The 283,637-nt window shown below is 39.3% G+C and overlaps 15 protein-coding genes across 27 annotated transcripts; 8 read left to right on the top strand and 7 right to left on the bottom strand.

The window, feature by feature from the left end:
• Positions 1-31,971: 31,971 nt before the first annotated feature.
• On the bottom strand, positions 31,972-35,462 carry brcc3 (BRCA1/BRCA2-containing complex, subunit 3). Its single transcript, XM_079486066.1, has 8 exons — positions 35,244-35,462; positions 35,034-35,154; positions 34,515-34,601; positions 34,287-34,375; positions 34,038-34,093; positions 33,200-33,331; positions 32,991-33,034; positions 31,972-32,569 (listed from the first exon to the last, which is right to left on the bottom strand). Exons 1-8 carry the CDS (start codon positions 35,346-35,348, stop codon positions 32,421-32,423), a joined length of 783 nt encoding a protein of 260 aa, XP_079342192.1. The 5' UTR covers positions 35,349-35,462; the 3' UTR covers positions 31,972-32,420.
• Positions 35,463-36,026: 564 nt separating this feature from the next.
• On the bottom strand, positions 36,027-39,403 carry fundc2 (fun14 domain containing 2). Of its 3 annotated transcripts, none has more exons than XM_079486020.1 (5): positions 39,283-39,403; positions 38,078-38,225; positions 37,865-37,940; positions 37,653-37,781; positions 36,027-37,448 (listed from the first exon to the last, which is right to left on the bottom strand). In XM_079486020.1, the coding sequence occupies exons 1-5, from the start codon at positions 39,296-39,298 to the stop codon at positions 37,371-37,373; spliced, it is 447 nt and encodes a 148-aa protein (XP_079342146.1). In that variant the 5' UTR covers positions 39,299-39,403; the 3' UTR covers positions 36,027-37,370. The 3 variants fall into 3 exon arrangements, with proteins under 3 accessions (XP_079342146.1, XP_079342147.1, XP_079342148.1); XM_079486021.1 differs by having other exon boundaries at positions 36,673-37,448; positions 38,561-39,306; XM_079486022.1 differs by having other exon boundaries at positions 36,673-37,448; positions 38,980-39,285.
• On the top strand, positions 36,183-36,537 carry cmc4 (C-x(9)-C motif containing 4 homolog; the record flags this gene model as incomplete). The annotated part of the gene is made up of 2 exons (XM_079486023.1): positions 36,183-36,312; positions 36,401-36,537. The coding sequence occupies exons 1-2, from the start codon at positions 36,255-36,257 to the stop codon at positions 36,535-36,537; spliced, it is 195 nt and encodes a 64-aa protein (XP_079342149.1). The 5' UTR covers positions 36,183-36,254.
• A 7,195-nt stretch (positions 39,404-46,598) lies between the features above and the next one.
• Positions 46,599-70,008, top strand: tmem164 (transmembrane protein 164). 2 transcript variants are annotated; one of them, XM_079485716.1, is made up of 7 exons: positions 46,628-47,533; positions 57,943-57,992; positions 60,631-60,697; positions 66,470-66,548; positions 67,171-67,271; positions 68,760-69,004; positions 69,084-70,008. In XM_079485716.1, the coding sequence occupies exons 1-6, from the start codon at positions 47,114-47,116 to the stop codon at positions 68,964-68,966; spliced, it is 924 nt and encodes a 307-aa protein (XP_079341842.1). In that variant the 5' UTR covers positions 46,628-47,113; the 3' UTR covers positions 68,967-69,004; positions 69,084-70,008. The 2 variants fall into 2 exon arrangements, with proteins under 2 accessions (XP_079341841.1, XP_079341842.1); XM_079485715.1 differs by having other exon boundaries at positions 46,599-47,533; positions 68,760-70,008.
• Positions 70,009-70,095: 87 nt separating this feature from the next.
• ammecr1 (AMMECR nuclear protein 1) lies at positions 70,096-110,356 on the bottom strand. 2 transcript variants are annotated; one of them, XM_079485713.1, is made up of 6 exons: positions 108,565-110,356; positions 96,021-96,131; positions 83,975-84,089; positions 77,092-77,182; positions 76,898-76,994; positions 70,096-74,753 (listed from the first exon to the last, which is right to left on the bottom strand). In XM_079485713.1, exons 1-6 carry the CDS (start codon positions 109,020-109,022, stop codon positions 74,639-74,641), a joined length of 987 nt encoding a protein of 328 aa, XP_079341839.1. In that variant the 5' UTR covers positions 109,023-110,356; the 3' UTR covers positions 70,096-74,638. The 2 variants fall into 2 exon arrangements, with proteins under 2 accessions (XP_079341839.1, XP_079341840.1); XM_079485714.1 differs by lacking the exons at positions 70,096-74,753; positions 76,898-76,994; positions 77,092-77,182 and adding an exon at positions 82,262-83,525 and having other exon boundaries at positions 108,565-110,351.
• Positions 110,357-114,551: 4,195 nt separating this feature from the next.
• On the bottom strand, positions 114,552-127,640 carry kif4 (kinesin family member 4). Of its 2 annotated transcripts, none has more exons than XM_079487212.1 (31): positions 127,325-127,640; positions 126,995-127,118; positions 126,785-126,899; positions 126,487-126,677; positions 126,297-126,386; positions 125,751-125,917; positions 124,636-124,730; positions 124,033-124,152; positions 123,761-123,936; positions 123,609-123,670; positions 123,289-123,421; positions 122,821-122,879; positions 122,630-122,735; positions 121,116-121,220; positions 120,816-121,001; positions 120,524-120,627; positions 120,285-120,429; positions 120,030-120,140; positions 119,866-119,949; positions 119,649-119,762; positions 119,277-119,432; positions 118,481-118,578; positions 118,179-118,308; positions 117,919-118,089; positions 116,786-116,890; positions 116,257-116,334; positions 116,059-116,151; positions 115,797-115,958; positions 115,377-115,499; positions 115,168-115,287; positions 114,552-115,043 (listed from the first exon to the last, which is right to left on the bottom strand). In XM_079487212.1, the coding sequence occupies exons 2-31, from the start codon at positions 127,115-127,117 to the stop codon at positions 114,846-114,848; spliced, it is 3,720 nt and encodes a 1,239-aa protein (XP_079343338.1). In that variant the 5' UTR covers position 127,118; positions 127,325-127,640; the 3' UTR covers positions 114,552-114,845. The 2 variants fall into 2 exon arrangements, with proteins under 2 accessions (XP_079343338.1, XP_079343339.1); XM_079487213.1 differs by having other exon boundaries at positions 127,320-127,577.
• A 2,177-nt stretch (positions 127,641-129,817) lies between these two features.
• Positions 129,818-131,394, bottom strand: LOC306911777 (uncharacterized protein). 2 transcript variants are annotated; one of them, XM_079487426.1, is made up of 6 exons: positions 131,211-131,370; positions 130,913-130,975; positions 130,759-130,800; positions 130,403-130,529; positions 130,185-130,314; positions 129,818-130,105 (listed from the first exon to the last, which is right to left on the bottom strand). In XM_079487426.1, exons 1-6 carry the CDS (start codon positions 131,242-131,244, stop codon positions 130,031-130,033), a joined length of 471 nt encoding a protein of 156 aa, XP_079343552.1. In that variant the 5' UTR covers positions 131,245-131,370; the 3' UTR covers positions 129,818-130,030. The 2 variants fall into 2 exon arrangements, with proteins under 2 accessions (XP_079343552.1, XP_079343553.1); XM_079487427.1 differs by lacking the exon at positions 130,913-130,975 and having other exon boundaries at positions 129,836-130,105; positions 131,211-131,394.
• Positions 131,395-132,071: 677 nt separating this feature from the next.
• rnf121 (ring finger protein 121) lies at positions 132,072-142,954 on the bottom strand. Of its 2 annotated transcripts, none has more exons than XM_079487424.1 (9): positions 142,795-142,954; positions 142,333-142,370; positions 140,897-141,038; positions 139,921-140,075; positions 138,800-138,907; positions 137,576-137,696; positions 137,252-137,385; positions 136,794-136,895; positions 132,072-132,702 (listed from the first exon to the last, which is right to left on the bottom strand). In XM_079487424.1, exons 1-9 carry the CDS (start codon positions 142,876-142,878, stop codon positions 132,582-132,584), a joined length of 1,005 nt encoding a protein of 334 aa, XP_079343550.1. In that variant the 5' UTR covers positions 142,879-142,954; the 3' UTR covers positions 132,072-132,581. The 2 variants fall into 2 exon arrangements, with proteins under 2 accessions (XP_079343550.1, XP_079343551.1); XM_079487425.1 differs by having other exon boundaries at positions 142,450-142,884.
• A 23,811-nt stretch (positions 142,955-166,765) lies between these two features.
• Positions 166,766-171,115, top strand: cngk (cyclic nucleotide-gated potassium channel). Its single transcript, XM_079486955.1, has 9 exons — positions 166,766-166,962; positions 167,823-168,037; positions 168,127-168,198; positions 168,278-168,552; positions 168,669-168,790; positions 168,885-169,111; positions 169,912-170,069; positions 170,219-170,322; positions 170,404-171,115. The coding sequence occupies exons 1-9, from the start codon at positions 166,866-166,868 to the stop codon at positions 170,700-170,702; spliced, it is 1,569 nt and encodes a 522-aa protein (XP_079343081.1). The 5' UTR covers positions 166,766-166,865; the 3' UTR covers positions 170,703-171,115.
• Positions 171,116-174,237: 3,122 nt separating this feature from the next.
• LOC306911009 (G2/mitotic-specific cyclin-B3-like) lies at positions 174,238-180,316 on the top strand. Its single transcript, XM_079486013.1, has 11 exons — positions 174,238-175,060; positions 175,196-175,279; positions 175,920-176,020; positions 176,095-176,215; positions 176,488-176,601; positions 177,269-177,361; positions 177,576-177,713; positions 177,973-178,128; positions 178,242-178,391; positions 178,890-179,020; positions 179,117-180,316. Exons 1-11 carry the CDS (start codon positions 175,013-175,015, stop codon positions 179,187-179,189), a joined length of 1,209 nt encoding a protein of 402 aa, XP_079342139.1. The 5' UTR covers positions 174,238-175,012; the 3' UTR covers positions 179,190-180,316.
• Positions 180,317-180,719: 403 nt separating this feature from the next.
• Positions 180,720-190,328, top strand: LOC306910961 (5-hydroxytryptamine receptor 2A). Its single transcript, XM_079485908.1, has 4 exons — positions 180,720-180,850; positions 185,963-186,395; positions 186,827-187,027; positions 188,770-190,328. The coding sequence occupies exons 2-4, from the start codon at positions 186,098-186,100 to the stop codon at positions 189,360-189,362; spliced, it is 1,092 nt and encodes a 363-aa protein (XP_079342034.1). The 5' UTR covers positions 180,720-180,850; positions 185,963-186,097; the 3' UTR covers positions 189,363-190,328.
• A 1,358-nt stretch (positions 190,329-191,686) lies between these two features.
• Positions 191,687-202,954, top strand: LOC306911079 (actin-binding protein WASF3). Its single transcript, XM_079486129.1, has 9 exons — positions 191,687-191,913; positions 195,090-195,250; positions 195,632-195,766; positions 196,919-197,072; positions 197,961-198,078; positions 199,720-199,895; positions 200,780-201,016; positions 201,182-201,561; positions 201,641-202,954. Exons 2-9 carry the CDS (start codon positions 195,118-195,120, stop codon positions 201,796-201,798), a joined length of 1,491 nt encoding a protein of 496 aa, XP_079342255.1. The 5' UTR covers positions 191,687-191,913; positions 195,090-195,117; the 3' UTR covers positions 201,799-202,954.
• A 5,796-nt stretch (positions 202,955-208,750) lies between these two features.
• Positions 208,751-220,438, top strand: pecam1b (platelet and endothelial cell adhesion molecule 1b). Its single transcript, XM_079486674.1, has 17 exons — positions 208,751-208,857; positions 209,011-209,281; positions 209,408-209,425; positions 211,410-211,703; positions 211,783-212,061; positions 212,134-212,400; positions 213,222-213,491; positions 213,752-214,027; positions 214,165-214,443; positions 215,145-215,246; positions 215,330-215,360; positions 215,618-215,694; positions 217,762-217,806; positions 217,917-218,009; positions 218,326-218,379; positions 218,475-218,497; positions 220,186-220,438. Exons 2-17 carry the CDS (start codon positions 209,218-209,220, stop codon positions 220,243-220,245), a joined length of 2,232 nt encoding a protein of 743 aa, XP_079342800.1. The 5' UTR covers positions 208,751-208,857; positions 209,011-209,217; the 3' UTR covers positions 220,246-220,438.
• A 21,947-nt stretch (positions 220,439-242,385) lies between these two features.
• On the top strand, positions 242,386-254,716 carry alg13 (ALG13 UDP-N-acetylglucosaminyltransferase subunit). Of its 6 annotated transcripts, none has more exons than XM_079485876.1 (24): positions 242,386-242,933; positions 243,163-243,246; positions 243,346-243,396; positions 243,487-243,533; positions 245,161-245,233; positions 246,814-246,895; positions 246,984-247,146; positions 247,230-247,299; positions 247,376-247,484; positions 248,348-248,412; positions 248,566-248,666; positions 248,740-248,843; positions 248,950-249,193; positions 249,320-249,430; positions 249,570-249,714; positions 249,795-249,939; positions 251,667-251,702; positions 251,812-251,870; positions 252,004-252,075; positions 252,185-252,368; positions 252,554-252,646; positions 252,725-252,765; positions 253,043-253,220; positions 253,345-254,716. In XM_079485876.1, exons 1-24 carry the CDS (start codon positions 242,814-242,816, stop codon positions 253,626-253,628), a joined length of 2,661 nt encoding a protein of 886 aa, XP_079342002.1. In that variant the 5' UTR covers positions 242,386-242,813; the 3' UTR covers positions 253,629-254,716. The 6 variants fall into 6 exon arrangements, with proteins under 6 accessions (XP_079342002.1, XP_079341998.1, XP_079342000.1 ...); XM_079485872.1 differs by having other exon boundaries at positions 242,662-242,933; positions 247,361-247,484; positions 249,317-249,430; XM_079485874.1 differs by having other exon boundaries at positions 242,665-242,933; positions 247,361-247,484; positions 249,320-249,424.
• Positions 254,717-255,839: 1,123 nt separating this feature from the next.
• Positions 255,840-273,802, bottom strand: trpc5b (transient receptor potential cation channel, subfamily C, member 5b; the record flags this gene model as incomplete). Its single annotated transcript, XM_079487071.1, has 10 exons — positions 255,840-256,640; positions 257,345-257,434; positions 260,045-260,086; positions 262,104-262,313; positions 264,123-264,318; positions 266,570-266,892; positions 267,518-267,657; positions 268,995-269,331; positions 271,446-271,967; positions 273,416-273,802. 10 exons carry the CDS (start codon positions 273,800-273,802, stop codon positions 255,840-255,842), a joined length of 3,048 nt encoding a protein of 1,015 aa, XP_079343197.1.
• Between the last annotated feature and the right edge of the window lie 9,835 nt (positions 273,803-283,637).

The following is a 283,637-nucleotide window of genomic DNA, read 5'->3' on the forward strand; positions in this document are numbered from 1 at the left end:
AGCGTCATATAAGAAGCTAATTAACTTCAAAGGAAAATGAAAGCAACGGGTATTTATGGCAAAGACTCCAGCCTGTGAGACAGCTTACAGTATCTGTACTGTATATATCTGACTTCCCGTCAAGCTGGAACTGAAAGTCTAAGGTAAGCAGGAGTAATTCGACGGCAGCCTTCGTCAATAAGTTCAGACATGGGCGCATTAGAAAGTTATTGATTATTTAAATAGCGGCCTCATCCACAAACACTTTCCTCACGCCTCTGTCAGGAAAAAAGCTCTGCATTGCATGTCTTTTTGCTGCATTGCGTCTGAACTGCTCGTCTGCTTTCATGTTTGCGTGAAAATATTCATGGGGAAAAAGTGCTTACTACGGACAGTTTATGATGAAATGACCACATTATGATGCCAGTCGATGAGCATGATGAATGGAAAATGTTTGCGCAGTATTTTACCTATTAAGATTAATAATGCATATGCGCATGCTCTCCGTGTTAGCGCGCCCAGCGTGATATGTTTAAGATATAAGAGGGTAGCGCAGCCTTCGGTCAATAGCTGTGCTATATCAACCTCCAACAAATTGATTTATTGACCCATCAAGCTCTATTTAGGTGTTATTTATGGTATTAGAGAACTAATGAGAGTAAAAGTGCTGTTGAAAGGTAAAGTGCTATGGGAATGTATTGCCTAGAGAACAACATTATCCAGTGTAATTAGAGCGGCTTGTGAGTAAGGCTTATATTCTATACTTTATTCCAAAGTAAAGCCAAAGTTTAAAACTGCTCAGTCACATAGGCCAAGCACACGAGACTGAAACTTTTTTATCCAAGGGGCTGTATGTGCGAATTTTCATGTATTAATGCGTTTATCGCTAATGTGCGAACAGCCGTTATAGCGCAACTTAAAAATAAGACCTTCCCTGACTTCCTAGGTCGTCAATGAAAGCCTGTCGGCTGATATGTATATGATACAAAGGATCTAATGAAAGAGCTTTGCCTTAATGTAAATTAACCTTATCTGTCGGATTACGTTCAGTCACTGCATACTCGCACGTGTCATATTGGTGGGGACCAATAATAGAGTTGTATTCTTCAAGTAACTCCTTTAAAGATAAACATCCATGTGTATGAAAACAGTGTACTGAAAGATTGATTAAAACGATTAAAAAATTGCATTGTGCTGTATTTTGCACGCCAGGCAAGTGTTGGGAAATGTTACTTTGTAAAGAAATCTAACATGCATCATAGATGTAAATATATGTCTTTCTATAGGCTGGTCTATCAACCAGTGTTGCAAACTCGCCAGTTTTCTGTGGAATTGGATGACTTTTAGATGGTTGCTGTGGGTTATTTTTGCACAGGTTAAAGATGGACCTTTTTTTATTCATGTGTCAATATTCATCGGATGCACACATCTGGCCAAAGTTAATTTCTGGTTATTGTTTGTCATTTTAAATATCGCAAAATACCATAATGTGGACCGAGGTATTATCGCACGGTGAGATTTTGATATCATTACATCCATAAAAATAATTGTATTAAATAAACAATTTGTTGAATTTCATGGCTTGTTGATTGTGTGAAAAATAATGTGTTGAATGGGTCGTGTAAATTTTGTTCAGGAGAGTTCTACTGACAACCCAAAACAATATTGGATAGACATACTTTCCACTTGCTAGTTTGCTAGTTAATGAAATGAACTAGTTTTCTTTGCCATGGGGCTGTGTTTTTTAAGTCCTCCTTGAAAACAGCCAAGAGTGGTCTTCAATGAACTGAAGAGAGCACACATCCCTCCTCTCTTCATTACATTTAGTCATTTAGCAGACGCTTTTATCCAAAGCGCCTTACAAAGAGATCAGGGAGCAATAAGCGATATGTAATACAAGAGCAATAGTACATTAGGTGCTAATACAAAGTTACTAGTTTCAACAAAAGCCAGACCACTACCTGTTGAGTGAAAGAGAGAGGGCTAGTGTACTTTATTTTTCCCTATAGTCGCTCACATCAAATTCAAAGCTCTCGTCTTGGCCTACAAGACCACCACTGGTTCGGCAGCCCCTTATCTTCACTCGCTAATACAGACTTATCTACACGCTGTAGAATGATCTGCCCGCTGCTACAAGATCAGCAGATTTTGTAGCCATTTTTAAGAATCGGCTGAAAACAGATTTGTTCTGACTTCTAGCTCTTTTCTACCCTTTCCATCCTTAGAAAAAAAACACTTAGCTTTCTATACTGTGGAAGGCTATATGAGACCGGTTTTACTGCGCTTATGTTTTTTGTTATCCTTATTGTAACACGGTTCAATAAAAGGAAGGGAGGAGTCTGGAACCGGCAAACGTAACACAAGTTAAATGCCAATATTGCATTGTTTTCCAAAAATGGCACTTTGAAACCAGTTTTAAAAAGTTGGCATTTTCAGGCCCATATTATGTGTAAATGAACAGCTAAAATTCATTAAAGGTTCTAATCTGGTCGTAGTGGCCACATAATGGAGCATTCATACATCTTTCGAAATCATCTCACGGACTTCATCAAACAAAGGCCGTCAGACCTTCACCCTACCGGTAATCCATTATACAGTCCGTATTATTTTTTCTTTTTCCACATGATCCTCCACTCAGCGATTGTACCGAGATCTTCTGCCCTTGCTGAGGGTCCATGTTCATGCATCTGCTGGAAGGATGATACATTAAACAGTAGTTCTGGTAAGTTATTCACAGCATGAGATACTGTCCTGCATGCTAAAGATCCCTTTCCCCGAGAGCCCCCTTGAGAATGGAGTCCCATTGGCACCGTCCAGGTAGCTTTAAAAATGCATTAGGGTAACGGATGAGTAAGAAGCATAGGGATCGGTTTGAATCCATTAAAGATTGATAGAGGTGAGTCGTGTTCCTGATCTCGGAAACAGGGAATTAAAGAGCCTGAGGTGAACGTGCAGGTGAGGGACGAAAAGCAATTTGGGAGGTTCGGCTAACCGTGGTAATTTTACAGGGCAGATACTTTGACGGAGGACTTTTTATATGATGGTATAAGTTCTGTGAAAACCTGATGGTAATATTGGTACTTAAAGGAAAAGTTTAGCCACAGTTCATATATAGAATGAATGAAAGTTGGGGCGAACAATTCCTTAAAAATATTGATGAACATTTCTTTGTTACCTTGTGAATTTCATTTCCCAATCCTCTGCTTTTGTGAAATAAAATGTGACGGTTCATCACAATATTCTCCAGAACCAGAATTGGCCATTCTCTGGACTTAGACCCAGGCTTTCATACCCATTTTAGTCAAGAGCATGTGCGACCCAGTATCCTCCTCTGCCTGAAACACTGTTTTTAGGGAGCACATTATTTGAGAGCCAAAGAAAGGCTTTATTAAAAGTTGCTTGCCCTTTGAGATAGTAAGAGATGGAGCGACTGTGTCAATATATTTCACCAGCACCTAATATCCATTATAGGCGCTTTTTGTCTTTTTCCAGCACACAGAACTGAACCAAAGAGACATTATTCTGAGAAAATGTTGTCAGGAATCACTGAAATATCAGTATATTCAACCTTAATTTAGGATCTGTCTCAATTAGACACCCATTACTGTCTATGTGAATATTGTCTGATATCTTAAAAGGAATAGTTCACCCTAATATGAAAATGATATCATGTTTACTTAACACTCCAAACCTGCAAAGCATGAGAGGTAAGAAACAGTGAAGGTTCTGTGTAAATGTGGACATCAGCAAACATTCAAATTATAAACATCAATCGTGCATAAAATGGGTTTTCATTTGCTCAAAATGATGTGACAAGGAAGACAAAACACTGCTTTACAAACCTGACTTAACACAGGTAAAAAAAACAATTTGTGAATGCAAAACATCATCTTGCACACATAGAATAAGAATGCAAGACCTGGACAGATATGAGGGTGAAACAGCTCAAATAAAAAAAAATCCCTCAAGACAACATTTTCTTATTTGAGGTCAAATATTTCTTTAAATGTAAAGAGTGTCAGCATGTTTTGGATTAAATATGACCTCCGTCCCCTGTGATTCTCCTCAGAAGCAGCTTAAATGTGGATTTTTAATTAAAGGCCAAAATTCTGATTACTTTCCCAGGGTCGCCACTCCACCGCAATTTCTCCTCCCAAATCTTGGAAATCACATCAATGCATTAACTTTTCCTCTATTAGCATATTAACAAGGACTCTGAGTGAATCCAATACATAATATTACGCAGCAATTTGCAATAAAGGAAATGAAAACGTTGAAGGCTCTCGAAGGGAACGTCACATCTGCAATGAGTCTGACACCAAGTAGGCTAATTATGCGGTCATAAGGTAACCACTCTGAATTCATTTTCACTAGCCTTGTGCGTCACATGAGCATATTATTTCATTCATTTACAATCAAAAGAGTACAATGTGTAAAATTGATCTTAATAAAAGAATTGTGATAGTTCACCCTAAAATGAAAATTCTGTCATCATTGACTCAACTTCATGTCAATTCAAACCTGTATGACTTTCTTCCTTCCGCACAGCACAAAAGAAGATCTTGAAGAACGCCGGCGCTTGCATTGAATTTGAGTGAATTGGCGCCGGCACTGTTCGGTTACCAACGTTCTTCAAAATATCTTCTTTTGTGTTCTTTTTATTTGGGGCTGAACTATTACTTTAAATGGCCTGCCAGTGAGTTTTATAGATCACAACCCAAATGACCTCAAATTAGCATTAAATTACTTTTACTTTCTTACAATGAACACGGTCTAGGCCGTCTCTTTTAGTGTATATTTGTGTATAAAATGACTACTCGTAGGCTACCGGGCCAGATTTACTGACAGCTTTTGGAAGCACAAACGCCTTTTTGGCGAATGAAAGCTGCATTTACTTTGCGCAGAAACAGATGATTTTTGCGACTTAGCTTTAGCATACGTATGCTTTTGTAGTAGTTTACTATTCTCATCACCTTATGGGAGGAGAGTATTTAAATGAATCACATAAAGTTTGCGCTTGTCGTTGTACTGGCATTTACAGCTTTATTTAAAGCCCAAAAGCATGTCTTAAACCCTGCGCTAATGATCGACTCAAACGTCACCCGGATGCGCTTTTTTTTGTAAATCATCCATGGAGAGATGGGGATCTGTGGTACGTTTCAGTTTGCATTCCGTTATTAGATTCATGCATACCACTTCAACAAGCTTATTTTGCACATTATTTTTGGACCGTTTATAGTGTGCGTTACAGACACACCTCATATTTTCATCATTAACAATTAATCTTACTAGCCCACGACCCATCCATAATTGATCACAGTGTTCATTTTCCATCTGCGCTTTTTTGAGATTGCGGTATTTTGCTCTGTCTAGTAAATCTGGCCCATATGTTCAGGTGGAGCACAGATTTTAAGGTTACATGATGAGATTAAACACAAATCGTGTGGAAAACATAAAAAAATGGTTTGTTTCACTCAAAAATAACAGCATGGATTTTTGGAACGACATTAGGATGAGAAATAATGACCATGTTTTCAGTTTTAAAGTGAACAATTGCTCCAAACCTCAGTGCCTTTTTTAGAAATGATGCATGCAAAAGACAAAAACCCACTTTCGTGCACTTTTAAGGAAGAGCAAACAAGCAGTAAGAAAGTTATTGCCACACTGCCATTAATAAACTATATTAAATGTCACCCTTTCATTATTCAATACCTCCGCTTCATTTCACGCCTGATACTCAACCTGCATACATAAAGTCTATCACGCTTTAAGAGCACACATATTCTAGAGATTGAAAAAGCAGACAAACTATAGCATCGCCAGACAGAAAAAGTTTGTGGAATGACTGGGCAAAAAAGTGATTTATCTTGAGGGATGTTAAAACACTGTTAATTTCTTCACAGTTGGCGCCTCGCTCGACTCCAGCTATCTTTCATCATCTAATGATCTGTGGAAGGGTGACAAACTCACAACGCAGCAGAAGCAAAGGTGTTTGAATTTCTCATTAAGTCTGGGTGACATCACGGTCATGTTTTTTTATTTTGCTGTTTTGCAATCGTTTTGAAATTGAAAAAACGTATCACGACACAAGTGTAGCGTTATGCATATCACTTTATGTGCTGAGAATGAATTCTGTCAGTGCGAGATCTTTAGATGCATTTGCTTTTCATTACTGATTTCTAAGAGCGTGTGCTGTCTTCTCCTGCCCCAACCCTTAGTGCCCTTTTTTGTTTCGACCACTGCCCCTCAAAATGTCTGTGCACGGCCCTGTGAACAAATATAAACTGCTGGTCTTACGCGTTAAGGTCTGTGTTCCTCCTGTGGATTTGTAGTGCCACAAGTTCGGATCCTGGTCTGGGGGGGTGATTGACTCCCTAGATTTTTCTTGGGCCCCTCCAAAAATATCCGGCTGAGGATTAAAATAATTAAAAATTCAATACTTACTAAATACGTATTCATATCATCTATTAACTAATGATCTGTCAATGTAATCACAGACAAATGTGCAAATTACCCAACAAGACTATGTGATTGACCCCCCCAATTGAGCCAGCCAAGTGCTGGGCCTGCCACCCTAAATCTCAGAGATGAAGGAGCCATAATATTTTTAATGCCATAAACTTGTACAGAATGTTATCCATATCACGCATTCTCTTTACTGAGATAGGAATAAACAGTGACTTAGGTTGGTGACACCTGTGTTAATGCATGTTATTCATTTGTACAGTACATATGTTGACATTTCAACAAACTTTGCAAGATTTTCTTCACTGTTGCTCCATTTAGACAAAGACACGCTGGAACAGAAAACAGGGCATAGAAGAACACAGTAAAAGTCACCATAAAAATATATGGAATTACATTTCTTGATGACATATGTCTACGGCAACTTTCAACGATCCAATCAAATCCCTAAGAGCTCAATCATGTCCCACCTTATTCCATAATCCTTTCCATTCCAAACGTGTTTTACTTGTGTGTCACAATAGAAAATCACAACTTATGTTCATGCCGCTAATGTCTGCCTATAGTGCCCCTGCAGCATCAGGGTTTTCCTGAACCGTACCATACTGAACTGCTCCAAACGTACCACTGGTCAAACCTGCTGAAGATTGAATTATCACTACTTTAATTGTGTTGAGTTGCCATTTTTACTTTCCTGCAGCCTTCTATTGAGAAGTTCTGATGACGCTCAGCTCCCATTTATTACTGGCACCATACAGAACCGGCAGCATAGAAACTGAGTTGAGGCCAATGTTGATTTCATCACCCCACTTCACAGAGCTGACCAACTGTGCTTTCATCCCCAGAGAGGTGTCCTGACAACCGTGTCCCATTCTCTCCCTCTGTGTCATTATTTCTTCTTTAGTGATAGCATCAGCGAAGCACAGAGCAATCACCAGGGAGCTCGGACACTTTGTCAAACCCTCATCTATCTGGAGAAGATAAGCGAGTCTTTGTTTACTAAGCACAAAGAGCTCTAGGCTTCCTGCATTCCAACTGTTAGATTTGATTTGAGTTTCCTTTACTGCTTTAAAAGCAAAGATGATTGTACACAAGGTTTTCTAACGAAAGAAAATTGCTATGTTTTGAGAACCAGAGGATGGTGACACAGACTTTGGAGAACAGCTTTTAAGTGTGCGGTAGGTTTTTAGTAAATGTTGTTCAGGAAGTACCAAAGTGATAACTTTTCCAAGCCTCTTGTTGAAAACTTCATGGGGTCACTTCCCTTAACATTTATATTCTTTCATTTGCTCACCCTTGTTTGAAACCTCCATAATTGTTGGATACTGAATACATTTTTTTGTAGAACGCTTCACCCAATATTTTTTTCAAACAATTCTAGTGGACTGTGTTTTTCACAAAGTATGACATAAGGACCAAAAAAGTAGTCCATAAGACGTCCTCTACAGGCGTCCCAAGCCTGTTTGAGGAATAGTCTGAAATGTTACAATCTGCAAACTGTCTCCTTTGCAGAATCTGCAAATCATGTAAATATGTGAAATCGTTTCATATTTACTACAGCCCTTTACACATCAGACATTTACATTACATTTACACGCAAGCCTTTACATCACCCAGGTTGTTAAGACTGTGTGTTGTTACCTGGATGATCGATGACTGTTTTTATATTTTGTGAAAGTGTCCTGTACAGAGATGTTCTTTAAAAAAATCCTCCAGGCACTGCACATTCTTATGATTCGTCAGCATCTTTAAGTTTTGTCCATCAGCGGCACTAAAATGTTTAGATCCAACTTTTTAAACTTGGGACAACTGAAGGAGTCATACACAACTATGACAAAAGACAACAAAACATTCATTAAAGCTTGAGAAGGCAGCACACTATATAAAGAACCAAGGACATCTGCACTTTTAAATGGTAAATTCATCTCTTGGGAATATACAGTATGTCAACAGCTTTTGTAAAGGCAAAAAAAACATGAGTCTTTATGTTGGTATTTTGCAAGGGCTTGATGTAAACACACAACTGTCTTTCCCTTCAACCAATAGAGAAATGTCATTTGTAGTTTTGAACATTCACATATACACATTATACCAGCTGTGATGCAAAGTGGCTTATCACCCATCCTCATCTTTGCATGTGGAAAATATTCGAGAACTAATAAAGGCGCCTTCAGTCCCACCAAATATTTTAATATTAACAAGAGGAGCCACTGCCTTTAAAATGAATGGGGGGAATGCAACGCTCAATATGGCCGCATTAGCGAAGGTAGTCCCGCCTTCCAGTGAAATTAGCTAATCGTCAAGCAACATGGACTGACGATTCTCTGGCTCGGGACTCTCGTGAGGCGCTTGCCAGTTTGTGCACGGGTGCAGTAGATGAGGCGATCCCGGAAAACGTGTTTTTTAAGCTTAGCAAACCAAAGTTACGATACAATTCAAGTTATGTTTAATTATAGTTAGGAAACATGCTGTTTAATTGTCATTTTTGCCAGCGATTTAAAAAATATATGCCTTCCCCCTTTCAAGTAAATACGACTGTGGACTTGCTATGATGTTAATAACTGCCCAGAGGCATTGCAAACATGGCTGCTGAGTGGCACTACTTTCGTTAATGGACGTAAAAAGACAATGTTTTGCCTCCGATGATTTTGGAATCTAGGGCATTAGTCGTTTACGGTTTTCTTACGGCCCTTTTGGAGCTTGGCAGTAAAAATCATCGTAAACTTTCAGCTTGCACTTCAGTCTGTATATCTCCTTTGGAAAAACACATCATAATGGTTCGAAACATGGAAGATTTATTCCTTTAATACTGCATTCCAGTGGCCCAAATGACTTGTAAAGCAAACACGGGTTACTTTTATGTGAACAACTGGTCCCAGTTACGACCAGAGAGACAATGCATTTGGTCTCATCGGTGTCCTATGTGCTGATGAAATCAGCAAATTTTATTAGGTGATGGAGACAGTGTTGCCATCTGGACCCGTCCTCTCCACTTCAAGCCAAGTGACGCTAAAATTAGACCTGCCAGTCACTATTTCATATGACAGAATTGGGAACACAACCAGCAATGAGAGAAAGCATTTGCTAACAAGCCTCAAAATTAGTCTGGCACCTGTTTTAAACAGCCACGGCAGACTTGTATCAGCTGCTGTGACGTGTTTCGCCTAGAGACGACCGTTTGTGCTGCAGGTCAACATGCCCTTTCCTGACCGCTAACATATTTCACATATTACGTGTTTGTCAAAGACTAGATTCTCAAAAATGTTCATATTTGTAAAAGCATTATGGTCATTTTCATGCAGTGGTACTCACTATCTATAAAATATTGGAAACTGCTAAGAATGTAAAAGTGTGATCTTACTTCTAGGCTTTACTTGGATATATTAATGTCGGTGTACTGCTAATGTTATATTGCCAGCATTTTTACTATGTACACTCTTCTAAAAATAACAGTGTTTCTTCAAATGCCCAGCAATTGATGCCCCAGGGTTGATTTTTATTAAAACTAAAACATATTTCTCTTTGAAATATGTAGGTCACATTAAAACTATTGGATTTTTACCATGGCCTTCATCGTTTATTTTTCTACCTCAATGTGATTATTTTACCCTTGTCCCAGAAGTAGACTATCTTCAAATAGTTCAATATATTTAAATGTCAGCAATTGTCTTTAAAATGTTATTTCAACTCATTCACAATTTGGTGGAATAAACAGTAATAAAGCATATTGCAGAAAACATAAATTGTTAAAATATTAACTTGTGTGGAAATGGAATGATCATATGCATCGTGGAAAAATAAAGAGGGCCTAATTGGTCAAACTCAACATACTTATGCAATTTCAGAATTATGATGTCATTAATATATCATAACAAAATATTAAATATTTGTAAACTCTCATTTCTGCAACTCAGCGCTAACAAATTAAAGAGTTGTTAGTAAAGTTAAATTAAACTTGATTCATGTTTAGTACTCAGACTCAGAGTTTCGTCCATTTCGTCCATCTATAGACTCTGTAGAAATGCAGTTCATGATCACCCAATTTGGTAGGTGGTCTTGTCAATAGGGTCCTAAAACTGCGGTCTCCAGCATTGCAGTCGGCTCACCGCACGGCATGTTGAATCGATTTAACATCATATCATCTGTTTAAGGACGATTGTGCGACACAATTCACTTTATTTAAATTCATATACATAAAATGCATAGCATTTATAACTCATACACAAATTATGACTGAATTTAGACACCAAGGGTATAACAGTGAATGTAAACAACATGCATGAACTAAGACTTATGTGATAATAAAAAATACAAAACAATTTGTAAATGTCATCTGTCAATTTCCCTCGTTTTCAAGCTGTAATCTTGACAAATTAACTTTACGAATGTTATTGAATTGTGTGCATTTAGGGTTGTGATGGCTAAGGCCACACTTATTTAGGTCAATTGACCAAAGGTTCCTTTATATATTATTTATTTAGGAGAAATTGGGTTTTTGTCTTTAATATTTGGTTTCTGTGTGTTTATACAATTTTAATATACACCCAAAAGTATTGTGTAAGTTGCATGTTGTCTGTATGCGCGCATTGAACACCTGCTAGTGGGACAACATTTCAGTACTAGAGTGCACGCTAGTGTTTGAATAAATGACTACACAGATACGGGGTTAATATTCTTTATTTAGATATTTATTTAATAGTTTAAACAATTATGTATCTTACCCGTGGTCCCGCCTGGTTCTGTGGCTGCAGCATGGAACAAAGGTTGCCTATTAAAGGACGCGGCATTTCCTGATCACCATTAAATCCTGGGTCAGGCATTATGGGAAATGTAGTTGGTACCACCCTATGGGTGGGGATTGTTTATTTAAACTTCTCTGTTAGAGGTCATTCTTGTGTTTATTGTAACTATTTGCTTTGTTGCATGTGATTCCATGTATGTGGGGTTTGGTTTGTGTATATTATATATTTGTATCGAGTTTATTTACTGAACTGAGACCTCTGAAATTAGTAAATGGTTTAGCCCATGTGTTCAAATAGGGTTGAATTTTCGGTGGGGAGTTAGTTCTGGTGAGGGCTCCTGTGAGAAACAGCTGAGACCCAGAGCCCAATGTGGAGGGTTCCACTGCTATATCTTGTCCTTCCGATTTTGTTCTGTTTTTGTGTGCACCGGTGGATAGTGCATGAGTTGGCGGTTAATAAAGAACCCCTATTGTACATTATATGAATGCCTCCTGAAAATTTGTGGAAGACCCCTCACAAGGGTACATAAAATGTCTGCTGTCAAAAGTTTCAAATGTCATTTTCATCTCAGAATGCCATTAACAAAATATATCATGAGGTGTAAATGCAGTTTGTATCGTAATGAAACAACGAAGAGAGCATGAAAAGTGCTTTTGGGCCAATCACACTTATGGACCGCGTTATTGCTCCCAGATGCGCTTCTTTTGATTTATGTTCAGTTGGCGTTTTTGGCGGAGCACTCTGAGCGCCTTAAACTCAAATCTGAGCAGAAAAGTGCTTGACGTCATGCGCCTTTTTACCCATTGTCCAATCAAATGAATGGAGAGGTGGGCCTTCCAATGTGGTGATGGAATTTACAGTTGCTTTAAACAACTGGAGACTGCAAACGGAAGTGTCATTCAAAATAACTAATACATTTTAGCCCGTCAAGCACTTCTTGGTGAAAATGTTCGTTTTGTAAAGTCGGCAAAGAAACAGTGTATCATTTATTTTGGTCATGCCGTTATACTGCAAAATTCTGGAATGTGATTTCTCAATAACTTTTAAGGATATTATTTTGGGATATTTTGACTCTGACTCTGACTGGAGTTTGTTAAACAGGAGGCTATTTAAAGGACTGCATTCCTAATACCCCATGTTAGTAAATTTCAAAGTTACTCAAATAATACTTTAAAAACTGTTTTGCTATTTAACTTGCCTTAATATATGCGTTTGAGATATCCATTGTGTTTAAAATATTTTTCTTATTATTAGATAAATGAAAGACAAATAAAAAATAGAAAAAAATGTAATCATATACTTTGGCCTTTGCAGTCAAATGTGAGAAGCATGAAAGGCGGGTTAAAAAACATGTGTATTTTTTTAAGAACAACAACAGAAAAGACTAGAAGAGAACAAATAGACAAAGCAAAACAAACAGCCCCTCTTCTGCCCAAAACTGCTTCATGGATTTCTCGGAGAGAAAAATATATCATTGTATTTTTCATTTTAAACAACTGTACAATTCTTTGACATTCGACTTTTCCTAAATGCATTTAAATCCCAGATTTTGATTTATACATACCCACTGAATTTTCTCCCTTCAGTTGTTTTTCAATGTGCCTATCGAAATCCTCCACTTCACTGAAACAAAAAACAGAATCACTGCCACATTCATAGAGATCTTGGGCATACTTTAAAAGGTGCGTTGTTTGAAAAAGATTACTCTTACCTGTAATGGTAATGCGGACCTGCCAGAAACACCTGCTCTGCCTCTTGCACACACAAACTACGAAGCACACCTAGAGCGTGTATGATGGCCTTCATTGTGTGTGTGTGTTCATTTCAGATTGGTCTTCAAATAAGCGTAAAGTTTGTCTCGTCACTGTCAAGGTAGACAGGCACCTGGTAAGAGGACTTTTCTAAGGAAATCACATCCCATTGAGTACACCCTTTGTTCAGATCAAAGTGAAGCAATAATTACTTTTGCAGGAAATTTGCAACAAAAAATGTGACACAGATTCTTTAATTCCGTCTAAATGGGTTCTGACCTTGCTCCGTTTAGTTGGAGGAAAAGAAAGGTGTATCGTGTACCATGTAGCTTTTTAATTCAGGCAAGGATCTCCCCGTTGAATGATCATATGGATCTTGGAAAATAAAGAGGGTCTAATTGGTCAAACTCAACATCCTTATGCAATTTCAGATATGAATTAGGTGTAAGCATTGAATGTTCAACACGGTTTATCCAATCCTGAGCTTATTCACAGTTTAACGCATAACATTTCTGTTTTAAGATTATTCAAACTAAAATGGTAAAACCATTTTTGCAAATAATTATTGATTTGATTAATAAACAACCCTTTACACAGAGCCGAGGGTAATTTATTGTAGTAGATCTTTACTTGTCATCATTGTGATGGATTGCATTATCATAGTGTTACGTTTCTCCTTAGTCTAGGGTTAAGGAACATACAAAAGGCATGTGGAGAGCTAGAATGACTGAGGTCTCCAGGTATCACATGTTTGAAATTTAAATGTAAAAAGTCTATTTTTCAGGTCCAGAGGCGGAGACTTGTGAAGGGAGATAAACCAAAAAAAAAGTTCTTCCTTGGGGTTTAAGAGTCTTTCTAGCCCTCCAACAAAAGAGAAAAGAAAAGACAAAATACTGCCCCAACTCCATCCCCTACTTGCATTTCATAGCAAGTTAACAAGTATAAGTTGGGCAACAAATGAGAACATAACTTAGCCCTAAGGCACATTAACAAGTAGCAATTTTATAAAGAAAACAGCCAAATCACAGAAATACACCCGGCCGCATGCTCTTGGTTAAGCTCTCACTAGTATTATTTACATTTTAGGCCTCTATCAATGGGCACACAGAGCACAAACAACAAAGCCCCACTTCACATACCTCAAACGGGCAGTTTGGAGAAAAATCACCTCTTTCCCACCATTCCAACACCCTCTCCGTTTCACTACAGGAAAAGTTACTTTCTTAGGAACAACTTAAAATAGCCCCTACACACTAGTGGAGTCCGTTTGTTTCAAACCCATTTTTGGTGGCCGTTGATACCTGGAGACCAACAGCGGACCACCACCAGTCTTTGTCACTGCCTCTCTCCCCCAGCAGGGTGATCACAGGTTAAGTAACCTCCTTAACACTGCTGAACCTGTTAGGCAGAAATTACGAGAAGTAACAGCACCATTGCAAATGGATATCATGCTATTGTTTTATGTAACAAATACGCTAACACTACATTAGCGACAGATGCTAACATACTAATTATGATATCATTCATATATCATAACAAAAAAAATATTTGTAAACTCTCATTTCTGCAAATGAAAGAGTTGATGATAACGTTAAATTAAACTTGATTTATGTTTAGTACTCAGACTCCGAGTTTCGTCCATTTCGTCCATCTATAAGGGCTGTAGAAATGCAGTTCATGATCACCCAATTTGGTAGGTGGTGCTGTCACAAGTAACTAGGGTCCTAAAACTGCGTCGCAGGAATACTCAACAAAGTACAAAACTGGCAACATGAGTTGTCCTCAAGTTCAATGTAAAAGTGCTCACCACTTCACTGCTAATGTTTTACCATTTAATTAAAGTCGTCATACCGCACGGCATGTTGCATCGATTTAACATCATATCATCTGTTTAAGGACGATGTGCGACACAATCATCCGTTTAGCCGCTGAAGTCACACTAAATGGATTAGCCTGTCAATCTCTGGCAGCTATACACTGAAAGCTTAAAACCAAATCAATTATCCTAATGTCACGCAGACTAATCCATACAAACTAATAAGAAAACAGAAGCACAATTGTACAGATAACTTTAAATCCATCTTGACAGCCATCTTAAAACATATGGACATCTACTGATCTATATAAACCTACGCTATAGGAAATCTGTCCAAGGCTTCTGAGATTTTCTGAATTGATAGCTCCAATGTGCCAAGAAACGCAGAGTATAGCAGGGATTGTTTATCAGAGGATATTTGTCATCTTTTGGGGTTTGACTCTGGAGCGAAAATGAATTTTGATGACTTCTTTACCTCATCAAGTCCTGATCGATGTTGGATAAGTTATTGCAAAAAAGTTGTTCATTATTAATAACACTGTCGACTTAATTACTTTATTTATTTAACTTTTTTAAGTAATAGTCAGTAAATACAGTCTAAAATGAACTTTTGTTAAATCCTCACATTTTAAGTCTGATAAGAAGAAAATAAATCGGAACATTATGTAGCAGTGTTGCACGTCTCAATCCATACTGTCATTTATTTTTATTAACTAATTTTGAACGCAAATCTAACTCTTTTTAATACCCACTCAATTTAGGTCAGACAAAATTTTAAGTTCAACATTGCTTTATTCAGAATTATTAAATGTTCATACAGTCTGCTTTTGGAAATTCACTTTAAAAATTGCAATAAAATTACAAAAATGTAGAAAATTTATTTTCATATATAATTTATTTATTTAACTATATAATTAACTATTAAATTATGCATTTCACCCAACACTTGCACTGAAGAAAAACAATTGTTCCAAACGCACACTTAAAAAAGTATATTTTTAATAATTTAGTGTAAAGAAAACGAGGAACACAAACCTCTTAGACACATCGGTTGACTGTCTGCAGAGTTCACTAGTCACCTCATTGTATGAGGCATTACGTATGTAAATAATGAATACAGCCAAGACCAATCGCATCCAATTTCATGACCAAACATTGAACTTCCATGACAAAAATGAAATATCATCCCTTCTTTCTTAAATCGGGTGTTAATTATTAAAGCAGGGCTTGTTAACATTCACACTTCCTCTATTGTTCCATGTGAACACAAGCTAAATATGAAAGATGGAAAATTAAAACCGGTGCTGTGACGCTTCCGCCACAATGGAAACGTTTATTGAAATATAATCCAAAGTACATCGCGCTGTCACTCAAGCGACCGTTTCAGCGAAGTATCGTTGCACTTGAAAAAGTGATTATGAAGTGCTACCCAAGGCATGTGCCGATCTGAGGACATTTATATTTGCATTTGTCATCTTTGAAACTCATTTAACAAATGACTTTGAATGCTTGGAAGCTTTCTGTTAATTTGATATCCAATGTTTCCATATTGTTTTTATCTGAAGCGCAAGTTGCCGCATACACGACAAGCATCGGGTCTTTGATAAATTGAATCAAAAGCTTGGCTGTACCCCAGAATGCATTGGCCTTATACGACTTGTGTCCTATTGATCATATCACCGGCCAAACTCTCTCGGTATATAGATCCTGTTATAAGCATAAAAGGTGGTTGCTAGAGGAAACTCGGCTCGCTGGTGACCTCTCATCGACAGATTGTCCTCTGTGACATCAGCTGTGTGCCAATAAAACGTGTTCCCCACTGTTGGAGGGGTGTAGTTTCAGTATCCCTTTTCCAACAAAACATACCGTCTCCTTGAAGTTGGGTTGCCGTCTGTTTCAGAGGCCAAGAAAAGATTTACGCAACATTTTACTGATCCATATATATATATATATATATATTCCAGTCCAGTCTCTGTTGAATTTCAACAAAATCAAACCTCGGGAGAGACATGAAGTCATCAAACAGCAATGTGAAAGACTGACAGCAAGATAAAATCCAGGTTATCACAAAACAATTATTTTTGAACTTCTCCTAAATAGATGTAGAAAACTGTATTGCTTAAAAGTGACTATGAACTTCTCTTCTTTGCAGTATTGAGGTAAGATCGGTATTTGATATTTTCTTTTCAAATACAAAGACACCGCACCACAAACAAAAGCTTGTTAGATATAACGGAAGTGATAAACAGGTAGTTTGGTGCAATCTGGTTTTCTTTTGCTTAGAAACAGACTTTGCATACTGTGTTGCTTTCCCAAAACTGAGTATGACCTTTTCTGTATTTGGAAATGCATGAAAGAGCGTCATATTGAGTTTTTTTTTGTGTAATTTGTTATTGTCCTGCCCTCTGCTGAAAACAGCCCTATTTTTAGCTGTATTTTTAGCTCTGCTTCTTCCTTAAAAAGCAATCAATTCCATCATTTAAAAGTGAATTTTGGTGACTATATTTATTGTATTCAAAAACAGTGCTCCTTTATATCGTGAAACGGCGTATATTCGTGTGTTCACCTTGACTAATGATCATAGCAACATTTCATCAACATTTCTTTACAAAGATGACACATGCAAACGAATACATATGAATGCAAAAATGAACAGCCATATACTGAATAACAGGTGTTTGGAAAGTTTCTCAAAGGACTGCATCAACTGTTCTTCTGGCTTCCCTGCAGCTCTGCCTTACTTCCTATTTCTAAACATAGGAAACCCAGAGCCGGTGCCTGCAGCATGAGCTCCACAAGCCACCCCGTACATTCAGAAGGTTGCGTTTTAGTGCCCTACATTTGTCAAGTCGAATTCATCAAGTCTCTTGCATTATAGCCACCGTGTCGAGAAGTGTTACACAGACTCCCAACATGACAACCCGTTTAAGAGGAAGTTTGTCAGATTCATACCATGTCTCAGATTGGAGGAGGCACGGATATGTCTTATTTAGGGCTGGAAAGTGTGCTCTGAACAATGCACAACGATGGATATGTTTTCTGTGGCCTGCAGGGTACCCAATTATGTCTAAACCAATTCATATTTGAATCCAGTAGCCAACAGGAAAGTCTTCCATTGGATCGGCTGGTGTTTGGCTACTTTCTGAAGTACAATTCGCTTTCCATTGCTCTCCCCCTGTACATCTCTTCTTGTGCCTTGACATGGCATCTTATTGGTCCCCCGGCGCTCAGGGCATATATTCACGCCAACACAGGCCAAAACAGCGACTGATAAATTGCTCCAAGGCGGTGTTTATTCGCTCGCCTGCTTTTACAGCAATTCCGGCCAATTATTTTGAAGTCTGACACTTAAAGCGCAATCAGTGGTGGATCATTATCTGGCAGGAATGATAGCCAGCAGCCTCCTTCACTGGTTTGCCCAATTTGGCAGGGAGATTGCAATTAAGGGCGCCCGTCTCCAACTTTCTCCACGTAGATATCGCTCTCAAAATGTTCGAATGTTCTTGAGAACTTCAAGCCATGAGATATTGCCCTCGAGAGCGGATAAGGCAGCCTGAGCCTTCCGAGCAATCCATCCCGATGACACGCACAGTTTAGACATCTGATTCTAGCCGAGTTTGATCGTCTCCCCGTGTGATTTACAAGGTGGGCGGCGGCGTTCGTGAACAGTCACAAGTGAAAGGGAAATAACGCAGTGGTTCGGCCTTTCCGCAATGTCATAATTACAGCTGGCGTTGGTAGAGAGAGATGCTAAACGTTTGGATTATTTGCGGAGCGATAACCTCAGGTGTCCCGCTGTCAAGACAGGCGTCCCTCATGGAGCAAATTAGAACAGCTGTGTGATGTCCTTGGTTCGAAGTCAGGTGAGGACAACAAGGAGGGGGTGGTGCGTATGAAGAACAAATGAATATTTACCGTTCTTCCGACCACGCCGCGCTCTCCCACAGTTCAGTAAACACACACATTCGCAATCAGAATACCCACAGGCATTACGTAACGTCTTTATTTAGCACCTGTAACTTTGGCGAAGCACAAAGCGAAGATGGCGAGTTGTGATTATTAAATATTTAAATAATGTAGACACGTTTGCACCCACTGACAGCAATTCTCAACTCGCAAGGTTCCCATAAACCAGTCTCCAGCATTCAAAACAGAAGGAAGTCACAACTGCCAGGCTCATTACTAGTTTCTTATCGGATCATTAGCCTGTTGTCAGAGCTGACTAAAGCTTTTGGAAATACAGATTACACATCGAAAAAGAGGCTCAGAAGAGAAAAAGACGTTCTAATGACGGAGGTCTCCTGGGTACTGGTAGTATTGTCTGGATTGTTGGAGTCGCCCCAATAGTTAGCTCTGTTTGCCGGTGACCCTCCTTCGTACATCTTCCCTCAGGAATGCTACACATGAGCACCTGAATTCTGCTCCGTGACTGCTTTGCATGCATGCATGACTGATGACCAGCGGACATTCCTTGACTGATTCCTGCATACAAAACCTCCCACAAACATATTTTTTTTAGCTTAACGTTTTGAGGTTGCCCTCAGGTGTCCAGTTTTACCTTTGGAGGGCAAACGAGGACTGTGTTTGTAAGATACTTCAGGGATAAACGGATATGGTCTACTTGGAGTAAATTGTCTATTAAATTGCATTCATCTGAGCCTTTCAGACAAAGCACCACTTGGATCTAGTGGAAAAAACATTCATTTGTGAAAGTAAAGACCAGACTTTAACTTCGCTCCGATAGCTAGATTGAATCTACTTCAGATACACTGGCATACAGCATTCTTTCCTGGCTGCAATCTTACATGAAATGCCCTCTAAACTGCCATCCAAGCAAATAAAACAAACAGTCAGCAAGGTTTTGGATGCAAAACAGAGAAGTTCTCGATGCACCAAAGTCCTTTTTCAAGGCAATAGGACAAATTGGATTCGGACAGAAGGTTGCCACAACACAGAGCAACAGCAGCATCTTCTGGTGAGATGTGAAGCGTCCACTAGCCACAAAACCACACTGTGATCAATGACATATACAAACATGTACGCCTTTAGGGATCAGATACAAACGCTCAGTCATTAATCAAAAAGCCCCATCAGCAGAGCTTTAGCTACATCTTCATAATTACCGCGCCATGTTTGTGGTACAGAACAGGGATATGAACATTGCCAATAACAGCAATGATACACTTCAAAGCGTAAATCCCAGACTGCTGGACGTTGCATTTAGATTTTTCTAAATCCTCTTTGCCAGTGCCTGTTTGTCAGTTAAATGGCGATAAAGGACTGTGAGTACTTTAACTACAAATACCCTCCCCAGGTGTAACATTTGAACAGTCGTGGCAAAAGTAAATCTTATTAATGAAATGGCCTCATCTGAGAGGGGTTTGTTGATAGAGTGTGGAACACTACAGATAAATGATCTGGAAACAATTTTGCACATAATAGCGATGCTTTCTAATCGATATGTAATTACTGTACCATAATCCTGCACAATTTACTTGCTCTTATTTCTGACATGGATTTACCCGTTTCGTATTTTTCCTTTTTGAGATGGCAGGTTCTTTTCATATGACTGATTCAAGATCGGTCTTTTCGTGAGATATTACCCAGTGCGTTATGAACCCTATGAAATCCCCATCCTTCTATAACACGCTGACATATTAAGTACATGTTGTAGATCTCCACTCTGGATTTTTTATGAGCCGTGTGTTTGAGGCGTTGCAGCAAATCTTTGGACTATAAAACCTGCAGTCCCATCTCAATGGTCATTAAATGCCATGGCCATCAAGGTCATAATTGCGGGGCTATGGGTCAACAGTGGTCTAAACACATGTCATGCAGTGCTCAACTCCAGCACAAGTGATGGTGTGAAGCGAAGCCTAAAACGGAACAGCAGATTATCACTGAATGCTGTCTTAAATTTTGGATTGACAGCCCCGGTAACCATTCACATCCATGACATGAAAAGATCACAAACTTTCTGCTGACCTGCTGTTATACGCATACAAGAAAAACATGCAGCATTTAAATTAAATTTGATTAAGTGAATAATGACGCCATTTCCATTTTCTGAGAACCTTACCTTCGGTGTATTGGGGTTTCACCATGCTAGTGCACTTGCCTTCAGGGTTGGACTCACGACTAAGGAAGAACTCTTAGAGCGCTAGCGGCAAGCTGTTAAGCTAAAAGTGCACTAGCCGCCAAAACCCCTGAGCAAGATAGCACAACAGCACGACCTGCTAAAATATTTAGCGTTGGATGCCACAGTTTAAATAATAATACAAATGATGTAAACTAGCATACTTTTCAACAAAAAACTTTGCTTTTTGAGTCTGATTTCTGTAAACTGCTTTCGTGGACTAAATTAGATATTATTGGGATATTAATAATATCTTTATCATGCACCTGTGTTATATCTGTAGAATAAAATTCCCAGAAGCAAAGAAGTTTATTCAGTGGCCACCTTGATAATGCCCCCAGACAAACTTCAGAAACATACTAATACAGCTTCTATGCACTCAATAGACGAAGCCTGACATCTGCTTGTCAAGATCATGTTTCATAACATTTTGTACATATCAAATATTTCCTTTATCCTGAAATGTGGACATTCCAATACACATGCTTTGTTTTGCTCCCATGCAGGTCCTGTTTGATTGATCTGACAAAATGTGTGCTGTTTCTAGATACATTTTCAAAGTATTTTCACAGATTCTTCTTCTTTTTGTTATGTGATAGTACTAACCTTCTCATTTCTCATTTTAATGATTTTATCATTTAAGTCAACCTTAACAGTACAGTATGTATCATATGTTATTATACTGTAATGTTACCGTGTTGAGCGCTTTTTAGTATGCAAAATACAAAAGTAAAATTACCTGTAATTCACTGCTTTGTTTATACTGACACCATGTTGTAATCACATATATAGCAACTATATCTTTTAACCAATCAGATTACACGATGCGTGGTGCTATCCATATATGTAAAAAACTAAATTTGAATATGCACTCCGAATATACCTACTTCAGTAAAAAGTATGTAAAAGTAACTACTGTCTGAAACCTGATATTTCCAAATAAAGTTTGTGAAAAATTCCCAGATGGTCTACTGCTTCCTTACAGCGGCCATTATACACATTGCCAACAAAACACAGACAGTTTCATTTTTTGACAAGTTGATCATGTCAAGCATGAGAAGACAACACGTTTAACATTGTAAATAAGTAAGAATTCATGAAACACTGTTGTTTTATGGCCAGCATTCTATCGTGAGGTGGCTGCCAGTCTTTTAAATCCGTGTTTGTTGTTTTTTTGATTTGATTAAAGTTTTGTTAAATGTTCGCCGGTTCCCGCCTCCTTCCTTATCTTTTATGGAACTTTGTTGCAGTGATGTATGGATTATTGTTAGCAGGTAAATGAACATGGATGTAGTATGTTTACTCTGTATGCAAACTGCAGCTACATGGGCCAATATTACATACTGGTAAAAAGATCAAGAAGTGCATACTTCATGTAATGCAGTACATACTTTCACAGTTCAGGGATATGTGGTCTTGTCAGCCTGTCAGGCACAAAGAACCTTTGCTCAGAAAATGGGACTCTACCTAACATACAACAGATAGCTGTAAGCTAAATAACTTTAGCACATGGTGTGCTATCAGTAGCATGGTGAGATAACAGCTGGAGACAGTGAGATTAAAGCATGGTAATTTCATCTTGACACTAGATGGTGAAGCTGCTCATATGTAACACCAAAAGCATTAAGGAAAGACAAGCATTTAGCAACCCCTGGGCCTTGAAGAGACACACTGGGAGCTGCATGCAATATCCATTGACTTTAAAAATGAACTTCTTTACGTGCCATTACTGCACAAAAGGTCGTTATTTTTGTCTAAAGCCTTAAAATTTTAATTAAGGAATTTATTGCATTTATTATTTATTATGATATCTTATTGTTCTAATGTCTATCTGCTTGTTAAAGGGATATTTCAGAGGGCAAACAAAATTGGCGGAAAACAAGCCTCTGGTTCACGTACATACGAGAGATGACGAAAGCTGGACATTAATGTTAAAAGCGCTGTCAACATGGATATTTCTCCTATACAAGGAGTTTTTTTCATCTGAGTTTTGGTTCCTTGCCACTGTCTGCTTCTGTTGGGCTTGTGTTAAGACCACAAAGCAGTGCCGAGCCATTCTTTGATGGATGCACTTTTTGGAGCTTCAAAAAATGTCACTCCCATTCTACCACTTGGAAGAAAAGAGGATACGTGGTATTATAACTCCTACTGCATTATTCTTCAAGAAGGTGGTAACATTCAGTCAGGAAGCCTTGAGGGTAAGTAAAACTTTGGGAACTTTTGTTTTGTCACGATGTGGGCAGACAACAAGCTTAGATATAGATTATAATAATCTTCTTTTTCTATTTGCCTATTCTGAAAATGTATTGTTTTATCTATAGCTTAATAAGCTTATACAAGCTAAGCCTGTTAAGATTCAGTTAGAGAACTGGCTCTCCTGGTTAAGTCAGGTTTCTCCCGAGGTTTTTTTTTTATTTAAATCATCTGAGTTTTGGTTCCTTGCCACTGTCTGCTTCTGGGAGCCAGGTGGAATTCTTCATACCTGAATATTGCCTATATAACGTATTATTAAGACTGAAGTCGTAAAGTCGTCCAATTATTTTCCCAGAAATGCTAATTGATGCTAAATACACGATATTATTGCTTGTTGATGATAAAGGCGTTGCTAGCTCATTGTATCTGAGACTTGCAATAATACCATAGGAGTTGTACTCCAATTATTACATAGTATATAATGCCTATACTGTATATGTAGATATGTATGTGTCTGTATTTGTTTTATTAATTTTATGGTTAAATCTTTATTCCATGTGTGTTCAACCTGTTTTCTTTTTTTTTTCTACTTGTATAGCTGCTTTGATGCAATAAAAATAAAAAACACTACAAAATACATTTAACTGGACTTGAATTAAAGAATACATTTTATCTCTTCTTGTGAGACTACTATTTAAACATCCTTTAATGGGAACTATTGAGTCATATAACACATATAATCCAAACTCATGATGTATGCTACAGACTCAAGGCAACCCCCACATCAATATTTTTATCATATGAATAAAAGAGATGTGGGATCTGGGATGTTGGTAAGGGATGAAGGTTAGGTTCTGTATTTATACAGGACACCTTAAGTGTACTGCATATTAGTATTGTTTCTTGTTTCCATTGCGCTGCAAAAAGAAACTTGTCTAATCGTTATTCGTGTCTTGTTTTACAGAAAAATACGTAGTCATCTTCCTACACAAAAACATACTAGACCTTGGAGGAACCTAAATAGAATTACCAGAGAATGTTGATGTAATGAGAATGTCATTCTCTCGCTCCATACATCAGCACTGTCTCAGATATTGGTGATAGGAACATTTCACGTGACAGGGTGATATAGATTACATAATGCTTTCCTGTGGTGGTAACATCATTCATTCCGCGCACACGCTGACGAATAATCCCAGAAATTGGTATTGAATCCATAATGATGGCCGTGATATATTCATATGTGAAGTCCGCATCAGCAGCAGACCTTAATCACTCAGATCTGATGGCGGTTCTATAATTCAATTCGATTGGGATGTGTTCTTTGCGTTTGTGTGGGCGCATGCTGGAAAAATATATGTACCCTTTCAGACAACCTCCGCATTCACACCCTCCCTTCTTCAGGCGTTTTAAATCAAAGCAGTGAAGAAGTCTACACCCAGGCCATTCAGGGCAGCGTACGGGCGGATCGCTCGCAGATGAAATTTACGATGAGGGCTGCGCCACTTTAAATTTCCCCCTTACCCTGTTCCTCATGGATAGACATGTAGATAATGGATGACTATAGGAGCCGATCCAATGAGAAACGGAGCTCCGCTTCACACATACGCACTTGCCGTCATTCCCACATGTCCAACAAAACAGAACCGGTAGAGTACTCATGCAATAGTCTGCAAACAATCTGATGTACTGACCATGCAGGGCCAACGACATGGACGGATTTCACCAATTACGTGGTCTTCGGCCCAGAATCCTTTGCATTTCAGAGACCAAGGAACTCTGTGTTTCACACGCATTTATCAAGTGGCAGCATTTCCCTGGAGGTAGCCCCGCTTACAAAACTTTAGCACTATGTCCGAGATCAAAAAAGTTTTCGAAGTATTCTTATGAGAAAATAGATGTCACTGGAAAGTTTAAAAGATCACACTGGCTTCATCCATCATACATTTGGCCCACTGGTAAACAAATTACTTTTCCTGAAGTAATTCGATCTTTCGGCCAAGTAATATAGTTCATTAGTCTAACTATAGACTGTTTGAGTTTGTAAACAACTCAAGAAACTGTCAAAGGTGACTGCAAGGAAGAAAATGTCGATTACAAATCCAACCAGGCCTCCAATCACTTTGTGCGTTGTAAAGTTTTAAGTTTTAAGTGCTTTTCACATCAAAACCCAATGTTTGCTGTGAACCAAATTAATTTCATTCATTTTGATGGACTAATTTATTCCATTTTGCCTGGAGAACAGGTACTGGAGTAACTTTGTTTGTTGTAGCGCCACCTATTGTACCAAAGCCAAACAAATGCAGCACCACGTCAATAATGTATATATAGAAACCTCTTATTGCACCTCTAGATCCACAGGACCTTCATCATTACCTTACCTTCTTCAAGGTGATTATTTGTAGGGAAGAGTTGAATTAGTTTTAGTGGGAGCAAGCTGGATCGCCCAGAAACTAGGGCATTTTGAGAACAGCTGGCAAACATGGGAAGCTGCGCCTCAGAGCGCAAGGAAAAGAGTGCCGAGGAGCGGAGAGAAAGTATGGAAAAACAAAAAAGGATTCAACCGACAGCGGCGAGACCCCGGGGAGCTGAGAGGGAAGAGAGGTAGTGTCTGATCCTAGTCCCAATGGCTTCCTCCAACTTCTCCTGACGGTCTGCAGATCGGAGAGGGAACACTTGTCAGAAATGATTCAGCAAAACGGAGATGAATTGTTTGTACTTTTCGAAAAGAAAGCTGTCATGTAGATACTTTGGTATAGTTTCGAGGAAAAAATATGGAAAGGAAATATTGTGAAGCTATTTAGTCAAGGAATGCGAACCCTCCAGAAAACAACTGTGCTCTTGGGAGTGCCTCAAGTCTTTACTTTGGACCCTTTTTGTAGTTTAAAATAAGCTTTGTTTTGTACTTCAATGTGAAGTTTAAGGAGAAACTGAACTCTCCTCTCATAAAATAAGTTATGAATAAAAAAGTGTACAACAATAAATCCTTGGTGTAATCGTATTATCTGGGACACTTGATAATAAACAAATTAAATCAAAATATCAAATTAAAGTCAAAATATTATTGAATAGGGAGTTTGGACAATACACTAGGCACATTATTAAATTCAATTTAAATTCAAGTGAGTTAAAATGACTTTTAAAGCCAATTTGATTATACTTAAAACTTACAGTATGCTAAGTTGCTGCCTTAAATATATAATATCATTTCACAGTCGTCCCCCTTTTCATATAAATGCAAGTTACAAAAAATTTTTTTTAACGTCTTGTGAATAAAAATTGGTCTGCGTTATTACATTTAACACCCTATATGGGGGGTATGATAACTTTAATAGATGGCTTAAAGCTTGGAAGAAGCAAAACATAAATAAAGCTATACACAAATAAATAAAATAAACAAAAATAGAGGGAGATGTGTTACATGGGAGCCGAATTTGATAGTCAGTTTGTTCGCAGATTATAAATCAAATTATAAAGAAGCTTTGAGCTAAATGAATAAAACAAATGAGATGAAATTAGTTAAATAAGATTTAATAAGAGATAAAAATAGAGACATTAGGAAAAAATGATTTAAAACAAATATTTCACACTTTCAAAAATCAAATGAGACATGATGTAATGTAAGCATATTACTAAACACGGTTTTACTGTTTATGACCTATACTACCAGATATCACATGCAATGCCCTGTTAGTACTTCCAGTAAGTTTGGCTTTCAACTTTGCTTTAAGCAGACTGCACAAGCTGAGCCAAGCCTCATATTTTTGTATTCAAAGTGATGTAGTAGCATATCAGTGCAGCGATAGTCAATGACATCACTCAGAATCCACCCGCTCCACGCCGTCGCCACGGGAGCAGACGGTTACTGGAGATGGGCCGTTCCGCTATATTGGGTTTAATTTGTCGAAAAAGTGCCTGATACAGCAAAACATCTTTTATTTATTTGCTGGGTAAAGCCTCTATCAAATGAACCAGTGAACCTGAGAGTAGCCTACCACACAATCCTTCCTTTCACGCGCTCTAATATTCATTTTTATGGGGAGGACTCTGCCCTCGTGGGACTCGTCGAAAAATGCTGCCGGATACAAAAAGCTCAGAAAGCTACAATACTAATAGGTGTTTTCTGCATTGATTGTCATCGGTTTTCACGCCTACGTTAGCAGACCATTGTGCAGTCTAGCGCTACTTCATTTCAGGATGCACGACCTATTTATCTGTTTTGTTGGAGCACACTCCCTCAGTGAGAATTTGGTCATTTTGATAGTAAAATTGAATGACATTTAAAGAGATACTCCACCTGAAAATTTTAATTCTGTGAAGAATTACTCAACCTCAAGTTGTTGCACACCTGTATACATTCATTTGATCTGTGTTAGCGATTTTCAGTTCTGGGACATTACTGGGCTACCATATAAAATAAATTGCAAACAATATTTCAATAAAAAAATTAACAAAGGTCCTCTTTGATACCATCAAATCTTTCAAGTGAATGCAAAACCATATGCAAAAAAAATGCATCTCTTTCATTTGTTAAAAAAACTGCGTTTGCATGTTTATTGCGCCTGTAAAGGCCTCCATGTGTGAATTTGATTCCTTGCATTTATTGCAGGAATATTTCCAGTCTGAAAATACAAAATACAATTTGCATAATTATAGGAAGTAGACGCTAAAAGGCAAACAGCATGTCGGTGCGCAAGATTTGTGCTCTGTAAAATCATCCTATACATCAATGCATGTAATGTAAACCTGGTAGACAGACTTGAATTGAGCGAATTTCATCCATGCACTGTGGTCATTTCAAGCTTTATTGAGATTCTTTCAGTGGGATAAACCAAACACATCTTCAAAATCTCACCATTATCGCCACATTTGTTGCGCTCGACTACTGGAGAAGGCACATGAAATTGCACAGTGTGTCCTGCAGGACACAGACAGTATCAAACTGACGCTTTGTTAGCACAAATAAATCCACACAGGAATAGCGATATCACTTACAGTGTGGTTTTGTAGAGGTACACATAAATGTAGCGTGGATGTCGCCAAGGGACCTTTTTATTTCCAAAATTACCTTTTCACTGTGGGGCAATGCACAACAAACCCTTTTTTTCCATTCGGTGCTGAGGGAATAGTTGTCAGTAAACACTGCAGAGACATACATACAGCTTTTGCTGCAGAAATAACCTCTGCTATTTATAACATGTTCATACAAATCCAGTATGTTTACATTTACATTTAGTCATTTGGCAGACGCTTTTATCCAAAGCGACTTGCAATAAGCGATATGATATGCAAAGAGCAATAGTACAATAGGTGCTAATACAAAGGTTACTATTATGTTCATTCATGTCAGTTCATTGATCATTGACTAATGTTTAGAGATACAACTTTTGATTTGAAAAATATTACGGTACATTTAACATGAACTAAGATGACATAATCCTGTAGAAGTATTATTCATTGTTAGTCCCTGTTAACTAATGGTTACTAACACTAACTACGAACGTTATGCTCTCTCATTTCTAAGTCGCTTTGGATGAAAGCATCTTTTAAATTCATAACTGTAATGTTATGCAATTCATAACTGAATAACCTTAAAGTCTCTTAAGTTTCATTTTATACATTAATAGTACTAAAACAATGAAGATCAGTAACTGAAGGACACGTTATAGAGCTGTTTTATTTACCGTACAAACATAAATTGTGATGTTATGAATAATTGAGCCGTGCAATATAACAACCTTGAATACTGAATATTTTACTGTAAGTGATGCAAATAAAAGTTGATCCCCACCCAACAGCAATTAGCGAATCAGGACTCAGTATTCACTGCAATGCCCCTCCTCCCGCCGCTATATGACTTCAGCAAGTAACAACTTTATTCATCTACTCAGTGTTCATGCATTTTATGATTTATACTATCACATGTTACTAAATTGATCGAAAAAAAAGGTGCGTTTTGTGATCGCCTGGAAATGAGAACTCTCTTAATGGACAAATAAATCTCCACGCAAAATCAAAAGTAAATACTTGGAGCGCGGAGGTTAGGAGCGAAACGGGACGGACGAGAGCTATGAGACTCCGTCTTGCAGAGCGATGTTAATTGAAACGCTCCGGGAATGTTTGTTGAAATATGCAAAAAGACTGACAGCCATCGAACAGATCGCTGATGCAGAAATCTGAATGTACTTGTTCGCTTTCATTTGATGTTTTTTCCAATAACTCTCTCTTTGACATCTAAATTCATTTTCCTCTTTCCTCTTGCTTTCTAATGAAAAAGTAAGAAAATGAAGTTAAGGCTATTTCATATGCCTCAAGTCTGTGGTATTCCGGTTCGGCCTACGGCTCCCTCAATGTAAGTCTGAGGGAAGTTTGTAAAAGTTTTCTTTTAGACAAAAATACGATCACTTAGAAAGTAATACACAGACCGGCTAACATCCCCGCCCCTAAGCTCAGGTAATAAACAAAGGTGAGACAAAGTAGCGTCATTTGTGACAGGAACACACCAGCTTCCATCATCCCTTCAGTGGAGGGCCGAGCGATATGTGTGTGTGCTTGTGTCACCGTATGAACTTCATCCCGTCTATTTTGGAGGTGGTAATTAAACACTGTCCGCCTCTGGGACGTCATTGTCCACTGCCTCATCGGCCCCTCTGCTATAAATATATCCAGATGCCAACGGCCCCACAGGCATCTCATCAAACAAAATGCCCTCCAAACACACACACACACAATATCTGCGCTTCCTCCACACAGATGGACAGAGATACACACAACTGCATACGCACGCACAATTTAGAGGCTTGGGCTTTTCAGTCTCAATAAATGACAGCGTTCTTCCAGGAGTAATAACCTGTGAGTTGATGTGCAAGACGAGAGAAACTGCTCTCTCTCCATCAGTCTCCGAGTGGGACTTTCACAACATTTCGGTCTCAGGACGAGCCCTAAGCCGTTCTGTTTCAGCCGGGTTTCGCACCAGATCTTGATACAAAGTGGTGTAGGTTTACTGTCTGCTGTGTACGGTGATAAATATGGGATGTTTAGTATCAGCACTTCCAGATGTTGGAGAACAAAAATGCAGTAACGCATGATGGTGTCTTAGCTTGCCGCTGTGCGGGGAGCCATAAACCTCTACTGTCACTGTGAGAACATCACATTACAGCTCGCGTCACTGTACACGACAGTATTTCTGTAGCACTTTTCACAGTTTTTATTTTTTGATTTTCCATGCATGCATTTGACGCTTTTATCTAAGGTGACTTGCATTAACATTTTTACTTGGAAAAAAAAAGGAAAAAGGAAGTGTTTCAAACATCACACACATATAGGCCATTTTGTAACTTGGGAAAAAAACCTTGCACACTTCTGAGAAGTGGACATTCTAGAAAGCCATTAAGGCAAAAAACTTTCAACTTCACAGTGTTGTATTTACTGCTGGGGAAATACCCACAAGGCCTTGCAATTTAATAACTTTTGTGTTTTTGATCAAAGCTTGGTGACAGTATTGGGACGTGCTTATAATTGCTATTTACAATAAACAGATTTTTCCGCTGTGTTTTCGTATTTTCATCAGGTTTGGTTGTAAATACATTTTGGTTTTGCGAACGGTCACCATTAGAGTTATTTGGGTTTCCTTTCCTATGAACTTTGACTTTTAAAATATTTTCTCGATTCATGAACGCAGTGTGTCAAATGTATGGTTGTAATGCATATGGGAAAGAAAAGCACTTGAGTAAACATCATCATCCGTCACCCAGTTTGAAACTTGTTTCTTTGATATGGCAATACACGAGTTCACACGCATTTAAAGAGAAAGAGAAAATTCTGTCATAATTGAGTCAGATCGTTCCAAATCTGCACAAAGGTCTTTCTTCTGCTAAACACAAAGGAAGATATTTGGAAGCATGTCAGTAACCAAACAGATCTCATCCCCCATTTACTCCCATGGTATTTATTTGTCCTGCTATGGCAGTAAATGGGGGATGAGATCTGTTTGGTTGCCGATATTTTTTCAAATATCTTCCTTTGTGTTGAGCAGAACAAAGAAATTAAGACAGGTTTGGACAATGAGCAAATTATGACGCTTTTTTAATATGTGATTGTTTGTTGTTTATTAGTTCTGCACTATTCCTTATTGTAAATATCAAGCATGTCATATAAAGCGAATAGCTTGCTAGATAAAGTATTCATTTAGTCAGCATTGCATGGCCAGTTTCACAATCTGACAGAGATAAACGACATGAAACTCTTGTTAAAACCACTTCACTGCTTTTTAACCAAGGGTGTATGTGGCCACCTAGTGGCAGGAAATAAAACAACATGTTTCAGATTAGATTATGAAAACAGATTTTCAAATGAAATTTCATTTAAATTAAGAATATTTGACGTCCGGTTCAGATGGTATTTTTAAGAAAGGCGTAATTATTACAGCATTGCTATTCTTTAACACCAGTAACAGAACAATCCGTTGTTTTCCTGACACTTTCACAAAAAAACGAAGATTTTGGTTCTGTTCGATTAAAATAACATCACGGCTACATTTAGGAAAGAAAAATCACCAGTTTGTCTTAAAAACGTTTAACAAGCTACAACAGACATAAAACCCTGTTAACAATTATTCTGAAGTTCATCCGACAGCAATCCTTCTCACACCTTTGCTACTTTTAGTTTAAGTGCCAGACTGTTGAAGCAAAGAGCTACTTGATATTCACAGAAACATTCAGCACAGGTCTAGACAGCAGCTCACAAATTTCATCTTTTATATTGGGATTTATAAATATAACTGTCCATGCATAGTAATATAGTTAAAAGATTTTATGCTGGCATTTAATGACATATTTCAAACGTTCGTTCAGTAAGAGAAACCCCAAAAAGAGAAAAGGCAGGATATTCATCTATTTAGTAAACATTGTCTTTTATTTGGAAAAGTTTGTACATTCAGAGATTTACAGCTTATGTCTAAAATAAACATATCACAAACAATATACCTGCATTTCACGTGACAACTGTCATCATTTTAAGATTTCCCAGGACGTGTACATCCTACAACACAGAACTGGGTTTTAACAAAGATATATTAGACTAAACACCGACAGAATTGAGTTAAACGAGTGGTTGTGAGGGCAGACAGAGAGAAAGGGGTTCATAACTCAAATCTCCAAGTGGAAGCGCTGAGACGCGGTGATGAGAAATGTGCCGAGGTCACACAACCGCTGAATTACAGACATCCTGCCTTTACTCGCTCTGTGATTTCTGGAGGTCAGAAACATCGGCGCTTTCAGTGCAACACAGCAAATCAAATAAAAGAAAGAAGCTCATTCACACATTCATAGTCATTCTACTCATGATGAAGCTAGTTCTTGTGTCAGTCGCTCTTTCTCTTTCTGGAGTTCGATGATACTTTGTTTATTCTGTTCCAGACGGTCCTCTAGCCACTGTAGCAGCGGCCCGCTTATAGCTGACATCTGACTGCATAGGTTTTTAGTGAACACTGAACAACACACAGATACAAACTGCATAAGCGCACATGTTTACAAAAAACAGTTTCACTAATAAACAATATTTCCAAACTATACAATTCAATTGAATTTTATTTATATAGCGCTTTTCACAATGTGAATTGTTCCAAAGCAGCTTCACAGGGGAAAATAGAAACCGAAAAACACAAAAAAGGTCAAACACAAATAAATGGTGTTAATATAACAAATGAAACATTTCTAGAAAAGAATATCTAATGTCAGCATCTCCCGGTGGTTTATTTAGCATATTTGCATTAAGTGAATGCTTTGCTGAAAAGATGTGTCTTTAATCTAGATAACAAATATCTTATTAAGAAATGATACATACTACAAAATCCTTTTGTCTATTCTTTTCTTTCACTTTTGCAACTTTAGATATTATCCATGCATTACCTGATCCATTATGTATCTTTGTGATCGGATCCAGATGAGTTAAACTACAAAAAAGGAAATCGATGGAACACAGTCAGTACAAAACATCTTTAGACAATTTCCATGACTTCCAGATTAGCCAGTGGAAAAAAACGTAATTTGAGATCCCAAGAAGCAATTTCGGTATAATATAATGTGAAAGGTGGATTATTCTGGTAATGCCTCTTTACCTGTGAATTCTTCGATATGTGTCCTGTTCTTCCTGACAGAGAATTCTGGGCAGTTCCACGGCAGACTCCAGGCAAACTTTTCCAATAGCTTCATGTGGGATGACATGAATCGGGATCTCAATCCGCTCATACCTTATCGTGTGGGAGAAAAATTAGTTTTAGGCACTCTGTAACAATCCCATTTATTAGCAACAAAAAATGTCTTCATAGCTCTGACTGGGTTGTATTAAGTTTGCTATTTTGGTCACTGCATACAATAAACCCCATATTTCAAAGTATATTATTTCATACTTTTCATATTCTCAAATGAGAGAAACAGTAATAATAAAGAATGAACGTTCGTGTCCAAACTTCTGACATAATGTCGATTAGTGTAAAATAATAAAGTTACATTATTGAAGTCGAACTGATTTTAAAAGGTTTGTTAAGTTAAAGAAATACTTATCACTAAAGGGATAGTTTATCCAAAAATGAAATATCTTTGTTCCAATGAACACAGTGAAAGACATTTGGAAGAATTTTAGCGATTTTCAGTTCTGGGAAATCATCCACTACCATAGTAGGAAAAAAATCTTGTATTTTTTGTTCTGTTGAACACATAAAGAGATATTTTGAAGAATTTCAGAAAACAACGAATTCTCAGGCACCTTTGACTACTATTTTATTCTTCCTACTATGGTAGTCAATGTTGTCCCAGAACTAAAAATGACTAACATTCTTCCAAATATCTTTCATCGTGTTCATCGGAAACAAAGTAATGTATACAGGTATGAAATTACATGAGAGTGAGTAATAGATGACAGCATTTTCATTTATGGATGAACTAGTCTTTACTTACTCTGAACCTTTCTGGGCCTGGACTGATTGAAAACATGTGTAGAGAACTCTACCAGTCTAGAAACAAATAAATCACAGACAAAATCACTCCAAAGCTAGAAGACTGAGAAAAATGTGTTATTATAGGTATTACAGGCTATTTGTTGAGTCACGTCCCTGTTAACTACTGCATGACACATTATCATTAAAGAAAGCAAATGCACCTGTAAATAAATAAACATGACACTAAATGGCGATGCACTTAACGTACCTTTGTGTTCTTGTCTTCTATAAAGCATGAGAAGATGAGACCAACAAATCCCTGATCCATCATCTGGTACATTGCTTGAGTCCTAACATCTGTACAGGGCAAAAATAAATGGTTTCACATTTAAAATAAAATATGAAAAGAAAGAAAGAAATAATACGAAAAATATCCATACAAAAATAAAAATAAATGTAGGCCTAAATGAGAGAGCGTCTGCAGGAAAACACGAACCGACATGTGAGGGCCACACAGTGATGTGCGGATGAGAGTGGTACCAGCCCACAACTCTCATAGGACGTCCCGTCATCTCAGCTAACCTGTGCCTTATGTTAAGAACAAATGTTCTTCAATGTTCAGGTAAACAAGCTAATACACGCGTCGTGCCTGCTCAGATCTGCAGCTTATGACACGTGTGAATCAACTTTAAATATATATTTATATATTTATATTTAGGCATTTGGCAGACGCTTTTATCCAAAGTGCCTTACATTGCATTATCCTATACATTTAACATAGGTCTCTGCAAGCCCCTGGGGTCGAACCCACAACCTTGCGTTGTTAACGCAACGATATCCTTTATTAGTATCCATATACTAATACTAATATGTTAAGAAGAGTATCATCATATTTATCAAACAAACACATAATCCCATATATCGCATCTTATAATATCAACACTATATATGACCAGAATATGATCTTACAAAGATATCATACATATATGATATGCAGCAAATGACTGAAAGGATATCTCGGCTTCAGTAGATGCTGCTGACAGCTGCTCGGGTGAAATCTCCACTCTGTCTTTCCGCTTGTCTGACCGACGCAAAATGATGACGGAATGAATGTGAACGATGCGGTTTGTGTCCACCTACACACACAGAGCAGAGATAAAGAGTTTCATGAACACATCTGAGTTTATTCCGTGTTTTGGTTTACGCCATCAAGGTATTCATTCACCTCGCCAATGCACAATCCCATGACCTCCTCTTTCTCCGTGCTGAGAGCATGATTCATACAGACAAGAAACGCGTCGGACTCTAAATGTACCGCATTCACCGCCATGTTATTGGATGTAAGAGAATGAATAATGTTGTGCTGGGTTTGTTTGTTTGTTTGCTTATTACCGGGCAGCACTTCCGCGTCTCCTTCTTCAAAGTTTTACGGCGGTTGGCAAACAAGCTAACGGTGCACGCGTTGCCACCTACTGGTGCATTTGCGCATGTGTTCCGATTCAAAGCGCTGACATACAGTCCAGGCAAAACTCCAAAATGAAAATGCAGATATCTAAACAAAACACCAGCCTCAGAGAAATCATGGAACACCGTTTGTGACTGATATGTACACAATATTACACCAATGCATAGAGAGTGCACTCAAAACCCGCGCTATCTAGCTGATATATAAAGAGTTTAGTTCCTAAATGAGATCACTTTCGTTTTTAAAACGAGTCAAAAATCATGTTTTTTATTGTGCATTACAATTAATATCAAGTTTTGTTTAGATGTTGTTGTTTAAGGCATAAAATAACTCAAAAAATACAGCTATAAACAGACACAATAAAAGCACGATAACACAATAAAAGCATGAGTTGCGAAAGAGGAGTTATTTCATTTTGAAATCGAGCTCTTCATATGTTTGCTATATTATTGTTATTGTAGTAATATTAGTAATATAAGTTCTTCAGAATTTTTTCAGACAACGTTGCACTGGCCATGGAAAAAAGAAACCAACGAATCTCGAGATATTCCTAAAGAACTAAAAGAATGAGTTTTATTCATTCATATTTTTCCTCGATTTTGTTTTTCTCATAAGGATGCATATCAATACTTTTTGTAATGTCTTTGAGGCCAATGCGCGGCCTTTAATGTGTCGCGCACTTTGTTTCCGACCGGAAGAAATTGAGATGCACACATAAACAACACAAGCTTTTTTTCTTCATCCTAGTTGCAACCAAGATCTTGAAATAAGATGTCACACAAAGATCCTTGTCAGAAGCAGGCCTGTGAGATACAGAAATGTTTACAAGGTAGACTTAAAATAATCACGTCGTGCATGAAAAGTGACTACAGGCTGGTGTTTCCGTGAAATTCACCTGTGTGTGTGTGTTTTAACAGCCAACAAATACATCGAAAGTCGTTGTGAGGATGTGATCCGGGCCATGAAGAAGTGTTGTGAAGCGCATGCAGGGGAAAACTCTGTGTGCTGTTCTGGATTTAACAAAGACGTCAAATCTACACAGACAACAACATAGCATGCATTGATATATTGGAGGGATCTGTGGAGGCGTTCAAGGACATGTTGAATAAATATTTATCACAAATAGTGTGGATTCACTGGATTCCTCTACTCGTAAAATTGAACTTTCAAATAAATAAGAAGCTGCTTTAGATGTAATCATTTTATTAAACCCAGTAATGTTTTTTGTGAATGTTGTTCATTAGTACATACTGTACACCATAATTCATTATATATACTTGTTCCTTAATCTTGTGACCAAACTAAATTTCATGAAGTGACATTAATCACCAATGAGAAGTAAGTTAAAAGGTTCTCTTTAAGATGATATCTACACCACGGGGTTGTGTGGAAAGCCAAAATAAAAATATTGAACACAAGAAAATGACAATTTTTTCACCCTCTGTTTTTTAAGTCATGTCTCAATTAGTACAACAATGTACTTAAAGAGTGCACAAAAATATTCACTTGAGTTTGAAAATTTTAATGCATGTTGCTCTATAATACACTTTTAGTAAGTTTATATATGGAATTAAGGGTGTCAACATTTTTTTTTTTACCAAAATATATAGCAAAATGTTCAAATGCAGTTTAACAAAAGTGCAACAGGGGAACACGTACAAATGATAAAAACAATGCATGTCCAAAAAGTCATGAAAAGTACATACTAGCATGCTTAAATACATCTGATGAATAAGCTGTAATATGCCTAAACCTATTCATTAGAGCCCAGACAAAAAAGGAGTGCAAAGTGTAATACAAGCTTCAATAACACACTTCCGAAGCTGTAATCTGCTATATATGCAATTGATTGATATCCTTCATTTATAAGACATAACGGTAGTGCATCTATGAGGCCAGACCCAGCAGAAATCCACCAGCAAAGCCTCCTGTGAGAACAAAGTTCTTCTTGACAAACACCTGCACCTATAGAAAGACAAACAATGTGTCAACAAATACTAAAAGGCAACAAATCTCAATGGTCCTAAAAACAGGCTTCATTTTGCCTGTTTGTTTGGGGAGTGAAATATGACCTGTTGTTAGTTTACTCGGTTCATGTGTGTTTTCCAGCATATAATACAAAATAATGAAATCGGTGCATAAAATATATGGTGCTAAAATGTTACTTACCTCATTGAATTTTGACCTCACTTCTTTGGTTGGCTTTTCTGAATTTAGCTTCAGTTGTTTCTTGGCTTGGTTCACATCGTGCTCCACTCTTTTCCAGTCTATTGTAATGTAGCCCGTGTGATGAGCGATCTGAAAGTACAGAACAGATTCTTTTTGTAGCTTTCACCGTGTCAAATGAGAAGTGACAGTTCAAATACAGTTTTAACAGTCACCTGGAGCAGAAAGAATCCACCACCCACAGCTGATGCAGCAACCTTCCCGACTTTCTGAAACAAGTACCCTGCACACCTTAAATACAAGAAACAACCTTTTACTCATACTATGTTACATGCTTGTATGACTTTTGCAACTAAGCTCAGTACAGTGTTCTTGTTACATTTCTATGCTATCAAAACAGATGTGTCCATGTATATATAATGTACTACCAGCCAGTCACTCCTCCAATGGCCAGCTGTGTTGCAACAGAGTACTTCTCAGCCGCAGGTCCAGAGTTATTTTTGCCAAACATTTTGTTCCACCACCTTTGTTTCTTGACGTGCTCTGCCAACTCCAAAACGTCAAAGGTTTCGCCGTCTGCCGACGTATAAAGATGTGCATTCATTTATATCCCACTTTTAACTCAAGACTCAAAATATGACGTCGGTAAGTAGAACTATCGCGCAGGTCAGCAACACAAAAACAAATAGTACACAATTAGTTCCTGTAACTAGAGCACGTGTCGGCAGTTCAGAGGTCATGGGTGCTAATCCCAGGACACAGTTTAGGATTAAAGCATCTGCTAAATGCATTATTAGATATTAATCGACAAGAAATGATAACATCCGGATGACATTGATCTGGCTACCTCATGACACACTTTCTTTTTCTGTTGTGTGTTGGAACAATTCCAAACTAATAAGGTTGCTCACTTGAGATCAAGATCCGACTGGACAGTGACGGCCGTCCCTACAGGGCCTCGTGCCTCGACAATAACCTTGTCCAAAGAAGTGACCTTGTTGGACTCCAGACATAAGCCTGACACAGAAATAGCCCACACTGCATCCAACAGATGGACAACAGTATCGCTTTCAGACCCATCTGAAGTCAAGACTCCTGCAGAGTGACGATTGAGTCGGAGCTGTCACGTGATGAGCCGACCGCTTAGTGACCAGGACTTCATCTAATTGACATCCAACATGAGCTGCCTGCCACGTTATCAACACTGACAACTTATCTTTTGAACTATGCTGTAAAATGTTCGTGTATTCGCGCTTGTTTAGATCCTTCTGAAGGGTCTGGCTGAAGTTTAGATGAATGCAGTTATTGTAGTGCTGCTTCTGCACATTACCTCATAAAGGAGTGTGTGGGTAAGGTGACTCATTCACTTTATGTACTCGGATGATCTGTGAATTCGCTGGCAGCGTGAAAATGAAATGTTATTATTAGAATATGAATGGGGACATTTGACGCGTCATCTTTGTTTATAACGTTGCGCAGTTGAATAATAAAGCTTCATGACAGCGTATGAAACGCAGACGGTTATAAACGCGGAATTTAGCAGCTCGTGTTACGACAGTGTCGAGAAGATAAAATGATACGCGTCATATTGACATGTTTAAAAAGCGATGAGGGAAGAAAGCACGACGCTTACCTCTCTTGTCGGTCATTTTTCCTCGCGTTTTCTTCTACCCGGACGAGAATCCTGCGTGGACGTTTCTGTCACGTGACCGCCACGGTATGCGCCCTGCGCAGACGGACCGCTGTGTGCCATCAAAATACCGCTCTCGCGATACTTTTATATCCCGTTTTTTATTTTTGTTTAATTGCTCTTTTGTTTAATTGGCCTTTCAGTCTTCTTTCTTTTATTCTGTAGACAATTTTTATGCCGAATTTTTTGCTCGGCCATGTTAATATAATCGTTTGTATAGTTAATATTACAAGAAGCTAGATCTGCATAGGTATGTACTGTATTTATTATATGTCTGGGCCTGTTTTATATTTATACATTTTGTACAATAGAGCAAAATAATATATATGGGATGACAAAACAACTATATGCTGTATAAATAGGCTAAATCTTTTATTGTGCTTTTCTTTTGCTTTTGTTCAGCGTTTCCTCTATTGTCTATATGGACTGCATTGAGCTAATATGATTTTCATATTATTGAGATGATATGACTGAGATTCACAAGACTGTGAAATATTATATAACATAAAAGATTTTCACCACAAAGCACCTCTGATGTTTAACCTGTCCATAAATAATATTAATTATTGTATATAACTTGTTTCAGAGTAAACATTTATATTTAATAATTTTATTTAATAATGAATAAAAGGCGTTTTAAAATCGCTGTATCAATTGTGTCAATCGTTTTAAAATTTGCATTGCTGTCACATACAGCACCTGTGATATTATGAACCCATAGGGGAACAAGGGGAAACCCTTATAATACACTCCTGTCCCTAACTCATATATGACAGATCTTGACATTCATAATTACATTTCAGATTGTGCACTTCTGTCTGCAATGGAATAACTAGAGAAGTCCATAACTGAAATGATTTAAATAAATGTATTATTAAAAGGAATATTTATGTTTAATTTAAAGTGTAAGTATTATATCAAAAAATCTTTAAAACTACTGTTGAGGACGGTCACATTTATATATACTCAAATATCATTTTCGAAATGATTTAAATTAAATTTCATAACAGTAATATTATTTTTCTGCTTCTAGTACTTTTATTTTGTTTTATTTCTCTGGTTTCATATTTTTCAGTGTATGTCATTTGTAGTTTTCTTTTTCGATATTGTATGATTTCCTATTCTTGAACTGCATAAAATAGCAATCTCTTACATTTAGATGCTTAAAAGTGACAAATTAAAATTCTAGTTGATGTTTAGCTGTTTAATTGTTACAATATTTTAATGCAAAACATCACAAAACAAGACTCGCTTATACAACTTTATTGGAACGTCTTTATTTTGATATGTGTAACAAATCATGCATTATAAAACATAAAATAATAACAAAACAACAGTCCTGGCCCATGTATAAGTCAATGAAGGAATCCTTCAGGTTGAAGTGTGTGAAATCCATACTGACCCAGTAATCAGATGTAGCTGCATTTTGATATCAAACAGATTCTACACTGAGTACTGAGTGAGCAAGTGATTTCCGTTCTGTCTCTTACAGAAAAAGGGATTTAGTACAGAATCTTCCAGAATGATTGGATTTTTATTACCCACAGCATGCCCTATACGATTAAGTAACACATAAACCAAATACATAAAGTATGAATAGTTAGAAAGTCCTCCTGTAATAAAAGAATTGTCGTATATTCTTCGTTGGCTGTTCTCCTTGGCTTTCTCTTCGGCAAAAGTGAAACCGATGGTGTTTGTAAGGGGGAAAACCATGCCCTTATTATGCATGCATATCACTAGGTTATTTCCCAAAGGGTCCATGCTTGCTGGATACAAACTCTACACACAAAGTATTCTTCTTTGGTTAGTCTTAATATTTTTCCAATGCACACAGTTTCTAGCATCATCCAGAAAATGTCTTTGGTTTAGTTCATAAACGTAAATTAGTCTACCAGCAGACATTTCTGCACATGTTAACAAAGACACAATTTTACTTTTAGAAGTAACATAAAGATTCAATGACACCAAAATATACAAACAGTTTTGCGTCTTGAACATTACATGTTTTTGTTTAAAAAAGGTCCCTTAGACCATCTAGAAAGTACTTACTTCATGTTTGTGCAGCATCCATTGTTCTGTGCATGGCCAAATCTTCCTGTGCAACATCTAGGAGCTTCTCAACAGACTCGATCATGTGCCAACAAAGAGGCTGGTCTACCTGCAGCACATATACCAATTTCCACTGAACTCCTCACTTCACGCCTCACGCAAACAGTTTGTTGCTCCACATCCTTCCTCCTGCTGTAGTCTACTCTGAGTTCTTAGAATACGGAAAAAAGAGACTTCCTCGGTCGCAGAAAAGCTCCACACCTCGTTGTGTCTGCACATGGCAAGCCTTTGTGCTCCTCTGTGCCACTTTTCGAGAGATTGTTGGACTGTGCGGGTGGCCAGGGTTTATCAGCGGCCCTCAATGTATTTCCCCAGGGTCTCTCCCTTCACCTGGCTAGGAATTGTGTGTTAGTCAGCTCAGTAGGGGCAGCCCCTTTTCTTCAACAATCATCTCACCTGATGTAATGTGTGGACAACACATTTTAAATAAGTACATAAACAAACAATTGACAATGTTGTTTGTTAATATTTAGTTTTTGTTCTGTTCAAATCTCATCTGTGGTATAAAGCTATTCAAACTAGCTATTATGAAAACATTTTAAGATTTGACTTGTTAGAATATAAATCATTGTAGCAAACAATGTTTTTGCGCGTTCTTGTATTGAAAAATGCTAAGAAATATTTAAGTGGAAATCATGAATGGTGTGACTGGAATTCAAATCATATTTAATCTTTATATATAATTTTGACAACAAAAATAAAACAGAATAGATTGTATCATTGTGAATAAATAAATAAAAACACAATCTACATGTATTTATTAAAACAACAAAATAAACGAAAAGACAAATAGGAACAGAGTGTTGCATAAATTCTTTAGGAGCTTTGTGATTTCATATGGGCAAAAAAGGAATATCTGTATTTAATAAAACAGGCTAAATTAAAGAAAGAATATTTGACTGTAATGATATTTGACTCTCGTCTGTGGAACACATTTTTATTTCACTATAGAGATCGTTATTTCATTATCCCAATGAGCTTCTTAATACTATACTTTTATTTAATCAAAATGTTGTAAAAATGTCTTAGGGAAACATTGAATTCATACATGATATGGGCATACATAAGGAGACAAACATAAATTTGCTGTCAAATTTGTGTAAATTCATAGCATAGATGAAATACACGGTAAACATGACAACTGAAAAGCACTTTCTTAATTTTCTTTCCATGAAGCAAAATGTTTTGTAGAAACATTGAATTCATACATGATGAGGACAAATATTATAAGACAAACCTAAGTTTGTTCATTTATTCATATTCATAAACCCAAATACACAATAAACATGCCAACAGAAATGTATATCCCTGCTGAACAGAAAGAAAATATAGCTAGAGACAGATGTCTTTAGACGATTACATAATCCTGTCCTGTACTTATTTGACCTAATGTGGCTTTTGTACTGATGTCATAATTTTTTCTCAAATGCGATTCTAACTGTCCCCTTTAAGGCTTATATTTGCATAAACATTTTGGTGAATCATAAAGAACTCTGCCCTTTAAAATGAGGGAGGAAGTTTGCGAGTGTGGCGTACAGGAAGTGAGCGCGTTGATCATCACTACCTGTGGGCGGGGCTTTTTTTGTTTACTTGCTTATTGTTTAGGAGGTTGCCTTGGAGAAAAAGCTTAAAGACATTACACAAAAACACGGATACAAAGTCTGCCGTTCACATTATAAAGTCTGCATGTGTTGAGCGTGACGGTATAAATGCATAACTTCAAAAGATCTCAATATCTTGCTTTATCTGAACACTTGTCAGTTATCTTGGGCCATGTTAATATCTCCTATTCATGAAGTGACAACGAGAAAATGCCCGGGGAAAAATATCTTTCCCATGACACAACAGCAAAACAGTGAAATCAGTTGAATCCAAATGTTAAGACTCCGGATCAACAACTTTAATGTATGCATTTATTTATTTTCAGTCTTTCGCAGTTCGGTAGGTGCACATTTGTGGTTTCAATAAATCTATATTGAAAAGCAAAGAAAACAGTGTATTCTCCCCACCCCAGTGGAGCCGATGCCAGGAACTCAATGAAGGTCATCTTTACAGAGAAATTGACCTCCCACAACCTATGAAGACACTGTGTGTATTTGCGTTTCTTTACAAGCAAATTCACAATAAAGATGAGATAGAAAATTGTATTAAAAAAATTACTATTGCAACTACAGCATAAGTGTACAGTGAATTTGAGTTTATTTATAATATACACAAAATGCATTCAAAACAAAAATAAAGCATACGATGACTATAATTTCACCCCATTTCATGAATTTTCTAAAGTCACTTTTATAAAATGACAAAGAAATTCCAATTAAGTTAATTCCTGAGGGTTGTGTTCATAGGAGTGTTCCTTGTCTGTTGTACATAAATAAACAAATATTGAATATGTGTATTCACCATATGTACTGTATTGTCAAATATTGCATCAGTGGAAAATGTCCAGGGAGAAAGTTAATTCCATTCTATTATAACATCATTGACATTTAGTCATTTAGCAGACGCTTTCATCCAAAGCGCATTACAGAGAGTTCAGGGAGCAATAAAGCGATATGTCTACAGGACAATACTACAATAGGTGCAAAGTTACTAGTTTCACATGGCTTTACCTTTAATATGCATTGTCAGTCTTTTTCTGTCCTTACTGATGCCAGTTGATGAAATCACTGCACGTCCCTTAAATAAACAATGTGTCTCTTAAGAGGATAATGTCTAGACAATATCATCAAACAGATTGAGTAAAACTTCACAGATTTATGCAGATTCAGAGAGCATGAATGCTGACAGTGCAGGTAAAATATTGAATGATATTTTCTATATAAAGACCTGTAAATAAAAATATTCTATTAACAAACACTAAATAGGGTCAGTAAAAATATTTAAGTGCACAAGATTTACCAGTGACCATGTTGTTTGCTTTTTGGATCATGCACATGTTAGTATATGTTTTCATAATGTAAATCTTACTGTATGTGTCAGGAACAGAGTGGGTGAACGTGGTGGAAGAACCCAAGTGCAGGCAGCAAGGATGGATGAACAAGACTTAATAAATGACAACAAACAAAAGACCCACAATGGGGTGGCGGTAAATAAACAATAACAAAACACTTCCCACGTGGGGGATCAAAAAAGAACTAGACTTATACAAAACCGACGGGACACACTTGACAGGGTAATGCAAAGACAGAGCACAAGCCAACAGACATGAGGGCATTAAATAGGTAGACTAACAAAGGAGATAACAATGGGCAGGTGTGGGTAAAGACAAAAGTGGAAAGCAATACTAGGAACGAGAGGGGCGGGGCCAAATGACGAGACTGGAGAGAACACATATTATGTCCTGATTGACAATAATATGTTTCTCTCCACATAAAACACGTGGGTCTGTCATGGTTCTGCCCCAGACCAGAAAATCAAGACAAGACATGAGAAGGCAGAATCGTGACAGTATGAGTAGGTGAAAGGGTTAAGACGGGTACAGGGCAAAGATTAGAGAGAACAGAACAAAACATAACATGAAACATGGCTCAAAAATTCTGGATTCATAAAGCAATAATATTTTCCCTTATACATAGAATATAGGGTTTTAATTTGATTTCTCTAAAGTAGATAAAACTGTCAAAACAAAATAGACAATTTTTTTTCCGTACCACAAAATGCCCACAACATATTTGCACTTTGTAAATTTACATTTTTGTCAACAAATGTTGACATTAAAATTGTGATAAGTGTACAAATAATAAACATGAATCAGTACATTATAAGGTTTTATATTTACTTCGTAAAATGACATTGCTACCAATAAGAAATTGATCTTAATACAGTCACATTTGTATTACAATTCTGCATCATGTTTGCTCCCATTTGGGGTTTTTGTAGCTCAAATGTACCTTGAATGCAACGAAATTCTTTGGATTAACCAAACGCATACCTGTATCCATCTTAATTCACATTCTGGATTTGAATTGAAATTTCAAAGTCCTTGTTCATTATTTTTCATCAAGTTATTATAAGTTGTTATAATAAATCTGTGTATTCTAATCTATTTACACAGACTCTCTGCTATATAATGAAAGTAATGTGTCAGTCATTTCTGAACACAGTAACGTACATTATATTTGGCTTCGTTGCCGAACTTTGTAAATGTATTTAAGTCTAAGTCAATGAATTTCAACCAGTAGAGAAATACAATCGCCTACATATATAGAAATACAATACAAAAGAGAAAAGTGAAATTGAACTACTACATTGACCACAAGGGGTCGCCTCTTAACAAGCGATAACTTTACGTGTTTATAGTATTTCTCTGGACAAAATGTCGTCGATAAGTACAGTAGTGGCGTTTGAGTTCATATGATTTCTCATCGATACTTACCTACATGCAACAATGAACTAATTGGAAAAATGCAGTAAAACCATTGACTGCCATAGGAGAAAATGTTTTGGTTCTGTTGAAGATATTTTGAAGAATGTAGGGCAGCTAACAGTTCTGGGGCACCTTTGACTACCATTTAAATGTTTCCTGCTATGTCAGTCAATGGTGCTTCAGAACTGTTGTTCGCTAACATTAATCCAAAATATCTCTCTTTGTGTTCAACCGAACAAAGAAATGTATACATGTTTGGAACTACAAGGTGAGTAATTCATGACAGAATTTTAAAGGGGTGGTTTCCCTGCACGGGGCTTAAAACTAATCCAGACTAAAGTCAATGTTAGATTTGTCTAAATTGAAAACTGCAAACACATCAGTGCCATTGTTTTAACTTCAGTAATGTTGTTTAAACGTCCAAGTGTAGCTAACGTCTAGTCCTGTTTTAAACTAACCCCTGTGTTTACCGTCACCTCTCTCATTGGCTTTTATAGATGCAACACTTATAATAGCGACTTTAAGACGTATGTTGAAAACACATGAGAAACCCAAAGATTGAAGAATAATCCAGGAGTAACTATTAAATTCCAATATATTTCTATAGCGCGTTTCACGTGCATTTCAGACGGTTTAGGACCGAAGAGGGTAGCAAACGTTAATAATAGAAAACTCGCGCAAATAAAGTTCGTTCTCGAGTGGAAAAAGTAAGCGCGTCTTTGCGAAATGCGGGCGTGGTCACCGCGTTCGGCCAATGGCGTTTCAGGAAACGAGCTCACGCAGATCTAAGAGGAACTGACAACGGCGCATGCGCGTCGCGCTCCGTGGACTTGGGGGTGCCCGCGTGAACAGGGCGGCGTTTCTATGGTGAGAAGATCTCTAATGGGCCACATGGACCCGGATATATCTCGCCTCTGTGTCTGCTCTCAGCGCGATTAACAACGCGACGCTTCACATCCGCGAGTTACACCTGCCTGGATCGGTGCCTCACGTCTGTCGCGATAGCGTTTTAACATTTAATGTCGTGTTTGAGACGGTTTGACGCCAAACGAGGGGCTTTTGTGTAACGATCCGCTTCGGCGAAGAATACAAATTCGCGCGTTTCTTGTAATGCACCGACCGACGCCCAGTCGTGGTCATGATCGGCGTGCTTTGCATCTCTTAACCGTCGTTTGAAATCTAGACGCATCGCTGTTTTTTCTCATCGAGGTGGATCTGATGCAGCATCTCTCCGGCTGAGGTGGGCGCCTCCTGGATCATTTCATCCTGCTTGCTCTGAATACAGATTTGAAGTTAATGTTTCGCCAAGAGGTCGGCGTCCTGTCCTTCATTCCGTCTTGTTCGTACCTTTTCCAATACGAGAAGAGGAACATGTCTCGATATAACATCTACAGTCTGCTGGACTGGATGTATGGAGGGGTGGACCCCAAGTTCGAGGGCAATGGAGGGCCCGAGTGCGCAGCCTTCATCTACCCTCAGCAGAGGATTGTTGAGAGTCTGATCATTGTGTTCATCTCTGTGCTGGAGGTGCTGGTGGCCATGAAAAAGATTCGAGTCCCTAAAGATGTGGGACGCAAGGGCAGAGAAGACAGCTGGGGCAAGAACCTGTTGCTGGTGGCACTTTGCATGACTTTTGGAGTGGAGGTCGGGTTCAAGTTCGCAACAAAGACTGTGATCTACCTCCTCAACCCCTGCCATGTGGTCACGATGGTGCAAGTAAGTACGGTCTTTGTCTGATCAAAGATTTTGCTGTGTTACAGACAGTGGTGATGAAGGTGGCGTAAGACACTGTTGGGCTCTTGGGAAAAACAGTTGACTTTAGTCTGTTGCAAGTCCATTGTAAGTTGTTTATTTCGGATGTGGCATATTGGTAAATGGACTTTTCGTGGTGTCAATGGTGCAGTGGCGCGAATGTGTGTAGATGTTAAAAAGTTGTTGTTCATACTTGCCACATACCTAAGAGTGAATCTATACGTGTTACATCATTTCAGTAGCTCTTAAGTGTGTGATGTCAGCGGTTGTCAAAACACTGAGCTGTCATCCACACTCGTGCATAATATTTGTGTATTGAAAGGGTTTTGTTCTACCAACCAACATTGAGATCAATTTTTTTCAGCACGAAAAAAAGATTTTAACTCCGATTGGGGAAACAAATGCATTTTGATCTTAAGAAAAGATGCTACATGCCTAGTTCAACAGTCTTCCGTGTCTATGATTCGCCTATTTCCAGGCTTCCAGAAAAAAATCTAAGTATAAAAAAGTCGAGCCTCAAAACTTTGCAGTTACCGGTTTCATCCATGTTTAAAATGGCACAATTGCAAATGATCACTTGTGGCTTCTGTTCCTTAAATGCACAAAACTTTGAGACACTAGGGGAGTAACGGTGCGTGTATTCGTACCGAACCGTCAAAGGCAATATTCCCAATATACTCATTGTTCCTATGCCTTACTCCCTTTGAAGGGCACAGCTTTGGAGAGAATGGGGCCTAAACGTGACATTTTGAAGGCGTTGTGGCAAGAACCTGTTGCTGACTTTTGGAGTGGAGTTTTGTGCAAAATGTATATTTTTTATTTGCAAACAGTTTTTACGCTTAAGTTATGCCATTAAAACAGGAACACCGGCTGACGGACACAATGCTTCGTTGTCACATGAACACACCAGCTGAAGATAATGAGGAAATTACATGGCTTTCTTTTCCAAGTGCATTCCAAACGTCTACATAATGGGATGTTTATGCCCTGTTCACTCCGATGTCTAAACTCTGGCTCTGCCCTTCAAAGGGAGTAGTGCATAGGAATGATCATGACTTCATTTGGATTTTTTCCCAGTGACAGTTCATGATGGTTCGGTACGAATACGCCTACCTTTACACACCCCTACAGACACTTGCTAAATAATTAGAATAGGTGTAACTAGTCACTAGAATTTGTGTTGAATAGAGAGGACGGATATCCATTAGTCAGCAACGTGTTTAGTCAAATTCCTTTTAAATGTAACTTATTCAAAGGGGAAAAGCTTTCCAATATTACATCATGAATATGTTATGTTTATTTCCTTGTGAGGCACTTTGGTCGGGAATTCTTTTGATGGCAGCTGATGGATTTAAGTCGTACTGCCACCCTTCTAAGAGCTTCCTGTTAGTTTAATGTGTTTTAATGATGGAAGCGACGAAACATCTGGGGATGCATTTACAAAACATTCTTAAGCCGGGTTCAGATTTTGGGCGGTAACCGTGATAACCGTTTCTTAATTTTCTTTCCATGAATCAAAATGTTTTGTAGGAACATTGAATTCATACATAATGAGGACAAATATTATAAGACAAACCTAAGTTTGTTCATTTATTCATATTCATAAACCCAAATAACTGTAATTTCTGTGGTCGTGGCTGCTAAACGCTGGTCCGACGTCCTACAGTGAGAGAGACTGAAAGATGGCCGTTGTCAGGGTCTTGCGATCAAACACAGTCTGCGATAATTTTTGGCAGCGATTGTACGACCCACGCCTATGGAGTTGCCAATGAAAATGCAACATGAAATGACGTATTGATCAACACTACATGGCAATAAAAGTTCATTAATAATATTGCTCTCTTCCGCTGCCACCTCTTTGTTTCTTCCAGCACACATGAAATCCGCAACTACCAAAGTGTGATTCATGTTGCTGTGTTTATCAATTTGAGATATTCAAGATTCAGGAGGTATCGTCATCGTACGGCGTACATGCATGCAGTGGCTCCCCCAGGATTTTTTTTATGAGGTGGCCAAATGGGGGCAGCATAAATGTTAGGGTGGCAAAAAATACAAAAAGATTACTATGCTTAAATCTAATGTTAGACAACAGTTTGGGCACTGCCATTTATACTGAGACTATACAGTTATTACTATTTATTATTTAGAGACAAAGAAAAAAATCCACATCTCAACTGCAATTACCCTCAACAGGATGTGCTTGCTGTGTTATTGCATCTGCGCATGTGCACGTAGTCGTGGCATCGCAGGGAAAGGAGAGTGGTTGAGTTCGTATTCTACAGTACATATAACACATTTAACAAGTTTATTTCATTTTGAACGGCACTTTGTCATGTTAATGTAATGGCAAACTAATAATAATATTGTTATTATAATAAAAAATGTCTTTCTGGTTTGGGGACCAATGGGGTGGCTAGTGTTTTCTGGGGTGGCCATGGTGCACCCTTGGGGCGCCACTGAATGCATGTCGCTCCCAAGTTTATTAGATCTAGTGTGACCTGTCATGATGTTATTAGATCGTTGATATCGTACAGTCTGTAACAGGCTTTAAGGAAATTCTTTTTAACTGACTTTTTAGTCTAAATAAATTGTCCTAAATAATTAAAATTCTTAAAGGATTGTGCTTAAAATTATGAATATATTTTTTTAAATGGTTATAAAATATATTTTATAAGAACTTCTTTAAAGGTAAGTGCCCGGTTTCACAGATGTACATAGATACATCACATTTCATAACTGATTTTGTCATTTTAGGTTTAAAAAAAATAGAAAACATGTAAGAAATTCAAGGGAAATATCAAATATACCAAAAAAGGGGCGAGGCCTTCCTTGAAGAGGAAGAGATGCCGGAGTAGTGTTTGGTTATCAGAGATCGTAAACACTTGACTGAGCTGAGCGCTTAGTGACTTTCACTTTCATCACAGTACTACAGCTGGTAATAAGAATTCAGCTACACACATTCTAAGATTACCAACGGTCAAATAACAGCTTCCATGACTTTACCATCGGCTGTAAAAGCTGTCTGTGTAATACACTGATATTGTGTGTGTGTGCGCGCATACCTTTAAACACTTCTATAAAACCTCCTTTGAAGTGCTGCTTGTCAATCTGTTTACATTTATGCATTTTGCAGATGCTTTTATCCAAATCGACTTGCATTGCATTATACTATGCATTTGTTTCTAAGTTTGTGCAATCCTCTGGGATGGAACCCACGGCCTTGGCATTGCTAGTGCTGTGCTCTAACCACTTAGGTACAGGAAAGCTTTATTATTCAAAAACGAACTTAATCTAACCGGTCTGACGACTATTGTTCCGGTGTAATTTCCCTCGCCTTAGTAGGAAAAACATTTGCGATCTCTAACAAAGATTGACCTTTGCACCTTTACTTGTTCACCTCGATCGATCGGCATGTTTTTGATCAAGTGAAGCTGACGCCATTTTATTGCGAAATGTCAAAGCTTACGAATAGACGTGCACTGAGAGGGGGACAGCCCACCACAACGCATCACAGGGGAAGCTCGCTGATATGGTATGGGTGGGAAAGCTCCAAGCGGGAACCAATCATGACAGAATGGGTCAGCTTTACCAATCAGAGCGTTTCGGAAGGAGGGACTTTATAGAAACCGGAAAAAGAGGGACAGCGGTGAACAATAGACTTGAAATATAGGAATAGAAAGCGTTTTTTGAAACTAGAAACATGAACATCCGTTGTTTAACACCAAATCAAATCAAAGCTTCGAAAACGATGATTTCGCAAAGAAAGCTTTTTCTTATTGATTTCTTTTCTTTTTAATGGCAACTAATGACCCTTTTTAGTCACCCCACAGTCCATGGGATGAGGGGAACATTCATGTGAAAAAGTTGCAGTGAATGTTTTAAATCTATAAACGAATTAGGCCCCATTACATCGTACCACAAAAGGATATTGTACTTCACGTAACAGCCCCATTATGAGAAACGCAAAAAGGACATTAGAAAATAATAGTACATAGTCTGATCAAATGCTTTGAGAGACTTTGGAAAAGCTCAGCTCAGTTGATCGGATATCATTTAAAGAGCCTCTGTATGCCGTGTGTGTTTAGAATGTAGGCAGGAAGCCAAAAGATATAGGCTTATATTTTGAACAATATTTAAGCATAACTATAATATGAAAGGTGAATGGTATAAATTGGTTATGAGGTAATGATGACTCTAAACAGTTTCAACAACATTCCTAAATCACAACTATCAAGCTCGCCCTGGTTTTCATAAACATTTACATTTATTGGCTACATAATGAAAAATGTTTCCCTAATATTTGTATTAAAAGGTTTTAAGCACATTACTTTGGCAATTGCTTATTGTATTTAGAAACTATTAAAGATTATTAAATTAAAAGGTTGAAAAAGAGGAACAGTTTTCCGATACATTTCATTATATTTAAAGGGATGGTTCACCCAGAAATGAAAATGTAATTATTTACTCGCCCTCAAGTTGTTCCAAACCTGTATAAACACAAATGAAGATATTTGGAAAGAATGTCAGTAACCAGACAGATCTCATCCCCCCATTGATTCCCATATAATTCATTTTCCCTATTATGGCAGTAAATGGTGGATGAGATCTGTTTGGTCACTTACATGCTTCCAAATATCTTCCTTTGTGTTTAGCAGAACAAGGAAATGAAGACAGGTTTGGAACAATCTGAGGGAGAGTAAATTATTTAATTTGATAAATCTAAACCAGGATCTAGGATCTGAGCAAGAAAGGTTTCTGTGGCTAGCCACATTTTTATGTAGAACACTTTTTTTTCTTTTAATTAAACCATAAAATAAAATGCATAATAATAGTATATTTTTATTTACTTTAAAGCCCCAGTGAAATAAAAAATGACTATGGATTCTTATTATTTTTTTTGCAGCGTTTATAATAAATAGCTTATCAATGTGGGTCATTTTCTTTTTAATATGCATGTACCATTTGAAAACGCTCTTCCACTCTGATAAAAACAAGTTGGACAGCTTGGGCGGAGCATCTGTTAACTCCTCCCCTTCAACTAAAAGTCTGCTGCCAGTTTCAAAATGCAACGGGTGTTTTTGTACATCCAATCATTGTAGAATACCCCATCGCACTTTGACATATCACACAAATATAAAAAGCAATACCTGGATGAGCCGATCTTATTAGGTTTAGGCCTTTGTTATCTGGAAATAATAAACCTTGGAATGTCACCAATCACAATACAATATTCCAGAGAGTTGTGGAAAAAATGGTATACAAATATACAGATCTATTTCAAGACCTAGAACCTGTTCCTAGCTCTTTGTTGTTCCCTGCACACGTCAATACACATCCAGAGTTTACAACACAAACTTTCCAATATAACACGTTAAGGTACAGGGTGTTGTCTCACGCTAGCTTGGATTCTCTTTGATGTGAATGCAGTTTGCCTGAGGTGCAATGTGGCAGTTCAGGGAAGTCAGTCTTTCAGTATTTTCCTCATAACCCTGCTGTGTTGTGCTACGTAACATCAGGAAGCTTATCTCAACATGTATAATGCGTTTCAAGTCAAGGGTTTACAATTCTCACCGGATGAGTTTAGCTAATATCTGCCAGCAAAGCGATGAGACTGGTGTCTTGGAGTTTTTTAACGCTTGAAGACGTCGGGTCCTCTACTGTTTGATATATGACCCGCACAGCATCACTGAATGCGCAGGGGTTGAACACCAGGGGGCTATTCCAGAAAACAGGTTATGTGACATATCCGAGTAAGTTTAAGGGTTAGTTGGCTGATGACCTCAACTACTTATATCTTGATAACTTTCAGGGTATGTAAGTAACCACAGCAACTTACTCTCTGAAGATAACCTGCTCCGGAGCAAGTTATGTTCCAGGCCAGTTCATTTTAAGGAAATGTTAGCAAGCTTTAGGGGTTGTCTGCGCATGTGTGCGCTTTTAATGAGCGGGGCGTAGAAGCACAGATTAATATAGTATAGTTTTACAGCAATAATACAATTATATTTACAATCTCACCCATCGCAATTCAGCATTCACAACTAATTTTATTATTAATTTTATTTTTTAACCTTTTAAAATGAAATAATCTTTAAATAAAAGAATGTAAGGTGTTATTGTTGTTTGTTTTTATATTGAATACTGTATTCCCTTTAAATTAGGCTTATTTAAACATCTCCAAATATCACTGGATGAATATGCACACCATACAATTTCCAACAGTTAAAAGATGTTAATGGTGATGGATATTAACTGTAGAGCAATTGCAAACATTACTCTTGTCCACTTTTTAGGCAATATTTGATGCATTGGGTCAAAGATCGTTGGGGCATTAAGTTAGAGAGCCAGACTTGGAATCGAAGTTGCAACCTTTGAGTTTTCAGGCTGGCAGATTTATTAAAGTTGATCCCATAGCAAACTGTTCACATATTTAAATTCTTATTATTACTTTAAATCCATTTACAAAAGAATTAATAAAATTAGACTTTAAATTTTAAGGAATAGTCAGTATGAAAAACCTTATTTCTGATCCTCTCACAGTTTAGTATTGAAAGGCCTTTCTCCAAACTACAATGCACCTTTCAGGACAGGCTGTTGTCACCTCTTTTAACATTTGGAAAGCCACAGCCTTTAGCTAACCAAGTCAAACCGAAACATGAAAATTGATCTTTTTGAAATGCATTTAAATGCATATATTACATGACATGGTGGACGTGTTACTGTGGGCCTAACGTGTCATTCTCTACCTCGGTCACAGCAGACCTTCATCCTCTTATGCAAATGAACTATGGTTCGTGTGTACTGAACTGTTAAACAAGATTTTTGTAAAGATTATGACAACTGTAGCACTTTCTACAATTAAAGGAGTCTCCATTAATGTGACGACATCAGCAACCGGTTACATTGCAAAGTCCGTTTTCACAAAACCAAATAAAAGTCGTTTTTTTAAAGGTACAAATTAGAGGTTCACTATACAGCACACATAAAAAACACACATGTTAAATGAATTGTTACAAACATCCCAACAAATGTAATAAAGATAGCCATGTAGAATATATATTTTAAATTCTTTTTATAATGTTTCCATTTTATAACCGTTTCCATGGTGACTTGTGAAATCTATGATCCATCGACAATGTCTTCATGTTGTTCCTCTGAGCGGGTGTAAACTGTGGGATACTTGCCCTTCAAACGTGTTCTCGCGTTCGACCTCGCCGATAAACAGCTCCTTGTTGGGATAGATGGTAAAGCATGGGCGTGTTGTAAAGGGAGTGGGCTCCGAGCTCGCCGGATCTATCCGAACCCGGAGCACTCTACCCTGCTGAGAGCAAGTGCTCTGGGCTCGGAACCAGCTCGAGCCCAGAACACACTCAGAATTTTTTATTATTAGTTTTCTATAAATACAAATGAAGCTCACCCGTATTCTGCCCATGGACAATAAGAGCTGGTGTGATGATCCAGAAGATCCTTTTGTGCAGTATGTGGTTTCTACATCTAATGTTTTTCCTTAACCCTTCAGTTATATGCTCGGATTCAGGATGGCAGTCGTTTATCTGCTATTAAATGGCTAGAGAAAGAATTTTCCTTTGCTCAAAGCAAGGTGTTCATAATGCACCGGAGCAACCAGATGAAGATTTCCTCTCTCACAGCTCATGTTGCTCGCGGCCCAGCCCCAGGAACGGTGTGATGTCACCACAACAAGTTCTACTAAATTCTACTTGTGCTTAGACCTGTCGCAGTAACTCTGTGGTTCCAGTTGTGTCTATTAAACCGAGTCTTTCGAACAAGTTTTATTGTCAACTGGCAAATTTAATGACAGCGTTGTGGGTTTATGTAAATAATGGCCAAAAAGAAAAATGAAACAAAGCAACATCAACTGTATTATAGCTGATATGTTATGAATAGAAGTATCTTAATGTTTTATCATCCCCGTTTGTTTGATATTTTTACATATTGTGGTCTTTATTATATTATAGTGGTACTGTCACCCTTATGCGATCCCAAATGAATAATTTTGTATTAAAATACTGCAGTTGTGTATTCTAACCCCCTTTTAGATTACGTTTATAATGAGTGAATGCGTTGAAGAATATAAAATGACTGCGATTTTATATATAATTGTTCATTTTTGCTCGGCTAAAGAAATGAACATCTCGGCTGGCCCGAGGGCGAGTAAATTATGAGCGGATTGCCTGTTTTAAGTGAACTGCTCATTTCAGTTTTAGATGAAAAGAGAAAATAATGATCACATGAGGTGAATTGCAGTGTGTGCGTGTTAAGTTTTATACAAAGTTACATTGTTTAAAAAAACGTATTTTGCATTGTCAGAAAAAATAAGTGTGAACCATTTCAGTATATATTTTACAATAGTTCATGTGTTGGAACACATCATTATTTTAGAACAAGTTGAACATGACGTTTTCAAGCATCATCGGACATGTCTCATACCAGCCACATCAATGACAGTAGCCGGGTTTCCATCCAAAGTTGCGAATTTAGCTTAAGCGCAAAATTAGAATATCGCATAAAACATTTGCGAATTAGTACCGTTTCCATCCAACTAGTCAACTGTCACTTCCTATTAAACTGCCAATAAATATCAGTAAGAGATGCCACTGAATATAATACTTTTCATATATAATACTTTTACGAAACGCAATAAATACTGGGCTTTCGTGGATGCTTGCTGTTTGGGAGAAACAGTCCTGACAGTTCTAAGAGGCAATTACAGAAATACTTTGTCTTTGCTCGGACATTTAAGAATGACCATAACAACATTTCTCGTGCCGTGTAACATGATCAGCACTCCAGTAAGTCAGGTTACGCCGTCTCGTAGTGCAGTTACGCGACTTTCGGGAGGAATTTATTCGGCAGATGCGTGTCCATCTCCGGTAATTCACTTTAAGCCTTTTCCGCAAGAATGAAAAGCCACCTCTGCAACGTTAAAACTTTTTAGCGAATTAAGGGTTTTTAATTTGAAATGTAGCGTTTCCATGACTCGTTTAAACCGATTCGTATAAACTGTCCAATCACTAGCGAATATTAAAAAAACACTGAATCATTCAAAGCTCAGTAAACCAACAAGAGAACACAGGATGTAAATGAGACTGGTTCATTTAGTTGGCTATTGTGGGTTGAAAAGAATAAAAAGCTTTATTTGATTTAAAAACGTTTCTGTTTGGGTAAATAAAAGTACGGTTTTATATAACAAAAACTTAATGTAAATGACAATTATTAAGTTTGAATACGAGTTTGGTTAAGCCACTTAAAAGGCTTTTGTGTCTCTGTGTTTGTGTGTACAAGATAAGGATGGCACCACCTCCAAGTACTTGAATTAAAGAAACATTGTTTTATCTCTCTTTTATTCAGAGCGAGCGAGTGAAAGCCACAGTCATCCTGTTACGCAACATGTCAGATCCTGCTGTAGTTCACCTGACATCTGCTGACAGGATTCTGCTTCCTTCCTATCGTCGTCCAAAGCAGTGACCCCTTCCAGCACATTACTTTAACATTCATACATTATATCAGGGCTCCAGACTAACTCTTTTGACTAGGAGCACTGACTGTAGCCCCTGACTGAATTCTTTTGAAGCGCAAGCCGACAATTTAGTGTCACACCTTAAATCAGCCTGCAATGCAATTATTGACATGTTCCCCCGAAATAACGGTTTTACTGACAAATACTTTGATAATAAATAGACTTAACTCACAGAAATTACGATGTACAGTTTTATTTTCATTTCAGAGGGATATGACATTACTCAAAACCAGGGTCATACGGAATCTGCAGACTTTTTTGTTAATTCTGTGCTAAAATATTGGAAAAAAACGGTTCTGTGGAATATAAATGTAACGTATTACGTGTATTATTATGTTTTATCTTTGCTTATCTCTTTTAAAGAGTAGATAACTAGGGATTTTCAAGGTCCTGCTTTGGTTTATGGAGTGTCCAACAACTATTTTATGTACATAACGGTGTAAAAACACTATTATTTCGTAATATAAGTAGTCTCTCAAAAGATACGTTCTGCGATTTCATCCGTCTAATCCCCCCTTTCCGCTAGCCTAGTCTGATGTGATTGGTCAGATGGTCTAATCTGCTGTGATTGGTCATCCGCGAATGAGGCTCACAAGCCAGTTTGACGAGGGCACTACTTTGTTTGCGTGATTCAGAGTCGACTTCTTTTTTTCGGATTTAGAACCTTGCTCAGAAGTTGACAGCTATGTGATCGTGTCCATGTCAAAGACAACGTTAAACTTTACTTAAGCTTGCAAGAAATCAAATGTATTGCAAATTCCATAACAAAACCAATGCATACATTTTATGTATAGAAAACTGCCAGTTTGTGTATTAAGCTTGCTTTCTTCTTTCGCAGATCATCCTGCTCGCATGTCCACCTAGCAAAATGGCTATGATCATCTTTAGGTGAGTATCTGTGACAGTTTCTCAATCGCTTGCGTGATAACTCTCACTCTTTGTCACCTTTACCCTTGGCTCTTGTGGAATATAAATCCAGAGGGACAGGAGCTCTCGTGTTTGGCCTCTCGAAGCATACGAGGAATTCTGATGTGTGCTGATCACCAGATGTTTTTAAAAATAGCCCTTCGACCTGTCAGCACCTATGTCTGTGGATACTTAAGATGGTCATTACTCGACGGTGTGAGAGATCGCTCGCTTAAAGCGTTCACTTGAAACTTTAGCAAAGTAAGATGTAAGATGAACGGTGTTAAAACCGGAAAGTTGAAAATGGCTGACAATTCCTAAAACAACATCATACTTCAAAAATCAAACTACGCATTCTATCATTTAATTCTTAAAGAGACAATTGAAGATTTTCCGAAATGTGAACTTGCATACTGGGTATCGCCAATGTGTTGATAACTGATGGCGGAAGTATATGTACCAAATGTACCAGAATAGGACGTGTGCGATATAGATTTGCAGCGATATAGGTTTGTTTTAGACAGCCGTTTTGTTTGTGTGGTATGAGCTCGGCAACAAAACAATCCCGGGCGCCCATGTGAGAGAAAAGTGGTGGATGATGACATGATCCTCTCCATGATAAAGAAAACATCTTCACAACGTCCAGCACTTTCGACTACTATTGTAATTTTTCTACTATGGTAGTCAATGGGGTCCAAGAACTGTTTGGTTACGTTACAAGCATTTGTCCAAATATATTTCTCTGTGTTCAACCAAACAAAGAAATGTATACAGATCTGGAACATCTAGAGAGTGAGACCATCTTTTTTTTGGTGAACTGTCCCTTTAAAGCCCAGGGTTTAAGAGACTGGAAAGGCGACATAAGGGTTGAGGTTCATTCCTTCAAGTGTAGTTGTGTTATCCCTTTGAACAAAAGCACTTGGCTTGATGTTGCTCCATGCTATGGGCTCTGACATTAAAATTCAATCCATGAATCGTTGGGGTTGTTATGGTCCTGAAGCACGCTGAAGCAAGGTTGCATGTTCTGATATAGTTGTTCCCTGAGAGGTAATGAGCTTTCATTAATATAATGCCCTTGAGCAAAGCACTTAACCCCGGTTTGCTCTGTGTGGTCCACAAACAATGTGGTGTGTGTTATGTAAATGACATAAAAAGACTCAAGTTGACTAACGCCTCTGCACAGGGGTCATTCTTATGTTTGAGGTCGTGGACGTTTGACATCGGTCACAGGAATGTATAGTGCTAGTATCTGGTTTTGCAGAAAGTTTATTTAATGAATGGTGACTTGTAAAGCACCAGTCAGATGGACTGGAGTGTAATTCTTTCTGTGGCCTTACTGGTTAGTGACGCTAACGTGGTGATATCATGATACTAGAAAGGTAGAACCACGGTACTTGTCGCTAATATGTGCTTTCATTATAGAGATGGTTCTCCTAAAATATAAAAGATTTTGTCATTTTCATTTACCCCCATGTTATTTGAAAACCGTTGACTTTCTTTTCTGTGAAACCCAGAAGAATATGTTTTGAGAGATGTCTTGGCGTTTTGTGTCTATACAGTGGAAGTCAATGGGGACCAATGTGTTCTGCAGAAAAAAAAAGTAATATAGATTTGTTACTTGGTCTTATGGAGGCGACTGCTTTAACAGAACCATGTTAATTTTCCATTTTGACTTTTCATAATAAGAAACATTGTTGTGCTAAATTCCTCGCAGGACTATGAGTTCTGTGAGACATATTTTACCGGTGATTCTCGCAAATGAGAATCAATAATAAATGACCTCAGATGACAGTCCATCAAAATGGATTGTGTGAGCTTGAATCCAGCCCATGTGTTTCCTACTTTGCCATTGGATGAATTCGCTTCCTTCGTGATCGATCTTTGTTTTCTGTATATATTTTAAAGTAAACTAGCTGAAAGACCAGCGTTGACATTAGCATGCGAGCGGTGGTGACTTCAGATGTCTGCAAGTTAGCATTTCTAGTGAGTGCTAATGAGGGGCTGTGAACACAGTAATGGTCTTGTTGCGTCGGGATACAGGGGTATTTGTCCTTCAATCTGTTTTTCAGCCTGGTTTGTGAAAGTGTTCATGACCAGCATGTTGGAACAGGCCTGAAGTGAACTCCAGAGATGATGTTGCCCCTACGCAGATTCCCGGCATCATTTTCAAGTGATTCGTTTATATAAATATATGTTGAATATACTGTTTACATCCAATATATTTATGTTATGTTTAATAAATACAGGATTGTAAACGATACAATAAAGAAGACAGTAGATTACTGTTTTCAGAAGCATGGGAGAGGGGTCACACAAATTCAGATTCATTGGAAAGTTTATGGAGTCATATGGACGACTATGACAACATTTTAAAGTTTGCTGCTTTTGTGTCATGAGCTGTCCCTTCATTATGAAAGATCACACCCTAAATATTTACGTATATATGGTAGAATTAATATATTTTCTATATTATGTTTTTTAATAAAATATTCCTATTCCTTTGTGGAATTGATTTATTCCAGTGATCCTGTGTTGTTATTTGTACAGGAACGTCTATTTTAAAACGTAATATTGCGTTGAGTTTTCTGCCATGATTTTGACCTTTTCTTCTGTTTTGAAGGCTTCAGGTTCACATGCTGAATGGGGCTCTTCTAGCGCTTCTCTTTCCAGTTGTCAACACCAGACTGGTGAGTGCATGCTTAAAATAAATTGTCATAATATGTTGAAATAACTACTTTAAAGTATGCGAGGACAGTGTGATTGACATCCTTTCGTGGACCTTCTTAAAGGGATAGTTCACCCAAAATTGAAATTCCGTCATCATTGACCACCCCTCCCTCTTTGCGTTGGACTGCATTTTCAACCATGGACCCGCACGTAGCATATTGAGAAAATGTCCCGCATTTTCATCATCCCTTTTGGTTTTTAATTAACCCGAGACGCTTGTTTGCGCCATTTGTTTATTTAAATATTTAACAGTGAAAAAGCAGCAGCCCGGGGCACCAGTGTCCAACAAGCTCATATTAACACAACAATTTTTTAAAGCCTGACTTTTATCCAGTGTATGAGAAGAGGCAGAGATTCAGTCATCAAGAGGCAGCGACGTTCATCTCTTGTCAACTTGCTGAAAAAGACACAAAAACATTATAAACTGTGGGATTTTGAAACTGTGTTTAGCCTATAGTTTGTGGTTAGCGTATTAAAATAAAAATGATTTGCTAATAATGAAATGCATTATTTAACAATAACTTGAAAAATGATTTGTTTGTTTTGTAATCCTTAGTTTTCTATGATAACTCCGCGTCTGATCTGTGCACAAAATTTAAGGAGACAGTTAACCTGAAAGGGCTTGTTCATCCAAAAATGCTGTCATCATTTACCCACTTGTGTAATTTCATACCTGTATACATTACTTCGTTCTGATGAACACGAAGAAAGATATTTTCAGGTCCAGGACATCATTGACTACCATAGCAGGAAGAATTAAATGGTAGTTAAAGGAGCCCGAGAATTCTTTGTTCCCTTCAGTCGGTCTCTCGACCTTGTGTTGAGAGACAGACCGGGGTTTGACAGGGCTCTAGACTAACTTTTTGCACTGGTTGCACTGGTGCGCCAAACATTTTTTCTTAGGTGCACCAGCACAAAATTTAGGTGCACTCAAATTTTCGACCGGATCCCATTTAACACCGCAGTTTTACAAGTTCACGTTTTTTAAATCGCTGTCCACAAGGCGATATTGATTTGTTAATGATTAACTAACAATCTGGTAAAAATTAAGTTGTTTATTTGAAGTAAAATTCAACAAGAAAGGTAACTTACTGAAAAAGTATGCTTCACTGAACTGAAATATAAATTTACAACATCTGCGTCTTACGTTACCATGATTACGATGTGTTTATGTGGTTGCCAATCCAAAATAATAGTTTTTACATGACCATAAATTATTTTGGTTACATGTGGAATAAAGTATTTTTATCGACTGCATATCTTCAGTTTCCTCCAAACTCCATTTTGCGATTCATTGCTGTATCATGTCTATTTACCTTACCGTGATTCGATCTGAGATCAGAAGTATTGTCAAAGACGGTTTGTGTCGTTTTTTTTATTAAAATCTGATAATACTAGTTAACTTTAAATGTAGTAATTGATTAGTATGGGTCTATATAGGCTAATATATCTATCCATTTAATCTAAATTAGTAAAATAATCCCTTCGATGGCGTTTACAGAAGCCAATTAGTAACATAACACGTATCTCTAACTAGACTATATTAATTTACACGAAGAAAGAACTACAAAGTCAGCGGAAACATTACAGTATTTCAAACTGACTTGACAGAACGCATAGTGAAATGAGACCAGGTGGACAGCAGCGAAGTAAATTGAGTATTGTATTTAATTTAACAGTAAAAAATATAAACAAAGTAAAACAAAGCTGCGCAAGCGTGGAACAGATCGTGCAGTGTCGTAAATCATCGCACAACAAAATCATCATTTGCGCATCATTTGAGCGGTCTCTACAATGTCGTTGTGCGCATGCCCGGACGGATCGTGTACTGACATACGGACTGTTCGCAACATGCACAGACGTATTTATTTTCAACGTATCTGCAATGACTCCTATAAATTGGGCGCGCGACATCATTGCTGTACGTCGGGTTTATGTTCAAGCCGTTTTTCTTCATAAGAATTATTTCGGACTTGAACTTGGAATTCAGAACTCATTGAGAATTTAGGTCGCATGTGCGACCATATCAGTCGCACTCTAGAGCCCTGTTTGATCTTGAGAACCTATCTACTGATTCCACTGGAAGATTACGTCACGCAGTAGCGCTCCCTTGTGACTCGCTAGTCTAGTCAGTGTCCCTCCGCTTGAGGTCGTGATACGGCTCAGTGCCGTGGTGTGTAGAGAGAGGTCCCCAGTCTGTCTCTCAACACAACATCGATGGAGGGAACGAGACGTTGTGTCTTCATGCCAAAGCGTTTCGACCGGTAGACACCTCTCAGGTTGCTCGGCCCAAAGGGGTAATGAATGACCGCTGCCATCTTACTTTTATACCCGTATGTACGGGGCGGAGACTGACATGCGTGTGCCATTCGCCAAAGCCCAGATATTTTTTGTGAACTATCCCTTTAAGAGTGTTTTACGTTTTCACATCAATAGCAAACACCCTATTGTAATCAAAAACATAAAAAAAGTAATACTTGCATTACCAACTACTGTTGCATATGTATTAGGGGTTTTATCAATATGGATCGATACATAGATATGTCATATATTTACACTTTGTAAGTGATATTACTATTGTAAACTATAATTTATGTTTTTAGTCTTTCTGTGAGGATGTACATGTACAATAATGCCATGCATTTTATTCTTTATGTATGCTATATACTTATACTGTATGTAATATCTGTGCATTTCTACTTTTTGACAGTGAGGTATCGCCAAATGTTGTATTATAAGAGAATGGATTTTGATATAGTGACTAAACTATTTACACTCCTCATTAGTTATCTCTTTAAAAAAAGATTGCTCTAAAACACACAAATGTAAAATGTTTTACTTAACAGTTACTAAACATCAAGCTATTGAGAGGCTTATCCTCCCTTATCAGCCGTGTAGCTGTTAACTCCGTGGTGTTCCCTTCACTTATCAGTTCAGTTAGTACTGTTGAAGCAGATATAAATGTGCTAAATATAAAACAAACAGCAAGTATATAAAGCGGTTGTTTTGGCGTCTCCATTATTTATTTAACACAAAATCATAAAATGAAACTCATTTGTTTAATAGAATAACACAAGTGAGAGCGTTCATTAAAAACTTCAGTATTATGTCCTAACACCATCAGAATTTAGCTTTTGTAAGTGTGTAAATGACCAATGAAGGCGTCACAGAGCAGAAATAACTGATGGGGATGGTTCCTCTTTTAGGTTTCACACTGTTAGTCAGTGTGAAATTGAGGGATGTTTCCACACACAACAGAAAGCCACTTATAAGGAAACAGTGCTGTTATGGGTCATTCACAGAACTAACTTTATAATGCGACGGATCACTGAGAACACAATGTTTGCTTTCCTTACAACATCACAAAAATGTATTTGGTTTGGTTTAAAGTCACCAGGAAATCAAACAGGAAAATTTGATGCGTTTCACACAGTGTTGCAGTGATTTTTATTAATGATTTATCCGTGGACACCATTATAGGTTTTTTATTCATTTGCACTGGTAATCTTTAATCAAAAACATTAAGCTCCTCTCGACAACAACAATGACGTAAGCAACAAAAAAGGCATTTTTAGCCCTCCCCTCCAGGCCCAACTCACAACAAACCAATCAAAAAGGGAAGGGCAACATAAAGCCCCGCCCTACATTCTTTTCTAATTTCAGAAGCCGTTACACTCGGCTATACGTCACAATACGTAAAAGTAAATCGCAACTTCTGTTTCATGGTGACTTTAAACAGGCTGAAATTCCAAGTACCTTTACAAACCAAAATAAGTTTTATCATCCATACAGATTTAAAGGGGTCATACGGCACACATACGTGTTTGGTATGTCCCATGCATGTATTAGACACGTTCAATTGCAAAAATGAATTGTCGGAACAAAACTTGACTAAGACCGCCCAAATGTATACGAGAGTAAGGTGGGCGTACCTGTCAGTACACTTGCTTTGGAACCTGATGTTCCGAATATGGTAAGATGCATTACATTTCCGTCACATGATCACTACGCACTGGTTAACTGGCCAATCACAGCACTACTCACCGTTTCAGAAAAGCGGGGCAATATACAAACATGCACGGTATGTGGAAAAAAACTGCGTTTTCGAACCTTTCGCATTCCATCTAAAACAAATGATAATATTCATTTTGGCCGCGTCCTATGACCCCTTTAATACAATTCATTTATTAGACGAAACCGACATCAGGAACAAGGTACTTTTGAGTTAGATTTGATACCATGACTTTGACACTCATCATCATTTATAAAAATAGGGCTTTTAATAGATAATAATCATTTTGTCAATATTGTATTACATAAATACATACATATGAAATGTATCTGGTGACACGCATCCAATCACTCTACAAGCATACAGAAAACATCATCGACCCATACAAGAGACCAGGAAACTATTTCAAAACAATAGACATTCAAAACAAAGAAAATGATCTCTAAGTCATTCTAAAACATGACGTTAAAACCACCTGACACTAGATATTCAAGAGCAGGGCAGGCAAAGAGCATTGTTGTATTGTCACATTGACCTTGTAAAGCTGGTATGTGCAACTTCGCCCTTTAGCTCTAACCCTTAAGCATTTACATAGTTGGGTGTGCGGTGTCCGAGCTGTTGAATTCCATTGTACTATTTTGTATGTTAATACATAGCTTAAGCAATGCATTAGATAAACTTGTGGCTCTTTGTAGGATAATAGTTTAAAATTCAGGCTCAATTTTGATCTAAAACTATCCAGATTATTTTCATTCCTTGGCTTTCTCCAAGCTGTCACGTGTAAATCATTTCATTTCACGGCTTGTTTTTGTGATTCGATCGTGTCTAACCGTTTTGCTATTTAGTAATTTTATAGACTTGTGGTTCTGTATAAATAAGTGTATTAGCGAGCAAAACATAATGTATTTAAAGGCACACCCATGGGACACCCTATTGGAAAGATGTGTGTTTCTGTGTACTGTATCTTTAGATATGTTTTCGGTACTTACCGCATTTCCTTCTTATCTAGTCAGCACCAAAAGGTGGTTAAACAAGCTGTTTAATGCTTATGTAAACACACACACACACACACATTTACAATACAGCTTCTCTTTTCCTAAATCATTGATAAAAACTGCAACATCTCTTTTAAATGCTACTCTAATGCTATCTTTAGTCTGTTAACGGGCATAGAAACCATGAAAAAGTTTAATACTTAGCCGAGATGCATAAATGCACACTTCCTTCCTGTAATGACTATACACCTCAAATGACACAAGTAAGATGGCTTGGGCGGAGCATCCGTTAACTCCTCCCCTTCAACTGTCAGTCTGCTGCCAGTTCCATTTAAAAATACAACGTCTGTTTTATACATCCAATTAAACCGCAGGGAAGGACGGAAGCCACACCCACTATTTTTCTCATTAAAACTTCCATTTCACTCGACAAAATACGGACATAAAAACGATCGCAACTTGCGGTTCACGGGGACTTTAACGTCTCAGGTCATCTGTCTTATTTGTTTAGATGTACACTGATGTCGTTTGCATATCTTTCAAACTGGTTCATATTTCAGATGAACAGTGATAAACTTGAATGCCTTCACACATTTGCAGGTTGTGCAAAAAAATATCCGAGCGCTGCTTGCCCGTGCAAAAGCTGCTTACAAAGTCTAATACTTGTTTAGTATGTGCAATCGCTACTGGTTCTTGTTGTCTAAGCATACTTTTTTCCTTTGCAGCTGCCTTTTGAGAAGGAGATATATTATATTCAACACTCCATGCTGTATCTTGTGCCAGTCTACCTCTTAAGAAAAGGAGGTGAGTATCAGACACAAGTCCTGGAGCTGTTACGCTCTCTTACAGAACCACATGCACCTCAATGCCTTATCGAAGAAATATTTATAATAGTATTTGTCATTTAAGAAATTCCCAAATAATTGCAATACTTGGGTGAACGTCCCTGCTGAAATGATTTTTTACATTTTTTGTACGTCATATAAAACTAAAAAGTGCCTAGTTTAACAGCAGCTGTGTGGCACACATTTAGCCAAAGTAAAACAATTGAGTTAATGCGTGTTTTTAGAGGGAAACGGCAAGCATGTAGCGACATCCAGTGTTCACAGAGGAGTACTACAGCGCCACCTCAGCATAACAATCTCTAGACACTTTTGTTTTCTGGAGTTTGTGTAGTGAAGACCGTTATTCTGTTGATAGGAAACTATATTAGATCAGTCTTGTGATTATGGGTGGATCTTCCAGTCAGCTTCAACCTATCACAAATCCCCGTCTCGGTACAAGACTGTAATTCAGCATCTCACCGTAATGGACACAGAATCCATTGAATAAAGCTTATCATATATAGCATTGAAGCATGGAACCTTCTAAATCAAGATCCTACTCGCTGCACATGTAAAAACCGACCATGTTTCTCTCTTGACAGGTGTGTATAAAGCAGAGCCGCTGGGTGACATGTGGTGGGCGCTGTTGTCCACAGGCATCCTCTTCCTTTATCACTTTGTGTTCCTACAGGGTCTTGGAATGGTAGGATGATATATTTAACACTACACCTGTGTTCAGAATCAAATCCCTGCTTGCTTGAGCATCACACATATTCCACATTCAACGTGTCGCTACGTCGTCTCGCATGACCTCACATTGCTATATAGCTGGTACACTGTGCACACCGTTTGATCATATTTTTGGGGTTTTTCCATTAAGCAATTTTTGAACCAATTTATTAGATAAAAGTATCTGCCAAATTTGATCAACATACATGAACTTGAAGCAAAGAGATACTTCGCACAAATACGAAAAGTCTGTGGTCATTTACTCGCCTTCGAGCTGTTCCATATCGGTATAATTTCTTTGTTGTGAATTGCGATGAACACAGAGAAAGATATTTGGAGGATGCTTATAACCAAACAGATTTTGACTTATAGTAGGAACTTTATCTTTTTTTTGAAGAATGTAGGACAGCAAACCGTTCTGGGACACTTGTATTTTTTTCTTCGATGGTAGTCAACAGACACTAAATCTGTCATTCATCCAGAAATCATTCTCTGCGTTCGTCAGATTTGGAGCAACTCGAAGGCGAGTAAATGATGACAGAGTTCTACGTTTTTGAGTCTTTAATGTGCATTCAAGGTTTATATTTTATTTGTGTGGGGATTCAACGTGTTACACACTACACGAATACAGAATACTGGTTGACCTAAACTGGTGGTGTATCTAGACCTGCGTTTATCAATGAAAATGCGGAACAACCGAATATATAAATATATATATATAAATATATATACGTTCAATGTGCAAATTGAATGGCAGTCACAGAACCAAGCACATGTGAGGAGGTCATGCGAAGGTCAAATACTGAAATTCCATTCTATACTACAAACATACTACGTAGTGCACAAGTAACACATTAGTATGCCGTTAGTTTACAACCCTTCCCCTTTGTGTCCTTAAAGTTCTTTATTATTGTGCCTGGTGACAGTCGGCCACAGTAAATAAATGTTGTTATGGGCTAGATTCATTTTCTATTCTTATATGTTGAGTTATTTTGACTTCAGTCCACAGAATGTGGGGTAATGGCTCATTCTCAGGATTCACAGCCTACATTTCGACGTTTGTCTCTTGCCTGAAAATGGAGCGTAATTGCTTTAAAATTCCTAAGCGTTGTTTTGACGTTCACGTGGTGACGGCAAACGTTTGCTTGACTATTGAGCCAGCGTTACTGAGGTAGATGGTGCGACTCCAGCTCTTCACACGAGCCCCCCAACCAGCTTGGTTTGAATTGGCAGCTAACACCCGTGTTCTCATAGTTCACACGTTTCGCAGAAACAGATGGTGAAGCCTGCACAAAGATGCCTCCGTTTATACAGCTACTCGGAGAGACTGAATTGTCATATCTAGTATGTCAGGTCACGATGGTTGAAAATGCATTTACGTTGATGTACTTGTGATGTTTGGGGTCTTACTCATTATGACCTTACACTGACTAACTCAATCTCCCATTTAAACTCCCACCAGCTGACGGAAGTCAATCTTAACAACATGCTGTGTCCTGCTGTCTCAGACCCCTTCTACGGGCCTTGGTACCGGGTGTGGGCGACCGGCCACCAGACCGCCCTGACGTTACTCCACGGCAAGGCTTTGACCCTCCTCACGCAGCACACCGCCCCCACGTGCCGGTATCTACTGGACATAGTGCGTCTACGCAACAAGAAGGTGGACTAAAGTCTTTTTAAATCTGCGGTGTTGGACGAAACCTCTTGGTAGCTACGTAACGTTCATGTAGAATCCCATGAATACGGAGCGGTCGCATAACATTATATTTGTCTTTCGGAATACCAGGATTTGTACAAAACCGCAGGTCACACTTGCAAGGAGGTCACAGTAGGACTCGAGGGACACAAACTTGTTCTGTTGCGGTGAACACAAAATCCGAAGTAACCTTTAGTAACTCGTCTAACAGTGAAGTGGGGCCAACCCAGTTCCTTTTACATCCGCTGTATCTCCATCACCAGCACTGTATTTCCTGTAAGTTTCGCTTGCCGATGAATCTTGCTGCCATTTTAAAAGTTGTGCATATTGTTGACGTTTTGTGGAAAAACATCTGTGTGGTGGTACTGTATGTTTGGGAGATTTCACAGGGTATATTCAAGTCCATGGTAAGTTTTTTTTTGTGTGATACAGGTGTGTAAATAGACATGTCAAAGCCATTACCTTTGGCCACGCCCACCTAGCCCTTTCTATTGGCTGAAGGTGCAACTTGATCGAGTGGCCCTCTAAGGAAACCGGCCTTTACGTGTCATGTGAATGGACTGTAAATCGGCAGTACAATATTTTTAATGCTAGTTATTATTTCTTGTAATGTTTTCAACTGATCCTGTGGTTTATAAATGATGTTCTTGATTTTACAAACAGCCAGAGTGATCATTTTATGGCTTGAGAGGAGAGAGTTTTATTTTTTAGACTAAATTTGTTTTCTTTCGTGTAGAGTTTCAGTTTTCGTAAATGTCTTTTGGCCAGTTGCCCTCAAACACGCCCCGTACTTGGTGTCATCCATCGACTGTTGCACATCAAGGAATCAGGCCCAGAAAGAAAGGCATTCTCAAGAGTCGTAAGAGCTGAATGCAGTGGTCTATTGAATTATGGAATTGCTCTCATTTCAAAGCAACTCAACTGAAAAGGAATCCTGAGACAGATAAGTCTTGATGTCATTTTGTACATGTTTTTGTGAAACGTGTACTGTATTAAAAAATCTTCAAAAACTCTCCATCCTGTGTTTTATTTAGTATCCATCAGAAATGCAACCATTAAAGCACATGACATTCAATGCTTGTTCTTTCAGATTTTTTTTATTGGATAAATGATTTCAAAGGTAATAACAATAATGTTTTAAAACTACATTATCATTGCCACAGCCATTGCTCACATACCCACAAATATCCCATCAATATGCCACCCCTCCGCCAACACATGTTTAGCTTTTTTTTTGTTTATTTAGTCATTTTTGTCTTTTTTTTGGAGCCATACTACCATAATTCATAATAAATGCCCATTTCAAGTCTTGTCACACTAACAGCAATTCAATGGAGTAAAGGGTCTACTTCTACAGGGGTTTGTGTGTGTTTTTTTTTCTTTGTTTCTTTTTTTTATGGTGATTTTCACCCATTTGTTAATTCAAAAATGTCAAGTTTCTAAAGCTAAGAGAATTCAAACTCAAAATAGAAACAATAAAACAGTGGTGGGTGTAGGGGGCTACGCCAGGCAACCCCAGCGCCCGCACCGACAGCCGTCCGTCATCGTGGGGCACATTCATAACTCTCTGCACAAAGTTCCAGTACATAGAAAACCACTAAAATAATATTAGAAACTAGGTCCAAAAGTTTTTTTTTTAAAGAATCAACTCGATGTACAAAAACAGTCAATGTGTTTACCTTTTTTTTTTACAGGTTTTGTTGTATGTTTTACAAAAAGGTCTCTTCATACAAGTTTATTGTAGATTTTACATTTATTATTTTTATCATCATCATCATTATACTTTTTTTCTATAACTATCAGTGCGATTGTATGCCAGTGCAGCTACTGGGTCCAGAGTAAAGAAAGAGGCTTTTTTTTCTCCTTAAATGGCATTTAAAAATAAGGATTAACGCATCTTTTGTACAAAGTATAACTGCTGGTCTTAGGAAAAAACACATTAAGAAACCCATAAATCTAAGAGGCACGCTATGGGGTTTTCTTCCTTTACAAAAATATATAATAACGATGAAAAACAAAATAAAAATATTTGCAACCTAGCATTACGGTCATTGATACCGCCTGAGGTCTCAAAGACAGCTACAATAAAAATTCATTGAACGTAGGTTGCTAAAAAACCTTAAACAATATTAGAAATTGTACAAAACCAAGGAAAACATACACAGAAATAAAAACATGTCTCTTGCAGGAAAGGTTTTTGGAAGGACAGGAAGGCAGGTCTGTAGAGCAGCATTTGGACATGGCTGGAGGCATCTTTGGTTCGGTTGAACACACAAAGGTGACATGGGCCTAACACATTCCAAATGACTATGGGTTTGATGGGGCGTGCGAAGCTTTTGACTTAAACGTCAGAGGTTTGAGTTTTACAGAAACGTAGTACACTTAAACAAACAAAAGACTCCAACGTGCTTTCAATATAGCCAACTTGACATTTCGCTTTCCTCGGCCCTGTGACTTCCGGTGTTACGATCGATACGTTTCTACAGCGTTCAAATGTGCGTTTACCCGACTACCGACACGTCATTCTCAATTATGGAGTATCTCAAAAGTCAGTCGATATCCCCCAAATACATTTTTAAAGTGGACTATGAGAAGGAGTAAATATTCATATTCAAGTATCAATCTGTAGTCGTACACAATCTGACAAGATAGGCCTACTGATTTGACCAGAAGCGCACCGACGAGCCTGACGACACTACTAGAAAAGCGACACGCGTTCGTTCGTCCGACAAACCAAACAACTGGTATTTGAACAGAACATCGGTAAAGTTTAGGCCGTGTTGAGGCAACAACTTCCCGTTGGTTTTACCGGTTGGTTAAACAAGATGCGGTCAAAATGGCAATGTACTCAGACACGGATGTCACTCGACGAGTTATTGTGTATAGTGCAGATCTACAAGAGATGAGATGATGCGCGTATGCCCGTGTCCCCCAGGCCATGAGGGAAGGTTGGGGGGTCAGACTCCTGACTACATGTCCTTTCAAACCTGCAGGAGATTGTTACACTGGTAGGAAAAAAGAAACACCTGTAAAACAGATCTGCATATATCGAGGATAATAATAAAGTCTGATATGAACAATGAGTCTGCATGACCAGTCGCCTTTACTGCGACCACCCCCGAATCGAGGTCCGATAGCACCATTTTATATTGTCTTTTCTCATACATCTATATAGCAGTGAAACAAGCATGCCGTGTTTTAACAGGAGACCCCCTATTCATGCAACACACGTATTGCAAAAATGTGTATACATTAGTTTTCTCACGAATGCAAGGATTTGAGTTGGTTTTGCAGCAGAACAAAATGACTCGGTTTGTGCTGTTCAGTTTTTTTAAGTGGACCACCAAATGAGCCCTGATTGGTCAACCGTAGGACGATGAAAAAACATGGGGCCGTAAAGTGGCTTTAAGTTAAAGGGTGGTTACCAAAACTAGACGCGACAAACTGCGCTTTTCATAACTGACCTACTTAGTGGTTGATGGGATGTAGTCAAACACGTCCAAAATTGTCAGAACAGGGCAGTGGAGGGCTTCGCTTAAAGAAAACGGAAAAAAATGACTGTGGTTTGGCAAACAGGTGTCCCACAGCAGCTGAAGTCGTTGTTTAAAGCCTCAGAGCAGTGTGACGCTCCCAAAACGGATCGGTTTCGCAAAAACCGAAGCCAACGGTTTAACCCTCGGGGCGACATTTCCTGGTCCGTGTAGTAAGGCAACACAACTGAAATCAGGTTTTTTATAGATTATAGTGAGCTAGACAATGACTGTGGATGGAACCCCGAAAGCCCTTAACAGTTTGCATATGAAAACAAAGACGTAAATAGTTCTCAGATGTCAAGAGACTTTCCGTTTCTCGCTTTCGAAGCTAGTCCACTGTATCCACAGACAGATGTGATGTTCGGTCTACAGCGTGAGAAAACGTTCTGATAACAGCTGTGCTGAAGGTAGGCGAACCCTTGCTCCCTCGATATCACATCTCGGTCCAGTTTGATGGACATATTTTGAGCAATGAGAGGGTTTCTTCAAATGAAATGCCTGGTGGGCATGGCAGAATGAACTAGATGTGTTTAAAGAAGCTACACCTTCCAAAAAAGAGATGAGTCACCTGTATTTGCATCAGCCATCCTCTAGATCCTAACCACCACTTAGAGGGATAGATCACCTAAAGAATGATGTCATTATCGTGTCATTTTAAACCTGCATGACTTTGCTGTCGAACACAAATAAAGATATTTTGAAATCTGTTGTCAACAATTTGGTCCTCATTGAATGGACACAAAACCACTGGGCCAATTTTTCTCAAAAGATCTAGTTTTGTGTTGTACAGAAGAATCATACACAGGTTTGAATGACAGAATTTATCATTTGGGGAGAACTATCCCTTTAAGCTTGTGGTGATCGTATGGAGATGTAAACATTGTACTTTTCATGCATGACGGGGTGACCTGCTGAGCTAATGTCGAACACACTACATGGGTCTGATTCCTCCATTATATCAGATCATTAAAAAGAAAATCAACTAATGAAGCTTGCCAAACACAGCCACGTTCCGCATGCATTAAAAGAGAGTATGGCTTTTTTGCTTGTCCCTGTCATTTGACAAAGTCTCTTACGAAGATTTTCCTCTCTGTGTGATAAAAGAAGATGCAAAAGAGTTCACATAGGACAACTGAGACAGCTTTGTGGTCACAAACCTCGCCGGCCCAACACACTGGGGAGTTTGTTAGCTACTGCCGGTTTAACTCTGATACATAGATCTGTACATGTAACACTAGAACCATCTAAAACAGCACACATTAACATGAAAAAAGAAACACTACTGGATTGTTACGTGTTGTTTTCTTTTTAGGATAGCAACACGACACAAAAAGTCAGAGTTGAATTCAATTCTGCTTTGCATTATGGGAAAATATTCTGGCGAACCCGGTTGCTAATTTCATCTAGTGGTTTTGAACTTCTGTGCACACGATACAAAAGAAGCAAACACGTGACTGACTTATCTAGCTCCTTATTGGCCAACTCAGTCGCACTGCACCCACCTTACAAGCCACAACGCAACACTTCACGGTAAAAACTAAAGAGAAAACGGAAATCACCCCCACGGAGGAAAATTGTCAAAGGAATCGCACAGAGAGGAAAGAGAATCCCTGGAACCCTGTGGTTGCCTACGTAAGACAACATCAAACTAAAGCGAAATGAGAAAAGCAAAAGTCACTTAAGCGCCGCGTATATAAAATCAGAGCAAATTCCTATCATCAAGACTACCCCGTCATCATCATGACTTATTTCCATCCACAGACTCAAAAACCTGATTAGGAAATTTGTTGGAAAAAAACAACAACTTAGTACTTGTTTATTTGCTTATTTTTTTAAAAACAAGGGGTTATATATGTTGATATATATGCTGCAAAAAACTAAATTAATACAAAGAATAAAAATGAGAAAATAAATGAATTGTTTTTTTCGCTTCAAAATCACTTAATGCTCATTTGCCACCCCGCTGCCATGCCGCCATCTGACTGTCGACATGGCAACGGAAACTATCATCATAAAATGGTACAGTAGTACAGATAGCTAGACCACGAGGGGGCGGGCTCTCCTGGGAAGAGGTCCGCGGAGAGGTCCAGTGACTGGTCATGCGGCTCGCTGTCAGGAATAATGGTTGTACGGTGGGAGAGGGTGCCCGATGCCGTTCTGGTAGTGATGATGCTGGCGGTGGGCGATGTATTCAGCGTAGCTCATTGTCAACTTTTCACTACGGTACCTAAAGCGATGGGGAAGAGGAGCAAGTGTCAGAACTGCAGTTCAATGGAAAACACACTAAGGCCCGGTTTCACAGACGAGGCTTAAGGCTAGTCCCAGACTCAAATGAATGTTTGAGCCGTCTCAACTGAAAATAACTTCCATTTCGTAAAATATGTCAGTGCCATGGTTTCGTCTAAAGATGCGCATAGGTAATGTTTCTTTCTAAAGCATTTTCTATAAAAGCCACTCCAATATGCTAGTCCAACTAAGGCATAGTCCTGGCTTCGGCTAAGCCTTGTTTGTGAAACCGGGCCTAAAACAGCAAGTGGAACATTTTGACCGCTGAGCTCCAATGGTGACTTAAAAGGGACAGTTCACCCAAAAATGTATGTTCTGCTAAACACAAAGGAAGATATTTGGAAGCATGTCAGCGACCAAACAGATCCCATCCACCATTGACTGCCATAATATTATAAAACTATGGGAGTCAACGGTGGCCAAGATCTGTTTGGTTACAAGCATTCTTTCGCATATCTTTCTCTGTGTTCATCACAGATTTGGAAAATCTTGAGGGTGAGTAATTGAAGACAGAATTTTGGGGTAACTGTCTCTCAAAGTCATTTTCTAAATTCTGATCCAATTCTAGCATTAGAACCAATAGCTTCATGAAGAGAGATATACTAAATGAAATGAAAATTGTAGAAAGCGCTATATAAATAAAGCTGACTTGACTAAACCTCAGTATAAAACATTCTAGGTCACCCTCAGTGTTTCTGATGAAGAAAGTCCTGAAGACGTGATTATTGTAATGCACCGTTGGCTGGACGCCCTGCTGTCAACATAAACTACACTTAGTGCAAAATTCAGCTGCCAGACTTCCAACTACATCCCGAGACATTGGATCATGTCAGATTATATCATCCCAACTGGTTAAGCCGAAACCTGTTTATAGACTCCGAGATCTTGACGTCACCCTGAAAACTCGACACAAACACGTCACTCCTCCCATTAAATGAATTAAGAGTTAAACATGTATAAATCTCTACTCCGCCCCCAAATGACAATTGACTTGAAAGAACGCTTGCAGACATTCATTATCCTAAAGCTTTTTTAAAAGACCCTTAAAACGATGCTTTCTGTCCTCTGGATGGTGTAGTAACAGCGTGTGGACCACAAAGCCAAACCTTGATCCCTTATCCACTAAATCAAGGGTTCCCAAACCTTTCAACCCGCCACCCCAAAAATAACAGTGCCAGGGACTCAAACCCCCACTATCCTCCGAGGTGGGTAAAGTGTACAAACATTGTGCGCAACCTCGCACATATTAGGTCTATCGCAACACGCGCATGATGACAACACAAAAGAACACAGTCTAACATAAAATTACTTTACCCATCATTTTACTAGTTGAATATAAACCGTGAACTATTACTTCGGGTCAAATTTCATCAAACTGGTGATGGATGTCCTACTAGAGGACGATGGCCTTTCAGCCTCCGGCGCTTCTCCACCTTCTCCCGCTGGCCTCCCTGCGTTGTCTTTGGTCGATGTTAACCAACGTTTCATTTTGACAAATAAAAACATCCTAAACTTAAAGCCTGAAAAGTAATCTGTGTGCACATGGGACTGTTTAGCGTGGTGCTGTAAATGGACCGAACTTAGTGCGGTTGCTAATGTGACGTAATCACCTCAGGGGTCTCTGTCGAAAGGGAGCAAATTCCAAAAGCTGATGTCGTCTTATTTGCAGGCTTGTTTTCCCCTAGACTAATATTTATTTGTTTTGTTACACTTATTGATTAGTTGGCTATTACTAAACATAAAAAAAATTATTCTGGAAATCATTTTGCGACCCCTACTTTGGGAACCCCTACACTAAATCATTGCCAGCTAGGCACTGAGAATAAGTGCCCAGTAAATCTACAGTGTTACAACCAGCCAAAGAGCTCACAGACAAATCCACAACAGACATAAGCACGCAAGAGCCCACTGAGGCTACTGCCGAGGGTTCTCTGAAATCCTTCTTAAAGTGCCTCTAGAGATTAAAACAGACCATTGCTGTGACTTGAAGATGCAAAGGATAATGAGAAATGACATTCAAAATGATCCACCGAAAAAACATCAACTATTAACATGTAATGGGTTAAAAGAGTTTGACAGGCTCACCTGGTCAACTTAATAGTCTTCCTGAAGTCATTTGTGATAGGAGCTTTGTAACCTCCCTTTCGAAGTAAGGAATCTATGGTTTGAATGTGGTCCCATCCTATGGAGAAAAGTCCCAAAAAGAGAGAATTCGATTCGTTGTTGACAGTGGAGATGACATCACAGACGTCGTTTTTCGAAAATGTCATATTTCTCACCTTGCTCCTTCGCAACCTCTGGCAGGTAGGTGGCGGTGCGCTTTGATCCTTTTTCATTAAAAAATTCTATCCTAATGCCGTGAACACCCACCTACGGATAAAAGGCAGAGATGTTTTGAGAGAACAGTCCTCTTTCTTATTTGACAGATCCTAGCACTGACACTGACATTATAATCATATGCAACAGCCTGGTGAGGGAAAAAGACAACCATCAGTCACAATTCATACGGAAGGCAGATTTATTATTCGTGCTCACAGCAGAAAAATGATAGGAAGTTAAAGAGATTGTTTACCCAAAGATGATCATTTATTCACTCTCGTGTGGTTCGAAACATTTATGTGACTTTAAACACAAAAGAAGATATTTTGAGAAATATCTCAGTGGTTTTGTGTCCATCTAATGGAATCAATGTTGTTAAGTTATCAATGCTCTTCAAAATATCTACAAAAGAAAGCCATACAGGTTTTAAAAGACACAAGGCTGACAATTTTAACAGAATTCTTGGTTGAACTATCCCTTAAAGGGCTAGTTCACCCAAAAATTTAAATTCTATACAGGTTGCTCCAAAAATGACCACAACGGATTTAATATATTTAGAAAGATGTCAGTGACCAAAAATAACTCGCTCCTCATTTACTGCAATAGTAGGGGAAATAAATATTTTAGATCTGTTTGGGATCTTGTGACATTTTTCCAAATATCTTCCTTCGTGTTTAGCAGAAATTCATCCAGGTTTGGAACAATCTGAGTAAATGAAGACAGACTTTTCATTTTTGGCGTTCACGTACGATCGCAAGGCATGTCTGGTTCCATTTAACCAATAGATTAATGGGATGTTCTCACCAGTTTTACTCACAAAAGTCACAGCACACTTCTTAAAAGGGATAGTCCATTCAAAAATTTTAAATCATTCACTCACACTCATGTCATTCGAAATCTGTATAGACCGTTTTATCGGACGCACCTGCCTTGCCCGAACTCAACTTCTGGTGTGTGGTTGGTTATAATGTAACAACTTTATATTTAATTTACATTACTATTACTATATATTTGATTGTATATAAATTATATTAAATTAAAACACTTAACAGCTGGTTTTTCGCAGAGGTCTATCGGAAGTTTGGGCCGCATAACGTTTTGTCGTTGCTGCTGAAACCATCTATATGAGGGTGAATACATTTTTGGGTTAACTGTCCCTTTAAGAGATTCATATTTGTTCATATTCAAAGCACAAACTGGTTTCGCAGTTAACTTATGAGAGGAAGAAGATTAATGTTTGGCCAATAGCATGAGGAACTCAGCACTAATAAGGAACTCCTATGGAAGCGCTTCAGACCGTTTCTGGTGGACACTTGGCCTCCAGGTTTGTGATGTGTAAACAGAGTCTCTCTCACTCAGAACCGCGTCCCTCTTGACAAAGGGGTGAAAGAATGCAGAATCTTTCAACATGACGAAGACTTTTCATTTCCAGGATCTGAACAAAAGGCATCTTTGTGAACAGATGAGGAAAGAATGCAGGAAAAGAATGCGACGGGAGACGTATCCTGTCGAACTGTCGTGGTGTTTAAGCGAGATTAAGGTTTACACTGAATTGGGTGCCAACAGTGTGTCTGTAACAACAGAACAAACAAGATCACACACACGTCATTGCTCCTCACCCAGGGCGCATTTCTGTCCATGCAGCGCTGGGTCACAGAGGACACAAAGTGTTAGCATGCGTGTTGTGTGTGTGTGCATGCGTGCGTGAACGCGCTGCAACAGAGACTCCGTGGCATGATGCCAGGCTCTGTCAGCGGGCCTTTGGTTCATTTGAATGCGAGGACGCAGCGAGTGGCTGCTCTGCTCCCTCTCTATTTTTCTCAGACAAGAGCCATTTGTAATCTGCCTGACGTCGGGCTGCGGCTGTCTGAATGTTCAGTTGAATTGCAATGTGAGGGCAGTTATTCTCACGGGAATGCCAGGAGATGTTGAAAGCGCCTAGTTTCCAAAGTTGTCTTGAGGTTTTCAGACTGAGGTGCAGTGCGAATCGCAGCACTGAGGCAGAATACGAGCTCAAAGAGATGTCCTGAAGGGGGAGTGAATGTCTTTTCTAAAGCTGTTAAAAGCAGCAAATCGATACTAAAATATATAGTGCCTGGAATCAAGTGTATTCGGTCCGAGTGTTCCGAGCTCACATATTTATATTTTGATTACGCTGAAAATGTATATTATTAGATGTGTTTTTATCATCATGTGCCCGGTGTTTTCTTCCTGAGGCAAGCATATTTGATTCCATTTTTTGCTATGAAAGTGCTGCGCTTTTGAAACCCCCAGCAGCTGGTGTTTTTATTTAATGCTCAGCGCAGAGCGCAACTCGCCATCATTTGAAAAACTGAAAACTGTAACTGAAAACCTGAAACGACTGCAAGTCACCTTTTCCGCCGACCAATCACAGTGTTGGATAAATGCTACGTCAACCAACCAGCTAAAAGTTCCAGATGTGATGATTAGCTTTTGTACAGTATTGGGACAGATTTCCTAGACCTATAGAAACAGCATATTGTTTTTTCCAACGTACAATGACCGATCCAGAAAAGTAGTCGTTTCTTTCTGGGCGTCATCAGAGAGGGACAGCCACTCCAGAGCAGAACTACATTTGCAGATTTGGATGAAAGATTATAAGGGCACATGATTTCATTATAAAGTACTGACCCCCATGAATAAATAATTTCTAAAAACAGTGCAATATGAATTGTCAGTTTTGATTTCATGGTGACACAGTGAAATAACCGAAACTTGGGAAGCAAAACTAGTGCTGTCAAATTGATTCATTGCGATTGATCGATTCCAAAATAAATGTTTTTGTATTTGTGTGTGGCATGTATATGTATATAAATGCACACACATGTGTATGTATGACAAATATTTACATATACATATATATATATATATTTACATTATGCATAAATATATGAAGAGTCTATAACAAAATGAGATCATTCAAAACAATTCTATAGTCCTGTTTTTCATTCCAATTAATATCAAACTGCAGTTGGTTTGTTTTGATTTAAGCCATAATAACTAGGAAATTACAGCCAACTAACACAATAAAACACAATAAAAGCATGAAAATAAATAAAACCAAACTCTTCATATATTACTAAGATTTCGTGTTTCTTCATTGTGTAGGATGGCATACACAAGAGGCGTTGAGAGTTTGGTCACACGTCACCTGTGTGTGTGTGTGTGTGTGTGTGTGTGTGTGTGTGTGTGTGTGTGTGTGTGTGTGTGTGTGTGTGTGTGTGTGTGTGTGTGCGTGTGCGTGCGTGCGTGCGTGCGTGTGTCAGATGACCACTCCTTCCGTCTAAATCGGAGCACCAGCTAAAGAATCTCACCTTAACAGTAAGAATGATCTATATAGATCAAACAATAAGAAAAATTATGTAAGTTGGAGGAAGTAAATCATCTGGTTTAAGGATTTCGTGAGATTCAGCTAACCTTAAGGCCGTGGTATGTTTCCCTTTTTTTACCTGTACGTGAGCATACCGGTACAGCAGAGCGCACAGCCTTGCAAAGTATATTTCCTTCGACTCGTAAGCATACACAAGGGTTATGATACATGCGCATTGCGACATATTGCAATACCTCTCCTGGCCTACAGGGGTTCATAAGTCGTCACTTTACAACATGAGCACGCCCCTTCGAGGGGCTAAACATTCAGCAAAAACACCTGATTCCTTTGTAAGTCATAGGGAAGTCGTAAGGATCACCGTCGAGTCCAGCTTGTTGTAATTTCAGCAAATAATTGCCTGTTTTTCTCCCAGTTTCTTTGTTTCTCCTATTTTACTGCCATTTTGCTGCGTGTTTTACCACTCAGGGGGGCGTGTTCACGTAGGAAAGTGACGTCAATGCATACCCTCTACAGGGCATGTTACTTGCATGTAGCCTTGTGTAGTACTTCTGACTTGAAATCGTACGGGTCACTAAGGTCCCGGTTTTATGCATTTACAATGGGGCGTTGCTCCCTGTGAAACCTCAACCTTTTAAAATAAGATATTTAAGCAAAAACATCATCAGCGACGTAAGAAATATTCTAAACATCACCAGGTACATAATCTTCAAAAGATCTGAGAAAGCAATGGCTTGTGTACAATAGCGTTTCACATTTTCTCTTCGCACATAGCTCCGTTGCAAACTTTTAACCACCGAACGAAAAACACAGAAGACTAAAGGAGACTAACCGAATCATAATGGCACTGTTTGAATTAAAGATGTTAAATACTACAGTGTTTTAATACGTGAGAGAGCACGGACCTGACGAACACATGCAAAACGTTTTTATTAAATGTTTGGATAACTATGTTGTCAAATGTAATGCCATCAGTGTCAATGCAATATCTGTCAATAAATATAGGCCAGTGTAAAAAGTGTAGTTAAAACAGAGTAAACATTTTTTTTGGCATTTATGTATTTATTTGGCATTAAATCTGCTCATTGCTATTTTAAAACTCATATTTGCACATACTTTGCGATGTGAATGAACATCGAATTAATTTAAAATCTGACGATTTTTAACGATCATTGTATGGTGTCATTTTATTGTCGTTACAATGTATGAAATGAATAATGCCCAACACAGTTTAGGAAAGCGATGGACAGCTGTAGACAACAATAAAGCGATATACATTGGGTTTATTATTCAGGAAATTAGTATACGTTAATAAAATATATTAGGTGGTGCACTTCTGCTAATTTAAGATCTGGGATAAAACCCACATTAAACCATGCTAACATCACAAACAGTATTTATTGACCGCCCTAAAAATTGAAATAATCTACCATGATCTCAGCATGTAGATTTGCTGAACACCGTTACCGGAGGAGAACGCCCAAGTAGGCCATTAAAAAAAGAGAAAGAGAAGATGGTCTGTGCGACCGCTTAACCAGCAAAGAATGAAGGATGTCGAATTCAGTCTACTGGTAAGAGCAATGAAGTGTATTAGGACGCCTTGAATATACACCCCAGGAAACCGTTGCCACCTGGTGGTTAAACTAATTACTTCAAGATATGGAATGCGCCGGTGGCGCGTGTACTATTCTGATGATGAACTTCACGGTGTGCGTACTTGTAAAAATAGGGAAGCATACCACAGCCTTTACTGTATTATGACCACAAGGAAGACACAGATGTAATAAAATAGAATTTATTCAAAAAAGACATACAAGAACTAACAACTACTAAATGGTACACAAATGCTAAAAGATGCAAGTATGCAGTATCAACGGCAACAAAGATACACATAAACTGATAGAATACACTAATGCCAAGGTCTCTGGAAAGAGGTTTGGTAAGTAATATTTATGTTGCCCTATGGGTCGTGAGAAGCCCAGTGGTCTTCCACTGGTCTGTCTGGGCTGTGATGCAGTGGGGAAGATGATGGATTCTGTTAAACAGCCTTAAACATGAAGCGCTGTGGGATGCTAATCCCCTAAAGCACCATAGGGTCCAATCTGGAGCACACAGATCAGGCCCAGCAGCTGGTGCGGAAAGGTCCTTAACAATCTGGAATGCACAGACGAAGGTACCTTGAAGTGAAGGTAAGCTCATCCTTGCTGCAGATGTATTTAGCTGTCTCACCGGACGATAGATCCAGGCTCAAAACGGCGGATAATCAGGACTTGGGCGTTACTGTTACCATCTCTATGGGAGACTCAGAAATGACTGTTACAGTCTCAGGGCAAGCCTCAGAACTTTGGTGATCTGATTCAGTTTCTAGGGGAGACTCATAAGAAAGAGTTTCTGCTGAAAAGGTACTTTTATCCTTTTTCAGATGAGGAGATTGCGAGGTTTGGAGCTCCTCCATTCCAGTGCTGTGACTGGCTGTTGATGTCAGAGAGGGCTCACTCACCATTCCTCCTCTGTATGAATCTCATATAGGATAAGGTACGACAATCAAAAGTCACTTTTTGTTACCTATGCCTATTCCGCTTCCCAAACCACTTTTGAAATACCTTTGGCATTGACCTGAATGTATAGAGTACAAACGTGACCAAACAAAAGTGATCAAAATTGCCATGCATGCATTCATGCATATGTTAATAACTCACCTGAGGTGTGAACAGTTAAATAGCACACAGCTATAATTGAGAGTGCATATGACTCTAACAAATGCAGAGTCAATATGTGATATATTGTCCATGTTGTGTATAAAAGGATGCAAAGACTTGTTCTTTGTTTAAGCCAATGCTGCGGCATCGCCAGTTTGCTACAAGCCCCATCTGGAGGTTTATGGCTTCAGGCTCTGGCCCGAATCTTAGGGTGAGAGGACATCAGGTTTGGTGATAAGGCAAAATCCTGTGGAAAAATGGTAATGTCCTCCTCTTCCCAGTGCTGTACTGAGGTCTTCCATCCTGCCCTGTAAGGGATGTCTGGCAGTTGTCCTAGCAGCCTTATCTGATGACGCGTTGAGCATTTGTTTATGTCAGCCCACCAAAATCCAGTCCCAATGTACATTTACATTGTCATTTAGCCGACACTTTTATCCAAAGCGACTTACAAAGAGTTCAGGGAGCAATAAGCGATATCGATTGTAGCAATGTAGCCAATCTTTCTCTATCTTTGACCTTGGAGAGGGCCCTGCCATAAAACTGGGGCCCTGGCATGCATTGTTGGGTGATGTTCATTTATACAACTATACACGCCACACACGCATTTATGATATCACAACAAACATTTATTTTGGAATCGATTCATCATAGATAACCGATTTGACAGCCCTAAGCAAAATCTAAACTGAAAAATACTGAGACTATTTATTTGTTCCATCAATTATGCGAATAATTGATGGAAACACAGAGCACCCGTGTTTTAATAATTGACAGCAGGAACGTTTGCACTCTTACCTCCCAGTCTAGATAATCACCAACATCCTCGAAGTTGGTGAGCAGAGACACTGAGCAGAAGAGGCGCGGCAGCTCGTCCCTCGTCATGGGGGGAAAGCGGCTGTCTTTAAGGGCACTGCGAAGGAAACGTGAACAAACTTTAGGACAAAATCACATAACGGTACCAGATGCAAACCTAGTATTACAATTTATAGTTACCCACTGTTAAAACCACAAACGTCAGATATAAAACATTAGCATCGGATCGTATTTCATTTACAAAAAACTATACTTTTAGCACTCCGTGTCTCGATCAGCTCCCTTGGTCTCGAGATCGTGTATCAGTATATCGTGTTCATGGGTCTGGGCACTGGTAAGGACCCTGGCTCCCCTTTTCTGCCTGTCTAGCAATGTTTGTTTATAGCCTAGATAACATAAAATAAGCGTTTGTCTTTTCGAAAGTTAAATGGGGTTTCATGAAGTTCATCGAGTTGCCTCCTGCTATTTCGGTTAAACATCTTCAAAACTTGCCGTCATGTGATTTCTGGTAAGGGCGCATAGGGAGCGTCGATACTCCCTGGTTATTGCTGTGCGTTGTGGGCACTTTTAGGGAACGTTTCAGTGCACTGGAAGGATTTTATGAGTGCCCTGACTACTGAACAAGGGAGCTGAGACACAGGCATAGTTTTGCACTTAATCAGAGTTTTATGCACGCGTCGGGTTTTAATTCTGAACAGACACATCTCAAACTGCACCAAAGCAGCCACAGATGGTATACAAAACAGGTGACGTCTTTTCCCTTCAGATATGATTTATGACAATCCTGGAAACTGTTATAAAGTAATAAAGGCGAAGTCATTAAGAAGTCAATTTATATAGATAATCCAAAACCTTCGGCAGTCACACGTATTTAAAATTTTCATGCGGGATGCCGAAATGAAAAGTAATTTGTAATCTTAATATATACTGTAAGAAATATGTTAACACCAATGTAACTGGGGTGTATAATTAAGCGTTGGTATAGTACGAATTTTTGAGTTTTAACTAACAATTCCCAGTTCCGATTCCATTTAAATTAAATATTGGTAAAAAAAGATTTTACCTTAATTGAATGTAGTGTTGCTGAATGTAATGTAGTAAGTCTTGTTGACTAATGCTAATCCATCGATCACACGTGCTTTAAAATTGATGTTTTTACACTATCAATATCATCCAAATAGTCTGATGAGAGCTGAGACACTTGCCCACTTCCCTAAATGAATGAAATATTAATCAAATGAAATAATGTGTTTAAATGTTATCTGTCATACATAACCATGTATATACACACTCCACAAAGTCTCTATTTTACAAATAATAATGCAGCCAGGAGAGGGTGAGATGCAGTGAGGGCTCTCCCCTGTTTTAACATTTAAAATGCATGAGAAATTGTGTTTATTTCTCTTGAAATTAACCGTACGCTAAATACAACAGCAGTCTGTTTATTTTGTGGTCCGTAGAATAAATGACACTATGAAACAAGTAGGCCTATAATGTAATTTATGTGCAAGTATTTGTGCAGTCAAACAAAGCAACGTGCACAGTTATCAAGGACACAAGGAAAACGTTGTGTTCAGCAAGACGAAGCGCTGTCTGTTGAGTGCACGTACTGTCAACGATGTGCTCGGTAATTAAAGAAGCGTTTGTGAAACAGTGGCGCAAGGCTGCTTACAATGCTTGGCCAAGCATCGCACCAGAAAATCTTTCGGAAGCAAAACGTATGTTCAAGATTCAGAATTTGGCATTTGTTACGATTAAATCGAATTAATAAAATTGAAAAACCGAAAAGTTGCTTTGTGTTGCATTTGGTAAGAAGCTTGAATGCACAGCTCATGACATCAACAACAAAAGGTGCATGAAGCATTTTCTCCTGCCTTTAAACGCTGTCAAGCCTTTGTGTCCATATGAGCATTCATTTATTTTTTGCATTTACATTATTCGCATTTCATTTTGGGGACACTGTGTTCCATTTTGGGGAACCTGTTGAGATGAGATATCCGTTGCATAAGTGACTATCAACAACACTAACTGTCCAAATTCCTTCAGAACCTTTACACGGCACAAGAGTAGCTAGACATCTGATCTACTGAGGTTTCTCCCCATAACCAAGAAGTGTCTGACAATCAAAAAAGATGACTGGCCTTGTCGGTTCCGTCCTCTCCGGCAGTGCCTTACATCACCCAGCCAAGGATCAGCTAAGATGGGTAGATAACTAAAGAAGATTTGACGGGGGGTGCAGATCCTCTGGCAGACAGACAACATGCGTTACAGGACGGGTGCTCAATTGTGGTGGTGCTTTCTCCTGAAGCAATTTCTGTCGTCCGAGCAAAGGTTCCCATGGAGGAACGAATGAAAAAATGCCTATGACAGCGCAGTGCTCCAGCTGAACGGTGAATCAGCGACTACTACACATTAATATCGCAGCCCAGCTCATTTCTGGAAGAAGGTTGATGGAGCAGAGGGTCTACTCCACGCATAGCTGCTTCAGAGATCTTTAACAGTATGTGAAAGAGAAAGGGGATGACAGAATAGAATTTAAAAACCAGGAAAGGATCGGTCCAATTGAGGAAAAAATAATGAACCGGTCAATGTCACATTGAATAAACATGTGTTAAAGACGCTCAAAAGCAGTCATTGGTAGAAGTGTTGGGCGATCGCTCTATCGCCAGACTGTGGATCGCCAATACACGATAGTATCGAGGGGCGGTGCAATTTACGCATTTATCTTCGACAAGCTGGATTTGTGGTCAAAAACAGAAGCTTACGTGGCTAGAAAATGCTCATGTGTGTCTGCAGTTAGCATTCTATCATAGTATAAGTTCAGTGCAGTTGGCAACATTGTTACTTCCCACCGCAGCATTTTAAAACGAGAGAAAGTAAACTATTGCTGTCAATATCATTAATCCAAATACGTCATTGACGCCAGCGTGCACTGTTATTACTTGTTTGCCAAACGGGAACAACTTGTGCTCTGATTTCCATTATAAAAGATGTTTCAGATTTGTATTTTCAGAGCTTTCCGACATGCCTTCACATGAAAGGCACATATTTAAATCGAGGGCTCAGTCAGCATTTAAGTGGCATTTGAGTTCTGATTCGGTCTGGTACATACCGGACATGTAGGTTTCCCAACCCTAAACAAACCCTGTAAAATTCTATGGTATTATGCCTTATGCAATATTAAAAGACAAACACAAAAGGTCAATAAAAGAAATAGCCAATTATGTGTTAATGCATCAGATCACGCTGTGCCACAATATTCTTGCTATGCCTTCAAGGCTTCAAGCGACTTACATTGCATTATACTATACATTTTTGTTTCTGAATATGTGTGTTATGCCGCGACAGTCGGTTAACACGATACACACAGTGTTTTTTAAGACGACATAGTCTTGGCGAGAGACAAAAAAAGGCATTTTATGGCAAAAAAAGTGGTATGCAGTATATGCGGTGCATGGGGGGGGGGGGGCAAAATCTTTTTATAAAACGTTATAAATAATAAAAAATGTAACGAAAAAAGAAATTAGCTAAAACATTTCAGTTTTTACTTTTGTCAAGCATTTTAAACGAGTAACAAATATAATTTATTTAATGAAGTTATTATGTTAACTCTGTGACAGTCACATGACCAAATGCATGGAGCAAAGGAACGTCCGGAGGCGCAGAACAGAACAACAAAATGAAAAACAAGTAAATTGAGAGGTAATTCATCACAAAATATATTATATATTAACGTTAATATCTCTGTTGCTTATAAAATAAATCTATGCTTGTGAATGAGCTTTATAATGAGCTAGCGTCGGGAGAGTCTGAGGAGGTAGTTAAAGCTGTTAAGTCTCCCACTATTACACGTATAACCTAGTTGTCGGGCTCTTGATTAAACGTCAGAAGCGTTACCCATACAACGCAAGCTATGCCGTTTTAAACTCAGATGCGTCTTCCCCAAAATGCGCAGTTGTGCCCCTGGCGACCACCTCCAATTTGTCTACGAAGGAAATACTCAGTTGAGAACATCTGGTGTAATCGATTTGAAAGATATAATCTTTTGCACATCCAAACATTCCACAGATGTAAATTGCAAGTTTGAGGTAACGCCAAATGATTCAGCAGACTCAATACGGTAGAGCATAAACACACCCACATGCGTAAACCAGCTGGCAGACATAAGAGAAGGTGTGATATAACATCTCAGAAAGAGAAAATCCAAGGGGAACGTCCATCTCTCTTAAGAAGAGGAGGCGGGTTTCCATTGGCAACCATTTTGTCAGTACTTAGGCGACCTGAGGTCTTCAAATGAGACTCAAGTGTGTATGATGTGTCATCAGTGCTGAATGCTTTTTTTAACGGTACCGGGTAAACTCTCAAATAAAACCGTCTCATTTTTCAAGCGTCGACCTGGTGAGTAAACTGAGAATTCTCATTTTTGGGCGAAATGCTCCTAGTAGAACTATTTTGCGCCGTTTAGTTTTTAAGACGAGAATGCGTCCTGTGTGAACAGACCCTGAGAGTGTAGTGCACTTGTGTGTTGTTAATTATGATCTCCTCTCCCCTGAGAAGCAATTAAGCTGATTAAAGCTTGACAATTCCTCCAGCGGGGTGTACACGGCAGGACAATAAAACACTGGGAATAATGTGGAAAGCACCACAGCGCTAAGTCAAGCAGGTGCTTTCTATACAGCCAACTTCCAGTAGACTTTATTTGCATAAAAAGTCCCACCTCAATGTTTGCAGAAGAAGTTATCTGGATTCCCACTAAGTCAAAAGTAACACAAAGCCTTATAATAAACTGTAGTATTCTATACTACACAATAAGAGTAGAATACCAACCTCTTAAATCAAACAAGGCGCTGTGCCATTTCATTACGCTATGAGCCAAAGGCTGAGCAGACTGTTTGAAGAGTCAAATATTTGAACAAGCACCCCCTCTTAACCATCCAGAGGAGAATATGAAGACAATGTCTCTGTTGTTAAAACAGTTCGCTTCTAGATAGCTGGCTGATAAATTCCTGGCAGCAAATTTCAGGCATCCATCCAACACACGTGTCCAAAGGGTTGAAGAGTAACGGCGGTCTTACCAAAATGGAAACATTTGCCCAAAGAAACAATGTTGCTTGACCTATAGGTGAAATATAAAGAAATTGAACCAATCACTTTACAGTCTTTACAGGTATAGTTCACCCAAAAAAATGAAAATTCTGTCATTTATTCACCCTCATGTCAGTTCATACCTGTATAAATGACTTTGTTCTGATGAACACAGTGAAAGATATTTTGAAGAATGTTAGTCATTTTCAGTTCTGCTACCATGGCAGGAAAAATGTAATGGTTGTCAAAAGGTGTCCCTGAACTGTTGTTTCCCTAAATTCTTCAAAATATCTTATTTTGTGTTTGACAAAAAAGTCCTACTTTGGTTGTCAATATTGTTCCAGAAGTGAAAATTTCTAACGTTCTTTCAAAATTCACAAAAATGTGAATAAAACCTGTGTTAAAATTCAAACCACATTTTCCACTGGTCATACGAAAGGCTATTAAAATGTTTCAATAATTATCGATATCGAATGTTATGAAATATATCGTTGATACGTTTTTCAGCTGTATCGCCCAGCCCTAGTCTGCCGGTTGCTATCCAATTTATTAAAAGACCACAAGAGTAAAACAAGAGACATTTTCATACATATTGCAAAGCGAGATGAACAGGTGCATTTCTCCATGCCGTTTGGTCATGAATCATGAATATTCTCTTCATGTGATGAATAACCAAAGCTTCAGCTTTTAACCTCTTCTGATGCACAGCCGATCCTTTAGGCCACCAAGCGAAATCAGCCTAGCAACAGCATCCTCCAATGATAAGCCGACAATTGATGAAACTCCCGATCAATGGGAACAGCTGTTCCAGATGTCTGAGTAAGAGGATTCTCGGTTTCAAGAGCCTTCCCCTTAAGTTCTTTTTTTTCATTTTTCCTGTCCACCTGGCTTCACAGAGTTTAGTCCATTTCCTTACGCCTGTGTGATAGACGACAGCGAAGGCGCCGATTCAGCCGCCACAATGAATGAAACAAAAAGCAAACACTAGAGTCTAGACCAATTTGACAATGACGCAACATAACACCACAAATGCACAATCAATTCTGCATTGTTTGCTCTCTGCCATTCATCCACACACACAAAAAAGCCCTTTCGTGTTTGTGTTTTTACGAAGTGGAAAACATGACAGGACCACTCAGTGGAGGCCTCAACAGAAGACTGCCAGAAAACATGCCCAATCGTCCCTCACGTTCTCCTCTGCTGGTATCCACACGTGATGATGTCGGGTTCACTTTATTGCTGACAGCCTCAGGAGCCTAAAATCTCAAGTGTGGACCATTGATTTCATGCTAAACTGGGGCTGTGACTATATAGCTCTATGCTATCAACCATCTAGTGTATGAATTTTAGAAGAGTGGTCCCGAATGGAATACTTTGATACTTGATTTCCCAGATGAGCGCAAACACTGAAAAAAATTACTTGTACAATTTATTCCTTAAAATCCTCGTAACAATTGTCACGAAAATGTTTTATGTAAAATTTGCTGCTATTATTCAAGTACAGTTTACTAACCGGAATAAAGTAAACTCTATTTATCAAATACATTAAGTTTAGTACACAAAAACCATGTGTCAAACTCAAACTTCTCGGTTCACGTACTTTCATATTGAAATAATCAAATGTTCTACATTACAGAGAGTCAGAAGAGACTGGTGGTCTCTGTACTAGCATTAGCACAGTTACTGTTAAATAAGTGAAATAACTCACTTCATGACTAATATTGTGCCACCCTCGGCCTAGGCACAAGCAACGCTCTTCCGAACAACGATAACAACTTAAACCCAAACTTAAAAAATAATGCCAAAGCTCTCCTAAATCTCAAAGATAAATCAAGAAAAACACAAACAATTTTTTCTTTTTACTGAAAAACACTTAAAATGATATTTAATCTTGAAAATTAATCTCCTAATACAGTCAGATGCAAAGCATGCTGGGAACTACAGATCCACTGCCAAAGTAGTTGTATCTAAAAAAATGGTTCATGTAAATAAAATAAATAAGTAAACAAAATTTGACCGATTTAAATGGGTTTAACATAATAAAATTGAGTTGAATTTACATAATTTGTTCAATTAAAATCCCTCAAACTAAATAATTAAAATCTAAACAACCAAAATAAATTGATTTTATTCCCAAGATTTCTACGTTATTTTAACAAAAATGTTTTGTTAAAAACAGGAACAATTATATTAGGTGTATTTTAATCATTTCTTTTCATTTAATCTACTAAGGCACCAAATAATTTGTTCAGTGTATGACGTCAAACGCACAGCACAATGCGTGTGAAGACAAATCTATTAGTCCATTGTACAAGTGTCCTGATTCCTCGCTTCATTTTTTCGGTTGAAAACGTGCATTATCCGGGTACTCTTATTTTTTAAGAATATTCAATGTAAACTCACTTCTCGTGCACTATTCTACGCTATTTTGTAGTATAAATAGTCTTAAGTGCGTGATTTGAGACTCGCCTTATATATGGCGAGTCACAGTAATTATACCCGTCTAGGGGAATTCTGAAATCGCGAAGGCTTTGATTCTGTGTTTTATGGACGACTCTTCCCTGAACTACTCTTTGATCAGTAGGAAAAATTGCTCGATCTAAAAATAACTAAGGCCAGACGTACCAAAGAGAATAATAGGAAATATAAAAGGCTTCAACAATTGTTCTAAATTTAAGAGAACTATAACGATATTGGCAGTGTTCCTTTTCTCTAGCTGGTGAAAGATAAAACATTGACAGCCAATCAAAATCCATTAAAATCTTAAGATCGGGTAACACGCAGTTTCTGCCAAACTCATATTAATCTTGTGTGCCTATACAGTAGTATCGCATACGTCGTATCTTCGAAGAGTATTTAGTTTGATCAAATTTATAAAGCGGAGATACAGTTGTTTGATTATTTCCGGACACAGAGGGCTGCTGGAGGCAGGCAGGGGACGGAACTACAGCACGAGAACACAATCGCATTATCCCTTCGTGTTTTTTACATTATGCACGTAACCGGCGATTGCCAACAAAACACAGACATATGACTTAGTTTGACTTGCTGGGTGCAGTTCATGTCCGGCATCTTTAAGCACTGGGACCATCAATCAGTGTCAAATAGGGGTGTGACACATCGGATCTCGCCCCCTATTTGAAACTAAGAACACAATTTCCTTACGCAATTGGCATGATGGAGTGCTAGGTTCCAAATTGCGACCATTTCAGTCTCATATGCTTCCTTAATTTAAACCTCAAACTGTATTTGGGAGCATTTTGTTGTGGTGTGACCTGTTTTCAATACTGTACCGAACACGCTAATAACTGCACAATGTTAATGTGTGCTGTGAGCTACAGTGACCGTGCCGGCCATTCAAAGACAACCTGATTTACTACTTTTTTTCTATGTAAGCACGTGCTAGAGAGACCGGTTTCAACGTTTGCGCGTGTCTCTCGCGCATGAGCACTGGTGTTTACAGTGGTTCGCGATGCCAGAAGCATTTTGGGAATCAACAACTGCGCTGACTGTACCAAAAGTACAGTATAGCAACTGCAAGTTCACATTACGTTATTTTAAATCCAACACAGGCAAACCTCTTCAATAACGGATCATCTGTCTCTTACATATTTGCAATGATATCATAAAACATGTTTATGTAGTTTTAACTGTTTCTCCGAAGGCTATGAGGGTTCAGTCAGTGGAGGAAGGAGGATTGATGTACATATTGTATATTACTGTATAATTAAATTGAAAGTTTAATTGTGTTTCATAAAGTACAAGTTGATTTTATTTTGTGTTTTTAAGGTGAATAAGAGATTCACTATTCACTTTTTGTCTCGTTCTCGTGAGATAAGCGTCTCATCACACCAATAGTTTCAAACTATCTCCAATATCCAGCGTTACATCCACCGATTATATAACATCCATCACTGAAATGCCGTGAACAAACAAACATTCAACTTTCTTTTGCCTTGGGCGTGCTTTTCCGGGAATAGGATCCCGGTTACGAAACCGGGATAAAGACTTATAAAAAACTTTCAGTAACAGGATGGAGTGCTGGGGGAGTATATCAAGCACAGAAATACAATGTCATACGATTACCATGTTAAGCATGAGGAGCCAACACGTTTAAAAGTGTAAAGAAAACAGAATGCATGAAATAGCATGTTTCCCGATCTTTAAAGAGCTCACACATTTTATATACATATACAACACTGTGAGGATAAATAAAAGAGAGATCTAACTGCAATCCGTTTAACCTGGCACATTAAACTCAACAGCCCTCACAAACTCTTTAGCTCTTTATTCTGTGGTGTTTTCATCAGTGTTCCTGCTGGACCCCGGTAATATTTAAGAGACTGATTCACAAACTCAAGCCTGAAGGTTCATAATATTGTTATGGATTATATATGCACTGCTTCAAAGGAAATAGGAGGATAGAGAATGGGAACTTGGCAGCAGACAGTGGGTTGAGTTGAGACAAGGCCCAAGCGTGTGCTCTAGTGTCTCCATCCCTGCTGAGGGAAAGATGTGGCTGCACTTCTACAGACGGATGCCTAGCATGAGAGCAAGGTCACAACTTCTCAAAGTTCACTGAGAGATGATAGAGATGTCATAGATGGTCTTTAAAGATTAGTGATCTTAAAAATAGGGCTGGGACGATATATAACGCGATGCACCCTATTTATACCTGTCTAAGGCTTTGATTCTGTGTTTTGCACACGGCTCTTCCGTGAACTACGGCTCTTTGATCAGTGCGAAGTATCGCTCAATCTAAAAATAACTACGAGATTGAGTCGTTTAGAACGTGCATTTGAAAAAGCAACACTCGTCAAACATCATCATTATAAATATACTTTATTATCATGAAAATACCTGAAAAGGTTTGAAGAACAGCGATAGAATATGACCACTGGCATTTCCTGGAACTCTCCGTGCGTCCGAAATCGCCCACTTCCATACTATATAGTAGGCGAAAATGAGTATGAGTCATGAATAGAATGTCCGAAACCTCAGTATGCAAAAACAGTAGGCGAGAAATACCCGGATGGTACACTCCTTCTGCTGAGATTTGTGAGTGTGGATCAGATGGACTCTTCTCTATTCCACTATGCAACGGGATCTAAGCAACGGTCTTTTACATTTTAAATACAAATTAAAAAAATGTTGTTTGTACCGACGCCTAAGTACAGGTTGATGTTAATACGTCAAAGAGTATACGGGTCACATGACAATAAAAAATGGCGGATACAGTACATCCGAAATCTTTTCATACTAAACATACTATATAGGACATACTGTTTTAACGGCGATAGGACAGTACTTAATTAAAATTCGTACGTACTGTCAATAGTATGCGATTTCGGACGCAGCACATGTGTGTAAATCGTACTTCTTTTGTGTCCCATATTCGGAGTTTCTGGGCGAAAGCACAATAGTAAGCAAATCTATTACTTACTCTTACATAGTAAAAGACGGACAAAATAAATTTGGGAAATTCTTTAACAGATTTCATAGGGCCCTACACAATATATCGTCCCAGCCCTACTTAAAAATACTTTCTCATATTCCAGCTTGATATGCTTGGACAAATATAAGGAACCCATATGCAGGCTCAATGGGATCTGTGCCCCGGGCCGGCCTTTCCAACAGGCAATACATGCGATTGCCTGGGGCCCCACGACCACGCGGGGGGGACCTCAAAGAGTACAAATAATTGTGCGTTTACAACAACTGCTCAGACGCGTTCAGGCAGAAATAAGTGCAACGTGCACAGGGACCTTATTGATTAACAAAGGAATCACAGAAACGGTAAGTGAAAAAACCCATAGGGATTTAATAACAGAATAAACTCTCCACACGATAATCAACAGTAAAAAGACAACAAATACAAAACATCAGTATAAATAAATACATAAAACATTACAAAATAGGCGCAGAGTAGCAACCTGCATAATGTTTATGACGCGATTGCGGAGGTGCATTAGGTGATGTCAAATATGTCTTATTGCGCATGCTTGGAGTGTTCAGGATTATGGGTAATGTAGTATCTCATAACAACATCATGTTCACGTTACATCAAGAAATTATCCTTATTTTAATTGACTAAGAGATAAATAACGAAGGACTTATTTTAGTGAGGTTGCGGTGGTAGGCTTAGGCAAACTATGGCATCAATATGGTACTTTTCAGGAGCTAAAAAGAGAAAAGCAGAGAAAGAAAAGCAAGCTCAAAATAAAGGTATGTTCTGCTTTACATTGTTTAATGCGTAAACTAATTTAAAATAAATCAGAACAATGTCCATCACCCTCTTAAATGTAACCCACATGAAAAAGTACTATCATTATTTCCTATATTAAATGGTGGTAAAATAATGTACTTATCTTTATTTAAATCTGTTTATATACAGTTGTTGCACTATAACAGTTTTGTTTGGTTTGTTTTACTAAAAAAACACTTAAAATAATGTATAAATTGTCATTTTTGTGTGTTTTATTTCACTTGTCAAATTGTGGCGCTATGAGAATTAGTGGGCCCATATTTATGGCATTGCCTGGGGCCCAACAACCCCATTAGCCGGCCCTGTCTGTGCCCACAAGAAAAAAAAATTCCCACAAAATCAGCACAGACAAAACCAAAGTTTTCATATGGGAGAAACATTGTATATGGCATTGCCTAGAGTCAAATGTTTGGCCATGTGCATTGTGAAGGTGTGAACCAAATGGCCTGTAAAATGAAATGATTGTTACACATGGAGGCCATACGAATTTCCGTAGGCCCTAATACTATCTATAAATTGTTTAAGACCATGTCTTACCAGATTGTCAGTTCAAACAGACCATACTGTATAACCTTTATATTAGGAGAGCGTGTCTCCATGCATCATATTTTCAGAACAAACTAATATTCACATTGTAATGGAGACATAGTGGTGAAAAAAGGAAAGGACTTGTCGTACCTGGTAAGGGTGTACTCCCTGAGTCCTGAGTGCAGGTTCATGGCAGAAAATGTACCTATACAACCCCTCAACCGCTTGTCCCGTCCGATTTTCCAAGTGACAAACAGTGGGCTGTTGGAAAAGAAAACAAATGATGAGCATTGTAACCATAACAGCTTAAGCGAATGACAGCGAAGTGTAATAAGAAGTGTGTACATTTTTATGCAAATATAGCGCGTACCTTTTTGTACCAATTTGAGCTAATCGCTCCGAGACGGCAACCCAATTAATCTAAAAGCCAGAGTCTATCCAGATCTCGCTACCATCATATAACAGCGAGGCTTAACATACAACACAAGGCCTACGAGCTAAATCTCTTCTAAAACAGGTGAGATTCGATTAATTTCTTGTTTAATAGGTGGAGAAAGCAAGGAAATGAAGGGAGAACACTTACACAAAATCATTAACAACATGCAGTTGAATATATGTAGTTCAGGTCTATATAAAGAACGTGTTTCGAGAATGGCACACTTGAGAAAATAAGGATATGCTTGCATAAGGTTATAGGACAAATGAGGAACATGGTTTGCATTTACAGTGTCAGAAAAGTGTCAGATTTTGGGTAACAAATGTTCAAGAACTTGCATGCAAGCTTTTATCCAGACCGACTGTGAAGACGTAAAAAAACGAATACATTGAAATTAAAGCCTGATATCTTCGTCACATATCAAGATTCATTGAACAGATAATGTCTATTATCAGCTGTGATGTCTGCGTTTCTCGTCTTGTAGGTCATGCATATTTAACACGGCATTGTGCTATAAAAGGACAGATGGATATACTTAAGGAGAGTAGCCATTATGTTTTGCACTTGCTATAATTGAGTTCTACACTTTTCTCTCTATCCAAGCTTCGTGCACTTAGAAGTTCACTTCTGAAAGTCAATACCTCTACACGCTGTATTTACACTAGAGGTTTATATTCTGAAAGCATTTGGTACTTACTCAGTGTCAAAGGATAGAATAAGAGAGAGATGTTGTCTAATGTTGTTGTAGACTAGACTACACTGACACATCCTCCAAAGTAAATGTGAGTGCAGTTTGAAAATAGCCATGATGCAAAGATGTTGCAGGTGAGTTACAGGGTGTTGCTATGCTGTTGCTAGGGAGCTTAATATAGTTGCTTACTGGCCCAAGTCAACAGGAAGCACTCAATCCTGTTTAACATTGACCATCTTGTGTTGTGACTAGATAGACCCGTTGTTTTATTTGACTTACCTTTATTCTCTTTAAGCAAAAATCTACCTGCACAAATTCCAGGTGTACTGAATAAATGTAAAGATTTAAACCAGCAATTTTTAGTTTACCATTCAACATGTCAGTAAAATAAGCTTCTTAAAGAGGTTTTGCACATCAGAGTATTTAAAATAACGTAATGCAAACTTGGGTAACAGACAAATGTGCGTTGCGTGTTTAACACAAGGCCACATATAATAGATATTAACAAGGTGCACCACTGCCTTTACAATAAATTGGAAGAAATGCAACGCAGGAGGCACTCTTGCTATGACGTAAATAGCTGTCCAAAGACCGCCAAGGGGCATGACTTTCGTTTAACAGACTTTGGCATGGTGCTGTAGACGCCATCTTTGCATGTAATGGGTGAGAGCAACGCGAACGTGCTGCTTTCGTATGGAAGTGAATAACAGATGAAATACATTCTTGATCTGCCAAATTCGTCAACATTAATAGGCTACTAAACAGCACGTTGCTCTTGTGTCGATTTGATATCTTAAGCACATTTTAATTACTTGCTTTCATTTTAACTATGGTGAGCATTTTAATGAACTGTTATAAATAAATCAATTAAAACAATCTAAGAAAAATTAGGTATAGGATAAAGAAATATAATGATGCTCGAGTCCCTAGCAAATGTCGCAAAGAAATGAGAAAGTGAATAGGGATGAATAAAATGAACTGCTCAACCAATAACAACAAGAATTCAATAGATTAATGCTTTTGGTTAAACAGTTGTAAAACGTAATTGGGAAAACTGTTAGAATAACCATGTGCTCCTTCTGTGGCCAAACTAGTGTTATTAAAATAAGCATTTGCTCACTGGTATAGGGTTCAGCACAGTGCACAATTCAATGTTGAGCTTTCCTTTAGTGAAATATATTTTGTGTAAGCCTATTCATTTTATTCTGACAGTTTTCCTCCTCTAACAGTCCCACTGCAGGCCCGTGAAGATGTGTGAATCCTCATGTTCTGTGGTTGTTTTTGCTGCTATTTGCACATGTAAAAATAAACCTTTCATTATATAGACACACTTTTCCAACCTATAAAATAAATCTAGTTTGTAACCAAAGGTTTTCAACAAACTAACAAAAAGAGAATTGCCAGTTTGTCTCTTTGTACTTTGACATTCTCATTTGGTCAGTTAACAGTTAGATGCCCAGTGTATGAAATTAAGCGGCAGCTGGTGGTGAGGTTGCAAATCGCTACCAAAGGCTCCCTCCATACCTGTCCCCTCCCTTTCGAGCACTGCGGTGGCTGACACAGGACTAAGATGTCGTCACGTTTTACAACATATCTACGAAACACGTTCTGTAGATGCAACATGGTAATAGCTCATTCTGGCGTAATAAAAACATAACGCTTCATTATGGAAGGTTTTAAACACCTCTGAAGACACAGTCATGTATATTATTTTGCATTTCTGTCAATAGATCGTCAAAAAAATTACACATTTGACCTTTAATTCTGATAGGTCAAGATTTTTTAAAAAGTGTATTTAAAAAAATAAAAAGGACAGAGGTTAACACCAGTGACAGATGCTGTTCCAAATGTGGCACAAGGGTTAGAGGTCATTCTTCTGGATTGTGTCTCATCAGCATTCACAGCACCCTTGCAGACCGTCAGGACATAACTAACATGCCACAGAGATCCCTATCCTAACCTTTTCACAGGGGGCCGGGGGTCCCGTGTTGGCCTCAGTAAGATTTATAGCTTTTAATCTAGTGCAAGGCGCATCCACAACTGGGACAAATAACAGCGTCACTGGCCATTTTAAGCCCTGCAATAAATATTTCAGAAAACAAATGGGTGTGGACTGTAAACTTATACGCAGATATACAAACCCTGATCTCCACGGCGAAGAACCCAGTGACCCTTCCAACAAACCTGCTGAAATTTCAACTGGAGTGCGATTGGTAGCATGATAGCCTGCAGAGCCGAGCTTCATGAAAAATGAGTTGCTTGCGAAAGAGGTTGATGGGTTCATTGTTTCAGCTGAAGCAGACATACGCGAGCCAAACTTGTATTATTTTATTTTGGAAACTGAAGAATGGGCTGTGTAAACAATCTAACAACAAAATAAATTCAGCTGCATTCATGCGAGAAATTGAAAAACCTATTTCTCAATTATCAACACAGAATAGCCTTTGCTAGAAGAGATAAAAGAAGCATTTCTACTATTATAGCTCATAGGTATTATCAAATACTAAAATCTCACTGATATCAACTGAAGGACTTGAAATATTGACTTATAGGTTCTAGAATGAGGCGATTAAAGGGATAGTTTACCCACATATTTATCACCCTCTCATCATTTCAAACCTGTATGACTTTCTTCGGCAGAACACAAAAGAAGATATTTTGAAGAATGTTGGTAACCCAACAACACTGAACCCTATTGGCTTCCATTTATATGGACACATAACCACTGAGACATTTCCCAAAATAGCTTCTTTTGCATACTACAAGTATATTAATGGCCACCAAGTACATTTGGCGTCACATCTTGTAATTTGTATGTGATAATGACTGTATCTGTGAACGATTAACTAGTGAATAAACAGCGCTTCCGCGTCTTCTCACCGTGTTTGCATACAATCTCTTCCGATGAGCTATAAGTGTGTGCGAGCCCTCGGCCTCTCAGATATCACTGTCACTTGCATTTAAAATAAAAGACGACGAGAAAAGGGCCGATTGTCGAGAAAACGCAAACAGCATATATCCGCTCTTTAATGTGGATGTATTGTATTGTGATTTTGTCCGATGATGTTCCGTTTATAAATGAGGATTTTAACAGCAGTTAAAGTGACTGCTGGTGCCATCCAGCTGTAAAATACAGTATAATGTGACAGATCAGAGAGTAGAAGAAAAACAGATATCATCAAGTGCTAACACGAAGATGAAAACACCATGTGAATATGCCAATTCATTTGTGACGTCATCAGCGCCACAAGTCTGTCAAAATCCAATGGTGAAACAATGGACAATGCTGTGTAACCCAAGACACAGAACGACTCCCCTTCCTCATTGCCCTGACAAAAGCTCTGCTCTAACCTATGTCCTTGTTTTTAACTATAATCCCCAGGAAACAACTTCTCACTTTTTAGACCATTCCTACTCAAACCCTTTGTCCTTGACATTTGCATTATTGCATTTTATAATCCAGCCCCGTTCCACCAACAAAACCCAGCAACATTCCCTTTCAGAGTGATTTATATTCCTGAGAGAATCAGAAATGCCTTCGCTGGACGCAGTAAGGCGAAGTCATTAATAACAGTCGAGCGTTACGTCTTGAGGATTAATAAAAGGGTACAGACTAGGGGTGTGATGATACGCTAATCTCACAAGACACAATGTTTTTTAAAATAGTCCTCAATGATGAAATATATATGAAAAAAGGGTCTCTTATTCACCTAAAAACACAAAATAAAATCAACTAGGGCTGCAACTAACGATTATTTTTATTGTCGATTAATCGGTAGATAGTTTTTTCGATTAGCCGACTAATCTACCGGTTACTTTTCGCTTGAAGCATCAGGTGTCACGAGATCTCGCTACAGCCTAGTATGGACAATTTAATAATATCTCTTAAAACTGAGGTATTTGGTTACCATGCCAACCAGGTAATAAAAGGGGGTGGTTTCTCTATATGTTTGCGATTGCATTGTGCATTAAGCCTGTCAAAAAGCAAATTTAACAAAATACAGTCTCACTGTCTTTCACACCACACCCTGATATTCTGGGATCAGTTTTTGTCCTGCTCTGTTAAGTGTGACTCAACACTGTTGACCGCTGTTATAATATGAAACTTTATTAACTATAAATGCAGCTTTGTGATGTAACAGTCAGATGTTGGAAAGGGATTTTTTGTAAATCTTAAAAAAAAACTGCAGTCAAGCAACTGGCTATAATGGCAGATGGGGGGAGGTCACAAGAGGAATAGCATGGACTCTAGCTGACAGAGTTTTAAACCTGAAAACAAGGCTATCGGCTTTCCCATGTTACTGCCATCTTTGATGCACAGAGGAACATGTGAAGTGATGCTTGTTGTCAGCCCCAATGGCTGATGGGTAGGAATATTTGGTGATCTCAGTGGATCTATGAGGTTGAGATAATCACAGTATAACAGAGTTTGGCTCATAAGTTTTTTGGCCATTTTTCCTTGGCAGGAATGAGGCGTGCCATAATGTGCATGAAAAAGACAATGATCACTGCAGAACACTGAAAATCAATCAAAACATACAAACAAAATCATGTATGTTTGGGAAAAGCTGTTTATCAATAAAACAAATGTGAATGCTATTGTTATAACATTACACTTAATGTTTGGAATTATGGTAATATGAATATATATATTAGATTAAAACATCAGAAAATATTCTTGATAATCTTGAGTGGCTTGTCTTTCACTTTTAGGGGACAATCAAACATTCTTTAAGAAAAACAACCTTTTTATAAATGAAACCAAAGGGGATGTTTAAAAAAGGCTAAGAATTATCACGGAAGCTCAACAATCATGAGATCAACCAAGAAAAATGATGTCTCCAACAATACCGACCGTAGATTATTCAGAGCGATATCTGATGATACTGAGGCCAATTTTGAAGGTTAAATTAATATTTCCTAACTTTCCGAATGTTATTTATTCACGTAATGACTATCAATATGGAAAATCAAATTGTGTTGTTTCGTTACATTTTCTATATGGAAAGCACAAAATCATTGCATTTCCCGTCCTGTGATTGACAGGATATATCGGCACTGATCATCGGCTATCTTTAAACTATTAGCCGATCACAATTTGAAAAATTTGTTTTACCGATATATCGGTGCAAGTCTAATTTTTAGAAAGCCAATAATTCAAAAATCTAAACCACGCAAACTGCTCAAGTTTCACTATTGGTGTAGAATGTTTAAGCCAGGCTGCACTGACCAACACGGACACATTTAACACAGCTGTCAAACATATCAACAATCGTTATTGTTATAGAACATCCAATTAGATGTATTGTGGAAACAAACCAGAAAGCCCAACCTTTCCTCAAATTAGTTTGAGCGTACAACTTCTTATTGATTTTGTGTCAAAGTGATAGGAGTTTCTCTGTACTGATTTATGATGATTTGAGACAATCCTTGGTAAGACTTGTTAGCTTTCAATCTCACAGCTAGCTTTCCAGCCGAGTTAATAAGAGCAAGGATTACCAACACATGGCCTGCGGTCTCCGTCAATATTTAACAGCTTTCATGACAGGAAATTAAGGACACTGCTTAAAGCACAGGTTCAAGATCACTTCATCATGATGGGACTGAGCCCCCAGGCCAGAAACTAGTTGCCAATGGAAGCCATTTATATACATACATAAAACAGGCAAGGACAGGTGCAATGACAATAATTTTTTTATATAAATAGGGACAATTTGGGGAATTAAAAACAATCAGCAAGTCACGCTTGACTATGCCCATATAGAAACCACTTGAAATTGTCAGTGAATGAACTGCTTCGGTTGCATTATTGTCAGCATAAATGGGAAGCACTGCACACCCCCTACATCCGCACTTGGATTTTCAGTCACATTTCCGGGCATCAGGCGTTTTCTCCTGACCCTTAGATCCAGGGACAGTGGACACACCAAATGGATAAAAAGATTATGTCGCATCAAAGCGGCTCTGAGCAGTACTTCCTCCTGGCTGTCCCAAGCACTAACTCAGATTCAGTGTACATAACTGAGCAGATCAAGTGTTGATAGTATTGGAAACAACCAAGAGAGCCGTACGACAGTAGACTACTGATTATACTATCAGCGATGCAGTCAAAATATACTTGATACAAGAACACAACATAAATGCTTGGTAGGGCTCTGCTATATGTTGTGCGATTCTTATGCTCAGATTCCTCAATGAATTAACATCTGGAATCGAGAGGGCGCTCTCCCACAGAAACTAATATGGGACACAAAAGAAGAACGACACAGAAAATGCCAATGGTCATATCCTATAGCTGTTCTTCAAACCTTTTCATGTATTTTCACGATAATAGAGTATATTCATAAGGATGATTTTTGATAAGCGTTGCTTTTTCAAATGCACGTTGTAAACGACTCAATCTCATAGTGATTTTTGAGCGGTACTCCCTGCTGATCAAAGAGCCGTAGTTCACAGAAGAGCTGTGCATAAAACACAGAATTGATTTCAGAATCGATTTAGACACGTGTAATTAGTGTGAATGAATATATATCGCCCAGCCCTAATGCTTGGCCAACACACTGCAAGCTTGTTGTGCACATCTAAGCGTGTTCTTGTGTTATTAGCTGCTAGAAAGGTAGCTGGGAATAAACATCAAGTCAACGAATTAACTTAAGTTAGCAGGTTAAGGACTCTCATCACTGACAATGCAACGTACTTTTGCAGTGTTACGAGTCATGTGGCACATTTTTGGATTTGGGTTTACACACCTAGTTTTCATTCCAGAACTTATTGTCTTCAAAGGTAGAAGAGCTTCAGGTTTGCCTCACCAAACGTGTTTATAAGGTGTAAGACTGCATTTTCCAATCACCTGCAAAAGGATGCGGACAAATTTGAGCCCACAGAGGGTATGGTATGTCTTCCAAAATGTTTTCTGCTAACATTCTCTCCCACTTGGATCTCTTAAATTAACACAAGCTGGAGAGGTTGGGGGTTCGCATTCTCCTTCCAGATCTACTGCAAGTCTGGAAAGCCTGCATAAACAAATACCTCATTTCAGTCTATCTCCTCCTCTAGGAAAATCACAGAAAACAACCCACAGGGCCTCATATATCTCACCACTGCATTCATAACACAACACAGCCATTCAGTTTCTCGAACGTCTGGAACACACGACCAAGAGCTTGATTTAGTATAAACAAAAAAATAAAACCACCTTAATTTGTGCACTGCTTACAACTTCTCTTCGGTAATATATAAATAGACAGCGAATTCAAGCAATCCCTGCGAGTAAACTGAGACACTGCTCACATGACCTCCTCTTAGGTCAGTTGTGGCCTGTGGGTTAGAGCGTTGGGCTTGTGGTCAGAAGGTTGCAGGTTTAAATCTCAGTGCCAGCAGGTCATGACTGAAGTGCCCTTGAGCAAGGCACCTTACCCCTGATTGCTCTGCAGTAATGTGCCACTGTAAAAAATGGCTTGTGAGTTGCTTTGGATAAAAGCGTCTGCTAAATGAATAAATGTAAATGTCTTAGCCAATGGCTTCCTGCTTCTCTATTTGACTGCCAGTAAGGAGTTATGTGTGATATGTAGGAGAGAATACAGACAGAAAAAAACATTCATTTGACATTCACTTGACGAAGCTTAGATAAAAACTAGATTATGATATAGTGTAACTGTTTCTTATTCTTTGGACTGATACTAGTGTCAATTTTGATTGGATTACAGATGTTGAAGATGGGACTAGAGAAACTCAAAAAGTCTAAATGTTGGAAAAAAATGACTCTCATAACATTCAGTTTCACTAGTGAAAGCCTTGATATTACCGACCTGTTATGTGAAATCTTAAAAGGTCACTAAGTGTACTAAGTGAATCATTACAATTTTTAATTAAACTGACACCAGAAACATAACATTTTGTTAAAAAGGAAACGATTTGTTTATGTTTACCTAACTGAATGGCTATCAAGCATTAAGACTTGGGTGTTTTAGTTGACAAAATGTACTTATTAAGCAAATGGTTATGCAAACTGCTGAGAGAACAAAGACACAAGGTTTGATGCCGTAACTTCATAAGGATCCGCGTGAAATAAGTGTTTTCACACTAAGGCCACTGGTTAGCAGATGGATCAGCTAGTTACTGCGGTGCCGCAGAACAATACATCTGTCAGGACCTCACATTGACTGTTAACACCAATTGGGGTGGCGATATAGCTACCAAATTATCACAGTATTTCCTTCATATTGCGGTAATAATATTGATGACGATAAGGAAAAAAATATGGAAATTTTCATTTTGATATGCAAACTATGAATCAGTCATCTTGAGGGCACATTCTCAGGTTCTGTGGATTCATTTCAAGTATGTGGCAATACATCTCTCTTTAACTTTAGCATTAGTATATTCAGAATTGGTGTTTCAATACTAAACCATGACAGACTCGCAAGAGGGTTGTAGCGTATTGAAGCTGTGCTTTAGCGTGAAAAAACTTAGGTCACTTTCTATGGCACTACAGCTTTTACAGTTTATCTGGTGTTGTAAAAGCTCAGATACTGCAAGTAAACATACTCCAATGACAAGCCAAGGAGAGGAGCTTTCAAGAATGTCTCATCGAGTACAACGTGGGCCTTCTGACTGCAACCCACAGCTATCCCTCAAGAGCAGTCTGTGCTGATTCGTAAAGCGTCATCTAAAACCAAAGCAATTTAGTCCAGCGCTGTCACTTTAAGGTCCTTGAAAGATCCTCTGTGTGCAGTCCGAAGCATAAAAAGCTGCTAGATTGAGTTAAACACTTGAGTGTCTCACAGGAAAACATTACACATGGCAACAAAGGTCAGCACTTTCTGGGTGGTTTTTCGTTAATGCTAGTCTGTCCCCAAAAAGACATCAAAACACTGCAGATTGAGGCCGAGAACCGTATAACACATGGATAGTCAGTCTCTGTATTTCACCTCACAAACAGAAAATGTGATGTCTCCGACTTTGGCCTTTAAAATTACACAATTTATGTTCAAATAGACTTAGCGATATCTATTGGCACTTTTCCATTGCATAGTACTGCACGGTGCGGTACAGCTCACATTTGGGGGGGTTTCCATTGGGTACAGTACCAAGTACCTTTTTACTACCAAGCATACCGTACCGATAGCAAAATGACGTGGTTACACACAGATCACTGATTGGGCAGAGTGAATCATTACCAGCGTCATTGGATATGCCACACAAGAATACACATTTTAATACGTAATATTGGTATTTCGTTAAATGCTTTGTGACACCAATATAGAGCTTGAGACGCAATGCTAAATGCAAGATTAGCTTAACCTTGTGCGCTGTCGAGCAAACCAAATGATCGTTGTCTGCACTTTGCTGTAAGATTTCCCAAACTCACTGGTATTTTTAACATAATTTAATCCGCCATGCTCCATTACTCATGTGTTGAGCATTTGTTTGTGTCGCGTTTACCATGATGCTTTGGCAGTAGAGGCGGCACAACTATGATGATACGTTTATTATCCCACCCACTTTGAAGCGGTATTAAACTGCAGTGGAAAAGAAAACTGAGTCGAAGGGAAGTGAGCTTTACCGAGCAGAGTTGTACAAAACCTGACAGTACCCTAGAGTGAAAAGGCAACCTATGTATAACCGGTTCTTTATCAGAGATAACAGACTGCACGTTTTGGGGGGATGATTTGGGGAAAACTGACTGCACCCTTCTAAGCACCCTACATCATCCCTTTATCGCTACAAAGGTGAAAATGTAGAATTGAATTTTAAGATGTCTTTGTGGAGAAGCTTAGAAATAAATTGAGAAAAATAAACCGCATAGTATAATGTAGTTTTAATCCAATGTGGTCTAGTTAGGGTGGTAATACAATGTGTACATGGATTACCAAGCAAATATAAAAAGCATCAAACAAATAACTGGTGACACTTCCACCAATCGCCCATTATGTGTTTCTATAGCAGGAATTAAAATCAAATTGTATATCAAGTATACATCTTTCAATGGAGGCAAGAAAATAAAGATTAACCATTAAATAAAAGTATAACCGAATGGAACAAGAACCCTTGTGAAAGTTAACAAAGGACTAAACTAATCATAGTTGTATTATTGGTATTGGTAGTAAAACCTTAATTATCACACATTTTCTATGGTCTCACCACAATAAAACAGCTTAACCTACCCAAATATTGGTTGTAATACTACGGTAATACAAATGTAATTAATTTGACAAAAACATGTTTTTTTATATTATTATTAAACATAGGCTAACTCTGGAAATGAACTGCTTTTAGAAAGTAAAGAAATCAAATACAAAGATCATCATTGTGTAATAGATCATGTCTGTAAGAGATGAGACAAGGCAAGCAAATAGTCTTTATAGTTTATATACTCTGTGTTTTTAGGGGCAAACAGGGGCAGAGTTTACTATCAGCAAGCTAAACAGGGAGGAAATACAATGAAGGCATTCACTTATTGACTAGTTCAACGACCCCTGGGCTAAAGATGAACATTACTTTACAGGACAAAGTCCTGTGGTTTTATAAAACATTCAATCGTGTTATTAAGCTTACACGTGCAATCTGGTCGTCATTGAGAACAGTGACCCGACATGATCGAGATTCATTGTCCCCTGGTGATAAAAGCATACCCCAGTTAACGTTAACTGATGGCGTGTGAAATGTATTCATATATACATAGATATGTATCTCCAAGACTCACATTTTTTTTTATTTTACTGTCAAATTATCGTTTCGCCATAAAGACTGTATGGGGCTTTTAATGACCATCTGCGCGAGAAACGTAAACAACGCTTAGGCTTTGTTAGCTTTTCATCCCGCTTCAGCTAATCAGCGACAGCGGCTTTGAGTCGACGATATATCATTACTTTTGCGTGATGCAAAAATACGGATTAACAATAGAAATGAGAAGTCAAATAAATAGTCATTTTGGGCGTGAAAGGGAAGAAAAGCAACCGTCCAAATAGGAAACGCTTGACCTGGCTAGCGTCGGTTAGCACGTTAGCTTGCAGTAAAGCTTAGATGAAGCACAGTAGACTAGACACTTGTTTAGAAAAAAACAACACGAACACAACCGAACTAAATGAAGACTAACGATCGAGTGATTTTATATCCACTCGAACTTAAGAAATCATATTTAGAAAGTTTAAAAAAACAATGTTTCCTTAAGCAACTATAAAACGATCGAACTAACGTTATTTATAAAAAGACCGTAAACCATCTTGCGAGCGGTTTAATTGACATATTCATTGCGCGAATACAACTCAAACATCTCAAGTTGTGAAACACGACGAATGTGAGATAATGTGGATTGTTTTTATTAAGGAAATCTTAGATTAAACACACCGAGGTTAAACATGAATTACAGCACTTGGCCAAGCGATTAACCCGAGTAACGTTAACTTAATTCATATTAAGAGGAAGACATTGAACCGGGTGGAGTAGTCCGGTTTGTCGGCGTAAAACTTCGTCGAAGAGCGTAAAAACTCGAAAGTTTTGGATGGATTTAGTTGACAAACACACACCATCTGTGTATTGTGGAAAATAGCCATCTTGTTACTTACTAGGGGTCGTTTGTAAACCTGGGTGTTCGAGGAGGCTGGTATCCGTATAGATGGCAATAAAGCACGTCGAAGCAGAAGCAACACATCTCCGCCGAAACGACCATTTTCCTGGCTCCGATTCCCAAGCCGGGTCCGGGACTGAGGTTCGGGGAGAGGCCAGTTGAGTTATAGCCTCCTGGAGTTGGGGACAGAGCATTGATGTTGCCGCTGCCGCCGCTGCTACTACTACTACACCCCGGACCCCCCAGGCCGTTCATCCGATTCATGTTCCCGGCCACAATGGTCGACGACGACCCGATCCCTAAATCCGATCCACAATGTCCGGTCCCGGCTAACCCGCTCCCCGCCCCGCCGGGACCCCCCGCCCCAGGGGATCCCGACAACTTCTGCTTCTTCACCCCGCAGCACCCGGCCGCCATCTTCGAACAATCTGCACCGACACACCGCTTCCGACCCATCACCGTCACAGCGGGAAGGGCGGGGCGAAACGCCGACCACACGTAGAAATCCCACTGCGTCAGCACGTAAGACGGACAATACTCCACCTTCCCTTTCTTTTTGACAGACGTAATAACTGAGAGGAGTTTACTTTATACCTCTCTCGAAAAGAGAGAGAGAGAGAGAGAGAGAGAGAGAGAGAGGGGGGGGGGGAGACTGCAATGTCACCCGAATGCCTTCAAAAAGACGTAGCGTACGCTGCAGCCTTACGCAATGTTCTTAGCGAGACAACCGGAGCCTCTGCGAATTAAACGCTTCGATAGATCCAGTGTATAGTTCCTAGAGTAACAGCCCCTCCTTGGGATGCGCTGTGCCAACTCCAACGATGCTCGCAGCTCTCTGTCAAAGCATGCACACGTCCATCCATACATGCACAAAAAGAGCGTGACAGTCAAACTAGGCAAATATATGGACCGGCGCACTGCACCCTAGGCCAGCACAGATTCAGGTGCCCCTCTGAGGAAGTGTGGAATTCGAGTACGCAGGACCCACACACGCCTCACGAACGAGTAACTGCGCCTCGGACCATATTCATCGGTTGACGGCCAGAGCTCGCAATCGACGCAGTCTAAATGGCTTTTAATCGATGCAGTTCGGCTGCGTGTGCGACAGCGGGATGCGAGTCATGCCAGCCGCAGCTCATCGGTTCACACCGGCCTTCGGGACCCCGTTAGCCGCACGCACGACCCCCTTATTGCAAGCCCGCCGTGTACGCCGAACTCGAAAGTTTTCCTTCGATAGGTCGTAGCGCTGTCATCAGATTATTCGGGTACATTTTCGAGCTGCATAATAGCATAGCCTCCGTCGGAAGTCCGCTGGATTCCCCCGTTCACTTCGGGTGTTCCGCTCGGGCCAGCTAACATTAGCTCGGTTGCGGTGTTGAAAATATCCAATGCGATCGGCCGAAGCACTCACGCTGGTATTCTCTACTTTCACGCCGGAGCACAGAAGCCCAGGACGTTTTACGACAGACTCCTGCGTATCGTACGCCGGTATTCACGATCGCAGCTGCGCTAAAAGTTTGAGTACGTGGTCACGGCGCCTCTACCTCGACGAGGAAGGCGGTAGCCCTCTTCCTTAAAACGTATAAATCCAGCATTCGTGCGTTTCTCGTCGTTTCATTTCTTAACGCTCGTGGTGGTTGAATGTAGCATTTAGCGCAGTTGTGCGGCTGTTTAAACCCACGGTACCTCCGCGAGCGTAGCTCGGCTTCAGTGACCGAACGACGTATGTGAACTGATTACTGCGCGCGCTGACTTCGTCATTTTCAAACTCACCGGACAGTCGCTTGCATGCCCCGACTGACACACTTGATGTATTTATTGTGTCATTTAAATAGGCACAGTATATAAACATGACTAAAAATATGTGCCATGTATTTTACATTAATACATGTATAGACCGTGCTAATATGATTGTCCACGGAAGAGCTTAAATGCACGAAAACTACAAAACCTTTGCCAACCAAAATATTGTCTGTATATGGACACATACGCAACATATGTGATCATATATCAAGCTGTACTTGTAGTTCATTCTTATTATACTATAATGATCATAATATAGGCCTACCGTTCTGTAGCGTTAACTATAGTAAAGTGACTAATACAGTGTTCACACCAAACGCGGTAAATCGCGCTATCGCTTCATTACAGACGCGAATTCGCGTCATGGGAGGGGCTTCTGCCGCTCGCTCACGGCCCTACTAGAGCAAGCTCCTGATTGGTTAACGCGGCCTCATTCGCGCGAATCGCACCGCAAGTAGGTCATCGCATCTTTGCATTTGACTTAACACGTAAATCACTCGCGCTTAACGCTTCATTCGCATTTGGTGTGAACACAATAACTATTTAATTTTACTGTAGTAAGGCTACTACTTGGCCCTATATATTAAAGTTACACATTTTTGTACTAATTAGTTTAACTAATACTATGGAATACTACAGTATAATAAGTTTCAAGCAACCTAAATTGTTTACGTTTATTTGTTTCAAAACCTAAAATAACCTTTTGTTTTTAAAAATTCCTAGAATGTACACAACAAACATCAAAGTGTTCGTGAGTTGTCACAATGTGATTCACTCAAGTTTGAGTCAACATTTCTGATAGAACCTTAGTATACCAACGTTGCAAATATAAATGTAATACAGTAATATTTTCGGTTAGCGATCCAGCCTAATTTCTAGCTCAATCTAAACTTTATCAATACGTGTATTTTGGAGCAAGGATTAATCTAGAGAAAATGATGGAAACGTTTGAAGTATTTCAGTGTCTTGGGGTGTCCATAGTCCACAGCATTGGTATTAGTATTGCTTATACTATAGTGAGCAACCTCCTGACACCAAGTATTGAATTGCAGCTCATAACTCACACGCTGGCCCCTACTTGTGTTTACCAGAACTAGTTTATATTTGTGTGCCCTTTGAAAGAAATTCATTGCATGATGATTACAATTACATTATGATATACCGTCAAATCAAAATGTATTCAGACACCTTCAACATTACAGGGCTGGGAAGGTTACTTTTAAAATTTATTTTAATAAGGATTACAAAATACATGCTATAAAAATAATTTGTAACGTATTTCGTAAGATTACACAAATTCTGTAACTTAATCTAAATACTAATAAGGTAGACACAAAGGTACCACAGAACAGAGGACTTAGTCCTCAGGATTTTTGCTAACACCTAGAATAACTAAATCCACCAAAGGGGGTCGAGCCTTCTCATACGTAGCACCTAAACTCTGGAATAGCTTTCCCGACACTATTCCAGGGTCAGACACACTCGCCCAATTTAGATCGAGATTTAAGACACATCTTTTCAGCAAAGCATCACTTAATGCAAACATGCTAAATAAACCACCGGGAGACTGCTGACATTAGATATTATTTACTAGAATAATTTCACTTGTTATATAAACACCATGAACTGTGTTTGACCATTTTTGTGTTTTAAGGTTTCTATTTTCCCCTGTAAAGCTGCTTTGAAACAATGCACATTGTGAAAAGTGCTATATAAACAAAATTCAATTGAATTGAATGAAACTGTAATTTGATTACCACTTTTTTGTAATGAAATACGGTTACTCAAATTCTGTAGTTTAAATACGTAATTTAGTTACATGTATTCCGTTATCTTGGGGTCTTGTTCAGCCCTGCAAAACATTATCACATTTTATTCGCTATAGTTCAGAATATGTCAATACATCATGACAAGAACTCACAGTGTCAGAACAAATTCATATTGATAATTTCAGATTACTTTGATAGAAAGGCATGTAATGGATTAGGTTGAATAGCTGTCAGCTGTTAAATTCAAGTAAACAATACCAATTTAGGGCAACCAATTACCGAGAAATGCTTATCTTTGTTCAGTCTGTGGTGTAAAAAAAATCACTCGAGCAATTAAAGGAAAAAACATTTCAGTAAAACACCGTCAGTTCAAAGTGTCCCAAATTTGTATCATTTTACTGCTAGTCCACTTTATGATCATTTATGGCATATTTCTAAAATCACAATTAAAGATGAAATGAACCGTATCATAATGTTGGAAAAACACCTTTTGGAGGTCACCTCATCTACTGCTCCTTCACCTTCTCGCCATTTATTCACTGGTGCATCTATTTAATATGAATATCTAGAAGAGAAATGTCAATGACTCCTCACTTACTAACATGCAGAATGATATGCAAATAAAATAAAGTTCTTAATCTCTCATTCGGATTAATTTAAGATTTGTTTACACAACAGCACAACATCTTAAGGCAGTTTTATTGAATGGTCAACAGTTCTATGCCAGAAGCCTCATAGACGTGTCACATGCTTGAAAATCTATGTAAGCAGACTAACTGGCTATTTCTTGCCTCTTGAATATAGTTGGGAAGTAGACAATTTGGAATGCATGGCATGTATTTTTACAAAGCAAATATTTAAATATAAAATTAATATATAAAGCAGAAACCCTGCACCACTTTTGATATTTTAGACCACTTGGCAAGTAATTACTGAAGCACTTCTGGTTTCATTAAAATAACAATCGTACATCTATAAGTAAATCGTAAATATATTTGGTTAACATTTTGATTCGCTCAAATCAAGTTGTCAGTTGTATTCTGTTTGAATAAGGGATGTTAATGATTAATCGACAAAACCACAATGGCTATCCACTTATTACATTACTTGGGTACCGACACACCTTCCTTTTACATTACAGTACAAATAAAGGAAAGTTTATTTGGACAATGGATGCAAGAGTTCCCGAGGCTCGCATCTGTCAGCACGATGATTTGATTTTCACTGCAACTACAAGTTTGGCCTTAGCATATGACTGGTACCATATCTTAAGCCTGCATGTTCCTCCCAAGAACTTAAAATGTAAATAAATTCGCACGAATGGTTTGTTTTAAAACGTGCTGTAATACCTTACTAAGGCTACCGTAGTTGATTTAATGTATTGATGCAAATGCAATACAAAGCTAAACAAGACAGAAACTGACCATAAATTTATATGCGGTGACCAGCAGGATTAGTAATTCTTCCTCAGATGACGGTCACAACAGGCACAGTAAAGAAGAAGTAATCGATTAATTGATCGTCCTTGTTTTTAGGATCAATTAACAGTCGGCATGGAGGTATCAAGCCTGTCTGCTTTATTTATGATCAACATTATAAACAATAAAGCTTGTCAGATCCAGGTTTTGTTTCCGGGAGTTAGAGAAGCGCGTTTTCTCCGCTGTTGACTTTCACCAGAGTTAAATAAACCTATATGCTTGTTTTTCTTATCGAGAACATGTAAAACAAAATAAACAAGATCAACAGGATATAATATTAGTGTGTTATGAATATTTAATTATAAGCTTGATGTGAAATTGTGATTAAATAAAAACGTCAAAAATTATGTCTTTACAAACTTATTTTAAATATGAAATTAAAAAATGCCCATCCCGATTTTTTCAGGCCCAGGCAAACATTTGCTCGAATGCAATTGCCATAGTGCACATCTGAGGCGTTGACACGTTGTATAGTGGTCCATATGTTAATTATTAAATAGATCATTTTATATATGATTATATATATATATATATAAAAAACTGATTAATTTTAACAATGCTACTAGGCTCTTATTTAAACTCAGAAAGCTTTTTATTCAGGTGAGGATGCTGGTGTTTTGCATAGCATTTGCGGGCCCTCATGCCTATGTGCCACTGCTGAGGCATTTCGCAGTATTAATGTTAACGAGTAATCGATTAATCGATCGTTAATTTAAATGAAGACTGATTATGGGATGTTTGTGTGCAGTGTTAAAAATCTCAAACAGGAAGTTCTTCTGGACCAGCGTTGCTTACGTTTTCTGAATTGGTCTATACAAAGCAGGTACATTTAAGAATGGTATCATATTCATCTTGATCACTTTTGCTCCTAAAACACATAATATCACAACAACATCTACTTCTGTCATCAGCATGCATCAACTAAACACAAAAAATAAAACCAACTCAATTTATTGAAGCCACTGATATTTTAATAGAAATAACATCTAAAAATATGTTTTCCAATGTTACGCCGTCCAACAGTTTTAAAAGTCCATTAAATTACCCATGACAGGTGAAAGTTCACCTTGCTAGTGCATTAGCCATTGTTGAAAATGAGCGGTGTGTTCCTAAACTATATTACAACTACAAATTTAATTAAATTCATACAATAAAACCACATGAAAAGGAGACGAAACGAAGACAAGACAAGCTAGCAGTTATATTTACCATATACAGCAACTTTAATGCTAATGTTCTTCACGGATCGGTGTGCAGCCAGAGAAGAAACTGTTCTTAAAGTTATTAAGGCCTCGCTTGTTCCTCCGGAGGAAGCTGGCGGTGCTGTTTAGTGATTCAGCTTCATCACAGTCACTGTCGCTGTCAGCAGGGACGGGTTTCTTCTCCAGCTTCAGGTCTGCGGGCAGGTGGCCCATGTCTCCAATCTCCTGCTCATGACATGGAAAGTAGTACAGATGTGTAGCTTGCCGGAAGGTCAGGATTTTGGGAGAAGAACCATTTTCTTAAATTGAAACACGGCGACAGTCAGTAATAAATAAAACTTGTTCTTACCTTCTTAGTAGGTGGGACACTAGGGGGTCTGAAAAATGTGGCGTCTCGGGGGCTTATAGCTGTGGGGTCCTCAGGAACAGTGACAGAATCTTTAGACGCATCACTCACTTCAGCCTGGTCCTGAGACGGCAAAAAGATCAAATAAATAAAAGAAAACACACTGCATAGGGTAAACAAACAGCCTGGAAGTTTATAAATATTTTACTAACCACACTAGCGCGGTTCTCCATGTTGCGACATTTCTCATGATCACAGAGACAGTTTTCTCCACAGGTCATTTTTCCCTTGCGGCAGCGACAAAGCTTGTTAACACAGCGACCCCGACATGCACACTATAGGTGACAGAAACAAATATATTTCATAGAACCGCTGGAAGAAAAAACAAATCTTCAAAAGCACTAAAATAAGACTCAAAGCATTAAAACATAACGGTAACAATTGTAAAATGTCATCTAGAGCCAGAGCTTGGACCATGTCATAAACGGGGGTTGAATATCTCCTGTTTATGACATGGATGCATGTTTTAAACTATTTTTGAGGCACCTTTGTACAAAAAAAGCTGTCCTAAAAGTATGTGGAAAAAATATGCTATTCATATTTATATGTCTGTTTTTCTGTTGAAATCTCACCCCTGTCATCTTGGACTTCTTGGAGCCTCTTCTTGCTTTTTCGTTTTTCTCTGGACGCCACTCGTCTTCCTCATTCTCAGACTCTGATGGAGATATCAGTTCATCTAGATCTATAGGCTCCTGCTGACGTGCTCGTGCCGTGGAGTAGCTTTTGGGCTTAGGCTTCACATAAAAAAAACGTGACAGGAAAGCAAATTAGAAAACAATTTCAGAATCTAAGAAAAAAATCAAGGAAACATGCATACACAGCATTGAGCATCACCTTAGGGGGAACGTATTCAAAAGATGTATCGGTTGACTCGTTCAAAGCAGACAGGACTTTCTTTGTACTGGTCAGCTGGGCCAGTTGTAACTTCTGTTGAGGTCAAACCCAGAAAAACAGGGTGAATGGGTTTTTTCATTTTTCTGTCGCTTCAGATGGATTTCAGTGTTAACTGTGTGTCTGTAGGAAGGGTTTTACCTGCTTGTGCCGTTCATTTTCCTCCTTGAGTTTCTGGTTCTGCTCACTGAGTTCTCGCATCTTTACAATCTCCTCTTCCTGTGACGGATAACATTTAACATTAGATTTACAAATATTTATAGATGATGTTCTATTTAACTCCTATTATCATATTCTTAGTTGTGTGAGAATGAACATTTGTAGTTGGTGTGGATGAAGAGGACGATTGAGCTGTACTGATGTAAAAAGAATAGGGGAGAGACACTGATCTACAAAAAGGTGATAAATAACTTTCACACTTCGTTTAATTGCTTACTGGGAAACACCCTTTCCCTTCTCTGAACTCTTGCATCAAAGGGTAGTATGATGTTGCTAGGTAACAACGATGATGCTAAAACTCGAGCCCCAAACACTGTCACTGTGACACTCGGTGCAAACGGGTGCCTGTGGTATTAGTTTCATTGTGGTCAACCCTTTGAATAATCTCCTGCTAAACAACGTCCCATGATCTGAACCAACCAAACTCTGACGTGAAACCAAAGGTTCCCACCTGAAATTTCAGACGCTGCAGCAGTTCCTTCTCCCGTTTAGACACCTCCTCATGCTCCTCCTCCTTCACAGGTTTATTCTGGAGCTGACCAAGAAGATACAGCACCTGCAGCAGAAGTGACATTAGGAGCGCAAGCAGTAAACACCTTAAATCAGCCTTAAAACTTATGGTTAATTCTGTGCTAGAAATTTGGAATGTAAATATGTGTATGAATGTGTTAAAGTTTTAAAATACCACCAGTCTATGCATTTAACTGCAGGTGACAGTGGTTTGGTTCTGCTCATCATTTAAAGAGAGGCGGAGCCGTTAGAGAAGCTTTAAGTGCTAAATAAAGAAACCGTTTGAACTCTGAATACAAAGGACCAAATCAGTACTGAATTAAGTTGAACCTACAGAAAATGTGCATGTAGTATATAGTTTATTGTTTATAGTGTTAAAGCAAAACGAAAGATTTGATTGTGTATTGACGACACTTTTCATCAAGCTCACAACACAAGTTGCCGTCTCAAGTTATCAACAGATAAATGACGTGTTCAGATTTCAAATATGAAATCGTTCATCCTCAGGCTCAAAAAATCTGTTACAGAACACATCGAATCGTAGTAATGCGCTCACGTTGTGTCTGTAAACTTGTCAATGATGAGCTGAGCTGTGACCGAAGCGACGACGTCATGGCTGTAGATTAACTTTTTTGAGTATAGCTACGGTGCTACGGTTTAAGGTTTTATAGCACAGGCCAAACAGTTGTAGCACAAGTATAAGTCTGTTATCATCTTTAAAAAAAACACGTCACATATTTCGACAGGTAACTGAAAAAGGACATTAACGTTGTACAAGTGGATAAATTAGGGCCATCAAATTTTTATAAACTTGGAACAACTCTGTGAATGAAGTTCATGTCCTCGTACAATAAGATCGGAAGAACAAGCAAGGTTTTCCCACATGGCACAGATCATGGAGCTCTAGATCAATGGACTCGATGCAGCCAGGAAACACGTTTTAATTGCAAAAACTAAATGAAAATAAATAGTGGTGCGCCATTAGTGTCATGAAAGCATGATAATGTATGATATTGAATCATGAGCTAAGTGTATTCTTATAGAGTGTATGAGAGTACATGGACGAAAACAGACCTTCTCCTGATGTCTCTGCTCCATTTCCACCAGATGACTCTGGTGCTCCATGTCCATAGTCGACATGAGTTTCCTCTCATCGCACAAGATCTTTTGCATGTCCAAAAGATTGGCTTTCTCCTGCTTCAACTCACTCTCCAGCTTGGCATTAGCGATCTTGGAAGCTATTACCTGAACCAGGTGCATGGGAAGAGTCCGTCAACACAACATTACAGTAAAAAAATCCTTAAGACACGCCAGCTTTCTGCTTTACTGCTCACCTCAGCCATGAGGATTTTGAGTGCACTCTTGGCCTCGATGATGGTGGTGATGGAATCCCAGCGCTGCTTCTTTCGCCCTTCATTATCGGCATCTAGAACTTTCTGCTGCAGGTCAGCGATCTGAGCGCTCCTGTCAGGTTAAGCGGAAGAAATGAAGAAACCATACAAAGTCTGCACTGATCTTATCCATAAACAAAAGGAAAGTGGTTAAAACAACATCTTTTGGAGTGTCTCCTGAGGGTGTCCGTTTTTTCCGGCGTATCCCGAAGCCGTACAAGTTACGATAAAGTACTATATCTGACCTGAGCCCCATCTCTGTCTCCAGACTCTCCACCTGTTTGCTGATAGAAGCCTCCAGGTCACCCTGGCCCTCCAACTCTGAGATGGTCAAGGTGCGACGCTGAGAAGACAAACACCAAAATAATTAAAAAACAGATGAACAAAACCTTCAATGTTAACATGAAGTCCCCCATCGCAACTCATTTTAGAGTTTCAGGGTAAGTTTCAAAATGCTTTAACATTTCTGTTAGCAAAATGATGCCTAAGCTTGCCACTTTTTCCAAATGGACACAGGTGGCTGATATCATCTCCTTGGCTTCTCTCCTGATGTAATAAGGGCTTCGATTTCGTTTGGCATTTCGAACCGGTTGGTTTTGGACCTGTATTGCGTTTCAACCCATACACAAATGATAACGCATACACATTGCGCCTACAATGGTAAACGGAGACCCTGTCCACCGTAACGTACACCTAACATCTTTTTCTCTCAGTTTTGGCCTTTCGTCCAAACTGAGACAGCGTTATTAACTTTTTGTCAAGAAAACAGAGCAGAAAGTGGATACATTTGATTTTGAGGCAATTGTTGTTGACTTGGTCTATTGATTTACAACGGAGGCGCATTCAAATACGATAATACATAAAACCTCAATTTAAACAACAAACATGTTTCACTTTTGTTTTCTGCTGGTCATTGAGTGGAAAAAGGTTCACCTTGTTCAAACGTTTTGCCGGCTAAAATGCTTTGCGTCACATGGCCTGACTGACAACACAAAATCCTTGCTCGTGCTAATCCATCTCAATACCACTTGTGATTCTCACCCTGACTTTGGCTACAGGTCTCTCTCCCGCCTCCATCTGCTGACGGAGCTGTGAAATCTCCTCAGCCAGCATCTTCCTGTCCTCCAGCAGGTCCTGTAGATGTCGGCGGGCCTCTTCCGTGCTCACCAGCACTTCCACCTCGTTCAGCAGCCAAGCCTAAATCAATTTAATTGCAAATATTCACATATTCAATGCACAGTTTTTTCTAATCAATACACGGACACTTCTAAAGGTTCGAATTTTTTTATGCAGTGAAGGTCTAAATCCAATAAAAGCTGTTTTCAGATGAGATGAGAATCACAATAAAACTATTGTCAAGTTTGCATGCCTATATCTTTCCTAATAAAAAAACGTTTGTTAATTTTTCGTTACCTTTACTCTGCTAGCGACACCTTCTGTTCCGCGACTCGGAAACTCTTTACGTTTTTCTGCCACTTCACTTCTCTTCTGCAGAGCGTCTTTCAGTCGCTTGTTAGCAGCAGCCGCCTGCAGATGCACGCAGACTTTGTATTAGTGTACGTACTCCCACCACCACAGCTCTTAATCATGTTTTTAAATGAAGAGAAATTAAGCGAGAAAAATGCATCACCTCCTCTGTTTTGCGGCGGAGCACGTTGGCCTGTTTCTGGAAGGCCCCCTCCAGCTTCAGCATCTCATATTGGCGCTTGCGATCCTGCGAGTTGAAGGCAAAAAAAAAACGTGAAAATAGGCACACGAAATGTTGCAAAAACAGTTACAACGACCATCTCCAACCTTCTCCTTGAGCTGCAGAACTTCTTTATCTTTCTTGAGTTTCCACACGCGGAACTTCTCAGAGTCTTCCTTCATCTGCCGCATGAGCTGCACTCGCTGAGATTTCATTGCCTGCACACATCCACCACGACATCACATTACTACACCCTTCAGTGTCCGTTCACGCAACAAATTGATCGTCATGCCCTTCCTGAAGTCCATTTGCTGAAGACTTTCAGAGGATATTCTTCGTAGGGCTCCGTGAAGCACACAAACCTGGATCTCGTGATTAAGTTTGTCTACGTTGCGCACAGACGACTCTTTGAGCTTGAGCAGTTTGGACTGGTCCTGCAGTTTCTTCTTGAGGTCTGTGATCTGTCCTTCCAGCTCCTGAAGTCTCTTCCTGCGCTGTTCACTGAGTCTAGAATGAAACAAGATAAGTGAGCGTGGAACAGAAGTGCAAGACTTATCAACGTGCAGGTGTTTTGTTGCAGTTTAACAGTAAATGGAGTTACTTGGCCTGATTGGTGTCCTTTTTAGCAGACTGCAGGGCGTGGAGGAGATCTTCCTTTTCTTTCTGTAAGGAGCCAACCGCAGCATGTAGACCAGTAATGTTCTCCTGAGGAAATGAAAAGAGTTCTGCATTATTTAGCCGCCCATTCAGAAACCATCGCGCTTGTTCGAATTGCAAGCTCTGGCAAAATCCATGTCATGTTCTGAAGAACAAAGAAAGCGATACGAGGTATTAATGACATCGAGTGACTTAATAATGACTACAATTTCAGTTTTAGGTGAACGATTCCTTACCTGATGTTCTGTTTGCATGGGTTCCAGATGACTGTCGTTTTGACACATCTTCCTGACAAAAGCCTCTTTCAGCGCCAGAACTTTATTCAGCTCAATCAGTTCTTTAGACATCTGAGCCTGCCGTAGTGCATGCTGGGCCGTGTATGCTTCAGGAGAACCTTTGACTTGAGCTTCGGCGCTGCAGCCCTAAATGTGTGGATTTAAAAACGCTCGCACTTAACATCAACAATCCCCTGAAAACATATCAGCTGGATTAAAAAGTCAATAGTTATGATATCAATGCAAGTGTCGTACACATACCACTGGCGAGCCTCCAGAGGTGGCCATCTCAATCTGTTGCTCGAGGGTGGAGGCATTGCCTGAGGTGATAGCATGGATGGTGGCCGCAATCCCAGCGCTTTCGCTCTGTTCAAGCAAGACATTTGACTATTGCACTTTTGAAAAAAACATTTCATTAAGCTATCATGCACACAAAGGCATGGTTCACACAAAAATGAAATTCTGTCAGCATTTACTCGCCCTCAGATTGTTCCAAACCTGTATACATGTCTTTGTTCTGCTAAACACAAAGGAAGATATTTTGAATAATGTCGGTAACCAAACAGATCTCATCCACCATTGACTCACGTAGTATTTATTTTCTCTACAACGGCAGTAAATGGGAGGTGAGATCTAACATTCTTTCTAATATCTTCCTTTGTGTTGAGCAAAACAAACATATCTTTATTGGTTTGGAACGATCTGAGGCGAGTAGATAAACAATATATATACAGGAATCATGAAGCTACATTTTTCAAGACTCTTTCCATACATTTTAAGACGGCATCACCACTTTTTGGTTTTAATCGGTTACATTGGCGACACTTTAACTTACATGTACTATATAATGATTGTAAGAAAGATCTTAGTTTTAAGAACATAATTCAGAAGGGTGGGAACGAAGCACAAGAGAAAAAATTGACTAACTAACCCGGTGCGAGGTTTATTAGAAAGAGAAACAAGGCTACGCTAAACGCCTTCTGACACACAGAGCAGTACTGGTCATTCATCACATCACGGTCATTCCCAGAGATGGCCCCTTAGCCATGGCTCCAACTCTTTATCCTCCAACCATGTTGTTTAACAACCTCCCACTATTCGCCTACCTACTCAATGATTAGATTCAGGCAAACTTTAGCATATGACCTCTTTAGACTAGGGATGCACGGAAGTGAAAATTCTTTGACTAAGCCGAATAAAAATTAAACACTTGGTCGAATACCTAACACGACTTTTCTTATTCTATTTATTTAGCAATTTCACTATTGCATAAACTGAATGGTCCAAATGTGCTTTTTATATTTAATCTTGCTTTTCCATATAATAATATATAACTTAAAATAAAATTAGCAAGTCCCTGTTGAAAACAGCAGCCTATGCTGGTTTGGTGTTTTGATGCTGGTTTAAGCTGACAACCATTTCAGTTCACGTCTCCTCCAAACCCCGCTCACAAAAGCTGATTTTTCTCTCAGGCAGACTCATGGCCGGGATGCACAGAACATACGTTGACAAGTTGTTTGGTACAGGGAATTGCGTGTGCGCAACCACTGTATGATGTCAAATGATCTCGCAAGCGGCCGGGCTACTGTCAGACCGCCCGCTCCAGTCTGAGGTACACAACTTACTGATCGGTAAAGACGCTTTCATTCAGAATTTTGATCAAATGTATTTATCTTTTAAGACACCCTGATGACAAAATTGTCATTTTTGTGTGAACCGTGCCTTTAAATATAAAAAATGAGTGGTGTGGTCTTCTGAATGTGCGTGTTCTTCACCTGCAGTTCTAGGATGAGATGTTGAAGGTTCCTGATCACCTCCACGTTTTCCTTCAGTTCCTGGTCTTCCAGAGTCTCCACAAGCTTCTGTAGGTCCACCTTACACCTATGTCAAAGAATGATTCATGTAGATTTGTGAAACAACGGCTGAACGATATTGGTCCAGTGATCTGTAAACAACAAACACTTACGCAGCATGATGGCTCAACTCCTCCAGTTTACACTGCAATTTCTCATTTGCCTGCTCCGTCTAGAGAAACAAGACAATAAACATTAACAGAATGCTTGTACAATAATAGTGTATAACATTAACCGGTCATTTTGAACCTTTTTCGTAGTGAAGAACAAACTTTTGCATTGGACAATCAAAAATAACCATTTTATTTCTCATATGTTCAAGGAATTTATACATTTTGCCATACCAGTCAAATCAACAATAAGCTTCTTACAATACTTTATTTCAGTAATTGTGAAGAAAACGTTTATAAATCAAAAAAGCCTACTTTGATTTGCGTTTGGCACTTGGCTAGTGTCACTTTTGGAACCGGATCACACCTTTAATTGTTATATTGGTAGAGTTCGCAGAACAACGTTCTGTTCAATTTTCAAGAGCCAAAAGAAAAAACCCTGGTGATAAGCTTCCAAAAGCCACGTTTTACCATGATAATCCTCTCGAACATGAGAGCCGTCTGGCCCACGGCCTCGCTCAGCTCTCGGCTCAGCTTGTGGTTTTCATTTAGCAGACTATGGTTCTGCTCCAGGACCTTTGAGACGTTCTCCGCTGGCTCAGACCTATAGAAACAAACACGTCATATCATCCGCCAGCAAAGAACATGCAGCTATTCAACAGAAGGATGTGCAAAAAGTCATGTGCAACAAAAGCAGATGTATTCATCTAATTTGCCATTAAAATCAATCTATGCATTTGAATGCAACTCTTACAACCATATCTGAGAGCCTAAACAGTTTTGGGTCATACCCGGTCAGTGCAGGAGCAACTCCTCCGCGAGCATGCAGGAGCATCACCTGAAGCTCTTGAACCTGAAACATAAAAATATTTCACCAGAGAAAGGTCATCAAAAACTGCTCGTATATCCGCTGACATTTCCCCACAACCGCAAGACAAAGTACCTGCTGTTTGAGTCGCTTCATTTCCGCTGAGCGAGGGTCGACATTGAGAATGGGCTTGTTTTTTATTTTACGTGCACGATCGGCATAACGCATTGTGTTGATGGTTTCTTCGATGTTGGAGTCTGCCGGGCTGACGCAAGCGATCATTAACGTGTGGCTGTTTCCTCCAAGAGAGTCTGGGAAATGTTTTGAAAGGCATGGCTGAACACTTTTTGTTGGCAAACAATCTTTCCATGAATCTCATCTGACATTATGAACTGCATCAGTCTTACCCTGCAGGAGACGTGTCAACTTGGAGTCTCTGTACGGTACAAAGGTTCCTTTCTTGCTTTCATCCCCGAGTGCACTGATCACGTTCCCGAGAGACAGCAGCCCACGATTAATGCTGATTCCTTGCGTCGCAAACATAGCAAACACAGAATACTTCTATTAACACATCTGATCAAAATAACCTCTTCTGGGTCAATTGTTCGAAATTGAGATTTGTCACCTAAACAATAAACAAGCTTTCTATTGATGTATGTATGTATGTATGTATTCGTTAGGATAGGACAATATCTGGTGGAGATACAGCTGTTTAAAACTCTGGAATCTGAGGGTGCAAAAGAATCCATATATTGAGAAAATGGCCTTTGAAGTTGTAAATGAGAGGCACTGTAGCAGGCCATCCACTCACAAAAATTTGGTTTCGATATATATTTAGGGTAGTAAATTTACAAAATATCTTCAAGGAACATGATATTTACTTAATATCCTGATGATTTTCTGGCATAAAAGAAAACTCGATCATTTTGACCCATTCTACGTATTTTTGGCTTTTACTAAAAACTTTCCTGTGCTACTTAAGACTGTTTTGTGATCCAACACCAACTTACCCTCCTTGAGTCGATCACCCTCTGCCTTTGTTTTCTTCTGTCTCTCAGATCCAGCAAGATCCACTAGGTGGAGTTTGGAGACCATCACATCGCTCCTTTACAAACACAAAGGTGATAAGATGGTTAACAACCGTACTCACAAGATTAAAGGGCTAGTGTAGAGATTTTTGGAAGATCTATTGACATAAATGCAATATAATATACATAACCATGTATTCAGAGTTGCGTACAGACTTTTTATTATCATTTAGATTTCACTTTTTCTATCGATATAAACCCCGGATCCCCTTAAATGGAATTTCCCATGTTGTTTCTACAGTAGCCCTAAACAAACAAACTGCAATGTTTCACACAGGATTTTAAGAGACTGCGGTGCTGATGATGTCAGCTAAGTAACTAATAATAAGCAAATTTGTAACGTCATCACATCACGTGCATGTGTAGATTAAGGGGCGGTAAAATTACAGTGAGATCCTCTTTTTTGGTCACAAAAGGAGCGAAGTCTGAACAGCTCGATTTCTCACATGCTTGCAGGGAAAGACATAGCAAAACAGATTTACTGGGCTCTTGTTTTTCACGTTTTCTGGTTTGGAAGATGCACCGGGGACTTAAACACAGAAACATTGGGGGTTTCATCCAATTAATTCTTTTAAATACAATATAATGTGATAGATCAGGGAGAAGAAGCAGGAGAACTGCAGGCGTTCAGGAAATATAATTAAGCTAAACCATTGCCATGGCAGTACTACGCGTTGGTTGCGTTGACAAGCTGGAAGGAAGAGGGGATGGGGTGCGCTGTAACTCATTATCATTTAAAGCGACATGCACCAAAACGGTTGCTGTGAGCATAGCGGTTTTTAACGAGGCAAACTTTTTTTGTTTACACAGCCATTGAGTGCTACATATTCCAGAAAATGTGTTCCAGACATTTCATGAAGAGTCAATGTGGATACCTCTCTTAAACAAACACATCGATTCCCCTCAGAAGACCTTTGTTAAGACCACAGGGCTATGTCAAACAGTTCTTTGATGGGTGGATGCATTTTTTGGAGTGACAACTGTATTTGGCTGCAGTGTGAATGTGGTTTCATTAAATGCGCTGTTAGTTTACGTACTTGTCTCCATTACGGCGTTGCTCCAGTGATACGGTAAAGATGGCATGCGAGCGGGAAGAGGCCGCGTTCATGGCTGTCGAACCCACAGTTCGTGCAGAGTTCCCTAACTCCAGACAGCCCACCATCTCATGTGCAGTGGACACCTCCTTTTCGATCAGGCCCACAATCTACACCATAGAGAGAACCGGAACCAAACGACACTCAGAACATCTGGACAAACTCAACTTTTCGAAGTATTAAATTCATTCAAAACTATTGCAATGCGAATGTCACTATATGCAAATTTCAATATTTTTCATCACTTCAATACATTTTGCAGGCCTACTAAAGAACAATTACTATACAGACAACGGTAAAGTCTAAGTTTTAACAATCCACCAAATCAAAATCCATTTAAAATATAAAAACTGCAGAACTTGAGATTAGAATAAACAACATCCGTATTGATGTTGTTAATTTATATGGATGTGGACATAAAAAGCTGTTTTGTAGCACTTCACGTTGATTTGAATACATATTTGTGATCTTCAGGGTTATAGAGCTCACTTTGATGCCTTCTTTAGGATCCTCTCTGATACTGATGACAGGTTTATCCTTTGATGTGCACAGCAGGTCCAGAATCTCTTCATTGTAAATCTAAGATCAAACACAGTAACAACATCCTTGAGCCAAACACAGAAAATGGACTTCAATTCATGAGGAAAAACAACATGGCACGATATACGATAGTCTGTACCTCGAGATAGGACACGGCCAGCACAAATTCACAGTCGGCACATTTAGCTTTTTCCTGAAAGATTCTTCTGATGACTCGTGGGATGACCCCAACCGTTGGCTCGTTCTCTTGTTCTGACGTGTAGGTGCCGCCCATGGAGAAGGTCTTGCCGGAGCCCGTCTGTCCATAGGCCAGAACGGTAGCGTGATATCCTGCCATTTCAAATAGTGAACAATGTGACATCACAATATTCGCAATCTAGAAGATATAAAGTGAACCTTACGCTGACAGTCACAACTCAAACCGCCTTTCTACAAACCTTTAAAAAGCCCAGACAACAATGGGGACACAGCAGTGTCGAACACTTCCTCCTGTTCGCTCGATGGGTCAAACACGTAATCGTAAGTGAACGCCTTGTCATTGCCAACAATCACCTGGAGAGAACACAAACATTTGTGTGACTATTTGACAAAACCTGATAACGTATTTACATACATTCATGAAATGGAATAGGTCCAACAACACACACCTGAGGTTCACCAGGCACGAAAGTAAGACAGCACTGGCATCCTTCATTGATCTCCTTGGGAACCAAAGGCCGGCATCTCAGACCAACCCTCACGGGAATGGCCTTTACGTCGTCCTTAGTCATTCTAGATGAGCAAATGAGATTAATTCGCAAAGTTATTTCACGTAACCAGACAAGCTTAGGCCTGAAGTGCGCCGAAAGCCAATCGCAATGTCATCTAGTTAAGCCGTTGAAAACACATGTACAAACGCACGCTTGGGTTAAACGCTCATATAAACATGCTATTGAACTGATAAAGCGAAACAAACGCCAGTTATGCCGTTACCTTACCCGCTGCGGTCCGCTATTATCCCGATCGAGCAGTAAATAACAGCAAACTTTCCTTTTTCACACAAGATCGAAAACAATTTCAAACAGGACGAAACATCATCTAAACCGCGCACGCACAGTATCGTTACTTCACTTTAAGACGTTATTATGTGTCGCTGATAGACGCATCCGGGAATAGTTGTTTCCCTAAAGAAAGTCGCGGCCCGCCACTTTCAAACGATCAGTCCCTCCTCCTGCGTCAATGCGTCATTGCGTCATTACTCCGCCCATTGCCATTTTCTCACCGCCGGGATTTCGCCTCCAGGTGGCGCGCGGAGCCGAATTCACATTTGATTTACAATTGACAAATGTGACCAAATCGTTGTTTGGATCGACACTGTTAGGACAAGGGGGTTGAAAAACAATTGCATTTAATATTATTTTGCCCTGGCTTTTTAAAATGGGTTATTTTAAGAGAACCCTCGGTCCGTCTTGACCAGAAAAGAAACACGCACCACGTGACGAGGTCACTCGATATATTGGTGGATTATTCTGTATTCCGCTAAATGATGACGTCAAGAAAGCCACCGGACTGTAAATACACAGTTTAGACCTCTCAAGGTTTATTTATGCTGCTCAATCTGAGCATTTGGAGTCAAAGCCCTGTAAATTATTGACCAGATAGGCTACTCTTTAAGTTTTTTTGGAAAACCTCAATCCATTATATAAAGAAATCTGTTGTAATGAATATTAGTGAAAGGGGTGGTCTTAATATTTTGGATTTTAGTACTTTGAATTATACATTTAAAATGAATTGGTTGAAACGATTTAGAAAGAACCCAGTGTCTTTATGGAACTTTATTCCTATTATGTTTTTTCTCAGCTTGGTGGTCTGGATTTTCTTCTGTTATGTAACTACAAAATTGAAACATTGCCAGCAATATTATCTGCTTTTCACAGGCAATCTCTCTTGGCATGGTCTTTGATATTCAAGCACAACTTGTCACCCCATATAACTGTAATATTTTATACAAGAATAAGTCTATATTTTTTCAGAATTGGTTTGATAAAAATATCTTATTGGTTAGTCAATTAATCAATTCTCAAGGGTGCTGTTGGTAATATTTGTTGGAAAAAAGTTTGGATGCTTCTACGTCTCTTTTTTTTAACCAACGAAGTAAAAGAGATTTCTTTTAAAATAATTCATAAATTCCACCCTGCAAATCAGTACCTCAAAAAGTTCAAAAAGGATATTTCCTCCAGTTGTTCTTTCTGTGACAACTCTGATGAAACTGTAGTTCATCTTTCTTGGTACTGTCCATTTACCAAGATGTTTTACGTTTTATTAGGTCTGAAATGTATAATGAATGTGTGTTGTATTGGAAGGATGTGGTCCTAGGCTTTATAGATTATAATCAATCTAAAAAAGGTCATTTTTATGTAATTAATATGATCTTGTTACAAGCAAAGTATAATATTCATAAATCTAAATATTTAATTTTTTTGAAAGAACTTGAAAAATACCTCTTTTCTATTAAGTTGTCTGAGAACAAAAAGGCCTTAAAAACATTATCTGTTTGTAATTCTTTTCCTTTTTTCAGTGTCATGTAATTGTCATAATTTATCAACATGTTTAAGTTACATGATTCCCCCTTTGTGATTTTTGTTTTGTTTAGTCTTGTCTGTTCTTGTTCTGTTTTTGACTGTTATTATTTGTATATTGTTTTTAGCAATAAAACACACAGCTTAGACTTGAAATGCAAGATTTGTTGTTTAGTTCTTGTCAGTAATACATTGCTGACAAAAGGGGTCGTGGTCTGGCGGCGACCCCCGTCATTCTACGGCAAGTTTGGGGGTATTTTATGAGCTCAACCGTCCACACGTGCTTCTGTTGGTTGTTCGCCGAATATATGCTGCAGAGTTGTTGCCTGGCAACCAAACATCAGGTGATCTGATCGCAGGAAGTAAAACTGTTTCCGGGTCCAAAGCCTCCACTCATTTTCGAGGACTTTTTATTCATATCAAACCTTTTAACTGCCGGTGTAGCCCACACGACAGTCTCGCGGGATCTCCGACATCAACATTTGAATAAATTGTACAAATGAACCGCTGTGTGGAATTTTGTATGGAGACGTGTTTTTATAGGTTTACGGCAGACGACCAGTGACAGCTTTTTGTTGTTGTTGTTTGCCTATGACGTCAGAGAGCGTTCATTTGGACGATGTACGCTCTTCCATATACGGTGGTGCGTGACGTCATGCTTAACAAGCAGATAGTGCTTGACGTAAGAATCATTATAATAAACTGTTGGACTGTATTTATTATGCTGTTGCCACCATTTTATGAAAAAAGGTCCAGAAACTGACACACACAATAAATACAATGATTGGGCTTTCTTCCACTTTTCAAACACCCAGGCTATTCGTTTATATGAAAACGTCATACTTTTATAATATTAAAATGTATGAACAGTTGAAGTTGAATATTGTTCTAATGTATTAAACAACCACACTTACATTGCCATATTTATTTAACATTTTTTGTTTATTAACCGCAGTACACATTCAGAGTTACAAAAATAACAACAACATATAAAAGTCAAAACATCTGGTCTAAATGACAACTTTTGTAATAAATATGGTTTAATACTAACAAGAAAGCTACACACAAACAAACAGCCTTCATTTCTGCAAACGGTGTTTTAAATTCTGTTCAATTCCCCAAGTGTCAATGCTGCTTAGTTGATTCTACAGTGAATTTTCTCCATCTTATGCACCTTATTTTAAACCTCCTTTGCATTGGCTTGATAAGAAAAGTGGAAAGATTATGTTAAAAAAAATTTTTTTAGATTATACTTAAACATCATGAGAGAGAATCTCACCTGGTTTCCTCTAATAATTTGTGTATCCATCCCAGCAGGATTCGTGGCTACACAAGTAAAGCTGTTTTCCCTCATGTCTTTAGCCGACTGAAAGATCAGATCACTCTTGATCAATTTCTCGCTTTCAATTCTGCACGACAAAGAAAGTACATATTAGCAAACTAGCAAAATAATTATATCTTTCAGCATTTGTCATATGGGTGGGTGAGCGTTCTTACGTGGACATTTGCACTTTTCCGTTTGGAAATGCCGCTTCGACAAAGGAGTTGTTGACCAACCAGTACACGAGAGTTTCATCTCGCAGAAATCCAGGATCCACTTGGCAGGAGAGTTTTAAGCATCCTCCTGGAAATGAGATTACTTTTGTGTTCAAATATGGCTTTTAAGTCATCTGAGGTCAAACATCACATGGATTGCATGTTTAAAACATGATGTTTTCCTGAAATATTCAACTCATAAAATCATATTCGAAATCATATTAAATGGTTAAAATGATTTAAATAAAATCTGCATTTAAAACATGTATATATCAAATACAATTTACACATATGAAAAGTATATACCCGTATCTCACTTGATATACGTTCAATCTTCGGACCCGCCACCGGTACCAGACCTTAAAAGAAAAGCAATAACATTTGTGTTAACAGACTTCATCAGAACAGGCTCTGTGGACTCTAAACTGTGATGTGTTCCAACTCAGCAAAAAGTGGAAGTATTAAACACACCTGCATCGGCAAAGCCAGGTAAACAACACAGAAACATCACTGCATGTACAGTGAAGAGAGATCCTACAGAAAGAACACATCACATTTAGAGACTCACATTGCATCTGACAAAAACAACCACAAACATGCAGTATTTACGATAAGGTTGTATTTGTTTTCATTTGTTAATGCATACACAAACAACAGTATTTTTAGTTAATACAAATAAAAGCTGTCAAAATATATTATTCACTGTTCGTGTTAACCAATATAAACAAAAACAACATTACTGTAGTGTTCCACAATATTTAAGCTTTACCTGTGTGTGGTTTTGTCCATTTCATGACTGCCATTAATGCTTCTCTGTCCGTTTCAAAGTAACTTTGAGAATGTGTGTGAAATTCTTTGTTGTTGGCTTTAAATACGTGTTTTAAGAGGAAGTTCTATCTATGTGCGGTGCTTTCCTACCGTTAACTACGTGTTTTGTAGTAGACAGTGTTGTCAGAAACAATGAGTCAGCAGGTCACAATGCTAACGGTCATATTTCTTGACGTAACAGTTGATGCTCCTTCAGGTTCACGGTTCTGGATTCATTCAAAATGTTTGTATTTGTTGGACTACAGCCCAAGAAATTCTTTCACCATTTACTCCCCCTAATGTTATTGCAAACTTATTTGACTTTCTTTCTTTTGCAGAACGCAAAAGATGTTCTGAAAAAAAGTTGATAATCAAACAAGAATTGACCCCATTTAGTTCTACTGTATGGAAACATATCCACCGAGACCAAACCAAAACATCTTATTTTGCTTTCCACGCAAGAAAAGTCATACACAGGTTTTAAACGACATGATAAAGGGTGAACGAATTGTTCTTTTTGGGTGAATTTATTTGTTTTTGGTCTTGCTATGTACTGCCCAAGGTTTTCTAAAGGATTTGCAGGTATTGTGAATGGTGGCCATGGTGGTGCTTTGCTGTTCCGATTGACCTAGCAGCCGTTTCTAATAAAGAGCCAACTTGAGTGAAGTAATTCAACATCATGTTATTTATCCAACATGCAGTCTTTTCCAGTACCTTTGTCTCTTTTCGGGATTCAACGCACAGACTGCAAGTGAACATTGTGGAGAACAGGTGAACAAATACAAGGAGAACAATTTGAAATGAATGAAACACTAACATCATCTGAGGCTGAAGCTGTCTCTCATACTGCTCATTTACTTGTTAGAAGACATCTCATCTCGCATACACATACACACACACACGCACAAACGGTTTCCCCGTCCTTAGAATAACCAGAGCATCGGACGTGCAAAATGAAAATAAAACACTGAAAAACAGTGTGGGGAAACAATTATATGGATGTTGGTTAACAAACAAAAAACGTATGGACAAATATTTGATTTAAAAATACACTAAATCGATTTTTCTTTACAAAAAAGAAGACCAGGTGATTCCACAACAAGGTCCAAACTTCATGTAGTCCATACACGGAGATAATCAAACAAAAACATCTGAGGTCAGACTGCTAGTAAAATTTCACGTGAAGACATATTAGCATGCCGTGTGTCTATACACAGTACGTAACGCATCAGACACACGGTCCATAAAAAGTCCCAGCGTCCTTGGAATCAAACCGTAGATTTCGCCGTAGTTTGAATCAGGTATGCTAGTCCCTTTGCACAGGCCGCTGTAGTTACTCCAAACCCAGGATGTAATTGATGCCCTGTACCAGTCCGATGATGACAGGCTGCCACGCCACGAGGTAGCGGAGCCAGTCCAGCAGCTGCCCGTACATGACGTGTGGTCTCTCCCATCTGACATACCCAGGTTAAGGTTACAAACCATCATGAAAACAAAATGTGTGAAAACTTGCTAGCAGGTTTGTTACAATATCAGAATTTCAGCACACATTTTTTGTGACCAAAAAATTATTCACATTGCAATGTCTATGGTAATACTAACATAGCGAAAAAATTTACATTTATTGTAATTTTTTTTAATTTTGTGTTTTGTTTGTTAAGTTTATTTATTATTGTTTTTATTTTATTTATATATTTTATGTTTTTTTATGTTGTGATCATGTTTTTTATTGTGCATTCCAAATAACAATCCAACTGCAGTTGTTTTGATCAAGTAATAATAACTCAAAACTAAAATAATACGGCTACCTAATTGTTATAAAAATGTTTTTGAAAATTTGTCAGTTTTTGCACATAAACTGATACTGGAGTTATTAAACTCAATATATGATGTTCTCAATATGAAGCTGAAGTCAACCAGATACCGTCGCTGTATTAATATACGATACTATTACCAGAATCAAAATCAAACTCGTATTAAAACGATATAAATAATACTGGTTTATAAAATACCACTATTGTTGTCTATACGGATATACTGCAACACTCCTCCATATTTAAATGTCTTTTCATCTTCCGAAAACATAGTTTGTGTCTGAAAATACGGCATACGTACATACCAAAAACGTATTTCCATGAAGTTCTAGCCAAAATAAACCTTATCGGTCATCGGCATGATGACGCATAACAGTCTACATTATACTGCTAATTCCACAGCCACCCAAAACAGAAATAAATGGACAAGGAGTTAATGATCAACGATCATAAACAGGAATATCTAACAGCCAGATGAAGGCAAGCGGAAGTATGATTGCATAATTACAGCAGCACGTAATGCAGTTACAGCACGTAACAACAGCATGCAATGGCTTATGCAGTAGTTCCTCCCTAAACTAGGATCTCCCATGTGGAGACATTTCGAAACATTGTCACGCTTATGGTCAAGTTTACACATGTTCTAAAAATAGATTTAATAACCCAGTGACATTCTTAATGGTGTTGACGAATGTTCTAAATGGAATGCTATGACGTGTTTAAGATATTTTAAACCGATATGAGAAGGCTCTGTCTTTAACAGGAAATAGGAAACACTATCAGTTCAAGTGAGTAAATGCTTTGATAAAGAATTCTTAGTTATTTCTTGGAAGAAGCGTGGCCCATAATCCTGCAGTGTGGGGAAATACACTGAATAGTTCCTGGCAAAGGGCAGCTTGTGAAAACAGTGGGAAATCCAATACATCACTGTGAGTTTTGGCACATATGGTAATTTTCAAATATCTAAAGCGGTAAATGGACACGAGGCTTAACCCACTGGACATCAACCTGGAACTAAAACCAAAAGCAAGCATTGGTTTTCCTGCTCTACCCTAATGAACGCTTCCTGATAATGGCTGTAATTTCTTTTTTCCCCATGTGATGGGAATACCATGAGATGTTTTGGTACAATCTTACCTTTCATGTAAAAGCTGTTCTAACCAGAAGACATAGTGAGTGGTGTGCGCCGTACAAAACTCATCATCCCAGCTTGTTCCAAGGCCACATACACACCGTACAGATCCAGTAGAGACAATTCACCACAATAAATATTCACTCTCATGACAAAAAAGGTTATATTTAATAAAAGTCTTGGTGGTTTTGTTTCTATAAAATGAAAGTCTACGGAGTTCAATGTTGTTTGGTTTGGTCAGCAAATCAAACAACATAGTAATGATGATTACTAACTCTTCTCCCCCTCATCTCTTTCAACTCGGAGCTCTTCAAAGCTCACCCATGAACTGGATTTGTCAAATACCATATCTTTCATGAACAAAGATTTCTACAATGGTCTCATTTCCACAGCAGTAGAGCAGATCATAACATAGGTTTGAGGGTTTAAAGATATTCTACTCACTGTTGAGGGTATGTCTTCATGTAAATGCCCAATGTTGCCTTATCAAATCTAGGACAGAGTACTTTACAATGTAAATGGTTGCTGTGTGTAGGAAGAGTTTTTTGGTCCGGCAAAATGTTCTGGGGAATTCTTACAAAGATGAACCCCATGATTCCGTGTGTGCCTTCAGAACTATGTTTTTTCCAATCGCATCTTTTTCTTTTGTCAGGTATGCATCTTAGACTCGTAGACTAATCTCTGTGGATTTGATGTTTTGTTTTCGTATTCTCCGAATTGAATTGACATGTTTCGGGCATGTTTATAACGAAAAATTATGATACAGTAGTGCCGAGGCATAGAAGGATGCATTCGCCATGCCACTTGGACTCCGCCATTGGGCCAGTGGGTGGTTCTGACATGATATTTTTTTAACCCGTCTGGGATCACCGTACAAAGAGTTGATCCCATCGACGTGACCTCCAGCAAGTCAGTAACGTCTTTCGAAATGCAACACTGTAAGTTGCACGCAGCAAGGTTTAACTTCCTCTATTTCTTTAGCTGCTTTGGTAAATACATTTGTCAAAACTTAGCAGCAGACAAGTAACAAATACAGTTGTTCTGTAAATGAAAGATCATTTTGTGGTCCACACAGCAAACGTGATTTAAAATTGGTGTAACATCGTTCAAATTTTATTCTGGTTCTCAGCTAAGGGTTAAAATGCTACTTGCTGTTGCCTGTGTAGTCACAATAAATGTGCAACGGATAAAGAGACTATTTCCATTGCGGACAAGCACCAACAGTTGGACAATTTTAAAATGGCAACAAGTGAATGTATTCGCATAACCAAACTGGTGTGACAAACGTACAAATAATAAGCTCAATTTGAGGCTATTGTTAACATCATGACATTATACAATGCAGTCAACACTGTTTTAAGAGTTATAGGCCTGATTTCTATGAGCCTGTGGTAATTATATGGTAATTAAACTATTTTGTCCAGTTGCCTAGAGATGGTGGAAGTGAAGTCTTGACCATTCTTTATGAGTCTGTGAGAACTGTTAACAAAACAACATTTTTTTGTCTGATTGTCTAGTGATTATGAACGCCATAAAAATGGAGCTCAGCGCCTCATCCTGAAATTACCATAAGAATGTAGTTTCCCTAGAAGTGCAAATCAGTGGAAATATTTGTGCTTCATACCAGTCTGACCAGTTCCTGTCATATTCACAAGCTGTGTAAAATAAATAAGTGTGAATATTTTTCAATTTAAATGTACTTTTCAATTACATCTTCTCCAAGCCCACGGAGTGAAAAAAGGGAAGTGTAGTGAGGAAAACCTCACTGTACCAATTTTGGATTCTGGCGAGCTTGCATGTAGCAAGAAAGAGAAAAATCGCTTAAAAAAAACTTTTAACCTGTTGCTTTCTCTTTTCATTTTTCTAAGATTTTCTGGGGACCCCCTAGGACCTCTGGGGGTCCATGACGCCGGTTTGAAACCCCCTGGTCTAAATCTTTGTTCTGTACGTCTAAGGAACACAACTTGTTTCTAAAAGTGTGATGACTGACAGTGGTACCCAAAGCAACATTCCTGCGTGTTTAGCATCAGCCATAACAATATAACCACATCAAGACTTTATGTGCTTATTTAACAAAACCACAGTCTGCAGAGGCGTACTGCGTTTTATATTTGTAAGACTGTTCTGGTGTTGCCAGAACAAAATATTTTTAAGACCATTTTTGCGCTTTGTTCATAAACGATCGAGTTTATAAAGTTATTTAAATGGACAGGTGTGGGTTGCAATATTTCAACCTTATTTTTAAGGAACTGGTTTGCTTATCTTGGTTTGCTTGTGTGTAGATGCCATGGCCAATAAGGAACAGGCAGTTGCCAGGTAGTTTCTATGATGTGGTTTCTATGAGCATTCTGGATGGTTATTAGGGCATTTCCAAGCAGTAACCTCTCTTTTAGATCAAACAAACTTTTTTCTATATAAATGTAACAGTCTGCCAGTTACAGCAACAAAACCCCTCAAGCTACAAATATGAATAACAGTGACGGTTACCAAAGCAAACAGAGATTCACGGAGATCTGACTCCATGTTTATCAAGCTAAATGATTTAATGTTCATCAATGACACCTACTGTTTTTGAGTGATCGAGGGCAATAAAGGATACGGGTTACTGAACATCCTTTTGAGGTCAACCTTTTCTTTGCAGTATGGACACGTCTGCTTCTTACCCACAATGCACCAGCCTCGTATGCAAAACTCATGAAATCTGAAGAAAAACAGGTTAAGGAAGCAAACACGACTTCAGTGCAAAGCAAACGGGCAGATATAGAGGTGCAGTTCATGCTTTTTTGTTTTTCATTTTGCTGACGCATAGCAGAACTTAGCAGAAGACATTACGCTGCTCCGAACCTGTGCGTATAAACCAATAACAAGGGAAAATACTACCTTTCCCATTACAGAAAAGGAAGCCTTGACTAGCAATAATTGGTACACTCAAACCACTTCTCTACATAAAGGTCAAAGCTCTCACATGTTAACAACACACTCATGCTTAGTAAATGAGACATGACAAATCATCACATCCAGCCATTGGAAATCGAGTGTAAAAACTGTAAAGGATACACATGGTTGCAGGAGAGTCTGTAGGTGTTCTCGATGATTCCTTCTTCACTCACATCCACGAGGATCTGCTGACCGCACACGGCACAGATGCTGTCTGACAGATGCTTGGTGGGCATTCCTGATGCACTGTAATACTGAAACACAAAACAGCCGTGTTGGCATCTCCTGGGTGAGGACCTAGCTGTGGTAATAAACCTCACATCATGTTTTGGAGCCAAATAATACTATGTGTGGAAATAAGACCAAATTCAGAATATGTCTATGTTGTTAATGTGGTTATGGCTGGAAATCTTGCAATGTGATGTGTGTAATTTAGACACTCACTCCGACTGTGGATGCCATAAAATCTGCACACATCTCTGCGAAATCCCTACCCAACACACCATAGTAAAGGCCGTAAAAGAGGAGAGATACACCAAAATCCATGGCATCTTCTGGCTTTATCCTAAAAGAGCACATTGGAAATAGAAGACATAAGTGCATTTGTCTTAAAGTGACAGTTCACCCAAAAATGTCTCACCCTCGTCATTTCGAACCTGTATGACTTTCTTCCGCAGAACACAAAAGAAGATGTTTTGAAAAATGGTGTTCACTGAACAGTGATGGCAGCCGATCACTTGCATTGGTTTTGTGTCCATGCAATAGAAGTCGAAAGAAGAAGATGGCTGCCACCGCTGTTCGGTTATCAACATTCTTCAAAACATCATCTTTTGTGTTCTGCGGAAGAAAGTCATACAGGTTCGAAATGACAATAGGGCAAGATATTTTTTTCTCTATAGAGAAGAATACATTTTCATCTATGTCATTACGGTTCTCTCAAATGATGTGTTCAATATTTTTAAGTAAATACACTGTTTAGTAATTTGGGGAGAATTATAATCTGTTTTCTTCCAAATATGAACCCAAAGGCACTTCTAAATCCATCTAAAAATGACTAAAAACGAGCAATATTAAACCAGCAACTATTTATAACTTCCTTGTCATTGTTTTTGCATGTTAATGTACTTGCAGAGAGGACAAAGAAATATTTCAAAAAGGGAAGCATGCCTTTGACCTTAAAGGATTACGTTGTTAATTCACATGACCGATCATTTACATGATAATGTATCTGTTGTGTTTGAAGTTGCTATAGATATGCATGTTTTGCTGTGTTCTAGTTTACTTTAGTTCTTTAGTAAACCCACATGAAAATAAGGAAATATACAGTACCAACAGTACTGTAAAATAGAAACAACACAAACTTTTTTTAGATTCATGAATATCAGCATGAATGTACTGCTGGTGTTTTAGAAACAAGGCAGTAAAATAATATTTGACCGTGAAACATACTGAAATTGCTGTTCAATTGACAGACATTATGAAAGTGTCATTGTCATGCAGTGTGATCTACTCTTTGTTTCAACATTACTGTAAACTCAATATATTTCAAAGGCTTTTAAATCTTTAAGAAATTAATTGAGACAAAGAAACACTTTACTATACAGGTTTCTTTACATAAAATATTCGTTTTGATTTTAAAAAGTCAACCGTTTATAAATCAGTGCTTACCTGAATATGAGATTAATGCCAAAAAGAGTGAACATAACAACAGCATAGCCCACAATGCCAGTGGTGTAGCTGATCTTATATAAAAGGAGAAACCACTTATACACCAGCCTGTAAGGAGACAAATGACAACAAGTTATATGATCGAACCGAGCCCCACAACATCCCACTATCTAGATCATGTCTGGTTTGTTATTTCACAGCAAAATGAAGACTTAAAGACCGTGTATTGTTTTTGTCACGATTACTTACAATATTTTCAATGAATTAAACACATTTTCCATGCAATGCCTTTGGTCACCACAGTGCAAAAGAAATTCATTCTTATTACTGTACCATAATAAGCACTTATTCCAATTGTAAAATACTGTGTTTGTTCAAATTAAGTCAATAAATAAAGGGTTAGAAATCATTTTATTTTGTCGTTTACTCTCCTTCTGTCAAAAGTCTTTGTTCTGATGAACACAGAGAAAGAGAATCCTTATAACCGGATTTTGCTTTAAAATGATTTTTGTTCTGTTGTACATCAGAACAAAGACTTTTATACAGATTTGGAACTCGAGGTGGGTAAATGACAACAGAATTTTCATTTTTGGGTGAAGTATCCCTTTAATGTACAACAAACATGCTATTAAAAATGTTTTGAAAATAAATTATTTGTATTTAATAAAATATTCAAAATATTGTGATACAGTTGTAATTGTGAAACCTGCATTGTGTATTGTATCAAAAAACCTTTATGTAAAACAATTTCTTATTTTTCAAGAAAATGGTCAGAACGGAAGAAATAAAAAGGCCTCATGTATACACATTGATTAAATGCATTGTTGTTTTGTTTTGATCCGGATGCTAAATGTTTTGCGAGATTCACCCCAACAGAAATCATATCACGCACACATACTTAAGAAAAAAAGCAGAAGGATACATATTTGAAAAGTTCTCGGAGATCTGTTAAGGTTACAGTGTAAAAGCAATGACTGTTGGGTGGGTGATGTGTGGGTGTTTATTCCACGGTTAAAAATGCCCAAAACTGATGCTTATAACGAACTCGGAAACCTCTATGACACAGAAAGCACAGCCTTAAAACAGGGTCAATGTCTCACGTCCTCATATTTTAATGTTACCTTGGTGTGGTGCAGTCCAGTGGTTTACGGGTAGCACGAAAACTAATGAAGGCCGTGACCACAGAGAAGATGAACCATGTCACAAGAAACCTCCACCAGTGTAGCTTGGTGGTGAAATACAGAGGAACCACCCACATCTGGAAGAGGGTTACCAACTAAAAACAAAAAAAAACAAAAATATATATATATATGAAGAGTTAGTTTCAAAAAATATTTCCAATCAATTTCAATCAAACCGCAGATGGTTTGTTTGATTGGAGCCATAATAACTCAAGAAATACAGATAACAAACACAATAAAAACATGTTAACATAATAATAAACTAAAACATTATTTTATGAGTTATCTCATTTTGCCACCAAACTCTTCATGTACATTCCCAATATTAGCTAACCAATACACAAATATGTCGTATATTCAAGTCCTACATATATACTTGAGTAGAAAGGGAAAAATGAATCGAGGCAGGTTAGGCGGGTCTTTCTCTGCGAGCACAACTAGAAAATGTATCCTTTTCAACAATGTTAAATCCCTTTTTTCGACTTGTCCATTAGACTTAATCAATGAATCAGAAATCTCTCTATTTTGATGCATACCTAAATAACTAATTATATTAAAAGGCCTCCATTTTCTTTGATCTAAATATAATTTTGACGGAGAACATTTTCTACTGTCAGTCTACTCTTCAGGCTAAGAATAGGAACCTTTGTCTCTGTCACAATTGAATGTGCAATCTCTCCACCTAGTGGTGCAGAATAGAAACTCAACTTGGATTTAGAAAATAAATCAAAGGGAATACTTCGCTGTCCCCAATACTAAATCACGTGACCGGATCTCTTAACCAAGACTGTAATTAAAACCTAATAAATAAACCAAATCTTTAAAAGTAGGCTTGAACATCTTAGCAGTCATTACTACAAGCCTACTAAAGTTCTGAGAAAAAGGAATTTTTCTGTGTGTGTACAATGGGGCTCACATTGTACGATTTGGGGTGTCTCTGTTTCCATTGAACCAGGACAAGTTGAGCAACAACGAGTGTGACGATGAGTATGAGAACCATCTCTGCATGCATGGCCTCGTGCCCCTTGTGTTTGGCATGCATCTTAGCATGTTCCAATCTGCAAGCAGAAAAACAAAACGTTTATTATCAAGCCACGTAAATCCAAAAGTCGCTCTACCAGGGGTTTGTGTAGCACATAACAATTATGCAAATTAGAAGCAATTCTCTAATAATGTGGGATGAATGAACCAATGAATGAATCGATTTGATTTAAAAATAAATCCAATGTTTGATCTGTGATGGTGGCAGTAAAAGACAAACAAGCTCAGATGTCTTCTTAAACAGAGAGGATAATATCTTTCAGTGTCAAATCGAGTTCTTAATAACGGTGTTAATAAAACGCAAAATTATATCTTGTTTATTGTTGATGAATAAATAATAAATCTGTACAGATTTAGGAGAGTTTAAAGGGCCGATTTCAAGTGAAAGCGCAAAACAATTTATGCGATTTGGCTGTCCGTTTACACGAAAACAGCATTTTAGGGGACTGATAACGCAAACGTTTGAAAACGGGTTTCAAAGTGCAAGTTTTTGAAAACCATGGCGTTCTCATTTCAGTGTAAACACTGAAGAACGCAAGAATGAGAAAACGACATTGTGCGCATTAGGTGTGGGGGTGTGGTTTGCGCGTGTACACCCAAACACAACAGAGAAGAAACAAATACAACAATGGCAGATTACATGGGTTTTTTTTGTGCCGCGCAATAGTTTGTCAACGCTTCTCAAGCAAGGTGTAGATTTACTACACCAGTGCTAGAACCACCAGCGGAGACTCATTGTTTATCTACAGCAAAATCTTAACACTCATTCACGGCGACGAAGGGTTTTTAAATGGCGCTTTTGGATCAGACCCGGGAGGACGAGTAGATGGAAGGCCATCTTGTTTGCTTGTTTGTATATGTGGCACGCTTCTCTTCACTATGAATGAGGAGAAATGCAGCGCTCTGTATTGTATGGTCTCTATAGCGACGGAAGTCCGCCTTCCAATAGACCGTCAATCAATCGTCAGGGTATTTTTTCTTTACAAAGTGATGTCGCCAACTACTGGCGCGGCATGCGTAATACAGCGTTTTGGTCGTATTTGCGGATCGGTGTAAACGCGGATTGTTTTGATAACGTTGTCGTGTGTACGTGAAACGCAAAAGAAAGACTTTTCCGCTTTTCATCGTGCAAACATGGCCTAACATCGCACTAAAATGAACAGCCCACAAGCTTACAGCAGCTCACGTCCTAAAAGAACACGACCCTGTTGTTCACAATATCAACTAATGCACACACAAAACAACATGAATGATTCAAATGTTACATTATCACATGAGACATAATAATGTGAATAGCAATAAGAAACAAACCTCCACTTCTCCTCCGGTGACAGCTTGGACAAATCAATCTGTGGAAATATGAGTCACATTTAGGGGTGGGTTCAAGCAATATTTGCTAAACAGAAGCAAACTACAATGCAAACACACCACAGTCAAGGCTTCATTTTGATCCTATTATCTATAGCATAGGCGAGCTGTCGTGTTTACATCAAGGTATTTTCCTGGAATCCATTATCAGACGACAGAAACCCAACAACCTCAAAATACACCTGACAGTTTACACGGACATGAAAAACAGTTCGTGCCGTCGCACAACCACAAGGGCAAAACGCAGAACGACAACGATCTTTAGATCAAAGTGCCTCAGATCATCTTGAGCATTGAGCGCTTATAGCGGCTTGAATTCAATCGACAGCCGAACATCTGCGGGCTTTGTTCAGATATCGTGCGTTTCACAGCTTCATCTACAAATGTGTCGTGCTCTTGCCCGACCTGAGCGGCGTCGTCGCGATGCCCATGTCCATGTCCGTGGTCGTGCTCTACACCGTCAACCTCCACCTCAAACACCCCTGCCATCTTCCTGAGCACTGGCAACGACACTTCCGGGTTACGTGCCGTTCACACCAATCACAAGCGAGCGTCTGTTACGTGCTTCCGTTTCCTTAACTGATTTTTTTTTATTTTTTTATCATGCTTCAGAAATACAAATACAATAAGGCAAAATGAACAATTCAGAAAAAAGAAGTTGTAAGGAAAACAGTACAAGGAGTACAAAAACTTACGTCAAGTCAGCTTTATTGATATAGCGCTTTTGACCATTTTCATTGTTACAAAGCAGCTGTACAAGAAAACATTGACTATAAGCAAAACATGTAAGGTTATGAAAGTCAAAACAGACTGACTATAAATTCCTATATGCAGTGAGAATTAAATAAAACTACAAAATTATTTATAAATGAAGAACAAATCAAAAAAATAAATAGAACAACGATAAGAAAACAACCATTAACATGAGAGTCTTCTAATAGCTCCAATTCTTCAAATAATTTAAAAACATTTCGTCAAAGGATTTCACTTAAACATTCTCCTAGAAAAATAAAAAACAAAGGTTTTGTTTTAAGGCACTTACACTTGTGAAAATACAATTTCCCCAAAATAAAGATATTATTACTAAAATCCAACGTGTAACTCTTTCATATTTTTAGAAAAAGCCAACAGATCAATTTATATTTTTAGCCGCTCATACAAATCAGACCAAAAAGCATAATTGGCAGGTCAAAAAATAAATGTTTCAATTTCTGAATCACAAAACGTACAACAATTATGATCATATTAAACCTATATCTAAGAAATTATGAGACAGGATAAATATCATTAAAAACATTATAGTACACTTCCTTGGCTTTGGGAGGTATAATGGAAAGATACATGGTTCTTAATTTAATAATAAAGCTCTTTGAAAAAAATTGAATCAGATTATTTTGATTTACACTGAGCTGGACATTTGTGGGTTAGTAAAGTTCGTATAAGTTTGTTTGGAAAACTTCCTAATACAATCCTTCTCGTGTATTTGTAAAGATGGGAAATGAAGGATACAATGGGCAACGTATTTTTAGCCATCATAAAAGCCTCAGGAATACTATTTAACGCATAGCATCACAAAGCATAATTTTCAAAAAACATATTTTTTGTGACCATTCTAGAAGACGAAGAACAGACCAGATACCTCTTTCCCACCATTTTTTTTAAGAAGAGTGATTTGTTTCTGAATAAAATATACAGATTATTCCAATTTGGAGAATTATGAGGGGTAACATTTTGTTAATCTGACAATTTAAGGGGTATTTTTTTAAAACGACAATATAACAAGCATTTAATTCCACCAACATTTGACCAAAAATCATTATTATTTAATAGAAAATACAACATTTAAGCCATTTATGCAGTCCAAATCTATGGTCTTTAAGCCTCCATATCATCTTTCACCAAAGTTAGTTTTTTAATATAATGAGCTTTTCTTTTCCAAATGTGGTTGAAATGAATCATCCTATAATCTTTCCATCAGAAACAAACATGGAACCTGCAGGGTAAACACATTTAGATATATTTTAGACTCATAGATATAGACCAATATAAAAATACAGTATGTCACAGAAGTGAATACACCCCTCGCATTTAAGTAAATATTTTATGATATCTTTTCATGTGACAACACTGAAGAAATGACACTTTGCTACAATGTAAAGCTTGTATAACAGTGTAAATTTGCCGTCCGCTCAAAATAGCTCAACACAAAACCAGTAATGTCTAAACCGCTGGCAACAAAAGTGAGTACACACTTAAGTCAAATGTCCAGTTGTCCAATGTTCAGCAGTGCGGTGTGCACCTGTGTTGATCATATTCACACATGTACTATCCTATTCCCTTTTTTATTGAACTTCAACATAGAAATACAAGATGAAATGTTCACATTCAATGTATAACTTAAGTAAACATTTTCATATGCATACAATGCACAGGGTAAATAGTCTGTTCAATATCATCAGCATGGAGCATGTAGAAATAGATTGAATAGGACTAAAGTAAAAAAGAAAGAGAAAAGAAATAAAAATCAGGAAAAAACAACAACCAAACATGAGGGTAAGAAATTTAATTATACATCAGGTACAGTACATACATGAAAGTGCGTACAATCTGAAATCATCTTCATTGCTTTCTTATTTAATGAAAGTGAAATAGAATCCAGGTACATCTTAAAATATTTTCGGAAGACCTGAAATATTGGTTCGTTATCAGAAAATGTACACTAATGTATGTAAAATTAAACTTTTTTTTAAATTAACAATAAAACAAAGTCATTTTCATGAACCCTATTTGTGTGTGCGTGAATTTGCTGTCCCTAGGTCACAACCACAATGCAAGATCAGCTGAGGTAGAGCGTGTTGCAGACTCTTTCATGGGACGAGGCATCTGATTTGGTCTTAAAAGATGTTTTTTTTATTCAACCCGTATAGATGAAATATTAATTTTGTAAATTAAAAGTTCTTACTGTAACTGAAGCTCCTATGAACCGATTTAGGAATGCTGAGAGATGCTTTGGAAAATGTAGTCTCTAACATCAGTTCAGAAGAAACCGTTGCCAGACAAGATAATGCTGTTGTTGTGGAACCCACTTCAGACCACATGCAGGGCAACTACAGCAAAGGTGAACCCGCTTCAGACCACATGCAGGGCAACTACAGCAAAGGTGAACCCGCTTCAGACCACATGCAGGCAACTACAGCAAAGGTGAACCCGCTTCAGACCACATGCAGGCAACTACAGCAAAGGTGAACCCGCTTCAGACCACATGCAGGGCAACTACAGCAAAGGTGAACCCGCTTCAGACCACATGCAGGGCAACTACAGCAAAGGTGAACCCGCTTCAGACCACATGCAGGGCAACTACAGCAAAGGTGAACCCGCTTCAGACCACATGCAGGGCAACTACAGCAAAGGTGAACCCGCTTCAGACCACATGCAGGGCAACTACAGCAAAGGTGAACCCGCTTCAGACCACATGCAGGGCAACTACAGCAAAGGTGAACCCGCTTCAGACCACATGCAGGCAACTACAGCAAAGGTGAACCCGCTTCAGACCACATGCAGGCAACTACAGCAAAGGTGAACCCGCTTCAGACCACATGCAGGCAACTACAGCAAAGGTGAACCCGCTTCAGACCACATGCAGGCAACTACAGCAAAGGTGAACCCGCTTCAGACCACATGCAGGGCAACTACAGCAAAGGTGAACCCGCTTCAGACCACATGCAGGGCAACTACAGCAAAGGTGAACCCGCTTCAGACCACATGCAGGGCAACTACAGCAAAGGTGAACCCGCTTCAGACCACATGCAGGCAACTACAGCAAAGGTGAACCCGCTTCAGACCACATGCAGGCAACTACAGCAAAGGTGAACCCGCTTCAGACCACATGCAGGCAACTACAGCAAAGGTGAACCCGCTTCAGACCACATGCAGGCAACTACAGCAAAGGTGAACCCGCTTCAGACCACATGCAGGCAACTACAGCAAAGGTGAACCCGCTTCAGACCACATGCAGGCAACTACAGCAAAGGTGAACCCGCTTCAGACCACATGCAGGCAACTACAGCAAAGGTGAACCCGCTTCAGACCACATGCAGGTCAACGACAGCAAAGGTGAACCCGCTTCAGACCACATGCAGGTCAACGACAGCAAAGGTGAACCCGCTTCAGACCACATGCAGGCAACTACAGCAAAGGTGAACCTGCACTGGAACCCGCTTCAGACTACATGCAGGCCAACTACAGCAAAGGTGAACCCGCTTCAGACCACATGCAGGTCAACGACAGCAAAGGTGAACCCGCTTCAGACCACATGCAGGTCAACGACAGCAAAGGTGAACCTGCACTGGAACCCGCTTCAGACTACATGCATGGCAACTACAGCCAACATGCTAATTCTAGCCATGGCATTATATGGTAACCGAAATCTGGATGACATTGCAACTGCTGTGTTTCTTTCCAATGCCTCTGAATTGAGTTCATTTACCATAACAAATCTAAAGAGTAGTTCACCCAAAAGTGACAATTGTTTACTTGCCCTCAGGTTGTTTCGAACTGGAATGTATTTGGCCAAATTCTTCCAAATATCTTATTGTATATTTTGTTGAACAAAAAATTTGCTGTTTTGGAGACTTTAGTATAACAAACAGTTGTGGGGTGCCTACCATTTCCTATGGCGTCAATGTCCAAAGTGAAACTTCCTAACAATCGTCGTAATATCTTTGTTTTCGTCAGAACAAAGAACTTTCTGCAGGTTTGAAATGACATGGAGTGTAAATGATGACATTTTCAATTTTGGGTGCACTATCCCTTCAAATTCTTTTGAATGCTTATCCATCTTGTTTCTTTGTACTTCTCCAAATGGCACACAAATGCAATTAACTTTGATGCATTGAAATATTTTGCTTGTGTTAGGGTTCTAGCTGGTTTAGCCATGTTTTGGGTCTGTGTTCATCCTAACAAAGAAACTGTAGGAATTTCTGCTCTGTTGCACTTAACAAAAACTAGTGACCGTGTAGGCTGCCATATGGCATTGATGCAGCCTATATAAAATTTAATCTGGTCAAATTGCCTTTTCATTACGCAATGTTAAAAATGTTTTTCTAACCATTGATTAAGTTAAAATGGGTTTGCTTGGTATGGAACTGTATGTGGTGTTGATTTGCATTTTGAATAGTCGTGTTGTGGTAGACTTGACATGTTCAAAGAACAAGAAAAACAAGCATTTTAATAGGGGAAACCTCAACTATGAAACGTTTGCTTCACTTCTCTGTACTGAAACGCCTTCAGAAGTTTTTGGGCTTATAGGCATGGGTTTTCATGTTCCTGCTCTCTCTGCGCCACGCATTACTTTCATGAAATGAAGTCAACACTGGCTGATTTGTTTATTAGGACTATAAAGTTGTTACTTTACATGGCAATTGGTCAAACAGTTTTGCCTGATAAATTAACCCCCAAAAGATCACTAGAAGTCTTAGACTTATTACTTTAGAATGGAATATGATGCTATTTGACTAACCAGACATAATTTTTTTATGATTATTTGTCCACAAACTTCACTTGGCCTATAAAAGGCCATAACATTTATGCAGTTGCACCTGAAGTGACAAATCCATAAATTATCCTAATAATGCATATAATTATTTCTGACTGTTAAAATACAAAATGTGTTTTGATGTAAATTATATTCGCCAAAATGTAAAAAATAGCCCATAAAGTATTTTTGTTAGCTGTATGGTTGCCAGTCCCCCTCTGTTAAATTGTTTTCTCATTCTAACACTACTAATACTATGACCTTTATGAAAACATGAAAATAAAACATTAAAGTTAAGACGGGGTTAACTACATTAAAATACAGACCGAAGCTAGTTAACCTTTTTTCTATTTAGAACAGTGAAAAAGTTATTAAGCAAGATACAAACTCAACGTTTGTGTTAATTAAATCTTAAACAATTAAATCTTCATTTACATTCAGTACTTATGCTTTGTCGTTTTCTCTTCTTAAAAGAAAGTTGAGGGGGTGAAATAATTAAGCCCTATACTTACTAACTTTTTCACTGTTCTAAATAGAAAAAAGCTTCGGTCTGTATTTTAATGTAGTTAACCCCGTCTTTACTTTAATGTTTTATTTTCATGTTTTCATAAAGGTCATTATAAGTTTGTTAAATTTCTTAATTACCTCTTCGAGTTTAAATATCCCACTTCCGACCTCACAGCGTTCCAGTGAAATACTTTCCATTTTCGCATAAATTAGATCCGCGCTAATGTCAATTCATTTTGGATGCATTATCATTTGGAAATGCAAGCATTTTGGATGCATTATCATTTGGAAATGCAAGCATTTTGGATGCATTATATTTTGGAAATGCAAGCATTTTGGATGCATTATTATTTGGAAAGGCAAGCATTTTGGAAGCATTATATTTTGGAAATGCAAGCATTTTGGATGCATTATAATTTGGAAATGCAAGCATTTTGGATGCATTATTATTTGGAAAGGCAAGCATTTTGGATGCATTATAATTTGGAAATGCAAGCATTTTGAATGCATTATAATTTGGAAATGCAAGCATTTTGGATGCATTTTAATTTGGAAATGCAAGCATTTTGGATGCATTATAATTTGGAAAGGCAAGCATTTTGGATGCATTATAATTTGGAAAGGCAAGCATTTTGAATGCATTATAATTTGGAAATGCAAGCATTTTGGATGCATTTTAATTTGGAAATGCAAGCATTTTGGATGCATTATAATTTGGAAATGCAAGCATTTTGGATGCATTATAATTTGGAAATGCAAGCATTTTGGATGCATTATAATTTGGAAATGCAAGCATTTTGGATGCATTATAATTTGGAAATGCAAGCATTTTGGATGCATTATTATTTGAAAAGGCAAGCATTTTGAATACATTATAATTTGGCAATGCACACATTTTGGATGTGACGCGTCTCCCAGTGCTCTGCCCTGAATTGTCGTATGTCCGACTATGAGTGCAGTCTCTGATGTTATTTCCAAGTAGTACTCTGAATAAAATCAATAGGATTAACATGACTAAATATGTACATCAGTTGCACATTATAAGGTTATGTTTACTCAGCATAATTTCATTATGTTCAAGTTGATTTTTAAAACATGATTTTATATGTAAGTGTTTAAAATTTTCATTTCAACGTTCCCAACATAAGTGTAATCAATTAACGTGACATTTACAAGAATGACGTTTCTTACAAGATATTAAGTTTACAAAGATGAACAAAATATTTTATTTCTAAAAAAATTACTCACTATAAGCAAAGGCAACGCTTTTCTAAATAATGGTAGCCACAAAACTTAATAATATAACAAACTCCTCTAAATCTCTGTAAACCCTAACAAGTCTTTCTCTTTACTGACAACACTTAATTTACATTTACATTTAGTCATTTAGCAGACGCTTTTATCCAAAGCGACTTACACAGAGTTTGAGGAGCAATAAGTGATATGTCATACAAAGAGCAATAGGTGCTTATACAAGGTTTCTAGTTTCAACGAAAGCTAGACCACTAGCTGTTGAGAGAAGAGGGTTAGTGTACGTTATTTTAATTTTTTATTTATTGTATTTTTTTCCTTTGTCTCTCAGGTATTCACTGAAGAGGTGTCTTTTAAGTAGTTTTTTGAAGGTTGAGAGAGATGTGGTTGACCGGACCACGTCAGGAAGAATGTTCCACCAGGAAGGAGTTGTGAAGGAGAATGAGCAGGAAAGGGATTTAGTGCCCTTATGAGAAGGCAATACAAGGCACCGCTTGTTTGCTGAACGCAGGGTTCTTGATGAGTGTAGGAGTGTAGTAGGGTGTGAAAGTATGCGCAGATCCAGTTATAGTCCTGTATGCAAACATCAGTGACTTGAATCTGATCCGGGCTTCAACCGGTAGCTAGTGGAGAGAGTTGAAAAGGGGTGTCACATGAGCCTTTTTGGGCTGTTGGAAGACGAGGCGTGCTGCTGCGTTTTGAACCAGCTGAAGTGGTTTGATAGCCTTTGCAGGAAGACCAGCAAAGAGAGCATTGCAGTAGTCCAACCTTGAGATTATCAGGGGCTGGACAAGGAGTTGTGCCGCATGCTCAGTGAGGTAGGGTCTAACCTTGCGAATGTTAAATAAGGCATGTCGGCATGATCGCTTATTCTTTGCTATGTGATCATTGAAGGACAGCTGTTCATCAAATATGACTCCGAGGTTCCTGGCTGATTCGGAGGGAATGATAGTGGAATTGCCAAGCTGGATGGTGAGATCGTGTTGGACCGTGGGGTGTGCCGGAAACACGAGAAGTTTTGTGTTGGCCGGGTTCAGCTGGAGGTGAAGCTCTTTCATCCAAGCTGAGATGTCATCTAGGCAGGATGTTATGCGAGCTGCTACATTGGTATCGTCTGGGTGAATGAGATTTAGATCTGGGTGTCATCAGCATAACAATCATACGAGAAGCCGTGTGCCTGTATGATGGGTCCTAAGGATGTCATGTAGATGGCAAAAAGCAGCGGTCCAAGCGCCGATCCCTGAGGGACCCCAGTGATCATATGGTGAGCAGTGGACAGTGAGCTCCTCCATATTTATTTTCTACTATAGATCACGATGAACTATCGAAAATCATTAGATCATCTAAATCGACTACATGCATGCTAGACCCTATACCTACAAATCTTCTGAAAGAGATGCTCCCAGAAATTATAGATCCTCTACTTAGCATTATTAACTCATCTCTGACATTAGGACATATGCCTAAAGCATATAAAATGGCTGTTATAAGGCCCCTTGTCAAAAAACCCCATCTGGACCCTGGAGAACTAGTTAACTATAGACCTATTTCGAATCTACCTTTCTTATCTAAAGTTCTGGAAAAAGTAGTCTCAACTCAAATATGTTCCTTCCTCCAAAGGAATGAGATTAATGAAGATTTCCAGTCTGGATTTAGAGCACATCACAGTACAGAGACTGCTCTGATTAGAGTTAAAAATGATCTGCTTATGGCGTCTGACCGAGGTTGTATCTCCTTATTGGTGCTGCTAGATCTTAGTGCTGCATTCGACACCATTGACCACAGCATGCTCCTACATAGACTTGAAAATGATGTCGGTATGAAGGAAATAGCTTTGAAATGGCTTAGATCTTATTTATGCGACCGTTTCCAATATGTAAAAATAAACAATGAGGTATCACGCAAATCGCAAGTCCAGTACGGTGTACCACAGGGCTCAGTACTAGGGCCTATACTCTTCGCATTATACATGTTACCCCTAGGAGATATAATAAAGCGACACAGAGTAAGCTTTCACTGCTATGCTGATGATATGCAACTTTATATTTCTTCGAAGCCTCACGAAACACAGCAATTCCATCGAATAGTGGAATGCATAGTCGATATAAAAAAGTGGATGAGTAGCAATTTTTTATTACTGAACTCGGACAAAACTGAAGTGCTACTTATCGGACCGAAAACCGCCCTACATAACAACCAAGAATACTGCTTAACTATTGATGGATGTTCCATAAAACCCTCATCTTCAGCTAAGAATCTTGGCTTTATATTCGATAGTACTCTGTCATTTGAGAACCAGGTCGCCAACACCTGTAAGATTGCGTTTTTCCATCTTAAAAATATATCTAAATTACGTCATATGCTGTCATCATCAGATGCGGAGAAGCTTATACATGCCTTTATGACATCAAGACTAGATTACTGTAATGCACTATTAGGTGGTTGCCCTGCAGGCCTATTACAAAAACTCCAACTGGTCCAAAATGCGGCAGCTCGAGTTCTTACGCGTACAAAAAAGTATGAGCATATTAGCCCGGTTCTGTCAACATTGCACTGGTTACCTGTAAAGCATCGCATAAATTTTAAAATCTTGCTTATTACCTATAAAGCCTTGCATGGTTTAGCTCCTCACTACTTGAGAGAACTTCTAACGTATTATAGTCCATTACGTGCACTTCGCTCTCAGGCGTCAGGTCAGTAGGTAATACCTAGAATTTCAAAATCAAGTGCAGGCGGCAGATCCTTTTCTTATCTAGCGCCTAAACTTTGGAACAGTCTTCCCAGCACTGTCCGGGAGGCAGACACACTCTGTCAGTTTAAATCTAGACTAAAGACGCATCTTTTTAATCTTGCATACACTACACTATCATAATATATATATTTCAAAGATCTAGACTGCACTAGTTAGATCAACCGGAACCAGGGACACTTCCAATAACAACTGATGCATTTGTTGCATCAAAGAGTGCAGAACAGTACTCTACTCTCAGCCAGTCTTGTCTCATTGTTCCAAGGTTACCAGAGCGGAGCGGGCAGGGCGCAATCCATTCCTAGACCTGACAAATGCTGGACGAAGGAAGTGACGTCCCTACAAAACTTCAGCAACTATTAGATTATTAATGATAATTTTAAATCTAACTTTTTTTATTTTGCCTTGTTGTTCAAGCACTGTCGAGCTTGTGCAGAGGCTGCAGTTTTTGCCAGAGGGGAACTGGAATCCCCTGGTTAGGCCTGGTTTCCCTCCGAGGTTTTTTTTTCTCCTCCAATGGAGTTTTGGGTTCCTCGCCACCGTTTGCATACTGTTTTGCACTGTTTTGCCTGGCCGGGGGGGCTGCTAGAATTTGATAGTCATATTTAATTAACACTGCATATAGGAATTTATTGTGTGTCTGATATTTGACCTGTGTTTTGAATTCCATAACCTATGATGTTTTACTTATAGTCATTTTTTCTTGTACAGCTGCTTTGTAACAATGAAAATTGTAAAAAGCGCTATATCAATAAAGCTGACTTGACATATGACACCTTGAATCATCTGCCGGAAAGGTAGGATTGGAACCAGCAGAGAGGGGAGCTGACAGGGTTGCTAGCAGTATCTGGTGATTGACTGTGTCAAACGCTGCAGAAACGCTTAATGAAGAAAATAACTCTCAAATTGCAGTCTTATGCAAAGCAGGAAATATAAATCATCTGCCTATTTGTAACAATTATATGTTAACACAACAAAAATCATTTGTGTAGTGCCAACATAAATGGATTAAGAAACATAACTGAACATGGAAAAAAAGGACAAAATTGTACAAAAATTATGCGGCTGTAACTTATTTAAATTTATCAAATTGGACAAAGCAAAAATAATTTTTTCTGTGTATATCGGAAGCATTCCGAGTTTGGTTAAAGTAGCGATGGCTCTGGAAATCACATGTCTATGTCATTTAAGATGTTTGAAATGAGTAAAAATTGATATATAACTAATTATGATATATAACTACTGTTAATGTGGGCAAAAACTATGATGAGAACATTTTATTAATAAGAATTATTATAACAACAACAAAACAGCAAAATCTTCTCCATTAAGTCCCAGCAAATCTTGCTAATGCTAATCTGTTAAATAGCATAACAGGAACAGTTTGATAATAGTGTAGTTAAGTTTGGGATTTAAATGGCCTATTTTCTTCACATCAAAGGATTAAACGTCATAATTGAATTGACATATGTTTATTATTTTCATGCTACTAATAATGTATTTTATATATTTTTACAAGTGAGCTCGAGCACCTGTCTCGAGCTTGGTTGACAGGGACGCCATGGCAACAGATGTAACGGTTTCCACAGCACAAGATGTGAAGGGTCGCTTACACAGCATGTAAAGTTAGAGAAAACTGCGCATAAAAATGATAAATATTATGTCTAATTGTGAAAGTTTGTAAACTAGTAGCCTGTTTGTTAAATTTGTCGAATTGAACTGACTGTGGCAGAAACGAGTAGGTATATACTTATCGCGTAATGTCTTTTTTGCGTCTTATTGTGTCTCAGAGATCTTAAATCATTTTGATTTATCGGGAATTGGAAAAAATGGACGACACAGACGCCAACAAGCTGGACGATGAGGTGTCTGGAGTATATTCTCCGAAGCAGCACATTGTCCGAGTGTGGGATGCGTTCACTTCTTTAACGTGTTTGGCAGCTGTAACGCTGTGTTTGTATGAGGTGAGTTGTTTGGCTAAAATCCTCCGATGTGTTTGAATATTGTAACGTTTCACTCCACAAAGATGAGAAAAGTATATAACATAAGTTTTCGTGGCACGGGTTGGTTAGGACGTGATGTTAAAACAGTACCTGATCCGGCCAGCAGGTGTCACTGTTTAACAAACGTCATTCATGAGAGAGCGCACGAGCTTATCCTGCTGACCAGAGACGGTCCGTCCATTGCGCAGACTACGGGGATTGCGTAGTGCCTCTAAACCATGTGGTTTTGTATTATTTTAAGCTCTTATTATGTTTTTGCCAAATTATGTAAGAACGTAGCTACTTACACATGAAGTATTTGGACACTAAAGTTGCTTGACGTTTGATATTTGTGAATTTAGGGACAGTCTCCAAAGTTACATGCACATTAATACACGTTTCTAACTGCCATAGCATTTAAAGGGGATAACTTGGACCACTAAACCACCTCTACAGTGTTCATGTGGGTTTCAGCTATAATGCACACCTTTTGATTTTTCATATTTATTACAGTAACAGGTCAAGTCAAATGTGAATATTGCTATGTGTTTTGCTGTGTACCGTATATTATACCCATTTACTATACGGGTTCCTTCAAAAGATTTAGGATTATTTACAGCTCAATAACATTTAGAGGGAATGATTTACACGACTATAACAAGTACAGAAAGTGAGTTTCAGCTATGCACACCACGGACAATATGTCATTTTTAGTTTGTGGCATGAAATTGAGAGAATTATTGATATTGATATAGCCAACAGGTACCAAAATGAGCGATGTAAGAAACGAGTTTGCTCATACATTTTATTTATTTAATTTTACAGCTGTTTTTTAACTCGACCGTCCAAGGGATCATCTTCATGAGATACTGTCTTGATGTGAGCTTCATATTAAACATCATCTCGCGCTTCTATATTGGACACGAAGATCATGGGGTGGTCATAACAGACCCGAAGAGGGTCCGCAAAAAATACCTTCAGACTTGGTTTTTGTTGGACTTCTTGTCTGTTTTGCCACTCGAAACACTAAAAATGGCCTTCTCTGACCTGACGTTCATTCAAGCAAACAGATGTCTGAGAGTGTTCAGGTTGTTTGGTTTAATATGTAAGTCTTGCTTTCTTCATAAAGATTCTCAAATATATACTTTGATAATATTTATTCAGTGTATGTATACTTATGAAGTTGTCAAAGAGTTTTTTTGTTCGTAGCCTCATTCAACAGGGAGCCAGACATCAACAAAGTTTATGTTACAGCTCTTCAATGTGTCTCCATTGGCATCTTGTGTTTTCAAACATCTGCATGTATTTGGTGAGTCTCTGCACGCTCTAAACGGGTCTGTTCATAAGAAAACGTCTTCTTATCACAAACGTGAAGCTACGTCACGCCGTGTCTAATGTTGCGCCATCTTGGGAGGATCGCTGCTAGTGCGTTCAATGCTGTTTTTTTCTTTTTGTTTGATTAGAAAATATAACTATGGTAGGTCGGTCTTGCTGTTCAGGAAAAATCCCATGGTTAATTCACGTTCCATTCCTTCATATATCAAACAAAACAAATAATATCAAAACAATAATAGTAGCGGAGTATGATCCTACCAAGATGGCGGCAACATGCAACACAGTGGGACATCAGCTTCACATTCTCTATAGAGTATTTAATTTTCAGTGCAAAAAGACAACACAATACTTTAAGTGGTTTGTCCAAATAAACACAAAGTAAATGGGATCTTGTGACTTGTCAGGTTTCGACAAGCATGTATTGGAACTTCCGAAGGTCATCCAAGGCATTGCTTCAAAAAGAGTTGGTTGAAGCTGCTACCAGACTGTAAGTTTTCCATAACGAAAAAAAAACTATTGCACTTAAGAGACAGAATCAAAGCTTGTTTGTTTTAGCACGCATTAGTTACCCTCTGCCTAGAATTAGTAAAAAGTTTGTTTATGTAAAGTACACTTTCTCTCTTGTGATGGTTAGTAATAAATACGGTTTACTCTTACAGTTTCTATCAATGTGACAGCAATCTCAGATGTGGAGTACTATACTGCATCATTGTACTGGTCAGCTATCACAATTTGTGCCGTAGGGTGAGTGAAGTAAAAGCATGTTGAAGTTATTTCATTTTCAGCATATATCATAACCGTGATAATAACGTGAAACACTGCGATTTCAGTCTGTAAAAAATAGTTGAGTATTGAGTAAGCACGTTTTCAACAAACAGAGACTGAAGTCCACCCAACTTAAATAATTATTTTTAGGTCATGAGTTTTCAAGTTTACCTAATAAACAACCTAAAAGACCACTTGACAAAATATGTTTTGTTGCCTGGACATAAATAGAGAATATAGATTGGTTAAAATATATTTGTCTTTTACGACAATCGTAAGTGCCTCTGCCACAAACATAAAATAAGTTTGATCAAGTAACTGTATAAACGACTTGTGTTGAGTGTAGTTATTCTGATTTTGTGGTTGTGTCATGCACTTAAACTTACACCTGCACATTGAACACACAAACCTCAACCGTGGATAACAATCAAAACCCATCATTCATTAAAAAAATTCAACATAACTAACAATAACAGCGACATTAAAGCATAAATTAAGCCAGCAAGAACTAAAAATCAAATAAGAAACACAGTTTTGAACATGCTGCAATGCATCTTGGGAATTTTGCAATATTGTTTGTTCAGAATTCACTTTTTTGAGAGTTGGGCAAACAGTCAACAAAATAATCTTTGTTAGAAGCATGTTTAGGCTAATTTTGTTTAATAAATGTGAAACAATAATTTAACTTCTAAAAGTTATTTATTTATCTTTGTGGTTGTGTACAGTGTAGTGTTATGGTGATCTGTGTTTGGATCGGGGCTAGTTGTGAAAGTGTGCCTTAAAGTTAACAAATCCCATGAATTTTCAGACATGTCATTACATTAGTTAAATATTTGATGCTTATCGTAAAACGATTCAGTTCATAGTTGCTGTTCGCTCATTCGTTTCGTGCCTTATTGAACAGATTTGGGGATGTACATGCTACATATTTAGAAGAGGTCACTGCTGCATCTTTTGTGATGGTTTTTGGACTGCTTTCCTTTGGAATCATCATGACCAATATAAGCTCATTGATAAGCAACATGGATGCACAAAGAGGAAAATTCTACCACAGAATGGAAACTGTTCATCATTATGTGGTGTGTAACACAAGATTGTAAGATGTTAGCTCAACGGCCGTCATTCCTGCTAATAGTTGTCTTCCCTTCCTATTGAAGAAACATATGGGATTACCAGAGGACATCCAGACATGGGTTCACACGTATTATTACGGTCTATGGACGCATCAGAAGGGCCGAGTCATTGCAGGACTGATGGATGATCTCCCGTTTGTGCTGCATTCGGATGTTATGAGTTGTTATTACAAACCTCTGATAGAAAGAGTAAGTCAACTTATAATTTCTTAAAACTTAAGAAGCGTTTAGCCAAGTAATAAAAAATAATTGTTATTGATCTTTCAAGGCAAAGTTATTCAGAGAAACTGAAAGTGGGTTTAAAAGGGCATTGTCGTTGAAATGTAACACCTACACATACAGCCCTGGACAGATTCTAGCTGAAATTGGAGAAGTTCATCCAAATCTGTATTACATTAAACATGGACTTGTGCAGGTATGTCTGACATAAGTTACCAACACAAACTAAAGCACATTTATGAGTAACTTTGTATTGCATTAGCTATCAAATTCATAATATCGACGGCTTGAATGTAATTTCAATGGTTTCATTTGAGGTTTATGGAGAAAATCCTGATGAAGAGATTGCCACTCTCATGCCTCGCTCATTGTTTGGAGAGGTAACGTACGACCTTAAAATGATTAACTTGATAGTATACTGTAGATGCCGTTTCCTCATATACATCACTTACTGCACAGTTTAACCTCATTCATTTGTTGTTTTAGGCACATTTGCTGTACAGCATTGCCAGAAATGCTTCCATTTGTGCAATGACATTGTGTGAAATCTCTGTTTTGGAACGAAAAGATTTGCTTTTGCTCTTTGCTGACTACCCTGAAAGTAGGAATAATTAGATTTTGACCTTTTATTACCGATCACAAGTTTGTCGCCAATAGAGTTTCACATCTTTTTTTTTAAGCTGGTGTTAAGATTTGCAAAGCTGCAAAGGAGCGTCTTGAAAATTTCACGTATCCGCTACAAGATATGTTTGCATTTGGATTTGCTTTCTATCCACAAAATGTTCTATTTCAAAAAGACATGAGTGCCAACCTTCAGGTAAGTCGCTAATAGTTTGATTTGATTCTTTTGGGAATGGAACCTTGTTTTAGCTTGTTTAGAAACAGCCAAAGGATAAAGTAACAGACAATAGTGGTCCTTTGATCACTTTCAGTATTCAAAGTCAAACGTGACCCTTTCTAGGCATGATTGTAGACCTGTGTTCTAGGCAAAGGATAAGAGGATTTTCAGATCGTTCTTCCTGAACAGTACTTTAAACCATTGTCATCGGATTAAATCATACATAAAAAGCAAAAATACCATGGTGAGAAAAAGCATCACATTGATACTAAAACCCAGTTTTGTAAGCTTGACATATGTAATGTATATCTCAGCATTTATTTCTATTGTAATGCCGTTGAATGTTTGGCTGTGTTTGTTTCATTAGTCTTTTTGGAAGAGAACTACTCAACCCGATCAGGCTTTTGCAAAGAAGTGGGAGAATTTCTTTTGCTTCTGCATCACTGTTTCGGTTTTTCTGGAGACCTGGGTGCTGTTTTTCACCAACAATGCACACACAGTGGGTATGTAACTGTTCATTGTTCACTACCAGTTAGTACCCCTAGCAGTTAAATTTTTTATCAATCATCGAAAACAATCATAAAATCACAAAATGAAGTGATTTCTTATTTGCTGGAAATATGGGTAGAGCACCATTTTCTACAGTATGTAAAATATAAACTAATTTGTATCACAGGCTCACATTCCTAAGCAATAAGACCCATAAGCTGTTACAAATCAGGTATTTTATTATGGCTTTGAGCACGGCTCAAGCAATCCGAATCAAAGACCAAAACTGAGCGTTTTATAATGGTGTTTTTTGTCATCGTCTATGCAGGACTTCACAGTGAAAGCTGGGGTGCTCTTTACCTGGCAGTGGGTGCTCTGATTGATATTGCTGCTGCGTTTGACATACTCGTGACCCTTCGGACTGAAGTTCTGACTGAAGATGGTAATGTGACAGATGTCTGGCTTTGTTGTGTCTCTGACAGACTTCCTAATAGAATAACTACTCGATTTGATAGAAGTGAACCCTAAACTTCCTTTGACTTTTCTTCTAGGATATTCAAGCAGTTTAACAGTGATATTCAAAAGATATCAAAGATCTTGGAACATGTATTATGATGTCCTTGCTATTTTACCCCTGGATTTCATTTCTTTTGCCTACACTGGTGCTAAACATTGGACAATGTTAGGCCCATTAAGAGCCAATAGACTTATTTGGCTTCGTAAGGTATGTTAGACATTTAGCTGTTTTTGCCGCATGCTAAACTTTATACACAATTGTTGGTCCTTTTTAAAGTTTTTATAGTTGGGTATGTGGATTCAGTTGATTTAAAATGACTTCCTGATGTCTGACCACAACAGTAACATTACGGTTTCAGATTTATCTGTATTTCTGCAAAAAGGAATCTGACATATATAAGAACCTGTTTGTACAAAGAACAGCGAAGTGCATCTTTCTCCTCACTTTCTTTGTGCACTTTTGTGCTGGGGTCTTGTACATCTCAGCATGCTCGGAAGTAAGGTGAGTTTAGTTTCTCTTTTATCTTAGATATCAAAGAAGGGAATAGCTCTATATTTTGTAGATTGTGTTTTACAGATTTCGTTGACTTGTTATTTTTTAAGGTGTCTTGAGGATTCATGGGCAGGGAACGCTGGACTTAATTCTAGTCAAACCCACTTGTATCACTATATATATGCAGCATATTGGACAATTTCAATAATGACAAGTGTCGGTAAGTTCTTGATAAAGCTATTTATGGGATTCTGTATCTATTTGCCTATAACCTTCTGTCTGTTTTTACATAGAAATGATGTGCAATGAGAAAAAGATACATAATCGATCATAATGACTGTAACAATAATTGAAATAACAATAAGATTTCAGGATGTGTATAAAACAGAATAAGTCAGAAATGAAAGAAGACTTGAATAAAGTGCAGTCAGTGTGAAGGTGAAAGTATTAGATATTCAAAAAACATTTTTAATTCAAGTGTTATGCTGTGTTTACACCAAACACCCAACAAATGAGCTCTTCACAGGAACTTTTTCAACGGGCATCATTTACGGTGCCCGGCGCGAGTTTGCATCTATTTGCGTCTTCCTATTGACTTTAGGTCATTTATTTACGCAAATCGTTTAATTTGTGTTTGGCCCGAACAAAGCATAAGGGTCATTAATGTAAATACGTTGCATTTGTGATGGTTCTAAAGTACAGCCTGATCTCATTGTTGTAGGTAGTACAGTATAGTAACACTCTTTTTCTTCTTTTCAGGATATGGTGACATTTTGCCTAGTTCTCCATTAGAACAAATACTGGCTGCAATTGTCGGCCTTACTGGCTTACTGATCTTTAACTACATTATTAGCCAGATTATTGCCACTATATCTGGTGAAAATGCTAAGAGGTGATTTTTTGACCACATATATTAACTTAGAAAAGGTTCAGTGCTCACTACAACCGGTTTCAGTAACATTTGTTCACATGCACTTCTCTAGCAATCTGTTTCAGTAACTGAGATGAATTCACAAACGTTTTTATTCCCCAGGGTAAGTTTCCAGAATCTTCTTTCGGTAATGCGTCACTTCATGGAACGTCACGACCTTACTGTATCCCAAGAAAACCGAGTGATGGAATATATGAAACATCTGTGGTCTAAATACCAGTAGGCTATGTTTAACGTGTTCCTTTTCTCCAGCAAATGTATATTATGTCACGGTTGTGGCTTCAATTTCTCTTATGAGGTGTCTTCTGGAGATACATTCCCAGCCAGACACATTGCAAATATTGAATGGGTGTATTTACACATCCTTTAAGTGAGAGGCATGATACTTAATACCTCCTACAATCCATGCCTTATCAATGCAACGTATCTCCGTGCAAAGACCTTACTTGATTTCACATCTTACCAGGACACTTGAGAAAACATATTGGTTTTATTTTTTTCAGAGGTGAGGCGTACCCAAGAGGTCCCTTTATTATGCGGGACTTGCCAGCTGAACTTAAGAGCACTGTTCTCATGGCAGAAAGAGGGGAACTTCTATCAAAGGTTCCTTTATGACTTAAAAAGCAATCTCCTTTAACTCCATTTTAATGAAAAAGACATATTGTTTTTATAAGCGAAGGCCTATATCACAGCACTTTGAACACATGGGGAAAGTAGCTGACCTAAAATATCGATCTTGATTTTTTTTAATATTGAGAGTTGATTCAAAAGAAACAAAAGATTCATTTTCTTTCCTACAGATTCCTTACTTTGTAGAAGCGGGACAGTCATTCATACAGGAACTTGCTTCAATCTCAGCTATGTACTTCTTTCCTAAAGGAGAAATAGTTCAGTACAGTAACACTATCACGAGAGAGCTCTTTTGTATTCGGAGAGGAACGTGTCAGGTCTGCACGTGAAAAAGTTCACGTTAAATATTGTATAATCTCCAGTCCAGTACCATTTCAGAACACATTTAAAAGCATGACCACTACTACTGTCGATCAGTTCAGAATTGTAAATTAAGAAATGACATCATTTGCATACCAATTCATAAACAATGATGTTTAACCAAATCTCTAAATATTTTTGTAGATTTTGAGTGACGACCTTTCAGAAATTGTTGGTCGATATCGGAAGAGGATGTATTTTGGAGAGGTACAGGAAATGTTTGAATGTATTGTTTATTTGTAGTTCACATGTTTTCATTTAAAAATTTTTTTTGTTCCGGCAGGCAGGATTTCTATTCGGAAAGCCCGCCATGTTAACAGTGCGCACGAGGACATGCTGTGAAATTTTATCTCTCGATTTTGAAAAGGTCAGAGCAGTTCTTGAGAAGTATCCTGTGATGAAACGGTACGTTTTCTAAACCGAGTAAGGGCGAATGTTCAAATCGGAGACCATTTTCATGAGAAAACGTTCTCTCCTCTAGGCAAATGGAAGAACTTCAAGCGAATTCTGAGTACTACATGACCTTGGAAATGACTGTGGAGAACAAATTGAAGAGGCAAATGAGAACCGAAGAAGATGAAGCTGATGTTCTACACAAGACAAAGAAAGTCCTGTTGACATTTCATGGCCGTAGATATTGCAAGAAGTCAAAATGCTGTGAGTTATTTTAAAAGCTTTAGAGGTCGAGCAAGGAAATGTGTCTCTACTACGGTCCGTATATATCTGAATATTTGTTCTCTTTTTCTGCTAAGCTCACTTTGCTTTTTAGAAATAAAATATGACAAATCTTTCTAGATGTTGAGGACTTTGGAAACATTCCAATCTATGCTGGATCAGAGGAAGAAACAGCTGCTGAAAAATACCAGAAACTTCAGAACAAACGATTAGGACCACGGAGGCCAAAGTAAGCCACCAGTTTTCTTGAAGGCACATGGAAGAGATTAAAATGAAATGTGCCACTGTTATTGACCTCTGACGGTCATCAAAAGTACAATTGGTCATTTTAGCTGTTGTTCTTCTGCACAACACCACAATGAAGGAGTTTAATAAACATTTGCAACAATTTAGGAGGATCCAAATCACAGAGGAATCCCTTCACCCACAAAAACATATTGAAAAGGTGTTTCAGTCAATTGACTGTTTGATCGATGACGTGCTTTTGTGTGTTTGTGTCTCTACAGAACTTTAAAGGAAAACATTCTTCATTTTATCTTATGGTCTCTCCCATCAGTTTTCTTAATGAAGTAAGTTTACTGATACTGTGCTTTTAAAATTGCTCATGTTACATTAGGAGAAAACCCTTTAGTTCAAAGTGGTTAAATAAGTATTATACCATAAATACTTCATTTCAAATTAAAAGTGTTATTCTTAAACGTTTGTAATTGGAAAACTAGAACGACCCCATCCTATTTTTCTCTCTAAAACCAAAGCGATTCTTCTCCCGTTTTGTTTCAGGAATGCCATAGTGCCCAGCAATACACTTTATGTAAGATGGGAGATTTTTCGGATCGTATTAGCCATCGCAGTGAGCATCATGTCCTCTTTGCTTTTTGCGTTTTTACACTACAAAATAGAGCTGTGGATCGCTTGTTACGCACTCGGAGTGCTTTGTTGGATAGACATATACATCCGCATGCATGTTGCTTTCTACCAAGACAACGATCTTCAAGTCGACCCGCTGGAAATAGCGCATCACTACGTCAGAACCGGCTTTCTTGTGGATTTCATAACCTGCTTTCCCTGGGAAATCGTGGGTTGGCTGGTGGTTTCACCCTACAGTGAAAATGGCTTTTATGCCAATAATGAAGCATTGCATCTTTACGCATACCTGAGGATCCCTCACATTTTCCAATTATACTGCGTGCCTCTTGCGTTTGCATACCTGCAGGAAGATATTACTAGAGAAAAGAACATCATCACTTTCCTGAAGTTGTTGTTATACTGTGTTCTTTTTATACACTTCAGCACTTGCATTATGTTTGCAAGCGTTTGCCCTGCACAAGATCTTCACGGCGATGTGCGAGGTTATTTTTTACCGATGATAAAGCACAACTGTACACCGTCGTCTTGGGTGTTACACTTGAACAGCTCATTTGATGTTGACTATGGTATGTTTTTCTCTTCAGAACCTTGAACAGTGCCAGTTTTTGGATTGAATTGCTGTTTGTTTTATTTGTACACTGTTTTTCATATTGCAAATATAGGTATACGGGTTTTAATATACAAGCATGTTAAAATGGCAATAACATAACATTGTATTTCTTTCTTTCTTTCTTTCTTTCTTTCAGACACTATAACTTTCCCACAGTTGTATTTAGTGAGCTTTTACTTCGCCACCACAACAATGTGTGCCATTGGATTTGGAGACATCTATCCTCGTGAAACTTTTTCGGTAAGGACCGCAGTAGCAGATTATTCAAATGATGAGTGAATCTCACACATCTAGTAAAATACTAGAATGAACTATTTATTAAATGTAAGCACCTTACCTCAGTTCTCATTGTACTGCATACTTTCCAATACAATACCTGCTTGGGAAGTATTACTGAATATTGTAATATAATACTTCTAATGCTCTCCAACATTTATTTATTTACAATTAAGCCTTCATGTCGTTAATGTAAACAACAACAAGAAGTTGTAATATGCTACAGTAAAACTCGTAACTGGTTTAACATACATTGAATAGCCATGACATATACAGTACAAATATGTAAAAGATTTTATGAGATATAACATTTAGAAATAATGTTAAATATTCGGTTTGGAAAGTATAGAATTTGAATTACAATACATCTTTTGAAAAGTAAAATCTACATTCAGCAAGATGATACTTTTACAGTAAAATATGGTAAACATTCAGTTTTTATTATTACAATAAACATAATGTTTTATGTTTTAATAGTTATATTATCAAATATAGTTTTTATTCTAAAAGTAAATAGACAGGGGTCTATTTTTATTTAACTTTCTTTTTTTCCCTACTGATCTTTCTTTGCTCATTAAACTTTCAGAAAACCATCACGATCTTTGTCATTATTGCTGCAATGCTGTTTTGGGGCTGGTTATCCGGCACTATCACCGCTATGCTGGCCAACAAAGATGCTGTCAGATCTGCTTACACAAAGAGAACCGACAGCATGAAATTATTCTTAAAGGTACTTTATATCATAAACATGCATTTCTGTCGTATTAACTTCATACAAAACTTTTTGAACTTTCATGATTTTTTTTCTTTTATCAAGAGCCATAATATCACTGGGCCTTTATATGAGAGTATCGCTCGATTTTACACTTTCCGATGGATACGCACAAAAGGAATTGATCAGGACAAACTGTTTGAGTATTTGCCCACTTCACTAGTTGGTGATATATCAACAATTCTTTATGCAGATTTTATAGCAAAGGTAAAATATATTCTTGCTTTTATTAATGTATAGTGTGCTGAAGTTCTGTAATTGTATGGTCTCTTTACTTACCGCAGGTGTTCGGTCTGAATATCCAGAGGGAGGAAAGACAAGAATCTGAGACACATGTGTTGTCTTCTCTCAACATCAAAAGAGCAGGAAAACTCAAAGTAATCGCTTCTATTAAATCAAACCTTCATTTGCTTCTTAAAGTCCTTTTCATTTACGGAAGTCACTTAAATGTATTAGGTCTGAATAAACTGTCAGTCTAATAATGACGAGGTGTTGTTGCAGAAGCCATTTTTTGAGATGATGTTGACAAAGGATTGCAGGGAGCACTTAGAAACTGATGGATGCTTCATTCGCCTGTTAGCCAGAAAGATTTACCCGTCCCTTTACAGAGCCAACGATTACATATTCAAGAAAAATGACTTTGGAGAAGAGGTATATTTTGGATAAAATTATTATTGTCTAATAATAATAATATTGTATAAGCCACCTTATTAAGATTCGTTCAAATTAGCAAATGCAAATGATATATCCACCATTTCACCTGAAAGCAGTTTGTTTTTCAAAATATGTTTTTCATAGATGTACTACATCGAAAAGGGAGAGGTGGATGTGTTGTCGAACAATGACTGTGGGGTTGTCAAATTAAAAGCTGGACAGTATTTTGGGGAGAGAAATTTGCTGTTGGGAGAACCAAGAGCTGCCTCACTAAGGTTCATATTCCTTTTCTTACTCTCTCTCTTGTGGTACATCAAACATGTTGGTATATTGGGAATGATGGTGAGGCTTGAACTGTGTTTCTTTTAAACAAGAAAGCACTCGGAAGAGGAATGATTGGTGAGATTTACATGCAGAGTTAACAAAGTTAAAGGGCTAGTTCACCCAAAAATAAACATTCTGTCGTCATCTTCTCACCCTCAAGTTGGTCCAAACCTGAATGGATTTCTTTGTTCTGTTGAACACAGGAAGGTATTTGTAAAAATGTAAGTAACCAAACAGATCTCATCTCCAATTGACTCCCAAAGTATTTCTCATCCTGCTATGGCAGTAAACGGGGATGAATCTGTTTGGTGTCATTCTTCCAAATATCTTTAGTAGACCAAAACAATTCATACAGATTTGAAACAATCATGTTACAGTAAATAATGACAGAATAAAAAAAATTTGGGTGAACTGTCCCTTTAAGTGTTCGTTCAATTTTTTACCCTCGACTTTCTTTACAGAGCTGCAACAAACTGCGATTTATATGTTTTATCAAAGAAAAGTCTTGATGAAACATTTCAGTATTACCCAGCCATTTACAAGCAATTACAAAGAGCATGTGCGATAATGAAAGAGCAGTTATACAAGGAGGATCATCGCATAAACCTGAAAATATCCAAAAAACCTGAATCTGCAGCAGTGGTTTTCCTCGGACAGACTGGATGTAAGTGTTTTTTTACATGTGCTGGGTCCCAATTCGCCTACTTATACTGTGCACTAAACGTAAGTACTGTTTTTGTAATTGAAAAGTAGTGTGTTGCAAAACAATATGCACGCACTGGGACATACTAACAGGAAGCTATTATTACACGGCTCGTTGGAATGCTTGATTCTGATTGGCCAGTCGCGACATTTGCAGGTTCGTTATTCCCAGATAACAACCTCTCAAAACTAATAACACACGCTAACCCGGATGCAGCACATCATTTTGACATTTTCTTTGGCGAATTAAATATAAAAATGTCTTTTAATAACATATATGACATTATATTCACAAACGATTAACCAAATTGCCTGTCCGTGACATTTGAACGTCGTTTCTTACCTTAAAGCCGAAAGTAAACGAAAGGTCTGCATTCGGTAAAAATGTTAATTTAGTGACACATCAGTTATATCATTTATTAATTCAGTGGAGCATTACTAAACCCCGCCTACTCACTGTGAGTTGTGGAAGTAGTAGACCTTCCGGAAATCCTTGGAATACTCTTTTCAACATACTACGATTTGGGACGTTCTTATTCTACTATTTAGTACGGATAGTGTGCGGATTGGGACACAGCAACTGATTTATACTGCATTAGCCTGGTCACACACACTGTGTAGCATGTATCCAAAATGTTCAGCTCACTGTAACCCTGACCAACAGCGACATTTTAATTTTCACCAATTCTAAACAAAATGAAGAACAAAACACATAGGTTTGATACGAGGAGCCTCATCTAGCTCGACTTGTAAAGCAAATCTATCGAAGTCTAGATCTCCGTCAGATGAACACATGTACTGTGACGCTTGTTTTTCTTACAGATTTTAAACAGTATAAGGAGTGTATGTCTGAGGCAGAGCACACGAATCTGTACAGCGCTGGGTGGACAGCAGTCAAAGAAATCTTCATGAGTCTTTTCATCCTCTCGAAAAGAATACAAAATAAAACCATTGACCCCGAGAACACTTTACGACTGGCCTATCAGTATATTTCATGTCTCCTGATCACCGTCCTTTTCTGGGCAACAACATACATGGTGTGTATTCTGCACAGTGACAATTTACTTGTCATAAGGATGGTTCCTCATACAAAGGACTACGGTCTCCTCTCTCATTCTTTCCACAGCACTCTGTGTCTGACGTTGACTGGTATATCTTCTTGCTAACACTGATTATTGAATCCATTATGATGATCGAGGTAAGTTGCATTAGGGATGGAGGTCTTCATTCAGCTCTTTTGCAACACTTTGACTTATTTCGTGCCTCCTTTCGTTCAGGTCATCGTGAAGTTTCACATGTGTTATTATGATGATAGCGGAGCATACATTTCAGACTACGTATTGACATCCCAGAGCTACTTGAAGAGCAAAGTGGGATTTGTGTTGGACGTGGTCTGCTCACTTCCATACAGTATGCTATTTTTGCACCCAATGTTCAGCAAAGAGCTTTCGACGTTCCTCTCCGTGATTGTTTATGCTCGCATGGCTCACTTACCTCGGCTCATTACACTGTTAGTGTTCATGTGGAAGGAGGAAAAATTAATAACGTCCAAGTATGTGATACTGATATTGATCCGTGAAGTGTTCATTTTTCACATCAGTATAGCAAATACTGCATTGTTGTTGTACAGAAAAGGCATTTCAATTGTTTTTCTTGTTTTGTTTTCAGTCTGTTGTGGATTAGAATCATCAAGTACTTTGTACATGCAGTTCTCTTTGTGCACTGCGGGGCAGTGTTGTGCATTTTATTTGTTAGGATGTATGGCATGCTGTCGTGGGTGGGTGCGACAGGTATAGGATTTTTATCAACTTTAAGAAACATGTGTATGACTTTTTATCACCCCAAATTTAATATTTAATGTTGTTGCTTTGTTTTTCTTCACAGAAATTTTCTTCTTCCCTGAAATGTATAGATATGCTTCCTACTGGGTGATCCAAATCTACACAACGACGGGTTACGGTGATATAGTCGCAAAAACCTTCGGGGAAATGATCATGTGTATTATGGTAATGATCCTGTCAAAAATGCAAGTCGTTTTTATCATGGGACATCTCACATCTACTCAAACAAACAAGAGGGTTCTCCAGGAAGCCTATGAAGAAAAACTAGAGGTAATTCAAAACCAGTTCAGTTCCTGACACCTGTACTTGCTATTCGGGATTTGGAGAGGAAAAAGTGTGCGTTTTACCTTCAGTCCTGTTGTTCTGTACTTAACAATGACTTGAGTTTGGTAGTGATACTTCATCCAAAAATGAAATTTCTGTTATCATTTACTCACCTTCCAGTTGTTCCAGAGAAGGATATTTGGAAGAATGCTTATAACCGGACAGATTTTGCCCCCCATTGACTCCCACAGTTGGAAAAAATACAATGGCAGTCAAAAGTGTCCCAGAACTACATTATTCAAAATGTCTTTTTTTTCTTTTGTCTTTTGTGTTCAACGGAACAAAATAAAATGATAAAGTAGTATTTTTCCTACTATGGGCAGGGGCATAAATCTCATTTACCAGTAGGGGGGACAATAAACATAACATTTCTCAAGCGCAATTTTTGAAGGGCACACTAATACAGTCAAAATTGTACTTACTATGTCACAATCTGATTTATGTGTAGCGAGGGAGGGGATATCAACTGTTTCTAAATTTACAACGTAAATTTGTATTGTTTTCTAATTAAACAATTAGTTTAGGTAGACATACATATACCAAGCACAACAGACAGTGCTGACTATGGGAGTCAATGGGGGGCAAAATCTGTCTGGTTATAAGCATTCTTCCAAATATCTTTCTCTGCGTTCATCAGAACAAAGAAATGTATCCAGATTTGGATCAACTCGAAGGTGAGTAAATGATGACAGAATTTTCATTTTTGGGTGAAGTATCCCTTTAAATAAGCATGATATCTGTTTTAGACCATTAAGACATACATGAAGCAGGAGAGAATCCCGACCGTCATACAAAAGCGTGTCAAGGAGTTCTATAGTTATCGATGGAATCGCATCAGCGGGACAGACGCAGAAGACTTGTTCAAAGACATCCACACCTGTTTGAAAATGGAGATTTTGTCAAGGTAAAACAAGATATACCTGGGATTATGTCAGTATCAGCCACATTTCAAATTTTAACTGTACTTGAAAATATTTGAATGCTTTTGAATGATGTGATGATTTGAATGATTTTGCTTGTCTGCAATCCCTTGCATGTGGTTACACTATGCAGCATCTGTAAGGAGAATTTGAAAGCGCATCAGCTGTTCTGCAGCTGCCCTGTTCCATTTCTGAAAGAACTTTGCACCCGTATGATCATCAGATGTTTTCCTATTGGTGAGCAGCATTTTGGGGATATTTAAACTGAACGGCTTCCTCTTTATTTGTGAGAGCAACCGAATACTTTTCTCGTTTCAGGGGAATTCATTTACAGAAAGGGAGACGTTGGGACCGGAATGTATTTAATATTAATTGGCAACGTGAAGATGTGCGCAGACTCGAGAGGATCAAAGATCATTCAGCGTCACTGTGTGGGAACAACTTTTGGGCATCAGTTTTTAATCAAACGCACCCTTTTCAAAGACACTGCCATAGCAGAAAACTATGTCGATGTCGCCATACTGTCCAAAGAATCTTTTGAAGCTGTGGGTTTGTTATATCCAAGTGTTATGAGGAAGCTCCTAAAGAAATCTTTGAACGTTCTAAAACAGTTGTGAAGCGATTTATAGCGTCCAGCAGTTGCTTAGTGACTTTATTGTAAGTGATGATTGTTAAATTTGATGAGAAATACTTCACACAGTAGTTTAGAAGTATAAGATGTATACGTTTAGCTTAAAAAAATTCAATAGATAACTAGGTTTTTTTAATATGTATTGTGACTTCAAAGTGTTTATATATATTTGTTTATATTTTGTTCTGTCTTTTAATTGAAATGTTTGAGAAACCACATTCTTCCTTGTAGACCTGTGCATTAGTGTCCTGCTGCATGAATATAAGAATTCAACTTTCTGCTGATAATTGATGTAAGAAAATACTCTTGACCCTAACATTGCAACAAGGAAACTGGGTGTATATTTGTGTGCTAGTTTAAATCGAATCGCATTTAGCTGAATAAAAGTATTTTAAATGGAAGTTTGTAAACCTGTTTTATTTGTAACGTATGTATCTGGCCACTAGATGCCACTCAATTCCTCCCTCGAGTTTGACAGTTTTTTACAATCGCTATGACAGTTTTTTTATTACATTTAACAAGTTTCCTAAACTCTTAACACGGTTAGCATAACATCTGTCTTTGTAGGCTATAGATTTAACACATTTCTTGTTGCTATGACACAAAATGCATACAGTTAACACAAATTTAAAATGCTTGAACTTCTTTTACACACAAGCTCAACCAACAACAAAACAATGTAATTTTACAGCCAAATTTACAAATGCTTTCACACTGTATGTCAGAACAGATAACACCATGTTCTAAACATAACTTATATAGGCTAAAGTCAAAGTGAACAGCTGTTCATATTGTAAATTGAAATACAAATATATTCCCTGTATTTTATTCCATTGCTAATGAGAAAAAGCTTATTGAAGTTATGCAAATATATAAATCACAGCTGATTCCCATCTAGATAGCACACTCAGGTGTTGAGTTTCTTTCAATCGCATGACCATATGTTATAAAAGAGGACTCTTTGGGCTGATCTTGTGTGGAAAAGGATCAATATAGAGCAACACAAAGAGAGAAAGAGAGAAAGAAAATGCCTGCACGAGGGAGAGGAAGACGAGTACCAGGACAAGGGAGAGGAGTGGGGCAAGGGCAAGGGAGAGGAGTGGGGCAAGGTCAAGGGAGAGGAGTGGGGCAAGGTCAAGGGAGAGGAATGGGGCAAGGGCAAGGGAGAGGAGTGGGGCAAGGTCAAGGGAGAGGAGTGGGGCAAGGGCAAGGGCAAGGGAGAGGAGTGGGGCAAGGGCAAGGGAGAGGAGTGGGGCAAGGTCAAGGGAGAGGAATGGGGCAAGGGCAAGGGAGAGGAGTGGGGCAAGGGCAAGGGAGAGGAGTGGGGCAAGGGCAAGGGAGAGGAGTGGGGCAAGGGCAAGGGAGAGGAGTGGGGCAAGGTCAAGGGAGAGGAGTGGGGCAAGGTCAAGGGAGAGGAATGGGGCAAGGGCAAGGGAGAGGAGTGGGGCAAGGTCAAGGGAGAGGAGTGGGGCAAGGGCAAGGGCAAGGGAGAGGAGTGGGGCAAGGGCAAGGGAGAGGAGTGGGGCAAGGTCAAGGGAGAGGAATGGGGCAAGGGCAAGGGAGAGGAGTGGGGCAAGGGCAAGGGAGAGGAGTGGGGCAAGGGCAAGGGAGAGGAATGGGGCAAGGGCAAGGGAGAGGAGTGGGGCAAGGGCAAGGGAGAGGAATGGGGCAAGGGCAAGGGAGAGGAGTGGGGCAAGGGCAAGGGAGAGGAGTGGGGCAAGGTCAAGGGAGAGGAATGGGGCAAGGGCAAGGGAGAGGAGTGGGGCAAGGGCAAGGGCAAGGGAGAGGAGTGGGGCAAGGGCAAGGGCAAGGGAGAGGAGTGGGGCAAGGGCAAGGGAGAGGAGTGGGGCAAGGTCAAGGGAGAGGAATGGGGCAAGGTCAAGGGAGAGGAATGGGGCAAGGGCAAGGGAGAGGAGTGGGGCAAGGGCAAGGGAGAGGAATGGGGCAAGGGCAAGGGAGAGGAGTGGGGCAAGGGCAAGGGCAAGGGAGAGGAGTGGGGCAAGGGCAAGGTCAAGGGAGAGGAGTGGGGCAAGGGCAAGGGAGAGGAGTGGGGCAAGGTCAAGGGAGAGGAGTGGGGCAAGGTCAAGGTAGAGGAGTGGGGCAAGGGCAAGGGAGAGGAGTGAACATTATATATGTTGACGAGGCTGGCTTCAACTTGGCGAAAAGGCGTCGCCGTGGGAGAAACATAATTGGCAAAAGGGCCACAGTCACCGTGCCGGGCCAGAGAGGAGCAAACATCACCATGTGCGCCGCAATCTCCAACAACGGTACACTCCTGCATAAATGTGAGATTGGCCCCTACAACACTGACCACCTTCTCCTGTTTTTAGAAGACCTTCACGAAAGACTGGTGCCAGAGGTAGAAAGGGGACAGGTGGGAGACCACTTGCCAATATATGTGATCACATGGGACAATGTGGCATTCCACCATTCTCGTGCAGTCACAGCCTGGTTTGACGCCCAACCAAGGATGATGTCCCATTTCCTTGCTCCTTACTCCCATTTCCTCAAACCCATTGAGGAGTTTTTCTCAGCCTGGAGATGGAAGGTTTTTGACCATCGTCCACATGACCAAATGTCCCTCCTGGATGCAATGGATGCTGCATGCCAAGACATCACAGCTGAACACTGCCAGGGGTGGATAAGGCATGCCAAAAGATTCTTCCCAAGATGCCTTGCCAGAGAAGATATCAGGTGTGATGCGGATGAGAACATGTGGCCAAATGCCGAGCAGATTAGAAGATTACTTTTTTTATCATTATTATTATTACGGTGCTTTTTCTGTTTGTATATCTTGCAGTAATGTCCTTTTTCAAATAAAGTCTTTACTGCAGCGATTCTGTCTCTGTCTTTTTTTTCATAAACTGTGCATTCTATAAAGCTACGCTGAGATGGTCATTCATTTTTGTATTATATTTCTGCAGCAAAAGAAACAAAACGCATGCATTTACTAAACCCAACAAAACTAAAATGTAGAGACGCCTCAAAAGAAACTACAGTGCAAAACGCAATCTATGATCAATACAATAAACTGTCTATTGTATAAGGGCAGACCTGACACATAAAATAATGCAGTTTCTGTAAATTCAGCTGATGTTAGTGTTTTCTTTTGTCATTGTGTTATGATTGACTAAATGTTCCTGTTGGAAGAGAACGTGTGTTAGTGTTTTGAATAATTATTTGATTTTGAAACATGTTTGCAGTGTTTTGTTAGACATAGTGTATTGTTAGTGCATTATTGTATTTTGAAAATTTGTTTTGGAGTTTAGTTTACAATGCGTGATTTTGAGCATGAAATTAACCATTTTGCCAATTGTGTGTTTTAGGCGTGTTGGTGCGTTAAGAGTTTAGGAAACTTGTTAAATATATTGAAAAAACTGTCATAGCGATTGTAAAAAACTGTATTCACTCATGAGTTAACTATTCGTGAAGCGCCTTCTTTGACAGACATGTGTTTCTCGTTGTAGTGGAAATTCGCTTTTCTTTTTAACAGTTAAAATGCGAATGCCTCGGAGGAAGATGCTTGGTATGTGTTGTTCTCGTTTGTATTTTGAATCGCGGTTTGATGGGCAGGTACTGTTGGCATGCGCTCGTATGTGGTAGACTTGACACATGTTCGAACGAACAAGGATAACAAACATTTTATAAAGAGAATACATGTCGCCAGAAACAAACAAACAAAAACCGGTACGACTAAAAAACAGCCCACGAGAAGAAATGTGGGTTTGCTGTTAAACTGGTTTATTTCATCTAAACACAATTTAGATTATACGCTTATGCAGTAAGAGCCTATCGATGGACAAATAATATATGTTTATCGACTGCGCATTATTATGGTACATTTTTAATCGGTCTTTGGCATCTTTCCGTCTCTTTAAATGACGTTCAGATCGATCCAGACGTAACCTGCTTTCTCTTTTTTACGAAGCCACGCCTGACGTCGTTGGCTCGTCACGCACATTGGTTGGCACTTTGCTCTTAAGATGCTGATTGGCCGCGATGCCACGGGACGCGACCAATCAGCGGTCAGCTTTCGTCACCGGACGTGTGTTTTGAATTCGGCTCCCGTCGCGAGTGACAATGAAGGCGGTCTTAAGAGCGTCGCCCGTGTTTGTTTACCGATGCTAGTCGCTAACGATCGTAAAGAACCGGGCAGACCGGTCATATCTTGGGGCGGAAATTACCAAAGAAGATACTTCGTTTCGCCGGAGGCTGAACGAAAAACCGGTGATTCTTCTCATTCTTTGTCGCGGGGTTTAAATCTGTCAGTGATCGAGGATTCCAGCGAAACAGGCCATGCCGCGTCCAAGTAGTAAAACAAACGCGTGTGACATCAAACACAAGGTGAGGATGTCAGTGTACTGCTGTGATGTGTGTTCAAGACTCTCGTTATGTTTTCATGTCAATAAATGAATGAAGACGACTTTGACAGCTGTTTCAGATACACGATAAACCGATGTGTTTGTTTGTTTGTTTCAGGAGGATGTTTATAATGTCAAGAGGACGCCCTCCTCTCCTCGGGGAGGCCCTAAGAAAAGATCCGCCTTTGTTGATCTGACCAATGTGAGCTAAGCACTAAAGAATGTCTTTTTATTACATTTATTAACATCACCATGTTTTGCCTTTCCTATTATGTTAAGTTAAAATATAATTCTAGAAAGGCCCTCGAAGAGAATTTGGATGTTGCCATCTACTGATGAATGGATGCGGTGACAGCAATGTCATTTGCTTCGGAAGGAATGTGTCTGATGCATAAATGCAATTGAAGTTTAAAGTCACTGACACAAAGACGTTTGATATGTTTTCCACTGTGAGACACTGTTTAAAATGAAGACATCTGCAAGCGTACGATCCCACTTTTCTCGAAACAACGTTATGAAGTGAGCCACTGCTGCTGTGACTTGAACTTTTTTACTGTACTGTCTCAACAGACTTCTAAGGGGGTCTCAAGTCTTTTGTCTTAAAAAATAAGACAAAACCATCGAGATGAACTAAAACATTAAGTTTTGGCTTGTTTTTAAGATGAATATACATCTTTCTAGTTATGCCAAGGTAGAGAATATAGTATTGTGAAGAAGTTGTGCGTAATGGGCCTTTGAATATTCTGTACAATGGAGTGGACCTTGAGGTCGAAGTCTGGGATTTCACTGCATAACAAAATGTAAAGAAGTTTAACTGTTCCGATCACTGTTTATTTCCACAGACGACTAAAACCCAGACGGGCATCCAAGGAAAAAGTGGCAAAACAGTCAATAAGGCGCCAAATCGCAAAGTGATCGCCAAGACTCGTGGCATCCAGAAAGAGTAATTCAATAATTTAATGTAAATGTACTGATTCAGACGTTTACAGGTCTTTAACTTGTCTTTCATTTCTGCAGTTGTAAGGATTCCTCTTCTGAAGAACAGCCCAAGAAAGCTGAATTTAAAGCAGAGGATTTGCCAGAAGATTGCATCAGTGTGTGTCAGCCTGATGAGCAGTCTACAGTCGGACAGAAAAAGGTTAAACTCACATAAACTTGTTTACTTGAAGGTGTTTTGCTGCTGATCGGTCTCTTTACAGTGCGTACTATGTTAAATCAGCAGAATGTTTCTTTGTACCTCCAGCAAACCCCAAAGCATTTTTGTTTGTTTGGTTAGAAATCAAAGCAGATTTGAAGTGTTAGATTGAACTGACTACATTCTCTTCATTTGATCTCATACATCTTAATGTATCGACTGTACTGTAAATTTTTTCCTCTGTAAAGTTTTCTCGTGCTGTCTGTGTTTACTAGGTTTGTGTTGCCCGGGTGCCTGAGGAGTTTGACATTGATAAGGAACACATCGGCGACTGTTTATTGAGCCCCGAGTATGCCAAAGACATCTTTGACTACCTCAAGAACAGAGAGGTGGGAGTTGTTGCTTGAAAGTGATATTGCATGATATACGTCACGCATTCAGATGGAAATGCTACAGTTGGTAATACATTGGACGACCCTGTTAAAGCTGTTACATGGGATGAAAATGGCCGAGACTCACTAGCTGGGGGACGTTTACATTTTTTTCCTTCAATAGATTATATGGATGAAATGTGCATTGCATTTGGGGGATATATTCCATGAAGAGTTTTTTCCAAAATTAGTAACTTTTTTTAGTTAATGTGGCTTAAATCAAAACTAACAAATGGCAACTTTTCGTGCTCCATCTATCAGTTTCACGATCTCCAAATCCAGCGTTATATCCACCGTTTATATAAAATCCATCACTGAAAAGCATTAAACGCACAAACACAGCTGAACTTCCCGAACGCAGTGCTCTCTCTCTCTCTTGCTTGCGTTCTTTCACGTCTCTCTACCTGGTTGATTTTCCCTGGAATTACATGTTTGAAAAAAACCTTTCCGTAACCTATACGAACGCGGGGGGGGGGGGGGGGGAAGTACTATGTAATCCGTCCAACTCGTTTTTTGACAAGCTGACCTTGTCGAGCATGAAAAGACGGCATGTCCTGTTAAAGGTTTCACCTCCTGTTAAAAAATAACTGTTCAACTGTAGTAAATAAACTGTTTTCCCGCACAGGAGAGTTTTGTATTAAATGATTATATGCAGAATCAGCCAGACCTTACACAAGACATGAGGGGTGTTCTGGTTGACTGGATGGTGGAGGTGCAGGTGAGTGATGTTATCTACTTAGGGTGGGAACCAGCAGGGTCCTTGCGATACAAGTTAATATTGTTTAGCTAATCTAATGTGTTATATAGTGATACAGTTTATATAAACTATCGCTACTGTTTTACACAGAGATGACTACGTAGTGGTTAACTTTCACCGCGGTAAGTTATTGCTAGTCTTTGTGATGTGTCTACTTGTCTCCCTGTGCATGTAGGAAAACTTTGAGTTGAACCACGAGACACTTTATTTGGCAGTAAAGATCACAGATCATTACCTGTCGGTGGCTGTTGTTGTGAGGGAGTCGTTGCAGCTCATCGGCTCCACCGCCATGCTCATCGCTGCCAAGTTTGAGGTGAAGGACCAAAACACTTGGCTTTCAATCCACAATTGAACCCTAACCCAAAAATAAACATTTGTTTAGAACTCACACCAATGCCCTCCCATATGTACATAATTTCTTTCTTACTACTGTGAATAAAGAGCCTACACATACTGACAGAATAGCCGTTATGGAAACAAAACAAATGAAGTGGTAATAACCAATACAGCTGTGGCACCTACTTCACATCGAGTGCTCACACAATAATGAAAATGTGTCGTCTTGTCACCAGGAACGCTGTCCTCCGTGTGTCGATGACTTCCTTTACATTTGTGATGATGCCTACAAAAGACGGGAGCTACTGTCTATGGAAGTGAACATTTTGCAGGCACTTAACTTTGAAATAAACATTCCCGTGCCTTACCGGTTCCTTAGACGCTACGCAAAGGTCAGAGTTTGAGGACAGTTGTCACCATAACATTTGTTGTACGGTGGAAAAATGTATTTCCTTGTTACTAAATGTTGTGTTCTTCCGTCAATGGAAATAAATGAACGTCACAGGTAGCCGGTGTGAATATGGAGACGCTAACGCTAGCACGTTACATCTGTGAGTTAAGCCTGCTGGAGGTTGAGCTCGTGTCGGAGAGAGCGTCTCGACTGGCCTGCGCCTGCCTTCTGTTAGCTCTCATCACCAAAGACCTAGGAGGATGGGTAAGACATGTTTAGGTCCATGGTGAATTGGTTGATGTATTGAGACGGGATGCATAACAAATTCCCTTTTCAGTGTTACCACTGACTTAAAGAACCATCCAATGCTGTCATTTGTGTACATAGTCATTCAAAACCTGTATGAGTCTTTCTTCTGTCAAACACTAAGAAGATATTTGAGTAAGTTCAGAGGTACAATGGAAGTCAATGGAGCCAATGTTGCTCTTCAAAATATCTTCTTTTGTTCACAAAAGCGCTCCATGCCATAATCACTTCCTGATGAATTCATGAACTCCTGCTCAAGATGGTTTTACTCACTGAAAATACTCGCATTACGGAAGTAACATGGGTTGTGAATGACATATCATGTGTTTTCAGTGGAACTGAGGTTTAGTTCCACCACTGGGAAATAGCAAAGTGTGACTTTGTTTTTAAAATCATCTGAATGTTTGTTGTGAATCTACAGTAGTTTGTAACCGTTGCAGATGTTGTCTTTCACAGACACCAATTTTGCAGTATCATACTGGCTATGCGTCGGCTGACTTGAGTTGTTTGGTCAGGAGGTTGTATGCAATGCTGGCAAGCCCTTCAAATGACAAACTTAAAGCTGTGGACAACAAATACTCTCACAGGTAATTCTAGACAAATCACCAAGGTCAGATTACGTGGAATCTTCTATTGTTTTATTTTCTCTTTAATTCATAATCCGTGGGCGTGTGTGTCCACAGAGTCTTTTTTGAGGTGGCAAACATTCCCTTGGTTCATATCGATACGCTGGAAGAGGCACTAACAGTGGATTGAGAATCATCACTTGAGATTGTCACACATTATTCCTGCATTGTAAATACGTTATTTATTCATTTGTATAAAGACATGTAATAATGCTTAGAGTGCTGTTGTAGTTCTTTTTATACTTGTTAACGTGCCATTTTGGCACACATTAGACATAATATCTTAAACTTGTTCATTTTAGCAATTGTATATATAAAATGTAATATTATGCCTTAATTCTAATTCAAATGTTTTTGCATTGTTATATGCGCATTTAAACACGAGAGAATGGATTTTATGTAAAAAATTGTCTTTTACAATGTTATTTATCATGATATTTCTTAACAGAACCATTTCGTTTCCATATTGCTATTTTTAAATGGCGCCGCTTTAAAAAAATAAAGAAGATTGTCCCTCTTGTTCTTTTCTACATGTGTTTTTTATACCTCATTTGATCACAGCTGTACTTATATCATGCACCCTGTTGAATACATTTAGCATATTATTATTATAATAGTTTTAAGAGTAGTGTTTTAAGTAGTGGAATGGATTTGTTTACTACAGTGAGGCGTTTGTTTTGTTTATGCTGCATAAGGAAAGCAACAGCTTCAAGTGAGTCAAAGTGTCAAACCTCTTTTTTTTGGAGTGCACTTCGTGGCTGCGGTTTACCATGTAAATGCCCTATTTACAACTATTTATACGACAAAATGTTATTTAAGGGAACAGAGTAGCTGCTTTCTGTACTTTAGATTGTGGAATATAGTATTCCTTTTTTTAAAGTGGGATATTTCTATTTAATTGAATGAAAAAAATGTCAGATGGAAGATTAATTTTCTCCATTGGATGAAAAGTGGTGTCTGTCTGTCAGACTGTGGGAGGGGCTTAGATTATCAAAGCAAACATTTGGAATTTGTAAGAATTCACAAATGCGTATTTTGCAGATGGAATTTACAGATATCTAAAACAATCTGCTGTTGAAAGGTGCCTCGCATTCATTTTCTTTATGTACGTTATTATGAGTCACCTGTCACAAAAACAAATACCTGTTTAATTTGTGCTGTTAAAACGTGTCGTAGCTGTTATTTCTGTCTGACTGGACTCTTAAGCGTGTTCACCAGAGTTTCTGTGAAAATATCAAATAAAAGGTTGCATCTGTTAACATTAGTTTATGCACAAAGAAATAACACAAACAACTGTTTGTATCAACTAATAAAGATAAATAAACTCTGTAAACATATATTATTGCTCATTCTTGCTTTACATTAACAAATGCACAATTTAATGTAAATAAATGAGAGTATTATTGAGAAGGGATGCATTCGAAAACAGACATTTCAATAGAAACTAGTCAAAAATTGTTTCACAAATATATAAATTTTTTATAAAATTGCACAGTTTTCCTCACCTCCACAGGTTGAGACGTACCAATGTACAATTCTATTTTCAGGATTTACATTTTTCTAAAATTCCTGATTTATTATGAGTAATGAATGACATCTGTGCCAACCAATCCCCATAATTCACTTGAGGAGTAAAACCATCGCATCGTGTTTCCCATTTGGTAACACCTTTCCTTTGTTCAGCAGTGACAAATGTCAGCTGCACAGTCACTGCTGAAATAAACGCTCAGCGGCGTGAAACCTTAAGGATCTGATAGACAGACGCATTATGACTTCACATAAATCATCAGGGTAAGAATCTTCACGCTTGCTTCTCTTGAATTGGTGTCTTAAAATATCAATGTCAACTTTTTAGAGACAGAATTCTGTTATATAACTTATTACATATAACGTTAACATATAAAACCACTGCTAGGGAAAAAAGTGGACATAGATTGTCAAAAATAAACATTTTCCTCGGCAGATGTATCATACTTAATAATAATAATAATATATACCGTACACTTGACAAACCATTTACTACTTAATTTTTAAATTCTTTTCATCTGTAACTTTCTATAACAACATTCTTCTTTATCAGAAAGTTGTTTGCAAATATTTGTTTAATGATCTTGTTGCGTTTCCTTGAGGCCAAGTGCTGCTTTGCATTCTTGTTGACTCTTGTGTGAGCTGACAAATCGCCTGTGGCATTCTTGAAAGAATGCATTCGTGCTCGGAGAATACAACTTGCATTAGTACAAAATACACAGTACATGTGCATGTAAGATTAATTTTTTAAGGAAATTTTAAAGCTGACCTGTGCATTATTGTAACAACATGTCCATATTTCTCACAATGGAAATGAATGTTCTGTTGTGAATGAGGAAATGGATTTGAATGAAAAAGTAGTAGTTTCTTGGAAACTGTTTCAAATTGTAAATAACAAATATTGTGCATAGCGATAAGGCACGAGATGCTGTGCATGTTATCAGAGGTCAGAGGAGTTCGTATAGCCCGGCATAAAGCAGAGGACTTAAACAACTGAACTCTTTGAAAATGAAAGTAATCCATATGGGAACATACAGTGTGTTCCAATAATATTGCCTAATACACTGTAAAATATGCTGGGTTTCAACCCAGATGTTGGTTAAATGAAGCCAGAAAGTAGATTGTACCGGAATGGGTTAAAGCAAACTCAACATGCACTGTAAAATACAGCTTTGTTACACTTTTAAGTAAAATAAAATTAGCATTATGAGTCAAATAAACTTAAATTATATTGAACTGACTTTTAAAATCTAGTTGTATGCTCAAGTCAGTTCTATATACAGAAAATACGTTCAAATGACTCATAAAGCTTATGCTATTTGACTTAAAAAGGCAGTTAAAATTGCTGACATTTCTTTACAGTGCTGGATTGAAAACCCAGCAAGAGTGTACATGGCATGAAGCAGAAACTAATGCTGAATCCTTTAACATGACGCTTTCATCTCCGATGTGTGAAAAGTGTGATAGGACATGCTGAGTTTAGACAAATGCTGAGTTTGCATGGGTCAATATTTGTTAACAAAGGCTCAAAACAACCAGTCAGGCTGTTCACATGCTAGAAACCATCAAACAAACTGAGCTGACGGGAATTTTGATCTTCCTTTCTTTCCTTGCACGAATGATGTAGATCTGAGTGCCCGTTTATTTTGACAAGAGAGAGATGCATCAGACCCAGCAGAAGAACAAACGGATGTGAAATGATGAAGGACTGTTTCTCTGGTTTTTGACAGGTTCTAGGTTTTAGGTTTCAGGACCCATAGTGTAATTATTTTGTGCCACTTTATATTTTCTATTAAACAAATACAATTACATAAAGGCACAAGTTCCATGACCATGCGGAAAATGTCATTCTCATTACTGTAATGCAAAAATTGGTTTAGTAATATACATGTTTCCATATTTCTCACCGACTAATATGCATTACAATTGACGTCTTTGAGACAAGGCATCACCCTGGGATACATTTCAAAAGCAGATTTTAAGCTACAGCCACAATACACCAATCTGGTGTGAAAGAATCATTTATAATAATTAATATTTTATGCAAACTTCTTTTATCTTATTTATCTATGCTGGTTGTGTAATGTTTATATTTATTACATTGACGGAGCACTTTTCTAAAGACAGGTGTGCTATTACTTCTCTGAATGATGTATTATTGGTGTCTGGAGGATGACACGACAGGCAAATAAAGTTACAATGTACCTTTCTACTTTATAGAAATATGGCACATAGTCTTAATGCTAAAACTTGACTCACTGGGGCCCAGGTCAGGGAGCAGACTGAATGGCTTAACCACCGGTCTGCTTGCCGTCTCACGTTGCAGAACACACTCAAAACACAACATGCGATAATACTTTCTCCCAAACATTTGATCAGCAAACATTTTTAGCTCTTTTTTGTGATTAGCAAACATAAAATAATGCGTAAACCTCTCAAAGGTAATTTAATTAACGTTAAACTAAACATGAACAAAATACAGATAATCAACTGTTACGACTCTGATTGCTAAATATTAGATCTCTCTCTAATAAAGCACATTTTGTTTACGATATGATAACAGATCGTAAAATAGACATGCTCTGTCTAACAGAAACATGGCTAAAGCCAGATGATTATATTGCTTTAAATGAGTCTGTCCCCCAAGATTATTATTATATACACGAGCCTCGCCTAAAAGGCAGAGGGGGAGGTGTTGCTGCACTTTACCGTAACTCTTTTAGCATTTCTCAGAAGTCTAATCCTAAATACAATTCTTTTGAAGTCATGGTACTTGATGCATCAATACCTAATACTAAGGACAAAACATCTTTCAAATTTATTCTGGCTATTGTATATAGGCCTCCAGGGCACCACACTGATTTTATTAAAGAATTTGGTGGGTTCTTATCAGAACTAGTGCTGGCTGCAGACAGAGTCCTTGTTGTTGGTGACTTTAACATTCATGTAGATAATGATGCAGATGCTTTAGGAATGGCTTTTAAAGACTCTCTTAACTCCATGGGCGTTAGTCAACATGTGTCGGGACCTACTCACCTTCGTAATCATACTTTAGATTTAATATTGTCTTACGGTATAAACGTGGGCGACGTAAAAATTCTTCAGCAGAGCGAAGACATTTCGGATCATTATCTGGTATCATGCTTGCTTCACTACCCAATGGTGGCAAATCAAACTCCTTGTTACAAATATGGTAGAACAATAACTTTAACTACCAAAGGTGCGTTTCTTGATAATTTGCCTGAATTGTCTCAAATCTCTAGCATGAGTAATAACGTTGAAGTTCTTGACTTTACAATTGAAAATATTAATGCCACCTTCTCGAAACGCAAGACATAGTTGCTCCTCTGCGCTTAAAGAAGATTAAAAATGACAGCCCCACACCGTGGAATAATGAACTCACTCAGGCTCTAAAGAAAGCGGCACGAAAAATGGAGCGCAACTTTAAGAAAACTAAATTAGAGGTATTTCGTACTGCCTGGAAGGATAGTATTAAAAAATACAGGAAAGCCCTAAAAACGTCTAGATCTGTCTACCTTTCATCACTAATAGAAGAAAACCAGCATGACCCTAGGTTTTATTTGATACAGTGGCTAAATTAACCAAAAATAAATCTTCAGCGACTACTGATTCTGTATACCAGCATAGCAGTGATGATTTTATGAACTATTTCACAAATAAAATCCAAGATATTACAGAAAAAATCATAACTATGCAACCAGAAGTGAATCCCGCTGAACAAACGACTAACTACATACAGCGCCTCTAAGGAGAAATTACGTTTATTTCTTATTACCTATAAAGCCTTGCATGGTTTAGCTCCTCACTACTTGAGAGAACTTCTAACGTATTATAGTCCATCACGTGCACTACGCTCTCAGGCGTCAGGTCAGTTGGTAATACCTAGAATTTCAAAATCAAGTGCAGGCGGCAGATCCTTTTCCTATCTAGTGGAACAGTCTTCCCTGCAATGTCCGGGAGGAAGACACACTCTGTCAGTTTAAATCTAGACTAAAGACGCATCTTTTTATTCTTGCATACACTACACTATCATAATATATATATTTCAAAGATCTAGGCTGCACTAGTTAGATCAACCGGAACCAGGGACACTTCCAATAACAACTGATGCATTTGTTGCATCAAAGAGTGCAGAACAGTACTCTACTCTCAGCCAGTCTTGTCTCATTGTTCCAAGGTTACCAGAGCGGGCAGGATGCAGTCCAAGGCTACCGGAGCGGGCAGGGCGCAATCCATTCCTAGACCTGACAAATGCTGGACGAAGGACGTGGCGACTCTACAAAACTTCAGTCGCTATTAGATTATTAATGATAATTTTAAATCTAACTTTTTTTATTTTGCCTTGTTGTTCAAGCACTGTTGAGCTTGTGCAGAGGCTGCAGTTTTTGCCAGAGGGGAACTGGAATCCCCTGGTTAGGCCTGGTTTCCCTCTGAGGTTTTTTTTTCTCCTCCAATGGAGTTTTGGGTTCCTCGCCACCGTTGGCATACTGTTTTGCACTGTTTGCCTGGCCGGGGGGGCTGCTGGAATTTGATAGTCTTATTTAATTAACACTGCATATAGGAATTTATTGTGTGTCTGATATTTGACCTGTGTTTTGACTTCCATAACCTTTTATGTTTTACTTATAGTCAATGTTTTCTTGTACAGCTGCTTTATAACAATGAAAATTGTAAAAAGCGCTATATCAATAAAGCTGACTTGATTTGACTAGACTAGATCGAAGGAAAATATCAAGAGATTAGAATACCACAGCATAACCTCTTCTTAATGTAAATGGGATTTTGTCTTGTGATTGATTCTATAAACACTTGAACTTCATTTTAAATTTAGAAATGTAGGAGATGCTTATATCTAAATATATTTGTATGCTACATTCTGTGATGTATACTAATACTGCAGTTAGGGATGCACGATTGTATTTTTTAAAGGCAATATACGAGTACCGATATTTTTTTCCTGGTACTCATCGATGCCGATTCCTTTACTGATGCCTGTACCGATACCTGTTCATTTTCACAACACAGTGCGACCGATAAAAATAGAATAGCTCATAAATTACGAACAACTCCACCTTGAGCACATTATAAAAAAATTGAAATAAAATTTCAAAGCAAATTTCACAACAAATTTCGGTTAGTTCTGTCTGTTGTGTCACAAGAGGTATTGATCTTTGGTATCGGTGCGTTTTTACGAGTAAGTGTACGAGTGCGAGTACATGAGATTAGTATCGGGCATCCCTATTAATAGGGGTATTTAATATATACTAAGATTATTGTTGCTGGATGTGCTTTTCACAAATGTATAATGTAGTTTGTTCTAATTCTGACTTTATCTAACCTTACTGTCATTATTAGGTGTGATACAACCAAGCTCAGCAGATCTGATGAAGAGCCGACGTCACTTGACATCTGAAACCGCTTACATATTATTGTGCACACAATCATAAAAAAGTGACAGCTTCAGAAGGCCCTCTCAGACTTTTTAGCACGATGGCCACATTAAACGATACCTTTCTGTGGAATGACTCCTTGAACATCAACCACAGCTTTTTCAAATCCAACCTGTCTGGGTTTGAGGTCGCACCAGCCGCAGAGAAAAACTGGCCAGCCCTGTTCATTCTGGTGATTATATTCTTCACCATCGCTGGGAATATACTGGTCATTATGGCAGTGTCCCTCGAAAGCAAACTGCACAATGCCACCAACTTCTTTCTATGCTCACTGGCCGTGGCGGACATGCTGGTGGGCTTCTTAGTTATGTCAGCCTCACTCATCAGTGTTCTATACAGTAAGCAGACTTCTTTCAAACCACCTTCATAAATGATCCGACATCTTTTTGTTTATTTACTTAATTGTCAAGGACAATGCACACATCTTAAAGGTCCTGGAAATCATTATGAAATCCACTTGAGAAACTTATAGTTCACCGAAACCAAAATATTCTATTATCTGTGTTCACCCTTATGTCATTCAATAATTTATGACTAGCAAAGGAAGATATTTTTTTTATAGATATTTATTTGTGTCCACACAATAAGAGTTAATGGGTGTCAATGTTTGTTTTTCAACATTCTTAAAAATATCTGTTTGGAATTATGTGAATAAACGATGAAAGAATTTTCATTTTTGGGTGAACTATCGCCTTTATATCATTACATTGCTGTGTGAAACCTCAATGATGTTTTTTTGTTATTCTCTGCACTGTGCCTGTGTCTCTAGACTACACCTGGCCTCTCCCTGAATGCCTGTGTCCCGTGTGGATCTTCCTGGATGTGCTTTTCTCCACAGCCTCTATCATGCACCTGTGCGCCATCTCTGTCGACCGATATATTGGCATTCATAATCCGATCCTATACAGCCGCAGCAACTCTTTCTTAAAGGCCAAGCTCAAAATCATCACTGTTTGGACCATATCTATAGGTGAGAATGAAGCATCCACTGGTAAGAGCTACAGAATAACCTCTTTGCCATTACCTAAATCCCTTTAGAAAAGAACACCGCATTCAGGTAGCTCCAATCCTTCTCTTCAGACACATGTTCAATATTGCTGCATTACAGCATCACCTTAAGCCTACATGACTTTTGAAAAGTTGAAACTGGGCATCACACATCACACAATTCATGCACACTGCAAAAACACTGCAAAAACTGACTTTCTTACTTAGTCTTTTTTTCTTGTATTCCAGTAAAAATGTCTAAAAATGATTGAATCAAGAATTATTTTAGTGATGAGCAAACTGATTTGGGGTAAGAAAAATAATCTTGAATTGAGTGACAAAGAAAAAGGTAAACATTAATTCAAGATTATTTTTCTTACCCCATTGGCAGATTTATTTGCTTGTTTTAAGCACAAATTCACAGAAATGTCATATTTCTTGACTAAAAACAAGACTTATTTTCTGTAGTCAGTTTGCTCATCAAGAAAATAAGTCTTGATTCAAGAATTTTTAGACTGTTTTACTGGGAAACAAGAAAAAAAGACTAAGTAAGAAAGTAATTTTTTGCACTGGACAAACCCACACCCTCTTGTAAGTCTTGGCCTACAAGACCACCACTGGTTCGGCACCCCCATATCTTTGCTCGCTTATACAGACTTATGTCTCTGCAATGAAAGACGTCTTGCAATGCCATCCCGAAAAGGGGAAAAATCACCCTCACCTTCTCTGGATCTGTTCCACATCTGTAGAATGATCGAATTTAGTAAATCTCTGAGCGTCACTATAAGTGCTTGTTCCCCGTCTCCATTTTTTAACTTTGTGACGTTGAGGTCGTTTGTCTAATGTCTGTAGGATTTTAATGTGTCTGTTATATTTATAACTCTATTACAGTAGGAGTGCAAGTTTGTAACATATACCTCTCCACATAAGCTGAATATTATGCAATTAAAAATATCCTCTTCTGTTCATCTTCCAAGGTTGAGTTTAGGATCGGGAGCATGCCACAGCCAATTGCAAATATGAGCTATAAATAAGAAATCACATTCTCACTTTTTTGTTTTTTTATTTTATCTTAGTGAATAGTACAGTTATTATATTTTTGATTTGAGTTTTATTTAGTTTTCTTAATATTTTAAATGAGCTTTTATTTTTATACTTTTATGTTTTTGGTGTATGCTTTTGTCACCTTTGCTTAAAACTTGTTTCAGTTTATTTATGAGACAGTATTTTTTTATTTAGTTGAAGTTTTTCCAATATTTTTAGGTCAATATTTTATTTTATTTGAATGAACAGAAATGTTTACAAAATTGTTATTTCAGTAAACTAAAATAATCTTGAAGCAGTCAGTCAAGGCAAGTTAAGTGAAGAACATGGGTTAAAAAACACAACTAAAAAAGAAGTGAAGGTGTCTTTATTTACATAACTCTTTTAAAAATTGTCATTGTTACAAAGCAGCTGTAAATGAAACATATTGACTATAGGCAAAACATATAAAGTTAAAACAAAAAAAGGCGAAAACACATAAGACACACAAAATGCAGACGCACTAACACACATAGACACAAACTCTAACTCTAAATGTGCTTGTTGCCTGCCTGCCGGTAGATGCTCCCCCCAAGCAAAACATTAAAGGTATAACATATTGATGTTTATTTCAAGCGTGACACTTTCTAATGATCCTTAATTTTTGTCTCCTTGTGTCTCTCTGTCGTTCTCCACCCTCAGTGCTATCACTTCCCATTCCAGTGATGGGCTTCCAGGATAAGGAGAAGGTGTTTGTGAACGGCATTTGTGTTTTGAATGAGCCTTACTTTGTTCTTGTCGGCTCGTTCATTGCCTTCTTCGTTCCTCTGGTCATCATGGTGGCCTGCTACTTCCTCACCCTCCGTGTTCTCCATCAACAAAGCAGCGTCTTCTCTAAAGAGACCAAGGGGTACTCCAAATGTTCCTCAGCTGAGACAAGTGCCACACGTTTGTTTAACAAGAACACCTCCTTCCAGATGCCCACAGTTTCGAATAAAATGCACCAGCAAGCTCAAGGTAGACTAGGAGTGATGAAAGCTATTAGAAATGAACAACGGGCCTGTAAAGTCCTGGGCATTGTGTTTTTCCTCTTTCTGGTGATGTGGTGCCCGTTCTTCATCACCAATGTGTTGATCGCTGTCTGCCAGGACAACTGTGAGCATCTTGAGCAGCTCATGAATGTTTTTGTGTGGGTGGGATATGTCTCCTCTGGAGTGAACCCTCTGATCTACACACTCTTCAACAAGACCTATCGGCATGCCTTCAGTCGCTACCTGCAATGCAAATATCACTGAAACGTTGCAAAGGGACGAGAAAAAGCACAACTCGAAAATGCCCACAAGTATGTGAAACGGTTTGGCTGCTGTGGAGGTTATCATGCCCAAACAGAATGTATTCTCTTGACACTATAGAGTTCTTCAGTTTATAAACAGTTACGTGCAAGTCTGGTGACAGTCCTAAAACTCAGAAGTCATGGTGCCACAATGGAAAAATCTCCGTGGTCTTACATTGGGAATTGTTATAAGTTTTGCTTTCAGACCTGTAGTGAGAGTGCTTAAAAGAGGATAAACAAAAACAACTTTTCTGAGAGACAATTATTAGCCGAGCTTTACCATAAGTATACTTCTTTAAGTTCTTTTAAACTGCTTTTTGAACTTTTTGGTTTAGTAATATGCTTAAAGTACTTCTTAGAAGACTTTAGGGTTAGGGTTAGGGTTAGTTAACGTAGGCTACACCTTATAAAATGATACATTTATAAACTTAAATAATTTACTATACTCACAAGTATATTAGTAATATGTAGTATACTTAAAATGAGGGCTTGGTCTGGGGGGATTTAGCGAGGTATTGCCCCCACAGATTTTTCTTGAGACTGTATAAAAATACAATTAAACTAAAATGAAAATACTTTGTTTCAGTACCCTTAATAAAATTAAAGTATGTTTATTTTCGATAAGTGAATATTATGTTAATGACCATTTTGGGGTTTGTCTGGATGAAAAGCACAATAATGTTTACAAATGGTTAAGGATCTACATGAAGTATGAAAAAAGATTCCCTATTTATATTACCAGAAAAGAAATGTGTCATGAGGACTCTCATGCTGGGGGAAATCCTAGGAGGGATGTTTTTACAAAACTGTGACCTGTAAACTTTATTTGCTATAAAAAACATGTTTGTAATGTTATTTCAGCACTGGTTAAAAAGCACATTAGGGTTCATCGCTCATAAAAAAAAACATTAAACACTTCCGATCTTGTTTCTGGTTGAATTGGTTAATAAGACAGAACTGCATTTCATGTCGCTCTCCACCCTGTGATGTTTTCATAGATCACACAACCTGATTTAACAGCACAGCACAGATACTTCTGTGGACTTCAGTTAGAATCAATAATGTTTGTTTTACGCGTAAGTTGTTGAACACTGTACTGTAGATGTCCAGCACTTACGGTATTACCAAAACCTTTTTTAGTTGGACAGCGTCATCAAGCGGTGGCATCCATTTAATGTAATGTAAAGTTACAATGATGATGCTTAAAACCACAACAAAATGCAAATCTTGTCCAGGGGCGATTTTAGGGTCAGAGCTTTAGGGGTGCTGAGCACCCAATGAGCCCCACTGCCACCACCCACCCTCTTTTCACACAAAAACAAAAAATGTGTCTGTTGAAAAATAACTTAATAATTTTAACATTGATTCAACTAACTCCAAAATCCAGATTCTTGTAAAAGACGATTTTTTTAAATAACAACATTTCTTACTCCAAGTTTTAGGAGTGCTGAGCTTCTTTTTAGGGGTGCTGAAGCACCCCTAAAAAGGGGCTAGCTACGCCCATGATATTGTCATTATGTTTTTTGATCTTTTAGAAAAAAGGATATTACATATCCGTTCAGTAATGTAAAGTTTTGTCATTTCTACCAAATGAACAATTTAGTTCACACGATCATGAGGAAAACCAGGATCACTCTTATTATGAAAACCATGGTTTACTTGTATTTCCAGTGAAACCATCTCAAATACGTCAAACAAGCATGGTTACTACACTTTTACTAAATCAAAGCCACGGTTATTTTCTAAGAACACTATTTCAAGGCGAAATGTTTAACTTTTACAGGGGAGTAACATTCTGCTGTTCATTAAAAATCTGTTTATGGTGCATTGTAATTTATTCCGGAAACAAGAAGCTATGAAAAGAGAGTGATGGGTGAGCGTCGAAAGAGGTGTGTGACAGCAGCACCTCCAGAGAGCTGTGGGGTGATGTTGTCCTCCAGCACCATGAATGGGGCTTTTTTACACACACTCATGGTCCAACAATAGCTCTCCCACTATTCGGTTTCTTTCCCACAGTGGCCACAAGAGGATCCTCGTTGTTCTAAGCCTGACAAAAAGTTTAGGAGGAAGTCTTGTCGTGACTGAATTGGATCATTTGCATAATGTATAGGACAGGTCCCAAACAGAGAGGGTGTGATAGAATACGAAGTGTGAAGAATGTCTTTTAACGGGGTTATAATGGTGACATCGAATACGGGCCGCTTTATTTTCGATTCTCATATTTTGACTCATCGTGCCTCGGTGTTTCCTTGATGCACATGCAGGGTGGTGGTCCGTGAATCACTCGCACGCATGCGCGGTGGCGTCTCCTCTGCAGCGCGTACAGCCAGAAGCGACGCTTCCAAGGCAACGCGCGCGTGCATACAGCAAGATTTCAGCACCACCTCCGCCGTCCATCGCTCGATACGCCATCGATAACGATGACACCTAGAAATAACGACATGCTTCCCTGAATAAAGCCCGGACAACGACATCGGGGATAGGATAAGACCGGGAGGCATCTGCGTTCATTCGTAAGTAAATGACAAGTGGAGAGATACGCGAACATTTTGGCTTATCCGGAAGGTTTTCATTTGCCTCGTTTGTGATTATGTCACTTACCATCTAAAATCATGACAGACATTTGAGATTTGACCTCCGATGTGGGATTAAGTCTATTAAGTAAGATCAATTTTCAAGAAATGCATTGTTTTTCTCTCGAATGCTGCCGAAACCATCGTTTCGTCCATTTGAACCATATCCCGAAAGCGTACACCTGTTATCACATCGCATGCCAGCATAGTGCCGTGAGTGACGTCATGTCAATACATTGGTATGGGTGAGTGACGTCGTGGTTATCAACAAGCAGTTTAAGGGTCAAGAGCTATACATTTTAGTCTGCTTGACTAAATGGAGATCTTAACGCTTTGGAGACAACCTACGTTACTACATTGGCATTACTATTATTTAATATGAGAATATGTAACTTCACAAGCCTTCACTCTTTTTTGTTGATGTGCAAAATGACAACAGTAAAACTGCGCACGCCAGTCCTGCCTCGCAGCTGTTCAAAATGCATTTTATTTTACAGCAATTATGTTTTATTTATATGAGGAGTATTGTAGGTTCACATTCGTGGGTTATTTTGATCGTGTCGTGTGATACTGTGCCACGCTTCCCCAAACTGGTGGAAATGCCAGTGACTCAAATCCTCCAATTTAAAGCAAATGCATGTGAGAGAATGAGGATGTTATTCACATTCCAGGGTGTGGAGCTGGCAAGCGATTACGTAAATGTGTTTTTGGCGAAGGAACCCTGCGTGCCTTGCCACCAGCAAATCTGAGGCGTTGCCATGGTTTCCTCTCATGAATCAGTACTGGGCCTCTGACTGTGGAGGCAGACTACGCATCTCACAGAAGTGAGAGATCCTTTAGCTGAGCCGACAAATGGTGTTAATGTTTTTTGTCTGTGGCAAATTGCAAATGATTTGATGCAGAAGTGATGCAATAATGCAACACATAACATGTGAAATAGAAAGACATTGTAAATGTAGCCTATAATCATTTAAAATAAATCGAAATCTTGTTTTCGTTCCCAGAGGATATTGTTCTTGTGAAGCTCAATACATTTAATCAAGTTGTTGATCTTCATCTAAGGCGCAAGGGTGCACAAACACAACCTGACTAATGCAATAATTGGATCATTTCATCTTTTTTAGCTTCATGGATCTCTGTGTGAATGTTGTTGAGATAGGGCATGCTTCACACTAACCAGTGTTGTAAGTGAAGAACAGATTTGTCAGTAACCAGGATTTATGGGCCTTTGTTTGAAAAGCAGGTCACCTGTCCAACCTACAGATTCGATATGTTGTCTAATTTCATTAACATTTAAATGTGAACTTGTTCTGATACAAAAACAAATCGCTCAGAATTGATGGATTCCCTCGTGTGCTTCTTTGCTGAGTATTGAGTCATTAGTTCCTGTTTTACAGTGTGTCATTTTTCTTAAGTGAATATTCTTAATTCTTAAACAACTACTTGCATAACAGTAAGCATCAGGCTAATTGTAAAGTATACATAAAGTAATGCATAATGTGTATAGAGCGATTCATTCATGATGTCACAGCAACGCAGTTCTTGTTCTTGATGAAGTCCCAAATTTGAATCAACCTCAACATTCTGAAAGTGACTTTAATCACCATGTGCACGATGCATAGCGTCGCCTTGGAATAATACGGTTCTATCTATTCTGAGAAGTATTTAGCTTCAAAGTTTTAGCATTCTTTTAGTTTTCTATAAAAGTCACAAAATGTAAAATGTAAAAAAACACCACATCATGTAAATAACTACATTTTGATAAAAAATGTCAGATAGAACCTTAACATTTCAAGGCGACGGTGTGTCACCAACAGGTTTCCTATAAGTGTGTTTATTTGCATTTGTATATTCAGCTGGCAAAAGAGTTCATCGCCTCAGGGGCACTGCGGCCTATTTTTTATAAACTAAAAAATTTAACAAACTCTCTTTTTGTTGCAACTAGCATTGTTCTGCTAGAGACGATCAAACAAACAGTAACACAAGTCTGTAAATGGAGCCCGTGTTAAAAGTAGCCTTTCAGAGGGCCATAGTCTCTGAATAAAGGACTTCAGCTCGCATCAGTGTTGACTCTAGCAGGGCTAATATGCAGCAGAGCATGAGAGAGGGCATTGGGTGGTTGTCATGGAAACGGCAGTGGCCTTGAAGGCAAATGAAATGGAGTGTCTGTCTGTCTGAATGAACCTATATGACTAATGAACCATAAATAAACATATATTTTTGATATGCTTTGTAATTTGTATTTCAAAATAAACAATTATATTGATAATATATATTTAATAATTTTTTATAATATCATGTATTTTGTTTTTCCATCTGCAGAAATGGGAGGAGGGATTAGGTGATTAGGTTTTCTTTATTTGGCAGCTGCACACAGTACTTTTCAATAGGTGTGTGTTCATGAGTCTTTTGTGACACTTTAAAAAAAGAAAACTCTCTATCTTGAAAATAGTATATTAAGATAGTATGTCAAAGTAATAAATACCTTTTATTTTCAATAATATATTTGAAAAGAAAATGTGACTATTTGCAACAGATAGTTACGTGAAAAATTAGGGTAAAACTGATGAGAAATATTCATTGAAATCTCCAATAATATTGACTTTAATTGCAGACTTGCCAAACTTGAGAAATTGAGAAAAAAGAGATCTCATCTGTGATTTTATGTTTCAGTTTATATTTTAGTTTCACATGTCTATTTGACTCTAAAGAATCTGCGATATGACAAGCATATATTATCTTATTTTTTATTTATAAATTTTTGACCATGATTATCCACTAAAGTTGCACTTTAGATGCTTCATGTGTCAGTTTTAAATTTCTATACATGATTGGAGAGAGAGAGAGAGAGAGAGAGAGAGAGCTTGCTGTTGTGGAAAAATGCACTTTTTTGAAAATGTAAAATGTGGTGGTATGTACTGTGTATGTACTTTATTAAAGGCAAGGGCATGTCATAAATTCTCTTTTTCACGCTGTTATAAAAACACTTGCTGTACTGTTACAGTCATTGTTAAAAGGGTGCTTTAGGAACGTTCTCGATACCATTGGATTATAATTAGTTAGAACCATATCAGTTAATAAAGCGTTGTGTAAAACACCCTTCTGTCTCCTCACAGGTGAGTGTGTTTGTAGCTACGGTCAGTCATGCCGCTTGTGAAGAGAACCATCGAGCCCAGGCACCTGTGTCGGGGAGCCCTGCCGGACGGAGTGACCAATGAGCTGGAGTGTGTCACAAATAGCACGCTGGCAGCTATCATCAAACAGCTGGGAGGACTCAGTAAGCGCAGTTAAACTTGATCGTATTGATCGCAAGTCCTGAAGCATGCAACCCTTTTAATACCGGCTTCTGTTACTGCTTCAGCTTGCAACTGATTCCTTCAGACGCACGTGGAGGTCTCAGTGACTGTACAAAGCACATAAATATAGTGAAAGAAGTAGGGGTGCACCATGATTATTTGTTTACATAATATATGTGTGTGTGCTGTGTATAATAATCTACAGTTTATATTAATACACACACATGCATGTATCACTTTAAGGAAAAATGCGTTTACTGTATATTCCATTTCTTAAATGCATAAATGCGAATTCAAGTAGACAAAGAATGTTTGAAGACGATCAGTTTGTTCTTGATTTAAACTCTTGTTTATTGCTTCAGGTCGACATGCGGAGGACATCTTTGGGGAACTGTTTAATGAGGCCAACAGCTTCTACATACGCATGAATAGTTTACAAGAGCGCGTCGACCTGCTGGCGGTGAAGGTCACACAGCTAGACTCCACGGTGGAAGAGGGTGTGTAAAAATGAGCATGCATATACAAGCACACGCCCACTGATGACCGCATCTTGCCTGAACGTACAACAGAATATAGACACAGGGATATACACAGTGATGTACACAATGTACATACACAATGATAATCGGTGCAAGAACTCAATATTGAGAGCGTGTATAATGCAAGACGGCAGGTTTTGACACACACAGATACGCTGCAGTAATGAGTAAAGTAGATGAGGATTCACTAGAACATCGTGTCTAGATGTTAGCTGGGTTATTAAAGAGTGCAGTAGAGATGTTTGGTTGAAGAAAAGGTGTTGAGCTAAACTCTTGGTGGGGTGGCAAAGTCATTCTGCCTTGATGGGATTTTGGCTAAATATTATTATTAACGCGTTATAACATTTCATATTTCCATATCGTAAGACACAAATGTAAAGTACAATGCAATGTAAGTGGCTTTGAATTAAAGTAATGTAAATGTTAATGTCATATGCATTCAGTCATTCCTGCAGCTGCAGAGAATGATGAAAAATGTCTTCTGCCAAACCAGCCTGTCGCTTAATAAACCGGCAAAATTAATTTTTTCTGGCAAGCTTTATGGCTATTCCTTATCAACAAAACGTAAGATTAAAACCCCTTAACGGGATATGTCACCCCCAAAAATAAATTTCCCAATGTTTTACTCACTCACTGCAGTTGCACCATGTATACTGGGTTTCCCAGCTGTAGAATATAGTGAATTGTGGATGAGATTTTTAAGCTCCAAAAAGTTTATCCATCAATCAAAAAACTGCTCCACGTGGCTCTATGGGGTTAAAAAAGGCCTTCTGATGCGAATCAGAAATAAACATATTGGCAACTTTAATGTCTAACTTGTGTTCTCCGTAAGCTGCGCGTGAATGAGAGGATTGTCGTTCCGGCAAATGGCGGAGGCATGTCATAAGTTCCAGTGACGATTGCTTTTTCGTTTTGTTTATGTAGTACGGTCAAAATTCACAATTGTTTATTAACACCAATTAGAATCTCATTTCTAAATAACAGTTCCACCAGTCGTGACACACTCCAAACATTTTCCTATTGTGGTGCTGTGCCAGTGCCCTTATATTTGAAATATGAACATTTATGCAATGAATGACGTTTTTCTTGATCTGTGTGCTTGTGCTACAGTCTCTCTACAGGACATCAACATGAGAAAGGCCTTCAAGAGTTCCACCATCCAGGATCAACAGGTGGTGTCCAGAAACTCTATTCCCAATCCTGTCATGGAGATGTACCACCGCTGTGACAAACCACCTCCTCTGAACATCCTCACGCCCTACAGGTGAATAAAGCAAACAGAAACTGATTGAGTCATATTTCACCTTGAAAACCAAAAATAAATGATGTGCCTAAGAATACAATGAAATTATTTTGAAGATGAAAGCCATCCCTGTTTGAAACATAAATTGTGTAAGGTAGTCATTGCAAAGTTTGATTAGTAAACAGCTTTATGTACGTACAATATTGTAGTTACACATTTCAGCTTTAAAATGAAGTTATAAAGATAATTTTTTAAGCTTGTGGCATTTTAAGTTTGCACAAGCGTAGCACAATTCGACGGAAGCTTACTGAAATGTCAAAAATACAGTCAAATGAATACATACTTTCTTTACAACTTTCATGTGGCTTGGCATTCTCTCTTTCACATTGCTGTTGGGTGACTTTATCATCCCTGAGGTTTGTTTCTGTTGAAATTAAACAGACACTGAACTGGAATTGCCACCTTGAGTAGTCTCCTAATTTTTACATAACAATGTTCTTACAATGTTTTAGTATATGCATAGGCGTAATTGCGTGTGGGACAGGGGTGACATGCTCCTCACCACTTCAGTGCATCCAGTGTCCAAGCACAAAAAAGTGTAAACCAATAAACAAGTAACATGTGATCAGTTTTTAAGTGTTATGCACCGCAACAGCCAAGTGACCTTCCCCAAATGACAGTTTGGGAACCACATACTGTGAGAGCTGGAAACGGACAAGTTATATATGATAAATATTCCCAACGAGTTATCACAGAAACAATTTATTAAAGTATTGTTTTTGTCGTCTTTGTCCCCACCACTTTTCAAAACAAAGTTAGGCCATTGAGTACATGCATGTCTTATTTCATCTCCTAACACATGCTAGACAAATGCGGTCTGTACTAAGACAATATTTTACTATTTTACAGGGATGACAAGAAGGATGGGTTAAAATTCTACACAGATCCATCCTACTTCTTCATCCTTTGGAAGGAAAAGATGCTGCAGGCCACAGAAAACAAGAGGAAGGAGAAACGAAGACAGAAGGTGAGTGTGTTCGTGTGTGTCTATGGCCAGAAACATCTTACACAAGCACATACTGTATATACGCAGATATAAATCCTTTCCTGCTGCATTGGAGAGTGTTTGTCCTGTTGAAGGGAGCGATAGCTAGAATTACCAAATATTTTGACTCTTCAGCTTATTTTAACGTGTTCAGGTTACAGCGCCCCCTGTGCGTAGCATGTTGGCTACTTGCACTGCCTTAAGAATAAACAGAGAATTAAATCAAGAATGAGTAGCAAGTATGTTTCAGACGTACTGTATGTGTGAGTGACCTTCCCCTCGATCTGTCTTTTTGTATTCTCCTCCCACCCTCTTCCTCCGTTGGACATTCATCATTAGCCACATCATCTTTACCGCATGACTCATTTAGACAGGCTGAGCACAAGCCCCTTAATCCTATTGGCCTTTGAGTGTCTGTTTTGACAGCAGGCAGCAAAACAGAGGAGCTGAAGTATTAATGAGAAGAAATGATGGGTGGCTGTGTATTAAGCAGAGGAAAGTGAAGTCACTCTACAAGAGTGAAATACAGCAGGCCGTTTCTCAATATGCGTTCTTCAGCGGTCTTCGTGCTCTCAGTGTCCTCGTGTTCTCTCTCTACGTCATCAATAACAGTCATAGTCCGTTCCAATACTCAAGAACACAAGATATGTGTTCTCGCTATCAAGGATGCATCGAATGCAGCCTAGCGTGCATACGGAACCTGCCCGATGTCCCAGAAGTCCAATTCACAAGACCTGTCTCCATGAGAGCAAAAGTCCATTCTTTGCGTTCTTGGAATCGAGAAACGGCTATAGATAAGTTGGCATGTTGATCAGACTTGCGCTTTAGCATTCTATGCCAGTGCTCTCAAACTGTGGGCCACGTCCCCCCCTGGTGAGCCCTAGCGGTATTGCACGGGGGCCATGGTACGGTTCTAAATTCTAAATGTTTAAATATTCAACTTAAAACAGTTGAATTTTATTGTAATAGATTTGTTATTATATCATGTAGCTTCTGTTAAATGTAAATACTATGCAGTGTTAAAGATTTACAATACATTTGTAAAAAGAAAGTTACTCCTTCGTGGTATGTTTTTGCTCAAAGTCTCAATTAAGACCTAGGTAGGCAGATTTTGTTATCAATTAAATTATTTGATTGGTTACCTTACTTTTTATAACATTAAATACAATAACTACGGTTTCAAACAAAGGTGTATTCAGATGGGCTTCTTATCTTCAGCTGGGCTTCTAGCGTGGGGGGAAAAACTGATGGTCTGCAGTAGCCGAGGTGGCTGTCAGTTCTTCTGTCTTTTATACCTTGTGGTGTCCTTGAACCAATTTAACCCAACCACGACCCTTTCTCGTGCCTGTTTGCTTGCTGACCGAAAGCAAAACATAAATTAATAACAATCAAGTAACCAGTCCATTACATGTGATACACTGGTTAAGAAATAAGCAAAAATAACAACAAGTAGGCAAAGTAATTGCACCATCTTGACATTATATAACAAAACGTTCATAAGTAGTTTTAAAAATGTACAGTTTTTTTTACATTCACAAACTCAGATTATCTTCCTAGCCCACTTCCACTTACCTGTTTCCTCTAAAATGTGAGAAAAAAAGTTTTCTCTGTTTCCTTCCTTAGCAAGAGCAAAAACATGTGGAAGATCCCACTCGTGAGGTGAAGAAAGTTCGTAAAGCTCGTAACCGCCGCCAGGAATGGAATATGATGGCTTATGATAAGGAGTTCCGTCCGGACACTCGGTTGACACCCTCTCCTTACCACGGCATGTCCTCTGAGGGCTCATTGTCACCTGACAGGTGGGTGACAGATGTGTTTTGTATAAAGCCACAGCAGTGTGTGTGATAAGAAATCAAATCTAATGGCCGAAAAATTGATTTAGTTTTTATGAACTAAAAAATTAACTAATGAATTACATTCATTTTGCACTTGCACTTTTTGCATCAGACATAAGCTTGTAATATTGTAGTGATCTCTTCTGAAATAGAGGATACTTAATACTTAACCAAATTTTTCTTATTGGTTTCTCTAGGAGACAACAAAAAACAATCTTATGGGTAATTTTTTTTAAATTTAGATTTTTACATAATCTGAAAGCTGAATAATAAAGCTTTTTACTGAAGTATGGGTTGTCATGAAATGCCAATAAATGATAAACAACTGTTTAAAACTCAGAGAGTGTGAAAAGAAATCACAATATTAATTAAATTGACTTTGAAGTTGTTAGTTAGAGACACTGTAGCAGACCAATCACTCACAAAAATAACGTTTTTAAATGTTTACGGTAGGAAATTCACAAAATATCTTCATGGGACATGATCTTCACTTAATATTATAATGATTTTTGGCATAAATTAAAAAGCAATAATTTTGACCAATACAATGTATTTTTGGCTTTTACAGAAAATATTCCCATGCTACTTAAGAATGGTTTTCTGATTCAGGATCACATATGCTATTTCATTGGTGGAACATAAGAGAATTCAAAATACAAACTACCAACTTATGTTGACATGTCCCATTTCCTCTTTTCAAGCAATGTGAATAGTGACTGGGGCTGCCCGCTTTAGGATCTCTCGATTGTGTGTTACACTGCCCTCTTCTGCGAATGAAACATAATTTGGAAAGGTTTTCATTTGTACATTTTCTGTCTTCACTATCTGTGTTTTTTGATGGAATTCAGATCTTGTATGTCAGATGAGCACTCGTACCCGGCTAGTCCTAACCACCCGCAGGACGTTGGTGGAGCAGGGGCTGATGGGAAAGACACAGGCGTCGCACAGACTCAGTCACTGGACCGCGCGTGCCGGCCCCCAGCCTCAGCTCGACAGCATTCTCTAGGTCGCATGCAGGCACACCTCGGACCCCCGCCAGACTCCTCCCTCAACGGACCACGGCCAACAGCTGCCAAAGAATACAGGCATGTGCCATTTACTACTGTATACACGATCAGTTCTACAGATCAACTGATAACTAGTTTAATTTTTACCAATAATAAATCTTGGGTAGTGAGAGAATACAAAAGATTTTTTGACGGTTGTGCAATGTTTTGCTTAAAAATCTTTCCACTAAAATTACTTTACAGCGGCCATCCAATACACGAGCATTTTGTCCCACCGGCTCCTCCTCCGCCCCCTCCCCTCATTCCCTCATCTCAGACCGCATTCGACAGCACATCTGGACCTCCGTCGCTGGCCCCGGGCACCGTCGCTACCCTCACGCGTGCCTACAGCCCATCTCCTCCTCCAGCTGCTGCCTCTGCCTACGCCCCATCCCCTTCTCATCCTGTGATGGGTGGCCCACCAGTGGCCCCACCTCCTCCCCCGCCAGGGCCCCCCACCCATACACCGTCCCCAGCCAGAGTCACACATCCATCTGGAGAGACCATTCTACCAAGAAAGGGCCAGGTGCCACTTATCCCCATGAGTGACGCTCGCAGCGATCTTCTGGCTGCCATCCGCAGAGGTTAGTATTGCGAAACAAAATTGCGTTTGCACTGATTGCTTTGAGGATGGAGTCTAGAGAAAGTGTTCTACTCTTCCAGGTATCCAGCTGCGTAAAGTGCAGGAACAGAGAGAGCAGGAGGCCAAGAAAGAGCCAGTTGGTAATGACGTGGCCACCATTCTGTCGCGACGCATCGCAGTGGAGTACAGCGAGTCTGACGAGGATTCTGAGCCTGAGGAGAACGAGTGGTCGGATTGAGACAGCGAGGATACGCCCACTCACCGTCATAATGCTGCTATTACCCATTACTGCACATATACACCGCTCATAGAGTCAGACGTCCTCTGGGGCTACAGCGGAGATGCTTAAGGGGTCACGACACACTCAGAGAAAGAAGGAAGGAGAATTTGTGCAATATAAGGTGAAGTACACAGGTCAGTTGCAGAAACAGACGGATGATGAGTATCGAATGGACATTATAATGTTATAGGTGGGCGAGGAAACACATGAACTTTCAGAATACAGTGTATAATTACACTACGTGTTAGCATTTATTTCAGAGTTGCCAAGAAAAAATCCTGTGGAAAAAGTATTTGTGTGATTTTCATTATATTTTTGTAGTTGTCCGGATTATAAATATAGAGAAATACGTATACATCTTTTGTGGTACACCAGGTGGACAGTGGTATATAGCTTGTATTAGCTTTGTTAAATCAATGCTATAGTATTGTAACTAATACAGATTTATTTGCCGTATTTCTGGTTTGCGTTAGATGACCTTAAAACGGTACGGACCATCAAATCATTGGTATTTTACATATTGAAAGTCAATCCATTTTCAAACAATGTTGTCACTTTGTTCAATTGTGGACAGTGTTGTGATGAATATGTATACCCCAGTATAGCTGTGAGTAAACCTCTTGATGTTTTCAATATTTGCTTTTTTCCCTTAATGAACACATCCCGGCCATTACTTTGTTACAGCTTGCAGTTAACAGTGTGTGTTTGTGTGACTAAATGTGTCAGAAAGAGCGCAAGACGTTATATTTTTATTTCGCGTTATGTTGACCGCACAAACTGCTCTCTAGAAAATTCTAGATGTTGACACAGTGTTTCATGACTAAAAGTGCACTGCTGCCAGGAACAGAATATTATCATTGTTCAGTACTGTCATTTACAGATGTATTTCCAGCGTTTTGAAGTTACTGTTGTATATGTTTTTGTACCACTGCTTGAAAGAATATTTTGACAATTTTGTGTATTAATGTCTGTCACAATGTAGGATTACTGATTAATATGCATGTAAGGGTAACAAATAAAACAAAAGAGACCTCCTGTGTCATATAATTATAATTTGTGTTCATTTATCAATATTCAAACAATAAAATAAAAATTGGTTTTGTTTCATAGATTTAAATGTTTGAGCTTGTTTGTGAAGAGATGAAGAACCTAATAGCGTAAGTGAATATATATAATAAAATGTTTAGTTTATTTTTTATTATCAGGAAACTTGGCCAGTTGGGTACGAATTGTGTGTGTTGTCTTCATTCATGTACATGCATACAGTACAAATGTAAATACAGGTACATCTAAAAGTCCAAAGACAACGCAGCCATCTACCAGGAAATTTTCAAGCACTTTATGCTTCCTTCTGCTGACAAGCTTCATGGAGATGCTGTATTTCATTTCATTCACTGCTTCAATGACCATGGTGGTACTGTGCTTGATCGGCCAGCAAACCCGCCTGACCTGAACCCCATAATCTTATTGTCAAGAGAAAGATGAGAGACACCAGACCCAACAATACAGAAGAAATGAAGGCCGCTATCAACCTGGGCAACATTACACCTGAGCAGTGCCACAGACTGATTGCCTCCATGCCACGAGCATTGATGCAGTAATTCATGCAGAAGGAGGCCCAACCAAATATTGAGTGCATAGAAATAGTATACTTTTCAGAAGCCTGACATTTCTGTTTAAAATATCCTTTTTTAATTGATCTAATGTAATATTACTATTTTCTTAGACACTGAATTGGGGTTTTCATTATCTGTAAACCATAATCCAAATTTGGAGAAATTAAGGCTTGAAATATTTCACACTATGTGTAATGAATCTATAGTATATGGGTTTCACTTTCTGAAATGACTGACAAAAAATATTGACCTTTTTGACGATATTCGAGTTTTTTTAGATGTACCTGTACCTGTCACGATTATTGAGGGGAAGAACCCAGATGCAGGCAGCAGTTCACACAAACTAAACTTTTATTTAAATGAACAAAACCCCACTATGGGGAGAAAAAAGAACAAGACTAATCTAAAACTTGAAAACAAAGACTTCCCACGAGGGGGCAAAACAAGAAAACATGGTGACTAGACTAATTAATGATTCAGGGAGACATGACATTCTAACATACATGACATCATCACATGGCAAGTCATCCAATAGGCAAGGGTTATCCAACAAAGTACACTACAATGACCAGCGCAAGGGTAGAACAAACAAAACGAATCTGCTCAAGGGTAGAACAAACAAAACGAATCCGCGCAAGGGTAGGACAAACAAAACGAATCCGCAAGGGTAGAACAAACAAAACGAATCGGCGCAAGGGCAGAACAAACAAAACGAATCCGCGCAAGGGTAGGACAAACAAAACGACTCCGCGCAAGGGTAGAACAAACAAAACGACTCCGCGCAAGGGTAGAACAAACAAAACGAATCCGCGCAAGGGCAGAACAAACAAAACGAATCCGCGCAAGGGTAGAACAAACAAAACGACTCCGCGCAAGGGTAGAACAAACCAAACAAAACGACTCCGCGCAAGGGCAGAACAAACAAAACGACTCCGCGCAAGGGCAGAACAAACAAAACGAATCCGCGCAAGGGCAGAACAAACAAAACGACTCCGCGCAAGGGTAGAACAAACAAAACGACTCCGCGCAAGGGTAGAACAAACAAAACGACTCCGCGCAAGGGTAGAACAAACAAAACGACTCCGCGCAAGGGTAGAACAAAAACAAAACGACTCCGCGCAAGGGTAGAACAAAAACAAAACGACTCCGCGCAAGGGTAGAACAAACAAAACGACTCCGCGCAAGGGTAGAACAAACAAAACGACTCCGCGCAAGGGTAGAACAAACAAAACGACTCCGCGCAAGGGTAGAACAAACAAAACGACTCCGCGCAAGGGTAGAACAAACAAAACGAATCCGCGCAAGGGTAAAACAAACAAAACGACTCCGCGCAAGGGTAGAACAAACAAAACGACTCCGCGCAAGGGTAGAACAAACAAAACGAATCCGCGCAAGGGTAGAACAAACAAAACGAATCCGCGCACGGGCAGAACAAACAAAACGAATCCGCGCAAGGGTAGAACAAACAAAACGACTCCGCGCAAGGGTAGAACAAACAAAACGACTCCGCGCAAGGGTAGAACAAACAAAACGAATCCGCGCAAGGGCAGAACAAACAAAACGAATCCGCGCAAGGGCAGAACAAACAAAACGAATCCGCGCAAGGGTAGAACAAACAAAACGACTCCGCGCAAGGGTAGAACAAACAAAACGAATCCGCGCAAGGGTAGAACAAACAAAACGAATCCGCGCAAGGGCAGAACAAACTAAACGAATCCGCGCAAGGGTAGAACAAACAAAACGACTCCGCGCAAGGGTAGAACAAACAAAACGAATCCGCGCAAGGGTAGAACAAACAAAACGAATCCGCGCAAGGGTAGAACAAACAAAACGAATCCGCGCAAGGGCAGAACAAACAAAACGAATCCGCGCACGGGTAGAACAAACAAAACGACTCCGGCCAAGGGTAGAACAAACAAAACGAATCCGCGCAAGGGCAGAACAAACAAAACGAATCCGCGCAAGGGTAGAACAAACAAAACGACTCCGCGCAAGGGTAGAACAAACCAAACAAAACGACTCCGCGCAAGGGCAGAACAAATAAAACGACTCCGCGCAAGGGCAGAACAAACAAAACGAATCCGCGCAAGGGCAGAACAAACAAAACGACTCCGCGCAAGGGTAGAACAAACAAAACGACTCCGCGCAAGGGCAGAACAAACAAAACGAATCCGCGCAAGGGCAGAACAAACAAAACGACTCCGCGCAAGGGTAGAACAAACAAAACGACTCCGCGCAAGGGTAGAACAAACAAAACGAATCCGCGCAAGGGTAGAACAAACAAAACGACTCCGCGCAAGGGTAGAACAAACAAAACGACTCCGCGCAAGGGTAGAACAAACAAAACGAATCCGCGCAAGGGTAGAACAAACAAAACGAATCCGCGCAAGGGCAGAACAAACAAAACGACTCCGCGCAAGGGTAGAACAAACAAAACGACTCCGCGCAAGGGTAGAACAAACAAAACGAATCCGCGCAAGGGCAGAACAAACAAAACGAATCCGCGCAAGGGTAGAACAAACAAAACGACTCCGCGCAAGGGTAGAACAAACCAAACAAAACGACTCCGCGCAAGGGCAGAACAAACAAAACGACTCCGCGCAAGGGCAGAACAAACAAAACGAATCCGCGCAAGGGCAGAACAAACAAAACGACTCCGCGCAAGGGTAGAACAAACAAAACGACTCCGCGCAAGGGTAGAACAAACAAAACGACTCCGCGCAAGGGTAGAACAAACAAAACGACTCCGCGCAAGGGTAGAACAAAAACAAAACGACTCCGCGCAAGGGTAGAACAAAAACAAAACGACTCCGCGCAAGGGTAGAACAAACAAAACGACTCCGCGCAAGGGTAGAACAAACAAAACGACTCCGCGCAAGGGTAGAACAAACAAAACGACTCCGCGCAAGGGTAGAACAAACAAAACGACTCCGCGCAAGGGTAGAACAAACAAAACGAATCCGCGCAAGGGTAAAACAAACAAAACGACTCCGCGCAAGGGTAGAACAAACAAAACGACTCCGCGCAAGGGTAGAACAAACAAAACGAATCCGCGCAAGGGTAGAACAAACAAAACGAATCCGCGCACGGGCAGAACAAACAAAACGAATCCGCGCAAGGGTAGAACAAACAAAACGACTCCGCGCAAGGGTAGAACAAACAAAACGACTCCGCGCAAGGGTAGAACAAACAAAACGAATCCGCGCAAGGGCAGAACAAACAAAACGAATCCGCGCAAGGGCAGAACAAACAAAACGAATCCGCGCAAGGGTAGAACAAACAAAACGACTCCGCGCAAGGGTAGAACAAACAAAACGAATCCGCGCAAGGGTAGAACAAACAAAGCGAATCCGCGCAAGGGCAGAACAAACTAAACGAATCCGCGCAAGGGTAGAACAAACAAAACGACTCCGCGCAAGGGTAGAACAAACAAAACGAATCCGCGCAAGGGTAGAACAAACAAAACGAATCCGCGCAAGGGCAGAACAAACAAAACGAATCCGCGCACGGGTAGAACAAACAAAACGACTCCGGCCAAGGGTAGAACAAACAAAACGAATCCGCGCAAGGGCAGAACAAACAAAACGAATCCGCGCAAGGGTAGAACAAACAAAACGACTCCGCGCAAGGGTAGAACAAACCAAACAAAACGACTCCGCGCAAGGGCAGAACAAATAAAACGACTCCGCGCAAGGGCAGAACAAACAAAACGAATCCGCGCAAGGGCAGAACAAACAAAACGACTCCGCGCAAGGGTAGAACAAACAAAACGACTCCGCGCAAGGGCAGAACAAACAAAACGAATCCGCGCAAGGGCAGAACAAACAAAACGACTCCGCGCAAGGGTAGAACAAACAAAACGACTCCGCGCAAGGGTAGAACAAACAAAACGAATCCGCGCAAGGGTAGAACAAACAAAACGACTCCGCGCAAGGGTAGAACAAACAAAACGACTCCGCGCAAGGGTAGAACAAACAAAACGAATCCGCGCAAGGGTAGAACAAACAAAACGACTCCGCGCAAGGGTAGAACAAACAAAACGAATCCGCGCAAGGGTAGAACAAACAAAACGACTCCGCGCAAGGGTAGAACAAACAAAACGACTCCGCGCAAGGGTAGAACAAACAAAACGACTCCGCGCAAGGGTAGAACAAACAAAACGACTCCGCGCAAGGGTAGAACAAACAAAACGACTCCGCGCAAGGGTAGAACAAACAAAACGACTCCGCGCAAGGGTAGAACAAACAAAACGACTCCGCGCAATGGTAGAACAAACAAAACGAATCCGCACAAGGGTAGAAAACACAAGGGCATTAAATAGGGAGGCTGACAAAAGGAGATAACAATGGGCAGGCTTGGGTAATGAAACATTGATGGGAAGCTAACTAGGAAACGAGAGGGGCAGGGCCAGAGACGAGACCGGTAAAAAAGCATATTGACATGACTGACAATACGTTTCTCTCCACAAAAAACACGATTCATGATTCTGTCATGATTCTGCCACTAGACTAGAAAATCAAGACAAAAGAGGGCAGAACCATGACACATACCTGTATTTACAACCAGTCAAACCATTTACCAAATATAAGCCAATAATATCTGTGGCCGTAGCCCATTATATGTGTTAGCCAATGTACATATATTTGTCTAGTGTGGCCTATTAATATGCATATACCCCATGTACCGAGAAGTTCAAGTTTAGAAAACTTTTCATATTACTCTGAGGTAGCACGCACGTTTCATTTCTGATTTTCTTTACCGATGAAAGGGAGCAAACAGCGATTTATAAATCATCAACTATTTCAGCTCACAGACAAAGGCTGTAGTTCATCTACAAGAGGGAGTTACAGTTTTTTGTGTTGTCGGGCAAGGCTAGTTGGTGTTTTTCAGGGGGGCGGACTAACACTGATGGTGTGATTTCAGTATGTGTGAAATGTTGGGGCAGTGTGAACAAGGCTTTACCAACACAGTCCCCTGACAATAATGCCAAAGCCACTTCTTCAGTTGAAATGTTTGTCCGCTGTGCTTTATCTATCCCTGCACATCAACTGAAGAAAGTATAGTTTCTTTTTAAACCTAATTTACTCTATTGATTTCAATGACGGTCTTATAATTTTAAACATTTAAATCACAATGAGTCTATCTGAGTCTGTGTAAGAATCTATTTTCTCATTGCTGAGAAATGTTACGTCATTGTTGGAGAATATTTTGCTAAACAAAAGCAAGGGTCATTGTCATGATACAGTTCCTTTTTTATTTTAAATGTAAGTTCATACAAGAGAAACTAAGTTGTGTTTTGTTCTTTTTTTAAAGCACTTTGGCTTCCTGTTGATCCACAATTGTCACGAGGTGAAGAAACAAAAGATCATCATGCAGGCTGAAAAATAAGCAAAATTCTATAGTAAGTGCTTAATTTATTTATTTATTTGTTCATTTGATTTACATTCATTTGTTTTACGTCTCATGTGATGCTCTATTGGTTCACCACTGTACGTAAAAGTCAGCGTGTTTACCTGAGGAGTACTGACACGATAACATCGGCACCACCCATCAGAAAACCACAAATCCAGCCCGAGTGAACATTCCAGCTGCAGTCCTCACTTCCTCAGGAAGCAAAACTCACTTCCTGGAAAAAGAGGAGTTCAAAAGCTGTGTGAAGTGATAACCAAGCCGAGGTGAAGCCCCGCATATGCAGCTCCTTCCTTCAGCCTCACAACATTTTGTCGCACAGTGAGACGCACACTGAGTTTTGTGCGCAGTCATGCAGGTGAAGATCCAGCCCTATCTAAGGATGGGCACCTTCCTCCTCTTGTTCCTCATCACCTGTAAGGACACACCTTTGACTTCTAGTTACTCAATGCTGCTTCATGTCGATAGTGAGGTTGTGTTGGATTTTTCTTGATTTGTGCCTCTTTTCTTTTCAAACAAATCATCATCGTCAATAACATCAGCAGAGGAAGCCCGCGCAGGTCTGTATGCTCCTCAATTTACGGTTTACAAAGTCATTTAGTTAAACAGCACATCAGGCCACAGCTGTATATTAATGTGTTTGACCGCTTATGTAATTAAAAGAGAAATTCTGGACATTTTGATATTATGTATTAACCAGAAATCCTTATTTAAAAATTATATTTATGAATTTATATTTATGTGTTATATTGTTACACTTTGGGGGATGTGGGATGCAGTTTGTTTTTAACAACATGTCACATGTTCTTATAACACACGTTATGTGAGTAATACTTTATGGTCAGTCGTGTGACATTGTTCTCTTTTGACACGATACTCTTACTGGCCATCTGGCAGGCAGAAGATAGAAAACCTTGCTTTTGTCTTATGCATGCATGAGTTAGTTTAGCTTTTTTGTAGTTTTATTATTAATTTCAATTAGCTTCTATTTGAATAGTTCTTAGTTTTCATGTTCAATTTCATTTTAGTCCATTTATTTTTTAGCAGTTTTGGTATGTGTTTTTGTCATTTTATTATTTATGTTTATTTTTGATATTGCTGATATTTTAATGTGGTTTTATTGTCAGCGCATCAACATTTGTAATTTTCATGATTTTCCAATTCTTATAAAATTCACATAAATATCTGTATAGTTTTTGTTACACTAGTAGTGCACATGTGTGGTATCTATAATGTAGCACTGGCAGTGTTATTTTATGGATGTGTTGCAGTATACATATGGCTTATTTCTCTAAAGAGGAATTAGTTTACAATAGAAACTGTGGCAGTTCTGCACAACAACATTTATATTGTCAGTTTGGATTTGATGATGATAAAATATTCGTGTCATAGTTAACAACATAGTTTTGAACCAATTTTTAAACCTCATCAAAATCATTTAAGGCTATGCTTCATGTACAATACTCTACATTTAACTTCACACTTTACAACACTTTTAGGTTAAGTCTAGCATATTGTCTCTCAGACAATGTGTGTTTTGCTAGTATATTGAACCATCTGTTTATATTTTACTAATCCCCTACTAACAGAGTCCAGCCATCAGAAAAATGTATGTCTATGTCACATTTTCTATTTTAGAGAGGGAAATCTTAGAGCGTTATGGATGTGAAAAGAAAATGGAATTACTCCTCAAGTTGTTCCAATCAATTTCTTGGTTTGGTTAAACACAAAGAAAGAAAACAAACTGAGGCACCTTTAACTACCATTTTTTGACTGGCCCACAAATCTCAATTGCTAACATTCTTCTAAATATCTTTCTTTGTGTTCAAGTTATACAGCTTTGGAACAACTTGAGGTTGAGTGATTCACGACAGAAATCTTTGGGTGGAGTATCCCTTTAAGAGATGACATACTTTTGTAGGATCTCTGTGAATTCAAATGTGTAAACCAGAAGCCCAACAAATGGAGACGGGATGGCTCCCAGTCCTTATAGAACGTCACATTTTCTATTTTCATGCGCCCATTTATGAGTTCCTTTATGGAAGTGACAATTCACTTTCTGACTATGGAAAACTATTCTCTAAAAGACAAGAAAACGCTTTAAGAATGTTCAGTATGGTGAAATACTTTGGTAAAAACCTTGATTTTTGACATTACGGTTGACATATGCATGGAATTGCTCTGCTGTCACTTGGGGCGTTGAGTAAATGGGTGTGAACAGGCTGCCCTGCCTGTTTGCTTTCTATCAATGAAAAGTGATGTATAAAGTACCTAAAAGTAATACTTGAGTAAAAGTACAAATATCTTGCCAGAGAAAGTAACCTTTTAGAATATGACTTGAGTAAATGTCTGAAAGTAACAGATAAATATTGTACTTAAGTATCAAACGTACTTTTTATATTAAATATTCCTAGGTATTTAAAGTCAAGTTCAACCAAACGTTGTTTTATCTGGAACAACATGTGTTGAGGCGCTGTTGCTTTATGCCGTCTCTGTTGAAACTCTACCAGCCATTTTGACTGATAACTTTTTATTTTCCACCAGACTTCATCATAAAAAATGTAGAACTCCGTATCGATCCTAGTAGTGAAGTTCACAGAGGTACAAATGTTACACTCACATGCCTGGCAGAGGTCAGCTACAGCCAAGGATCTCACCCCAACTACACATACATGTTCTACAAAGATTACAAGCCATTAAAACCCTATTCGACCAGTGCTATGGATCACCTCTACTTCATAAAAGACGCCAGAGTGGGTCACTCTGGGAGGTACAGATGTGCCGTGGTCATTGAGAAGCAAACCAAGGAGAGCAGTATTAAAGATCTAACAGTCCAAGGTAAGATACACCTTTCTCAGCTTGTACTGGTTTCTGAGAAAACATCTCCAAATCCTAATTCTAATTGATGTGCCTGCAGGTCTACAGACACCAGTACTAACTGTGGATAAAACAAGGCTAACAGAAGGAGAAGATGTTACTGCTAACTGTTCGGCAGAAGGTGAAATCGGTTCGCTGACATTCTTCTTTAAAAATGCATCTGAGGAACTTTACAGCAAGGCCACTCATGAGCACCACATTGAGCAGAAGCTGTCTCTTACTGGGGGAGCTGGGAATTTGTCCTGCCTGTATTCTATCAACCTAGGTAGCATGATTGCATTTTCTAACAACAGCAATTTGATCAAGGTTAACATTCAAGGTATGTCGAAGGTTCTTTCGTCATAAGTGTTTTGCTCCTCGAGGATGCTCATTCAATTTTGTTCCTATTCAGAGTTGGACATCAAACCCGTCATCACAGTACATCCATCAACAGCTGTTATTGAGGGCGACACTATAAGCTTCAGCTGCACTGTGGATGTGTTACAGCAGCAAAATTCAGAACTCAGAATCATTCTCGTTCGTGGATCAACCACACTCAGAAACATGACGAAAAACCATTACAGCATAGATGCTAAGGCTAATGACTCTGGGGAATATGAGTGCATTTCACAAATTGGTGCTATTCATAAGTCTTCCTCTGTGAACATAACCGTACAAGGTGAGAGATTTGGAAATGTTTATCAGTGTGTGTGTGTGTGTAAGGGTTTTAAAAAAGGGATAATGTACATGCAGACGGTTGTAATCGCAAATAATGTCTCACAGGGGACACACAGGGAGGGTTTCCGGGACGGGGTTTGATAAAAGCCAGGACCAGGACTTTGTAAATATATAAAAGTCGCTTTAACATATTCGGCTGACAAAAATAAACCATTACTTGTGTGCTTTTGTGTGCTGACATAACAATGGCACTGAAGTATTTTAAGATGTGTCAGAGCAAGGGGTTTAGTGTTTAGGAAGCTTTAAGATTTATTTTAGTGTAGGACTAGTCTTAAAGGTGCTGTGTGCCATTATATGTTATGTTTTTTGTTACTTTAGAATGAGATATTTCTATCTGCATACACCAAGCATGTTGTTTCTCCAGTAGGCCTAAACGGATAAGCTGCAGAGCGCGTTTTGTAAATATGTTATCTCGATCAGAAAAGACAGGAAACGCGATGACATCTTAGTTGTGCTTCGAAAAGGGAGGGGTGGAGGGAGCCTTTGTTTGCAATAGTGATCCGGACAGATTTTCAGCATATAAAATGTCATCTAAAAACTAGTTTAAAAAACACTTTTATCTCTCATTGTATGACAAAGAGAAGTGGGAACTTGGAAACATCTTTCGTGTTGCACGTCATTTGCATGCAGGTTTGCAATGGCATGAATCATTTAGAACAGATTTTTCCTATTTATGTAACTCCTGATGCATCACATTGTTAAAGCACCTGAAAGTTTATGAGTTTGTTTGATAATTGATAACTTTTTGTATTTTTGTCTCAGAACTTTTCTCAGTGCCAGTTCTGAGCATAAGCTCAGCTCAGGTGTTTGAGGGAGAACACTTTAATGTCACCTGTCAAGTCAACAGCTTTGCCTCAGAAAGAATCCAAATAGATGAAATAAAGTACTCAATTTTCAGAGACGATGCACTTCTTATCAGTGAGGGCAGTTACAGTGTCACGGCAAGCAAAGAAACCAATGGAAAATACACTTGCAAGGCTGAAGCGAAAAAGATTAGTAAGAAAAGTTGGATTTTGGCGTTGGAAGCAAAAGGTGGGCAATGTTTTTTTATCCACTCTGTCTACGGCTGTCTTTGCACATCCGGATTTAAACATTAATGTCATAAAACTTTCTGATATTGCAACTCCTGTATAAATTAATTTATGCAGTTTGTGTAAAAGCATGTTTTAACAGTCCACATTCCATCTAAGATAGGGCTTTTGCACTGAATAAGAAAACACATGTTGAGTGTAAAATTGGAAGCTAAAGAGAATCATTTTATTTAAATGAATATCATTACATTTATTTCACAGTTTTTGTATCCAAACCTGAGATCACAGTAACTGGTCCTGTCATTGTGGGTAAGCCTTTTAGGATCAATTGCCATTCTGAGCATGGAAGTCTGCCCATCATTTACACCCTAAAGAAGAACACCTTCAATCTGAGCTGGACCCAGGTGTCCAATCATCACGATGAGGTTTCCTTTTTGGCCACGGTATCAACTCCTGCAGATATCAGTAACTACTGGTGTGAAGCAAAGAATAACGGCCCACCCAAAAGGAGTGAAAAGCTTTATGCATCTGTAATAGGTGAGATGATTATAAAGGCGCTCACTGTAACATTTTAGATATATACATTTGATTTTTAGGGTTCAAAAACAATCTGATTTTATGACTTTCATTTGTTTCCTCATGATTTAATTGTTGGCTTGTTCTCTTATGTTCAGTTCCAGTAGGGAAGCCCTTACTCACAGTTCTTCCAGTACCAGGGAACATCAAAGAGGGTGATAACGTTACTTTGATATGTGGCATTGCGAAAGGCTCTCCACCCATAAGTTTTGGGTTTTATAACAGCAGTAGCTCACATCTTCATACGGCCACAGTTGCAAGTAATTTTTCCGCATACATGCTAACTGAAGTGAACAGACAGCACACTGGAACATACTACTGCGAGGCATTTAACCAAGCCGAAGAAAGAAGCCAGAGTGACCCCATCACTTTTGAAGGTCAGCTCCAGCTTTCTTCAAAACTCTCAAAATAATACTAAAACTGGCTTTTCAAGATGTCCATTCATTCTATAAATTGGATCATTCTAGCTAAATTAAATGATTATGGATGTCCAACATTGTTACATGATATATTAAATCTTATTGACAAGAATTAGCATAAACATTTTCGAAACAATGTTACAGCTACTGTATTTGTAAATATTGTGCGAGGGCCCTAACTCGCATTAGTTGGTAGGATCTCAGTTTTAGTTCAATCTGCTTTAGCTTCACATCGAATCATCCACCTTGTAATGTAGGTAGGAATTCCTTTGAGATCAGGATCGCATTTTCGTAGTTCATTATTAAATTGACAGTTTATTAGCTTATACTGTATTATTACAGACTTTTGTTTTATTGTGATGAAAAATATTCTAAACAAGGTAAATTTACTTTTTTGTTTATAGCTTGATGTACTTTAGTTTTCTGTCTAGGTATGCATATAAAACAAATTTCTTCATAAGTTTCCCTTTATGAGGACTCCATTTGTAGTGTTTTTACTACACTAAAACTATATTTTGTTCTACAGTGCATTTTCTGTACAGCGTCTTTGCAACAAGGGGAAATTCTCAAAAAGCGATATATAAAGTGTAAATGAGTTTGCATTGAAATCGAATGTTTGAATATTTAATATGATTTTTATTATCATTTTATTACACTAGTGAGCCTGGCAATGTGGAAAAAGGCCTTGATTGCGGCATTCTGCATGCTGTTAGTAGCCCTGCTGGTCCTTTTCTTCATGATGCGCTACAAGGCCAAGAAAGGTAGAGAGACCTACAGTCCCCCTGCATCACAAGTTGCACACGGGCTTGACCTGTGAACTCTTCATCTTTTCTCTCTGTGACAGGTAAAAGAGAGATGGCTGCCAAACTATCAGTGTGAGTTTGTTGCTTAATTTGGTTTTGAGATCAAGTCCTAAGCGAGTTTCTGTTATTAGTGAGGACTACACTTGTCTGACCGTGCCTGTAGAAGTTATTTGGTGGTCCCTAAACAGAAAATCCATTCTGAATTAATCAGAGTTTATTATACTTATAGACAAGCAAAAGACCATCAGAATCTGTAATAAATACACTAATAGGATCGAACAAACAGAATCTTTTTTCCACTTGATGATTTTTCTCTTGCCATTTCTCAGAAAGCCTGCAAGCACTAAGTCAGATGAGATGTTAACCCTGAATCTCACCAATGTTACTCATTATAACGCTGACACAGGTAGTCATACTTTTGTTTATCTGTTTGTCTAGTCGCCATTCACAGCATTTATACTTTCAATAAATCCGTTCTGGCACCTGCAGATTCTACAGTCTGAACACATCACTCAATGGGAGACTGCTGACATTAGTTTATATGGTATAGGTAGACAGTACGACTACAATCTTATAGACTGTTTCATTATATTTCAGTAATGCTAATGTGGCCTACATATCACCTACATTCCTGTTTTGGTATTATTGCAAATGATGTACATAAAAAATGTCCCTGTTTTTATATTTTTACATCACCATTATTTGGTCCATTAGTCCATGGTTCACATAAAGCCCTGAGAAAGGCACAAGGTTTCGGATGAAACGACAGGTATTTCATTATTTGAAATGGTTTAAATTTGATGTCGTATCAATTTCGATTCAGAAACCGATCTTTTTAACAGCTAATATATGTTATGAAGAGATTATACACACACTTCATAGTACTATGAATAAAACAGCTTGATTTACAAACCTAAACAGACAATTATTATAATTTGGTTTTGTCAATGTACACCTTACTGAAAAATTTGCAATAAAACCAAGTATTATTATTTCCTGTTTTTTTTTATATTTCTATAATTTTTCCCTTATGTCTCTGTTGTCTGTACTAATATGTACGTACTGTAAAGCTTTCTCGTCATAATGGCTAAATCATCTGTTTACCGCTGTTACTTATTCTCCGCTGGTTTGCCCGCATAGTATTTATGCTTTTGCTTCCATTGCTATGTGTTTGCTAATTCATGTCCTTTGTTTGTTGGATTGTAAACTAAAGGCATCTGTGTTGAAGCTTCATGTACTCTAAAATACAATGATCCATAAGATAATGTGTGTATATATTCTGGTTGGCAAAAAAATACATTTAATCGGCACTTAAAGGCTAATAAAATGCTTTTTGAAACATATCCTTTCGTAATTTGTTTGTTGAACTTTATTTAAATGTCTTCCTATTTTTGTGTATTTTAACACGTTTGGACTATGTATTAACTTAAATATTCATGTTTCTGACCCCTTAATATGCAGTTGTTTTCTTTGAATTGAAATGAGTAGATAGTAATATAGTTTCCTCAGTCGGAAAAGGGTGGCTTGCCCACTTCAGGTTGGTGGAGAGTTCCTTCCTCAAGTGGAGGAGTTTAAGTATCTCGGGGTCTTGTTCACGAGTGAGGGAAGGATGGAACGGGAGATTGACAGACGGATCGGTGCAGCTTCTGCAGTAATGCGGTCGATGTACCGGTCCGTCGTGGTGAAGAAAGAGCTGAGCCGCAAGGCGAAGCTCTCAATTTACCAGTCAATCTACGTTCCTACTCTCACCTATGGTCATGAGCTTTGGGTCATGACCGAAAGGACAAGATCCCGGATACAGGCGGCTGAAATGAGCTTCCTCCGCAGGGTGGCTGGGCGATCCCTTAGAGATAGGGTGAGAAGCTCGGTCACCCGGGAGGAGCTCGGAGTAGAGCCGCTGCTCCTCCACATCGAGAGGGGTCAGCTGAGGTGGCTTGGGCATCTGTTACGGATGCCTACTGGACGCCTTCCCCGGAAGGTGCTCTGGGCCCGTCCGACCGGGAGGAGACCCCGGGGAAGACCTAGGACACGCTGGTGGGACTATGTCTCCCGGCTGGCCTGGGAACGCCTCGGTGTCCCCCCGGAAGAGCTGGAGGAAGTGTCTAGGGTGAGGGATGTCTGGGCATCTCTGCTTAGACTGCTGCCCCCGCGACCCGGCCCCGGATAAGCGGTAGAAAATGAATGAAAAAAAAAAAGATAGTAATATCATGGCTAAACTATTTACTTGCGATCCAATGTCCAATGAATAGACCCCATGGATTCAGGAATTGCTATTAAAGAAAACAAAAACGGACACAATATAACGTGTCACTAAACTGACTAATCTAAAAGTGTGTATTTAACATAGTGACTATCTATAGATTTGATAAGCAATCACAATATTTAGCTATACCTTCAATGGTTCGAGATGAGTCTATGTATTTTGAATTCAGGCGAGTTTGTTGGCTGACACATTGTTTTTGCTCTGTTTTAGTGAGGGTCAAAGACAAAGAGAGTGTTTGGACTGAAAGACCATTATGTGAGTCATTACTTGAATGAAAGTTCCCAAGTGTTCCCAATTATATAATATAATCAAAATGATTGTATTAAACGAATACAATAAAATCATGTAATCGTTGTCTTTACAAGATGTTGCTGACCAAGAAAGTGCAGGGCCACTGAATGAAGGTGATGTGGAGTACACAGAGGTGGTTCATCCCGAGCATCTAGATCCTATACGAAGTAGGTTCTCTTTCTCTCTCATCCCTTTTAAGTAAAAGATAATGATTTCCTGCCATGCATGAGCTGGTTCAAGAAAAGTCACTTTTGGGTGGGGTCAAATCAGCAGAATTATCAAATGCCTTGGGTTTTAATTACAGAGGTTATTTTCTACAGAGACATTTTATAAACAGGAAGGGCCGAGCTTATTGCATTTCTCCAGAAGACATTAACAGCAATTACATTGTGCATTTAAGACTGTACATCATATTTTCTTGGGAATTACCTCCCTTTGAAATGCTGCGATTTTATACACTGTTTTAAAATCCTTTTTATTTAGTTCCTCTGAGAAAAGGCACAGACACTGTGTACAGTGAGCTTCAGACTTCTCAAGGTATTAACAACGTAGTATCTCATTCAACAAAATACGTAGAGCAGCATGTTACATTGTGATGCCACTCTTATTATATTTTTGACTGTTTTAAATAGGGGCTCCTGAGCACTTAAACCATGTAAGTAACATTGCAACATCCACTCATATCTATACTTTTAGCATTCTGTCCATCCTTGCTGGGTCTTGGCATGCCAAAACATAATATAAAATATAATAGTAGCATATACACATGTGTGACTGTTTAGCAGGACTTGCGGCAAGCAGTTTAGCTACTTAAATTGTATGAATGTTATAAAAGATTTAAAGTAATAAGGAATACTGTTGAATGCATGGTGCACTTCACACGCAGAGAGGTAGAGGGAGACCGAACGTGAGCTGTGTGCTGAATATGGCTGCAGTAAGGGAAAAGGGAAACACTAGTCAGACTTTCCTGATGGAAAAAATAGCAGGGGGTTGCCGTTTGCGTCTAAATAAACACAGTGACCTCATAAACCTGGAAAAAGCCAATTTATGCCAAACTACAAGACTGAATGACTTCGAAACTAAATATCTCAAATTGCATGACTACACTGTAAAAAGCACTTTCGAGTTTTGTTAATGTAAACAATCAAGTTTGGTCAAAAATTATCGGCCATATTAGCATGTCATGAAATGTCCCAAATGTCACAAGTCCAAAGGCTTATGGGAAATGTAGTGTATTGGCAGTCCGTGTGATGGGGTGTGCCCTCTAGTGGACCTGAGAGGGCAGTGCAGCTGTTGACCTTGACAGCCGTTAAATTGTCATTTTTAATGACATATGTACATTACATTTAGTCATTTAGCAGATGCTTTTATCCAAAGCTACTTACAAAGAGATCAAGGAGCAATAAGCGATATGTCACACCAGAGGTGCTAATACAAAGTTACTAGTTTTAACAAAACCAGACCACTTCCTGTTGAGAGAAAGAGAGAGGGTTAGTGTTCATAAAAGTTTTTTTATTTGTCTGTCAAGTATTCACAGAAGATAATCCCCATGACTATGGTAGTGGCCCCATGATAAAACCAGGCTGATATATTAAAGTCACCATGAAACAAACGGGAGTTGCGATCGACTTCTCTTCTGCATCGTGACGTATAGCCGAGTGAAACGGCTTCTGAAATTAGAAAAAATGTAGGGAGCGGCTTTATTTTGCCCTTCCCTTTTTGATTGGTTTGTTGTATGTTGGGCCAGCAGGGGAAGGCTAAAAATGCCTGGCCATTGGACAGTTAGTATAGTCGTGCCCTTTTTGTGTTGCTGACGTCATGTGGTGAAGAGTTGTTGTTGAGAGGGGGAGAGGAGCTTAATGTTTTTGATTATTGATTACAAGTGAAAAATGAATATGAAAAAATGGCCTACCTGTTTTGATTTCATGGTGACTTTAAAGCTTCAAAATAATAAATCATTACCTCTGGTTAAATCACATCAGGTGCATGCTGCTGACTGTTAAAATACAATACATTACTGTCTTTTCATGGTGTTTATGAATGTCCAAATTTAAACAAAACATACAATTATTTAAAAATATAATTTGATTTAGAGTAACGTACTGAACTAATAAGTATGATGGGCTGAGTGAGAAATGAACCAGAAAACATTTTCACATCAACGTTAACTATTTATTATGTTAGTATATTATATTGTATTATATCATATTGTATTATTGGTATTATATTATGTGTTTAACAGCCAGTACTAAGCTTTACTGAGAGTAAATTACTAAAACTAAACGGAGATGAATGAATGCCAGTCATAACATGTAAATTGTGTACATTTCTCTCATTTTGTAGCAAGACATTGGAGAATATGTTAAAATCAACCTTGACCAACTTCCTGAACCTATGGATTAGCAGATTTCAGTCCCCTCGAAACCTTTTTTGGGGATTGCTGTTGGATATGCACCACGACCCTATTATCCTCCACCCTCACACTCTGTACAGTCTGTACTAAACACAACATGCTTTCACAAGTTTAAGTAAAAACGTATTATTATAATTTTAAGCTATTACAGTTTTATTAAAGTTGATTGAATTTGTTTGATTTATTCTGTGTTGTGTGTTTAATATTTTGTTCCATAACTTTAACTCAATATTCCAGCTAATAAGTGAAGTGAATAAGTGAATGCACTCTGGCATTCTATATCTTTTTGTTTCATAAACTAAGCGATATATTGGCTGCACTCAGTGTCATGATTCTGCGGCATCATGTCATGTTTCTCTTGGTCTAGTGGCAGGATCATGACAGAACCTCATGTTTAATGTGGAGAGAGGGGACTATTGTTTATTTGGCTTGCCATACGCTCTCTCCGGTCTCATCTCTGTTTCCATCCTTTCGTTTCCTCTTTATTGATTCATGCCCTACACCTGTCCTCCTCTTGATTTGGTCCCTTACTTAATGCCCTTGTGTCTTCCGTCTTGTGCTGGTTCATTGTGGTTATTGGTTGAGTTCCTGTGTCTAGTCTAGTGTAGTCTAGTCTAGTCTAGTCTTAGTCCTGTCTTGTTATTGTTTCCCTCTGTTTTGTTATGTTACCCCCTCGTGGGTGTTTGTTTTGTATTATTAAAGTCTTCTGTTAATGAAAGTGGGAAACTTGATATACAGTATGGTTATAATAGGGGTCTACAGACTTCTGCAGAGTTCAGCTCCAACCCTGAATTAACTGATATAATAATTATAACTGAACAATGACAACCTTGTTCAGGTTTGTTTAGATCTTAAGTCTGCAGTAGTCCGTTCACATTGAAAGTTTGCAAAAAAGAAGTGTACTCTAAGAACCCGGATGATGCACTTGTTCCACCGAAAACCTCAGCCACCACTATGGGCACTAGGGGGCGTCAAATGCTGCTTTAAAATGCTCTAAAAATAACCGGTCAAGTCCGGGATGAGCACTACATACACACACACAGATCGAATGTACCAAAGAAAATGACTTTTATTACAATAATAGCAGCTCTGCAGCATTTGTCATAATTTACTTCTCAATAACACACACAGTTATCCCCAATAATGAAGCACACAGTAGACAGTAGAAATTCACAGCGAACAAATCCTAGTGCAAATGATCAGCACACGTCATGAATACAAGTTATCACGGCACACATTTTAAATAATCTTAATTAGAGGTCGACCGTTATGCGTTTTTCAGGGCCGATGTTGATAACTATAATTACAGATTGAGTAGACCGATAACCGATATTTTGAACCGATATATTTATCTGGTGTAATACAACAAATAGAGCAGGGAGCACTCAGCAGGATTATTTGAACATTTTGTAAACAACAAGCAACACAGTAAACAACAACAAGCAACAAATAAATGTAATAGCTCCCCAAAGTGTTACATGATTAAAAAATTCAGCAACACCAGGTTGATGTGCAGGAAGCAGAGCTGCTTGGCGTGCTCTCCATTGTACTTGCTTCGTCTCATTTCGTAAATTGCATACACTTCACTGAAAACACGCTCACTCGTTGTCACTTGGGCCTCACTCCGTTCTTCCAGCATGACACTCGTGGCTGACGAGGGTGGTGAGCAAAGACATTTTCTTATTTTTGGGCAAGTACCACTGGAGTGGATCCTCCTTATGCCTGTCAATCACTGGCTCTTTGAGATACTGATGTAACTGATCCTCAATGCTGCCCTTAGCCGACTGATCATCAGTGTGGGGGCCAAGAAGAGAATCAAAGATCTTGTCTATTCGGCCATGGCAGGGTGTCTCTTCTCTCCTTTGCATTCAGCATGCTGCTTTTGATTGTCTCTCTCTGATTTTCAAGCCATTTCTGGAATATCAGCGAGCCCCAAGCCCTTCACTAGGTTCGGTCCATTATCTCGCAGGACAAAAGCTACTCGGTCTTTGTTCATTTTTCATTTCTCCAGCATTTGCAATGTGTCTTCAATGTAGTCCCCAGTATGGGATCGGTGCATTACTCTTGTATTTAAAACAACCTGCCTTCTGTTTCATTCATTGTCAATGAAATGGCATGTTAGGCTCATCGTTGACTCTGTTGATCATGACCAGCAGTCCGTTGTAAAGGAGAGTGAGAATCCAGCATTCTCTGGCTGGATCAGGGTTTTTATCTTGCTTACAACCATTTCATAGATTTCTGGCAGCTTCTCAGTGCGGTAAGACTTCTCACTTTTGAGTTACTACCATTTCTGTGATAAATTTCTTTGGTCTCTGATACATTACATGTATTGTAGGCTGACATGTTGTGGATGTTGCCCCCTGGTCAGATTCAAGTTTGTTTGTGCAGATATAAACAAGTCATGGTGATGTGTCTGAAGATGGGACCACAGGTTTGAAGTATTGGCACCTTTGATCATTGTACCACCCATACTGATAACATCTTTACACGTATTGCACACTGCCTTCCCTGGGGTTGGTTGAGTGTAGTAGTAGTCCCATGGACCGCGGAACGCATCTGAACAAGGGGGGGCCATAATTTCAAGTCACGCGGAGGGGGTGGGGCGCAAATGCATTGAAACAGACAATATTACTGATATTAAATAATGTTGCGGAGCACTTTATTTTATTCCGACACCACACAGTCACATCTACAGTACACACATGATGAACACGCACACATGTTTCCTCAGATTAACCCCTCTGATCCCACTTACATTCACACACAACAGGCCAAGCCTATTTACACATAAACGCACAGATGAAACTATAGCAAACACATAAAGTACATCCAGTCCACAACCACAACTCATCTTGCTGCCTTGAATCTAAATCAACATCATAGTCATTATCATCACAAGTCAAGACATTATCATCAGATTGATGTGCAGAGCCGCACAGACACACACTCACACCCACAAAACAAGTAAAGTTTTCCGCTCGTGTCACAAAATGTCAGCCAGTTAAAATCTTTGAACCACTGATATTGAACTGATCTTGCTTGTTGTGAAGACCCAGTCCCCTGTACCTTTTTGGTCTTCATAAGAACAGCAGGGTTTTGTGAGATCCCCCGCAGCACTCACTTGTACAGTGGCTGTCGGTGGCTTATGGCTTGAAGCCGGAGGAGAGCAGCTAGCGGGCTCGTCTGAGTCTGTGGTGGAGATGGACGCTCCGGGTCTGTTGTTGAGGCGACAGTGGAAGCTGGAGTAGTTTGCTCATTTTGTTTTGCCAGTTTATTTGTTAAAAATCTGACATTGACTTCTGTCCCTTCATTGTCGCAGCCTGGTAATGCCGCCAGCGGTTAAACAGGTGCCCGCTGTTAGCTCGCGACGATGCTCTCACATGACAGACCTAGTAACTACGTCAACGTAACGTCGTAGTTGATAAACAATGCACACTAATTTCAAATCAAAATGCAGCAGTCAGTGTGAGTTTTTTTTATCGCAGCAGTTGGTGAGAGTGAGTGAAGCTGTGTGGTGACTAGTATTGTTTGGCTCGTAAAAACACGGATACAACTTAGGCTTTTATTCATATCAGATAGTTTGTCAGAGTACAAAAGTTGCCCGGGCCGTGGCCCCCCTGGCCCCCCCAGTTCCGCGGTCTATGAGTAGTCCCACACTGCACTTCTAAGCTTGTCTTCCTTTGTGCATCCATCTGCAATGAGGGGAAAATAAAGAATGTTAAAATGGGGCCACAGACTCTATGCTTTATGATTAATCCAATGGATACTGTACTGTACTACAGTTAAACAGTTTGCGGACTGGTAGGTATTTGGCTTCAAATTATTTCCATGTTTAGTATGTGTAATTACATCTTTCATAATTATTTTTTATATTAGTTTATGGTTTCCAAAAATTCATGGCATAATATAGGCACGCTTAGTTAGTTCCGTAAGTGTATAGTCACCAAAACAGGCATTTAAACATACCTGTGTGTGTATCTGAATGTTTATGTATTGTGTAATAAATAAGTCACGAAAAATAACTCTGTCTGACACTTGTTGCGAGCAGCTAGAGATTCGGCTGTGTGCATGGGAGCGCACTGACTTAAAACCGAAGTGCTCAAGTTCTTATGCCTTAAAATGTCTGTTTTTTTTAAATGGCATGACTTAAAATTATGTCAACTACCTAGCTCCGTGAACTCTCACTAAATCCTTGGCTGCATCAGAGCCAAATAGCGCATTTCAAAGTTAAATTATTTTATCGGCAAATTGGCTTTTAAAATGACAGACATCGATAATGGAAAAAATGCTTAATATCAATGTTGATAATCGGCCAGGTTGATAATCAGTCGACCCCTACGCTTAATACACGACCCATGCACAAACGTGAAGTGAACCATCATAAATAACCAGCATATGGCATTGGGAAAAAATTATTACAGACACAACGGAGCACAAGAACATTAACAAACACATGTATAAAGAAATAAAAAAATACTTCCCTGCCCGTATCTGAAGACACCCTGACTTCACGTTCAGAAGGCAGCCTTCTCTTGGCTGGAATGATAAAGGAGAGTCATTCAAGCAGTCCTCTGGTGTCCACCTATAGTCCCTTTCCTCTCTATCTAACTTTTCCCCATATCTACCTCCAGGCTAATAAGTGGAAAAAAGTTTCTTCGGCGCTTGTGCAGCTAGCCAGCCACTAACATCACAATTCAATCCCCGTTTCCCTGTGAGTGCAAAGTGGTGTCATAGCAACGTGGTACAGTACTTCCTTTTTCCTTTTCTGCCAGCATGTCCTACGTAGAGATTTAATGATATGAAAGTTTCACTGTAGTGAGGTAGGACCGTCAGTGAGAGAGGACCAGGCCTGGCTTTTAGATGTGGTTTGTGTGTGTCGACGGCAGTCGCCCGTGGGGGGGATGCTGGCTGTCTAGCAAGCAGTCTCGGGGTACGTAGTCAGGTAGGCGGGACGAGAGCCAGGATTCGAGGCCGGTGCGTGAGTGATAACAAGCGTCAGCAGTACGCATCTCATATCACGGAGGTTGGGAGCATAAGAGGATGAGCGACCCGACCATCAGTGAGAGAGGTTCAGGCCTGGCTTTTAGTTGTGGTTTGTGTGTGTCGCCGGCAGTCGCCCGTTAGGGAGGTTGTCTATTTACGTTTTTATTTGTTGTTTTATGTTAGCCGGTTCCCCCTCCTTCCTTCCTTTTATTGATCTTGTTACATTCACATCATGGTTATAGTGACCAACATTACCACAGTTGTAAATATTATCATGTTTTTGTTCAAATGAGCAAAGATTTTTCATAAAGAACTGATACACACAGTTCTATATTGAAAAACATAAACAAACAACAATTACATGTGCAATGTTTTAGAATCAGAATCTTTAAAGAAAGATCTTTAATGCCTAAATTAAGGAATTTGTCCTTAAGTTGATTGATGCAATTGTGCTATTACAAATTATGCAAATGTAGCTTAAACATTAGTATAAACCCCTGAGAGTTTTAAGTTTGCATTGAGGTCTTGAGCATTTTTTATGTGGGTGCATAAGCAGCCTGCCTTTTCAATGCTTGTTCCAGTGTCTGTGTCACAAGTGTAGACGAGGAGGAAGTAGAGGGACCAGAAGCATCACTGGGTTTGCCTTCTGCATGCCCACTCTGTAAACAAGGGAATAGTAAATATAATGTATATTATCATTAATAACAATACGATTGCATGTGTCACCCGGTGACAGGGCCGAGGGTTATTTACCACACTCCGGAGGAGCAGACACCAGAGAACACCAAGAGGCGGACAACAAGGATGAGTTTAAAAAGGTAAGTTTCTTTATTAATCTAAAAAGGGATAAAAGCAGGGGTGGGGATGCTCGTGGCTGTAGCGTGGACGCAATGAAGAAGCGGGGGCTGGTAGGTACTTCTCCGTCCTTCAGGTAGGGATTTTCCTCTCTTGGTGGGCCTGTGGCTGTAGCGTGGACGCAATGAAGCGGGGGCTGGTAGGTACTTCTCCGTCCTTCAGGTAAGGATATTCCTCTCTTGGTGGGCCTGTGGCTGTAGCGTGGATGAAGTGAGGAAGGGGGGTGCCGGTAGGTACTTTTCCGTTCTCCAGGTGAGTATACTCCTCTCTAAGCAGGCTCGTGGGACCGATCGGGACTTTCCTCGTCGTCAGACTCGTGGAATTACTCGTGGGGCAGGCAGCTTCTGGACTTGGATTTGTCAACGTGCTCACAAAGCCACCATCCAACTCATCACAGTAGCTCCCTCTTTACTCCCTGTAAGGGACGGACAATTCGATAGTGAGGCAGGCAGTAGTAGGTGAGACAAAAACCGGGTACTTTACCAGCCTCCACTCTCGTTCTGGATATACTGGAACGGCATCATCGGAAGAATTGGCAAGGCTGGGTTTTCGCTGAGGCGGGATACAGTGCTCGTGATTCGTGGCAACAACGGAGCATTGAGTTCTCCTTCCTCCTCTACGCCATGCACACGATCGTTAGGGTCCTGGAAACAACTACGGGGACAGTTCAATTCAAATACATCTTCAAGGTTATAGACCAGTTTCATCCATCAGAGACTCAGAGAAAACAGTTGTTCGATCTCACCACACTCGTGCATAAATCACTCTGGTAAATCCTCACACGTGTTGGTTTCACTCTATCAGACACTGCAAACTCACTCTCTCTTTACAGCGATTAATCAACTCGTTTCTCTCCTCTTCATAGGGTGAATGATCCAAAGGTTAGTAGTTCCAAACGATAAAACCCGTACTCGATGGCCTCCCCAGCTGGTGCAGTTTCTGTTCCTCACTCACCACTCACTGCCACTACGATGATCCTCGGGTATTCCTACAGCGCTTCACAACTGCACGACACTCTCTTCCCCCTTCCTCTTCTCCTCCCTACCATGCTTTCAGCCTCTCTCTTTATACTGAAGCACATGCTTCAATGAAGCGCTAATCATTAGCTTCAGCTGGCGCTCGTTATGGTGTCGCACCGGCATTTCTTCCCCCTAACAACGAGTCGCAGTCTCTCTTCGGTTCCTGGTTCGTTCACCCGGTGACACATGTATGCATGTTTTATGACAGAATATAATTATTATATCAATAATGATATCAAATTATGACTTTCTCACACACACACACACTTTAAATGAACAAAAAATGTTGTTCTGGATGACTAAACTACTGGGGCCCGTCTCTATAAGGAGGTTCAACCCCCTGTAGGTTTTACCTGGAAGAGTTGATTTACTTAGAATTTAAAAAGTTTGAGATTTTAGTTTCAGAACAGCTGATTTGAGTCAGAGTTAGTTCTATCAACTCCGGGTAGGCTTACCTTGAGTTAAGCACTTGAGCCACAACTACGACGAGAAATTATCAATGGAGCTCCGATATTACATTTCACTATGGCAATGGCACCAAAAAAGCAAAATGGCGGCAGAAAGCACTTCGAGAGCGAGGCACATTTTCTACTCTGCACACAGTGGATTTACTAATGTGCTGAAAATGACTTAAGGTTAAATTAATTAATAGATAAATGTACCAATTAACAAACACATAACTCAGTAAATGAATTAGTAAATGAATGAAACAACAGAAATAATAAAGAAATTATCATGCTCTCACTCACCATCATTGCTCTAGTGGTGAGTATGAGAAATCATGGAATATATATGTGGCAGCTTTGATTTGAGGACACTAAAGATTTAGGAAAATTACCGACTACGCCACCCCGGGACCTCTTTCCGGGGAAACGCACTGAATACAAAGAGCAAGGCTCAGAGGTTCATTTATATCAGGGTCAGGTATCAGACATGGGTTGGGTATAAAACAATAGAAACTTTATTTTCTCATTAATAAAAGTATATCAAATGTTATTTAGGACGACAACACAGATAAATCAAAGAAAAAGGATCTATACACAAAATGATCCACAAACGCTCACTTCAGAATGGGGCATTCACACTCCTTGCCAGAAAGGATCAGCGATCATACGTGCACACTCACTGCACACTCACACCTCACCGTGAGCACAGCATTCAGGCAAAAGCACCCACCATCACAATCGGGACGAGACGCTAATCTTCCGCAACTGGCTGCCCCAATTCTGAAGAGAGAAGAAAGTAAATAATAAAACACGCACGCAATTCCAATTATCACAAAAACATTAAACAGAACAACAGACATCTAAGAGACATTTTTAAAAGAGTTCACCACATCAATTTGGCTCATCGACTCGAGGTGCCTCATCCGGTCACCAGACAATGCCAGGATGGACAGAAATGGGTAAAACAGCAAACAAAATTACAAAAACAAGAGAAACACCTTCCGAAGGCTACTCTTTAGTCGCCCAAACGAAAAAAAGAAATAAAACAAAAGACTTGAATCACACACACAAAATATATATAATGGATAATATACTTAGCACAACTCAAGTCAAATAAGGAAAAATATATAAACCACACAACGACAATCAACTCACATGAAAATCAAACAATGTTTAAAGAAAACTGCATGGTGACCGCTAGGTGGCTGATCTGACTACTATTGGTTACTCAATACATAATCGAGACTGAAAGCTTTCCGCCAAAGGCCGGTAATTGTCGGTCCAGCTGATGGAGCGTGTTCAACACCGTGAACGCAACAGATAGACGAGGGACCAAGCACAGCACGGGTACGCGCAAAATGGAGGGGTGGTTATTTTTTTTTTTTATTGAATAAAAAATTATACATACAACCAAGGCAATTGTATTCATTCACAGTTCACAACACAGTTAAATCAAAAAGTTACTTAAAAGGACAGAGAAAAGAAATAAATACAAATTACTAACATGAACTTAGGGTAAAAAAATAAATAAAAAATAATACAATAAAAAGGCCAATTAAATTAAAGGACAATATCACATCAAGTCATATGAAATCAAAAGATCAAGCAGCTTTATCGCACTTCCACTTCTCATTCTCTTAAGGGGTCTAGAAAAACATTTTAAATCAATCTTGAACACAACAAGTAGTGGGAGGGATTTAAAAAACGTCTCGGTTACATCTGTAACGTTGTGAGAGACTGACTGGGGTTTGATCTTGAGAACCTACCTTCTCCGAGATAATTAATTATAAAACGCCAATGGCCTTGGCGAATGGCACGCGCACGCCAGTCTCCGCCCCGTACATACGGGTATAAAGGAAGATGGCGGCGGTCATTCACTCACCCTTTGTACTGAGGAACCTGAGAGGGCACTCCCGTTCACTGCAGTGATTCGGTGCAGCGTTGTGGCATGAAGTCACAACGTCTCGTTCCCTCCATCAGGGAACGGAGGTTACAGACGTAACCGAGACTTTCCCCTTCAGTCGTCCCCCTCGACGTTGTGAGAGACTGACTGGGGATCTATCTTAAACACCACAGCGCTTGCACCGACATCACGACCTCTAGCGGGGCGACCCTGACTGGGCTAGCGAGTCACAAGAGTGCTACCGCGAGACGTAATCTTCCAGCCACATAGTATTGGTCATACTGAGAAGCCTGTACTGACGGCCTCACGGACAGTGGCGTACGCCTCTAGTAACGAGGAGCTGTCCGGAGCCGAACACTGGGGAAACACTGCTCTCCTCTTAGAAGAGTGTGTTACGGAGGCCACATCCTACCCGGAGGGGAGGTTACATGTGGAGACACTAACATGGTCTCCCCGGCGGGGAGAACAACATGAGGAAAGGTGTTAGCCCGAATAGGGGGACAATCCAGGTGGGATTACCACCGGCGGGGAGGTCACAGATTTACCAATCAGGAAATCCTGAGTGAGGAATTCAACACACGGGACGACCCAGAGGGGAGTCACTACGTATGGGGCACTAGTCCAAATATAGGGGTCTACCTGAGCAGGGATGACTCTACCTATAATGGACCTGGTTCTAACAGACGGCTCCGCTCAGTCTGTTACCAAGTGCCATGCTTAGTGATGGATGGAATGCCTATACTTCACGCAAAAGGGGAAAGTAGGGAGGCTACAATAGCGCACTAGTCTCACCTGGTGAGGGGAGAAGGCGCTTTCGCAGGCGTACGCCCAAAATAGGAGTCCGTCCTACACGCCGGGGGCGTTGAGGACATGGGCTGCAACTGGTTCCACGCGAAGATTGTAAAACCTTGCGAAGGTACTGGGCGTAGCCCAACCCGCAGCACTGCAGATGTCTGCCAGAGAGGCGCCTTGTGCCAGTGCCCACGAGGAGGCCACACTCCGAGTGGAGTGGGCCCTCACTGCAAGCGGGCACGGGCGATCTTGGGACTGGTATGCCACCGTGATGGCATCCACAATCCAGTGCGCCAATCTCTGTTTGGAGACAGCCCCCCCCCCGTGTGCTGTCCTCCGTAACAGACAAAGAGCGCAGATAGAGGCGCAGCGCGCGTACTGGACACAACACATTAGAGGTTGGGTCTTCCTCCCCTGAGGGGAGCGCCTGCAGGTTCACCACCTGGTCCCGGAAGGGAGTAACTGGGGCGGGGTCTCAAGACAACGTGAGTATCGCCGGGCCCGAACTCTAGGCACCCTTGGGACACGGAAAATGCCTGTAGGTCCCCCACCCTCTTGATGGAGGCGAGCGCCGTCAGGAGTGCAGCTTTCATCGACAGATGAGGGAGACTGGCAACTCCGAGGGGCTCAAACGGGGCCGTACCAAGGCCCTGTAGGACCACGTTAAGGTCCCAAGAGGGTACAGAGCGCGGTCGAGGTGGATTCACCCTTCTCGCGCCCTTGAGGAACCTGGTGACCAAGTCGTGCTGACCGAGAGACTTACCCTCCACGAGATCGTGATGTGCGGCAATGGCAGCAACATACACTCTTAGATTGGAAGGGGAGAGATTACTCTCAAGTCTCTGCTGTAAAAAGGCCAGCACCGACCCGATCAGGCAATTCCGTGGATTCTCCTCCCGGGGAGAACACCAGGACGAGAAGAGGCGCCACTTATAAGCGTAAGAACCGCCCAGTGGCAGGGGCTCTAGCCTGCAGAACAGTCTCCTGGACCGCTACCGACAAGCCCCTTAGGGTCTCTTCGTCCCGTCCAGGGGCCAGGCATGGAGATTCCAGAGGCCCGGGTTGGGGTGCCAAACTGTGCCCTTCCCCTGCGACAACAGGTCCTTCGTCAGGGGGAATGGGCCAGGGGGGGGCCGTCGTCAGATCTACCAGATCCGAGAGCCAGGTCTGGTTGGGCCAGTATGGCGCCACTACCAGAACCTGATGCCCCTCTTCCCTGACCTTGCACAGGACCCACAGGACCGTTGCACACCGCACCCCACCCTTGCAGGGAGGCGTCTGTCGTTACCACGACACACCTCGAAACCTGTCCGAGCGGAACCCCCCCGCTCGGAGAAAGGTCAAGTCTGACCAGGGTAAGAGAGTGCGAAGGCACTGAGGCGTTACCGTAATCCGCCTGGTGCCGGCGTGCCACGGCGTGCCGGCATCCTCCCTGACAGGAGCTAAGGCAGCCTCCAATAGTTTGGAAAAAACCCGTGGAGACAGGGCCAGACCGAATGGCAGGACCCTGTACTGATAAGCCCTTCCCTCGAACGCGAACCGTAGGAACGGCCGGTGTCGGGGGAGAATAGAGACGTGAAAGTACGCGTCCTTCAGGTCCGATCCATCCTAGACACCGTCTGGACGAGAGTGCTGTGGAGGAAAACCCAAGGGAAATTTCTCTCTTTGTGAGTATGTGGGTGCCGGGCCCTGAAAAGGATACACGCCGAAAAGGGCGCATTCCAGGACTTGGAGAGCTCTTCATGCACCTCCGGGAAGAACGGCACCGGGGCAGGGCGCAGTTTTTGGCCACGCCCTGATCCCAGAAACCATGCATCCAGCCGCGAGCGTTTCGGGGAGGGTGGAGCCACACACTGCAACCCGATGCACGCGGCTGCCCGAGAGAGCATAGCCGACATCTCAGCGTCAGTCTCCTCCGGCACTCGACTGCCTGACGACAGGAGATCAGAGGAGTCTTCCGCATCAGATGCCAGCAGGCAGCTGTCCGATGCAGCGACAGAAATGGAGTCATCATCCCTATACAAAGTCTTTGCACTATGAGACGGACGTCTGCCACTCGTAGGGGACGAACCAGGTGAGCGTGCAGGGGTATGGACGGTCCGCGAGCATGAAGCTGACGGAGCGACATCCATAGGAGTCCCTGAATCACCCCCGCCGCTCGCCAAAGCGATCAACCGCGCCGAAACAGCGGCTGAAGATGCCTGGGAAGCAGACGGGGTGGTGGCATCGCTCGAAAAGAACGTAGCCAACCGTGACCGCAACACCCTGATTGCCATGTCCGCACACACGGGACATGCCGAATCAGTGAAACCTGCCTCAGCATGTTTGAGCCCCAAGCAAGTGACGCAGGTATCATGGCCGTCAGACTCCGGGATGAGTCTGTCGCATCCGAGGACACAGCTACGAGACATGCTCGTAGCCGGAGAGACTTACCTCTTAAGGTCTGTAGCCTTCTGCCGAAACGCCCAGGGGAAGTCCACCGAAAGGAGAAGTCCGCTGCTCCGCGTCGTAAATCCAGCAGGTAAAAATCAGTCTCGAAGTCGAGTATCGTGTGTAGCATGTAGCAAACACACAGGTTCCGAAGAACAAAGGATGAGTGAATGACCGCCGCCATCTTCCTTTATACCCGTATGTACGGGGCGGAGACTGGCGTGCGCGTGCCATTTGCCAAGCCCATTGGCGTTTTATAATTAATTATCTCGGAGAAGGTAGGTTCTCAAGATCAAACCCCAGTCAGTCTCTCACAACGTCGAGAGACCGACTGAAGGGGAATCTACATTTGTGAATGAAATATTTTGCCATTATTATCATGTTATTGATCAAATAATAATTAACACAACAGTCTTTGGGAATTCCAAATAAAATATGTTGTAAAGTGAAAACAAAACCATCAACAATCACCTCCTTTTCTATCAATCAGTCCTGAACTGAAATCCAGAAGATTTTGGAAAAATTGCACATAAAGAAGATATGGTCAGTATCTGGGACAATATCTATATTCAATTTTTGATTTAAGAGTTTGTTAGAAGGATAAATTTCATTTAAGATTTTGAAATGCGTTTCTTTTGCTTTAGGAATAGGAAAACTTAAATAAGCTGTCCTAAGATATTTTACAGTAATCTTATAAAACATGTGGTCTAACTTATTTCTATTTGACAGGGATAACAAGTTGATAAGACAAGATGTCTTGTACAATTAGTCAAGTCAAGTCAAGGCAGCTTTATTTATATAGCGCTTTTTACAATTTTCATTGTTACAAAGCAGCTGTACAAGAAAACATTGACTATAAGTAAAACATAAAAGGTTATGGAAGTCAAAACACAGGTCAAATATCAGACACACAATAAATTCCTATATGCAGTGTTAATTAAATAAGACTATTAAATTAAATAACCAGGCCTAACCAGGGGATTCCAGTTCCCCTCTGGCAAAAACTGCTGCCTCTTCACAAGCTCGACAGTGCTTGCACAACAAGGCAAAATAAAATAAGTTAGATTTAAAATTATCATTAATAATCTAATAGCGACTGAAGTTTTGTAGAGTCGCCACGTCCTTCGTCCAGCATTTGTCAGGTCTGGGAATGGATTGCGCCCTGCACGCTCCGGTAGCCTTGGAACAATGAGACAAGACTGGCTGAGAGTAGAGTACTGTTCTGCACTCTTTGATGCAACAAATGCATCAGTTGTTATTGGAAGTGTCCCTGGTTCCGGTTGATCTAACTAGTGCAGCCTAGATCTTTGAAATATATATATTATGATAGTGTGGTGTATGCAAGATTAAAAAGATGCGTCTTTAGTCTAGATTTAAACTGACAGAGTGTGTCTGCCTCCCGGACAGTGCAGGGAAGACTGTTCCAAAGTTTAGGCGCTAGATAGGAAAAGGATCTGCCGCCTGCACTTGATTTTGAAATTCTAGGTATTACCAACTGACCTGACACCTGAGAGCGTAGTGCACGTGATGGACTATAATACATTAGAAGTTCTCTCAAGTAGTGAGGAGCTAAACCATGCAAGGCTTTATAGGTAATAAGCAAGATTTTAAAGTTTATGCGATGCTTTATACACTGAAAACCCTAATAAGTTGACTGAACTAAATTGATTGAGTAAACTCGTTGCCTCAATTTAATTGAGTAATGGAGTCTCCTAAAACTAGCATATTTAATTTCATTAAACTTGGCAGTTTTGTAGACTATACTCAAATCATTGCGTTCACCAAACTTGGTGCTTATATAATGTACTTAAATTATTTAGTTCACTTAACTTGGTAATAATTTCAAGTGTAGTTATATATTTAAGTTAACTCAACTCAACATGCAAATGTTGTTCTTATTTTTGAACCTTTGTGCATAGCGAACTGAAATAAAACAATGAACAGCATATTTAATCTTTGAATTTTTATTGACAAAATGTCTATATTAATGAAAATACAGTAAAATACTACTGTAATGGAAACGGGTCACACCAACACTGCAAAGGTGGTGACAACAAAATTAGCAGTACATCAACTGTACAACACTTTTTACATCTAACAATTTTTTATGTACTGAACATGTAGGCTAAACATAACAACTACATTTCACCATTAAATATTTGTGCAAACAAGGCACATTGTCACAGAACATTGTCTTAAGCCCTTATGTCACAATATTACAGTACAAACTATACTGTAATATAAATATTACTGGGTCGTAACCACACTAAAGATCTGTACAATTGTAACAATATCCCAAGTTGTACTGAACTCAAATTGTAGAACTCAAGGGGGAAAAAAACAAAATAAAGGGTGGTGTTTCACAGTGACGTTTCTTAAGAAAAAGCTGGTTTGCCAGAGACTGCACTCTAGGCTTGAGAGCATTTTGTCCCATTGACATTAGAACACGCTGGATGAAATCAAACATGTTGTGGAGTGATTCGGGGTAATTCAGGTCTAGAGCGTAAATCCGACCGAAGAGCAGACAGATTGCCTGTGGGAGGTCCTGCATTTTGTCCATCACCACTTGGCCTTCAAGAATTATTCCAATCGAAGAAGTCAGAAGCAAGGAGTTGGGGGGCTGATGATCAGTGTCCTCGAATAAGATCCCCACTGGCACATCAAGGATAGTATTGCGATGATCAGACACCTAATAAAAAACAGGTATAAATATAGTATCGTGATCAGGAATCAAAGGTTTATCATCAAATGTAATTAATGTAAATGTTTTAAATGTAAGCGGTGCTATTTCCCGATCGAGTCCCCATCGTGTTTTTGTATGAATTTTTGCCAGATGAACTTTTAAACTACTGATGGAGTTGAACATACAAAGACAGTCATTGTGTAGGCATGGAAAAGGTACAGTGTTTTGATGACCACCATGTTTCAAACGATAATGTTTAAGAAGTTCCTCTCTTTTTGCTGTGTGAAAAATGCAATACTTACATTTCCACATGTCCTTGTCTCATGTTACCTGTAACAGCAAAAGTTGAAAATATTAAGTTTAACTAAGTCTGTGCAAAAAAAAGTAAATTACATTATAATTCAGATGGCAATTCTTACAATGTTATTCAAAATAAAACTTAACATCATACCTTGAGAACATTATCCTGTAAATATTGCTAATTAACTGGGACACTGACAAAGATTGCCCTTGTAAAGCTAACGTTAACCCACGTGGTCTTAAGTTAAGAAGCAAGGAGCTGCCATGGGCTTTCTCTCAAAGAAAACCGATTAGGCTACTTCTTCGAATATGTATACCTCACTGGTAAAATAAGAAATAAGTTGCCTTTTCAATAATGATCACAGAAGTGGCTGCCATGTACTTTACCTGAAGGATTTGTATTGTGGTTTAAACATGCCTTTACATTTAATATGCTTTATGATTTCATTATTGATTACTAACCGTGCATAATATGTTGAAAATATAACCAGTGTGTGAGTTGAGTTAACCAAGAGTTAGGGGGTTGAAATTGAGTGTATTTTCCACAGGAAGTAGTATGTGTGTGTGTAAAGCTCAGATTACACACGGAGCCCCATGGAATTTGGTGAGGTGTGGGGTGTTTTCCGCATGATGTGTTGCAGAAGGTCCGAAAGTAAAGGAGTGTGAGCTGGTTGGCTGAGGCAGAACAAAGGAGAGAAAGCGGATTGGACGAGTCCCAGGTTTCCCCAACCCCCATCTGAAACCAGAGACACGTCATGAAATATTATAAAAAGGCTGTGAATTTGTTTTTCTGGGTCGGTCCTTTGTGAGACGTTTGCGTCTGAGGACCCACCCAGCAGCTGTATTGTTTGAGACTTCTGATCAATAAACTTCAACATTTTCTTAACTGGCCTCTCTCCAATTTTGAACACGCAGAACATAGCACGAATGTTCAACAGATGGTGACATCCGACGTGATTGGAGAAAAGGGGCATTTATAAGAATTGTAAAAGTCGGAGATTGACTGAGAACTGGGACGAGACAACTTTGACTTCAACACACGCGCGACAATATAAGAAAAGGTAAGCAGAAACCTGTTTAAACGAACTTCTGCAGATTGAATATTCCAAATTTATGTGTTGAGTTTGAAGTATATCCGTACCATTGATTATAAATTAAAAATCGTTGGTATTTGTTGATCAGAACAAATTGTGAAATCCTTTTAAAACACCTGTACGTATAAAGTCGTACGGCATGATAAAAGTGAGATAATTGTGAAATCCTTTTAAAACACCTGTACGTATAAAGTCGTACGGCATGATAAAAGTGAGAAGTCAATTAAACTGTATATATTAAGAGTGTATTGTGTATTGAATATTATTTTAAAAGTATAGTGAAAGATAATTACATTGTATATATTGATTTTGTATTGTGGACTGAATATCAGTTTGTAAAATGTCTGAATTTGAGAGGAAGTGTGCGGAGTATGGGTGTTCCCCGGTAGCTATGCAGTGGGAAAAAATAGTGGATATGTCAATGGCTCAGTCGGAGCCGAAAAATCATAAAAAGGAAAGAAAGATTTGGGAAAGTAAATGGAGTCAGATATGCATGGAAAATGTATGGAAGGAATCAGAGAAGGTATTGATTAAGATAACGCCAAAAATCAGGGAAATGGAGAAAAAAGCGCATGCAAGCTTAAACAAACATGTAGAAGGAGGAAAAGATGTGAAGTGGTTGGAGAAGAATAAGCATAAAAAGGAGGAAGAGAAATTGCGAGAAGAATTACGACTGTGGACACGCATTGCGCTGACTGCCACTGCCTTGAGTCCCCCTAAGAAGAGCACAGAACATGTGCAGTCGGATAAGTCAGAGAAAGAGCTGATGTTAGACAGGAAGTGCACCATACACTTCACCAAAATCGACTCTCAGCAAACAGGTTATGGTTGAGTTAATTAACGGCCTTGAGTCATGGTACTGTTCTGGCTTTGGGTGACATAAGGTGTCTGTTGGTTCAGATTTTGACAGCCTCTCAGATGGGGAGTTTTGAACTCGAAGCCCAAACCCTTAAAGTGCCAAATGACACACCTTTGTCGAAAGTAAGCACAATGGTGGGCAGGGCACTCGGTCGATTGTACCCATTGCCACCCACTGTATACCAAAACATCAAGTTTCGCATAAAACCAGGTGAGACAGCTGCAGCATATTATTTCAGCTGCGCGGCTGAGTGGGAACAGATGGTGGAAGAAAATAGTTTAAACAACCCAATTACACGAGACATATTCAGAGCAGCAGTCATGGCAGGTGCACCCAATGGTGTTAAACAAATAATGGAAAATAACCCTGACATTCCAATTGCTAGTAACGAAGTATGGGAAAGGCATTTAGTTCACCACACAGATAGGGCTGTAGAGAAAGCAGGAAAAGATGAAGAACAATTAGAAAAGATAAAAACAGAGTTGCTAAAATTACAGTTAGAACAAGCAAAGAATGAGGGAGGAACAAAAAAGAGTAAGCAGATGCCACAACAATCCCATCAGCCACCCCCTTACCAATATGATGGCCCACCCTATGAAGAAGGTCATTTTGAGGGACCCTGGGAAGCACCCAAAAGGTATACACAAGCTCATGCAGCAGGGGGGAGGGGAAATAGACAAAGGGGCAATTGGAGGGGTAATAATAGAGGGGAGGTCTTATGGAGGGAGGCAGCAGGGCGGGGGAAATTGTTTCTTGTGTGGTGAGGCAGGCCACTGGATGAGAGAGTGTCCACAGATTCTAGGTCAAAATAACGGACCACCTGCGGGGGTATGGGGTCCTTGAGGAGGTGGTGCCGGTTGTGCAGGTCGTGGCAGGGAACCACAAACCCCATACAACCCGGGGCAACACCCTCCACCAACCTCCAGGCGCCAATGCACCCAACATGGGGCCCGGGGGGTGGCGCGGGGGATTGTTGAAGGGGCCCACAGAGAACTGACAAAACGGTGGGGGTTGTCACATTCTCTGGGGGGGGTCGAAAAATGGCCTAGGACAAAACCATTTAAAGTAGAAGTGGCAAATCAATGCTTATCACACTCGTTCCTTTTCTCCAGCAATGCTACCATTCCTCTTTTGGGGAGAGATTTATTAATAAAATTAGGGGCTAGCATTCTGTGCTCAGCAGAAGGGGTTATAGTTACATTTCCAGATGGTACAACCACTAACTGTTCCCTATCAGATAATATGACAGACAGCCAGTGGATGCTGACCTCGTGTGGTGAGGAGGAGGCAGCTGATCTTTACTGGGAATGACATAACCACTTATGAAGAAATGTTTCAGGAAGTGGAGGGGGACAGATGGGTGTTGGAGGGTGCCGGAATTTTTGTAAGTAAAGAAGGAGTGATGGCTCCAGTGAAGCTGACAGAAGAGCAGTTGAAATGGTATGAGATGGCAGACACAGCGGCACCTCACATATCGTTAGCCTTACACCCAAGCCATGAAGCCAGGGAGCTAGGTAAGATTATAAAAACACTGTTGGCCACCCAGGATTGGGAGCCCACGGAGAAGACAGATGTTAAATATTCACCTAAACACAAAGCCTATTGGATAGAAGGTGCCACACGAGACACTGGAGCTCTAGAGCATGTGCAGGTTTCTAGATTCCATGACAGGGAGCTGTCAGATAGTGTGGAAGCACCAGATGTCATAAAACATTTACCTGAGGATCTTCGGTCTCAGGGCCCAACAGATATAGGTTTTTGTAATATGTCTCCAGTTTACTTTCAGCTGAAAACACCTGACCCCATCTGGATTCCACAGTACCGCAACAAACCTGAGGCGGACGAGGGTGTGGCCGCAACAGTAAAAGGTCTCCTAGAGAGAGGTGTTATTACACCATACAAGTCTAGGTGGAACACACCTATTTTTCCGGTGCCCAAACCAGGCACAAGCAAGTACAGGTTGGTACATGATTTGAGAGCATTCAATGCTGTTGTGGCTACACCATCGTACCTAAGTACCTAACCCATACACTGCACTTTCTGTGATAACACCTGAACACAATTGGTTTACATGTATTGACTTGGCTAATGCATTTTTCTGTATCCCTTTAGCGGAGGAATGCAAGGCTTGCGTGGCTTTCACTTACAGGGGTTGTCAATACTCTTACAACAGGTTACCCCAGATGGGATCCAGTGGGCAGGTGGTAGGGTGGTTGGAACCAATGACCTTGGAAACATCTTCTTCAGACCGAGGAGAAAAGGCGGGGAGCACACACGTGTCAGGGTTTTGGGAAGGTTCAACGCGTGGTGGTGGTGTAGAAAATTGGCTGTTCATGGCGGTAGTTTTCTTTACGAAGAACGATGCAAAATCATCAGCCGTTAACTCCGATGTAGGTGTTGGAGCAGGCGGACAGAGGAGAGCAGAGAAGGTTTTTAAGAGTGTGCCAGAGTCAGGAGAGTTGCTGATCTTCGAGTGGTTATATTCAGTTTTTGCAGAGGTGACATCAACGGAGAAAGTAGAGAGAAGAGACTGGTATAGAGAGAGGTCAGTATGGTATTTTGACCTGTGCCATTTTCTCTTATCTGACCGAAGGCTGGTGCGATGCTCACGTGGTACATCCGATAACCAGGGGGCAGACAGGGATGCATGGGCTGGTCCAGATGTGAGAGGGCATAGGTGTCCAAGCAGGATGTAAGCGTGGAACACAGAGTGTCTGTGGCACTGTTGGTATTCAAAAGAGAGAGGTCCTCAGAGGGGGGGAGTGCAGACAAGACAGCAGAGGAAAAGCAGGAGGGAGGGACCGCATGTTGCGCCGGAAAGTGACCAGCGGTAAGACATCTGCGTTGTCTGGAGCGGTGAGGTCGAGGGTGACGAAGAAGTGATCAGACGTGTTCAGCGGAGTGACCTGAGAGTGATGAGTGGAACATTTCTCAAATCATCCTTGATATTTGCAAAACAATAAGTGCATTTCTGATTTGGATTGTTTGATTCATGTTAACGCTTTTACTGTTTGTACACATCACTCTGTAGAGAGTGTCAAAAGACTGTTTAGGTGTGAAAAGGGGCCGTCTGCAACCCAGTTAAGTTGTCTTGCAGTCCAATGTGAGAGAGAGAGAGAGAGAGAGAGAGAGAGAGAGAGAGAGAGAGAGAGAGAGCGAGAGAGAGCGAGAGAGAGCGAGAGAGAGCGAGAGAGAGCGAGAGAGAGAGCGAGAGAGAGCGAGAGAGAGCGAGAGAGAGCGAGAGAGAGCGAGAGAGAGAGCGAGAGAGAGCGAGAGAGAGCGAGAGAGCGAGAGAGAGCGAGAGAGAGCGAGAGAGAGCGAGAGAGAGCGAGAGAGCGAGAGAGCGAGAGAGACAGAATCACAGGACAGAGAGAGAGAAAGATAGAAAGAAAGAATCACAGGACAGAGAGAGAGAGAGAAAGACAGAATCACAGGACAGAGAGAGAGGGAGAGAGAGAGAGAGAGAGAGAGAGAGAGAGAAAGACAGAATCACAGGACAGAGAGAGAGAGAGACAGAGAGAGAAAGAAAGACAGAATCACAGGACAGAGAGAGAGAAAGACAGAATCACAGGACAGAGAGAGAGAGAGAAAGAAAGACAGACAGACTCACAGGACAGAGAGAGAGAGAGAAAGAAAGAAAGAAAGAAAGAAAGACAGAATCACAGGACAGAGAGAGAGAAAGAGAGAATCACAGGACAAAGAAAGACAGACTCACAGTACAGACAGAGAGAAAGAAAGACAGAATCACAGGACAGAGAGAGAGAGAGAGAGAGAGAGAGAGAGAGAGAAAGAAAGACAGACAGACTCACAGGACAGAGAGAGAGAAAGAAAGAAAGAAAGACAGAATCACAGGACAGAGAGAGAGAGAGAAAGAAAGAAAGACAGAATCACAGGACAGAGAGAGAGAGAGAGAGAGAGAGAAAGAAAGAAAGAAAGAAAGAAAGACAGAATTACAGGACAGAGAGAGAGAGAGAGAGAGAGAGAGAGAGAGAGAAAGAAAGAAAGAAAGACAGAATCACAGGAGAAAGAAAGACAGACTCACAGTACAGACAGAGAGAAAGAAAGACAGAATCACAGGACAGAGAGAGAGAAAGAAAGAAAGAAAGAAAGATAGAATCACAGGACAGAGAGAGAGAGAAAGAAAGACAGAATCACAGGACAGAGAGAGAGAGAGAAAGAGAAAGAAAGAAAGAAAGACAGAATCACAGGACAGAGAGAGAGAAAGAGAAAGAAAGAAAGAAAGAAAGACAGAATCACAGGACAGAGAGAGAGAGAGAAAGAGAAAGAAAGAAAGAAAGACAGAATCACAGGACAGAGAGAGAGAAAGAGAGAAAGAAAGAAAGACAGACAGACAGAGAGAGAGAAAGAAAGAAGCACAGGACAGAGAGAGAGAGAGAGAGAGAGAGAGAGAGAGAGAGAGAAAGAAAGACAGACAGACAGACTCACAGTACAGAGAGAGAGAGAGAGAGAGCGAGAGAGAGAGAGAGAGAGAGCGAGCGCGAGCGCGAGAGAGAGAGAGAGAATCACAGGAGAGAGAAAGAGAGAAAGAAAGAAAGAAAGAAAGACAGAAAGACAGACAGACACTCACAGTACAGACAGAGAGAGAGAAAGAGAGAAAGAAAGAAAGAAAGACAGACAGACAGACAGACAGACAGACTCACAGTACAGACAGAGAGAAAGAAATAAAGAAAGACAGACAGACAGACAGACAGACTCACAGTACAGACAGAGAGAGAGAAAGAAAGAAAGAAAGACAGAATCAGGATCAGCTCGTACAAATGTCAATAATCATATGAATCTCTGATCTACAGTTCGCTCTGAATAAACCTGTGAGTTGAGACAAATTGATGTTTGTGTTTATAAGGCACCTGCAACGACACTTTGACGACTGTCGACAGAACCGCATCCACCTGTTCGTGTTTATGTCGAGGCCCAGCGACACTGAGCAACAATGTTACAGCTCCTGAACCTCACACATCTTATACACGTTTCCATAGGAACTTCGCGTCATCGTTTTTAAACCTAAAGTCGCGCCAAAAGACAGTGATGCGCTTCAATCAGTCTTCATCTGCAGCAGCTGTTCCGCCATCCAACCCGAAAGGAAACTTTCGACCGTCGCTGAGTTTTTCGCTTTCAGGCGAAAAGCCGTGACGCTTCTGCATACGTGTTGTTTTATATTCGTCACTTCTTTAAGATGCACAAAGCCTTGAAGAAGTATTTTGTAAACATGGACGAGTATCTGGCCAGCATCGGACTTTACCGAAAGATGATGGCGAGAGACGCGTCCTGTCTGTTTCGAGCTGTTTCTGAACAGGTAAAGTGACGACATCAGCCCACGCTTGAAAATAACGCCGCACTTTGTTTTGTTTCATTGTTTTGTTTCATAAAACGTCAAAATACGTATCGGAGAGGATGGCTGGTGATGTAGCATAGGCTACGTTAAAATACGCCATGAGTAACATGTCTCCAGCTCTGTGCCGCCTCACGTGTGTGTCGTGTTTTGACAGTATTGTGTTTTAATGATGTTTTTGTGTTGTCGCAAGCTTTATTATTCCCAAAACTACCATCCGAGAATACGAAAAGAGTGCGTCAGGTTCATGAGTGCGAACAGATGCAACTTCGAGCCTGTGAGTGACTTCAGACCTCTACAGAAGCATGCGAGCGTCGTGTCATTTTGTCTTCGACTTTGTTTTATTTGATGTCTGCTGTGTTACTGTGTGTTGCAGTTTGTTGAAGGCTCTTTTGAGAAGTATTTGGAGCGTTTGGAGGATCCCAAGGTTTGTGTTCATGCTCTTACTGGATAACAGAAGCTTACAAGAGGTGTCTTGGATTGAATGGACTTTAAAAGTTGACTTGTTGTTTTTTAGGAAACTGCAGGTCAAGTGGAGATCAATGCTTTGTCGTTACTGTACAGGTATGCACACAAACATCTGTTAACTTTCAGGTTGGACCATTTCAACATCCTCTTCAATATGGTTACAAACTGGAAAAAGGCACAAAATATGTCATGGATTGTCACCAATGATGGACGTACAATTGTGGTACTACTATATATATACTAACACGAAGACATTTTGAAGAATGTAGGACAGCAAACAGTTCTGGAGCACTTTTGACTACCGTTGTATTTTTTCCTACTATGGGAGTCAATGGGGGTCGAGAGTTGTTTGGGTATAAGCATTCTTCCAAATATCTTTCTCTGTGTTAACCAGAACAAAGCAATGTGTACAGGTTTGGAACCACTCGAGGGTGAATAAATGATAGAATCCAAATTTTGGGTGAAGTATCCCTTTAAAGTGAACTTTTTGATAGGGTACAGCCCCAGTGATCGCTTTCGTACCGTTTTTCTGACGGTGTACAGTCAATAACTCCACATTACACGATTTTAGTCCAATTTTGCCGGATTTGCATGTCGTAAGACATCGTAGATGTCAAGATTCAATCGTGTCATCTCGTATAGTTCGCCATAGTATACGACAACCAAAACCGCTCCGGCGAGGTTGCACGACAAAGACAAGCATGTTTAATATTTTCCCATGTCGCTCACGACAGACCAATAGACGCACAGCACAGAAGCGCGAAGCTCTTCTGTACACAACATTCAAACATGTTATGTTTATAAAGATGGTTTTTAAACAGTCTTTTGTAATTGTGGAGGCGAGCTATCTGTTACATTTTTCTCATGACTAAACATAACTTTACCTCAAGTTCTCTCTGTAGAATGGACAACTGTACCAGTATGGGTTGCAATCCAGGAACGTGTCCACTGTTGGGATTTCTTTCTTTTTGTGCGCTTTCCGGAGGCTAAAACAGCCAGTACAAAACGTGCTGCCTCAATTCCCATATCTATGGATTATTTTTATACTGCACCCGCTTCTTTACGAAAGTCACTCACTATAGTGACGCCTACTCATTGACATCACATATGCAGTCAACGTCACCCATGTCCTCAAAGACGAGAACCCGTTCTTGTCGAGAGGACACGCATAGTCTGCCACTGTTTTTTGCAAAGTCAAATTTCAAAATCTGACACCTTGACATCGTAACAGATGAAATCGTGTCATCTGGAGAGGCCATTACTGTAAAGACCCACTGATGGGCCTTGAAATGTGCGTCTTTCTTTGATGTGTTAGGGTGGGATATATTGAGTGACTCCTCCCCCTTTTATTATACACAAGTGTTTAGGCTGCATCCCTTCAAAGGCCAGTGACATCACCACGGCACGACAAACTCGGTCCTGAAATCTCCTTCAAATGCGTCCTTGTGAAATGCAGGATCCATCAGATGGATCCTTCACGGCCTCTGCCATTTCAGCATTCAGTTATAAGCACAATGAAAATTTGTGTCTTAATTCTAGTGTAGTTCTTTCACATTATACGGAGTGATTTCGATATACACCACACTTTGTACAGGGGCATTGTCATGCTGGAACAAAAGACTTAGTTTGTATTCTCCATGTTTGGAGGATAAACCGTTCAAATATTATTGCAGTTATTTTTTTACAAGACTTTTGAACCCATGTCTCCTGTCTTTTGGGCCAGGCGGTGCTTTGTCATTTATAGGTATCCAGGTAAGCCACCGACAGAGATCGCAGAGGAAGAAAACTTGGCTAAGGTATGAATGTCAACTCCACATTTCACATTCAAAGTGTATCATGATCCAGTTCAAACTGTGAATAAAATCAAAATATTGGTGAGCAAAACCAGATGGATAAGTGCCGAGGCCTCACCAAAATATTTTTTTAATCTTATAAGAGTTTCAAACTGTGAGAGACCAAAAACGTGAGGACAAAATAATCCTTGTTCCTATAATGTGTGGTACGCAGCCACGAACAGATTTTCATGCAGAGTCCTTACTGTAAACACATGACATCTTGCAAATTATCTCCATTTTTGGAATAAGTTATTTATTTCACTGTAGGCTTTGTTATATAGGTGCACATCTATTAAACAAATGTGTACATATAACCTTTTATGTGATTTTATTTAACGTTGAGAAATTGCTCAAGCAGCATCGTCTAAAGCATTTAAGGTGGCACAGCACTAGATAATATTTGAGTTGCAATAAAATTGTTGTATTTATGTCTTCACAGTAATTAAAAAAAGAATATTAACACAGTTTTGTGAAAGATAGCTGCTGTCATTACGGCTCTAAAGATGATCTTATCAGATTTTCACCCTCTGACTCCAACCACTACATCACTTGCACATAGCCTGTTTTTTATTGCAATTATTTGTAATTTCAATGATAGTGTTTGTAATGCTTTTGACAGAAAATTGACAGAACAAAGAAAAGGGTTTGTTGAAGTGATAACTACAGTTGTAATACTTCTGTCAGCTGGCTTTCTAACAGGGTATTGTTTTGTTCCACGTGACGATCAACAGCGTTCTTGTGTTTGTCCTCTGGGTTTCCCCACACATCAGGATTTATGATCTTAAATATTCAACGTGTTGAATATTTATGATTTGCGTTTGCGGCGTCTCCGAGGTTTTTCCGATTAGCTTCATTCGCTTCAAACACACATCACACCACAGAGAAATCTGATAAAATCATCTTCAGAGCCCTTTAAGATCATCTGGACTTAACCTAGGACTGTAGGAAGTGCAGAAATCCGTCTTGCCTTGTGGTGAGGCCCCGGCATCAGGCAAGATGTCTGACTGATGTATACAGTCATCAACCTCAAATGATTTTTTTCGCATGTGGGAATGTGGCATTTTTCTAACTTAATGCCAAAACTTACAAGTTCTGTTATTAGCATGTAGTCTTTCATTTTTGGTGCCTTTAAGCTTAATTGACATGTTATGCAAACTAGGGCTTCACTAATCGTAATTTAATCGTGATCGCGATTTATGCTTCCCACAAATTAACAGAACATAATCAAAATAAAGTTGACATAATCGTTGTGATGATGTTTTAAAAGCACAAAACTTCCTCCGATGAGGTCAGAAAATAATCGCAAAGCTTGTATCCTGCCGTTCTAAAGAAAATAAAAAAGCACAACAGTTTTTCACTGCGTTTGTGCTATTTTATTACTTTTTGCAAAAGACACAGACGAACATTCATCACTGTGAAATGGGAGTTGCAATTGACTCTGTATCGTCATGATGTATATTCGAGTGAAACGGCTTCTTAAATTAGGAAAGTGTATGTCGGGGCTTTATTTTGCCCTTCATGTTCTGAATTTCGCCCCACAGATTCTGCTGTGTTGCTCAAATAATGGTCACTACGACATTGTTTATCCTAAGAACTATCCAGTGGATGCTGCAGTATGTCAGGGTGAGTTAAGCAAGCTTTGTGAAGTGCAGTCGTATACATTTTGTCCTGTTGTTGGACTGTAGCGTGTTGTACCTGTTATGTTTCTCAGCTCTGCTGTATGAGCTGTTATACACTCATGTTCTGGGTGTTGAGGAGGAAGAGCTGCAGGTGGCTCTGGAGGGATTCAGATTAGGAGGCCGGCGATACAGAAACAGCCAGTCTATGTGCAGTGAGGACGCTTGCTATGATGCTCCAGAGGATCGTACTCCGAGGTCTCCTGCGTTCTGTCCTCTACCTTATGATCCTATAGCTGAAAATATCAATTTATGTGTTTTAAATGACTGTTTTATTTTAGAGAGGAATGGGAGCCGAGTGGTCCGAACCGATTGGAGGACAAAGCCAAAGCCGGAGCTGAGGACCAGAAGGTATTTGGAGGCGAAATTCATGTGATTTGGTCAAAACTGTAAATGGATATTTGATTGACAGGTCTGTCTGCCTCAGGCTGCAGAGGGGTCGGGCAAACTGGCTCTGCCGTACAAGGTGCTGAAAGCTTTAGAGCCCGAGCTGTACCGTAACGTTGAGTTTGACGTGTGGCAAGACAGTCGCAAAGGTGTGTTAACTCAGTTTTCTTCAGTTTTATCTGTTTTTATTTTCATTTTTTGGATGACTGCAGGACACTGTACTAATACTCGCTCTGAACTGATTTCAAGGGTCATATTAGGACCATTTCAAAGCTTTGGCACTTGGACATTGTTAAAAATGATTCCACATTTAAAACACCACCTACAATGTGAAAAGTCTTGTATCTATTACTGTAAGTGTGAATGTGTTTGTCATATACAGCCGTACAGACAGTTCTAAAATTCTCTTCAGGTTTTCTGAGTTTACGATTTATAGATGTGAGTTTAGGTAAAATAAAAAACTTAATTCTGGGAACAACTAAAAATGTTTCTACCAAATTTCAAATCAAATATGAAGTAATATTTGCATTTATTTGCTGAAAATGAAAACATGTGAAAATAACAGAAAAAGCTCTGTATTTTTTCAGACCTCAAATTCTGAGTTTACGTTCACTTAAGCAATACAACAATCTTATTATGCATTTAGGAAAAGTTCAAAAATCACTTTCACATTGCTGTTGGTCGACTTTACATCACTCCCAAGTTTTGATTTAGTTGAAATTCAACCGATACTGGACTGGTATGACCAAAATGCATCTAATCATGCTGATTTGGAACGGCCCATTTTTACCTGGGCTGTATATCAGTGTTTCTCCAGCAGGGGGCCTCAACAAACTTGCACTTACATTTAGTAATTTAGCAGACGCTTTTATCCTAAGTTAACTTCCAAACTGATGTCAAGATGACTTAAAATTTTAAAAAAAGAAGATATTTTCTACTGTCGCTTATAACTGGGATACAGCTTTCTTGTCATGCCAAGCTCTACCTTGTAAAAAGTAATGTTGTGTTACAGAGTTACAGAAGACTGACTATATGGTGTTTGCTGGGAGGCAGTACTTTTTGGGAGATAAGTGTCAGGTAAAAGACTTTGATGAGATGTGTTCATGCTGTTACAGATTATGGTGTAGCTTCTCTTGTTACACCTCATTGGATAAGGCTTATAACGTAACTTTTCAATGGGAATGATTCCTGTTTTTACGCACCTGACGTGTCTGCGTCTTTATCTTTCAGGTCCGTTTGGATCCGAAAGGAAAGTATTACAATGCTTTCATTCAGGAAGTGGGGACCCACACTACTGCTGTGACGGTATTCATTGAGGAGCTTGGGGAAAAGTGAGCTGTGCAAATCCACACTCGCACAAACACGTCTCTGAGCATCTTTAAACACTTTTAAACTCTTTTCCAGACATCTGGTTCCTTTGACCAATCTGAAGCCAGTCAATCCAGTGCCAGCCTGGAACATCACACCAAGCAGAAAAGGAGGCTCCTACAACCATCCAGAAGAGCTAGGTCTTCTAATTTTGATCTATCAGTAGCAGACACACAAAATTATCCACAGGGAACAGCTCTGATAATGTGTTATTGCTGGTCACCCGTGCTATTCATTTTAATGCAGACCCTGAGCTTCGTGGGCGGCGGCGGTTCTTCAAGAAGGCTCGTGGTAAGGAGATGTTGATGGCCGTGTCCTACAGCCGTCCTCAACCTGGGCTGCCCCCCCGACTGCAGCCCGGGCCAGGTAACAATTATCCTATGCGGTCTCCTGGGATGCACGGGCCTGCTCCGCCTCCAGCAGGTCTGGCTTATGAACATTACAGACCCCACCCACAACCCAGACCACCACGAGGATACGGACCACCCAGGTTAGACCTTTGGTTTCTTGATGTCTGTAATGCATTTCTCGAGGATAAATATGCATTATTTTACGTTTATGTGTTCTTGTTTTGTTTTTTTCGCTCTCGTCATGCCACCTCTGTTGTTGTCAGAAGTTCGGCCCGATTCCTGAACAGGCACCACTTTATCGGACCAGAGATGGCATATTACCCCAGTCCAAGCAAGCGCTGCTACCAGAGTTTTGATAACTATTCGTTCAGGTCTCGGTATGAAATTGCGTTTCGTATTGTTCAGCTGAAAATGTAATTTTTCAGCAGATGGAAACAATATAAGAAACACACTTTGTGTGAGACTTATGGCGTCTAATACAAAGCAAAGAAAGTAAGAAGAGATGCCTATGTGCAGGAGAAGCCGACGGCAGATGCACTCGCTGAATAAAGAGTGCATGAGGTGTGTTCCTGAGCCGGGTGAGGACAGCCAGGATATGGAGGGAAGCATCACTTTCTATGAGATCGAGGAGACCGATGAGAGTGCCTATACACCAATACCAGTGAGACATTCAGTGCTCCACCAGTAACGTCTGAGAATATTTGGGCTTCGTATTGGAATCATCTTGTTTTTTTTCCAAAGGGCCAAGCGGTCCCCAGTCGCATGGTTCCAGGGGCCACTGCTTACTGGGTACCAAGAGTCCCAAGTCCTATCCCTCCCTCAGGCAAACAGCCCATGACATCATCAGAGGAGGACCCTGATGAAAGGAACACAGCTGGTGATCAAGGTAACCAACTGACACAACAGCGGTGTCCAAATAATACCACAATAACATCGCATCTTTACAGTAGATGGTGCCCACGCTCCTTCCAACGCACTTGCGGTCAGATTTCTTTCAGTTGTTTTTCATTCACACCTTCATGTGGACTTGTTAGTGCATTAATGTAGCTAATAGGGGTGATTTGTCTCTCGATGGTTCTCATAATTCTTATGTAGACTTGAAATAATCTTACGACAGGGTTATTCACAAAACATGCATGCAGCCAATTTCAACGTATCCATGATTGCCACTTAATGATCATGCTTTTATACATGTACTGTATGGTTTAGAAACCTTGCCCCAGAGTGTACAACCTGGAGAAGATTAACCCAGGTCAAGAAGAGAAACTTCATCATGGAGATTGTTACTTTGCAAGGCTAACACACTAACTTGTGTGTAAAAATTCAATTTGGAGAGATCCCAAGTGGATCTTAAAAGAAAAAACAGTCAATCAGTCATGCATTGACCACTTTGGATCAGAGCCATTGAGAGAGAGAGAGAGAGAGAGAGAGAGATGCGCCAATGGAAGTTCACATTTTTTGCATGTCGGCTGATTCATGAAGCCTTCAGATAGTTCTCGGAAGTTATGTTTTCTGTTTAAATGGGTTAAAGGTTTACCTCAATTGGTCTGTTAAGTCCCAGCTCCATGCGTCACTAGTGCCTTCCGGGAACTATTTAGAGGCTCCATGAACTCCCATTGCTCTGTCTCTCCAACTGTTTCGTTTGAGTCAACCCGACGATCTCTCTCGATGGCTCTGCTCTGGAAGACGTAAACAACTCCGCTCCAAAAGAACTTTGCATTATGTTCAACCATTGTGTAGTGTTAAAAAAATAAAACGCAACTAACAGAACATTTTCAAACGAATCAAAATGATAAAGGAATTTCTTAGTATAAATTATAGATGTGAAATGTAAAAAACAAATAAAATTGTAACCGGAAGTGTTTCTGGAACTACATCTCGTCTACATCTTGTCTAGTTTTAGGTTGATGCAGATGATAGAGAGATTTGTGTGGAAGATAATCGATGATCAGAAATAATGTAAAATATGCATGTTGGTTATATAATGTTCAGTTTGTTAATATAAAAACTTGAACCATTATTTTTCATCGCGTTTCCTTTAATATCATGCAGCCCTATTGGTTATATAATTTCCAATACATTTTAAAAGGATTTAAATTGATTTTAGAAAACGAATACAGTCTTGAATATCGCACTATTTAGCATGCTATCGCATTTTTCTTTAATGTCGCACAGCCCTATTTTAATGTAATACTTAAGTAAAATATCCACATGAAAAAACAGGATACTGAAGTATTTGTTGTAATGAACGTCCAAAAAACTGTATTTTAAAACTTTCCCAAGAGTAAATATTTGTGAACACCACAGTATTACTAGGCTTTTAATCCCACTGGGATTTCAGACACATTTTATGTATCAAAAATAGTGAATTATTCCTAGGAATACGTATGTTTGCCTGAAAATAAAGGCTTTTTGAATATGAAGATGTTACAGTATGTAAGTGCCAGGATGTGCTGACTTTAATGCTTTCTTTTAGGAAATTAATTTTGAATTGGCATTTACCCATAGTTATAATATAAATATAACAATAATAATGGAATACCAGAATGTTTAAAAAAAATAACCTTCATGTATGGTGGATGTTAATTGTAACCATTTGTTTATACGGTTTAGGTGATTACTCCGAGGAGTACATCTACTCCACCTCAGGTTAGTTCAGTAACTGCTGCCGTATCAGAGATATTTTAGCATTACGCTTTTGTCACTGTCTTGTGTGTATTGATATACGGACGAGATTCATTGTAATGTTGTTTTTCAGAGGCTGGATTTCAGAGCCCATCAGTATATGCTGCTGCAGCGGAGTCTACAACCAATTTGGTACTGAATGTTTCATCATTTGCTAAGCATGTCCTCCAGGATACTTGTACTGCCACTGACAGAAGAAAAATAGTCGTCTTCGATATAACATATCTGGCATGAAAGGATTATTAAAATGTCATGTATCTTGCAGACCATTCAAGAAGGAGGATCTCGTGCTGGTTCGCCACCAGAGGGCGTCGCTACCTACAGTTACTCTCAACAGGCACGACGTTCACACCGCTCCACGGCAGTTTGACAGTCAACAGATTTGTGTTGTTTAGCCTACTAGTTCTTTATACAAACTAATGGGATGTCTCATTCAATCCTCTTAGGTGGTCCTGAAGTCATCAGTCATCTCTTCCTCTCAGCCAATCAACTCAGCCCCAGCTGCAGTCTTCACCTCAAACTCCTCCCCTTCTTCTACTGGGAGCTCCCAGACCCCACCGAATCCCCTGCAGTCGGACGGCATCCTAACTACTGGACAGCCACCACCCCAGAATGTCATGGGCAGGCCTGGTATACAAAACAATCTGAAACCAATGAATTCCATTTACAAAGCGGCTCAGTAGTGTTGCTTGCTACTTCATTACTTTTGCAATGCCCAGACATACTCATTCTTGGGACTTATTTGCTAAAATAAGAATTTAATCAAGTGTTTATTTTAATAAAGAATACGCACTTTCCTCTTATTTTGCCTGCAGTTCCGTGGTTTGTGAATGAGCTGGGGGAGCCTGTTGCCATGGCACCACCTCCACCCTATTCATATGACCCCAATGGCAGTGATCTTCCAAGAGGTCAGACAAAACACACAGATTTTTCTAGTTGTCGTAATGTTTGTCATCTTTAATAACTTAGATTTTTGTTTTTCTCAGACTGCAAAGTGCTCCAATACTATTATAACCTGGGGGTTCAGGTAAGTTGCATGGAGATCCACCAAAAATGAAATTTCTAAAAATATATATTTAGCTGTAGAGGATAACCGAAATAACCTTGCTTTATCAAAAGGACATGTTCAAAACCTGTTCACGATTGTTTCTTCTGTGTAACACAAATAAGATATTTTGAGAAAAGCGCGAGTGGTTTTGTCCAAACAATTTAAGTTATATATAAATTCGTTTTTTGCGTCCGTGGTTTAAATCTATACAGTTAAACGCATTCTCAGCTGTAAATGAAGTCTTTTTCTGTTGCAGTGGTATCAGCAGACGTACTGGAACTCTATGGTGCACATGCAGCAGGTCTATCCACAGCCGGCCACGGACGTTCCATACCAGACGTACCAGAGCACCATCCCCATGGCCGACCATACCGTCCCCCAGGCCTACCCTGAGCCCGTCCGCTCGTGTCCGCAAGGAGACCCATCTAGCAATGGTCAGCAACCTTCCTCTTGTCTCACCACTAGCACCACAAACCTCCACACTGTCAACTGGCACATCCACCTTGAGTTAGTCAAACAGTCTGCCTCTGCTGTACACTCATACGCTCCTCTCCTCAGGCACCCCTCTGGTGATGGAGCCCCCTCCCACGGTGGTCCCCGGCACGGTGTTCTACCCCATGGTGCAGGAGCAGTGCGGCCAGCCACCCCTTCACCCCACCTACGAGCCATACGTGCCCATGCTTTCTACAACATACCACTACCTCACGCCCTGGACACCCGGTGCGGGCTCGCATCCGCGCGTCCACCACTCTACTTACTGCCCTTCCTCTTCTCACCCACCTGTTAATTACATCACCGCCCCAACCCACCCCACTCATTTGGCACACTCACAGTTCGTCTAGTCTTATTTAACTACTTGAACATGTTCTAGTTAGTGTTGTTCAGTTGTATCTGTACTGTTTTCAAGTTAGTGTTGTTCAGTTGTATCTGTATTGTTTTCAGAGAAAAATGGTTATTTAGGGTCCTGCAGTGTTAGTCATAACGTAAACCGAAAGGACGGATGTGCTTTTACCATCGCGCACATGATCTCAATCACAATCTCACTGTAGTGTAATAAGCATATATTGGTCTTTCCCCATTATTTGTGGATTTTAAAAGGTCGATTCTAAATTCTCTTCTCATTTGTTTTTACAAATGTATGTTCACAACATTTTCAGCATGCGGTAGTTTAGCAACACGCCCAGCAGTTCAAACCTTAGGAAACCATTGTTTGTTTATTTTCTTCTATGTAATAAAATCACCATTATAGCTGCACAAATAAAAGAGAAAACCACGTGAAATTTTTCAGACCCATTTTAAAGATGTGAAAGTCGTTTACAAAAACACCCACAGCATTATTTGAGTAACATGATGTAAAGCAGAATGAGGCAAACGTATTGCTTTGATCAAAGAATAAACAGTGGTTGAATTTTGCTTGCGTACTATTTGTGGTGCAATAGCGTGCAAGCAAATGTTACGTTTCGCTGAATGTTTGGAAGGAGAGTGACAAATTTGTAATCGCTTCACTCTGCCAAGTGCTAATAGTGGTTTAACAATAACATTGCTCTTATATGCATAATCGGATATTTAAAGTCGACCAAAAAAACTTTTGCAATTTCTGGTTAAGTTGACTGGTTTTTATGTAATTGTACATGTAGTTTGACACACTTCATAAGTGCAAACTTTCAGAAAATGGTAACTGAAATTCATTACCCAATTGTTTACTACGAAAACTATATGCAAATGCAAAATCTGTGTTCATCCAACATGAATGAAGGTGTATTCATGAATTCATGGATGAAATTTTATCCCTAAACAGATTTAAAAATGTGTCTGTAAACAAACTATAAAAAATATCCCACACCATATATTAAGTGCACCAAAACCTGCCCCTCTGCCAAAAATATAGAAAACATTTGTTGCAAAATAAATATTAAAAAAAGTTCTTGACAAGAAATTAAAATGTACTGTTGACACTTAACTGACAGCATCAATTGTTTGTCAAATTATACAAGTTAAGAGATTGCACGTGTTATTTGTGATGGATGTAGTCTTGCAGCCAGATGAAGACCAAGCATGAGGTACAGTTGTCTATACTTAGTGATTTTCTATACAAATTGTTTTAAAACTAAAACAAATCGTCTGCAAAGTAAACAAGTAAATATAACATGTCAATATATGTCTGCATTTGATTTCTTTAGCATATTTTAAGCATGTTTTGCCCTTAATAAACAATTAGAAGTAAGGGTATAATAGGATGCATATATTTTTGTTCATGTCGTGTTGCATGCCCACAATAACCAGACAGAATAGAGTCTAATGCGATGATGCTATATTGCACATTTCAAATGGACCGTTCACCTAAAAATATAATTTATAAACCCCCATGTTGTTTAGAAATTGTAACCTATATATATATATATATTATACTTTGAGAAGTGTTAGTTTGTGTCCATATCTTTAGGTACCATGTTGTTGGTTATACAACAATCTATGGGGTTTGGAATGATACATTTCATTGTTGGGTGAACTTTCAAATTAGCATTTATCTTAATTCCAATTCTGAAAATACTTGAACTCCAATGATTAAAAAACTTTAGGTTAAGAGGTGCAGTTATATATTTCTCCACAAACTAAGTCATTGTGTATTTTTCTCTTTGCACATTATCCATGACTGTCGATGAGAGCACAAATTAAAGGTGATGCGTGCTATTTTTCCCTCTTAGCCCAGTTTGACATGCAGACACAACGGGCAGGTCAGTTGTAGGACGAGTTGCCCAACAAGTGTAAACCAAAGATTTTCCATCAACCATCACAACACGGCAACCGATGACTTGAGATTAGTTCAGGACTATCTGTTTGTCCAAACAACGGTTGTGTGTTCGAGAATGTTTGGTGCTGCTAATAGTGCATATTACACAATTCACCTTTAAATGCAAGTTGCTAGTTGCTTGGATTGAATACAAAATGTAAAATCACAAAAGACAGTTTTTTGGGTAAATGTTTGTTGAGTGTTACAGGCGATTGCTAAAACTGCAGTATTGAATCTGCCGACAGTACTTGCCGTTCCACCTCTACAGCTGGGTTGTAATAGACTCCTCTTGTTCCCAGCTTGAAGAACCCAAACTGTCACAGGTTCCCATCCAGCCCCGGCACAGGTCATCACTGGAGACGAGGAGCCGGGTGCTGGAGGCGGTCAAGCTTGAAGCACAGTGCAGGGGGGGCAGTGAGTGAGTCCCGAGGAGAAGACAGTCCTTTCCGTTAGCCTGTTGAGAAGCGGACTGCATCTGGTTCTGTCCGGTCTCTGTGGATCTCAGGCCCAGCGCGTGCAGATGCAGTTCGCTCCTTGTTAACTCGGACAGCACCGGGGTGCCGTGCCAGTCCGCTTGCGGTACCCTGTCTGAGATGCTGTACGCAGACTGCTGCGGCATGTGTCCGTTCATTCTCGTCATCAGTGTTCCCAAACGTTGCAGTGAGTCTTTCTTGGAACGTGAAAACCGATGCAGTCGGTTGCTGGTGTGGACGAACGAAGGCGGCGTGTTCTTTCCCAAGCCGTTGCTTTCAGGTCCGCCCTTAGCACTCTTCTCCAAACCCGACATGGACTTGAAGAATGAAGATACGCTGAACTGAGACTCTTTGCTTCTTCTGTTAGATTGGGTGAAGGAGGTTGATGCTTTGGAACGGCATGACCTTCCCCAATTGCTGCAACTGTTATCTGCACCTTTACTGCCGCCCTCTTCTTTGTGTTCGTCAGTCTCGGGTGGTTCATCTTGAGTGGCCTCGCTGCTGGAGGAGGAAGTGCGGTGAGGAGGTTTACGGTTGCCCAGCAGGTCAAGGACCTCATAACGGAAGCTGGAGATGTCCTGCTTCAGTTCCTGAATGTGCCACGGAGAAATGCAGTTAGTGGAGACTAAACCTTAATGTAATTACAGGAAAATTTGGTTTGAGAATTTGGTAATGATGATTATCAGAAGAGCACTTAAAATTTAACATTTGTACATAAAGAATAAAAAAAAACGATATTTTGAGGAATGTGGAGTTTTGGCATGAGCCAGTTGGGTGGAAATATTTGGTCAAAGTTATGTTACAACAATTTTATAATTAAAAGGGATTTGGTTTAATAGTCCATTTCTACAGTGCTTCACAATTTTGCATTGCTGCAAAGCACCTTTACCTTAAATACATGATGTATTAATACAGAAAATAGTGACAAAAAACGAAATGATGAAATCTATAATACAGATTAATAATACAGATTAATATTGTATGAAACTAATTTCACATTGTTGTCTGAAAGTTTGACCGTAAGCAAGTGTGAATCAAATGTTGTAGATGTAGTGATCTTAAACTGTAAAATAATTTTCTTTATGCAGTAACGTTACACATTTTACTGCACATGAAATAATTCCTATATGAATGCTTAATGTTCATAAATGGACCACAAAGAATTTATCCAGATTTCTTCCAGACAGTCATCAACTAAAATGCGTGTGCATATTTCACATACATTAAGTACCTGTGAGTGCAATCACCCTGACTCGAGTGCAGCTAAAAGGTTTAAGATGAAAAAACCTCACACCTTAAAATTCTCCTCCGTCAGGCCTTCATCTGTTTTGGTGCTGCGGATCATGGATGCAACATATCGCTTTACCAAGTTTCTGATAACCTCCTAAAAACAGCCACAAACGGGATAAACGTCACATACTGTACACATCCTTGATCTTAAAATAACTCTAAAAGCCCAATGGGTGATTTTTGAAAGGATCTATATTGACAGAAATGCAATATAATATACACTGCATGTGTTCAGAGGAGTATAAAGACCTATACATAAAGTAATGTTGTTTTTTATTATCTTCCATCCATCCATTTTCTTCCGCTTATCCGGGGCCGGGTCGCGGGGGCAGCAGTCTAAGCAGAGATGCCCAGACATCCCTCACTCTAGACACTTCCTCTAGCTCTTCCGGGGGGACACCGAGGCGTTCCCAGGCCAGCCGGGAGACATAGTCCCACCAGCGTGTCCTAGGTCTTCCCCGGGGTCTCCTCCCGGTCGGACGGGCCTGGAATACCTTCCGGGGAAGGCGTCCGGTAGGCATCCGGAACAGATGCCCAAGCCACCTCAACTGACCCCTCTCAATGTGGAGAAGCACCGGCTCTATCTGAGCTCCTCCCGGGTGACCGAGCTTCTCACCCTAACTCTAAGGGATCGCCCAGCCACCCTGCGGAGGAAGCTCATTTCAGCCGCCTGTATCTGGGATCTTGTCCTTTCGGTCATGACCCAAAGCTCATGGCCATATGTGAGAGTAGGAACGTAGATTGACCGGTAAATTGAGAGCTTCGCCTTGCAGCTCTTTCTTCACCACGACAGACCGGTACATCGACCGCATTACTGCAGAAGCTGCACCGATCCGTCTGTCAATCTCCCGTTCCATCCTTCCCTCACTCGTGAACAAGACCCCAAGATACTTAAACTCCTCCATTTGAGGCAGGAACTCTCCACCAACCTGAAGTGGGCAAGCCACCCTTTTCCGACTGAGGACCATGGCCTCCTATTTGGAGGTACTGATTTTCATTCCAGCCGCTTCACACTCGGCTGTAAACCGTCCAAGTGCATGCTGATGGTCCTGGTTTGAAGGGGCCAACACGACAACATCATCCGCAAATAGCAGAGACGAGATCGTGTGGTCCTCAAACCTGACACCCTCCGGCCCCTGGCCGCGCCTAGATATTCTGTCCGTAAAAATTACGAACAGAACCGGTGACAAAGGGCAGCCCTGCCGGAGTCCAACATGCACTGGGAACAAGCCCGACTTACTGCCGGCAATGCGAACCAAGCTCCTGCTTCGGTCGTACAGACACCTGACAGCCCTTAGCAAAGGACCACAGACCCCATACTCCCGAAGCACCCTCCACAGGATGCTGCGAGGGACACAGTCGAATGCCTTCTCCAAATCCACAAAACACATGTGGATTGGTTGGGCAAACTCCCATGAACCCTCCAGCACTCTATAGAGGGTATAGAGCTGGTCCAGCATTCCACGGCCCGGACGAAAACCACACTGTTCCTCCTGAATCCGAGGTTCTACTATCCGCCATATTCTCCTTTCCAGTACACTGGCATAGACTTTCCCGGGAAGGCTGATATTATCTTTCAATGAGCGATTTTTATCTACATACACACTACAAAAACGTTGTAAAACAGGGAATTGAGCAGGACCAAAAACAGCAGCTAGGAATCAATTCTTGGAATCAATTCTTTCGATTCCCAAACCAGGAATCGGAATCGATTCCAAAAGATTCACAATCGAGCAGCCCTAGAAAACGTGACAACATCTTAGTCCTGTGTCAGCCCCTGTAGTGCTTCGAAAGGGAGCTGGGAGGATGGATGGAAAAAGCAGCTGGTTGCAATTCACAACCTCACCGCTAGATGCCGCTAAGTTTCATACACTGGACCTTTAAATAAGATTCACAAAGACTTTCTGTATCCCCAAAGAAAATTCTGATATATTCCTAGATGGGGTGTAATAAGGTGACAAGCTTCGAATTCTGGCAACCGCATATTTAGCGATTCCGGTTTAATAAGAGTGTAAATCAGTTTGGGGCATATTCCTGAAATACGTATGTATCAGCTTGAAGTGAAAATCTGGACGTGCATTCATTAACATTAATTTGCATATCCAATAAAGGACGAGTCTGCGGTAGCTCTCAAACATCAGGGATTTGCTGTTTTCAATTACATTCAACTGCGTGCTCGCAAAAACCATCGCCTTTGTCATACGTGGTTGCGAAATCCCTGTTTTTTTGTAACCGAGCATGACAGCTGTGTTCTTTGATAATGTGTGTTCATTAAAGCGTGGTGACTTGCAGCAGGTGGAGGTTACAGGAGTCTGACTCGCTCTGTATTAATACATTATAAATCAGCAGGGATGCTGCAGTTACACAAACTATGAGCTACAAGGTGTGACACGATTAGAGCGAACGCTGAATATACACACGTCGTTCCACGCATATCAGGATTCATTTCCAGTGCGATCGTGTATACGGCTTCAGTTCATTTGAACATCCCATCTACATAATTGAAGTCTGTTTATAAGCAATGCTCTGGTAACTCATTAATATGCATGACACCCATAGGCTGATGATTGTCTTCTCATTTGAATAAACTAGCGTTTGTTAACGTTAACACGAGGATCTAAAGATGATCTATAATCGGATGCGTCCAGCACGCTGAGATCGAAATGCATGACATAATATGACGGGTACAGACAAGTTGCGTCACCTGGTAGTGCTGGTTCTGAATGAGGTTATCTGCATGCCTTTCCTGAAACAAAGAAGAGATTTTATTTCATCAAACGATTCATTAAAATTACTAATGGTTTGTGATGTTGATCATTTAAAGCAACGTTGATGTTAAAGCCTTAGAGGACATGCATATGGCCAAAAACATAAAACCAGAACACCCAAATGTGCTTTTTGAATAGGGTATTACTGGGGAACTGGGGCTCTCATTACAGTAGCGGAGCACCGATATATCGGCCAATAATCGGTATCGGTCAATACAAGCAATTTATCACACTCTCAGTTGACGGGGCCAACATATCCTGGCTATCAAAAGAAGGGTTTAGAAAATGTTAAGAAACATCAGCAGTTTCATGTTCAATATTAATAGTCAATATATGAATCAATAACATTCAGAAAGTAAACAAATATAAATGTAATCTTCAGAATCAGTAGGGTTATATCATCAGAAACTACTCTGTATAATCGATATCGGTGCTTCTGGTAAAACCTTCAGATATGAATTAATCCTGTATCTTAAAACACCCTGTACAAAGGGCCTCCTCCAGAAAATCATGGGTGATTGATGATTGGTTCTTTTTACCGGAAGGCGGGATCATTGCACTTTCCCCCATTCATAGAAAAAGAACTAACCCCATCAAGCTTTGGTTAAAGGAGTAGTTCACCTTCACAAATAAAAATTCTGTCATCATTTACATGCCCTCTTGTCATTTCAAACCTGTATGACTTTCTTTCTTCTGCAGAAAACAAAAGAAGATATTTTGAAAAAAGTTGGTAACAGAACAGCGCGGCCCCTCGTTCACTTCTATTGTTACCCATGCAAGATGGTCGGCGATGACAGAATTTCATTTTGTAGGTGAACTACTCCTTTAAAGGTACTGTATAGCTGAATGAGTCACACTTGTTGATTCGATAATAATGTTAATGATAATGTTATATGCTGTATATTGTTACTATAAGCATTTAAAGGGGAAGTGCATCATTTATGCATCTTCACATCATTCAAAACCTGCATATGACTCTTTTTTTTTCCTGTGGAACACAAAAGAAGATATTTTGAGAAATTGTGTTTTTGTTCATGCAATGGAAATCAACGGCCCAATGTTGTTTGGTTACCAACATTCTTCAATATATCTTCTTTTGTGTTCTGCAGAAGAAAGAAAGTCATACAGGTTTGAAATGAAATGAAGGGTCAGTAAATGATTAAAACATATTTTTAGGAGAACTATCTCTTTAATATGAAGGGCTACAGCCCTATGAGTAACAATGGTCAACAAATGAATTACAGGACGCATTTCAAACATTTTTAAAGACCACTTTTGCAAACCAACAATGCATCCCTCATAACTCCCCCCTAATAAACGCAGCTCATTGGCTGTGAATAGGAAAAATAAATGATGGCAGGCTTACATAATCATTTTCGAAGCCCAAAACTGTTAATTTTGTGTATTGTGTGTGGGAGAATGCGGGTGAGTTTACAGAAACAGTAGAGCCACAACACAGAGGACAGAAGTTCAACTGATGGAAGGATGTCAGGGGAATCAGAATGGATGCAGAGAGGTTGCCTAGCAACTACCATCGGTCTAAGCTAGGGAACTCTAGTCTGGTCAGTCAACAGACAAGCTCTTTCAGTTTAATCCCAAATATTTGTTGCATCTGCACATCCTTAAAGCTATTTAATAGGTGTATATAATAATTCTGAATGTTTATTTTCATCCTTGAGCTTGGTTTAGCGTTTGTTTTGAACCTCTAAAAGTACTTTAAGGCCCGATTCACACTTTCTCTCTTCAACTGAAACCGCAGGGTGCGTGCGGAACTCTGAAAATTGGAATTATTTCCATCTAGAAAACTGTGCGTGCCGCACTGTATGCGGGTCGCATCCGCGTCGCTCCCAATTCGCGGGAAAGACGGGAAATGTGAATCAGGCCTTATGTTGTTTTGTTGTAGGTTTCTGTCAGATTGTGTCAGTGTAAGCTACAAAACACCACCAACGCTGCTTACAGTATGAAAGTGCTCAGCTCGTTCACTCAATATCATACCGTGAACTCTCTGAAGTTCTCACGTTTACACTCGTCCTCGTGTCTGGATTCTTCGTGTCCACACAGACGTGAGTGCAGCCACACAAACAGGTACCACACAGACTTTGGGCTGGGTATGATGTTGAAAGGTGGAGGTAACGTTCCACCTTCATCGAAGTAGCTCATCCACAGCTTGGTACGTGCGAACTTCCACTCGATGTCTGCATGATCCTACAGCAGAACAACAGAAGGCCGGTTGGACAGAAGACAGCTTTTTGAATAGCCAAATGGGACAGTGTCCCAGACTCTGGCTTTGGATGCTGTGAAACTCAGAATTGTGTTTACTTGGATAACAGTACTCATGTTAGACACATGCAGGGTTGGAAAAGACTCTGAGTGTACCTTATGTAAGCTTATCTAACATGCTGAAATATGGATATAATTCCATTGGACTATGAAAAAAAGTCACAATGCTGTAAAAATAAGCTGTGGCCTAATGGTTAGAGAGTTGGGCTTGTGGTCAGAAGGTTGCCGGTTCTAACTATTGACAGAAATGCAATATAATATACATAACTATGTCTTCAGAGGTGTATAAAGACCTTACATAATGAAGCGTTATGTTTTTATTACCTTAGAATGAGCTATTTCTATCTAAATACACCGACGGTGCTCTTGCATGGAAAGCACCATGTTGTTTCTACAGTAGCCAGGGCCGGCACCAGGACGTTTTTCTTGGGGGTGCTAAGGGGCGGCTTAACAGTTTAGAGGGTGGGCTAATAAAATTATTGAATTAATAAATGCTTTAGCTAGACAACATGCAATTGTGACGTTTAAATACATAACAGCTTCTTAAAAATATTGTTGGAGTGCATTAGCCTACACTTCTCCCATGGGTGCATTTAGTTATATAGCGTTTTTCCACCACTGGGCCGAACCGTTCTAAGCACAGTCTGAAATGGTTACAGTTATGTTTCCACGTGAGCCTGGTTCGACACGGTACGATTACAAACTGTTCTCAGCTTGGAATTTCCGGCACAATTGTCTCTGGCCCGATTCACATTCTGCGTCTAAAACCGCAGGGAAATCCAAGCTGCGCCACTTTCTCTCTTCAAATTACCGGTGGTGCGCATTCGGCACTCCGAAAAGTATCATATTTTTCATCTTCATGTGACGGTAAGCAAATGTGCGCGACCCACCGCATGCGCATTGCGACCGCGTCGCCCCCTATTTGCACACGCCTGCCGCGCGTCTACATTTAAAACTAACGATTACGGAAGCGGAAAAGACATGAAATGTGAATCGGGCCTAACCGTCCTGAAACATGCTAACGAATGCGCACAGAGCTTATAGCTTATATGTTTACATTATATGCTGTGCTTTTTTGTTGAAAACATTATGCAATGTGTAAAGTAGCCTACGAAACAAACGTTTTTAAGAACTAAACAAAAAAAAACTGAAAAAGCAAATGAAGCAGAATACAGCAATGAACATACAGAACGTGCTGTAACGTACAGTCGGCGTATGGTTTGGCTGTTACTTCACAAGTTTCTGTTAAGACAAAATAACATGTCCACAAGCACAAGGTTTGAGTCCTTTCACCAAGGGTCCTTCGCTTGCCTTATTATTCCTTCTATTACATAAATTGATCTAATAGCCCCAGGAAGCCCCCCCAGCACCGCCACTGACAGTAGCTATAAATGGAGCTTATTTCGTAAATGTGTTAACTCCTTCAGCAAGGAAGCAAAAACGCAACGACATCTTTGTTATGTGAGAGCCGCTGTAGTGCTTTGAAAGGGAGCGGTGGAGTGAGCCGTTGGTTGCAATCCGCAACGTCACCACTAGATGCTGCTAAAAACTCCAGATTGCTCCTTTAAAATTACATTATCTCAAAATACTCATATAGTATTTTGTAATTAAGTCATAGTAGGCCTAATATAGTTTGTAATAAATTGTTAATGAATATGTTATAATATAATACAATTTTCAAAATCATCAGTTGTAAATTTCAATAGATTTGCGTTTGTTTTGGTTGTCACTCACAGCGATGAGCTGATAGGAGTTGTTCATCATGGCGATGAGCATGTTCAGCAGCACCACCAGTGAGATGACGTTATAGGTGCCGAACATCGTGGCACCTACAAACTCTGTGAACTCATGCCGAGCCTTCACATTGGTAACGTACAGATTCAACAAGCCAAACACAGACCAGAAGAGAGACTGAAGGGTCTCAAACAGCCTGACGGAGAGAAAAAGGCAAAGCAGAAAGACATGTACACAGTTAAATGTGTAAAATATGTCCTGCATGAAGAAAACATACAATTTAAACACTCTATGTTATTATATAACAGGTTTGCAGAATAGCAACTGACAGGTTTAAAATCACATGAGGATGAGCAAATTTGTTTTTATTTTCCCTTTTACTATAAATTAAATTTGTAATGTTTATGTGTTTATTTATTCATGCGGTATAAGATTGAGAATGAGCCAAGTTAAAGCTTCACTTGTCTGTATGCATGTGACATGTAAGACTAACTTTTGCAAAATGAAATACTAAACTTTGAAATGTGCAGATTTAAAGTCATTTCAACCTAATACAATCAAAAAGTGGTTCAAATGTAAGAAAGGTCAACAATTGCACCATCCAAAATCAATTGATCTTACAAATACATTATGAAAATAGTATCAAAAGGTTCGGACACTGCCGTATAGACAGACTTAAACCAGTATGAATTTTGTTGAATAACATCATATACAGTACGTGTTATTTCACAAATATATAGTTAATGTGATGAAATACACCTTGAAACAATTGGTTAAAAATGGAAGTCAGTTGTGAATAAAGCATCCTTTCCTCAAAGATGTGTGATATGTTATATTAATATATGAAGTGTGGCTTTGGTGTCCAAATACATCCACTATAAATACTGTATACAACAGAGAGAATATACCCTCGGTATGAATAATACCCTTCTTCCTTGAAAACTACACTTTTGTGAAATGCAGAAAGCTTTTTTTACAGTTTTTACTAGTTATTAGTTTTGATTCTAGTTTTATGTCGATTTTATTCATATTTTTAAATGAGCTTTTATTTTTAGATTTGTATCTTAGTTTTAGTTAAATATTTATCAACTTTGCTATATTCTTTTGTCATTTTATTACATAATTGTTTATTTTTTTATGTTGCTATATAAGATTCATTATTTTTTATTTTAGTTTTGTTTACTTTTATAAATGTAGTACATTAAACTTATTTCTGTTTACTTCTGAGGGAACATTAAAATTTTTTGCTTAGTTAATTCTTTCCAATCTTTTTTACACCAACATTTGATTTGGTTTCAATAAAAAGAAACGCTTTCAAAGTTTTACTTTTAGTCAACCTAAAATAAACTCGTTGCTGCGAGTCAATAATGACAATATTACACGAAACAGATAATGTACTTGTTTTCATTCGGTGAAGCATTGCTTATTAAATATCATTAAGGCAACTAAACTCCTATCACAGTGAGTTGTGGGTAATATCAGCCGTTTGAGTGTTGCTCCGGAAAATCTCCAAATTTGTATTATTCCATTTACGATGTTACTGAGGAAAAGAAAGGCTTCTGTTACACAGCCACCAGATGCTGTCACAAGATCAGATGACTTCTTTTAAGATGCCAAATCTTACAAAGCTCATGAGCATTTGCACTTTTCATTTCGACCTCTGTGGGAAGTGAGCATCAAACTGCGTGTGGAATCTCTGCCATATCATTTTCATTGATCCAATGAACTGCATGAGCTTTATAATGTACGCATCACATTCCATTTGATTTCAGTTATCAAGAAAGCTGAGCAACGTCTGCAACTACTGAAATGAGCCATGAAACAACTAAAGGGATAGTTCACCAAAGTCTATATCTATGTATCATTATATGACATATCTGTCATGATTCTGTCGCATCATGTCATGTTTCTCTTGGTTTAGTGGCAGGATCATGACAGAGTCCCATGTTTTGTGTGGAGAGAGGTATTTATGGCCCGTATGGCCTTCCATACACTCTCCGGTCTCGTCTCTGTTCCCATCCTCTCGTTTCTTCATTATTGATTCATGCCCTACACCTGTTCCCCTCTTGGTTTGGTCCCTTATTTAATGCCCTTGTGTCTTCTTTCGTGTGCTGGTTCATTGTGGTTTGTGTGGTGAGTTCATGTGTCTTGTTAGTTTTGTTATTTGTAGTTCATGTCCAGAGTTTATTTAAGTCTTGTTTAAGTGTAGTTAGTTTTATTCCTGCCTTGTCACGTTATTATATTCCCCTGTTCTATTCTGTTACCCCCTTCTGGGTTTTGCTTTGTCATCTTATATTAAAGTCTTCTGTTAACCCCATACCTGCTCTCTGCACCTGGGTCCTCTGTCCGTGTCTCACCCCCGTGATCATGACAATATCAGATGCTAAATCGTTTTTTTCATTACAAATGTATTGTTTCACTTCATCAGATGTCTGAACATGACTCACGTAGAGAAGGCGTTGTTCTGCCTCTCACAGCGGATCCCTTTACAGTTGTTGGGCTCGTCTGACGCTTGCGTCTCGTAGTAAAAGTAAAGCTGGTTGAGGCCGTTGGCAAAGGCCAGAAGCACCAGGCAGTAGATGAAGAGGAACTTGAGGATATCCAGCAGCATCCGGCCGAGAGAGATCTGCAGAGGACCCAGATGAGAGTTGGCGGTGAAGAGCGAGATGAGACGCAGAGAGCTGAAGATGTTTGCGATGGCGAAGAGAGCCTCGGCGATGAGGGTGGGGTGCCACATCTCCCAATCCACACGAGGACGAGAACTGTTGTACTGATGGAGAGAGATGCAGGATTTTTCTTATAATCGTGGTGAAAAGAGAATTCATTCGATTGTTGATTAAACTTTATTTCAGTTGTTGAAGGATTAAGGAGTGTTCGTTCACGCTAACATGAATTCGTTTTTGGCCCCATATTTTTATTCAGTGTTGTCAATCGCGAATCGACATAAATAATCATTTTTATTTAACTCCCTGTGTGGAGATTTATTTACATAAAGCTATTGTATGGTTTCAAATTAATATAAAGTTTATTTTTGTACTTTTTGGAGCACATAGGTGAAAATGTAATAAAACAGCAAACTGGTTTCGAGTTCCAAGTATGACAAAAGTATGACAGAAAACATTTTTAAAAACCTGTAATTTTAAACAATTTTACAGTTTTTTTTATTCTGATTTTTTAAATTCTGATTTTTTTTATTCTGATTTTTTAAATTCTGTAAAAAAATTCAAATTACATGCAAAACATGTTCTTTTACAACTGACTATTTTATTATATATTTTATTATATTAAGTTATATAATATTTTACAAATTCAAAATATATTATTTATTTTTGGAGTCCATCTGCTGGAATGTATTTTTCACAGTGAATTTCTGATCATTGATATTTGTCTCATACCTTAAAGTAAGCCACCATTTTAAGAGAAATAGTGGCCAGATAGAGAGAGTTCATGGCAAAATCCATCAGATTCCACCAGTCATGGATGTACTCGGTGAAACCTCCGTCCCACATCTCCTTAATCTCTGCCCAGATGAAACCTGCAAAACATTAAAAACTAAATATAACAGTGCTCGCATTCAATATAGCGCAAAGTCAAAAGTCCTACATTTTTTACCATGTTATTGTTTTTCTGTGGTAACACAAAACACACAAAGACATCTTCAGTTGCTTAAGAGGTTTTTTTTATAACCTTGTCATAACCGATTCCAGTGAAACGTGAGTAAAAGGTAAAAATGTATAATGCAAAGTAACAAAACTGATGCTGATTGTTTTGATGTTGTTTGTGTTTTGAGGTTTTAACCCCCTAGGGTGTTTTGGGACCCCCTTAGAAGTTTTGACAAACACATTAATGGCTAAAGTCTTATTTCGCTGTATGTGCTACAAAAATCATCAATAAAGTTTGAAAAATAAAGTTTTTACTTAAGAAAAGACTTAAAAAAACTATTTAAAAAGAATCGATATAGAACATATACATTCTTTGTCAGCAATTTTATGACAATTTGCCACATTTGTTACGCATAACTATTATTATGAGGTGGCCTATACATACGCAAGTTTGACGTTTTGGTACGATCAGAGATTAGGTACGGAGGCTGGGTTTATAATCATATGGTTTTGTGGGATTCACATGCAAAATGGCAACCTCCTGAAATAGTGAAATTGGGTTTGAAAATGATTCAAAATAGATATGTATGCATCAAAGTCCACCGAGCAGCCAGATTGGCATTTTGGTTTCATACTGGCAAGAATAAAGCAAACTTCATCTTCTCTGATGTCACCTGTTCCTTCACACAACCGGCAGAATTGACTTCAGGTGTCCACTTGTGGCTTCTTCTGGTCTTATGAGAAAAAACGTCAAGCCATTATGATTGAGCCTTGATGTAATCAATCGTGAACTGCAGCTTGAGATATGATTTCCTCGGCTTTTGCCTTGAGGATAATAAATGATCGTATCAATTATTCATGAGGTTTCCATCATTTAACCACAGGCCTAAGACGGCAGCTCTATCCGTGCATTAGGCCGCTTTCATTGCTTGAGAAATAAGCCGACTAAATGAAAATCACACAGTGACGTTTCTCCATTATTCCAGCTAAATGAATATTTGAAGCATTTTTACAATTTGCATCACAGCACAATCATTTCTCCGTATGGATTTCAATGTAATTTCTTCACTTAAAGAGCTCCGAGATGACAACAGACACACTTCCTTTGTGTGTAAAGTCATACAGGACTGAAATGACAAGAGGGTGAGTAAACAATGACAGAATTGTCATTTTTGGGTGAACTGCCCCTTTAATGCAGTCAAGTAATTTTTTAATAAGAATAGTTTTACTAAAGAAATGTTACGTTTACGTTCAGCTGTGCCAGTCTTACCCAGAACCCATGGTAGGATCATCCACTCCACAATGGTTGGCGGAGGGCCCTGCACATGCAGATCGGTTTGCACGATATGCTGCGAGGCGAGGAGGAGGAGGAAGAGGAAAGTCAGGTAGGAAGCGGTGTGGCAGATGAACTTGATGAAAGGTTTCTTGATGAAGAGACCCAGAGTGCTCTTCGGAGCCAGGAGGTATACGAGGGAGAAGACGGGGAAGAGCAGGCCGATGATGAAACAGGTGACAAGCTTGACCGCCCAGTGACGTCGCCTCCAGCCTGGGAAACCATCGTACCACAGTGTGGCCAACAGCTGCTGACAGTTGGGCTGAGATACAAACTGCAACGAGCAAAAACAGAAATATTTGATATCAGTACAAATTCAGGACAAGAACTGAAAACCGAGGTGTCTGGGTAAATAATAAAAAGTAATAAAAGTAGTGGTAATAATATTAATAGTAATTTTAACTTCATTGTAGTGACATGTAAAGAAACTGCAGTTTAGTGTTTTATAATAGAATTCATGATTGAATTTGTATAACGCAGCCCAAAATGTATAAAAAATATATATATTATCAGTCATTCATTGACATTAGTCAATGTATACCTACAAGATCTTTGTTAAAGTTAGTTCTTACAAATAGAATTGCACTAAAATACGTAATGGCATAAAAAATCTATAAAATCTGTGTTTAAATCATACGTATTTCCTTCTATAATCACGGTCCTTCTGAAACCTTGTATCTCCATATTTTGCCATTTTTTGTCATAAATCTTTATTATTAGTCACTGTTTATGTTTTTTTACTGGGGTTTGCAAAAATCTAACTATTAAAAAGTGCTCAAGTCAATTTAGTCAACACAAATCATTTCAAAAGTACAGTGTTTCCTGAAAAACTATGCATTTGGACATGCAAGGTTTTGGAAGGCCAGCGATGATGTTATGTAATGTAATAATGTTATTTATTACATTTTCCTTTTCATCATACACTCTTAAAAATAAATATGCTTGAACGGTTCTCCACAGCGATGCTACAGAAGAACCATTTTTGCCAAAGATCTCTTTCTGTTTTTATAATCCGAAGTTGAAGTTATGTTAAGGGTTCTTTACGGAAAAAAGGTTCTTCTATGGCATCAAAGAACCTTGTGAAGCACCTTTTCTTTAATATTTCTGTATTTGGCAGTTTTATAGTGTAAGTCAGATAGTGGCAGATCAAATACAAATGCATTTAGAACATGTATTCAAGATATCAGTGATAGAAATGTTTGTTGCAATACTATTCGGTCAAATGACTGATTTCCTCAGTGGTGTACTTCTCTGTATTTTTACTCTTCCTATCATTCCCATTTCAAATCGAATTTTGCATCCGATGGAGACCACGGAGTGATTCAAGCGCTGTGAAAAGTGGCACGTGTTGCAAATCAGTCATCCATGCTCCAAAACCACTTAACTGAATTGAGTTTAAGATTAAATTTGAATTTGAAGGTTTGACATTGAAAGCTAAACGTATTACAAACACAAATGACATGAAACAACGGCGTGTTAAAATGCTTCTTTAGTATGTAACCTTTTGTTTGGCATATGACGTGTAAAAATGATTTAGCATATACTTTTGCCCCAAAACGTACCTGCTGGTTTCGAATCCAATGAATCACAACTCATTTCTAAATAAATATGAGGGCCGGCTCTGTCCTGCAAAAGATGAGTCTGTGTCTTAAACGTTCAGTGAGAAATACAATTTCCCTCTCAGATAAATCCTGGCACTACTCAGAAATGTTTCCTTTGAACACAATGCATGTGTAAAAGGATGTGCCTACCCGTAACAACTGTCTAAATAACATCTCATTTTCTTACATTGCCTGACCTACATTGCTATGCGGCTTCATTATGTTTTATGAAAGGAGCCAATTCTGCTGTTTCTATTAAACACAATGATTCATAATCGCTGCAATAGCACACTTGACTGTCATCTCGTGATGAGTTTATTCCATCAGGGTTAGAAAACAACCGTTCCTTTAACCACAGACAAACAGTTTCAGTTTACTTTCAGAAAACTTTTTAATCTCTTGGTTCAGTAAATCTGTCCTTTTCTCCGCTCAGCATGCCGGAGATGTGTTGATGATGAACGAAAAATTCATCAAAAAGTCTAATGCGGTGGTTCCGAACCCTTTACTGACCTTAGTTCTATCAAAACATTGTAGTTTAATCAGATTTCTATCATAAGCTGCTTATAAAATGCTGAAGGGGAAATATGAGCTCGTGGTAAACCAGGATTAATCCTTCGTTGTGATGCTATGGTGAGTTTTTTAGTTATCGTACCCCTGACCTTGATCTGAGAGAGAATGAAATTCGGGCATCAGGACCATGACAAAGGCACAGGAACAATCATTCGCGCCTTTAGAAATGTATTAGTTCATATATTACACTATATATGTAAAAATCTTAAATCCTCGCCTCTTTCTGGTGGTACTTGATGGCTAGTTTGAGTTTGGCCAGGTCTCTGCACTCGCGTGGGTCCAGCTCATCGCTGTGGTCATCGCTGTGGTTCAGTATGGTCTCCAGCTCACGAGAACTGCGCGCCTGATCCAACAGTTCCTTGGCAAAAAGTTTGCACTGTTGCGAGAGCTCGTCGTACTCCTGACGAAACTCGTTCTCCACCTTGCTGAGCTCCTTCAGCTCCCAGCCCAGCCTGAAGGCCGTGAGGATGGGGTCCTCGCTGGACAGGGCGATGAGAGAGGGGCTGGCCAGGGTCTTGTAGATGTTCAAACGCGAGCGGGAATGCCTCAGGCTGTCCACTTCCGAGCTGGACACGCACTCGACGCAGTCACAGCGGATCTGGTGAGGTCGAGGGATAGTGACCTTGCGTTGGACCAAGAGCTTGATTATCTGGTAGTTGTTGGTGTGGGCGGCCAACATGATGGGCGTAATGTCAGGTGTAAACTCGGAAAACTGCGTGTCCATCATGAGAGAAGGTACCTGTATGAGAGAAAACAAAAGGAGCAATAATGTATGAACAAAATTGTGCTATAATTGTCAAATGGATTACATCTTTGTCATTGATTTGAATTCTGATGCTTTTAAAAAAAAAATGTTTTGTCTCAGTTCAAAATCCATCGTGGCGTTTCATTATAATGAACTGTTTATATTTGTCATGTTTAAAATGTTATGACCATTATATCAGGGAAAAAGTGTCTTCAGTTTAGACATTTATTTTTAAGTTTTGTTACTATTAAATTAACGTTTTGTTTTTGCTACAGAGGTCTCTAGAATGCTTGATTGTGATTGGTCGGCTCGTGACATTAATGTGTCAAGTTCCTGATAACAACTGATAAAACTGATACTGCAACACAGACTCATCTAGATACTGTAAGTCAATTTGATTTCTGCATTTTTATACTACGATATCCATTAAACACAAACAAGCTTAATAAAAAAAACGATGTCAGCTAGCTACAGCCAGATCCTATTCAACAGAATGACTTGTTTTTGAAGCACGGATGCTCCTTTATTGGCTAGAGAGAACATGTTGAGTTACTGTATGTTTTCATAATCCATAGTACAAATAGTACTCCGGTCTTTTGGACCTCCTCCGAGTCCACACTTGGTGACGTCAGGAAGTGCAGACCTATAGGTCACTAGGCACGAGTCCACAAGGGTGCATGGGAGTGCATTTTGAGGGACAGACTTGAGGTCATCACGCCAGAAAGAGCAAGCGGTGCTTTCTAATCAGTCTTGCGGTACTTTGTTGTCATACGCTGATTCTGCGCAGCAGCACGTGAAGTCGACCACCGGTTTTTGTAATTCTGTATTTCATATGTTGACATGCCATCCGAGCATTATGCAATAGTTACTTATGTTTGTTATGCAACTGCTTATGTATATTTTTTTATTTGTATACACAATACTCATTCTTAATATGCATATATGTTGTTTTTTAACATTTCTCTATAATACAGAAGCTGTGTTGTTCAGCTTTACAGAGCCCAGAGACAACTAGATATAAATCTACAACAAAACATGGCTTATTACCTAGAGTAAGTAAGTTTTTATTCTTGAATAGCTGGCTTAATAGAACATAAATAAGCATGAATTTGAATAAAAAATGAATAAATTTTCATGAATTAATTTAGAATTTTATCCAAACATGCATTTAAAATGTGTCAGTCATGTTTGTGTATACAGGTGTGTATGACATCCACTAAGATTCCTTGTTAGGTAGCTTCATAGGAATCGAGGGCACGAACGAGGCGCTCGCGAGCAGACTTCTGAGCGCTAAAAAGACAAATGGGACACACAACCGACTCGTAGACTTGGCGAGAATGAGCAATTTATTTTAGAGACCGCAAGTCCACATGAAGTGCGCCATTTGGGACAGGGCCTAACTCATGAAAACCTTCATCTTCGTGGAAAACACCATCACGCACCTGTTTCTCGCCCGTCAGCTTCCTGTAGGACAGCAGTAACTCCACAGCTCCCACCACCTCCTTGCGGATGGCGTAGAGGAGCGCGTCACCCATGTGCACATCATGGCTCAACAGAAGCTCCATCACCTCCAGGTTTTCATTCTCGATAGCAATGAGCAGAGTGCTGCGGCCCAGCGGGTCCAAGCAGTTGATGTTGATGTTGTAATAGATTGCGGCCTCCTCAAGGGCCTGTTTAACTCCAGCATAGTCACCCTTCTCCACCGCCGTCAGGTAAGCACGTTCCTTCACTGACAGCTCGAACTCGGCCCGGACGATCTGCAGTGGAATGCGGTCGCGGTAGGGCGAATTGTCGGCCCTCTTGTAGTACAGCTGCGCCATGGGTTTCATAAAGACGTGCCGACACAGGCTGACACAAGTCCAAAGCAAGCTAAGCAAAGATGAACATACAGTCAGTTAAAGTTTCAGAATATCATTGCATGGCCACACAGTGAAATAAAAAGTTCAGAGCCAAACTTGACATTTTACAGGGACCGGTTTTTCAACTTTGTCAGTTTCATAAATGTTTCATTTTTGGCCAGTTGCATTATAAGAGGGGGGGAAAGGGATACAGAGTACATAGGGCCCCCGGAACAAGGTTGTGTATGGCCGGAGGGGGACCTGAGATTTTGTCGAGGGGTCCCAAAAAGTCAGGGTGTCTTTCAAAATGATTAAGTTCAATACTTGATAATAACTTTATAAAACATTAACGTGTGTGTGAGAGAGATATTTTGTTTTCCTGTTTGTGACCAAACCAATATCTGACATTTCTAGGAAATTTTCCTGGGGGTTCATGTAAGATATGTTTGAAAAATACCATCTACCGTCTGTAGCTCTGTACTCATTCGGATGTACGTCAGAACTCAAGCTGTCTTGTTTTCTCATCCAAAATATGTATTGTTGTTGAAATGCCTTATGGGACTGTTCATTAACTCTCAAAGGTTTTTTATTTGTTGATTTGAAAAAAGTCTTATAAGTCATTCAAAAAAGACCACAATCCAACAACATAGATACAGATGGTTAAATCTTAATAAAATATGCTCCTGTAGACTGTGTGCCAAGATGTTGTGGAGCAGCACTTCGGGGGACCCGAGTTCAAGTCTTGGCTCTTTTTCCACAGTCAGGTGGGTCAGGTGTGAAGCTAAGATGAGCTGAGCGTTTAGCCGGCTGTGGATGTCTAACTGTGTGGTAAAACGTGTTTTTTAGGCTTGATTATAGCCTGATTGTACACCTTAAGTGATTGGAACTCCAGATTTGTCCATCAGACGTGATTTCACTTAACAACAGGGGTCAATATCCACTACTCCCTACTACTTCAAGATAAGTGTGATGCCCTTCTGAAAATATCTGTGTATTTAGTCATGTAGAGGTTTTGAATGAAAAGCTTCTACAGCACAGCATCCCAACTCAATGCCTCTAAGGTGTCTCTCTTTTCCTTTTCTTTACTACACTTCTGGTGTGTCACGAAAGTAAACATCAAATGTGAACACACCAATATCAATCCACACACTTTGATTTGGCATTAACCTTTGTGAAGGAATAATTGCAATGAACGGCCCATGTTGCTATGCCTCACCAATGCTTCTCTAATCGATACTCTATTAAGAAGTCATTGATTGAATTGTCTAGTTGTGTTGTAAATAGCAGGTGGGTCGTGTATTAAGGATCAACAGCCTTGTTGTTCACAGTTCCCTCTGAGATTGAATGTTATATTATGTTAAAGCATCAGGTTTTTGTCATGATGATTTGGTATGTTCATGTGTCTTGTCAAGTGCTTTCAGTCTTTCACATTGCTGTTGGATGACCTTTATGTCGCTCCTGATGCTTGATTTTGTTGAAATTCAACAGACTCTGGACTGAAAGGAACACAATAAATCTGTAAATGATGAGTAAATGGAAATTTTAAATGCTCTCTTAATTTTTTCCATGGCTCAATGTTAGCCATCAGTGTTTCCTTGGTGATATTGTTATACAGCAGAAATGAAATATTGGGTACCAAATGTACAAAATCTACTCATGATCAATTCATGTAAGATGTAATGATGACATTTCCTTACATTGAGCCTTCAAAGCTTGACCTGTAATGATATGTCTGGCACTCTAAATCCAATTTCATATTTCACCTCCTTGCACTGTATGCGGTAGACTTTGACAAAAGCAAAATGGCTGCCAGCTTTCACCATGACCAAGTCAACTTGAACATCATCAAGTTTTATTTGATGCACTTTACACTCATGTGTGTGAAAGTTTCCTAATGTACGACAGGAGAGGGTCTGTTTTTCCAGTTTGCTGTGTTGTTCTTCACGCCTCGCTGCTTCGTAAAGGCTAAACAAGTTTTCCACAGGGAATCATGCCCATGTTTTATTCAGAGTGTTTGTAGAAGTGCTCCGACACCTTTAGTTCATTAGTGCGGCCTGGCAGTGAATACATAGTACAGAACTGCTTTTTCAAATACGTGCACACTGAAATACTTCACTTGATAAACTAGCATGCGGTCTAAACTACCAAGCTACCAAATTATGGAAACCAGACTTTCTTTTTTTTCTATTTGCTTGTTATTAATGTGTATCTAAAGGGATAGTTCAACGAAATTCAAGGTTCAAAACCTCAATGCCAACCTCGAAACCAAAATGACTGAGATATGAGATATTTTGAGAAATGTCTCAGTAGTTTTATGTCTATACAATGGAATTCAATTGGGGCCAATGTTGTTTGGTTATAGACATTCTTCAGAAATATGTGTTCCACTATCACTCCCTCCGAATCAGCCAGGAACCTCGGTGTCATATTTAATAAACAGCTTATCCTTCAATGAGCACATTGCTAAGACAACGCGATCATGCCGATATGCCTTATTTAGCATTCGCAAGGTTAGACCCTACCTCACTGAGCATGCGGCACAACTCCTTGTCCAGGTCCTGGTCATCTCAAGGTTGGACTACTGTAATGCTCTCCTTGCTGGTCTTCCTGCAAAGGCTATCACACCACTTCAGCTGGTTCAAAACGCAGTAGCACGCCTCGTCTTCCAACAGCCCAAAAGGTCTCATGTGACACCGCTTTTTATTTCTCTCCACTGGCTACCGGTTGAAGCCCGGATCAGATTCAAGGCACTGATGTTTGCCTACAGGACTATCACTGGATCTGCACCGGCATACTTTCACACCCTACTACTCTCCTACACCCCATCAAGAACCCTGCGTTCAGCAAACCAGCGGCGACTTGTAATGCCTTCTCATAGGGCACTAAAATGCTATCCAGCTCATTCTACTTCACAACTTCTTCCTGGTGGAACATTCTTTCTAATCCAGTCCAGTCAACCACATCTCTCACAACCTTCAAAAAACTACTTAAAACACACCTCTTCAGCGAATACCTGAGAGACAAATGAAAAATTTAAATTTACACTAACCCTCTTCTCTCAACAGGTCGTGGTCTAGCTTTCATTGAAACTAGTAACTGTGTATTAGCACATATTGTACTATTGCTCTTTTATGACATATCGCTTATTGCTCCCTGAACTCTTAGTAAGTCGCTTTGGATAAAAGCATCTGCTAAATGACTAAATGTAAATGTGTTCTGTAGAAGAAAGTAGGTCTTGAGGGGAGTAAGAAACGGACAAATAGAGAATTGTTCAACATAAAAAATTACTAATTTTAAACCAAAAAGCAAAAGTCAAATCTTCTGTGAATCATGGCTTTTGCCTCGAGTCATTTTTAAAGAGGAACTAGCCTAACGCTATGATTCTGATATAATGATGGAACTACAGATCGCTGTTCTCTTCACAAGCTTGTCAAAATATCCCTGGATTCATTTTACCGTCTTCCATGAATATCTGCCGGCATTTAGTGTGAATACATATTTGCGATTGACTCTGTATTCCCACAGCAGCTGTTTGTTTTTCCCACTTTCTCACCCCTCTGTGTTTGAACACAGTTGGATTTTCGACTTTTCGAACATTTATCCGAGGTCCTGGGTTTGGGATATAAATGGATTTACATGGCTAATTTTAGAGTATGGAAATATGTCCACAGGGTACAAGATACCCAGCTGTTTCATGTAGGATGCATGTTAATGTTGTGAAATAGAAAGCTTTTGATAGTGTCTGTATAATTGTCCATAATAAAGCATGTAAAAGCTTTTAAAATGATATAATTGCCAGGACTTACTGAAACTGACGCCAGAGCTTTTCGGGGTGATTATTTAGAAGTGTATGTTTACATAATGTATGTTAAGGTAGTTTTACAGCAAAGATAGATGCTTTAACATTGCAAGGTGTTTTGGTTTGGTCATGTTGGGTGGTTGCTTTTACACAACAAGATCCACTGGAAATGTACAGTATAATGTAAAACAATCTGTATAAATTCAGGTCATCATAGGTTGGTACATTGTTCATTGCACTAAATCATGATAAGCTTACATTTTTGATGAAGATATCACGACAGAAAGATAGAAAAAACGTTTCTTCAAAATAATTCTTTGTTTTTGGATTTTGGGGAGCGTATAAACAAAAAAACGTATTTCCAAAGGTCTCACCCGAATTATTATGACGGCTTTTGTTAGTGTTGTGTTGGGTGGCTTCGAAAAAAAGACAGAGGTAGACACGACCATGCAAACAGTGTAAGGTTTGAGTTTTATCAGGCGTTCACATTCACTTCAAGACGATAATTGGGGACAGACAGCTGTTTACTAGAGCGTAGAGGAGCCGGTTATCAATTCCACTCTCTCTCTCTCTCTCTCTCTCTCTCTCTCTCTCTCTCTCTCTCTCTCTCTCTCTCTCTCTCTCTCTCTCTCTCTCTCTCTCTCTCTCTCACTCTTCCTCTCTCTGTCTGTCCTGATGGCTGTTAACCCCACAGAGCCATCCTGCATCACAATCCCTGCGCTGTCGTTTTTCACAAAGCATCAATGATGGAAGAAAAAAGGTACTGGCGAGCTGTCGTTTATGTTAACCTGCTTTTGCTTTGTTAAGTTGCTCATACAGGTATAAACATCCAGTATGTGTTGCTCATAGAACAGGGTCATCAATGCCAGACCGGCCTCATCCGATCGATGCTTTAGGATGTTTTGACATCCTGATGTCACACACGGCTGGTTGGATTATTAGATTCGGAATAAGAACACAAACAGGTAATAGGATGATTTCGTATCTCTCATAAGCTGAACGTGATCATTTTCGATGCAAAATAATAAGGTGGAATAACACATTGGCAAACTACTATTTGCAGTATGTATGAATATTTTATAAATGCATAGAATATACAATTGTGCAATATACAAACAGAATGCAGCTGGTGGAACACGGTATCCCACAATGCAATGCGCCTAAATGTATCATTTGTTTTCATTGATGAATGAAAAGGAACTGTAATGAACCTTTTTTTTCGCATCGCACATTATTATTTACATAAACATAATAAAAAGTGCAAAATATTTAACTGAATTAATCCTACAATGCACTGCTGATAAATATTGTTTTCATACTATTATTGAAATGTATACAGTGTTGTGCAGTATGTAGCATGAATATTGAAATTATTATCCATGTTCAGGGCATGTCACTTTTCAGGCATCAGGTCAAAATAGGCGGATCATAAGTGAGGGATGCTTACAGATATGGCCCATAATTTGTCTTGCATAACCAAACAGTTTTTAACCGTTTCACAATGAAACTTCTTTTGACCACTTTATAGAATGCACAACATTAATGATGAGAGTTTTAATGCATGCTATTAAGCAACATGCATGCAGTAATGATTCTATTATCAAGCACGAGCGATAAATGAATGTTTAAATCTCACTCCGTTGCTGTGTTACAGCTTTTACGCTTGCGAGACATTCCCGGAAAGCTTTAAATGAAAACCAAATATCAGCATATTTAAAATGTCAATGGTGATGATCCACACACAGTGTTTTATTAAATAATCCGGGGAAATTGCTAAAGCAACCTTAAATAATCATGTTATTTACAGTACACCGATTAATCTGAGCATGAACGCACACCTGCGTCCATCAGCAAAACCTTCATTCAACCTCTCCGGTCACATCTATATTGTTGTGTTTTATGTGGACACAATTAATCTGTTCTGGAGTCAAATCTGGATATTATTGTTTTACTTGGTTTTTACTTGCTTATTTTTTTTTCATTTGAAGGTGCTCACAGTTCTAAATATGAGGTTACTGTTACAGTGACGCATTATTTCAACCCTATATATAAGTGTTAGCATACATTTCTGCAGCATATAGAGGTCGGGCAGAAAAGGATGACGATTTCTTTTCTCAGAAAAAAATGCATTTAAAGGCACAATTTGGTCATTTTCGCCACTAGAAAATGACAAAGGTGTAACTTGACGATGCTGAGAAAGAATGTGGAGAAAGAATGCGGTCTTCAGCTTGACGCGACAATAGTGCTTTCAAATCGCAATAGTTTGATGTCATATGCAGATTGATCTAGCTCTGCATGAAGTCAAAGGCATCTACTATATGATTTCTGTGTCAAGCAGAAATGGAAGATAACGCAGACGTGACATTGACATCATCACCGACAGATGACACAATGGAGAGGGACGTTACACTGGTTAAAACTGCAAATTCCTCTGGATTCGAACATTTTTGGAAAGATTTGGTTAACGTCAGCACACAAGTGAACAAAATATGTAGTTGCTGAAAAAAACTATAGAAAATCTCAGAAATTCAAACGGTTTCCATTATAATACCCATCTCAGCTCCCGTAGTCCTGTTCTACTCATCACCCCGACCCTAAATTCTGTCTTGTGCTTGTGTTTCATCGTCTGGTTTTTATGTTGAACTATGTTGAGTGTTTAAGGTTTACCTGTTTCTTGCTGTTGGATTATTAAACAACTTTTAACCATCCTCATTTTAGTACGTGTTTAACATTACAGTACCATTATGAACCAGCTTGTTCTATTAAAACCTTTACAAAATGTATGTAGTGTGTTTTGGGCATTATTCCAATAGGGTTAATCTGCCAGATTACCCCCCCTACCGACAGAATCCATCACACGCCATTATAATTTCCATTAAAACCAATACAATTCCCATTATATCCATTAAATCTAGTAGGTTTTCTGTTGTATTTTGGGCAGGGATATATTGTTTTTTTCAGCAGAGAAGTGGATTTCAGATATTCTAATGTAAAAATCATAGATATAGTGCCGTTACAAAAACAATGTCTTTGAAGGTATGGAATTTTAAGTTTGAAATTCAGCATTATATATTTTTTCATTCATACTGTAGAACAATACTGTAAATCTATATTAACCAGTGGTACTCAACGGGAGAGCCATGGCCCACAAGAGGACCCCAGCTGACTTTCACAATACATTACACAACTAAAAACCTTGATATTTCTCATCACTTGTCCATTCTTATAATAAATAAACACTTTTCGGGTTAATATCAAGCTCTGAAATACTCAACTGCGTCGAAATGTTGAGTTTTTGAGAGGGGCGGGGATGGGGGGGTGGACGGAGAATATTGTTGAATAAAGTGACATTCAAAAAGGTCAAATCAGTAATAGTCCAGTATCCTGAGGGTCAATAGTTAAGTGATGGATACACACATGGTTTTCTGAGCCACAAACGTCAATGAGAGAGCTTCGTAGGACTCGTAATGACCTGTTGAAAGACACGCTTTGCTACATGGCTGTGGACAAAAGATCATTTAACTGTATCGCCAATGAATTGACCTGAGCTTAAATGACATGGTTATTTGAAGCTCTCCTTCACCCATGTTTATTTGCAACAAAAAAAGTGGATAATTGTCTTTCGTGCAGAGGAACGAATTGTTTAAAACTGTACTTAAAGCATATATAATGCAGTATTAAAGAAGTTTTAATGTAATGCACCTTAAAATGCATTATAACGTCTTATGAATAAAGTTGATACATTATAACACTACACTTTGCATTTTTTATTTGGTTATAATTCTCCACAACAACATTTAATGTGTTACAAAACGCATTATGAAGAATTATAACGCACTATACGCTTTAATAACCCTTTATAATGCATTATACTCTAAGCAAAGTGTTGCCATTCATCTTGATATACATTCTGTTAGCTATATCCTCCAGTTAACATGACAGTAGTAAAAATATGTATTAGTTTCCTCAAAGAAACAGTACGACACTCTTTTTTGCATGACTGTGATACATGATTAAAACAAGTACGCATGCAAAGAAAGGAAAGTGTTCTCACCTGTCGTCATCTGCCTCACATGGTTTGTCTCCCCCGAAGATCACCAGCGAATTTCGAGATCATTTCGTCCTCAAGCTGCGCAACTGCTCGCTCTCTCGCTCCGGCGAGTGACCGTCGAGGGGAATTAAGCCCACCTCAGTTGCTACATCGACAGGTCACAGCGAAAGATCTCCGGCGTGTGCTTACAGCTGTTCCCACCCTTGCAGGAGAGCCCTGTGTTCAACCCCCCATCTCTTCAGATGAAAAGGTGGGGGAAAACAAGCCCCCTAAAAAACTAGGGGTGTCAAAAGCTATAAAATCAGTCCAATTATTCCTTTCACGCGGAGAGAGCTTCTCACTGTGTTGTTTAAATGTGTCTTACAATCTTCCCCTCTGTCTGTCTAGGTTCATATCCCCATTAATGGTGCCCTGAGGGTACGGGGACTTGGCTCGCGCTTGTCTCCGTTGTCATGGTTGGAGTGCGTCGTCTCCCTGCTTTACCTCTGACCGTCTCCATGCCGCTCTGGCTGTCTGTTCTCTCTCGTGTTTTTCTTGTCTTTTTCACCTCACCCGCTTCTCTGCGTTTCTCTGTCTCTATCACTCCCACCCTCATGCAGCATCCCCCAGTCCCCCTCTCCATCCTCTCACCCCTCCTCTTCAGCACACAGGTTGTTTTCTTGTTTGTTGTCATCGTGTTTTTGCTCTTGTTCTGTCTTAAATCTTGCTGAATGTGACAGCGGCTGTTCTTTGCTTCAAGTATAGTTTGCCTGAAAATGAAAATCCAACACCTAAGAAAGGGTCGTTTTATTGTTTTTTATACAACCGTGCCGTTTCAAATACGCACGTATGTCTTTCTTTTGAGGAATACTAAAGGTTTTTGAAGAATGTGTTTTTTTCTATACAATGGGAGAGGATGGGGGACTGGAGCTGTCACTGTTCAAAAAGCTGAGAAAAGCACCCTTTGAAGCATAAAACGACTTTAACTGCTTTTCATTTACATGGAGTCATTTAGCAGACGCTTTTATCCAAAGCGACTAACAAATGGGGTAAACAATGGGAGCAACTAAAAAGCATAAGCGCAGTACAACTAGTATCATACAGCCCACCACAGTAAACAAAACTAAGGTGTTTTATTTTTCGTACGATACCTTTAGGCTGTATACAATAATCATGTCCTGAAATAGTCATCGTGTAAACAAAAGCATCTTCTTTCAAGCTTCATTTTTATTTATGGATGAGCTATTCCCTTAAGAAACTATAAGCGTTGCCCTTTCTCTCCTGAGAGCGTCGTGTGATGGAAGTCATTATAGTGCTGGTTGTAAGGTGCTTTTCTTTTGAGCATTCACTTTCTGTCGGCTCACAGGGAATGGAAGGAGGAGTGCAGGTGCGACGCACACTGGAGAGCCAGACAAGCGTACAGAGCTTAGTGCCGTGATATGCTCAGTTGCCACATTGTTCATTTGTCTGTGTATGTGTGTGTGTGCCTGTGTGTGTGTGTGTACATGTACACACAGTGCATGCCAACATCACATAAGCTTAAGAGATGACTCTTTATATCTGATTTGCTAACTTGTCAATATATTGAAATATATTGCCGGCTACTCCTCCACCAAAATCCGCATCCACACATTAAGTCAGAAAAATGATTTTGATGATTGGATCAGAATAATTGTGAATGATTAGATTCATCTGTCATGTGACGGCGCTTGCATTATAATGCCAAGCTATGAACATTTCAGAATGCCGTGACAGTGATTTCTCGGCACAGGGTTGTAAATCTATGGTGGATTATTCATCTTGTGCGGCATGTATAATAAATGGCTCCAGGGGTCCTGAAAGTTGTCGTCAGTGTTTGGATGGCATGGTACCGATATTCCTCGAGCACATTTGACTTCTACAGCGTTTTCTACAGAATTTGTTTGAATTACTTTCGTCTTCATTGGACTGAGTTTAGATGCCAGCACAGATCACGTTAGGATGGATCACATACGATA

This window comes from Barbatula barbatula, assembly GCF_947034865.1.
Source record: "Barbatula barbatula genome assembly, chromosome: 22".
Classification (NCBI taxonomy): Eukaryota; Metazoa; Chordata; class Actinopteri; order Cypriniformes; family Nemacheilidae; genus Barbatula; species Barbatula barbatula.

Bases quoted from the DNA above. Each gene is read 5' to 3' on its own strand.
- brcc3 (XM_079486066.1), bottom strand. From the start codon at position 35,348: ATGGCGGTGAATGCGGTACATTTAGAGTCCGACGCGTTTCTTGTCTGT. The intron at 34,376-34,514 runs GTTCGTGTTTTC...TGCCCTGTACAG, and splicing joins TGTGTGGCCCTCACATGTCG to ATGTTAGGACTCAAGCAATG. The intron at 32,570-32,990 runs GTAATGCATGGA...TGTGTTGTTCAG, and splicing joins AAAGATACATAATGGATCAG to TGTTCACTAAAAACCTATGC.
- fundc2 (XM_079486020.1), bottom strand. The intron at 37,941-38,077 runs GTAGTACATTAT...CTTGTATTTAAG, and splicing joins ATTGGAGGAGTGACTGGCTG to GTGTGCAGGGTACTTGTTTC. The intron at 37,782-37,864 runs GTGACTGTTAAA...CTGTACTTTCAG, and splicing joins GTGGATTCTTTCTGCTCCAG to ATCGCTCATCACACGGGCTA.
- tmem164 (XM_079485715.1), top strand. From the start codon at position 47,114: ATGTTTCGCCAAGAGGTCGGCGTCCTGTCCTTCATTCCGTCTTGTTCG. The intron at 47,534-57,942 runs GTAAGTACGGTC...CTTCTTTCGCAG, and splicing joins ATGTGGTCACGATGGTGCAA to ATCATCCTGCTCGCATGTCC. The intron at 60,698-66,469 runs GTGAGTGCATGC...TTTCCTTTGCAG, and splicing joins CAGTTGTCAACACCAGACTG to CTGCCTTTTGAGAAGGAGAT.
- ammecr1 (XM_079485713.1), bottom strand. From the start codon at position 109,022: ATGGGTCGGAAGCGGTGTGTCGGTGCAGATTGTTCGAAGATGGCGGCC. The intron at 84,090-96,020 runs GTACGACAAGTC...TTTCCTTCGCAG, and splicing joins AGGGAGTACACCCTTACCAG to TGCCCTTAAAGACAGCCGCT. The intron at 74,754-76,897 runs GTGAGCCTGTCA...CCATCGCTTTAG, and splicing joins AAGACTATTAAGTTGACCAG to GTACCGTAGTGAAAAGTTGA.
- kif4 (XM_079487212.1), bottom strand. From the start codon at position 127,117: ATGACTAAGGACGACGTAAAGGCCATTCCCGTGAGGGTTGGTCTGAGA. The intron at 121,221-122,629 runs GTGAAGAACACG...TTGCTTGAACAG, and splicing joins ATCTCATCCTAGAACTGCAG to AGCGAAAGCGCTGGGATTGC. The intron at 115,959-116,058 runs GTGATGCTCAAT...TTTTATGTGAAG, and splicing joins TTGAATACGTTCCCCCTAAG to CCTAAGCCCAAAAGCTACTC.
- LOC306911777 (XM_079487426.1), bottom strand. From the start codon at position 131,244: ATGGCAGTCATGAAATGGACAAAACCACACACAG. The intron at 130,315-130,402 runs GTAAGAACGCTC...TTTGTCGTGCAG, and splicing joins GGAAAAGTGCAAATGTCCAC to AATTGAAAGCGAGAAATTGA. The intron at 130,106-130,184 runs GTGAGATTCTCT...TTTCTTATCAAG, and splicing joins AAATTATTAGAGGAAACCAG to CCAATGCAAAGGAGGTTTAA.
- rnf121 (XM_079487424.1), bottom strand. From the start codon at position 142,878: ATGGCAGGGGTGTTTGAGGTGGAGGTTGACGGTGTAGAGCACGACCAC. The intron at 142,371-142,794 runs GTCGGGCAAGAG...ATATTTCCACAG, and splicing joins ATCGCGACGACGCCGCTCAG to ATTGATTTGTCCAAGCTGTC. The intron at 140,076-140,896 runs GTGAGCCCCATT...TTTTGTTTTTAG, and splicing joins GACACCCCAAATCGTACAAT to TTGGTAACCCTCTTCCAGAT.
- cngk (XM_079486955.1), top strand. From the start codon at position 166,866: ATGAAAGAGCAGTTATACAAGGAGGATCATCGCATAAACCTGAAAATA. The intron at 168,553-168,668 runs GTATGTGATACT...TTTTGTTTTCAG, and splicing joins GAAAAATTAATAACGTCCAA to TCTGTTGTGGATTAGAATCA. The intron at 170,323-170,403 runs GTGAGCAGCATT...TTCTCGTTTCAG, and splicing joins CATCAGATGTTTTCCTATTG to GGGAATTCATTTACAGAAAG.
- LOC306911009 (XM_079486013.1), top strand. From the start codon at position 175,013: ATGCCGCGTCCAAGTAGTAAAACAAACGCGTGTGACATCAAACACAAG. The intron at 176,216-176,487 runs GTTAAACTCACA...TGTGTTTACTAG, and splicing joins CTACAGTCGGACAGAAAAAG to GTTTGTGTTGCCCGGGTGCC. The intron at 177,362-177,575 runs GTGAGTGATGTT...CTGTGCATGTAG, and splicing joins ACTGGATGGTGGAGGTGCAG to GAAAACTTTGAGTTGAACCA.
- LOC306910961 (XM_079485908.1), top strand. From the start codon at position 186,098: ATGGCCACATTAAACGATACCTTTCTGTGGAATGACTCCTTGAACATC. The intron at 186,396-186,826 runs GTAAGCAGACTT...CTGTGTCTCTAG, and splicing joins ACTCATCAGTGTTCTATACA to ACTACACCTGGCCTCTCCCT. The intron at 187,028-188,769 runs GTGAGAATGAAG...CTCCACCCTCAG, and splicing joins TGTTTGGACCATATCTATAG to TGCTATCACTTCCCATTCCA.
- LOC306911079 (XM_079486129.1), top strand. From the start codon at position 195,118: ATGCCGCTTGTGAAGAGAACCATCGAGCCCAGGCACCTGTGTCGGGGA. The intron at 195,251-195,631 runs GTAAGCGCAGTT...TTATTGCTTCAG, and splicing joins CAAACAGCTGGGAGGACTCA to GTCGACATGCGGAGGACATC. The intron at 198,079-199,719 runs GTGAGTGTGTTC...TTCCTTCCTTAG, and splicing joins AGGAGAAACGAAGACAGAAG to CAAGAGCAAAAACATGTGGA.
- pecam1b (XM_079486674.1), top strand. From the start codon at position 209,218: ATGCAGGTGAAGATCCAGCCCTATCTAAGGATGGGCACCTTCCTCCTC. The intron at 212,401-213,221 runs GTGAGAGATTTG...TTTTTGTCTCAG, and splicing joins TGTGAACATAACCGTACAAG to AACTTTTCTCAGTGCCAGTT. The intron at 214,028-214,164 runs GTGAGATGATTA...TCTTATGTTCAG, and splicing joins GCTTTATGCATCTGTAATAG to TTCCAGTAGGGAAGCCCTTA.
- alg13 (XM_079485872.1), top strand. From the start codon at position 242,814: ATGCACAAAGCCTTGAAGAAGTATTTTGTAAACATGGACGAGTATCTG. The intron at 243,534-245,160 runs GTATGCACACAA...CTTTTGGGCCAG, and splicing joins GCTTTGTCGTTACTGTACAG to GCGGTGCTTTGTCATTTATA. The intron at 245,234-246,813 runs GTATGAATGTCA...TTCGCCCCACAG, and splicing joins AGGAAGAAAACTTGGCTAAG to ATTCTGCTGTGTTGCTCAAA.